The sequence below is a fragment of the Heterocephalus glaber genome, unplaced genomic scaffold, assembly GCF_053883595.1.
Source record: "Heterocephalus glaber isolate CG9 unplaced genomic scaffold, H.glaber_assembly_v1.0 deba00001465, whole genome shotgun sequence".
NCBI lineage: Eukaryota > Metazoa > Chordata > Mammalia > Rodentia > Bathyergidae > Heterocephalus > Heterocephalus glaber.
In genome coordinates this window covers 17,404,992-17,693,349 of record NW_028258312.1, presented here as the reverse complement: position 1 = coordinate 17,693,349, position 288,358 = coordinate 17,404,992, and the positions used below count along the sequence as shown (strand labels likewise).

Below are 288,358 nucleotides of genomic sequence, written 5' to 3'. Positions count from 1 at the left end.
TGTAGCTCTAAGCTCCCATTCTTACTGATGGGTCACAGTGGCATTTTGAGTCTCTTCAAATTAGACAATTCAGGGTGAGTATGTAGTAATCCCCCTAGGATCTGGGTGTTTCCTTTTATCCGGTACATGATTACTCTAAGTTCTCTGGGGAAAAATTGGAGAAAGATTTATGTTAGGGACTTCCAATCCTCAATGAGACAATGAGTTCCAGATTCAATGAAAAGATTTGGGGTCTGCTGATTGACATATGTAGATCTGAAGGCTGAAAGAAGTCTATAATTATCCACTGTAGTGACTCAAATCAGGATTTTAACAACCATACAAGGTAGCAGGCTTTTATGTTATGTAGAACAACCAATGTTCTAGTAGATTGCCTATATTGCTCCTGGAGAAACTGCTATCAATTAGCTATAGAACAAAGCATCCCTGCTGTCTTTGTGGTAAATGCACCTTCCTTGTCTTTGGGGGTTATGTGCTGCCACTGGAAGCTGCTACTCTAGGTCCTCATTATCCTCACTGAAGTCAGGGAGCCCATTTTAATGGCACACCTCTTATGGCCATATCTTCTCTGCAAAAGGTAGTAGCATCACAGTTTTCAAGGGTACAGTTACTCTTCTAATTTATTCCCCAATGTCTCAATAAAGTTCATATTTTCTGGGTAGAGCTGTGAGGTACACCAAAAACAAAACAAAATAAAAGATTCCCAATAAAATTTGAATTTCAAATGAAATCAGTATAAAAATTAAATAATATTATTAATTAAATTGTAAATTAGCATAAAACACACAGCTAGCGTTTTTCTGATATGATCCAAAGATTTCCCCAAGCCAGAGTTAGCTCACAGTTGGCAGGCAGCATCTGGAGGGCAGGCAGGGCAGACAGGAGCAGGGCCAGCAAGCAGGAACTTCACAGGAGGTTGGGGTGATACCAGCAAGCTGAGCTCACAGGCGGAGGACAGCAGGAAGGGCCTGCACTGGGTGACCTGCATGCTACTGGGCACAGCAAGAAAATGACAAAGAACAAGGAAGAGGAGTCTCTTCTTTCTGCAGTGACCATCCAGCATCCTCTACTGGCAAGGGGGAATCTACTGGCTTGCAAGGGCCAGTTCCAACCAATATCGCTAGCAGGACAATAAAGATAGAGTTACAGTTCGAGTCAGCTGGCTTTAATTAACTGGTACAGATACAAATGATAAAATTCTATGGTACTAACACATGAATATATGCAGAAGTCAATTGAATACCCCAAAACACAAAAACAGAGCCAAATTCATTCTAACATTTGATGTATGATAAATCAGTTATCTCAAATACCTGTGGAAAAATAGACTATTTGCAAACTGGTGTTGAAAAAAACAGAAGAGACATCTAAAAAAAGAAAAAAGAAAAATTAAGCTAAACCTTTACTTCTTATCCTAAAATTCTAGGTAGATAAAAATAACTACATGCTAAAAACTTAAAACATAAAAACACATGGAAAGGATATGTATGTGTTTATGTGTGTGTAAAATATCACAGTGCAAATGTATTTTTAATTGTAATAGAAAATTTATAAGCCATCAATGAAAAAAATTTCCCAGACTAAATAATCTATAGGGTAAAATTATTAAAAGCCACAAAAAGTCAACTGAAAATATATTTGCAACTTATATCACAGATAGAGATCAATAAAGGATTAAATTATCAAAATCATGTGAATAAATGTTTCATAAATAATAGAAATGCTTCTTTAGTTTCCAAAATGTTCAATCACACATACTAAGGGAACTACAAATTAAAACAACAAGGACACGCACATTTTTACCTTTCAAATTGAGTGCTGAGCAAAAAGTTTGATAATAAATTATGATAATGAGGAGGCAGGGAAACAAGGATTGTCATACATATTGTGTGGGAATAAAAGATGATGAAAACTTATTCATAAGCAATTTTACAAAATTATCAAAATTACATGTACACATTCTTTCACTCACAACCTAAACTTCTGAAAATTTTCCCAAAAATATACTTACACAGATGTGCAATGACATATGGCCAAGGATTTGTTTGTGATAGCAAAGATAGTTTCTATATCCATAAAAGTTGGATTGGTTAAATACTCTAGAATACTGTGTGGCTCATTACAAAACAATGAGGAAGGTAGCATGGTGTCTTATGGGGTCTGTTCACACTACCGAACATATTTTAGGCTGGAGGAATCTGAAGAAACGTCAGAGATGAGAAGGTCTTCCTGACCTTCCCCAACCTTTCTTTCCCAAAAGCAAGTCATAAAAACTGGGAAAATTTTTCTGAACTTACCCTGAAGCAGGTTGTAAGATCCTCATGTGAGAAATTCTCCCCTTACAGCCAGAAGAATGGAGAGTTATTATCTATGAAGTCAAAGATGCCAAGAAAATCTGAACAATAAGCCTTGCTAAGTATGCTCCAATAAGTTACCATTAATTGTATCTTCCTTATAAAGGCCCCATGTTAAAATTATATTAAGTCCTTTTGTATAATTTTTTCTTATTGATCCATCTTTTGTCATAGGGGCTTCAATCATGAATCTAGGATAGATAGAAATATATATTCCCTTTCTACATGTCCAAAAATACTTTTAAAGAAAAAAACAAAGTACATAAAATTTTCACAGGATTCCACCATTTCCATCAGTATTTATATTATCTAAGGGCTTGGGATTCCCCAGAAGGAGATACAAGAAACTGGTCATGGTGGTTTTTTTCTATGGAGGCAAATTGTTGACTGAGAGTGAGACATGCTTATCAGTATGTCTATCTTTAAACATTCTTTAAATTTTTGCTGATATTACATACATTATCTATACAAAAAGGTAAGTATGCTTTATAGAGAATATTTCTTAAAGATTGTAGTGTGCTGCAGCATCCAGTGGTGCAATTACTGGATTCTGCTGTAATAGGATTTTAAAGAGAATGGATTTGCAAGAAGCCTCTAGGCAGAGAATATTAGTGAGATCACTTGAGCCTACACAGACTTCAGTGTCTGTTCTGATCTGCAGATACAGTGACACGTATTTCTTGTGTTGTGCTGACCACATCGGCAACATTGCTGTCAGCAGGCTGAGGACAGAATTCATCTTAGAAGATGCTGCCTGAATTTCTGGGCTAAGCAGTTACAAGCTCAGTAAGAAAAGACTTTCCAATCCCACTATAAATACCATTTTAGTTCCACAGTGAAATCCTGCTTCACAAAGAACTCTGCCTTCCACATAATTGTTTCATTACATGTTCATCTCTAATTCTGAACATCCAAAGGTAAATATGCAAGAGATCCACTTCTATTAATCCTGCACGGTTACCTAATATCTTTGCTTCAGAGGAAATAGGTGCAGTGAGAGACTCTTTTGTGCCCTTCACCAACTATAACATTCACAGAGTACTTTCATTCAGTATCTTTTTGTTTGCGTGCTTTGGTGATACAAAGGGTACTTGTCACAATATATTAATTCCAGGGGAAAGGTTAACTGGCAACAGGATCTTCAAATTACTCTCACTTGGGCCCTGCTCCATTTCCAAAAACAATTTTCCAGGACAAGCATCTTATTTTGTTTTCCAGGTTTTTTTTCCTTTTTAAAAAAGATCACATCCTGGTTGCTAGAAAATGCTTCGTATTAAAGAGGATTAATACACATTTGAAGGGCAAACAGACTTTTAACCAGATATCACTGTAACAAAAATCCCCTAGGTTTACCCCAGCTCTGAACCACTGAAGACTTTAACTAGGATCACATCCATTAAGACTCTCACTCAAATGTCAACGGTTTTGAAAACTGTCTAAGAACAAACCAGGCAGAGTTACTATCTCCTTCTTATGAAATATGAAAACATATCCATACCGCAGTTCAAATAAGCACCGTATTAAAAAGATTTTAGGGCTGGGGATTTAACTCAGTGGTTCCCCTACCTGCCTCGAAAGCACAAGGTCCCGAATTTGATTCCCGGTACCAAAAAAAAACAATTTTTAAGTGTTACCACAATAAAGTGCTAAATGTTTGAGGGGCTGAATATGCTCATTAGCTAACTGATCATTATACAGTGTATACATGTCAAAATATAACATTGTATCGCATACATATATAATTATTGTCAATTTAAAATTGAAAAAATTTAAAAACATCTATTACATGGTAGTATAAGTGCTTATTCATACACCATTCTTCCATCCTTCAAAGAACAGGTACTTGAATTCCATCCTCATGTTAAACTATTTAACATGAAGCTAAACCTCTGTTTAACATGAAGCTCAGGCCACTGTAATCATTCTGCTACAAATGAATGAATGAATGACGAATAATGAAGTTCTAGTGGGCCCATTTCGAGGAAGCATAAGTGGCCCCTGAATGAGTCAGGCATGGGGGACTGAAAGTAGATTGCTTAATTTTTCTGGAGCCAGCCAGCCAGGCTATAGAATGTGCAGAGCAAATCCTAAGAAGATTGCAATCTCCCCAGGATACAGCCAGGACAGAAGGGAATACCTGGCCCTCCCACAGGGTAATTGGTGCTCAACTCAACCTAGAAATTCTATATTCACTCTCCTTTTTAGTGGGAAACCTCTCTGCCTGGCTAGAATTTCAGCAGACACATTTCTAACTGGTTTTATTATCATGACCCAGATATAAATATCATGGCAGGAGCCCATGAGGTGGGAGCACAATTTATCCTAAGTGAAAATAGAGGCGGAAAAGCATCAGCTCTAGTATCCCTGATACTAGAGTGGAGTTGCCATAGCAACTAGCTGAGTCACTAATGAAAAAAGAACAGTTGCACTGTGACTAGGCTGACATTCTGTGACATTCTCTTATTTTACTGTAGCTCTAATGATGTCTTCAGTAGGAATGACAGAGAGAAAAGGTTCTGACCTCTCTATTAAACCTGCAGCCAGCTTGACACTCTCTGCCTCTAGCTTAATGAATGTGAATCTCTATGTGCAAATTCTGCCTTAGAGAAAAGCACTTTAGGAATTTGTCTGAATCATACATTAGACTTGTTGATTCCATTGTTCCCTTAATGCAGTCCCTTCTTTTCCAGATTAAGATGGCAATGAAACAGATGAGCCCCAAAAGCAAAACAGAAAGGAGAAAGAATAGTGAAAAGTCATGATAGGCTGATGTTAATCCTTCACTGATATTGGGAAATTAGAAAACAACCAGAAGTAGCTTCTGCCCTTCACCAAACAAGATAAAACACAGGCTACCAAGCAAGAAAGCTAGGAATCTCTGCAAAGAGTTAGGGAAACTATTGGGAATAAAGTATGAGAGCTCCATAAACCACAATATTCAATTCATTTAATTTTTGCTGTATTCAGGAGCTTGTGCTAGGCACTAAGAGGTGTTTTGGAGAAAGGCTATTCTCAAGTCATTTAAAGTCTAAAGCTAAAGGGAAGGGGTGAAATTAGTTCACAATTTTAAAATACACACAAAGTACACGTTATATGACCCTTGATACTTCCAAGAAACATGCAGAAACTACCACACTGATACACAAGTTTAAAAACTGAAACTAATAAAATAAAAACTGCCACAAGTTTGAGAATATAAATGAAATTTGAAAGCAGCACTAGTCAAGGCACTTTCATTGGGTTTGTACAACTCTAAGAATACTTTAATTATATTTTAATTGTTTTTAAACATACTTGTTTGCAAACATATGAACTTGTTTTAATCCCAGCACTGGATTGCTTTCATATGCACAAGAAGGGCCAGGAGGGCTGGCATCATCATCTGCTGCAAATTATGGGGGAGTTTCTGAAACTGAGTATAGGCATCTGCATCTTCTTATCAGCAGGAAAGAAGAAAGCTCATTCATTATTAAAACAGCTTGCTAGCAACTCTTTCGCCAGCATAACACTGCCAGACTGATGTTCTTGGTCTATGACTTGAGTCATGTTAGTCCTGTTCTCACGATTTTAATTGGCCACTTCCACTGTCACTGTCCTAGTTAAGTGTAGATGCTGGATTCCTATTGGAAATCAAGTCACACCTAACTCTGCTGCCTGACTGGTGATGTCTTCTGCAGCTTCATCCCGGCACGTCTGTTCATGCCCATTTCCCCTTCCCATTTCCCCTTTCCCAACACCAGTCATCTACTCCTGCCAGGCTGTTTCCTCCCTGGCCACAAAAATGCATTACTAATTATAATGTCCACTTCTTTGCACCAACAGGAAGAGCTTTCTTGCTATCTGTCCAATTCTAACTCATCCTTGAAGGAAGGACAAATGTCACCTGTTTCATAAGGGTGTTCTCTGAACGACTGCTGCTTTCAAAGAGCCTTCCATTCAGTTTAACCATTTCTCTAACCTGTTATTTATCTGTTGACTAAATTGTTGCTCCTGGTGAGCGGTCTTCACATCCCATCCTCCTTTTACAAGTATATGGTCCCCTAGTTCATTTAGTTAGTCATACAAGAAAGCATTTACTCCATAAACATGAAGTCCCATCAGTCTCTACATGTGGAGCTTCAGAGTTTGTAATGTCAGGAAATTAGGAGATGATACGAGCTAGGTGGTTCAGAACCACACAACGTAGACATCTTAGATTTACCTAAGAATTTCGACCTTTCATCAACCTGTTTTGTCAGTGCTTGAGTCCCGTGGAGGGGGAGGAGACCACCAAAGAAAAAAGTGACATGCTTTTTCCCGACCAGAGCCGCTTTGATTTTACCTGCTCTGTGCACAGATACTTTGGAACCCTGTAAAAGGATACTTTTTGACTGAACAAAGGTTGAGCACCTCTTTCCCGTGTAGCAAAGAAGAACCTTTAGAGCTTAGGCGGGTAAGGGCCAGTAGGTATCAGACGCTAAGTTGAGGCTTACCCCACACCAGGAAGTCAGCACGTTGCTTTTCCCACCAGCATCTCAAGTACCATCATACATTCTTCACAGATGTTCTCTCATCTATTTGTTTGCTGATATTGAGAGAGTTTAGGAATATTCTGGCTGCCCTTAGTCACTTTCTTCTTCACTGAGACACAATACTCGACACCTCATCTTAAAGGAGGAGCGGTTTATTTTGGTTCACAGTTTACTCCGCGGTCGGCAGGCTCCAAGGCAAAAACAGCATGGGTGGAAGGGCATGGCGGAAAAGCTACGCAGATCATGGAGGCCAGGGAGCAGAGACAAGGGAGGATCTGAGGAGATAGACGCCTCTAGGTCACGACCCCAGGGACCCACGTCTTCTGACCAGGCTTTACCTCCCAATAAAACACTCAACCAGGACCTCAGTGGATTAATCCGCTGATGACGACAGGACCTCCGAGATCCAGCACCTTCCCAGAGCCCCGCTCTGACCACAAGAGACCCTGCAGGGACATTCCTGATCCGATGCCCAACTCTGGCATTGTGTGTTGCTCTAATTACCAAGAAATAAAGGTGCCTCTTTCTTCTTTCTGTGATTATTTCTTTCTTTTCATGGGAATCTTTGCTTTTTTTTTGCCTTTTTGGACACAGGAGTACTAAAAGGATGGTAAAAGGCAGCCCAAATGGTCAGCTGTCTATAAACAGGTATAACAACTAAATCTATACCCATACAGAATATGTTTCAGAGAAAACAAGCAGAAGAACCAGAGGAAGTTTATAGAAAGGCAATAATACATCTGTGAGAAATCAGCAGAGAAACGGTCTTTGTTGTTTTTTTCAGAACCAAAAGTAGAAGAGTAGGCTGGTGCAAACAGCAGCTCCCTCTGTTCAGACCAACTCTCCCCTGGACCCTGCTGCGACGGGAACACAGGCCCATGGCTGCCACTTCCTCAGCTGTTGCTGTTACACATTTCGGGATAATGAGTGGAAGAAACTCCCTGAGGTTTCCTAGGTGCCAAATCAATAGAAACAAACTTCATTTTGTGGAATGCTCCCTGGTGAAATAAACGTTCAGAAAACACTCTTCATATTCCAGCTCTTGGAATAAACAGGAGCAGGAAGAGACCTCCTCCCTCATAGATGTGTCTCCACCCCAAAGGTGCAATGTGTGTGGCAATGAAGTAGCTGTCAGAGTGGGAAACATTCATGACTGAGAGTTAGATGGACTTGGGTTCAAATTCAAGCTCACGCATTTGAAGATAGATGGGCAAGAAATGGATATTGCATCTACGCAAGTCCACTGGGAAACCACTGAATGCACTATTTCTGAGACCAGAAGCCAGTCTCAAGCTGCTGTTCCTCAAAGCCACATCTCTTTGCATCTGTTGTCCGTGGCATTCTCCACCTGAGACATACTAGACTCTGCAGACTTCCCCTTCCCCGACCTCCCATTACACCCTGTAATTTCAACATCAGCCTTCAATTTCCTCTTTTATCATTCTCAACTCCTTACTGCTAATTAGGAATGCTAGAATTTAGAAAGGCCTCTCTTAAAGGGACTGAATGTCTCAACACAGCACTAAACAAGTCATCCACACTGCCAGCACAATCACTGCTCCAGCACAATAACTTATGGCACCTATAAAAGCACCCATGGATATTTCATTCTTCATTTGGATGCCCCTCAGCACTGTTCCATTGTTCGAGTAGAGCTACTTTCTGCCTGCCTTACCCCTTCTGTGTGTACAGAGCACATTTCCCCTATGAGTCAGTAAAGCAGACATGTGATTTTGCCCTGGCTTGACATTGTACTTCACCTGAGTCATTTTTACTGAGCAGGTGGCACCTGCTCTCAATCACATATCTCAGTCTAAGACCTCAGTCTACTATCTTCCTGCCCTCCCAGTGACAGGTTGTATCCTCAGACATAACAAAAGAAATTCATATTCTGGTCTGCAATTAGCAGCTTACTTGTGAATGCTTCACAGCATACGGTTGAGAACCACAAGTTTATGAACTTCTCTGTCTTTCGCACATGACTAAATGATCCTTAATATCCTTAGGAGAGGACTTCGTGTCTTGTTTCTCCTGTATGTCAGGGTGCTGAACAGAGTGGGCACAAAGGATTTATAAAATGAATAAAGAACAATAAAAATAACAGCAGATATGTATTCTTAGCCTCCCACACCATACCAGCTGATGAAAAAGGAAACATTATTCATTGCCTATGGAGCTCCATTTTAGATTACTCTTGGAGAGATCAATGATAGAAGAGTGACTAGATTGGAAGGATCAGAAGGATGTTGATTAGATAATATTATAATGGGCCTGGAATTCCAAGAAGGATGATCACAGTAATTATAAAGGTAAAATTAAGGAGAGATAGGAAGTGATATAAAAAAAAAGCCAAGAAAGGTAGAGCTGAGAAAAGGATGAAAGAGAGAGAGGATATTTAAGGGGGCCTATGTTAGCCAGTTTTCTATTAATGTAACAGAAACCTGAGATAAACAACATATAAAGAGAAAGGATTTATTTTTGCTCACAGTTTTAGAAATTTCAGAACATGATTAGTTGGTTCTTTTACTTCAGGCCCTTAGGGAGGTAGCATGTCAAGTAGGAAATGTGTGTGTGTGTGTGTGTGTGTGTGTGTGTGTGTGTGTGTGTGTGTGTGAGACCATTGTCTTCCTAGGGGGAAGCAGAAGAGAGGAAGAGGAAAGGACAAGGATCCTACTTTCCCACACTGCAGTGACCAAAAGACCTCTTACTGGACCCCACATCTCACCACCTCCCAGTAGTGCTGCTCCAGGCAACAAATTTTATGCATGGGTCTTTGGGGGCTGTATCAGATCTAAATTATAGCAGAGCCCTTTCTGTCCTTAATACCATGAAAATATATTGAAGGTCAAGAGGAGCCTTAAGACATATAGGTCTTATTATTAATAGACATATAGGTCTATTACTAGTTTCTTCCCTTTTAGCATTTTTTCAGGAAACTTCTGTAAAGATTGATGATTATTTTTGAGATGGGATCTCACCACAGGGCCCCAGCTGGTCTCCTACGCCTGGACTCAAGCAACCTCTTGCCTCAGTCTCCTAAGTAGTTGGGACTGCCAACATAGTGCCACAGTGAACACTTTTTCAGAAAATTAGTTTTCACATTGGAGAAAATCATAATGAATATTTTTTTGAATGCAATACAATACTGAACTTGAACATGAGGTGACACAAGTTTATTTGGACTGCAGACAAAAGGAAGAATTTCCTTGGTAACTCAAGGAGTACACCTAGCTGGCTCTCAGACTAAAGGTATCGCAGCTCAAAAGACTCAGTGTCAAATGACTTTTATCAGGAGTGTCTGGATGTTTTATTAGGAGTGTCAAGTGATCCCCCATAATTTTGAACAGTTTTATGAATTTGAGACTTTTCTGCACGATGATATTACACCCGGCAAAAACAGGTATATGTTCAGAAGAGCAGGATATAGCCAGCAGAACTTCATTTGGAATGGTCTCAGCTTTCTCAACCTTTGTTACTGAATGTTTAGCACTGAGAAGAGGTTCAAGAATCCAGAGCTTCATCTGGGTCCAAACTAAGGGCCATTTCTAAAGTATTCCAACCTGGACCTAATTCTGACTCTATGCTCTAGGAATCTTCACTTGCTAAGGATCTTATGAAGCAGAAGCTCAAAATATTTGGTGCTAATGTTATACTTACATAGAAGCAACAAGTACTGGTGTATACAGTAGAGTGAGTATAGATAATAAAAATGCACCATACATTTCAAAAAGCTCTTTAAATGAGGGGATTTTTGCAAGTTTTCACCACAAATGATAAAGGTTTGAGGAGTGTCTTAGTCCCTTTCTCTTTACTGGAGCAAAATAACCCAAACCCACCATTTAGAGTGGGAAAGGTTTACTTTGGCTTCTGGTTTTAGTTCATGGTCAGCTGGCTCCAAGGCAGGAACAGGATAGCAGAGAGGCATGGAAGAGGAAAAGGTGCTCGACCCATGGCAGCCAGGAAACAGAGAGAGAAGGGAGAAGACAGGGGCAAGACTACACCCTTCCAGGTCACACCCCTAGTGACGCACCCCCAACCAAGCCCCACCTCCTAACAGCACATTCAGCTGTGGAATCACCAATGGATGAATCCACAGATGAGCGCATCACTCTCATGGTCCAATCATTTTCCACACATAAGAGAATTTCGGTGGACATTTTAGATCTAAACCGTAACAAGGAGGTAAGTATGTTTAACCTGATCTAAGCATACATACACACACACACACACACACACACACACACACACACACACACACGGTATCTCATAACAATTTTTTTTGTTTTTAATGTATCAGTTAAAAGTAATTTAAGAAATACACACTGCTAGAGGCTTAGATCTCTTGCTTGTTAATACCTTTGCATTTTAACCAGAAAAAGGGTAGGAACTCCTCTTCACTTCTACACAAAAACCTTCTTTAAACATCTAGTTTTTTTTTTTTAAGTCTGTTTATCATATCAATACAATTCCTTCTGAAAATACTCCATACAGTATTTGGGACTTGATGGGACTTAGGGGAGAAATGGTTGATAAAACTATGTGTTCTGACCTAAGCCCATTCACCTAAGCATGGTCATAGTTACCTGAGCTGACCACTGAATGGGCCCGGTATCCTTGGTAGGTTTTCTGTTCCAATAATCACTCTAGGGACAAAGTAAGAAGAGTTGGATTTCCAGTAGATTGCTCCTTCATTTCTGTCAGATCTTTATCCAATTGTAAACCACCCAAGGGGCTTTTGATGAAAAACACATCTGTGCCACCTTCTGTATCTCCATTCTGCCTTACTTTCCCATACAGCGCTTATCCTCTGTCATTATATTTTTATTCATTCACTTGTTTATTGACTGCCTCCCCAAATGAAATGTAAAATTACATGAGGACAGGAGCTTTGTTACATTCACTGATGCATCCAAAAACAGTGCTTAGGAACTTGGTATATATTGTTGAATATATTAATATTTAATTAATTCATAAATTAATTGTTAAACTAAATGAATAAAGTAATGAATACATGCATGGATGCATTTCATGTGCTAGGAATGGTAGATAGATGATTTATAAATATTAAACATTTAAATCCAATGTCTTTAATAATTTTTACAGGTAAATGTTGCTTTTTAGATTGACAGATGTAGAAACTAAAGCTCAAAAAAAACTCAGTTCATTTATTAATTTGCCTAAAACACATGCACACTGTAAACTGCATCTTGGAATTTAAACCTGCTTCTTTCTGATTATATAACTTGTGCTATTTTCACAATATTTCGTTTTATGTGAGAACTTCAGGTTCGGCTGTTTTAATGCTCTTTAAAGCTGCAACCTGGGGAGAGTTTTTAAGGGAAACTTCAAAAAAACTGTCATCTTGTGGTTGGGGGTCTCGTGGTTTCTCCTTCCGTCTATCTCTTCCAATTACATTTCAGTGAGGCATCAAAACAAGGCTCACATGGGTCCCTTGGATAAAAATAAAGCTTGTTTGTTGCTGGCTTCTGCACCTTGAGCAGACTTTTCATTTCTTGAGACAGAAGAGGAAAGCAGAACAGCTGGGAGCTGTCAGAGCTGAGGTCAGCTCTGCGTTTGTCTAACGAGTGTCTGCAGTCCTAGAGGATATGGCTCACGGCACCACACACAGCCTGGTGGGGCTTGGTAAGACAAAAGGAAGGAAGGCTAAATGAATAACAAGCATGCTCAAGATGAAGTGGAAATAAGCCAGGCAGGGAGTGGAGTGTTGACAGGAACAGGTTGCTTGATGACTAATTGGAGAGAAGGACAAAAGCTGCTCTACTGAAGGACAGGGAGGAACAACACATGATGTAGATACCTGCTGGGGTTGCTGAGTCCACCCCATAAGGTGATGTTTTGCCTTTTATGACAATGCCCTTGGGTTGCGCTCTGTGTGGGAGTCCCCAGAAGGAAAAAAATCTGAATGTTAAAACATCTTCAACTACCTTGAAGCTTAATTTTTCTTGTTTTATGTCTCATTTTTATGTCTTTTTATTGAGGTATAATTTACATTAAATTACATGCACAAATCATAAATGTATGGTTTGGCAAATGTTGACAAATGCACATACCCATTGCAAATAAGACAGAGAATATTTACATTACCATAGACAGTTCCACCCACAATTTCTTCAAGTAATTACTCTTCTGATTTCCATCATGATATTTTATTTTTGCTTATTCTAGAACATTATATGAATGAAATCATAACATCTAACTCTTTGCTTCTGGCTTCTTTAAACCATTATGATATTTCTAAGATCTTTCATGATTTGTGCTTTACTATTTCATTCTTTTTATTGCTAAGTAGTACCCCCTGGTGAATAGAGAAAATTTGTAATTCAAGCTTCACACATTTGCCTATTACCTAATTGAATTGATTGGTTCTATCTTGTTGAGTTTTGACCATTCTTTAGGCATTCTAGGCATTAATTGAATATTTGGTTTGCAAATACTTTTTTCATTTTATAACTTATCTTTTCATTTTTTTAACACGGCTTTTCATATAGCAATAGTTTTCAATTTGATGAGGTTCAATGTATAATTTTTTTCCTTTTATAGATCATACTTTCTGTGTCAAGTCTATGTACTTTTTGTCTAGCCCCACATGCCCAAGATTTCTCTTGGTTTTTTTTTCTAAAAATTATACAATTCTCCATTTACATTTATGCCCATCCATTTTTGTTGATTTTTGTATAACATGTAAAGTTTAGCTCAGAGTTCATCTCTATGCATACAGATTTCCAGTTGTTCCAGTTCATTTGTTTAAAAGATTATCCTCTCCAAATGAATTGTTCTGGTACATTTGTCAAAAACTAGGTCAGCATACTTGTGTGGGTCTATTTCTGGGTTCTGTATAATATTTCATAGATACATATGTCTATCTCTCTGCCTACGACTTTCCAAATAAAGCACAGAATTAGCTTTTGTGTCATAAATGAATAAACCGGCTGAAATTTTGATATTGTTTGCATTAAACCTATAGATAAATTTAGAACAAATTGGAATTTTGCTCTGTTAAGTCTTCCAATCTAAGAACACAGTATGTCTCTCCATTTATTTAGGTTTATTATTTAAGTTATTTTGATAGCCTTTGTGATTTTGAGAATACAATCTTATATATGTTATTAAGTTTGACCTAAATGTTTTATTTTTGGAAGTTACTGTATTTTCGATTTCCATTTTACAAGCTATTGTTAGCATATAAGAAACAAATTGAGTTTTACATATCGATCTTGTATGCTATAACCTTGCTGAACTTACTTGTTAGCTTATTAGAGGGTGTTTTTGTACATGTCTTGACATTTTTTTTACCTAGATGACCATGTCATTTACAAACAGGAAGTTTTATTTATTCTTTTCCAATCTGTACGTTATTTCTTTCTGTCAGTTTATAGCAGTGACAAGAAGGTACAGGAATGTGTTGCATAAGAGTGGTGAGTGGACATCCTTACCTTGTTCCTGACCTGAGGGAAGAAGTTTTCAGTCCTTTGCCGATAAATATGAGGCTTGTAGGATTTTTGTAGGTAGTACTTATCAAACTGGCATAGTTCCTCTTCACTTCTAACCTAATTAAAATGTTAATTATGAGCCAGTGTTGGATTTTTTGCAAGTGCTATTTCAATTACAATTGATATAATATTTTTATCATCAAGCTTCTTGATAATAGTGTATTACATTGATTGATTCAGGGATGCTAAGCCAGCCTTACATACCCAGAATAAATCTCACTTCATAATAATGTATAACTTTTAAATCATTTTTAGATTTTATTTGCTAGTGGGTTGTGTTTTGTTTTTTTTTTTGGAGGGGGTTACTAGGGATCAAATTCAGGACCTTGTGATTGCAAGGCAGATGCAGTGCCACTGAGCTAAATCCCTGGCCCCACTAGTGGGTTTTGAGGAAGGATTTTCATTTGTTTTGTTTATTTTTGTCAATATTCATAAGAAATATTGTTCTGCATTTGTCTTCCTTTCTTCCTTCCTTCTTTTTAAATTATCTTTGTCTAATTTTGGTATTGAGGTAATACTGGCCTGATAAAATGAGTTAGGAAGTGTTCCTCCAGTTTTTAGAAGAGGTGGTATAAAATTGGAGTGAATTCTTTATGTTTTTTTTTTTTTTTGGTACCAGGGATTGAACTCAGGTCCTTGAGCTTGTGAGGTAAATGGCAGAACCACTGGACTAAATCCCCAGCCCTTCCTTTTTTGGGGGGTACCAGGGATTGATCTCAGGACTTTATGTATTTTGTAAAATTCTCTAGTTCAAACATGTGGCTTTGAAAATTTCTTTTTCAAAAAGATTTTCACTATTAATTCAATTTTTAAAATTGTTATAGGGTTATTTATATTACCTATTTCATCTGGGTTAAATTTTGATAGCTTGTAGTTTTCAAGAAGCTTGTAGTTTTTTTTCTAAGTTGTTAGATTTATGATGGTAAAGTTACTAACATTATTCTAGTATTTTTTTTAACAATTGCAGAATTTATAAAAGTGTACTTTATTTCATTCCCAGTGTTGATAACTTGCATTTTATACCTTTTATTTTTGTTAGTGGAGCTTTATCAACTTCATTATCTTTTTTAGTAATTAGCTATTGTTTCATGATTTTTTCCATTTTATTATTTTTAAATTTCATATAATTCTGCTATGATTTTTATATTTTCTTCCTTCTGCTTGTCTGAGGTTTATTTTTCTCTTATTATTGATTTGAGATTTTTCCTTATTTTTAATGTAAGCATTTAGTGTTGTAAATTTTTCTCTGAGCACAGCATATTTTAATACATTGTATTTTCATTTTCTTTCAGTTCAGAATATTTTTAGTTCTCTTTGAGACTCTCTTTGATTCGTGGATTATTATGTTAAATTTCCATATCTTTAGCTATTTTCCTGTTCTCTATTACTGATTTTTTAGTTTGATTCCCTTGTGGTCAGAGAACACTTGCTGTGAGATCACAATTCTTTCAAATTTGTTTATTTCTGCTTTATGATCCAGCAAATATTCCATCTTAGTTCACATTCAGTGGCCACTTGGAAGGAATAGGTATTCTTCCGCAGTTGATGGTGCTGTGTTCTACATATCTCAATTTAGACCTTGTTTCTCAATGGTCTTATTGAGATGTTGCTGATTTTCTTTGTAGAGGTTCTATCGGGTGCCGAGGGGATGTATAGATATCCTCAAATAAAAGTGTGTGTAGGTTTATTTTGAAGCTTTGTTTCTTGGTATATAATTTGATTGTAATCAAATCAAACTTCCCCATAAAGTCAACATTGAACCTAAGCATTGAATTTGATTCAGTTCAGTTCGGTTTGTGACTAGAATTGTGGAAAGAATTAAGTTCGTGAATGAGGTATCACTGTCTTTAGATCATATACGTTTAAGGTAATTATTAATGTTAACATTTAAAACTTTCAGTTTATTATTTGTTTCCTCTAGTTTATATTCTAGATTTTGTCTCTTTTGACTTCTTGCAAATTACTGTAAGAAATAAATGTTTTAGTTCCATCTTGATTTATTTATTGCCTTGCTAACATTTCTACTTTTTCATTTGTTTGAAAAGAATTAATAGTCTATTGTTGAAGGATTTTTATGACAGCAGCTTTAAAATCCTTACCAGCAAATTCCAACATCTGATCCATTTCACTGGTTTGCGTTAGTTGTCTTTTCCCATTGAAGTTGTGATTTTCTTGGTTCTTCATAGAACAAGTAAATTTTCATAATTTTCTTCTCACTCTTGTCCAAGTAGGAATTTCTCCACCTCTGAGGTCCTGACATTCCTTTTTCCCCCGGGAGACACAGGGATAAGCAGCCAGAATGATCAAGAATGACCCAGACACACAAATGGTTTGGCCCAGAAGGCTTCTTTGCATCTGGGACCTGAGATCTTCCTCCCTTATGGAGAGACACCAGCAAACTAGTCTAGGGAAATCTGTTTCCTCCTCCTCAGGCAGTACCAGTAGGACCAGTGGAAGCCACAGGAACACCAGATAAATCAAGAAAACCAAACAGCAGCATAAAGTCTCTTAAAATTAAATTGTCACAGGAACCATAGCCTGAAAAAGTGGGCTAGAATCTCAATGCCTAACCTAATTACAATATGTGCTGCTCAAATGTTAAAGTACATGCAGATTACCTGGGTTTCTTATAAAATTTAAGATTCTGATTTAGCTGTTCTGGAAATTCTGCAGTCCAATAATCCCTGGTGATTTTGTTTCATAGATCAATAGACACGTTTTGTATACTCTTTTTTTTTGGTACCGGGGATTGAACTAGGGTCCTTCCACTTGCAAGGCAGGTGGCGAAACCACTGAGCTAACTTCCCAGCCCCAATAGACACATCGGTGCTTATTACTTTTGGGGTAAGATATTCACTTGGAAGGAACCATCCTATTTTAAGAGAATTTCTGAGGAATGAATTTGTTCAGAAAAGATAAGGCAGGATAATTAAATGTCAGAATTACCAAGGTCTGAATGTTTGTATCCTCCTAAATTTTATGTTGAAATCTTAACTCCTGAAATGATGGTATAGGGAACCTTTCAAGAAGTAATTAGATCATGATGGTAGAACCTCCAGGAAGGCTTCATTTATGTAACAAAAGCTTGGAAACAAATTGAATGCCCATTAACTAATGATATACTAAGTTGTAGGCGTATAATATATGGGAGAACTTCCTATAAATTCTCATCTTGCAAGGGTGGAATGATCAAGTCCTTGTACTAAAATGTTCAATCAGAGACCATAAGAAATGCTATTTGGGGAATTCTTGTAGAGACAAGACTTCAGTCTGGATTATTTCTAAGTTTCTTTCTCTCAAAACCTATGGTTCTACAAATCAGGCACAGTGGTCCCCTACAGTGAATGAAAAGAAGAGGAAGGGAGGAAAGCTTCCTACTCTATTTTTATCCGATTTCCTCATTTAAGAATTGAAGCTTTGGAAGTAGGCTTACAGGATGGAATATTTTCATTAGCATGTGTACAGTCCACAGACTGAAGCTATTTCTTTTAGATACATAATAAATGAAGAAATTGGTCATTGGTCTCACTATCCTTAACTGTTCAAACAAGATCCATATTTCAGAAAATGCCTCCTTTATATTCATAGTCACCAGCGGAAAGTGACTAATTTGTGACTGGGCAGGGATACAGCGTCAAACACCCTGAGCATATGGATAAGTGACTCTCTGAGTGTCTAAGATCGATGGAGCCTGACGCTCCTTTGCCAGGAGCGTGGGCCAGCATAAATGTACTCAGGAAAGGAGAATGGCATCTCATTATGTATTGGGTTGGTGAGCTGCTGGATGCCTGCATCTCCCTCCAATAGTGGTTTGCAAATCGTGGCACTTCTCAGAGGTGTTTCTGGGGCTCAGCAAGCATTTGTTACAAGTGTTTAAAATATGTTTAAATAACTACTTTCATCACTAATTAAAGTTCATCAGAAAACACATTCAAATATAATGTATGCTGAATTTTAACACGGTAGAAACCAACAGAACATTAATGTGCATTTTCATTGGTTGGCTGTAATGTGAAGGTATCCATGCATAAATTAGGTTTGTATAGGTATCGTTGCTTACCTGTTTTGTAGGTCACAACTTCATTACTTACAGTTTCACTTTAAAAAAAGGAAATTATGTTAAAATATTTGGTAGGCATTACTGCTAGATCACAAATTAGCAAAAGACAGAAGAGTATAGGTAAAATGAACAGAGTGTGAGACTTTACTATCATGATGTTTAGTTCATACATTTCCCAAGTCTTTAATGGTTCTCATGTCCTTCAGAATATTTCTTTGATATTCTTTATTCCACTTTGGAGCAATTATATCCTTTAACTTTTTTGGTCAGATTCTGATAATGTTCTTCCCTTTTTATTTCTTACTATTTTTCGAGGAAAGGAGTTGACACTAAAAGTTGGATTTGAATTTAATTTGGGTGATAGTGTTTAATGCAACAATTTGCTTGACAGTTTCTGCTTTAAATGGGGAGGGGATTCTTAACAGTACTTTTATTCTGTTGCAGACATATTTTGAGAAATTAAATAAATTGGGAAACTTTCCAGCACAGAGTCTAGAGTTTGAACACATAGATTCAAATTCTAAGTCCATTCACCATCTTTAAGGTGAAGTTTAACATGGATATCCTTCCTAAAATCTGCCTCGGCTCTCCTTTCTTTAAGATGAAGATAATCTGATACTGACACGGCAGAATTCTGATAAGGGCCACACGATATATGTAAAATATTTAGCATTGTGTCTAGTATATGATACACATTCAGAATTGTTAGTGATGCTATTATTTTTATTTTTCTGCAATATTTTACCCAAACTTATTATGAGAACTGCAAGTGCGAAACAACAACAACAAAAAAAAAATAGAGAAACTTGAAAAGGAAAAGGGGACACATCATGTGCATTCATTTAGGCCATATATTTGTCAAGACTTTTGCATTGCTACTTGAGAAGTTAGGAAACCAGACAGCAAGAGGTGATGGGGAAAAATGATGTATGGAAAAGAAGACTTTTGCCTCTGAGTCCTGAAACCTTTCTTTATGGTGTTCATTATATCACGGCTGCAAGGCAGAGCCATTAAAGTTAATAATGAGCAGCCAATTTTCCATTTTCTTTACTATTTTTGATAGGTATGGAATTCTCATTCCCTCCTCTCATACTAGCTCCTAAACTGGTGGAGCAAAGGAGTAAAGAATCCCACAATGATGTTGTATCAATCAGAAAAATAAAAAATCACTCCAGTATTGTGACAGACAAAATGTCACACAGGAAACTGTTCAAACAATTATTGGACAAATAATATCCATTGTACAAACAACTTACTGGAGAACTGAAAATGCTACTAGGGATCCCAGGGAAAAGGTAATACAGAGGAAGTACAAGAGGCAGCTTTCACCTATAGGGCTGGGGAACCTAAGGAAGGAGTTGGGATCCTGGGAGTCCAACAGTTTGCAGGAGGAGCCCCGTGGAAGTGAAACTCAAACCCCTAAGGAGGAGGCACTGGGGGTGTATGAGGAGATCGCTTCTGCAAGCGAGAAAAACAAGTGGAAACCAAAACCACATCGGGAAGTCTGGGCAAAAATGCGTTGCTCTAGTGATGCTTCCGGAGCCGGAAGCCAAAAAGGACCTGGTCCATTTTCAGGAACCGCCGGTTCCCTCTGGAGGAAGACAGTAGTATGACATAGACTAGTGCGAAACAAGAGGGCAAAGCAGAAATGCAGTTTGCAGAGTACCAGAGCCAGCAGCACAAGTGAGTTTGGTACCTCAGGAAAATATAGCCTAATAACCAGAACAAAGGTGTGCACTTACTGCTGTGACTAATTAGGATTATTATGTAAGTTGTGCGGTAAAGGAAGAAACTATTATTTTATCAGATGTCTCTTGACTCCATTATATCTCATGGGACTTATGTCCTGATTTATTGTATACTAAATATATTATTTCAACCCTTTCAGCCCTTCTTGGTTCCCTCTCCTACTGCCCCAGATTAGATCTTTACCTTGGATTATTTCCAGTGGATTTCCCAGCCTCCAGCTTCACTGGCTCCACTCATCCTATCTGCAAACAGAACAATCCCTGCACTCCACTGCTTAAAGCACTCACATAACTTCCCATAGCCTACAGAAAAGTGCACAAATGCCTATGCATGGAATACAGACAGCCTGTCCTCTTTCCAACCTCCCCCTCTCTACCTCAGGTCAATGTAAATGCTTAATGTAACTGCTTTAATATCACATCATAGCAAGGCTGGGGTGTGCTGGAGAAGGCAGCTACAAGAAAGGAAAATGCCGATAGAAGGAAAGACATAGCACAATGGATTGGGTCTATGCTGAACTTCACCCAGCATTCTGTTTCTGGCAAAAGCATTCCAGGCTAAGAGAAAGAAGGACATTCAGAGAGCTATCCAATCATCCAAGTGTCCTATAAAAATATCCCAAAGACTAGAAACCACACACACATTTTAAAAATTTGGATGATTAATATTGCAGAAATAATAGCCAAACTACATTTGATGAAAAATATAGGAAAGTGAAGAACAAGATTTCTCATCTTCATTGCCCAAGGACTACACCATCGATAACTTTCAGATGTGAAGTGGGGAAGCATCCAGAATTTTTGTTAACATAACATTTTTTAGACTATTATAACACTTTACCTATAAAAGAACATTTTTTCAAAAATAAAAATAGCATATCACATAGTAATGATACCCTAAAGCATTTTGTGTCAGCACTATTCTAGGCAGTATACATACTTCATCTCACTAATTTCTCACCAACTTCCTATAAAGTAAATACTTATATTATCCCATTTTAAAAGTGAAGAAACTGAGGTTGTATGATAATTATCTTCGCAAAGGTCACACAGTTACCAGGTAGTGATATTACTTCTTTGAGGGTGAGTAACGTAAAAGATCAATCACTCCTTTAGAATATGAGGTATGATAAAAATAATATGGTGAAAGTTTAAATTTTTTTTAAAAATTGCTACACTGCAGGCTACATTGCCATTAAGTCCCCTGGAAACACTGTATCTCTTTGGACACACTTATCCCACTGTTCTTGCCACTTTCTGAACACTGAGGTTGTTGCCCTTAGGAAATGGTTCCTCTTACATGAGTTTCTCTAGGTGTGTTGTTGTGGCTGCTTTTATGTCTTTGCTCAATTAGAAATGTTTACCTTTTATGATCATTTTGACTTTGTAGGAGAGCTAGAAGTTTCACGGTATCAGATTCAGTGAATAATATAAATGAACTCACATCCTTTGTAAGGATGGCACTCAGCAACAGCTTTCACTATATTTTTTATCAGATCTTGTAAACACATGACAACTTCCAGGAAGGGCAAGACTATTGGGATAATAATACTCATAGCAAGAGGGAGTGTCTTGAAGGGGATTAATAGCAATGTGTATTTTACTATAATACTTTTTTTAAAAAATTAAATATTAATTGTCTATTTCAATCATACCTTATTCACTTTGTTTTTCTTGTGTCTAGAAATAACTTTTTATGTCTGGTTTAAAAAGTCTTTTGCTTTGAATAAGTTTAAAAGATTCAGAAAAAGAATTTTTCAATGAGTTGTATCAGATTATAGTTTAACAATATCAGAGGATTATAATTTAGTGATTGATAAGAAGTGTTATATTAATAAGTATCATTTGCTTTGATTAAAAAGAAACATTATAGCCATAAGACAGAAAAGAAGCCACATTTATACTGTGGATTCACTATCGGTTAGAATCCAGGTGCGTAGCAGAGTTGGAAACAAGGTCTTTTCAGCAACAACAGCTAGGTAAGGAAGACAGTTCCTCAGAGTAAATTGGGAATCTAGTAACCATTTGGCAGAATATTGTCATTCATAAAAGCAACCATTTCCTAAGGACAACAATCTCAGTGATAGACATGGTACTACAACCAAAACCAAATAAAGAACCACTAACCTAAAATATTCCAGCATAAATTACATATATACTATAGGTTAATCAGAGGTCCATTGAAAAAGGACTGAGAGGAATGGTAATAGCTACTTATCAGGCATCATCTAAGTGTCAGCCAGTCACTCTGTTAAATCCTCCATGTAGGCTGTTCCACTTAAAGCTAAAATGGGCCCCGTGGAGTATTTTTATTTCTATATTACAGATGAGGGAGTAGAGGAAAATTAGACTAAATAACATACTTGAGATCACTGAAATAGGAAAACTGCCTTCAACTCCAGATTTATTAGAGTTTAAAACCTACGCTCTTTCTATAGCATGGCAGTGTCTTAGATACTGCTGAACATAGAGTCTTGTTTCTATAATTGCTCTGGTTATTTAAGCAATAAGACGTTTGTTTTCAGAAAATAGTACTCCCCATTCACAGTTTACCACATCATCCTGAAAGGTTTTATATAGTGGTTCTTTGCTATAGAGTAAAATTGACTTTATTTAACAGCACCCCCTTATGACCCCTGCATCCATCATCCCAGAGGCCCAGAAGGTCTATAGCATGTGCTGAGTGACTATCCCACACATCAGCATAATAATGCATTCTACCATTGAGACAGTGAAGAGCTAGGATTGGAGATGGTTAGGTAGGGAGAATGTGTTCAGATTTCCTGCCTAGTGCAGTTTACTCATGCTGGGGAAGATTGGAGGATTGATAATGATTTTTAGCTGGTCATTACTAAGGTAAGTTGATAATATTTTAAATATCCGCTTTGTGTGGAGGGATTATTGGAGTACAGAAGGAAAATGGTAATTTCTTAAGTAGAAAGACCAGTAGGAAGTGGGTAGCTAATAAGAATATTGAACATAATTAATCATGATAAATGGTGAAGCAGTGGCCAATTTCATCTCTGTGGACACATTCCAAGAGATTTTAGCTTCAAGAAATGCTCAGTTGTGTTCAAGTCAGGAGGAAATGCTGACAGGGAAACATTGAAAATTGAAAAATTCCCTACACTATTTTGATGAAAGTATGCTTTATTTTGTTCCAATCACATATGATACACTGTATTTATATAAGGAATATTCTGGAAGCTCTGCCTAGCTGTTTCATAAAAGCCCTTATTTTTAGGAAAAGAGATCTCTTTTACAAATAATCATTCCTATGGCGTCATGTATGCAAAATGTCTATAATGGTACTGGCTCACCTTGGTTCCTGAGGTAGGTAGATTTTCCTAATTTGGAACCTGCCTGTCCTCACATTTGTTGTATGTCCAAGCCTCCTCCTGGATGTGACTACCTACACTGTAGTCACTTTAAGGGAAATACTGTAATGGCTTTTAGAATGTTGTTTTATCTTTTGTAAAGCAAAATCTTGCAATTTAAATGGATGTATAATCTATTTTAAATTTATATTTTCTTCATTAAAAATATCAGTTCACTAGGATTTGTCATCTGATAACTCTAGTGGCCTAAGTTTAATTCTTCAAATACAGACTTTGAAGAGCTGCTTTTTAGCAATCATGTGAAATTACAGTTAGCCGGGAAAATGATTTATGATCTGGCCCCAAGAGAGTAATCAATTTATACTCTGAAGCGTGAAATCTGATTGCCCTTTTCTCTAATGTAAAACACCATGTACTACAACTTATTGGCCATAAAACTACTCAACCATAGTCAAAGCATTTTATTCCATAATCTATTTATGCAATCTTCAAAGAAAGGCTTGATATAAAATTTATAAACTACTTCTTGTCGAGAAAGCTCCACCCACTTGTTCTTGCTCTGCTTAGAAGGGAGGCTGCCATTCTTTGGTAATGGAATTCTGCAGTTAACTTTCATAGTTTGTTTCATTCACATTCTTATTGAGATTTTTAGCACTCTAGAATTATTAATTTGTCTTTCTATATATTCAAATACAGACTTTGAAGAGCTGCTTCTTTCCTACATTATAAGTGAGCACTTTTATTTCCAGATCTTCAAACTTACTACTTCATCTACCCTTTCTTCCAAGATATTTCATTCAAAAAGTAAAATGATTTAATTTATATTTCTTTAAACATAAAAGATTTCTAAATAATGTCAAATTCACTCCCTACTAGTAAATTTATATTCAAAAGTCTCAAACAATACTTGCATATAAAAATTGATAGAGTAAGTTGTTGTTCACCAAACTTTTCAAAAAGATTCATGAAAGATATTTGACCTTTCAGAAATAAGTTATTCTATAAAAATGTTTGAAATTTCCATAACTTTAATTTACACAGAAGTACATTTTTTTTTTTTTTGTACCGGGGATCGAACTCGGGTCCTTGCGCTTATGCAGCAGGCAGCAAAACCACTGAGCTAAATCCCCGGCCCTGAAGTACACTTTATTTTCAATTTCATATCGTGCCAATGCTTTCTCTTCTGCAAAAACTGGTTTGTATGAAAATGAAAAGCTTAAATTTTTATTTTCAAGATGATTTGAAACTTGAAAATTCATTTCCTCTTTCAAAGAAATTATAATTCCACTTCAGCCATTTTTATATTTGCCTTTAAATGTATTTCTATTTTAAAGTAGAACTTGTCACCTGCACACTCTAAGTCTACATTCATCCACAGTTCCAGAAAAACAACAATTTCTAGAACAAAAAATTTTAGTCCCAGTTTGAAGAGAAAAGGATATTTTGTTTAAGGTCAAGTCATTCTTTTAATAGGATAACTTCTCTACATCAAGGACTTATAGAATATGATAATTTCAACACAATTATGCTTTTCTTTGAGTAGTTCAATCTAGCACAAATGCCTGCCTAAATAATCAGCTATCATCTCTCTTTGACAAGGGTATTTTTCTCTGATTATGAGAAAACCAGATTTAGTAGCTTGCTGCACTCCAGCCAAGTATTTGTTCTAAGAGAAACTGTTGGCTTTACCACTGCCCCCAGTGCAGAGGACCAGAGCCGCTCCCAGCACTGAGAAAAAGAGCCACGTGGGTGCCAGCAGCACACACACCCCACACCACCCCACCCAAACCCCATTGAAATGAGAAGACACATAAACAAGTTTCACAACCAGACTTCAAGATCACCTAAAGCAACCCCAAAGGGAAATGACGTGGAACACTCTGATACTCAACCACTTGGACTCCCTGAACTGGCAACAAAAGAGGATAGGAAAAAAATGAAATCAGAAATAATTTCTCAGATAAAAGCAGAGATTGTCCCCATAGTGAAAGACATGATTAATAAATCTAGAAAGGAAACAGTTAAAAAAAATAGAGGAGCTGAGGAACATGATGGAATCCCAACATAGAAAACAAATGGAATACATAAAAGAGATGCAAACAGATTTCCAGGAGATTAAAAACTCCATTGAAAGTTTACACAGCAGAATGAGCCAATGGGAGAACAGAATTTCAGATGTAGAAGATAGGATTGCAATTAGCGCCCAGGAAAAGAAAAATTTCTTAAAAATAGTAAGGGACCATGAGAAATCAATCCAGCAGCTGCTAGACGATGCAAAGAAGAATAACATCAGACTGATTGGAATCAATGAAGAAACAGGAGAGAGTGCAGATGACATAAAAAAAAAAAACTGTTCATAGAAGTGATGGCAGAAAACTTCCCAAGCAGGGGAAAAGAACTTGACATACAGATAAGTGAGGCATATAGGACTCCAGCTAGCCTTGGTCAAAAAAAATCTACACAGAGGCATATAATAGTTAAGATTCCAAAAACCCAACTGAAGAACAAAATTCTACAAGCAGTGAGAGAAAAGAATCAAATCACATACAAAGGAAAGCCCATCAGAATCACAGGAGACTTCTCAACACATGCCCTCAAGACAAGAAGAACTTGGAGTGATGTATTTCAAACCCCAAAGGAAAACAGCTTCTGACCCAAATTGATGTACCCTGCAAAACTATCTTTCAAAATTGATGAAGAAATAAGATACTCTCATGACAAAGAGCACCTTAAGAACTTCATGAATGCCAAACCAGCACTCCAAAAAATTTTAGACAATATCCTAGGAAAAGACAGCTAGGATCAAAACCCCAGGAAGCCCTGCAGAATGAATCCATCAGGCACGCAAAGAAATTAAACACAAATGGGGAGAATCCAACAAAAGAAAAAGTCACGACAATGATAATACCTATCAGTTATAACCATCAATATTAATGGTCTCAATTCACCAGTCAAAAGAAATAGACTTGCAGAATGGGTCAAGAAGCAAGATCCAACAATATGCTATGTACAAGAAACACAGTTAATTCAAAAAGAAACTCGTAGACTGAAAGTTAAAGGATGGAAAACAATACTCCCTGTGACAGGAACCCAAAAATAGCAGGAGTAGCTATCCTCTTGGCAGATCAAGTGGATTTCAAACCAACACTGATTAAAAGAGACAAAGAAGAACATTACATCCTTGTAAAGGGAACAATCCAAGAGGAAGAGATGACAATCATAAATATCTATGCACCAAACACTAGTGCCCCAGCTATATAAAATAAATACTAACAGACATGAAAAATCAAATAAGCACTAATACAATAGTAGTGGGGGACCTCAATACCCCATTGTCACAAATAGATAGATCAACTAGACCAAAAATAAGCAATGAAATACTAGAACTCAATAAAACTCTGGAACAAATGAATTTAACAGATGTTTACAGAGTGTTCCACCCACAAAATCAGAATACACATTCTTTTCGGATGCACATGGGTCATTCTCCAAAATAGGTCACATACTCATAGAACATGTTTAAATAAGTGCAAAGGAATTGAAGTTATCCCCTGTACATTATCAGACTATAGTGTGATGAAATTGAAGATCAATAGCAAAAGAAATGGCAAGAATTTCATAAACACATAGAAACTGAACAACACACTTCTGAATAACCAAAGGGTCATAGAGGAAATTAAAGAAGAACTCAGACAGTTCCTACAATTAAATGACAATGACAATAGAACATATCAGAATTTATGGGACACAATGAAACCAGTCTTAAGAGGGAAATTCATAGCAGTGAATACTCATATTAGGAAAACAGAACAAGCCCAATTAAACAACCTGATGCTGATCCTCAATCTTCTAGAAAAAGAAGAGCAGGAAAACCCAAAGCTCAAACAAGGGAGAAAATTGTGTGGATCAGAGCAGATATCAGTGCAATGGAGACTAAGAGAACGATACAAAATATCAATAAAGCCATGAGTTTGTTCTTTGAAAGAATAAACAAAATGGAAAAACCCTTAGCTAACCTTATCAGAAAAAGGAAAGAAAAGGCCCAAATCCATACAATTAGGTATGAAAAGGATGAAATTACAAGGGTCCTAGCAGAAATCCAGAGGATCATCAATACCTGCTTCCAGAATCTATATGCCAATAAGATGGAAAACACAGAAGAAATGGACAGATTCCTAGATACATATGGATTACCAAAGTTGAACAAAGAGACCTAAAAATTCTAAACAACCCAATATCAACCAATGAAATTGAAAATATAATTAAAAACTTACCTACAAAGAAAAGCCAGGGTCCTGACAGCTTCACTGCCGAATTCTACAAGACGTTTAGAGAGGAACTACTGCCACTACTGTTTAAACTCTTCATGAAATAGGAAGCAAAGCAATGCTCCTGAATTCATTCCTGGAAGCAAACATCACCTTGATCCCAAAAGAAGAGAAAGACCTAACTGAAAAAGAGAACTATGGACAAATCTCACTAAGGAACATAGATGCAAAAATCCTTAATAAGATACTGGTAAATAGAATGCAGAGGATCATCAAGATCATACACCCTGACCAAGTGGGATTTTATCCTAGGGATGGTTCAACATACACAAATCAATAAATGTAATACACTATATCAATAGAGCCAAGGGAAAAAAACATATGATTATCATCATAGATGCAGAAAAAGCATTTGACAAAATCCAACATGCATTTATGATAAAAACCCTACAAAAAATTGGAATAGACGGTCTCTACCTCGATCTGATAAAAGCCATCTATGAAAAACCAACAGCCAATATCATACTAAATGATCAAAAACGGAAATCCTTCACACTAAAATCAGGAACAAGACAAGGATGTCCACTATTGGCACTCCTGTTCAATATAGTTTTGGAAATATTAGCCACGGCAATTAGACAAGAGAAAGAAATAGAAGGAATAAAGATAGGAAACGAAGAAGTCAAATTGTCATTCTTTGCAGATGTCATGATACTCTATATCGAAGACCCCAAGAACTCCACCAAAAATCTTCTAGACTTAATAACCAAATTCAGTAAAGTATCTGGATACAAGGTCAGCACACAAAAATCAACAGCTTTCCTCTACAGGAACAACAGACTCACTGAGAGGGAAATATGGGAAAAAATTCTTTTCACAGTAGCATCCAAAAAACGGAAACACCTAGGACTCAACCTAACAAAAGAAATCAAAGACCTCTTCTCTGAAAACTATAGCACTCTGAAAAGAGAGATTGAAGATGATATCAGAAAATGGAGGCCGGGATTTAGCTCAGTGTTTCCACTGCCTGCCTCACAGGCTCAAGGCCCTAAGTTTGATTCCTGGTACAAAAAAAAAGAAAAGAAAATGAAAATGGCAAGACATCCTAGGCAGCAAGAATCAACATAGTGAAAATGGCCATAATTCCAGAACTGCTATATAGATTCAATGCAATCCAATTGAATTCCTAGCAGCATACCTCACGGACCTTGAGAAAACAATTCAAAAATTCATTTGGAATAAGAAAAGACCTAAAATAGCAAAAGCAATTCTAGGCAACAGAGACATGGAAGGGAGTATCACAACCCCCAACTTGAAACTATACTACAAAGCTACTGTGATAAAAACAGCATGGTACTGGCAAAGAAACAGACCTGAGGACCAGTGGAACAGATTAGAAGATGCAGAAACAACTCTAGACACACTCAGCTACCTCATCTTCGATAAAGGAGACAAACACCCTCACTGGAGGAAAGATAGTCTCTTTAATAAATGGTGCTGGAAAAACTGGGTTTCAACTTGCCAAAGATTAAAACTAGACCTATATCTCTAACCATGCACTAAACTAAAATCAAAATGGATTAAAGATCTAATTATTAAAATAGAAAAGCTGAACTGGCTGGAACAGAGGTTAGGTAGAACCCTTGAAGACATTGGTGTAGGAAAAGATTTTATGAACAAAACCTCAGTTGCCATGAACTAGCACAAACAATCAACAAGTGGGATCTCTTCTTATTAAAAAGCTTCTGCACAGCAAGAGAAACCATCAACAGTGTGAAGAGACAACCCACAATGTGGGAAAAAAATCTTCACCTGCTCTTCCTCAGACAATGGTCTACTATCTAGACTCTATAAAGAACATAAAAAAATCAGACCTCCCAAATTTAGAGACCCAATCCAAAAATGGCCATCTGAAATGAACAGACATTTCTCAGACAAAGTAGTAGAAATAGCAAATAAACATATGAAAAAATGTTCAACATCATTGATCATTTGAGAGATGCAAATGAGAACAACGCTGAGATTCCACCTCACCCCAGTAAGAATGGCTGCTATCATGTAGCAGGGCTGTGGGGAAAGAGGAACCCTGCTCCACTGCTGGTGGGAGTGTCAACTGGTGCAACCATTGTTGGAAATCAGTATGGAGATACCTCAAAGAACTAGGACTGGAAGTCCCATTTGACCCAGCTATTCCCCAGCTGGGGATCTTCCCTAAAGAATTAAAAGAATCATACCACAGAGATACATGCTTACCTATGTTTATAGCTGCACAGTTTGTAATAACTAAAACTTGGAACAGCCCAATTGCCCATCAACCAGAGGCTGGATAAAGAATATGTGTTTTTTTATAAAATGTAATACTACTCAGCCATAAAAAAATGAGAAATCAGAGACATTTATAGCTAAATGGATGCACATTGAGGCAATACTCTTAAGTGAAATAAATAGGACACACATGTGTAATACCAAATAGTTTCTCTAGTGTGAGAAACTGAAAGTGTAAATAAGGACTAAAAGGTATAATAGATAATGTGAAATAGGAAGAAAAGGAGCAACGGGGAAAGGGAAGTAGGAGGGGTAAGGGAAAGGAAAGAAGGGAATGGAATTAATATGAAAAAATGAAAAAATGGAAGCAAAGTCTTTATAAATAGGGAAGGATGGAGGGGTTGAAGGGAGGGCAGGGGAATGGGGAAAAAATAAGAACCAAGAGAGATTACATAAAGATGCAAATTTCCAATGATGAATGTGATTATATTGTATACCTAAAATGTACCATTAAAATTAATTTTTAAAAAAGAGGAACTGTCAGTTATGATAGCTTTAAATTAATTTTTTAAAAAGAGGAACTGTCAGTTATGATAGCTTTAAAATAGCTTTAAAATTAGAGTTACAGAACAACAATTTGAAGTTCCTAATATATTGGATATGTAAAGCTGAACAAGGGCAGGTTTAGTCAAGAAGAGTGTTTGACTTTACCTGCAGTTCAAAAAAAAGCTGTTTTATGCCTAATTTTGCAAGTACTTTTAAAAGAAAATTTTCTATGATTGGAGTATTTCATAATTTTTACAAGGAAAGTTGTATTAATGAATCATCTAGTTCCTTATGACACAAAGAATGGTCCATGAACCACACTGGCGGCATCTGGGAGCTCGTTAGAAATGCAGACCTACTGAATCAAGATATGCATTTTTATTGAGATCCCCAGGCAATGCATAAGCACATTAAAGATTAAAGAAGCATTGATCTGCTTAACATTAGTATTTAGAAGGGATGAAGAGTCTCTATTACAGTTTCCCAGCCGGTTTGCTAAAGCAGACTACTATGCTGCAAATGGATTCCAGGTGCACACACCTAACTACTCCCTCAAGGCTCAGAGCAGATGGGAGGGAACTGACTCAGACACCCGCCCGGAGCAGCTCCTGCCCACTGCAAGTGGACCTGCCCATTAACTCCAGTGTGCCATACAAATATCATCACTTTCTCTATGTGCCACTATATGAAAAATCTAGCAAAGCAAGCTGTGATGAATTAGATTTAATGAAAGAATATTTTCATAGGAAGGACCAGTGGGGAAAAGTAAATAAAAGTAGGAAATCAAAGCTCTTGGGCACAGACAAACAATATCAAGATGTCAGTGTGAGATGAAATATACTTTAATTCTTTGACTCCTCACAAAGTTAAGACTTATACAACAACCAAATGATGTTGGAGGAATAGTTCTTGGCTGGCAGATTTTTCAAAACTCTTGCTTTAAGATCAATTTTTAATTAAAACAATATCAACAAGTATAAATATATAAATAAATTTTTAAACGATAAGCAGACACAGCTAACAACATGGATAAAATTTTCAACAGTTAAACTTCTGGCAGTAGCCAAAGAAAGATCACTTGACAGTGCTTGGAACAGGAGTCTCAGTCATTTTTCTCATTGCTGAGACAAATTACCTGACATGAAAAGTTAAAGGATGAAAGGAGGACGAAAAGTTTATTTGGCTCACAGTTTTTAGAGCTTTCAGTCCAGTGTTAGCTGTGTTCAAGGCAGGGTGGCATGGCAGAGGAAAAGCAGTCCATGGCAAGCAAGGCAGGCAAGAGCACATTAGCCCTCTTTCTGCCCCTTATGTTTTATGCAAGCTATCTGCACTAGGGTAGGTATAGCACTCACACCCTTAATCCTAGCCAGAACTATGCCAACCCAATCAGTGGGTTGATTTAATAATCACACACCCTTAAACCTAGGACCACACACTCTAGATCCAGTCACCTCTGAAAAGCACCCCTTATGATTGCAGGAGGCTTTGGGACAAGAACCATAACAAAGACCCAGTGGTACTCATCAAATAAAAATTCTCAAAGTAATAAATAATTAGTTGGTAACAGATATATATCAGTGCACACTGAAGAAAAGCAATACTGTTGATAAGGATTCTGCTTACTAAGTCTGTACTTTGGAACAAGTACCTAACGAAAGACCAGGTGGTCAATTTGACTTGTGTCAATTGCCATAATAAAGATGCTACTAGTTCAATGCAGATGGGTGTAGAACAGAAATAGAGTAGAATCTAGAAGAGGATCAGTAAACCATACATCATAAGAGTAATAAGAATACAGACTGAATTAGAAAATAATATTTCTCTTAGCCATATTTCTCATGTTGGGCCAGTGCTTTAAAAAAAAAGGCTCAGAAGTTGATATAAGAACGCAACTCTATAGCAATTGTCTTTGCTATAAATGGCATTGTACTTTAGTTTTCAGTTAATATTTTAACTCTTGTTCATTAAAACAGTTCTGCCTTTCTCAATTAACATTTTAAAGGAAAAAAATTAAAGAATGTTCACAATGTCAGCTTCTCTCTTATAGCATAGCAATGGCTTCAAACTGGTTTCTCTGGCTACAGTCTTCCTCTTCTAAGTCTACATAATTATCACAAATCATTTTATGTCTCTTCCCTGCTCATATTGCTGTTGTGGCATGCTGTAGCTTTCTGAAGGGTTTAGATTCCTTCATTTGGCACTTGTGTTCCTTTTAGGACTTCTTGACTCTTGTTTTCCTTTGCTGCCTATACCCATCTGCATTTCACCCCATCAAAGGGCTGTGGTCCCCTACTGAAAACCCCTGAAACATTAATGGAAACCTCTGCAGTAGGCTCAGTCTCCTGCTCAGTGTACAATGCCAGCCTGAGAAAAAAACTAAAAGACAGAACTAAGAGAGACAGAAAGCACAGCACCAGGATGACCCATGCTGGTACAACCAACAAAGGCCCTGGCCAGTCCAAGCCACTGATTTTTACTGGTAATCAATGGAGGTAAAGGTGAGCTACATGCAAGGGCAGAACTACATGCAAGGATGTGCAACCATGCAGTTTCTATGGAAATAAATGTAAGCAAGGCTCCTAAAGGACAAGGCAAAGCATCCTTGAATTAGGAACAGAATAGACAAAATATATGGTTGTAATTAGAACATTGTCCATCTAGTAAGAAGGTTTTAGTTGTGAGAATTGAACTTGGGTGCAAGTTACTCTGACCTTTGCACCTAGGCTTTGGCTGGACTCACTTCTATAAACAAGCCAATTGTGGGGTTAACTCTTTACAGCCTGCGCTGCTTTGGGCATGATCAATATTGCAGTCTCCCCCAGTCCCCAAACCTGCAGTGTTTTGTGGTACTTCCATCCCTTTGCCTCTGCTTTTATGCTATTCTCCTTCATTCTCTTGGCACAATCCTCATCCTTGAAGCTTTAACTCCAGTTTCATCACCTGTAGAAATCCTTCCTCTCTTCTGCCTTCCAAGGAGGTGTTTCCATGGAACCCACAGCCTGTCTTTTTCATGGTATTCTCACAGGGCATTGTGATTATCAGGACCAGTTTCATAGGTGTGCATTTGTGCAGCTGCACTGAGCCCTCCTTGTGCTCTGAAGGGCCTCACACTTTAATGATCTGCTGTCCCTGTAGCAAATTTCTTAATCATGTCATCTTGATTTTGTGCTCTGTCAGTGAATTTCAGTAGGGTAAGACACTGAAGCATGCCCGCAAGCAGAGGAGATACATATGTGTGCAAATTTTATGTGATGAAATCTTAATCCCCAATGTAATGATATCGGAAGGTGAGAACTTCAGGAAGAAATTGGGTCATGAAAATGACCCCTCATGAATAGGGTTAGTGTCCCATAAAAGGGACACAAGAGAAATTATTTACCCTCTTTCTCCAGCAAGGAAATACAAAGAGAAGATGGCTCTCTCTAGAACCCAGAAGAAGGGCCTCATTAGAACCTGACCGTACTGGATGCCCATACCTGACTGATCTTGGCAGCATCCAGCAATTCGAGAAACAGTTTTGTTGCTTATAAGCCATCCTGTCTGTGGTACTTTATTATAGCAGCCCTAAGACAATGTGTGTCAACCATTCCTTACTGCCCTGTTCCCGTGAAACATTTGTAATGCCAAAGAGCACAGCATTCCAGTGAACCCACAATGCATGGGAGTTCATCAAGACTCAAAATGAGGACAAGCTAAGCATATTCCAAGTAAGCAGTGGAATTTACAGCCCCCAAATACCATGCTTTACACTTCAACTAGTACTATCTTTGAATGCAGAAAGAAGGAAAAAAATGTTGTTATACAAAGCAAATGAGCATGAAATTCTATCCTTCTCTCCTGCTGATATTATCTCCCTGTATTAGCCAGCTACTTATACTGAAAATAACATAGAAGAAAGGGAAAGATAGGTCAACCCATAGCTCCTTTCTTATTCATCAGTGAGCTAAAGGTTCAGAGTGGAACACATGCATATTGAAAAATAAAATAGAAATGGTTGAGTTACCTTTGTGTAGCATTTCCTCTATTCTGGTAAAATCAAAATACTACATTTACATAATTTCAATGATTCTGAAATAATTTCAATTTCAACATGAGTTAAATGCTGTCATATTTGAATTTAAGATTGGCACTGCACAAGATAAAAATGTACGATAAAATTCATGCTAATAATTTAAATTTTTTTTCTTTACTTAGAATGATATTAAATATCACATAAAGTACCATACCAAGTCCACAAAGCTGGCAGATAATCAGGCAAAAGTGTCAAATTTTACAACTGTTACTGATATCTTTTCCCTGTTCTTTAAACAAAAGGATTTACATTTTCTTTTTTCAGTAAACCCCCTAAGTTATGTAGCTAGCTTTAATTTCTTCCCAGTTTTCTGTGTATCACATTATATTAGGGATTTCTAGGGGAAGGGACTGTTTTTCATCTCATTAGCCTTAATGCTTACATATAGCAAGCTCTCAAAAATGGTTTTCAAAGGTCAATTACAGTTCACTTCTATGTTTCCAGAAAGGTGAGAAAGGAAGGGGCTCTTCTCTCATAATGTATTTCTAACAAAGTCTGTTTTGTCCTAAATGTGTCAGTGTGGAGTGTAGAGAATACAATCAATTCCCTAGTCAATGAGCACTGGTTTTGAATGCCTGCTAGGTCTGTGTTAGGCACGGAAGGAGACTTGCACTGGGTCTGGGTGTCATTCATGAGGCACGGCTGTTTACTCACAGAACCAGGGTACACAGTGCACACAGTTACAGCCGGCAGTAGACACACACATGGAGGCATCACATGAGCTGGGAAATTTGCCTCAGCTACCGACATGAGTGTCCAGCCAGGCAGATAGAGGCCTGATTCTTCCATTGACAGCCTCAAAAGCTCAATAGTAGGAGGATTCTAATGCCTGAAGTGGGACCACCCGCAGGCCATACCGTGGCCCGAGTTCCCAGAAAGCCAGTAACCAGGGATTCTCTGGAGAAGTCAAGTGTAACTGAGTCTCAGCAGCAGAACCCCAGGAGATTCTGGGATTCAGGAGCAGAACCCCAGGCCCAGAGAAGGGCAGCCCATGGGCGGAGGCAGGACCAACTCAGAGAGCAGAGGGGTTAAGGAAGGTTTCCAGAACAAGACCTCAGGAAGGAGCAGAGCAGAGCAGAAGGTGACAGACAGCCAGAGCCAGGGTGGGATGAGGAGGGATGGACAGAAAGCCAAAACACTGAGACGGGCTCGGGCCCTTCCCGGGGATGTGACAGCCTCAAGGGGCAGTGGGGATGCATGAGTCCAGCTGGGGAGAAGTCACGTTTTACATCTTGTTTAATATTTCTGTCTCACAGTAATTTGTCAAGGCTTTTGTTGTGAAAACACATATCTTGATTAAATACACAGTAGAAAGATATGATTAGGCATTCATAGAACTTGAAATGCTTAGAAATAATACATAATAATAATATTACAAAAAGGCTCTGGCCTCTTTCAATTCATTTTGTATTTTATTCTTTTAAGAACATTTTCTTTTTTTATGTTTATTAAAGATCTTCTTCTACATGCATAGAGTCCCTTTGTTTTTCTTTTTTTTCTCCTCCTCTTCCTCCTCAAATGTCAGTGTTTTAATAATCTGTATTATCTTCCTTGGGAAAAAAATAAAAGTTAGCTAACTTGTGTACATTGACTGACATGTAGTTATTACCATCTAGATCACAGCACAAAAATCAATCATGTAGAGATGACACATAACAATGAGGTTAGTCCATGGTTTCTGCACACCACAGGATAAGAAGCTGGGGCTTCCAAAGCCCGGGGCTCACATGACAATGGACTTGCCAAGCAGTTTTTCAATGGTCTCTGACATTTGAGGGTCCTTTCTTCTGGGGACCTTAGAGGATGGTGGGTTTTCCCTCATAGTTTAGCAGTGCATGGAACAGCTCCTGCACAGTGATATTTGCTTGGGCCAAGGCTCCATGAAGGCACAATTCCACACCAGTGTGTAAGGAGCACCATTTTTCAGGGCAATACCCTGGGGACTCTCATTGCTCTTGTTACCCACCAGCATAATAGGGAACATATGCAATTGTTGCCTTTGATTTCACAGATCAGCTCATAGAGGATTGCAAGTCCTCCAGGGTTTCTTTTCCAGTGACTGAGTAGACCAGGATGAAGGCATGGCCCCTGGTAGGGCAAGGTGCTACAAACGTGGATAGGAGTGGCTGCCAGTGGTGTCACTCATGTACAGGGCACCCATGCCTTAGTTGTAGCCCAGAAACTGGCTAGTAAGTATCAACAGTTGGCAATTGTGCATCACGGAAGGTGTTGTGCACCCACCTCTGCACCAGCTTACTCTTCTTACCTATGCCAGTAGAGCCAACTACCATCAAGCAGTAATCTTTCCTCTTCCCATGAGGCTTGGAGGCATGGATGATAAGCAGGGTAAGCATAGGTCACAGCTATCACAATAACCATTCCTTGAAACCAAAGCAGGAGCTGTCTGTTGTTGGGAATCAGAGAGCAGATACAGCAAAACTCTGGCTCTGAACCATGGGTAGAAGAAACCTCTTTTCAATTCTGGAACCACCAAGCAAATTCACTGTTTGCAGAGGTGGATGCAAAACCAATAGAGTGCTCAGATCAGCAGATGGGGGAGAGCAATGGGGTCTCAGCACCTCCAAAGACAATACTGAAGGAACTGTTGGATTTGGACTGACACCAAAGCCAGGAGGCACTGGCTGGGAGATTTCACTTGCACATAGCTTTTGATCCACACTCATCTTTCAGCATTTTCTCTTTCCTTCATCCAAAGAGGCTACCAGAGGCACAGGGAAGAACACTTGGGAAGTGTGCAAAGTTTCAGTGGGAAACGTGTAGATTGGTTAGCGAAATGAGACAAATATGCTTGGAATCCAAATAGTGTTGAATTCTATAGAACACATAGAATAGGCAAATCATGGACCTCCTATTTTAAGTAATATGTGAAGTCAAGGTGAGAAATGAGAGAAGGTAACATAAGTCCAGCATGTTCAAAAAGGAGAAATTCAGGCCACTCAGAAGGGATGTAATGGACCCACCGAGAGCTACAAATCAGGTGGTCTCCATAAGGAGTTTGTGCCAGGGAGTGTGGTACTATATGGAAGGGCAGTGTGGTAGGCTGAATATTGTCTTCCAAATATACCCATGTCCTAATCCCCAGAACCTGTCAACCTTACCTAATATAGAAAAAAAAAAACTATGCAAATGAAAAATAATTGAGATACTGTTCTAGTCACTCTCCTATCACTGGAATAAATTACCTGACACTCACAACTGAAAGATGGAGAGATGTGTTTTGGCTCACAGGTTCATTCTGTGGTTGGCACAGAGCAGGGGAATAATGCCAGAGCAGAAGTGGAGACCAGACACAGACCCCAAGCTTCCTTGACCCACCCAGATACACCTGGAAGTGTGTTCCACTAATCCCTGGGACAGATCCTAAAGCCAATCAACTTTAACCTGCACTGTAACTGTCACAGATGGTAGATTATCCCTGATTACCCAGATAGGCCCAATGTAATCACAGTGGTCCTTATAAGAGGGAGGCAAGAGGAGACAGTAATATGATGAGGGAAGCAGGATTGGAATGAAATGGGAGGTACTACAACCCAAGGAATGCAGGCAGCCACTAAAGACTGAACAAATCAAGAAAACAAATTCTCCCCTCAGAACCTCCAGAAGGAACAACCTTGTCAATATCTCTCAACTTTGGCCTTCTTGGACTGATTTTTTGACTTCTGGCTTCAAACACCATAGGAGAAAAAATGTGGACTGTTTTGAGCCACTCTGTGCTTAATTTGTTACAACTGCAATAGGAAACTAATATAGGTGGAGTAAAAGGTGGGCTAAGCTCGAAAACTCTTTGTGATTGCTATGACTGACTGCACCAATAAAAACAGTGGTGGCCAAGCCAGTGATAAAACTTGCCGTGAGATGCTCTCTTCTCTGTCCAGCATGCATCACAGCAGCGAACCCCAGCACAAGCCTTGCAGAGCGGAGGCTCAGCTGAGCTCAGCCCATAGCTGCAGACAGAGTTCTCAGGTGCCCACAGCTTTTCCCCCACACATCCGGAACCTGGAAGTACAAGATGAAGGTGCTGGCAAGGCCGGTGTCTCGTATGGGTATTTCTCTTGGCTCATAGAAAGTCAGCTTTTTACTGTGACCTCACAATGGCCTTTTCTCCGTGCACATGAAGAAAGAGAGGTCTCTGTTGTCTCTTCCTCTTTTTCTATGGACACAATTCCTACCTATTAAGGCCCCACACTTAAAATCCCATTTAACCTTAACTGCCTCCTGAAAGGCACTATTTATGAATGTAGTTATTGTAGGGCCTAGGGCATCAAGAAGTTGATTTGGGAAGGAGGGTGTTCTGGTTTAGACCTAAAGTGTCCTCCAAAGCTTCATGCGCTTATAGGTGGGGATTCTGGGGGTGACTGAATTATGGGTTCTATAGCTGACTTGCTTGTCGTCTAGTCAGAAAAGGTGGGTCACTGTTGCCTTGTATCTCCCTTCCTGGCTTTTCCCTGGATTCTCTCTCTGCTTCTTTTTCACCATGGCCAGGGAAGCCTCTGTATTTCTCTGCTGTGTCCTCTGCCACGCAGTCCTGCCTCGGAGCCAGCCAGCTATGGACTGAAACAGACAAAAACTGCGAGCCCAGATGAACCTTTCCTCCCTAAATCGTGGGTGTCGGGTATTTTGTCCCAGTAAAGAAGAAAGTGACTAAGATAAGAGGTACAATTTCTATAACAGAAGGTAACAATTAGGATGGCATCATGCTGTACATTCGTGATTCGCGACCATGCATATCTATATATGTAATTGTTATGAAGACCATAACAGGAACCATTATGAAAAATATTTCTATAACATTTTTAATTGTCATGTGTCCTCAAGACTTTCCTAATGTCATAGCCTGCCCAGGAATGCATCCATGTGTTCTAAGAAAGAAAAGGAGAGTAGGTTGTGTACTATGGCTTTTCTCCCATTTAGCTATATGAATTACTAATTACAAGAAGTACAATGGAGAAAATATCATTTTTTATGAAAATCATGCAACTGGGGCCTGCTGTCAGAGTGTCATTTACAAACTAGAGATGATCTTAGGCAGGACATGAAGTCTACTACCATCCCAATACATAAAGCACCTAGAAAGCTCCTCTAATTATCACCTACTAGAGATTGAGTTTTATATCACTTTCGAATAACGTCAGCAGCAGCAGCAGACACAGCCTGCACCTCCCCACATCACACTCCTTCATTAGCCTGCTCTGACTCACCCTCCTCACATCCTACTCCCAGATCAACTTTCTATCCAGTGATTTATCTTTCCATCACTGGCCAACACGTAAGCCACTGCTGGCTGTCTTCCTAATTTCCTATCGAATTATTGCGTGTCCGTCCCTGCACGGACATCCATCTCTGCTATTTCATTCAGGTCTCATAGTAATCCTGCTAAACAGATATCGTCCCTCTAGATACATAAAGTGAGAATCAGCACGGCCATGTGGCTCGGCACCAGTGTTGAGTCACCCCTGTGGGCATTGAGAGAGAGAAATGGGAAGAAGGGGAAGGAGGAAAAGTCTACAAGAATTGCAGCAGCAGTCAAGTTTACCGAGTCTACCTCTGCTTTCCCTCAAGGTCAAAATGGCCCTTCACATTCCCAGATTTCTATGCCCAGAGACTAATTTATGGGGACTTAATGTAATAGCAACAGGTACAACCTGCTTGATGAGAATTGGTTGGACTTGCTGCACAGACGCAACAAAACTGTAGTGCTAGTCTATAAATCAGTCCTAGTTCCAGTGCCTAATGAGATCTTACAGTCAGTCTAAAGGAAAACACATTCGATCTTTGCTGTCAGCTTCCTTTGCTTCCCAGTGCATAGAAGAACAAATTTTGTTTTGCCTTTTTTCTATCTACTGCTTGCTATGTAAGTTAAAAACAAGACCCCAAATCAGCCCACAGGCCAGGCAGTGCCCTGTACTCAGCATTAGCCATGATTTCGACCAAGAAGGACTGCCATGTCCAACTCATCCAAGCCTTCGGGAAATAAGATTCTCCCATGCTGCCCTGTCTGCAGGATGCACCCTCCCTTTCTTTGAAAAATATCCAATGGCCTGACTTTGCATCTTCCTTTTTGTGGTATCTGAGTTAGGCCATATGGGCTGGATGCCAGTAACATTCAATTTCACCCTCATTCAATCAGGTGAAAGCTTGAGTAGAAAGGAAAAGTTGACCCTCCCTCAAGTAAAGGGGGCTCCTCCTGTAGGGCTGCTTTCAGCTGAGATGTGGTTTGTTTGATTTTGATTTTGCTTTCAGTTGTGGTTTTGGTTTTTTCCTGCCTCTAGAGTCAAATTAAAACTATGTGGGCCTTGAGCCTGCCAGCTTTCAAACTGGAACTACCTCCTATTACTTTCTTATTACACTACTTAAAGACCACAAAATAGAAAGAAAATATATTTATTAGAATTTATTATGCTTCACACATTTGGTGATCTATGTTATTTATTTAACAGCAGGTGACTTGAACATTTTATTTTTTTCTAATAGAAGAAAATATCTAAACAATCTGCTTTTGTATGTGTCCCTTAATTGATTGTTTTCTCCATGATCTCGGCAGAAAATGAAGGCTTGGTACTCCCAGGACTCTGCATACAAGGTTACTAGGGAAACAATGGATTTCCTAATCAGTTTATATTTGAAAAGAATGTTTTAAAACCTCCCTGTTTTTTTTAAGCTGAGAAGAGAAAAAGTAATCAATTATTTACTAAACAGATTATTAATCTGAAAGGTACAAAGCTGTTAGTACAGTGGAAGTAGTGATTTCAGCTTCATTAAATAAAGATATCCTCTCTCCTAGGACTGACATTAATCTTCCTACCATATTACTTTTTTAATGTTCCCATGTTGCACATTTCTTTCATGAATCTGCAAGTTAAATTTCAGAATACATCTTACTATTCATACACCAAGGCCAAAGCCTTTAACGTAATTCTAGGCATCCTCCCAAATGTTTAAAACACCTGTATGTTTAATGTCGATAGAGAAAGTTGTCGAGCATTTTGATGAGCCCTACTACCATGCTAGTCACTTTTGTTTTGTTTTGTTTTAATCCAAGAGTATAGTCACCTGCCATCTAGTGTTTAAACGAAAAACTGCAGTAAATGTTCCATTCAGCCAAGGTCTTCAGGGTCCCTTGGGACTCAGAGGGACTTCTAAGGCATAGCTTTTAAACTTCTCTGATGTGGAGGACCTCTTTGTGACAGGCTGCCAGATCTCACTTACTCACCCTAAAGAGCAGAATACTACCTGTCCCAGTCCAGAAACGTCCCTCTGGTCTACACATGAGAATACTGGACTCAGAGGAGTGCTAACTCCAGGGTGATGGGAGAGCTCAGAAAGCCCAAGGATGGCGGAAACTTACTAAGACGTGAAAACTATGCAGAGTTTACTGCTTATTATTATCTCAATAATAATTATACACCATGATTGCAATGACATTCCAGTTTAACTTAGTACTTTTTTTTTTCCTGTACCAGGGATCCAACTTGGGTCTTTGTGCTTGCGGGGCAGGTGGCAGAACCACTGAGCTAAATCTCCAGCCTATTTGAACATTTTTAATTAGCTGCTACAACATGCTGGTCCAGTACCAGAGACTAAAATGAAAGCAATGAGTGTCAGACAAGAGTGCTGTTCTTGTAAAGTTTATGTTCTATAGGGGAGGACAAATAACAAACAGACAAGATAAATTAATATTAGTATACATCCTGTGAAGAAAATTAACAGGGTCACAAAATAAACTTATTGGAGAAGACCATTGTGTGTAAAGTGGTCAGGAAAAACTTTTTGGAGAAAGTAGTATCTGAGTCGGATTCACATATCAAGAAAAAGATATAAAATATAAAAATAGCGGAACGTCACTCCAGGTAGAGATGTCAGCCAAGGCCTGGGGGAAGAAAGAGGCCCTGTAACCAAGGGAAATGTAGTGGAAATATGTTGAAATAACAAGTAGAGAAGTGTTTGCTTTCTAAACACTTTTTATTTTGGACATGCAATAATATTTCCCCCAGACACTTAAATTTTGGAATCAGCACATAATGGGTCATTTATTTATTAGAACTCATTTGGTCATAAAAGATAGAAATTCAAATTGTGAGCAAACAAAGTTGGGGGATGTTGCATTTAATGGCTTATGTAACCAGAGAAAACTTAAGTATATCTGGGGATGCTGGAACCAGGGATTCTGTGTTGCTAGCGTTTCTTTCTCTGCTTCACTTAGGATTTTGGATTCAGTAGAACCATGGCTTCTGGCAGTTATGAACTTGCCCAGAGCATTTCAATGAAAGGGAAAAATTCTTTCTTCCCTCTTCAGCTCAAAAAATCTGAGCAAAGACTGATTGCCCCAAATTTGTGCTACTCTTTGGCCCAGTCACTCTGGCCATGGAAGTGATGAACTAGGACTCCTTAAGTATTATCATATACCCATCCTATGACCAGCTTAGGTACTATAAATGGAGGGAAAACAGAATAGGACTGATATAGCTTCTGAGACAGCAAAGTCACTTTGTCAATTAGAGGTGAAAAGAAATATTTTACATCATATTAAGTCTGGCATGCCAATAAGATATTCCTTTAGGTTAAAAAGAAAAGAGAAAGGATCTTTGGGCTGGGGCTTTAGCTCAGTGGTTTCGTCACCTGCTGTGCAAGCGCAAGGACCCGAGTTCAATCCCCGGTACCCCCCCCAAAAAAATAAAAGAAAAGAAAGGACCTTTAATTATTCTATTTGAAGAAAGAATGTATCCTTCTGAAGGAGGCTTAGCCATTAAAATATAGAAAGGTAAAAGTCACTGAGATAAGCACTAGCTGTTTCACCTAATTGTTGTCTGGGGTAAAGAAAGTCATAGCCCCTGTCTTCTTTACTTTTCTTATTGCTGAGACAAAATATCTAACACTCAAAGTTAAAGGAGAAAAGGTTTGTTTCAGCTCACAGTTTGTAAAGGTTTCAGCCCACAGTTGGCTGGCTCCAAGCCAGGGAAGAATGGCAGAGAGCATCACAGAGAAGAAACAGTCCATGGCAGGCAGATGGCAGCAAAGCAGAAAAGTAGCAAAGAAGCAGCAACAGCAGAACAGCAGTGACCCTGCCTTCTTTCTGTCCTTTCATACCCACCTAGGCTACCTGCCCTTGGGTGGTGCCACTCACACCCAGGGTGGGCCTTCCCATTATCCACATCCAGAACTATACCAAGCCAATTAGTGGACTAATTTAGTAATTACATATCCTTACTCCCAGCATCAAACACCCTAGATCCAGCCACCTCCGAAAAGCTCCACCTGTGATTACATGAGGCTTTGGGGGGTCATCTAGACACAAGCCATGACAGCCTTCATGGTAAGGTATTTTAAGGCAAACCGTTCCTATCTGTAGCCCCTCCCTGGCAATCCCATGTTATTTCAACCTGATCAGTGAACTTTTGATATTAACTTCAAATACATCCTCAATGGAGGCCAAAAGCCACATTTGTCCTTGGCCAGGAATTGTCTTTTCTAACCGGATTTTGTTTATTCCATGATCCAGGTTTTGTTAATATGTTTATATGTCCTATGCTGTTTTTGTCTCATAGAAGTTCTATTAAGATTTTGATTTTTTTAGAGTATTGTTAGCAGGAAAATCTTAAGTTTCTGCATTAATGATTGCTGTTAGGTCACATTAAATTTGGCATCTAACTTAGTCACTTTCATCATTGCAGGCATGAAATACCTGACACCCAAACCTTAATGGAGGCCAAGTGTATTTTGGTTCATAGTTTCAGAAGTTTCAGTTCGTGTTCATCAGGCTTAAACAAAGAAAGTGCATGGTAGAAGAACCTGGGCAGAGGAAAACTGCTCTTGTCATGGTGGCCAGGAAGCAGGGACCAAAGGAAGGAACCAGAGAGGGAGACACATCCTACCCCAGAGACACACCTCTTCCAGCCAGGTGCCACTTTCCCACTTCACACTCAGCTCCTGAATACACCAGTAGATAATTTCATAGCGCACAATGCCTATGGTCCAATCACCTTCCAATGTCCTGCCTCTGAACACATGATAGCTGAGGTGGGGGTGCAAATTTAGTCATTATATTGCGAAGAGATTTTAGTTCTCCCTATGGCATTCTACAAAATGCCCTCGTGCCCGTGCTACTCATTTGTAATTGGAAAACAGCTTCTCTTTCATTTTATTGCATCTCAGCTGTGTGTTCACAGCTCTGTGTGTGTGTGTGTGTGTCCCACTGGTTCTTAGCTGCAGTGCTTTCAACATGATAAGGATTTATATTTGAAGAAGGTTTTGTATTCTGTTGCTTTAGATACAAAAAGTAGCATTCAACCCTGCTGAAAATGGATTCAGTGTTGGACAAAATTATGAATTATAATGAAGTTGTAATGCAAAATATGAAATATTACTCTATATTGTATTGGGTTTCTTTTTAACTCCACCCTTCATTTATTAACTTATTGACTCATGAAACATTTATTGAGCACTTACAAAATACTGTGTATTGGGAATACAAAGGTAAATAAGACAAATCTAAATCCTTATAATGGTCACACACTACCCTAATTGTGTTATGTTCAATAGCATCTGAATTCCATCATGTGTGGAATCAGATGATAAGATTTGAGCCCTAGCTTTAAGACTGTGGCATTTGGGGACTGAAGCAGAAAAACATGTTTACAGATAATCATATTCAGCATTATATACTATTGTGTATGGTATAACAAGGAGGAAGTAATTTCTTCTGATTGTGAAAATTTAGGAAGAAGCCCATTTTTTCTCTTTTTATTTTATTGATGCATTCTTGTCCCTTGTTTCCTTTCCCCTTCCCTTCTCCCTTGTTCCCCATCTCATTTGGACATTTTCTTCCCATTTCCCCATATCTATTGTACATTTTGGTCCTTATTTACACTTTAAGTTTCTCATACCAAGAAACCATGTGATATTTGAACATATGTATCTGACTTATTTCACTTAAAAGTATGGTCTCAAGGTGCATCCATTTAGTTAAAAATGTCTCAAGCATATCCTTCTTTATGTCAGAGTAGTACTCCATTGTATAAAAAATACATCTTTATCCATTCATAGGCTGATGGGCATTTGGGTTGTTTCCAAGATTTACCTATTACAAACTGTGCTGCTATAGACCTGAGTGTGCTTAAATTGCTGTTGTGTGATGCTGTTAATCCTTTTGAGAAGATACCAAGAAGGGAAATAGCTGCATTGAATGGAAGCCCCTCATTTCAGTTTTTTGAAGAATCTCCACACTAATTTCCCCAGTGGTTGCAACAGTCTATACTCCCACCAAAAGTGGAGAAAGTTTCCTTTATCTGTCATTACTTCTGTGAACAGGTTTTTTTATGTTGTTTGTGTGATCCCCTGCTTTTTCATTGACTCCAGTCAACCTTGTTATTCTTCTTTGCATCATCTAGCAGCTGTTGGCTTGATTTTTTGGTCCCTTGCTATTTTTAAGAAATCATTCTTTTCATGATTGCTAACCACAATCCTGTCTTCTATATCTGATATTCTGTCCTCACCTTGGCTCATTCTGCTGCATATACTTTCAATGGAGTTTTTAATCTGGATGTATTTGAATCTGTTTCATGGATTTCATTTCTTTCCTATGTTGGGCATTCATGGTTTCTGTCATTTTCCTAAGGTCCTTTTTTTCTTTTTTTTTTTTGGTACTGGGGATTGAACTTGGGACTTTACGTTTACAAAGCAGGCTTTGGAACCACTGAGCTAAATCCCCTGCCCTAGGTCCTCTATATTTTATCTGTATCTGCTCTAGAGTCACTAAGCATGTCTTTCACTATAGTCACCGTTTCTGTAATTATCTGAGAAATTATTTCTAATTTGATTTTATTCTAAAGCCTCATTCATCTTCTTTGTTACTTCTCTTGTTACCACTTAAGAGAGTTTAGGTGAATGGTTTTTACTTGTCCCACCTCATTGCCCTGTAGGTTTGCCTTTGGTGAACTAGAAGTCTGGGATTACATCTTGCTTAAGTGTCTTCTCATTTTCTATTTTTTAAAAAATGTAATCCCTGGGTGGATGCTTATAAAGTGCTTATGATGAGTAGCTTTATTGCTAGTATTCAGAACCCTTAGGAAATGACTACTTCTCAGAGATGTCTTCCAGGTGTAGCTGGATTTTGGGCTGTGAGTCTTTTGCAAGATTCTACCTCTTCAATTTATTGGGGATGAGAAGTTGCTGCCTACTTGGCCTAATCCCTAGTTCTTTGGCACAGGCCTATAGAATTGTTTAGGATCCTTAGACAATCTCAGTCTTGGCATACCAGGAAGAACAACTGATTAGAACAATTATGTCACCTTGGCTAAACTAGTACAATCAGCTATAACAATAGCATCAAACACAGCCTAGAAAATGACAAACTGTGGTAGCTATTAACTTGCCACCTTTAACTATATGAACTAGATTTATGGTTGTATAACAAATTCTAAAACAAACCAGAAAACTGTATACAGTAAATAAGCCCTCAGTATGGCAATTTTATCCTCAGGGAAGAAAATTTAAAATGGGTTAGAGAAAAAAATAGAGAAATAAAAGAGGAGGAAGAAATTAGGAGCAAGGCTGGAGGAAGATTACACAAACTTTGGGAAACTGGTGAAGAAGGCAAGAGGAAAAGAAATAAAGAAGAAATGAAAATAAGAAAAGAACAGGAAAACAGCAACAAAAAACTAGAAACTATTTTCACACTTACATAAAATCAAGAACAATTTAAAAAAAAACAAAAATAAGAAAAGAAAAAATGTCTGTTTTAAGGTGTATCTCTCCTGTCACTGGTAGTCAAAGTGGTCAGACAGAGTCTAGATCCATGTTGATTAATTCCATCAGGTCAGCTGTGGCTTATAGAGAGGTACTAGATAATACCAGCAAGCCTGCACCTTTAGTTCCACTGAAACTCAGGCTAATTTCTGGCTATGAGACTGGAACCCAATTTATTTAGTCTGAAACACTCTGTGTATCTCCTGCCAACTTGAACTCAGCAGCAGCCTTACCCTGACACTGGAAGCCACTAGATGGAGTAGGCCCTTGAAGCTATTGTAATGGAACTGATCTTTGTAGTACTTGAACAGGCATTACACCTTGCATCTAAATATCCCCCAAAGCCTCATGTGGTCATAGGTAAGGCTTTTCAGAGGTGACTGGATCTGGACTGTGTGATGCTGGGAATGTATGATTACTAAATTAGTTCACTGATTGGTTTTCCATAGTTCTGGGTAGGATTAAGGGTGCCCCACCCTGAGAGTGAGTGCTACCTGCCCTAAGGCCATGTAGCCTGGATAAAATTTAAGGGACAGAAAGAGTGTCCTTGTTTCTGCTTGTCATTTGTTGCTTGCTGCCATGCTGCTGCTTGCTGTCTGCCTGCCCTGCTTTGCCATGAACTGTTTCTCCTCTGCAATACCCTTCTGCAATGCCACCCTGCTTTGGAGCCACCCAACTATGAACTGGAACCTCTATGAACTACGAGCCAAATAAACCTTTCCTCCTTTAACTTTGGGTATCAAGTATTTTGTCTCAGCATGATAAAAGTTACTTAGACAACAAGTGAAGAAGAGAGAAATTCTAGTTACAGGGGATAGGGCACATTAAAGGACTAAACAAATACCAAAGAATGCATTGAGGGAATATGAATAATTTCATGTGGCTGAATCTTATAGTCTATTAGATAGGAGTGAAAGAGAATGTGAGATTGATGCATAATTAGGCTAAAAGTCATAGAAGCTATAATATAGACTGCTTAATTTCCATGCATAGGATTTAGAGTTTGTTCTACAGCAGTTGCAGTCCATCAAAGGATGTGAGATTCTAAAAATCTCTTTGCCAGCAGATCACAGAATGGGCTCCAAGTGCAAGAGGCAGTGAGAACTAGAGGACAAAAGTGTTTCTAGATGCTGCTTTGCCATTTGTCTACCCCCTGCCCACAAAGGAAACTTGACTTATGTTGGGACCTGTTATTCCAAGGAAATTCCAGGAGTTTTCCAGTTTTTCATTGGAAGTCTAAGTCCCCTACCATTTTATGACAAATACTAATAGCTGCCTCTAAATGCTGCCTATTAAATACTGTATGCTAAGTTTCCTAACAGCAGATCTAGGCAGATCTCAACAGGCACAATTTTCAAATAAGTAGAAGGAGCAGATATAGTGCCTTAGTCACTTTCTCCTTGCTAGGATGCAATACCTGACACTCACAGTTTAAATAAAATAAGATTTATTTTGACTCATAGTTCAGTCTATGGTCAACTGGCTCCAAGGCAGGAATAGCATGACAGAAAGGAATGGAAAAGGAAGAGATTCTCAACCTACGGCAGCCAGGAAGCAGAGAGAAAGGGGAGGAGCTGTGGAGAGAGGTATTCTCTTTCAGGTCACATGCCCAGTGACTCATCTCCAACCAGTCACCACCTCCAAACAGCAAGTCAGCTGAACTCATCAGTGGATAAGTCCATTGATGAGTTTAGTGCCCCCATGATCCAATCACCTTTAAAACATGAGATTTAGGGGGACATCCCAGATGTAAACCATAACAGGTAGACATTGAACTTGCCCACACTGACAAAACTAATAACAAACAATGCTAGAATTTGAATCTGGTTTTTCCTAACTTGAAAACCCTCATATTTTTTCAATATATTTTGGATTCTCCAGCTCCTGTAAAATCTCGTCTTATTCCTTGAAGGACAGTTCATCTTAATTGTTTTAAATATATGTATAAATTTATTCTCAGCCAGAAAAGAAAATTGGGAGTTACTCACTCCATCCTTAGCCAGGGTAGGAGGAGAAATAACAAGAACACTTGACATACCTCATACTCGAAGGTACAGAACTGAACATTCCTGGAGAGTAGTGATGCCAAACAAACTGAAAACAGTCTTGTGAGCAGAGCCCTGGAAATAATTCTACCTCCCACAAGGTAAAGTAGACATTGTATTAATGAGAAACTGTTGTTTACAGAAAGTTTGATAATTATCATCATCAGGCTTTTTTTCCACAGTAGGCTGTGTGTATATAATTCAGGGCTCTAATTTAGCTGTTAAATCTAGTTATTGTATTGGGAACATTTAGTTTATCAAGATTATAATCTCCCTATCTGTTAATGCAGCTGTGGCAACTGTATTTTGAAAGTCAGCAAAGCTGTGCTTGTTGGTGAGATTTGAAATTCTCTCAAATATCAAATATAGGGTTCATTCTACCTCTCCTTTGTGTCAATGTCAGAGGGTTGGAGGGGCAGTATCATTTTTAATCCTTAATGGGATCACAGAGATGCCCACAAAACAGTGACTTTTTAAAAGGCAGTATATTTGAATCATCTGAGGAGCTTTTAAAAAAATGCCTTCCCAAGATCCCACCTTGAAATTCAGATCTAACGGATGCAGGGTGGGTACCACATAACAGCATGATTCCAAGTGGTAGCCAACATGGATAGCCAGTGCCCTAAGGGGGCCAGTATGGAGAAATGGGAGCTTGGGGAGCAGATAAACCAGAATTTGAACCACGCTTCACTACCTTCTGCCTTTGCTATGTTTGATAAATCACTTATATCTCTGTCTCAGTTTTTCATCTTCATAAAATGGATGGTACCTACATCATGGATTATCTTGAGGACTAGGGACAGTATGAGTAAAGCACTCAGCCTAGTACCTGAGTCCTAGTACCTACAATAAGTGTGACTGGATTAGCTGAGAGCTAGCGTGAGGGGCTTAGGCAGAAGCAAGGGCCTGAAGGAGGAAGAGAGCCTGGGCACAGAAGAGATACAGAAACATAGACTTAGAGAGCAAAGGGGAGCCTGTCACTGTCATAAAAATCATTTTCTTGGCTCTTGTATTTTTCTTGAATTTCAACTAAAAGCAAAGGGTTGACTCAAGAAGAAGGAGGAATTTTACCCTGAAGAAGCCTTGCTGTGTGGAAAGCCTTTCCTTTCTTTGACCCTATTTGCACACCACTTGTGCACACTGAAACTCAGATCTTGGGCTTTGACACTTACTCTGTAACATGTACTGTCCTAGTGGTTCTCCAAGTGTAGTCCCAAGACCAATATCACCAGCAGTTTAGAAATTTGAGCTATGAACTGTGGAGTGGATAGATGCAAGCTAACATTTTAGCAACACTGTATTAAAGTATTAAAGCACACATCTTTAGGAATAAAAATGATTACCAATAAGTAACTCTACAGCACTTTTCATTTCAGTCATGATATAGCATCATGTTCAATATATTCTTGTTTTCTGTGCCCAATAAATTCAATAAATGAGGGCACATCCACACAATTGAATTCTCCTTCATACAACAGCATCCTTTAGACTTCACTTGCTCCCAAACAACACCTAAATCACATTTTTACATATTAATGTTGTTTCATGTATTTAAAATGTATTCATTCTCCTTTGCAAGAGTTTCTTTTCCACAGTCACTTTTCCAGCTGTCTCAGTGTACTTTGATGCTCTTCCCAATTAAGTTTGTTTTTCAAGGCCATTGGTCTGGTTATGATGCTTTTCACAGCCCAAGGAGAGACCACCAGTGAAGAAGGTAAGGGCTTCAATTCTGGAGTCTGCCCTGCCTAGGTTGAATCCCATCCCTACTACTTTCTGTGTCTTTAGGCAAATAACTTAATCTCTTGTTTCCTTATCAATGAAAATGGAGTTCATTATTACACCTGCCATACCTTATAAAGTTTTTTTAGACTGTGTTATATATTTGACAAACCAAATCAAAATCAGTGATTGGGTCTCCCCTGCCACCATTCCATGCTCCTAGGGCAGAGAAGGTGAGCCAATCCCAACACCTGGGAAGAGTCTCCCTCACCACCATTCCACACTCCTAGGGCAGAGAAGGTGAGCCAATCCCAGCACCCAAGAAGAGGCTCTCCCTCCACCATTCCATGTTCCTAGGGCAGAGAAGGTGAGCTGCGTGGGCACCAGAAGCACTGCCCCCCCCCCGTGGAGATGAGAAGACAGGTAAACAAGCCTCAAAAACAGACTTGCAGATCACCTACAGCAACCCCAAAGGGAAATGAGTTGGAACAATCTGATACTCAACTACCTGGACTCCCTGAACTGGCAACAAAAGAGGATCTAGAAAAAAGTGAAATCAGAAATAATTTCTCAGATAACAGCAAAGATTGTGACCATAGTGCAAGACATGATTAACAAATCCAGAGAGGACAGAGATAAAAAAAAAAAATAGAGGATTGGAGCTGGGGATTTAGCTCAGTGGTTCCACTGTCTGCCTCACAAGCGGAAGGACCCGAGTTTGATCCCCAGAACCAAAAAAAAAAAAAAAAAAATAGAGGATCTGAGGAACATGATGAAATCCCAACATAGGAAACAAATGGAATCCACAAAATAGATGCAAACAGATTTCCAGGAGATTAAAACTCCATCGAAAGTCTGCAAAGCAGAATGAACCAATGAGAGGACAGAATTTCAGATATAGAAGATAAGATTGCAATTAGTGACCAGGAAAAGAATAATTGCTTTAAAATTGTAAGGGACCATGAGAAATCAATCCAGCAGCTGCTAGATGATGCAAAGAAGAATAACATAAGATTGATTGGAGTCAATGAAGAAAGAGGAGAGAGTTCAGATGACATAAAAAAATGTTCACAGAAGTAATGGCAGAAAACTTCCCAAGGAGGGGAAATGAACTTGACATACTGATAAGTGAGGCATATAGGACTCCAGCTAGCCTTGATCAAAAAAAATCTACACATAGGCATATAATAGGATTCCAGAAATTCAACAGAAGAACAAAATTCTACAAGCAGTGAGAGAAAAGAAGCAAATCACATTCAAAGGAAAGCCCATCAGAATCACAGCAGACTTCTCAATGCAAACCCTAAAGGCAAGAAGAGCTTGGAGTGATGTATTTCAAGCCCTAAAGGAAAACAGCCTCCAACCCAGATTGATGTACCCTGCAAAACCATCTTTCAAAATTGATCGAGAAATAAGATACTTTCATGATAAAGAGTACCTTAGGAACTTCATGAATACCAAACCAGCACTCCAAAACATTTTAGACAATATCCTAGGAAAAGACAATGAGGATCAAAACCCCAGGAACCCCAGCAGAATGAATCTGTTGGGTGTGACAAATTAAACGCAAAGTGGGAGAATCCAACAAAAAGAAAATGTCATGACAAGGCTTTTAAAACTTTTAATTTCATCTCCCTAATGAGTAAATAATTCAATCTTGTTATTGTTCATGATTAGTGTTTTTCTGATTCTAGTGTTGCACACCTTTCCTTGTGCTGTACTGGCTATTTATCATCTTCTTGTATCTATTAATGAGCTGTAAGTGTTCTTTATATATTCTGGTCATAGGTTATATGCATTGTAAATATGGTCTGTTTAAAGACTACTTTTCATTTTAATGATGTCATTTAAAGTTCTAAATTTTGATGGAATCTCATTTATCAATTTTTTTCTTTTATACATCATGTTTTTTGTATCCTAGGTAGTTCTTCCCTACCCTAAATTCATAAACATTTTCCCTTATAATCTCTTCTTAAATTTTTATACTTTTAGGCTTTCATATTTAGGTTCATAGATCCCTTCAAGTTATTTTTATGTATGGAAATAAAGAGTTGAGGTTAATTTTTTTATATACAGATACCAGGTGTTCTAGTGCCATTTACTGAAAACACTATCTTTTCCTCGGCTCTTGAATTGAGTCTATATTCTATAAAATGTTAATGTTAAATAATCTTTCAAAATTCAGTGGACCATATATGAGTGGTTCTATTTCTAGATTCTCTGTTTTATACCAATGATCTGTATGTCTTTCCTTACACCAACACCACCTTGATTACTGTAGCTTTAAAGGAAGTCTTAAAATTAGGTACTAAATGTCTTCCAACACAGTTTTTTTTATAAAACTTTTCTAGGTCCTTTGTACTCCTACATAACTTTTAAATTTCAATATACAATTCTTCATTTATAGCAAGTATACATAGACCTGAATTTTTATATATACCTTGTGTTTTCTGATCCTGCTAAATTCAAATACAAGTTCTAGGGGCTCCTAGAGATTTCTTAGTATTTTCTCTGTAGATGATCATTTCATCTACATATAAAGATTTTGCTTCTACCTTGCCAATCCTATCTTAATTGTGTCATTTTATGGCCAGACAATTTGGTTTGGGCCTATGTTTCAAAGTTTAATGGACAGATGAAGAGTAAGCATATCTGCCCTTGTTCCTCACCTTAAGGAAAAAGCATCGCATCTTCTCCATTCATATAAGGCATTCTCGCTGGAAGTATGGAGTACATGCCTTTAATCTGTTGAGAAGGCTCTGTTCTACTTCTAGTCTCCTGATAGCTTTTACCATGAACAGCTGCGGAATTTAGTCCAATACTTTTTCTCCAACTAGTGACAGGATCATACGGCTTTTTCCTTTCCTCTGTTAAAATGATGACTTTTGGGGGTGGATCTTCCAATGCTGAACCAACACTGCCATTCCTATAATAAAACCACTTTCTATATACTGCCAGGTCTGACTTCTAATAGTTTATTTTGTTAAACAAATTTCTATCTATGTTCATACCTTTTTCTTCTATTATCTTTATCCAGTTTTAGTAGTAGCACAATGTTGATTTCCTAAAATGAGGGGAGAAGTGTTCCTTTCTTTTTTTCTGCTTTAAATGTTTGATATAATTTATCAGTTAAAATGTGTATGAGCCTGCTGTTGTCATATAGGTAGGTTTTCAAGCTAGGAATATACTTTCTTTAATAGGTGCTATTCAAATTTTATATTTCCTCCAGAGTTCATTTCATTAATTTGTCTTCCAAGGTACTTCTTAGAAGTTGTCAAATTTATTTCAAAACAGATTTTTGAAATATGCTTTCTATATCCTTTTAAATTCTGTAAAATCTGTGGTAATGTCTCCTAGATCTTGATATTGTAATTTTAAAAATGTATAATTGATATTGTGTAATAGGATGCAAATGTCTAAAGGAGTAGGGGAAGTGGTCAGGGTAGGGGAAAGGAAAGAAGGGAAAAGAAAAACATGAGAAAAGGAAAAAAATGGAAACAAAATCTTTGCAAATAGGGAAGGGTGGAGGGGATGAAGGGAGGGCAGGGGAAGGGGAAAAAATAAGAAACAAGATACTCATGTAATGGTACAAGATCCCAATGATGTATGTAAATGTATTTTATACCTAACATGTACCGATAAACTAAATGGGGGAAAAAATCAGTGATTGGGTTCAATGTTGACCTTATGGCAGAATTTGATTCAGTTCATGACCAATTCACTTTGTGACCAGAATCGTGGGAAGAATTAAGTTTGTGAACAGAGGTACCACTGCAATTTGAAACATCTGTGGATTTTTGAAGTAGGTAGACATAAAGTCAAGTAAGTATCTTTCAAAACTAGGAGTTGATTGCAAATTTACCTATTCTTAAATGTTTTGTTTGGGTACAAATAGGGAGTATCTTTTCTAATGAGCTACCTAGTATTCTTCCAATCAGAGGGTCTTCCTTCCTGGGCTTCCATTTCCCTCCAATCTGAAATGCCCTCCTTTCTCCTCCTGTTAACCCTCAAACCCTAACCTGATCACTAGCTCCAGCTCTTTCAGGAGTACTCTAGTTGCCAGCTCACAAATATTTTTCCATACAACACTGCAATATATATGTCTCTAAAGCAGTAATACCGCATTTTAAATATAACCACAAGCACCAATACAATTAACAATGACTGCTGTCCTTCAAAGCCTTTTTAAGAAACTGTGGGGTTTATTAGGTTGCTGTTGCCATTGCTTGGAGCAGTTTTGGAACTCGATTTTGGAATTGCCTCTGTATTAGTCAGAATGTAAGAGGCTATGCAGCATGACAAAATATTCCAAATATAGCAAATATAACCAACTTATAGGTTAATGCTATAAAATGTTATTTCTCACTCAGTTCAATGGTCATGGTCCTTTCCTGGAGGCTCTGCTCCAAACAGTGACTCAGAGATTAAGGCTCTTCAGTTGTGTGATTTTGCCATTTTAAAATGCTTGATCAAAGCTTGAGGAGGAAGGGCACTGGCCATTGCTGGGAAGGTTTCTGACCAGGGAAAGAAGTGGCTTGCACACTCAGTTGATCAAACCCAGCATGAGAATCCCAAACTTAACTGCAAGCAGAATCCAGCAAATCTATGCCTAAATATAAGGAATAGCACTAAAAAATACCCAGCCCCATTCAGTACACATGATGTTTAGGAAGATCTTTCACTATTTCGAGACTGTCAACCTGAAAGTTGCTTGAAGCAAAGTTGTATTCAGTGGTTATATATGGGCCATGCAAAAATACTGTACCCCATAGCTCTTGGTGTGGCTAGATGGAGATTATGACAGTTGAACCCTACAGCAGCCACTGTGGTCATAAATGGCCTCCATTTTATATGAATGGGTCAGACAATATCATCTTATGGTATGGAAAATACAGGGAAGCCCTATTATGTGATCGTACCTTACCACTGACCAAAAGTCATATTACTGGACTTGACCACTATTCTTGACACTTGTTATGGTTTAGATCTAAAATGTCCCCCAAAAGTCTCATGTGTTGAGAAGTGGGGCTGTTAGAAAGTGATCCAAAGTGTTGGATCATGGGGGAGTTATATTCATCAGTACATTAATCAATTGGTGAGTTTGTGGCTGGATGTGTTATTAGAAGGTGGGCCTGGTTAAAGCAGGTGGGTCACTGGGAACATGACTTAGAAGAGTGTATTCTTATCCCTGGCCCCTCCCTTCTCTCTGTTTCCTGGATGGCACAGATGAGCAGCTTTCCTCTGTCATGCCTTTCCGCCATGCCATTTCTGCCTTTGAAATCAACCAACCATGGGCTGAACCCACAAAAACCGAGAACTCAAATAAACCGTTCCTCTAAGTTGCAAGCATTGGGTATTTTGTCCCAAACTGTCCTCAGTGACTAATACTGCACTTCACCAAAACTAGATTAACCTCCCAGAAAACTTCCCTGCTAAGGGAAGTCAGATGTCTGCATGCTCTGAAGGAAATTCTAAAATGAGTTCCAAAATATTTAAAACACCAATGGTATCCCCAGGATCAAAGCAACAAGACATGAGGAGGCTACTTTGAATACTTTTACTTTTTTATTTGTTAGGTAGTGTGTTTGTTAAAAGAGAGTATCATGACTTTCTGTAAATTGACTTTGTCTCCTCTCTACGGTAATTCTCCTCCTTTTCTTTCTACTTCTCCTTCTTTTGATCCTTCTTCCTGATTTCAGATACATTAGTGGCCATATATTCTTCTTCTTGGATGCCCTCTCTTTAAGTGGATTTCTGACAAGCCCCTGTTTGGTGCTCAAAAAGTTATTGGTTGATTAATGAACTCTGTACACATGTTGATAAAATAAAATAAATTTAAGCTAGTGCATGAGGGTTTTTTTGTTTTGTTTTGTTTCATTTGTACTGGGGATCGAACTCAGAACTTTGCGCTTGCAAGGCAAGCGGCAGCACCACTGAGCTAAATCCCTGGCCTGCATGAGGTTTTTTTTATGGTGAAATGCTAATGTGAAAAGTTTCTCTCCAAGAGACAATTATTTAGCATGAGTTAGAGCATGTATTTAGATTTCAATCCTTTTAAATAAAACAGCCATATTTTAATACATGCCAATCATTTTATGACATTATCTTTCTAAATTATTTCATGTGTATCACTGGCCTTAAATTATTTGATATTATGGATTGCATTTAAACCTTTGTATACCCTTACTAGAATATCTCCCTTTCCAGAAGTAACTACCAACTTAAATTTGGGTTCACTATTTACATGCCTATCTTAGCTTTTAGTTTATGTATATAAAGATATATATATATACATACATATACAGATTAAAATATACAGATATATTTTTGGCTTGAACAACAGAAATTTATTTCTTACAGTTCTGGAAGCTAAGTCTAAGACCAGCGTGCCAGCAGAGCAGTCTTTAGTGTGGGCCTTCTTTCTAGTCTGCAGATGGCCACCTTCTCAGACGTCCTTAAATGACAAAGACAAGGAAGGAAAGAGTTGGTCTCCTAAGGCATAATTTCCCCATGAGGGCTCCATCCTTATGATTTCTTCACCCAACTCGCAAAGGCCCTGCTTAAAAAAACTATCACTTAGGCATTATGCTTTCAACATATCAGCCAGAGAGGGGACAAAAAAGTCAGTCCATAGTGCATGTAGTCAGTCATTTTTTAGGATTACTTCTTTTTTATTCAGCGTAATTTTCCAGAGGCTGGTCCCATTATATACATTGACATTTATAGGTTTTATTGTTGAGCAGATTTCCATATGTGTATACCACGTTTCATTTTTATAGGAAAATAACACACAAATGTATTACTTTCCTGAGACATGGGAGTATTCAATTTTGTACTTTATAGTTTCTTTTAAGTAGTATTATATTTTTCACTACTGCTTTTTCTTCTTTTCCTTTATGTTATGCTCCTAAAGTATGTGATATGTAGCTCTAATCCATTCTTTTTTTTTTTTTTTTTTTGGTACTAGGGATTGAACTTGGGACCTTGAGCTTGTGAGGCAGGCGCCAGAACCACTGAGCTAAATCCCCAGCCCAAATCCATTCATTTCTAACTACTATATAGTATTCAATACAAGAAAATGCATTTATCCATTTTGCTTGTACCTAATTTTTTGCTTTTTATAAAAATTTCAATAAATTTCTTGTAAAACAGCCTTGAGTGAGCATTTCCAAGGCATAGCCATAGGAGTTGGATTGTTGGCTTTGCAAGATGTGTGCTGTCAAGATCAGGCCAAATTGTCCTCAGGGTCCTGAGTTGACTTCCAGCTGCCACCAATATAGTCAGGAGAGTTCCTTACTTCTCCTGATATCTTCAGGCTTAAGCTTGTGGTTGTAAGATACTAGTAATTCACTTTTAAAAGTATACTTCATAGTTAAGTACAGAGGCTGAGTACTTTTCATGCTTATTAGTCATTGATGGTGCTGCTTTTGTTTCATTTTGTTTTTTGATCCAAGGTCTTGCTATGTAGTTCAGGCTGGTCTGAACTCACTATGTAGCTCTGGCTGGCCTTGAACTCACAGTGATACTTCTGCCTCAGCCTCCTGAGTGCTGAGATTATGACCATGTGCTTGGTATTCCTGCTTTTATGAAGGGCATGTCCATGTGTTTTGTTCATTTTTCTATTGGGTTATATGTCTTTTTTTTTTCTTTGTTTGCTAGATCATTTTATATACTCTGGTATAAATTATTTATCAAATATTCATCAAAATAGCTTCCCTTAGTCTGGGTCTCTTCTTTTACACTTTATTTATGGCTTCTTCTCATGCATAAGTTTTATATTTTAATCTAACCAAATATACCAAAATCTCTTACTTTATGATTTTGGCTTACTGGGTTTTGTTTATTATGTTCTTCCTTACACTGACATCATGAAGAAATTCTTCTGTATTTTCTATGAAATTGTCTTAGTTTTGCTTTATACCTTTATGTCTTTAATCAACTTAAAAATAATTTATCTTTGTGTATGAGATAATAGATCTGAATATATGTACAAATACATGCATATATGGCAGTCATATATATTTTTTTTCACCGTAGGTCACTGATTATTCAATTATTGTACGACCTTTGAGCACTTAGCCTGTGCATTTTGTATTGATTGGTGATGATGCATTTATATCGATGGTAACGTGTCAAATTCCTAAGTATGTGTGAGCATCTTTCTGAACTCTATTCTGTTCCACTGGTCAGTTTTTCATACCTGGGCAACACACTCTGTCTCGACTCCCATAGTTTCATGGCTCATCTTCATATCTGCAGAGTGTCACTCCCCCCATCTCCTGCCTCTCAGAATTGTCTAAGCTATTCTGAGTTCTTCTCTTTCATTCAGATTTTACAATCAGCTTGTCAAGTTCAACAAAAAGCCCAGTTGAAAATGTAATTTGAATCTCATTAGAAGAGATTAATTTGAAGATGACTGACAGCTTTTCAATATTGAGTCTTCTTAGCCTTGAATGTGCTTTAATCCTCCTTGCGTGTAGGTATTCTCAGATGTCTTTCTATTAAATTTCACACCTTTTCTCATAATTGAACATCTGCAGTTAGATTTAATACCAAGAGCCTTATATTTTTGTCATTACTATTCATGCTATTCTTCATTATCTATTTAAAACCTCACAAACTTGTGAGTTTAAATATTTTCATGTTGGTTGATAATGAAAGAAACTAGGGTTCAGAAGGATTAAGCAATTCACCTCCTGTCATTCTTAGTTGGTGAGAAGCAGAGCTTGAGTCTGGCACCTTAGACCCCTCAGCCATCCTGACACTCTTAGTTGGTGAAGGGATGGGATGTAAAACAAGTTATCTCTGACCCCAATGTAGTGTTCTTGCGCAGAGTCCCTTCAATAGCATGGCTTTTTGATGAAATAACTTAAGGGTGCTCAAAGGTGCAAAACAGTAATAGCAATAAGCACTTATCCCTGGAGAAAATATCGAAAATATCGAGAGCAGCACCTCTCAAACCTACTGTCTATAAGTTAATCTGGGAATTCTGTTCAAATTACATCTTGATTCCATAGGTCAGAGTGGAGCCTGAGAACAGTTAGGTATCCTCAAATATATTTCAATGAAGTTTTAAATTTTTCTTCATAATTGTACATTTCGAATAGATGTAATTCTAGGTGTTTTACGTTGTTTAATACTCTTTCTATTGCCTTTGTTTTCTGTTTAAATCTTCAGAACCAAATGTTCGTTTTAAAACTAAGGAAACTAAGATACAAAAATAACAAACAGCAGGTTATTGGTAGTAAATGAGCGATTAACACCATTGCTGATAGCCCCAGGAACCCACTAGTATTCTTTACCATTAGTATTCTCTGGCAAGTGACCCTTTAACTAACAATGATTAGTGGTGAGAATTCCAGCAGGTGGCAGCAAAAGCTCATTATTTTATCTTGAATGAATTTCTACTTCCCCTGTTCAATTGATCCAATGGGTCAAGGGATGTGAATCAGAACCCTACACTCCTGCTGCTCCGTGCAATCCTGCACACTACAGCACTTGCGTTGACAATGAGTTTTCATCTGAAGCATCCAGCTGGGACGGGGCTTTTTTTCCCCTGAAAAAACCTATGACAAGAGGCTTGTAAAAGAGGAGGAGAATTGTTTTCCATGGGTTGCTTTTTGATCATAGTGAGTTCAATTTAGCCACTTAACCAAGAGAGGGAGGCACAATTTGAGATGTTTGGCAGGAGATGAAAAGAGAAAATGATTCATTCACTGTGGGAGAAGGGAAAACTCGTTGAGCAGACAAACCTCAAAGAGCAAACAAAGATTCAAGGGAAATCCAAGCATGATGCCACTGGACTATTGGCTTCACCCCAAAGCCCAGGTTCAAGTGGTCCTCAAGGGCACCAGATTATCCCTCTTAATATTTTTCTCTTTTGAAATTTTTTTTAAAAGTTGTTTTAATCATAAAAGGTAATCCAACACAATGTTCTCACCTTGAGCTTGGTGAAGAGCAATCACTCCAGCATTATCATAATGACTTCATTATAGAATGACAATGAGTTCATTGCAGTCTGTTGCTTTTAGCTACTCATTGTGCTTAGGAGGCCCCAGAACTGGTCTTGGGTGTGCTTGGTGACACTGACCAGTCTTGGGCAGGTCTCACCTCCTCCTCTTCTCCCCTGATTCTGCAGTTACCGTCTCTCCCATTGATGGGTGCAGCACAGGATGTCTCCTAGAAGGGGCTGGCGGTCTTTCAGAGGGCTTCATCTGTGGTCCCAATTGCACTGGGGAGAGTGACATAGAAAAGGGCAATGGGGGTGATCCTTGCAGAGAAGAGCGCTGAGGGAAAGCTTAGGGGCTCCACTGACTCAACCCCAGGAAGGTAGCACAGAGCCTGCCAGGAGCTCGCTGAAGGAGCCTGGCTGAGAATCAGGAGATTGGCAAAGGTCCTGTTATGTAAAGGTTCCTGCTTCAAGCTTCTGCTGAAGGAGAGGCTCAAAGAACAGGGTCCATGTCTCTGAGTCTCAGTGACTTACACTGGGGCTAGTGTCAGAAGTCACACTTCAACCTTGAGGTGTGAAGTCCTCATGTATAGCTGTAAAAAGTGTTCTTAGCTTAGAAGGGATGCTCCATGGGGTGGGGCCCTACCCTAACCCTTCTTCCACCTGTGAAGTCAGGAAGCAGCAGGCAGTGCCTTGCTTGTGATGGGAAGCTTCCAGTGCTCGAGAACTCTGACTCACCATTTGCCATAGCCCTCCGCACATCAGTGGGGCACAGACTATTTTACTAATTGGCTTGTGCATATCAGCATGTTCCATCCTCATCGCCATTCTGTGAGGTGGGCACCAGTCCCACCTTCACTTTGTAGATAAGAACATAGAGTAGGGAAGTTGGGCCACTTCCAGAATCATGTGGCTATAACATGTGGAGTCGGGATATGAACTGGGCCTGAAATCCAGGTTCCAATGCATAACCTTTTAGACACCAAAATACAACCGTCAATAAGTGCCTTTGAATTAATTATTTATAAGAGAAGTTACCAATCCCCCAGAGACAGGCGAGTGGTCAAGAGAGTGAGAAAGTCTTTGACATTTCACTTTGAACCCTATGGCTCTTTTCTCTGGGTCTGAGGCCTCCAGTTCTCTCACTGCAGGGTGCGGTGCCTGTGGTGACAGGAGCTTCCAGCTGCACTTCCTGGACACTGCCTTAGCCACACCTTCCTATGGCTCGATGCCTTATTCCTCTGATGCACCGAGGCCACAGCTTGAATCACAGCTAATACGCTGTGAATCACCTTATGAACCAAAGATGCCTTTTATTTTTTTAAAAAAAATTCTTCCAAGTTGATGCTTCCTAATTCTGCACTAAAGATTCTGAAAGACCGTTGACTCACAGACCACCTCTGAGAATGTTCTAAAAGTTACAGACCTCTCCCTATAAAAACGCACACAGATATATATGCAACAAGGCAGTTTATGGATCTGCTGAGTCCTGTGGAGAAACCCCAGGCTGGGAACCTCCACTTGATGGTGGATTTGAGTATAATGAAATGGGATATACATAAAAAATACTACTTATTAAGAAACAGGCTCAGATAGGGGCAGAACTCAGACCGTCTTAAGTTTGTACCTTTTACATATGTAGGCAGACTTCAATAACAGTGCATTTAAAACTTGATTTTAGAAACTATTTTGCTTGGAAATGTAAAAGTTACTGTAGTAGCTTAAGTAGTTACATCCAGTGTCTAAAGTAGGGAGGAGGTTCTGGAGAGCAGTTCAGCCAGAAGGAATTTATTTGTGCAGCTGAACAATGTCCAAGGATCTGCCGCTTGGAAGACAGGGCTGGGCTCCCTGCAAGGAACAAAGTTTTCTTAAGGATATGAGCTGGGGGAGAGGAAAGGAGTGGTTGACTTAGAATGGGAAGTGCCAGCAAAGACTTTAGTTAGTTCTAGCTACACAGTCCTGCCGGCATAATTCCAGACCTTACTGTAAACATGGAGAGCAGATTTCCAGGGGTTGGTGAACAAAGAATATCTTAGGATGCCAGAGCCAGCTCTGCAGAGCCCTTTTCTCTCCTGGGAAATCTTCCTGAATGTTGGGATTCTCCGGGGCTCGCAGACAGTAGAAGACAGATTTGCAGCTGACCTAAGGTGAAAAACCACCGTGGTTTGCCTGGTACTCTCCAAGGTTAGCACCAGAAGATCTGCATGTCAGGAAATCTTTCGGTCCCAGGAAAACCAAGACAGTTGGTCACTCTATTCAAATCTCATTTCCTTATCTCACTGTGTGTGTGCTTTGAGCAAGATGCTTAATTTCTCTGAGCCCCATTTTCTGCTTCTGTAAAATGAAGATGATGCCAACCTATCTCAGGGAGTTCATGAAGGTTAGATTAGAGGTGGTGCAGGGTCAATGCCCAGCAGCTGGTGGGCAGGGAAGGGGCAGACTGGCAGTCTGTCATCACCGCTTTTTTTAGGTCTGGAGGACCAAGCTCTCCACAGTGGCTCGGGGATACTCACAAAGATAAAGTTCCCTACTCCCTCATTTCCTAGGATCTTGTGACAGCAATTAGAAGGCCCCGATCCACAACTAGTCATCAGGAGTCAGGAGGGCAGCCCCAAATTAAAACATGATGCAGACAAAGCTGGTTTCTAATCTGTGTTTTTACTCATTTTTTTCTTCCTCCTACCCCTTCTTCAAACTCCCCACATACACCTCAGACTTCTTCTGCCTCAAAGGCTGTCCTGATGGGGGCCAGGGATTTAGCTCAGTGATTTCACCGCCTGCTGTGCAAGCGCAAGGACCCAAGTTCAATCCCAGGTACCAAAAAAAAAAGGCTGTCCTCAGAAAAAAGTTCCTAACAATACTTGTACTTTAAGCAATTTAAAAGATTCCTGAAAGTGTTTGCATTTCAAACCTCTTGTCTCATACAACCAGGGGCTTCATCTCCCATTATAGTAAATTCACACACTGGAGTCTGACCCTTTGATAGCAATATCAGTTCAGCTAAGATCAGTTGCCTATATAAGAAAACATAAAATTGCAGCCATTTAAGCAATGAAGAGGTTTATTTCTCTGTCATGTATAAGGCCTGGTACAGCAGTTTCCTAGTCATCAGAGACTGTGGCATCTTCAGGCTTTCCTTCTGTCCACATGCTGCTGCAGGGCTGGGGATTTAGCTCAGTGGTGCTGCCACCTGCCCCACAAGTGCAAAGACCCAAGTTCAATCCCCGGTACCCACCCCCCCTCAAAAAAAAACTATGTATCCACATGCTGCTGTTCTTCCTGAAGGGCACTTCCTGGTCCTGGGGGGCTACTAGATCTCCCACCTGGATCCCAGTTTGTTTAAAGCCATCAGAAAGGAAATGTAATAAGGCAGAGAGGACCATGCTAACCAAGCCAGTTCCCTATAAGGAGCCTTCCTGAAAATTCCATGCAGCTCTTAGGTTTACACCTTACTGTTCTTAATCACACGGTAGACACTATTTGCAAAAGATATTTGGAAATATACTCATTTCTGGGTGGATTCCAGCCTTATATAAAAATCTGGGCTCAGTAGGAAGAAAGGTAGAAGGCACCTAGAAAATGCACTGGAGGGCTCTGGCGAAAGCTTCTGTTTTTGTTAACTGATTGTAAGTGACACATGGCCAGGGCCCATGTAGCTGCTGGTCACTCTGTCCCCCAATTCTGGTGACTGCCACAAATGTAGGTACCCTCTGTGATGAATAAAAGAATGAAGAGAATCGTACTGGAGGAGTTTGGCCTCAACTGTTAGTCACTGAGCCAGATTTCCAAAGACTGTTCTACAGCAGAGTTAACCCTACAGTATAGACTTCACATATGTAGAGATTTAAGAATTCTTACATTCTCTTGAGATTCTATTTACATTTTCTTAGCTGTTTCTCAACTATGTGATGAAATTACAGCAACTAGGCATTTGTAAGAACAGGCTATTTCTCTTTCAACATATATTGATCATGACTCACATAGGAAATATGGAATGACCGATGAACTTTCAGCCCTCGTGACTTACAGGTGGTAATATATAGTGGTGGCTGATTGTTGAGGGGAAAATAAATCTTACAGACAATTTCCAGCCTTCCAATAAAGAGTAAATCATTCAACTTCATTGCTATGTGCAAACAGGATCTGGAATTTCTCAGCTGACATTATTACAACAGCATCAGATGAGTACAGTGCACACAGTATGGAGCCTGATGTCAAAAACACTCTCATGGTTCTTTCTCTATGGGCACAGTGATTCTCTTCCCATTCAGTTTTAATCACAGAAGTGCAGGCCATAAGCTGAAACATCCTTTCAGCTAAAAATAGCAATGAGAAATAAGTGCCAGAGTCAGCTGCACAGACACTGAATAAAACAGCTAAGATCAATGATGAAAGCATCCTGGATATGTATGTGAGTCTCATTGACTGGAAAGAGAGAAAGAACCCTTAAGGTCCCTCCAGAACATCTACTTATTTAGGAAGAATGTTGAAAACAAAGTAAATCAGGTGATATGTTCATTTTGAATAGAAAAACAAGAATGAGCAAACCTTGTTCTCAAGAGAGAAAAGTTTTGAAATGGCCAAGCAGATGCCACTGCTGAATCATCGCTGGTGGAAGGTTACTGGCACCAGTCAGGGGAACATGCATTTTCCCTGATGGAGAAGCTCTGCTTAGTGCTGCTGTTTTCCAGATTCAAACCAGTCATGTCCAACTGTGTCCCTTAGAGGAATATCTCATGAGGAATGGAGATCATTTTTCCTCCACAAACAAGTTGCCTCTGGTATTTCATTAATTACATCATATTCGATGTACCGCAGTGATTTTTCATTAAGACTGGGTCCCATTCTGATGTCCAGGCTGACCTTGAACTCCTGAGCTCAAGAAATCCTCTTGCTTCCTACTCCTAAGTAACCAGGATTACAGACATGCACCACCCGGCTACTTCAGTCATTTTTATAATCCTGCTGCACCTCCCTGTCATCTGCTGTGATTGTATCTCAGCGATAAGTCACAGAAACTAAAGCATAATGATAGTATTTTTTCCTATCAGTTCAAAAACAACCAGTTCAGTGACCATTAAACTAAATTCACAAATATGGAGCCCTTGAATCAGTGCTTTCCAAAGTTAATAGTAATAATAACAGCTGCCAAATTGCATGCCCACTTTGAGCCAGACACTCTCTAAATAGTTTTACATCTATATTCCTATTTAATTCTCTCAATAATGCTCTAAGGGAGCATTTACATCCCCAGATTTCAGAAGAAAATATAGCTCACACTCTTGCTGGTACCAAGAGCCAGTGTCAATATTTATTTATTTATTTTTGCTTTTCTGAAACAGGGTCTTCCTATGTAGTTCAGATTGGCCTTGAACTAACGATAGCCTAGGCTGACCTGGAACTCATAGTGATCTCCATGCCTCAGCCTCCCAAGTGCTAAGATTACAGGTATGCACCACCATGTCAGACATCAGTGTCATTATTTAAATGTAGGTCTTCCTAAATCCAATCCATGCTCTTTCCTTCTGTTTGCTTCATAAAGGTTCAAAATCCTTTTTTTTTCCCAAAAACTTTATTATCAAACACACACACATACAAAAAATTAAAACCATTCAAAGAAGAACAATGCAAGGGGAAAAAAACTACAATAATATTCAAATACAGTAGAACTCAACCAAAACAAAACTGAAAAGCACTTAAACATTTTTCCATATAATGTAAAAAAGCATCTTAAGCACCAACAAGACATCAGAGGATGTGATTTGTTTCACAAAGGTCTCAAAACCAACATTGAACAAAAAGAAAAAAAAAATGTTCGAATTTCTTCATCCTCTGAGCTCACTTCAGCATACTTCCTTGGCAGGCAAGGACAGCAATGTTAGGGCTTTTTAAAGACATTACAATAATTTTGTTGATTTTTCAATGACATCTAAGCCATGTTATCTTGGCTAAAATTAAGTAGCACCCGAAGCATTCTGCACAGTTTTTTAGACTACAACTGAATCTGTCTTTTGTCCATATGCTATGTATGCTATGCCAGGGGTTTTTACAAATATTTGCAGGTATAAGGAGGAAATTACCAGAACTGATTCAAGGGATGATGTTCTGACTCACTCTGTGTTGTGGCATTTGTGTGTGTGTGTGTGTGTGTTGTCTAGGCACACCTTTCTTGGGAGGTAACGATGCTTAGACAAAGGAACATTTCAACCCACTGACTAAGCATGCAATATTGAAAAAGTTCAGAAAAGTCTAGGGAAAGTCTAGTTTGTTTTATAACATAGTCACGCAACAATCTAGAAGAAATTATAACAATTGTAAATGGTGGCATACTAGTTGCTTTTCTCTCATTGCTGAGACAAAATACCTGACACCCAGAATTAGAGGAGGAAAGGTTTATTTAGTTCACAGTTTATAGAGGTTTTGGTCCATAATGGGCTGGCTCCAAGGCAAGGGCACATGGCAGGCAGAAGGGGCAGAAGGTAGCAAAACAAGCAAGGGAGAAGACAAGTCTCTTTGTGTCCCTTATATTGTATCCGAGCTACAGGAATTAGGGCAGTGCCAAGCCAATCAGTGTACTGGTTTAGTAATCATATGCCCTTAATCCCAGCATCACATACTCTAGATTCAGCCACCTCTGAAAAAGCCCCACCTACAACCGCATCAGGCTGTAGGGGGACATTTAGACATAGCCGTAACAAGTAGTAACCACTCAATGTATGATTCCAAGTGATTTTCTTTTTAGCTTCTTCTATATGTCCTAAAATAAATGAGTATTACTAATTGAATGCCTTTCAAAGGTAATATTTTTAATAGGCATGAGAATTCCAAAGCATGGAAAAAATGACTGGAGGCAGTCACACACTGTGAGATCTCTTAGTATTGCACTCAACTCTTGTTTATGAGTGTGGTCATTAATATAAAGTCCATTGATACCTCTATAACACTTCGCATTCTCTGGGAAGATAAACTGGACTTAATAAGGTAACAAAGCCATAAGGTTTATCATGAGGTTATTCACTATGAATCAATTTCATTTACTAAGCAAATATTCTCATTCCCTTTGTATCACTTTGTTTTTGTGTTTCTTTGGCAAGGACTGTTTGAAGACATAAAGAATCATGGCATCATTTTAGTTATCTATTTCCATGGCAACACATGGATTTGAGGAAGTGCCATGGATGTATTTACTATTTGTCGTGTGCAATTTTTAGACACATAGTCCTTCTGAGATAGAAAAGTTGGTTCCCTGTGAGGCTGCCTCATTTTATTGTGAATATTTTGAAGCAGAAGTGGGGTACAATTCTGGCTCTCAGAACTTATGTTAATATCCATAATTCTGTGAGCAGCAATAAAGACTATAGCATACTGAAAATATCACCTGCTTTTTATGAAGATTTTCTCTTAAAGGGTCACAAAACAAAAATCTTCTTAGGATTACTATTTTAGTATAGAATATGACATCAAGGGCTAGAGATTTAGCTCAGTGGTTCCACCACCAGCCTCGCAGGTGCAAGGACCCGAGTTCGATCCCTGGTACCAAAAAAAAAAAATCAGTCATTTTTCTGGTTACGTTCTCTCTGTCTTCATCTCTCTCACACACAGAAAAAGTAGAATATAAATTTCCCCTTTATCTTTACTGAATAGTCCAAAATCTTGTCCAAAATCTTTTCTAACCAATAACTTTAAACTAGCAACAAATTTGTATAGGAAGCTTGGAGGCAGAAGTCTGGTCCAAATTTTGCCACCATATCTGCAATTGTGGGCAATTTCCCCACCCTCTCTGTACTTCTAATGATTCAACAGTGAAATAATCCAAGCTGAGAAAGGGAAGGGAAAGCCGTTTGAAGGAAGAATAAAAGTTCATAACAATCCTAATTAAAGCTTATTATTGTCTGTTAAATATTCCAGAAAAATAACAGCAACATAATTCAAAACTACATTTTGTTTTTATTCTATTGTAGTCTCTTTTTCAAACCCTGGGGAGTGAATATTAGGCTGCATTCCCTATTAACATTATCTCCTGCACTTTAAAGTTTGAAGCTGAGTTAAAGAAGTGCCCTCACCACCTTCCCAAGGGAAGCACTGACGAGGCAGAGAAAGAACGGGCTTTGGCTTCCTGATAGCACTCAGATTGAAGGCTCTGGTACTCCCGTTAGAGACTGGCTCCCGGGCTGTGGGCCTGGGGCCCTGGGCTGTACACTCTTGCACCTCTGGATGCACCAGGCCAAACTCTCCTTTCTGCAGCCAGTCACTGGCCGAGCCTGGTGGAGCAAGTAGTGCAGGCCTGCTCCTGCCCCACGCAGGACATCTTTACTAGGTGACTCCCCTTTCTGGACTCCGAATCAGCCAATTCAGACAGACCTCCAGAACTCTGCTGCAGTCTGAGACTCCTGTGCAGTTCTCCTCAGTCCCCTACAGGGATCAGACCTGCACTGCAGCCTGAAGGCCCCTGCCTCTTCCTGCTTCTGCCTCTGTCCTTCCCAAGCACTTCTCCCACTAAATCTCTCATGAGCCTAACCTCACCCAGGCCTTTGCTTCTCAAAGGACCAGCACAATGGTGCATGAGGACTCAGGCTGATTCTCTTACAAGGGAATCAGAAACTGCAGAGGAGGGATAAGGCTTCCTCCTTTACTGCTGCAACTACCAAAGACTGAGCCACCCTCCTATGCTGCAGTGGTCACCTGATTCCTCTGCTGCTTCTCTTGTCCCGTAAGGTGATTGAAACAAACATTAAGTTAGGCAAGGGTCTTCTCTATCAGATTCTGTTTTGGCCTTAGAATATAATCTGAATTCATGATGTCCTACATGTTTTTGGCTCTGGTCACTGCTTCCCTTCCTGGCTTCATTTCTTTTTATTCTCCTTCCTTTCTTGGGTCTTCTTTACCACCTTCAAATGCATCAAGGTTCTCCCTCCTGTGGTCTTAGCACATCCTGTTTCCTGCAGAGAGGCCCCATCTTCCCTGATCTTCCCAGGCCTTCTCATTATCAGAATTGGAGCCCAAATCTAAAATCATCACCCCACAGAGGGTCTCGCTGACCACTTCCTACAAAGCCCTTTGCTTGTAGCCATTCTCACAATATTAGAATGTAACTTCCTTCATGACAACTTTTTCTGCAATACTATCCAGATTGTTGTCATCTCTTACTAAATGTAAAACTGAAATGGAAGCTGCATGTTCTCAGGGGCCTTGTCCCTCTGTCTCTGAGACCTAACACAATACTTGTGTACAGCAGGAGCTCCACTTACATTTTGTTAAAGAATGAATCACTGGCAGGGTTTCATGTCGGGTGTGTGGTATAAACCCTTTATATAATGAACCCTTTATAGAATGAAATTTGCGTATCTATTTATAATCTTCAAAATAAAGTTCCCAGAGGAAAAGTATTAGAAACCAATGTAGAGTTTACTGAAAATTTTGTGGCACAGATGAAAGAGAAGGTTTATATCACAAAATGTGGGATCAACCACATTCTAAGGTTAAAAACCACAGGAAACAGTTGAAATGGCATTCCAGGGGCCAGTGTTCCAGAGTGAGGGAGGTCAGTCCAAGGATCATAGCATTGGCTCTATATGTGGACCTATAGTACTGCTAATAACAACAGATGGTTAAATGGCTACATGAAGATCAGATAGGTATAGCTGGCTATAACTTGTGAGGTCATAGAATTCAGGGCAACTTTCAAGGGTGGCTGGATTAAATTTGGCAGTTTCAGGCAGTTATAACACTTACCAAGAGCTATAACTATACTAAGCAACCTGATTTCAAATGCTAACTTGTATCTCCACTTTTTCTTCCAGCCTCATCCTCCATCAACCCTCCCATGAGCGTTTCATTGGAGCTGCATGAATTTGTTTACTTCTCATCATTAAAACCCACTGCTCAAGCCTTCTGCCTCTCAGAAAAACCCTCCTCATTCTGCTCTGCTCAGCCTTGACTAATCAGGCTGGGCAATGTGTCATAGCATGTATTTGGTGCTGATTTGGGCATAGATAAATTTCTCTTTTTATGAGTGCTATAAATTTTGCAAACACAAATGTAAACCTCAGCCAAGCCCTTGGCCAGCTAAGTCTGGGGAGTCGGGGACTAGTCTCAACAGGATGGCAGAGCAAGGCCATTCTCAGTTGCTTCTGGGCCTGCAGCCAGAGAAGGCTTGATCTGTTTCTCATGGTTTCCCAATCCCTCAACTAGTCATTCATTCAACTAATATTTATGGAGCATGGTCTTAGGCACTGGAGGCACTCAATGAATTAAGTGATCATGTCCCCTGTCCTAATTATGTTCCCTTTCCTCAGAGCTTACACCCCAGGGTTAGAGACCAAAATCCACCAAACAAGCAAATAAATGTAATTGCCTATGCAGAATACTGAGTGCAGTAATGGGAAACAAAAGTGAGAATCTACTTAGCTGTCAGGGAAGGCCTCCCTAGAAAAGACATTTAAATTGTTCCTGGTAGATAAGAAGGCATCCTTTGGAGACTAGGGGGAAAGGAAAAGCATTCTAGCCTCATCTCTTGTGCACTAATCAGCTAAGTTATTTTCAAAGTTGAGGGAAGAAAACCATCTCTTAATCAAAACAATGAAGCATCATATTAATTTGCATACAGAGAGAGAGACAGGCAGACAGTCAGAGAGACAGAGAGACAGACAGACAGAGATTTTAGTGTATAACCAATTCTTGTATTTTCCCACCAGTACTAGGGGTGGAACCCAGGAGCGCTCTACAACTGAGCTACATCCCCACTGTCTCAGTCAGTTTCTTATCACCAGGACACGATTTCTGACATCCACAACTTGAAGGAGGAGAGGTTTGTTTTGGTTCACAGTTACGACTCATGAGCAACTGGCTCCAAGGCAGAGAAGGTATGGCAAAGGGGAAGAGTGCAGGAGAGCTTCATACATCATGGTGACCAGCAAGCAGACACAGAAGGGAGGGGCTAGGGACACAGTACTTCCTCCCAGGCCATGTCCTCAGTGATTCACCTCCAACCAGGCCCCACCTCCCAACAGCAAGTCAGCCATGGCATCCCCATTATCCAGTCACCTTAATCCAATAATACAATCCAAAAGCCCCTCCTCTGAACATATGAGGCTTTGAGGTACATCCTAGATCTAAACCACAGCACCCATCCTTTTACTTATATTTTATTTTGATAGAGGATCTCACTGAGTTGCCCGGGCTGGCCTTAAACCTGTGATCCTTCTGCTTCAACCTCCCAAAGTGCTGGGATTACAGGTGTACACCACCACGGCCAGCTTGGTTCTTGAATTTTTTTTCATTTTCAAAAATAATTTGGGGCTAGAGCTATGGGTCAGTGGTAGACTGCTTACCTAGCCTGCATGATGCTCTGGACTAGATCCCCAGTAATAAAGAAAAGGAAAAAGGAAAAAATAAAAATAATTTCTTGCAGAGTCCTGACCTGAATATAGTGCTTTTTAAGGCTCTGTGCTTTTGGACATTTAGTATCTTCTGCCTAGCATAAATTTCTTCTCTGTTGACTCAAAGGACTCTTCCTTACTTTTCTGAGAAGATATACTTTAGTGTCTTATTTTTAGTAGCATTTTTAATTGCAATATGCTTCACATGGCATACCACATTAAAGCATATTTCACTAGGTTTTGGTAAATTCACCATTTTGTGCAAACATCTAATCTAATTCTGGAACATTTTCTGCACCCTAAAAAGAATATATTATCAGTATATATTATCAGGTAGTATATATTATCAGGTATTCTTAATTCTCTTCCACTCCCATACTATGGCAACTACTAATCTAAAGTAAACTGACTCTGTCTCTATGGATTTGCCTATTTTGTACAGTTTCACGGAAATGGAATCATACAACATGTACCCTTTTAGGCCTTCTTCTTTCATTAAGTGTAATGTATTCAAGGTGCCTTTATGTTGTAACATGTATTAGTATTTCATTCTTCTCAATGGCTAAATAATATTGTTCTATAGATTCTCTTATCTGTCATATTTAATGGACATTTGGATTGTTTCTACTTTTTGGCTACTGAGAACATTGTTTTCAATTCTTTCAGGTATACATTTATGAGAGGTATTTCTACGTCATGTGGTAATTTTATGTTTAATTTTTTAAGGAAATATTTAGTTGTTTTTCACTGGGGCTTTACTATTTTACATTCTCACCAATAATGTATGCATGTTCCAAATTCTCCATATCTTCACCAACAGTCGTTATTGTCCTTTTCTTCTTCCTCCCTTCTCCTCTTCCTCCTCTTTCTTCTCCTTTTTCTCCTCCTCCTTCCTCTTCTCCTTCTCCTTCTGTTTGCCATCCTTGTGGGTAGAAAGTAATCCCCCCACCCCCACACACTGAATCTTACTGGCACCCGTGTAAGAATTAACTTACTATAGATGTACAGTTTATTTCTGGATTCTCAGTTCTGTTCCATTGACCTATATTTCTATTTTATGCCAGTACTGTATTATCTAGATCAGTGGGGGTGAAACTTTTAGAGACTGAGTACCCAAATTGCAACCTAAAACACACTAATTTATCACAGAGTGCCACCTCTGCAATTAAACCTGAGTACTGAGGTTATACTTTAGAAAAAACAACTCATACAGCTCATGATGTCATTGCAGAGAGGGCTCTGCTTGCCCACTGTGGCACATGTGCCATACGTTTGCCATCAGGAGTCTGGACAGTACGTTTAAAGTGGAGAGTACAGTCCTCCAACTTTGCTCTTCTTTTTCAAGATTGTTTTTCCTATTCTGTGTTCTTAGCGATTGCAAATTTGATAGGGATTTAATCTAATCTAGATAAATTTGAGTAGTATTTCTAGATTAACAATAGCAAATCTTCCAATCCATGAAAGTGGAATATCTTCCCATTTATTTAGATCTCATTTAATTTCTTGCAGTGATGTCTTGCAGTCTTTAGTATAATAGTCTTACAGGTATTTGGTTAAATTTTTTTCTAAGGATTTTTTTTTTTTGATACCGGGGATTGAACTCAGGACCTTGTGCTCGTGAGGGAGGTGGCAGAACCACTGAGCTAAATCCCTGGCCCTAAGGATTTTTTAAAAATTATTTTTGCTGGTCTTTTAATGGAAGAGCTTTCTTAATTTAATTTTCAAATTAACATCTTCTCTCATGTAAAATTTACCCTGACCTTCACTTCTGCCAAATGCGAATTAATAAATCCATTCAGTGTCTCTCTGTACTTGCATTATAAGAACTAGCACAAAGTGCCAAAAGGCCCAGATCTGTGTACGGTCAGTTTTTCTTACTTGTGGGTAGAGACAGTGCTCTGCCCCACCAGGCAGAGTATGGAAGAGAGCAGCAAAGTCCAGGCATGAAACTATTTAAAGGAAAAGATGTGAAGTTGGATGTCTTTTTGATAATCAAGAGAAAGACAGCTTCACTCAATAACATACTGTGCACAGTAGTTATTCTAGGAGATAGTACCTCAGACCTTCTCTTTTTTAAAGTCTTTTTTTCTTCAGTTTTTTTTATTAGAAAATGTTTGCAGTAGATAATGATTACATTCCTTGTGTGAAGTTGGTACATGTGTATAACACATCTCAATTCCTTTTTTCATGCTCTACCACTCTACCTCTTAATCCCCTTCCCATTTCAAAAAGATCTATCCCCATACTTCTTATTATCTACCTTTTATTTTGCTCTTTATAATTTGGGGTTCTCACATAAGAGAAATAGTGTGATATTTAAGCCTGTGTGTTTGATCTATTAAAATCTATTTTCTCTTTGGAAAATTATGGCCACTGCATATCCCTTTTCCAAGTTTCCACCCATTTAGAACTCATTCCGACTCCCCCAAACAGGCTTGCAAATGGAAGGAAGTGATCTCTTGAGTTTTTGAATGTGCCTCTGAGTTCTGTCTAGGCTAGCAGTATAAAGTTTGTGAGTAAATAAAATTTTATACTATGTGTACCCTGACTATGTTGACTGACTACATATGTACATATCAATCTTCTGTTGGATACAAAACAGTGCTTAGATTTTAGAAGAATGTGTAAATTTCTTTAATGTGCAGAACTATTTGTTATGAAGTACAAACAGATACAGTATTTGCATCCAGCAATTTGAGGGATTCAAAAGACAATTGGGCAAGGTCTCTTTACTTACAGAATCCACAATCTGGGTAAGGAGACTGATGTATAATGCGAAATAATCATAAACAATATAATCTAGCAGTAAACTGTGATACAGTCTTCAAGAATTAAGAATTCTAATAGAATGATCATCAAATGATTAACAACTTCAAAGAGGGTCTTCACACTGACTAGAACATTATACATGAGATGGGTGGATTTTCTAAAAGAAGGAGCATTTCAGATAAGGGAAAGCAATGTGAGTAAAGACATATCTATAAATGGGTGTTACATGATCTATAAGGTGAAGACATGCAAAATTTCAACTGAGGGAGAGATTTTGAGAGGACATTATGGGGAAATATTAAGATGTGCAATCAAATTACATGAGTTTTGCTATTCTTTTATGTTCCTGAAATTAAACTCTCTTTGAGGTGGGAAATTAAGAAGCCCTAAGAAGAACACGTGTTGCTCTGCAGATAATGAAGGTAAGCATAGATCAATGATTCTCTAAGTTGATTGGGAACCTGGACTTTTTAAACTTTTTCTTATAAAATCAAGAACTTGGATGGGATATTGAATAGTTGGGCTCTATCTCTCCAGGCTGAAGAAGGATAAGATATAAGACAACCTAGACTAACTTAAAAAGATTCATATTAGAGTTTCTAGGTATAAAGCCTATAATCTTCCTAGTAACTTTCCAACTTCAAAGAAACCTTCACATCAGACAACCTTGGGATTAATGTGCTGAATTATCTCTCACTGTGACCTAAGCCCTATGTATTTGTTTCTGTCTTAGTGAAAATTAGAATTAGTCAATTCTCACAGTCAATTCCATTAGCCATTCCAAGACTGGGATGCTTTCATTTAGTTACCTCTTTGAAATATTAAATGACTCTCTTTCATGCTTAGTTTAAGAAATTGTTTCTGCTGCAGGTTATTTTAGAGATTTTCCAACAAGGCTCATAATAAACTTAGCGTAAGTCTCCCTACTTTCCCCTAGTGCCAGTTCCTCTTTCCTATTGCTTCCCAAAATCTTGATTTCTCTCAATAACTGTTTAAACTTGGAAACCTCAATTTCCACTTTATCAAGGTGTACAGCTTGTGGAAGGAACAAGAATCTAGGAGTCAAACAAGCTTAGATTCTGACCTTGCTCTTCTAATAAGAACTCAGTGTTCTTATCTGCAAAAGGATGAAAATAATAGTACTAGCCTCAAAAATTGACTGTGCAGAAAGTGTGAAAAGTACTTTCTCCTGAGTTTGGTCAATACTGAGCACTTTACAGTAGTAATTCCTCACTATTTGTAGCCCCTCCCCATCATATGAATGATTTAACCTGTTTCCTCCTGTGCTAATGAGTATAACCAGACCTGTTTAACAGGTTGCTAAGCTCCTGACATGAAGCAGCATCCAGTGAATGGACTCACTACTAATGAAAAAAATCTGGTATTCAAAATGGCCTGTCTACTCTTATGGTGTATTAAAGGAAATGATTTCAATTTTTGGCCCAAGAATCTCCTTAAATACAAGCATTTCCCATCTCTGCCCAAAGCTTTTCTAACTCCTTAATGTGTTCAGTAAAGTCCCTGAAACAATCATCAGAAGCCCTGATAAGTAAACAATAAGCCCTGATCAATGAATACATCTTTATTTGTCAAAAACAAAATTCTTCAGATATCCTTAGATGATCCCCCAATATTAAAATAACTGCTGGATTTGGCAAGAATGAAAAAATTGGAAAAGCAAAAGAAAATATTGGAAATAATTGTTAAATGAAAAGTCACACCGTGTTTGGCAATGCTTTCAAATATAAATTTACAAGGAAAATTTGCCAGCAGTGGCTGTGGTTGGTAGGGGACAGTCCCAAAGTGGCTGCCAGAATCCCCGTAAGACATTTGCACAAGTTAGATAGTTTGTTCAAGTCAGCTCTGCTAGTGACTCAGAGAGGTTTAACTTCAGAGAATCCTAGGTAACCACAAATTTATTTTACCTTTCTGGAATGTTGCTTTCCAGCATTCCAATGTTCCATTTTAAATAATTGTATTCTATCAGTAATTGAATTCAGCTTCTTGGAACATATTTTACAAATAACTTCCTCTGGTGACCTATTGTAGGGCTAGTAATCAAAGGAACTGTTGGTCCCTGAAGTACCATTAAACAGATAAAGGTTCATCTGGTTTAATGAACCTTTAGAAATTTTATTGCTGTCCTATTTTTTTAAAAATTTTGCAGTTTCTTTTTAAAAATTTTTATTTTTATTGAAGCATATTTGCAGTACATAATAGGGTAAGGACCTCTGCTCAGAATTACAATATAAAATTAAACTTAAGAAAGCAAAGAAAAAGAGCTTATTTTTCTCCTTTAAACATAAATTTAAAAAAAAATTTTAAATCTTTAATTGTATTATTTTTGATTGAGCAATGTTTTACTACATAAATAAGTTGCACTTTTAAAGCAAACTATGACAGTGTAAGAAAGACTAATATTCCATCCATCTAAGTAAAATCAAAGACTGAATGATTGACCATTTATACTGAATTCATAGTTCGACAAATAAGTGATTGGGCTTTGGAGAGAGTTGGCTGGACCCCTGGACACCATTATCTTCTGGAAAACCTTATGGAAAATTTTAGAAAGACTTCTCCCTTAGGTGGACCAAGGGGAGAAGTCCTAGGCAGTGCCCATGGATAGGCAACGAAGAGACTGGGTCCTTCATCTGGTTGCTTTTCTGTGCTGCACAGTTGCATAGTTGCACACAGTAGACTTACAGGGCCTTATAGCCCAATTGCTTCTCTTCCATTGGAGACGACTTTGACATTGCTCAGCGGATCCCCGAGACCTCCCCAAATATAAAGAATGTTTTGTGCTAGAACATGCCAGATCAGGGTTATGTAAGGCAGCAGAACTTTCCTCTTTCTTTTATTTTTTGATTAATAGACTCAAACAAATTTGTTCTGATACATCCAGTAAGAACAACATTGGCTCTTACAATCATTTTCAATGAACCAGGCCATTAACAACACTAAGGAAATTTTCATCTTCATGAGCCTCTTACTTAACAATGCACCATTTCTCTACTGTTCTTGGTTTCATCTCCTTTCTTCCATGAGCCCTAGGGATATAATTACCAAAGAGGTCCAGCCTGCCTCTGAGGAGTTCCTATCTACTTTAGTCACACATGTCCTGGGTGGTGGCCTCCTATATTCTTTTTGCAAGGTTTTCCATCTTTTGATATTTACCCCATGTCTTGGTCCTTGGTCCTATTCAGCATCAATAGATCCACCATCGATGGACCGTATACCAACATTACGTTACTCCTATTTCTGGGCCTATTCAAAGATGAAAATTTACCCTGAAGCTTGAACTGCAGGGTTCCATACATCTGATCTAAAAAAATTAAACATTAGGACTTAGTTCTAAAATTATTTCAGGCACAAAATCCTTTTTTGTGCTCCATGGAATAGAAATGCAAAGTCTCAATCAAGCATAAATTTCTCAAGCTTGCATAAGCCTTTCCTCTGTGTCTACCTACCTCTTTAAGTAGACTGTCCTCACCTGAGGCCAAGGACATGATACTAAGGGCCAAAATTCTCATGGAAGAATGCCCTGCTGTTGCCTGAGCTTTGGCCATCTTTCTAGTCCACAAAATAGGAGTGAATGACATTCTCCTGAGAGCTCTGTCTTGATACATTGCTATCCAGTGAATAGATGAGTACAGTCTTCCATCTGCACAATTTAAAGGAGATGAATGAATTCTATTGGTATAGGAAGTTAGACTACTACACAGAAATACATCTACTGAAATGAACTAACATTTTCTTCAATGGCCCTAAATTTATCAACAACTACCTTAGTAACTGGCTATAGAATTGTTTATATAGGTCTTCTTTAGAATTACAGAGCCACTTTTGAAAATGTTGCTCCATGATATTTAATATATATGTGTTTGTGTGTGTATAGTGATACATATAGAGATAAACTTATAGAGACACCTATGTTGGTGTACATCTATGGATATTTATATAGAAAGAGAAAAAAACAGAAACAAAATGTTAACAGTGGTTAATCCAGGATTACAGAAGACGTTTAAACTTTGCACTTTTCCCAAATATTCAATTAAACTATATTTTTTCATAAGAAAATATTTTTTGAAAAGAAGTAGGTAACTTTGAAAGACATTGCTTTGACTAGAGACTGCAAGACTGAAAATAAAAGAAACTTCACAAAATCACTGTACTATGCATAATAAATTTGCTTCTCATGGAGACATGAATGAAAATTTCTGAAACTGTTGTGTATCTGCTTGAAATGAACAAATAAATAAGTGGGTGGCAGTTGGTTAGATTCAGATTTCACACTTGTGGAGTGAGAAGTTCCAGATAAACAAAAAAGAAGGCTAGAGTGATGTCTGTATATCTAATTAGAGTTGGAGACATTAGTATTAAGACATGTTAAGCTTAATATAGACATAGGTGGTTGGACACAGTAATAATTATAGATACGTATGTAAACATAGGTTGTTACATTTGCATATATTTCCTAGCTCTGTTTGAAGAGAAGACCTACAAGCAGTGACAACCAAGACCCAGACCTTAGGCATTGAGACTATTTCTAGTAAAAGGGATTAGGCCTCTCTGGAAAATTGGCTGATTCTAAAACTAAGGAAAAAGTACTTTTACAGTAGAGAAGTCTGGCCAACACCGCGTCAGCCAGGTGACTAAGGCTGGCATCATCACTGATAAATCACAACTAGTAGCCTTGAAATGAGGCAGTGATGATGACCCTTCACCTCTGAGATCTTTCTCACAAAAATCTGAAGCTCCAAAGTAGAAAAACAAACCCAAATTAAGGAACATTCTACAAAATACCTGATCGATACTTGCCAAAACCTTCAAGATCATCAAAACCAAGATAAATCTGAGAAACTCACAGCACAGAGGAACTTAATGTGATACAACAAATGTAACGTCACATCTTGGATGGGACACTAAAACAGAGAAAGGACATTAGGGAAAATACTAAAGAAGGAAAAAATAAAATATGGCATTTACTTATAGTAGCGTATCAGTTTTGGTTCATTAGATGTGACAAGTGTACCATAATAATGTACAATTTTAACAATAGAGAAATGGCATATAAGATACACGAGAACCCTCTGTATTATAATTGCAACTTTTCTGTAAACATAAAACTATTCTAAAATAAAAATGTTATTTTGAAGGAAGAACTAAATATTGATTTGCCTACCAATTCACACTTGAAACAGTATTCCTATAGAAAACTAAAGAACAGCACCTAGTTAGTATCCAGGTAAATACCACTTCCCCTTTGTTGGAGACCACCATATTTTATCAACACAGCATAGTGGGCAAAGCATAAGAGCTGCAGATCCACATGGCTGTGTTCAAATCCCAGCTCTGCATTTACTGATGGCAAGGCCTTGAGCAAGTTCATCACTTTGAACCTCAGTTCCCTTACCTGTTACCCATGGATAGTAAAACTGAACACCTACTTCTAATTATTCCAAAAACTGAATGAGGTGATTTATGAAAACACTTAGCACAGTGCGTCATGGGTGATAACTGTGCAATAAATATAAGCTGCAAACTACTAAATTGAAACGGTGTTATTGTTAATTAATTAAATTATTTAAAACCTCAGAATATCATCTTGATGAGACAAAGAATTCTTGAGTGAATCCCAGGTCAGAAGCAACTTCATTTTTTCCAGTTGATGGATGCTCCAGATCTGCTTCCATTCAGCCTGCATTCCAGACACTTTCCAAAACAAAGGGTGATGCATAGCCAAGCAGTGCCCTGGGGAAGTCCTGATCCAAGCTTCCCATGAGGTTGGCAGCCAGAACTTGCCTGATGTGTTCATCCCCCATAATGGGCACTTTTTCTGTTTCCTAAGGAAATAAAAACTTGATTGAGAAACTGGTTTCATTGGTGTCTATGCAGATAGAACGGTTGGTCATCTGAAGCAATTCTAGCGCTTGCCAAACAACAGTTCGGGATGACGTGTACATAGCAATGAACACACAAATCCCCAAGTCCTGCAGTGTCCCTGTCTTGGAATAGTTATATATGTTCATTAAGGTCCCTCTGACCTGGAGGCAACACAGGAAACTGAATCACACAATTATTGTTTCGTCTGACAATTGAGTTGTGTTCTTGAAATCTGGCTGCTTTCCTGTAACTTCCATTCTTCTCTGACTCAAAGACATTTTATTGAGTTAACTTTCTATCCGGAAACCTCAGCATCTTAATTCTCTCCAGAGCAGCTTGCTTCCAATGTTTAAAAAGGCTACATTCATTCTTGAATGTGTTGTTTTATCTGGAATGTACCAAGGCAAAGTAGTTCATGGGAATCAATTTTTATGTTACTATATTCTTCTTAAATTAATGATCTCATCCTTTCTATTATCTATATCAAATCCGCTCCTCACTGAAACAAATTATTATTTAAATTTTCTTTAGGCAGTAGACATGTCCCTGGCCTAGCTCTCATTTCCTCTCTCAGCATGTCTAGTCCATTAACAACTATTTCTTGTAGCATATCCAGAAGAAATTTAGACTAAGATAATATGCTGGGCAAGCCACATGTCTTCACTGTAAAGGAAACGCTGTTGGTCGTCAGCGTGACTCACCCCAGGCTTCCACCACCACACCCAAACCACGCAGTGCTGCACAGGCTGTGGTTAGATGTAGCCTAGAAAACAAAGCTATGGTGTGGAGCAGAATTTGATGTTGCAAAATATGCTTCCTGTTACCTCTCTTTGGTATTTTAATAATCTTGATCCTTCTTGTCACTTCATGCTGCATATTTAATTGTCTGGGTTTGTTTCAGTTTTATTTCCTGCCCTTCATTTCTATTTCAGTCTCAGATTATCACCTGAGGGCAATGTGCCTTTTCCAAGAGGCTCTTTAAATTGTCTGCAAGCCAGAGTTCTTTGTATTGAGGAAAAAAATGTCTCTTGTAATATAGTACTCAAAACTCTTATGGACACATGCAAAATTTTTATTTCTTTTACTCAGTTTATAAGAATCCATTAATTTCCAGAGAAGCGTGTTAAAAGCATACACCAGGGAGGATTCACAGTGCCAGTTCAGCCCACCTCAGTTTTTTCCCCTGGAGAAGGGTCCCACAGGTTCATTGCTCCATCCACTTCCTGCCTGCTTCATAGTTAATAGAACTAAGGTAGACTTGACTTGAATCAACCCAAACCGATTTGTTTTCCTTATTGAGGGGGTAGATTCTACATAAACAAATTAAGATAGAAATAGAAAGAAAAATTTTCTCGGTAGCAAAACCTCACATGAAGCATGTAGGCCTGGGCTTCACTATGGAAATTGGTAACCGGAAAGTCACCTACGCAGGAAGAAAAAACAGGCTTGCTGGGGGAGCAGGAATGAAAGGTAGCAGAGGGCCGATCTTCCTTGTAGTGCTTGGCTCCAAGTGGACCTCTACTGACACCCAACTGCATTCTCGAGTTTTGGGTTTGGGGAAGTACTCTATATCCGTGAAGTAGTAATCTTTCCTCATTTTGGTTTTAACTAGCACAAGTTGGTTTTGCTCTTACTTAACAACCAAAGGAATGAGAACAAATTCACAGAATAAGTAGGGAATATGCAGATTGTTTTAGAGTAAATGTCTCTAATTTTTCAATCTTTTCTCTCCTATGTTCGTCAGTAGGAAAAACATTTTACATTGCTGCCAGTACTAGTAAACTTGAAATAATACTTCTCTTTATTACCTATGATCAAATAAAACATGATCAATAGAGTTAAATAAATTTTATGAGTGTGCAAAAACAAAATGGAAACAAATCTAAACAAAAAATACAAAGTAAAATTCATGACAGGTGCCTATCCTCTCCATGGGGAGCCTGCTCCTCCTCCTGGGTCAGCCTGATCTCACCACTGGGCCTCCAGCAGCCCAAGCTCCTTTCCATTTCCCTGCTGTTTTCCACACTGCAGTTCTTCCTGGAGAATCTCCCTGAACTGATTCTCTAAATCCTGAACATTCTTCGGGGCCCAGTATAAGCTTCCTCACCATGGAGCCTGGCTGATCAATCTGCCGCACATTTTTCTTTTCCTGTCCTGATTTCTTACAGGCCTGTCTACCCTAAAATACCTCAGTTGGCCCTCTATGTTTACTGTGACCATGGGCTCCTGGGGGCCTAAGGAGATGGAGTCCTGTCTGGCCTGATCCTCATAACCTTCAGTTCCTGCCAGTCCAGTAAAGCCAGTGTCTGGTTCCTCCCGAGGGTGACAGCCTTTAGCAGGTGGCCTCTTAGTTGTGGAATTTTTATCATCGTTGCCATCCTTTTCTGTGCATTCATCTTTCTAGTGCGATACTCTTAACAGTACACACACTGGTCCCAATCTAGCTTTTGGCAACTGGCAAAAGCTTGGCTTGTCCCTTGCGCTGCCCACGTCCATGCCTCTGCCCCTTGTTTACAGGAATACAGTTGTCAACCTTATCTGTATCTTTTGAGAGCATAGTTTTCCAGAGGTTAAAAGACTTTATATACAGGAATATGACTGTCTACCTCATCAGTACCAGGAGGAGGTCAGCCTTGAAGGAGGGCAGATTTTTGACAAACCAGGACATCACAGGACTCTGTTAGCAAGAATCTTGTTGTTTATCTTACCTGTAGCAGAGTAGAGGTCAGCATGGCGGGGGAGGTGCAGAACTCGAGGGAGGATCTACTAGGAACAACTGCTTTTAGCTAGGAAAACTGATTTTCTTTTAAGTTCTGCTTTCTTCTCAGCCTTTGCCTAATCATGTCTTCCAAACCTGTTGTCCTTCAGGAAGGGACAGTGGCCTCAATGCAGCATGTGCCCCTTTCCAAACATGCAGTAGTCATCCTGCTGCTGTTGGAGTCCCTGTGATCACCATTTTTGTCACCAGCTTTTCTTTCCTGGGATCCTTCAGTCATCACCTCTTGCTTTTTGCATTGCATCCTTTTAAGGCAAGGTGAGCAAGCGTGCACAAAGTGCCTCTCCGGTGAAGCTTCAACAGTGATACTCATCTCACTCCTTGTGTGGGCTAGACCCTAGACCAAATGCTGTAATATCAGGAGCCTCCATGAAAGAGGACACTTAAGTGCAGGCTTCATGGCGAAGTCACCTAACCACAGGGCTTCCTCTTTTGGGTGTTCCACCAGCTGATTGTGTCTGCAGTTAAATTTATCAGTAGATGCTGTGGATTACTCAGTTTTTCTGTTTTATGTCCACACCAGGGTGTAAATTGAGCACTATTTAGTAATTAGTCTAAAATAAAATTACACTAATATCTTTGCTTAAAAATATCTCTGTGACCCATTGATTCTATATTTCCTTTTAAAGTGTGTTATTCTTATACCATGAATATTCTAATTAGAGACTTCATTTGTAATTATCAAGTAAAGCAAAGGCAAATATTACCAGGGTTGAAAGAGACTGAGGGTTGTCTAGAGGACAGACCTCGAGGGACCTGAATCATGTGTCTTCTGAGAACCACCTTGGATTGGGGGTCTTCTGGCCTCTGCCCCAGGCAGCCATTGCAAATGCAATTCTGTATTGATAAAGGGCATGGGCTTTGAACTTGGCTAAATATAGTTTGACTCACAGCTCTGGATCTTAGCTGTGAGCTCTTAAGCAACGTATTAAAGCTCTCTGAGACTTAGTATCTTTATCTGTAAAATGAACCTCCTAATACATGGCTTGGAGAGGTGTTGTTTTTAAACCATGTCACAGGAAAATTGCGGTCTACTACACAGATTAGATGTTTTTATCTCTTTTCTACCCTGAAACTCCACTAAAGGGAGGGAAAATGAATTTGAAACAGAAAGAAAGTTATAAACTCACAAGGATAAAAAGAAAAGAACACAGAAGGTGACTGCAGATGTGAGGTGTGGCTGAATGGCAGTTTGAAGACTTGGGTCTTGTAGGTGGGGAATGAACTAAAAAGAAGAGAGATGGTGAACAATCTTTACAGACTGCAGTTACTTTCTTCCATGCCACACAGCTAGGCAACGACTCCTTCCCAACTTTAAGTGGGTGAGAGGGTCACAAGAAACGTACAGTGGAGAGGGGATAGGAAAACTAGACAATCAGCTCAGGACATGTCTAGTCAGTAGAAGTTCTGAAAAGAGAAAACAGAAGAAAGCACAGAAGATAAAATCAAGTTATGAACTGTAAAAATAATCTCACACACACACACACACACACACACACACACACACACACTCCCCTAAGCACATCACTGGTTTTTCTGTCCCAAGGCAAAGTATACCAGAGGCCCAAGAACATCATTCTCAGAATATGTTCCTGAAACCAAAGTTCTTGTCCCATGGTGGGATTTTGTTTATCAAACTAGATAGTGCTTTGTTGTGGGGACACCCAGGGCACAATTTATTTTTGTCTCATTTTAGAAACTTGAGATGAAGAAAATTTACAAAGTGAAATAAGCTCCTTTGTGAGAAGACTGCTCTTACCATGGAACTTCAATTTGAACGAAAAGTCACTTGCAGTGTATAATCTTGTGCAAAAAGTGGCTTTGGAGTCTGGACTGGATGTAATTAACAAATACAGTCTACAGAAACCTACAGAGGACTGTTGACACTGCACGTACGAAGAAGTGAGGGGTGAGAGAGTTGGTTTCATTTTTCCTCAGGTTTGGAGGGGGTAGAGCTTGCGATGGAAAAGGAAATGGGATGCAGCAGGAAGTGGGGAGGGGGTGGGTATGTTCCAGGATTTGGAAATCAGCAGCTGGAAGGTGCAAGACTTGCAGCTGTGGGTCGCCACGGTGAGGGATCTGTCTAAAGCTCTCCTATTGGTCCCTGGAAACCATCAACTATAAACAATGAAGAGGGGTGATTCCCACTGTGCTAGCTAATTGTTGGCCTAGCAAAAGGCACTGACTCTTGAAAATGGAGCTCTTTCCACAACTCCATATTCCCAAGGATGCAAAGTCACCAACCTCAGGAAAATTAACAAGGAAAACAGATGACACAGGAAGGCTTTTGTAGCTTCCTAGCAAGCAGGATGCATCTTGTATCTTCCTGCTGCCAGATCTGTGGCACACCTTTGCTTTCGCTTTAATAATTTTATTTACCCTTTATTTCTAACCATTCTTTGCAATCTACAATCATAAAGCTGTCGTTTCTATCTCTCTAAATAGTAGTATTAACAGCATGGCTGCTCTGTGAATCAAATTATTCTTCAGTGACTCCTCTGGAAAGCAAACATCATTGTAAAAGTGGGAGAAATATAATTAAATGGGTAATATTTTCAATCCTAATGTCCTGTGATGTAGCAATTTGAAAGCATGCTTTGGCAATGTTTATTCTCTTTTCCATTCCATTTGCAAAGTTTTATGGTGTTATAGAGCACCGAGGAGTGTAATGGATATGATAAGCGAATCCAACCCCTTTCAGGAATAACAGACTTTGCCCTAGCTCCTTGGAGTGCACCAAATAGACAGACCTTATCTCTCAGCCCCCATTGGGGTTGCCACAGATTTGGTGTCAACTTTCCCCCTGAGAGCAACTTTTCCCCCTATTTTCCCCCAAACATATCAAAGGATTAGTGGTACAGGCCCATGAAGACTCAGCCCTCTCTCCTGACCTCGGACAACTCTAAAGTACCATCTCCCCTCCTGAAGAGGTGTGTGAGGCATCCAGTGATCTTCTTCTTCTTTCAATTTCTCCCCTTCCCCATCCCTCCCTTCACTGTCAACCCCAAGAGGACTCCTCAAAAGGAGATATGATCTCAGTTCTCTTTGGTCCAGAGATAAGAACCAGGAAATTCTGCCATGCCAAAGAACAGGGCGTGAAGGGATTTTACAGGACTTTCACTAGATGGAGGGAAGTGAGATATAGTAATAAACCCTGAGGACCTACCTATAGGTATGTGTGTGACTCAAATTCTTGCCCAGTCCTAGTCCAAATAAAACTATTTCAAATGCTATTCTCTATTGTCTTCTTCCTGTGTCCATCCATCCTTCCATCTCATTTGCTTTCCCTCTCCTGACCACATCTGGTGTGATCTGAGAAACAAGGCCCTGTGGCCTAAATTTCAGGGCTGACACACCTTCCTCTCCCTTATGCACAGAATTTCACCACTGAAGCCATGCTTTGGGGTAAATTAACAGCCCGATGCATGAAGCTTCCATTCAGATACATGCATATTCCACAGAGGAAAGGCTCTGAGAGCCTCACCTACTTCATTAAGTAGTCTGTCTATTTACTAAGTTCTTGCGGTTTGTTCATGAAAAACAACTATGGAACGAGGCGATCTTGGTGGAAAGATTGATGCCAGATACAACAGCTAAGTTTCAGTGGGGTGGGAGGGCACTGGGATGTCAGCTAGAAGCCCAGGTATTGTCAGAGTCGCTTCTCTTTAGGGTGTGTGATGCTGTAGAAACAAATACCACCCGATGGAAAGGACTCCCCCAGCTGTGAGTACCACAGAAAAACAGCCCTCCATCTGGGTTACCAAAGAACTCTCAGCTTTCAAATCAAATGGGTACTCTTCACACATGGTCTGACTCACCCCTGGGTGGCACTGTTTTCTGTTTCTAGGGTCTGCACCGTGGCTATCCCTTCCCTTTAGAACGCCCTCTTCCCTTGGCCCCTGGCACCCACTGGACTACAGGCTTCCTTCTGTCCCTGGCCCTCTTTCTCATGTGCCACTGCCTTCTCCTCCTTTGGACTTTAGTCTTTCTTTTCCTCATCTTGTACATTTCCTGATGAGAAGTCACAAGTTTCTGAATTGTGCAGAAACCATGGGGATGAGGAAAAGACAAAATGTGAAGATTACTAGGTGGGAGTCACAACTCACTTGGGTCAGACAGACTGAAGGAAGTAGTCCCTGAGCTCCCCTCTCCATCACTGTGAGGAGGCCTTGTCAAGATGTTACAACACTCTCCACATACCTCTGCCTGCCTTTGCCCTCACCCTAGATGCAGGTTGTGGTGATCTGATCGTGCATTTACACTTTTGTCTCTCTTGTTGGACTATAAAATGATTGAGCATAGAAATCATAACAGGAGAATTTTCCGGAGCAAATAAAGGGATAAATGTTTATAATATATACAGACATTAATGTAGCAAAAGCCACACCCATTCCCAAGATCAAATGCCGGTTCATGGTATCAAAGTTCGAATAAATCCTCATCGACTACAGAGAAAGTGGAAGCATTTCTGCAACTTCTTTGAGACTCCTCTTTACTCATAGCCATTAATGCAGTGTGTTCTGCTTCTCTGAGTCCTGGCTCTTAAGAAAAGCCTGAAGGCTGGGATTGTCATCTCTTACAGATTTGGACATCTCATATACCTTGTAGCTGCTGGAAGAATACTGGATTAAGTGGATTGATAACAGAGATCATGTGGCACCAGCCACACAGGTAGATTCCTCTTTACCTCCTGAGATGAGATGCCCATTCTCCTTCTGTTCATATCACACCCACCAGCCACACTCCTCAAGCCTCTTTTCCTATCCTATAGTCAACATCAGCTACAGAGCCCAACACTCCTGTACCAACGGGTTTAAATTCAATTTTCAAGTATTTTGTGTGATGTGTATTATGTACCAGTTCCCCAAAATGAATGTAAGAGATACATATCACAAACACATACTAATTTAAATCAAAATTTAAAATAAAGAAATCTGTTAAAAATACTTCACATTTTAACGTCACTAAGTTCTGGGAATCATTTTTCTCCCACAGTTAGAATGATGTACTTCGGGGTCTAAAATCTTGAATCTAGGAAATCTAAGTTCACAGTATGAAAAGTGTCCAAATTCCTGGGATGGAGGCTGGGGAACCTGCCTCCTACCTCACCCCTACAGCTGCTGTGTTTAGGTTATGACCGTGTTTAGTCACAACCCTAAGGACATACTTTCCAAGCTAAGGGCATAGTCCTCCCATTCTGATGGTAGTTGATGACACCAGTCAAATGGACATCATAGCTCCTCTATCCAAAGAGTTTCATTTTTCTGCATATATCCTCCACTGCTGCCTGTTTATTGAAATACTAGATAATAGGCAGTAAGTAGAACATTTTAGGAGGGAATGTATTTAAATTCCCTTCACTCAATGAAGAATGCTGCTGCTAGCCTATCCTTGAGGAAAAGAAGTGAGAATTTCTAAAATTGAAGGGTTCGGGGAAAACAGAATTCTGTTCTGCCAAGCTCTGTATGACACAGGAAATCTTTCCCTATAATGTGGCTTTTCCCTCAACTGTCTGAAACACAGCTTCAGAGAGTGGTGACCCAAGTCCCAAAGTGACAATGCTTTTGCAGGGTAACAGGTTTTTCCGTCAGGTCTGATCAAGAACCAGCTGCAACCACAAGCTGACAGTCTGTCCACAGGAGAGCCTGAAAGTGAGGCTTCTTATATTTCACTTCCAATCCCGAACCAGGAAGTGCTGTTTAAAATGAGCTCAAGACAAAAGCAATCTAGCCTCAAAAAACTAAACTCATCAGACCTCAGAAAGACTCTGCAGGCTTAAATCTGGGATGGTTCTCTGGTTTGGATTAGAATTTCTGGCCTCTTGTCCATAAAATATTATTAAACTTTCAAAGCTGCCAAAACGAAGTTAAAGGACACAACACACAGCCGTTTGAGCGCGCGCGCGCGCACACACACACACACACACACACACACACACACCCTTTCCTTTGGTGATCTTCCTTATCTAGACAGTCCAGGCTGGGTCAGATTTGGGTTAGTAATCTCTCAGCTAACCCAGTGTGGCTGCAGAGGGGTCTAATTCTCCAGATTCTTAGGGAGGAGGGTCGAGGCGAAGACCGGCCACGCCCAGGTCGGATTCTTCAGTTGCGCAACTGCTAGCTCCGTCTGGGCAAGTCCTAGGGGGAACCCTGCAACCTCCGGCCCCCCTCTTTCTGACCCCCCGGGGAGTCCTCGGGCAGGGGAGGGTCACGTGGTGGCGGTCGGGGCGGAGGATGTCCAGGGTCAGGCTCGGAGCCCGGGACAGCTTCGGCGGGGCGCAGCCCGCAGCGGGCAGGAAGGGGAGGGCCCAGCGGGGCGCGAGCAGCGGGGCGCTGGCCCGGGCTGGGTCGGAAAAGCTGCTTCAGGGCGCTCCCTCCACCCCTCGCTCCCTCCCTCCCCGAGCTGCCCGCCCCAGACTCCCTTCTAGTCTCGCCGCGCCTTCCCCGAGGCTGCGCCCGCGGTGGCCTCGCCATGTCCCAGCCCGGCCCGAAGCCCGCCGCCTCCCCGCGGCCCCGGCGCGCAGCCGCCGCCCGCCAACCCGCGGAGGTGAGTGACACCCCTGTGCGGGCGCAGGGCCGGGCCCGGGTGCGGGACAGGAGGGCCGCCTTCCTTGGGTGTGCGGGGCCTGTCCCCGCGCAGGCCGGAGAAGGCCCCGGGCTCAGGGTCCCCAGCCTGTGAGGTGTCAGGAAGTGGCTGGAAGTTCGCGGGTCTGGATCCAGCGCGTTGGGCGTGGCGCGGGCCGGGTAGAGGGGCGCGCAGGGCCCAGGTGGCCAGTGAGGCAGGAGGGCAATGAGGGTGGGTGGGAGGGAGTCTAAGGTTCACTCTGCACCCTCTAAGTGCAAGGGATCGACTCTGGAGACACCCGGATCCCGCCTTCCGCCGGGCGCGGCTGCCTGCAGAGGAACACCTCTTCCCCGCCCAGCCCCGAGTCAAACCCGGAGGGGCGGGGTCTGTAAGGGGCGGGGCCCAGACCCCTCCCCCGTGCCCGCCCACCCGCCCGGCGCTCAATGCCAGCCGGGTGCCAGCCGGGTCCCAGCTTGGCGCAGGGTGAGCCTGGCGTCCACAGCACGGCACCACGCGCCCTCGCCGGGTCCTCCGCTGCACTTCTCGGAACAAGTCGGTTGTCGCCATGGCTTTCGCGAGCTGGTGGTACAAGACGGTAAATAGCAGCGGCAGCTCCTGGGCGGGGCTGGGAAAGGGGTGCTCTTCACTTTGCTTAGCTTTTCTGGGCACGCACACTAAACGCTGCCGTGGGTTTGGAGGGCAGAGGGTGGGAACCAGTGCGACCTCCTGGCAGACCTTCGGGTTTGGCCCGGAGAGGCTGGAGGCACCCGAAGGATCGGATTCCGTCCTCGGGAGGGCAGGTGCCCCAAACTCAGATGGTGCGCACGAGTTGGCTGGAGCAGGAGCTGGCTGGAGCAGGAGCTGGCGCTGCCCCTCAAGGCAGGGGTTATCAATGCGCTGTGCTTCATTACTTTGCACGGGGAGCGAAAGTGTTCCATTTGTTTCCTGCATTTAATCCCTTTCCTGCCAATTAGCTGTGATACCCAGTCAAGCTGGCACTTGCAGTGTTTTGAAACCAGGAAACATGACTTAACATTAGATTGCTTTCCAAAAAAAAAAAAAACCCACGAAGTTTTGTTGATAGACAAAATATTTATGTCCCATTGATTTATGGCGAGAATCAAAACATTAGGCGTGCCTCTCTCTCACCATGTGGTCCTGGGAGGAGCAAAGATATAGTGATCGGTCACCCTTTGGAGATAGAAACCTTTGCGTTGGAATAAAAAAATAGTTACTTATCTGAAAATGAATATTTATTGAACATCTACTTTGTGCCATGCAGTGTGCTAGCCTCCAAGTATGGAGGAGAGCAGCAGTGTTAAAAGATGATGATGAGTCAACTTTTTGAAGCTGTTTTCACATCTGTAAAATAAGAGTGACTAGATTCATATATCTAGATGTCATATATACACTTATAATTTAATAAGGAGTTTAATTTTCCTTGAGACATTTCTTCATGAATATTTTCTGTGTCTTTTATTGTACCATTTTATTGATGTGGGAAGAGAAGAAGTTTGCCTTGAGTCACTGTTATCCCACGATTCTTATCAAAATGGCCCACGTCAATTATTTGCAAATATGGGTGGCTGGGGTTCAGAGTTGACATCAGACTGTTCCTTCCAGACTCACAATTCTAAAGGAAATTATGCTGGACTACTTGGATGAAAATAGTTTGAACCTATGCTCTTAATTGTTTAGACATAGCCTGACATTTTTACTAAAGCTTCTCTTACAATCTAATCTGGGAACTATGATAAAAATCCTTTTTGTGGGGCCGGGGATTTAGTTCCGTGGTTCCAGCGCCTGCCTCGCAGCGCAAGGACCTGAGTTTGATCCCCGGTACCAAAAAAAAAAAATCTTTTTTGCTAGGAGGAACTTCCTAGAATCACCAACCTGCATGTGACAAAGCTTTAACATTTCCTAAACAGAAAAGTTATCCAATGGAAATATAGTGTGGGCATAAGTAATTTTAAATTTTGTAGTAGCCCAGCAACAAAAGCAAAAAAGAGCAAGTGCAATCAATACTACTAATAATATATTTTATTTAACCCTATATATCCCAGATATTATTTACTATTTAATCAATGTACAAACCATAGTTTACATTCTCATTTTCATATTAATTCTTCTAAATCCAGTGTGTGTTTTACACTTATAGCATATCTCAGCTCACTCTTGCTAAATTTCAAGTGTTCAATAGCCGTAAGTGGTTAATGGCTATAGTACTAGATAGTAAAGCTCTAGACCATAGGTTCCTGAACTTTATTTTTTTTAAATTTTGGCATTGGGTTGGTGATCACAGACCATTCTGAGAAAAAATTGGATGTTACAGATTATTTTCCAACAACAAAATATACACAGATACAAAAACCCAATTTTCTATAGAGCTTCAGAGAATTTGAATTTCTTCATTTTCCTATCCATAAATCCCCCAAAGGTTCTTGGAGCCAATTTAAAACATAGATACACAAACATTGAAACATATGATATATATTACATGTGCATATAGAATATGCATATATCCATATTTATATATGAACTATACACACAAGTATTTAATACATATATAGATTTTTATAAATTCACGTATATACATGACTACAGATACAGATATACAATCAACCCTATATATCTGTATTTCAACCAACCATAGATCAAAAATATTTGGAAAAAATTGTGTCTGTACTGAGTATGTACAAACTTTTTGTCATTATTCCTTAAACAATATGGTACAACCACTATTTACATAGCCTTTACATTATGTTAGGCATCATAAGTAATCTAGAGATAAAATACACAGGAGGATATGTATATACCAATGGTGGTGAACCTATGGCACGTGTGCTGCAGCCAGCTGTTTGTTATTGAAAGCTCTAAAAGGTTTGCCATCGTTAGTATATACAAATACTATACCATTTACATAGGGGATTTCAGCACCTGCAGATTTTGATATCTGAAGGGGTCCTGTAACCAGTCCCCTACAGGTGACTACATACAGACACATTTCAGAATACTTCTAGATAAATGTTTCAATTAAAATATCTTTAGTGGGGTGCTTTTAGTACTGAGAAAGCTTTTGAATGACCTAATTAAAAAAAATTTTGGAAGGACAAAATAAAGTAATTAAATGCATTCATTTAAGAGCATGTTACCTATAAAGCTGCCCAGTAAAACTGTATATTGTACCTCTCCACATTGAATATTGTCTATGGATCTTATCTTCCAAAGAATTATGTGATTGTAGTAAAAAAGACACAAAACTTTATATAAAGAGCTATATTTGAAGAACATCTATGAGCATCATAGTGATCAAGCATGGAGAAGAGAAAATTCAACTTACACTAGTAATCAGATTCCTGAGTCACAAGTTGATTCTATTAGCCCACATTAATTAAAGGTGTTCCTTAACCTAATTAGACCCATGGGACTGGTGACAGCATATTCAATGAGCCCAGTCATTTGGGAGGTTCCATCCCTGCAGCCAGACCGGGAAGAGTCACAAGGCTTCCGTGCAAAACAGACCACCGCTTGGCTGCAATGGATTGTAGAAGTAACAAAAGCAAAATTATAAAGTCTAGAAAAGAACACAGACTTTGGGTAGTGGGAATGTGAAGGTCAAACACAACTTTCCTCTTTGGCCGTCAATCCCTGAATAGCTTAATTTCCATTGTGCACGAGTCCTTAAGCTGAGTAACATCTGATAATATTGTTCTTTAACCAGTTTTAATACTTCCCAGAAACTTAATTATATCACATGAGTGATTTTTAAAGAACAGTGTGGGTGGTCACTCGAGATTCCAAGGTGGAAGGGTGAGTTGTTTGTTCTGAGCGGGCTGTCCCAGTGGATGTAGGACACCGTTAAGCAGACCATACCATCTTTTTTTAAAGATGGAAGTCTTATTAATGTGATACTATAGTTCTGTTCTTCAAGTTGTCTCACTTTTTTTAATAAAAACTTGCCCAGAAAATTTTATAGCTACCACAAAGGAGAAAAATGTGTATTAAGTCTCTTCCAGTTAAGAAAATTACAAAAACAACTCCATCCAATGAGCAGTGTTTATATAAGTTATCTCCTTAATTTATTCAGGTGGAGGAAGTGTCCATGATTCGTTTTTGCAAATGTATGGAGTTTATCTTGTTATAGAAAACCTAAGGAACACAGAAAAATGGTAAAGATTACAGATGTGCACAACTGTCTATTGTTCACCTACTATGTGCAGAGTTCCCTGCAGAGTACTTCAGATACAAAAATTGTGTGGATGGACCATGTCTGCCCTTCTCTGCCATTTCTCATGGATAGGAACCAGAAGTACGTTCTACTGATTAATACGATACAAAGGAAGTAATTAAATATATTCTTGTGTATCTTTAACTTAGTGAAAACTCAAAAACCCTTACTGCTGGTGGATCCCCAAAACCTAACCGACCAGCAGTCAACATTACCTCTGAAAACTAGACAGAAATCACAGGCCTTTATAGTGCCATCTCTGAGTGGCCCCCAGAATCTTAAAATGTTAGGGAAAAGTGTTCCTAGAGTCCAACTACAGCTATACAGTTCCTCTTTAATACCTACCTTTTATATGAGAATTGCAAATAAAGTTACTCCATCATGTTATAATCTGATAATAAATGCTTTTAGAGGGGAAGGAAGATATATATGGAAACCAGGTCTTTTGTTTTTATGTTTCTTTAATAATTACATTACCATTCTCACTGATTGTTTTAAAAGAGAAACTGTACTTCTCACATTTGCTTTTTCTGTAAGTTTGAGATTTTCAGTATTAAATCAAAAACTGTTTTTCCTTTGGGTGACTTCAGGGAGATAAATACTCTTGAAATAAGGGGATCCTAAACTTTACAAAACTTTTGCTTAGCAATAATTTTGTATATACTAGAAGCACATAATGAGCTCCCCATATACAAATCAATTGGCCTCAATAATTATCAACATTGTGGGAATCTTGTTTCATCTATCAAACTCTCCTGCCTAATCATACACATGTACACACACACACACATACACACACACACACCCTTCCAAAAGTATTTTAGAGTGTGGGAATTGCAAATTTAAGTTACACCTATAACTAACTTGCTGTATCTTGTTGGGAAAATGAATTTTCTATCTCCCATGTAATTTAAGACCTCAGATGTGATATGGAGGTGTGAAACTAATATAATACACAGGCAGGTGACAGAAAAAGTGTAAACAAAACTTATCAGGTGGACCTGGCTTATTTGTACTTTGAGAAAAGCAAAACCTAAATTCGTCTGCTCTAATGTTTATAACCTTACAAATGATACCTTCAAATGTTCTCTTCTCATATTCATTTCACTGTCTCATAATTCACCACAATCAGTTTGGTACCAGGAAAAAGAAGGGAATGGAATAGCTTTTATTGTATTCCCAAAATGAACACATTGGGCCAGGCTCCTCTATAACGTTAGCTTTTGTCATAAATGCGTCAGCCCCAGGGGTAGACATCATCCACTCCATTCTGAGAAGAAACAGAAAGGATGAATTACTTGCCCAGGGTCACAAAGCCTTTTCTCTTTCTATCCTGTCAGAGTTCATCACAAGAGACAGGAACATCTCTGAGTATTTAAGACAAAAGGAATGTAATATAAGAAATTGGTTACTCAAGTAACAGAGTAAAGCAGAGAAACTAATAGGAAAGATGAGACAATCCAGAGATAAGAAATTACAGGCACCTGCTACCAAACCCAGGCTGGAGCAACAGAGGGAGGTACAAGGTCACTCTGCAGAAGGTGGGAGGAAGCAGGACTGGCGTGGCCTGCAGGAGACAGTGTGAAAGGTGAGTCCTCTCCGGGGCAAAGAGAAGTAAGGGAAACATTACCCGCTTCCAGCTTCTCACCCACCCACTACATGCCAGTGCCCTATCGGCCAAATTCAGCTTGAAGCCACGCATCAAGAGTAGCCAGCAGAGATACCCTGTGATGCCAACGAAGCAGAGGCAGGACAAGGAATCCACAGGCCCAAGATCTGCCCCAGGGAGAGAGTTTTGATGCAAAACCAGCTTTACATCTTTCTTGTTTTAACAAATAAAATACATACAAAAATAGATGTTTAAGGAATTTTGCAGAAAATGCCAATTAGCACATTTTCTCCTAATTTTTCATGTTTTTTCTCTTTAGCATGTATTTTTCTCATCTGATAAGTGCAAAAGTACTTTTCAGAGTTTGTGGAAATGCTTTATTCCATCAAAATTGTTACGCTCACACCATGTTTCTAGAAAAAAATACAACTTACCATCTTGTTGGGAAGGAAAGATAAACATTTATGAAGTAATTAGTAGGAAAGAGTGTACGGTAAAGTGCTAATTTGTTTGCTTACTAAGAAAATAGAAACCTGTGGAGATGTGGAGCTCTGATGCTCCACAAACAAGGCCAGGCTCAGAACTAGACAGGAGATTCTGGGGTGAACGCAGGCACTGAGCTTCTCCACTGAGCAATCAGTTTGCCCAGGAGGAGCCTGGAGCAGCAACAGCCTGCCTAACCCCAGGTATCTACTAGGGAGGCTGTCTGAGAAGCAGAACTACTATTTCCTGTCATGGTGCCTACAAATCTCCCCTCAGAACCAATGGTTCCCAATCCTAGCTGCACATTAAAAGCAGCTGGAGAATTTTAGAAAAATATGTCCATAATCAGCCCTATCCTCTTCAAACTAAGACTAAACCCTTGTCCTCTGGTATAAGTATATTCTAAAGTTCCCCGGATACCTGTGAGATGTGCTGAAGGGCGGGACACACTGCTGATCTAACTAGAAGTTTTTCTGTCCTCAGCAGGTCCTGGAAACACACCTTGCTCAGTATGTGTGGCAGCACAGTGAGAAAGCTGAGCTATGTGCAATTCCAGAGGGCTCCGAGATAGACTTTTTATTGTGCATGATTTTGCCCTAGCTGTCCCTTGACGTGCAAATATTGATCTCACTGCCCATATGGTCAGGTTGAAGGTCAAATTTTAAGTTCCAAATAACCTTTATTATTTTAAAAACTATTCAAGAACAACTCAGAAACCATACAACTCACCTGTAATTGCATACAATATTTTTTAGCATATTCACAGGATGGTGCTATCACCACCACAACTGTATTTTAGAATATTTTTGTCTTTCTCCAAAATAAACCATGTATCCCCTTTGTTTAATTTTCAAAAGCATAGTAGCACTTGCAACTATTTTGAGATTGCAGGAGCTGTTATACTGTCTTCTTTCTCCTTTTATAAGTGTAGAAGTTTAACTTTATTATATTTTGTGTGACATGCAACCCTGTCTATATGTGTATGTGTGTGTAACTGGCTGTGTAACAATAAGGAAGGTGCCCAAGCACTACAAAGCCAAAGCCTAGCATAAGGGGAAGTTCTCAGCTGAGTGAGAGCTCACACTCCACACTTAGCACTTAATTATAAGTGATTTTTATTTATGTCATTACTTTTTTGTGTACTATAACAAAACCTCTTACTTGGGAGCAAATACTTCTTTTGAAATCACAAAATAATATTGCTTATGTTTTTAAATAGTCATAACTCAGAATTTTAAAAAACATTCATTACGTATAGCCCTCCTAAACTATTTAGAGTCTGTAAAATTTGGAGGATTTTGAGCATTTCAATGAAAGCAAGTACCTACTAATTTTGGTTAATCTGGATTGACTACAATAGAGTCTCTTTCAAGCACCATAAGGAAATAATTTAGACATGTTTATAGAAATCATCTATATACCTATATTTTAAAGGATAAAATGCTGTATATGCACTTTGGTTATGGGGCAGTAAATCACGTACACATTTACCACGTGAACAGGAGTCACTGTATCGAGAGCATGGAATCTCACATGGGACCAGCAAGTGAGCCTTTTCAGTTTTCTCATTTGTAAAATGGAATAGTAACACCTGACAAGTAGAGGAGGCACTCAAAGCAAAAAATAATAGTAAAACAGTGGATATTGTTGCTGTTACTTACTTTTTCTAATCTAAAAAATGTGTGGAACTTAAGTGAATGTAATATCATGATTCTAAAATTATCAGTCCTGGAAGGAGATAGATTTGGTAATCTCTTGTCTTGGTAGATCAGCCCCATATTAAATACTACCTCCAAAAAATGAATCTCTGTTTTAGAGATGATAAAAGAAAGTTTCAGGCAAAATAAATTTAACAGTTTATTTGAACAAATGAAGCAATTCAAGATTGGAGCAGCACTCAAACCTGGAAGAGTTTGAGAGCACTCTGCCTCAGCAGCATGAGCAAGCTTTTACAGGCTGATGACAGAAGTAAAGAAATTACTTGATTGGGCAAATAGTTGTAAGAAACGCCTTCAAGTTCTGTTTCAGTTTGCGTCTGTGAAGACCCTTGGTACCAAGACAACCTTGTGCTAAGGAAATTTTGTTTGAACAGAGACAAATATTTTTCCCCCTACCCCAGGTCTGGCCTCTACAAACCTTTCACTCATCAATTATTCTAATACTTATCATCGACTACCTAATTCTGGTTTATCTGTGTGTTTTTTAAACAATTTTATTTATTTTTCAATTTATTTTGAGGCACAGTCTTAATATGTTTCTTAGAGGTGATCTCAAATTTGTGAGTTCTAGAGAGTCTCCCTCCTCAGCCTCAATACAGTAGCCAGGAGGACAAGCCTGCACCTTCGCATGAGGCTTACATGTGGCCTCTTACATTTTTTTAAATTATTTTTCAACATTCATGAATTACTCATTGATTGCCCTTACCTATGGACAAGCAACCCCTTGATTAGGGCATAAAAGGAAATTTTGGTTTGACTGCTTTTTAGTGGATTCCATTCACTAATCCAAGGGAGTGTTTCTTTTGGGGGAAACATTTACATTCATTAAAGTGATGCATTATTAGTTGCACATATAAAGAACTATGAAGTAGATATTCTAGCGATATGCCCTGTATTCTTGGTCATTTTTTTGGTAGCATATCTGTTGATATGATTAAAGTAATACTATGCAATTCTGTTTAACATGGGACAGAGGCAAACAGCAGATTATAAATCAAGAAAACTTACTCTGTGAACTTTTCTCATTTACTAGATGCATGTCATTCTGAAAACTATCAAATTATTATTATGTTTTCTCCTTTATAAAGCCACATGACCCATTTTTTGTATTAAGGATATATATGAAAACGCTTTGTCAATAATGTGATATAAATTATTGCTATCATTATCACTCTTCTTAGTTTCCATCATTTCATTCTACATATTCATATGGTGACTCTTCTCTTCGGAACATAATAGTATTTTATATTTTGGTTTAACTTAGGATGACTAGATTTGAATCTAGTAGTGAGCTTTTTATTTTCTCATGTTTGGATCCCTTCTCCTATTTTGCACACCTCAAAAAATGCAAGGAATGAAATAATTCCTTATATCCCATTGTAGGGAACATACAAATATTTTTCATTTCTCAAAAAATTTAACAAACTTTAAGGTTTATTCTATCTTATCACCCAAACAAATGAACACATAAGCTTTTATGTTCCATGTAAACATAGTTACATTCATTCCTAGTGTCTTGGTTAAAAAATTATTCTGTTTCTAGACGTAATGAAATTCTAAAGCCATAATAAGTACAGTGGACCCTTGACTTATGAACTCAGTTCTTTCCCTAGAGCTGGCTGTAACTCAAGTTTGGTCAATTGAAGGCTCAGACTCCTCTACACAGCCTTCAAAGTCTCTCTCCTATATACAGGCAGATTTCTTAGAGAGACACTGGCCTGGGATTTCTCAATTAACCCCACACAGGAAAGGATATTGTAATGTTCCTTCCAGAACTCTTTAAGGGTTAAATCTGTATCTGAGACCATCTGGAAGCACAAGTGCCCGGCATTCCAGTGGTAACTCAAGACTTCGTTCATAAGTTAAAACTAAAATTCCGTCATAACCCAAGTTGTTCATATGCCAGGCCAGTCGTAACTGGAGGGTCCATTGTACAAGGTGCATGTATGGACTTTCACTTTCAGATTTTATTATTGTGCAGTGGTGAATATTTAGAAGGAAGAAGCCTAGGGAACCCCCAAGAGCTATTGGAAGTGATGGGTGACTTGGAATGTGGTGGTGGACTCTTGTGTCCCTGCTGAACTGAGGCTTATTAAGTGTGGCTTCAGGTGCAGCATGGTCCTTAGAGATCTCATCTCCATGATGAAGCAGACCTCTCCCATCCTGGCAATTTGGGCTTCAAAATTCCATGAGACATTTTGTAGGAGACAAGATGCTACATTGGTGTTGCCATCAGCTCTGTATCTGGTTAATAGCAGAGTGACTTTCAAGGTCCCAGATGATTATCAGTATCATCCCTTGTGAAAGCCTCTGACATTTGTGTAGAATTAACCAATATTCTCAGGAGAAAGATGAAAGGATCCTTCTATGGGTTGTTTAGCCTTTCTGTATTAAAGGCACCATTATCTTTATCACTTCCTCTGTTAAACCTTATCTTTTTCTTTAACTTTTTTTTAGCATGTCAATGAAAAGACTGGTGGATCACCTCCCAAACCAGGAGAAAAGAAAGAAGCAGATGAGGTAATTTCCACAATAGTGGATTTTCATTTTCTCTTGATTTTAAACTGTGATTCTGTCTTGAAATATTAATAATGTAGTAAAGAGTTTGGTGATATTTAGCAAATTTTGCAAATTTAGTTTTGCAGAATTTAGTTTTAACTCAAAAATATAAGTGGAAAATACTGAACATAAAAAAAAGTGCTCCTCAGAAGAGAAGCTTTGTAAATAGTTTCAATTTAAACTATTTTAAAGAGCCAGGGATTTAGCTCAGCTGCACACTTGCCTTGTGAGCACCAGGCCCTGAGATCGATCCCTGGTACAAAAAAAAAAAAAAAAAGTGTACCAATAAACTATTTTAAAGTGTTTTCCCTACAGAAATTGGAATATTAATTGCTCTGTTGGCAAAATGGTAGGTGTAGAGGAAAGCAAAGTTTGTCATGGGAAAGGAAATCATTTTTTGTGGGAATGTACCAGGAAAGGAGAGCAGTGATGGCTGAGATTAACCAGACATTTAGGCCTGTAGACAAAAGAAAGAAAGAACTGCTTGTGGAAACAGCAAATCTTCCCTGCTTTGAGATGAGTTTTCTTTGCACCTGTGAATTTCTCCTTTCACTGAATGATGCACCCGTGTCACCACTGACCTACTTCTCTAGGGAGGGGTCATGTGAAAGCCCTGTCCTTCGAAAGGATACTGGATTAATACACTGCTGCTTTTTATATGTTAAATCTCAGTAGGTCTGTCTGTTCACTGCCATTCAATACAAATTGTCACGTTTCCAATGTCTGAAAGTCAAGGAGCCTGATCCTGAAAGATATATGGAAATTTTAAAAGCATAAAGCAACCATTTTATTTTTGTTTATGTTTTCAACATTGAACAGGTGTTTTTGGAAATTTATATCCTCTTCCCCTTTAGTTCCAAAATACTCGAAATGGAAGAAGGCTGTTATGGAGAGAACCAGCTATGTATTCTACATTGTTTACTCCTTAGCTTTCTACCATTATTTTCATTACTAATGTCCATGAAAATATAATTCTGATTACTTCTAACCAACAAATTGTATTAAATTTTTTGTTCCCATGGGAAACAAATTTGAAAAAAATAGTCAAAGTAAACTTACATTGTTTCATTCCTGATCCTTCTTAAATCATTAAAGAAATACATTTCCATACGAAAAACCACATTTTTTTTTTCCTTTTTTACTATCATGAAAATTTGTCTGGTATCATTCAGTCCCTTTATCAACCTTGCTCTTTTTTTTTTTGGTACCAGGAATCGAACTCAGGACCTTGAGCTTGCAAAGAAGGTGGCAGAACCACTAAGCTAAATCCCTGGCCCAACCTTGCTCTTTAACTATATTCCTAGATAAGTTTTCTACAAAATTGATTATTTAGGCAAACAGCAAATACTTTCCTGTTTGAGAACTATTCTGTTCCTTTATTCTCCAAACCAGAAATATGTCCATGGATGTTATTCTCTATTAATATTAACCAAGATTAAACTATTGGGACAAAAAGAAATCTTTTCCAATAGAGTAAAATGCATAGTAAATCCATTTTTACATAGGCTTTCTGGCCAATTGTGTCATAATTTTAAAGTTTAAAATATATCTTGAATGTCTAGATGTTATTGGTTTAGGAGACAGCTGCTAGCATGGAGTTGTCTTTATGACATCAAGATAAAACTCTCATGTCAATATTTTTTTCAAAATGCTTATAAAGCGCTGGTAAGAAGCCCTATTACAAATGCTGTCAGGGACAAATTCAAAGTTTCTGTGTCCATTGAGGGAGACCATGCTTTGATTTTGACCCTAAAAGCCAAACTTCTATCTCCAGTGGAGGAAGAATTTTTCTTTTGTCTGTTAGCAACTGAAACAATTCTGACATTGTTTCGTAACATTTCTGGGAAATTCACATTTGCAACTCCTGCCCTTACACTAAAGCCTGTGCTTGTTTGTTTGTTTGTTTTGAGCAGCTTGTTGTGTTCTGTACAAACCTACAGAAATAAAAAGGGAAGAGAGTCTTTGCCTTATTCTCATGGCTTAAATTACTGTTTTAGACAAAATAAATACAACAGAGTTTATTTGAGCAAAGAATGATTCATGAATCAGGCAGCTGGAAGAGTTTCAGAGAGTTCCCCTTTCCCCAAATTCTGCCTGGGTCTGTTACCCAGGGTAGGCAAGCATGGGAGTGGATAACTTGGTAGTGACAATGTATTCTCAAAATGTTCTGTTCCCAAAGTGTTCTTAATTATTTTTTAAGTGCAAATAAGCCACCAATGAAATATTTTGGCCCGGGAGCAGGGAAGCTGTCTTACAATAGGCACTATTTTACCTTTTATCTTCAAAAGGATATAAAGACATATGCAGTCTGGATTTATGATCTGACTCACCGACCACTCCTGGCCACTTACCTCCTCTTTTCTTCTCAAAATTACCACAGATAGATTTTCTGAAACTGATTCTTTCTTCCAAAGATTTTCTTACCTATTACTCTGTGAGAGAAGTGAGATTAAAAACTTTAATTTGGTTCTTAGTAATCCATCTCAATCTAGCGTGTACCACCAAAGGTAAAATAAGGTAGTACCCCCAAAATATGCAAATGTACTGGTAAGACCTTTGAAAGAAAGTCAGTTTGAATATATGGTTTTTATATTTAGAGATACCTCGTGACTCTTTTTCCTTCTCTATTACTTTGCTGCATTTCATTTATATATGTAAGAAAAGTGTCCAGAGGAGAACTTTGGCAGAATATAGCCAGAAGAAAAACTATTTAGGCTTAAGTGAGAACAACCATCATATTGTGTGAATTTGAGAGATTTTCTCCTTGCTATTGTCCATAGTTCTTAGTTTTTTGAAATTTGCCCTCTATACAGCCATTAAATGATCTGAAGATATCTGCAGCAATTTTAATACAATGATACCACTAAAATATTATTTGTTGTGTTGCATTTGCAATGCAAATGGTTGAGGAAGGAGTAGGGTAAATGTCTATGAAAATGTGTTTGTTTATTCCAATTGTCATGAATGTATCAAGCCCTCCCCAAATGCAGAATTATAACACCAAAATGTACACAGACTAAATAGCCAAAGATAGAATGACTAGAGAGCAGGAAGAAAAATGAAAACATTTAGCACAAGCATCTTTAAATGCTGTGGAACAAAGGATCCTCTCCACACATGCAATCAAATCTATTTAAAGTATTTGACCTGCTGGTTTGGCCACACATGGGGGAAGTGTGAGCCTTTTAGCAACATTTCAGTGAAATTCTAGGGAATGGAATTTAAAGCACAAAATGGGCGTGATCTCTCAGAGTCAGTTTTTAAAGCTTCAAATTTAATAATGGGTATATTTTTGTAACTAAAGGAAGAGAGATGTAAAGGAAGCAGAAGATATAAATTAAAGGAAAAGATGTCCAATAAAAAACAGTCATCAGTATGTGGGGCTTTCAAATACATGGCAAGTCATTATTCAAGTCCCTAGCATTTAACCTGGTCAGTATTTTGTACTGTTTTTAAGGGGAGAAAACTTACTTCTTGTTCAAAAGTCATTTGGGACGTGTTCCCACGGTGAGTTGGCCATAATTAGCAAATCCTGGAGGAGCACTGCAGCAGGCACTGTTTGAAGGGACCGTGGGGCATGACAAGGAAGTCCAGATAAACCTTGAGATGTTCATGGTGGCTCTCAAGCTCATGCCCTGACGCCAGCAAAGAGGCAAAGCTGTGGAGCCCTGCAGTTGGTCTCACCTGACTCGCAGGGGCCTCCAGACTCTAGTGGCCATCACCAAACTCATCTAGTCCACAAGTTTTTTGGACTGTGGTTTCCCCACTCTTCAGTATGTGCATTTTTATAGTTCCTCGATGACTATACTAATTTTTAAATTATTTTCTCAGGGAGGGAAGACAATCATGTGCATGTAAGTGAGTTTTCCCATTGGCTTCACCCAAGACAAACAGCTGGTACTGGAGTACAACGTTCTTAGCCATGGTCTGTTCTCTCAAAATTCTGTACTGTTGCTCTGTGATTTTCCAACCTTTTGTTCTGTAGAGAAGATATCTGAGGCAGCCTAATATTTATTTATTTATTTATTTGGTACCAGGGATCGAACTCGGGCCCTTGGGCTTGTGCAGCAGGCAGCGAAACCACTGAGCTACATCCCCGGCCAATTTTGATTTATTTTTAGGAAGTTTATTTTTAGAGTTTTAATTTTATTTTTACAATTAAACAAATTTGCCAGAATCTATTTGTTTTAAAATATTTTTCCTGAGATATGTTACTTATTTTTAAAATTATTGCTATTGCTTTAGTTTTTCTGTTTCTTCTTAAAAATGTGTATACTTACAAGAATAATCACTTCTTAATCCTTTGTCTTGCAGTCTGCTTTTCTTTCTTTTTTTTCTTTTTGGTACCGGGCATCGAACTCAGGTCCTTGTGCTTGTGCAGCCGGTGACAAAACCACTGAGCTAAATCCCCGCCCCCCCCCCAAATGCTTTTCTAATCTTTGCCTTTTCAGAGTTGCTGAAGTTTGTCCCCCATACTTTTATTTCTAAATTCTGTTTTTGAAACTTCCAATGCAGTTTTAAATTTTGCATTTTTTATGTTTTGTAGCCTTCTCTTCCTCTCATCTCTCTTCTGTCTCCTTCTGTTATCTATCTCAGTCTGTAGCACTCTGCTCCCATTTCATGGAGTTAACACTATCATTTTTCTATCAGAGATGCATAGATTTTTCTCACTTTTATTCTTGTAATCTTTTTGTGAGACAGTCTTCAGGACAGTGATGCCATCTTCTTTTATCTGCAGTATTTTTTGGTTTCTTTCTTTTTACTCTTTTTTAATAGAGTTCTGTCTGCACTTGGAGCTTGTCAACAGTTATGAGCACGTTGTCCTTTCTCCTGCTGTCTGTCCATGTCGGTTAGTTGAATCTCCTCAGGTCTCAGGTTTGGCATGTAGATGAGCACGTGCCTGGTGAAACGCCAATATATCTAATGGCTTTCATCCAGTATAGAACATCATGCAGGGAGGAACTGCATTCCTTAACATATACTACAATGGGCCTTTCTTGTATCTGTCCCATTGAAGACCACTTTACTTAGGACAAGCTTTCCCAGGTTGCAGCGTGCTGCTGCCACACCCCGTTCACCACCCAACCTCCCACATCTTTCCCACTCCACTGAGCCCACAAGATTTCTACTTTGTTGGTTTCCAGAATTTGTAATCTTCGTCTTGGTTTAGAAAGAAAGTCACTAATAGAGAATAAAGGTAGATTGCTTCCTACTAAAGAGAGACCACAGGTTTTCTAGATTTGCATTTCTGTATGGAGTCAGAGCATTTGACAGAGAAAGGGACCCTCAGGGATGTGGCTTGTTCTATTCCTACTTATGATACAAGATTGTGCTTTTATGACACCAATTGTGCTTCTAGTGGTTTTGACTGGAATGGAAATCTGCCTAGATTTTGGCATGTGGTTAATTTTCTTTACTAATTACTAAATTTCTGTTCTTGTCTGTGAGAAGATGAGAGAAAAGAAACTGCTAGAGAGAACATTTGTACCAGAACTCCTTGGGATTGTCTCATATGAACAGTCTTTGGCTTCTTTAGTCAAATCTCCTCTATTCTACCTTTTACTTGGGCATAACCTGTGAAATAACTTGGCATTTTAGACTCTTGTCTGTTTATTAGTTGTGTGGGACTCCTCATGAATTTTAACAAACGGCCTTGAAGTTTACAGGTTTGGAGATGATACCATCACAGTGGGTTCCATGTCTCCTTTTTTTTTCCCCTTGAGATTTCTCCTTGTGGTTTCTGGTATTTTGACGTTTTAAATGTGTTAGTCATCATGAAATACATTGGGTCAGTGCTTGTCTTTTTATGAATGAAACTTGTTTATGTGAGTATTATAATTACTTTCTGCTTTTTGGAGCCTATGATAAAATCTTCATGAATGGTGAGTGAATTAAAGTTCAAAACCTCCAATAAAAACTCCAGATGTTATGTAGACATTAAAACAATTGGTTTATCCGAAGACACAGATTCAGGCTTAATTTTGAAATTTAGAAAGTTTAGAAAATTTGAGCTATAAACTAAGCCTTTCTGAGACCACAGCAAGAGCAACTTTCTCATCTGCTATAGAAGCTTTGAAGAAGCACATGCTCAGCCTGGGTAACTTTCCATTTATCATTCTTTTAACTCCCACTGTGAAAAATTCTTGGTTGAAATTATTTAAGAAAAGATTATATAGACAGAAACTAAAATCAAATGTTGATGATACCTCTGTGTAGGACATGGGAAGGAGAAATAGGTGAACAAGTTAAAGAAGCAGCAAACAAAGGGTTAGGAGAAACTGCATCCTACAGTCATCAGTGGGAAGGTGGAAGAGGAATAGAGTCAGTCGGGCCTAAAATGTTAATACTTCCAGAATGACGGGGACTGAGGTCAGGTGCCTTGTGAGTGATGTGTCCTCTTTCTTGAGAAGACGTTGGTGCTCTTCTGAGCTGTTTCTGTGGAGTTATAGGAGATATCTATTGTGTCATGGTTGTGATTAAGAGGATGCTAAGTAGAAATTTTGCACAGATGGCTCTTCTTTTAATGTGCATAGATTTTTGTAAATAAGAGCACATAAAACAAAAAAAGTTTAAATCAGTATTTCTTTGCATAAAAATATATGTGCTCTAAAATTATTCACAGCACTTTTTAAAGAACAGTAAGGCAGACTTTACTCAGGACAATTGCTGTAAGCTTAGGGACCAGTGCAATGGAATTTTTCAGTGGGGAGAGAAGTTGGATTTAACTTTCAATTTAATTAGGAAAAAATGGGGATTTATAGGCAAGGAACAGGTTGGGGGTGGTCCGTGGGTGGGAATTTATTTATTTAGGGGAAACAACAGGAATAAGATGGATCTAGCCACACTGACCTAGTGACAGGATTCTTGCAGAAGGCGGGCCAGAGTGGTCAAACATCACCTGAGGGATGTTGGAGGATGAGGAGTTTGATCAGATGTCCAGGATTACAAGATATCAAGGATGAGGAATCTATCTAATGTGACTTAGGAGTCTTGCTAAAATTGGAAAATGCAAAGACAAACAGAAGTCCAACTCAACACATGAAAAAGAGGTCACTCAAGCTTGATTTAGTTTGGTCCTTGAGAGCGTCTTTATCAATTGATGTCTTATTCAAGGGACAAAGAGACATGCTCCATTCCTTGGGACAACAGAGGCCCATTTCTCACTTGGTCACCTTCTGTTCACTGAGGATGAGCTGAAGCATTTCTTGAGCCTGGGTCATAGAAGAGGACCTTTGCTAGATGGTGTGAGAAGTCAGGCAGTTAAGTAGAAATATTTCTTTGAAAATAAACAAAAAAGGATTAAAAATTGGGAACCAGCTTGTGACTCCGGAGGGCAGCCAGTGGAGAAGGTTTCTAGGTGTGGGGTCAAAGCATCCTGAGCTGGTGCAGTGGCCAGGGCAGGGGCAGGGTCCCCCGTGGTAGGGGCATCCAATGCACTTCCTGGTTTGCAGTTTGAATTCCTTTGGTGGTGGCCTTGGGTGAACTTCCTGAGCCACCTTAAAACTACAGGCACAGACATTATCTGTTGTAGTGATCTTCCTTGCAGTTTATATCAAGATATCCAGCTTTAAGTTGTAGTAGGGCTTTGGGAAAAGGATGGTTATAGCTCTCCATAGTATATGCCAAGTCAAGAAGATGAGAGAAAAGTTAGAACGATTATTTTGGAGACGTGTAGGAAATTTATTTTTTATATTTGCAGTGCTAAGGATCAAACCCAGGACCTCACACATGCTAGGCAAGTGCTCTACCACTGAGCTGTGCCTCTAGCCCCTAATTTGGAAACCTGTAACCAGATATTGGAGAAAACTAGGACAACTGAGAAGCTACAAGGTGAACTGTAGTTTTCTTTTGAAACAAAATGTATCTCTGCAGTCACTTTTACAAAGAGTCTAGTCTCACTCTATTTAGCCTAATTATTTACATAAATGCAGCAAGAATGTTAATTGACTAATAACCCTTTTGGAGTTTGTTTTGCTGGAAGTTTTTATGAGTCTTTAATTAGACCTTTAAAAGCCTCTCCAGGTTGGGAAGTCAAATAATAAACTTAGCACCATCAGTACCAGTAGATTTAGGTTCATTCCTTTTGTCTCCAGGTTGCCATGATACCCTAAGATTTCCAAGTCTGCCAGGAAGTGACACTACTCACTTACCTGTAAGACAGGGGACCCTAAAGCCATCCTGGTTTTTCCAAGATGACTTTGTAAACATTGGCTCCATAAAGTCAGTCTTAGTTCTTTAAATCAGAGTCTATGCTTATCATCCTTAAATAGGATATTCTAGACAAAGCCTTGGTAATATAACCAGTCTTTCCACTTACTTCTTGTTTCAAGGTGAATAGATTCTATGAAAATAACTATAATGTCACAGAAATAAGCATATTCAATAAAAGTTTCCAAGTGTTAGAAAGATTAGGTAAGTAGAAAAGATAAATTTTGCATTTTTGTGTATAAAATTATAATTTACTAAATTGTTACCAATGTAGATAACTTATGAGAAAAAGAAAAGGAGTAATTTCTATCTGGAAAAAACAGAACATTAAAGAACCAACGAAGTTTCAAAACAAAATCAGTTATTATTCTTTATCAATTAATTCAATCCTAGGCAATTAATTCTTGTTCTTGATTTTAAATTAGCTCTTTTACGAATCTGTGAGCTTCTAAAGATTTTATGACAGTTTATTATAGCACAATAGGGAAGGAGATTTGCTTATTTTGTGGCATACAGTTAAAGATTAACTGAAATTATGACTAAAATACTATAAAACAACATTTCATGGACAGTGAGAGGATTGGCATATTTCTATGCATTTCATACGGTTTCAGAAACAGCAAAATTTTACTCATATAAGTACAACCTAGGAAAGATTAAGCATTACATTTTATTTGAAAATGCTTCCTATACAATTAAACATCAAATAAGCAGAATTATTTTAAAATTTTTCTTTAACATATCTCAATAGTAAGTTTGAAAAGAAGAAGGCTTTACCTAGAATTTTGGCAAGTTGTACAAAACATCAAAAGATTTGAACTTGATTCCATAGGATCACAGATCACTATGAAACAGTACTTACTTTCTTTTAGATAATCAATAACTAGAAAAAGGTTAACTTGAAACACAGAAAATTATTCTGATAAGACAAAATCTTCATTTTTAAGGCAGATTACTAAAAGGTAAAAAAAGAAAACCTCCATTAAAAAAATCTCTTGTATCAGACCAATAATGAAATTTCCAGAGAGAGAAATCTAAACTCTAGTTTTGTACCATAATTTTAATATTAAAGGACAATTTTAAAAACTTATAATTCTATTCCAATCTTCGCCAGCTTGGCCAAATGAGATAAGATTATTTTTCCACAAATCTTTTACATATTTCTTATGACCATTCGTCTTTCCTTTTGTTCCCTTCATTTCCTTCAGCTCATCTTGAGAAACCAGTCCTGGTGCCTTATAATACAATTACCTTCATATCTCCCAACAAAAGCACATTCTACTGCCTTGCATACTTTTCATGCAAAATTGTTTCTTTTCACCTTTATGGTTTCCAGTAGCTTCAGCTACATATATTGATCATTACCTTTCTTTTACAGAGAAAACTAGATAGGAGACAGTTGTGAACTGTCATATACAATATTCTGTACTAGCAAAAGAGTACACAATTTTACAGTGCATTATTTCTTTTAAAATTACATTGATTTTAACTAGTCCCTAAAAACATAAAAATTGTGCATATTAATGGAGTAATGTGATATTTTGACCCAAGTATATATTTTGTAAGGTTTAAATCAAGTTAAACATATCTATCTCCTCTAATATTTATCATTTCTTTATAGTAAAATTTCAAAATCCTATCTTCTCATTTCATTAAATCAACAATATTAAACTGAACTTACCACAGTTTTATCTAAAGCATATAAACTCAAAAATTATGAGTCATTCTTTTATATTTCCACGAGTTTTAGGAACATTTAATTTGATAAGTGCCCATTTATCTCTAAACTAATTTGAATGGAAAAAGTTATAAAAAGTTGCCTCTCCCATTTACTTGTTTTATCTGGATTGTGTGTCTGAGTGGGATGAATTAAAGTTACCTTCTGAATGTGAAAGGTAATACTGGGTAGCAATATTTTCAGGCAGAGTTTTAGATTTTCATCTGCTCTGATATATGGACCTGTGGAGGCCATAGATTAAATTTTAGACCAGTGACTGAGGAGAAATCAGCCAGCTTCTGGATAGACCAAAGCCTGATCCGACAGGTTAAAAATGTTGAGTCTGTTTCAAGTTAGCCTTTCTCCTTTCCGGCCTTGGCTATTTGTTTTTGGGTATTTCTGAGCACCTCGAGACCCCAGTGAGGAAGGGGCCTAAATGTCATGGGAGTGTAGAAGCTGAGGGTTTGACATGGCAGGGTGGACAGAGGAATGGAGGAGGTAAGAGTGTGAAGGGACACATAACTAAGGACTTAAAGAAGCTGGAGGGAAGATTGAAGTCGGTATGAGGAGAAGGAAGATGGGATCTGATAGGAAGGGAGAGATTTTAGAAGGGGGCATTTTGGGGGAGATCTTAAGGTTCCCAAAGAGGTCACTGAAACTTCAAAATATCCTCAGCAATATCCTACAAGCAAGGAGGAGGTGGACTGAGGGTGGTGGAACGTACAATAAGCAGGGGTTGGAGAACCGGAGTTTCAGCCAACTAAGAAGCTCTCCTGTGAGAGATAGGATCAGTTAGAAGAGAGAAGATTCACAGAGAGCCAGGGAGAGAAATGTCCAGCCCAGAAATTGGGAAGCAGATTCCTCATTCCAAACAAAGTTCCAGGACATCTTCTAGCCCAGGAGTCCAGAAGTGAATCCCAGCTGGAATCAAGGTGTCAGGCAGAAAGAAGAGCTTGTTGCCAGGAACTACCATTCCAAAGGACCATGGAACTATAATCCAGCTCCAGGGAGTACAGTTTGAATCTTAAGAATCAAAATCTGTCCTCACCAGCTTCACCTAGACTTAGTCCAGAGCAGAGGTTCAGGAATGCTATGACTGACCAGTGTGTCCACTAGGAGTAAAACGTTTTAAAATTGCATACTTAAGGCTTTAGGTGGAAGGCCAGGGACCAAATGACAAATGCGATCCTATCTAAATCCTGGAGCCATAACTGTTAAAGAAAAACATTTTTCATGATATTTCTAAGGAATGGTGAGTCAGGGATTGCCCCATAGGTATAGGAACCACTACAATGGGGTTTATAGTAGGGGAAGAGACTCAACTCCAAATGCAATAAGGGAAAGTGGAGATTCATAGTCAAAGAGTAGGATGAATAGTTGGCAGATGGAAAATTAAGAGAAAGTTTCCATCAAGAGGAAGGAGGACGCTGGCTAAATTGACCTAACAGTCTTCTTGCTGAAGGCAGAAGGGAGAACAGACATCACCTGGGGTATGGTGGAGTGTCATTGGTTTCTCTAGAGGGCAACCAGAGACCCCGGAAAGCACCGACTTTTAAAGAAAGAAAAGGAGACATCCTGGGGGATGAACAGCAGTTTAATTCCTCTGGCACTATTCGACAATCACAAAGGAAAGAAACAAGGCTTTTATACATGTAGGAAAGCAGCTTAGTTATTCTGGCTATTGTCTTTCTGATTTTCACCTCTGATGATAACCAGTGACTTTAAGTGACTCATAAAAGCTACAGGAGAATTCATAAGTCCCCTGTTTCCATTCACCAATCCTGTACATCAAAGAGCACACTGCAGCCCTCTTCTTATCAGATAGTATCAAGAGAGCAGGATGACTTTAGCCAAAAAATCAAGCCCACAGGCCCACCATAAACATCACAGATGTGCATAGTGAGTCGTATCTCTCTTACCACCCGTAGAGTCATTGGGTCGCGGTCCTCTGATCCCAGAAAATGGTAAATAAGAAAACTAGGAAAACCTGGTTTTCTCCTGTGAGACTTTTACAAGGTCTCAAAGTTTTCTGGCATTCTTTTAACAAACAGACTTGTGGAATTTCCCAGAAACGACTTAATTCTCTTAGTTAACAAACTTCTTGTGAACTAGATAGCTGAATTCTACCAGTTCCCACAGTGCAGGATGAAGGAAACTGGGTGATTAGGTATCAAGGATGGGGAATTATGGCTGAAGTGATGTAGAAGGACTCTTACTAAAATCAGACAATGCAGAGCTTGATATGCATGTCCTAGTCAAGGACTATTTGAAAAAAAAAGCAGAAGAGCTTGACTAGAGTTTGGTCGAGGAGATAATCTTTGCCAGTGTGACCTAGATGCTTCACACATTATTGATTTCTTGGATTGGTTGGTACTTCTCTCTTCCAGTTGCTTATAGGCAATTGAATTCATTTACTAAATAAACAGTCAAATATAAAAGAAGGCATTATTGGGAAGACTTCATGATGAATTCTAAAAATATATTCATCTTAATCATTTGGTTCCAGATTTCCTGGTTGGCCATTTACATTAATGTTTGCATTTCTGGGCTTTTTCTTTATACATCAAGTCTCTGATTCCTAAGAGGTATCATTGGAGCTCAAGAAGCAGAATTTTTCGACTCTGATAAATTCTAGGAAAAAGCATTGAAATTTGAAATCTGCAAATATAGTTTTGAAGAAAAACATTTCTCTATAGGAAATCAAGAGCTAAAAGGATCTCACATTTGTATCTGAAGTTGGGTTTCATCGTACTTGATATAAAAATCGCTTCTCTGAATATTTGTCAATTATTTGTTTTCCTGCTTGCTTTAATAGTGAGTGGACTCAGCAGTCTGAGATCATAAATTTATTTCTCTGAATAGTGAGGTTGAATGGTCAATAATTAATAACTTTTAAAAGTTAATGAGGGTTTTCCCTACCAGCTTCAAAGATAGGTTGCTGAAACATTTGTTCTTTGTGATGTGGTAGTAGCTGCCCAAATGTTAAGCATATGGTTCAGGAGACACCCAGTGGCTCAAAATAGTAACATCTTTCTGTGGTACAGTGTTCAAAGATGGACGGACTACTTCTTACTTCCTGCTTCCACAGTGATAGCGCTGCTGACTTTATCCCTCTGTGTGACCACATGTGTGTGATGAGAATATATTTGGTTTTGACTTCACATATACATTTTCCTTGAATTGAAAATTCACAGATTATAAGATTGGAAATGTTAGAAATATGATCACTTTTCCCTTATTAAAGACATAAATATTTAGAAAAGTGAAATCAGTGATGAAGAGTCTTGAATTTTAAAAAAAATACATTTTGACTTTAAAATTCTAGATCTAAGCCAGGCGTGTTGGCGCCTGGCTGTAATCCTAGCACTTGGGAGGATGAGGCAGAACCATTGCCTCGAGTTCCAGGTCAGCCTGGGCCACACAGTGAGCTCAAGGCTAGCCTCAACTACACAGCGTGACCCTGTCTCAAAAAACAAAGACAAACACAAAAATTCTAGTTCTAAGAATTTGTTCTGAGTGTGTAATCTGAGATTTTCCTTTTATAGTACTAATAAAGTGATAGGTAAACAAATGTACAGAAGTAATACGTTGGTGCAATTATGGTACAACCATAATTACTAACACATCTCTAACACGAAGCTTTGAAGAATGTTTTATGACAGGGAAAATGTTTATATTAGGCTAAAAAGAAAGAGAGATGGGGAGAGATAGGAAGGAAGGAAAGGAGGGAGGGATGGAGGGAGGCTACAGTTCTATTTATTTAACATACTTATAATATACTAGGTGCCTATTTTTGTATTAATAAAAGTAGAAAAACTAACTGAAAGCAATTGTCTTAACATATTATGTAACTTTTTTTTCTACTTTTCTCCTATCTTAAATATATTTTTAAGTAAAAGAAAAAATGCGTAAGCATAGATAATAAGAGTAATGTAAGTGTTTTGACCGTGGTCAGAACTAAATCTATACATCTGTCTGCTTAGATCTTAAAGGAAGAAATGTTACATACTTGTGCCTTTTTACTTTAGGACCCCAAAGAGGTACTTTCAGACAGGAGCTGCTGCTGGATGTTTGTGCATGTGTGTGGGTCTGTGTGTGTGTGTGTGTTTCTGTCTGTCTGTGTTGTGTGCTTTTGTGTTGAAGGGTGCATGCACAAATGTAATTGATTAGATCTTAGATATGGGTGAAAAATGAGGCTCAAATACAAAGACAACGTGGCGGGCAAGAACTCTTGAATATTTTTAGTTCCTGGTCTCCTGGGAATCTGATGAAAACTGTGATCTTTTCTCAAAAACTACACATGTCTATAAATATAAAATTACCCCCTCCAAATGACATAAGTTTATAGATACATACCATTCCCAAACCTGTCAGGGAGATTTTATCAAGTAGATTATTTGGGAGGTATCATCAAATGATATTTTCCTAATTGTCTTGTTCAGGTTTGAAATTCCACCAGTAGCAACTTCCTTAACCTTTGAGTTCAGTACTGCCTTCCCTGAGACTTATTTTAAATTATGTTTTCCTAGGAGAGATAACCTATTAATCATTAATGCCTTAATAAGGAAAAATTCGAGAAAAACAGAAGAGAATTATGTAAGTACTGCTTTTATGTAGACTTAGTAAAGTACTAGACATCATTTAGTAATAATAGTAGTAGGTAACACTCATAGAGCCGTTGTGATGTGTGTGTGTGTGTGTGTGTGTGTGTGTGTGTGGATGCCCCTCACAACAACCCATCCTACTGATGAGGAAATTGAGGACAGCCTGATTAAATGATCTGTCCAAAGGCACACAGCTATTTACTACTGAAGTTGAAATTGAACACACTTTGCAGAATCTGTGCTTTTAACTGATATCTGACACTTTAAAATGCTAAGAGTTTGACCTTGCAGTATGGAGGCCAACTGCATAGACTCTGTAGTAGTGTTGCGAGCTTTTGTGATTGGGACCTCTGCCTTTTCAATTCCCTCTTCTTCGTGTTGTACTCTTTTCATTTAAGATCGTATAGCAAGTTAAACTATTCCACTTCCCATGATGTGGATAAAGCTCTTCCCTCACTGTAGGTAAGAAATGAGCACCGAGGGCGGCTGAGTCAAGGCAGAGGCACAACCACTACAGGGCAGTCTCCCAACTCTTAGTGCAGAATCTCCTGACTCTTAGTGCAGTTATCTAGAGACAGTGAAGGCTTAGGGTCCATCTTGAGGACTTTCACCAGGAAATGATGAATGGGAACTGAGTCATCAGAAAGAAAAATAAGAAAATACCTCACTGAAGAGGGCCATGCTATTAAACATGGGACACTTCATTCACCAGGTGACTTTGTATGTAAAGAGTTAATGAAAAGACTTAGTCCTTATAACGTCACAGTATTTCCCACAACCAATATATCCTGTATGCCGCTTTGCATTTGTGGCAGCACACACTTATACTTCTATTTGGGATAAAGGCAACTTGTGCTTATTTATAGTCTTTTAAATTATGATGTAAAAGAAAATTTGCAAATAGGAGTCACAATTTTATAATCGCTAGTGTTGAGGAATATGCCTACCTTTTTGAAAGACAATCTTTTCCTAGATACTATTTTCAAATAAAGCATGTGTTTTCATGTTGGAAACACAATACTTCTTGTCATTTTGTAGGGTGACTATTAAGTAATGGAATTGATTTTTTAACAAATATTTCAAAACTTACAAATTTCAATGAGAGTTTTTATTTGAAAAGTACTACACTTTATCAAGTCTACATTTCATCATAGATTTTTAAATGTCCTGGTTATAATATGCTAAAAAGAAAAAGAAAAAACAAAATAAAACTGTCAAACTCTAGCTGAAACTTTTTACATTGATTTTGAGGTACATTTTTACGCAGGAGGTATAAAAGAGGAAAGAAAATGGTGATTTAAAATTAATAAAATTCAGTAGCAACCTAAAAATGTACATAGCTAAGATATTTCCCATTGCTCAAATACTTTAAAGACTATTTCCTTTTTGCCTTGTGAATACGAAGCAGGTATTGCTTCTCAGCCTTTTGGCTAAGATCAAGTATGAATACAAAGCAGGTTTATCTTCTTCTTCAATTTATTCATTAAAATCAATATTAACCAGTTTGCTAATGTCCTATATTTTCCAGATATGAATCCGATTAACTTATGGTAATTCAAACAACTTTAATCTACATCTAGAGGATAAATACTTGTTTTACCATCGAGGATATTCAAATGCCGTGTTACACTTTTTCTTCTTCTTCTTCTTTTCTTTTCTTTTCTTTTTTTTGGCACTGTAGATGGAACTCAGGACCTCACACTTGCCAGGCAGGTGCTGTGCCACTGAGCTACATCCCAGCCTTGTGTTACACTTTCTTAAGACAGTTCAACAAATGGGGTTCCAAGAATATTTTGAGCAAACCAGCTGGCAAATTGAACCTTTGAAGGTTTTGACACTTATTCACATGCAGAAGTTCTTGTGTATTTGTGTGCTCAAAGTAGGTACATATGACATCCAATCTACTGCCTATAGATCATTGCAAGCTGAAGACACCCCAGTGTCCTCCCTCTCTCTCCCTCTCTCTCTGTCTCCCCCAAGGAATAGTTACCATTACTTTGGTGTGAAGGTGGACTAGCTTCCTCATACACACAGTTTTTACTGTACTTTGGAGTGGAGAAGGGAATCACTGGACTTGAGGAAGCGGAAATTGGTCCATCACGCCCACCGTGTTCATGGCGTGGAAAGGCAATTTCTCAGCTGCGGCGGAGAAGCAGCTCTCGCCCCACAGGTGATGGCAGCATCACTGGCTGTCTTGGGGAATAAGAATTTGAAACCCCAAGTTGCTCCTTGCTTCATACCTAATACTTAATTAAGATCGGTTAAGACACTAGGGTTGGTAGGTTTCTAGTTTTCATTAAATTTGGAAATATTTTAATCACTTTTTCTTCAAATATTTTGTCTCCTTACCTCATACCTCTCCTTCGAGGCTACAATTAATTTTCCGTAAATTAGCTGCCTGAAGTTACTCCTAGCTCACCAATGCTCTGATTGATTTCTTTTAGTCCTTTTCCTCTGTAATCATTTTGGTTAAATTCTCTTTTTTTTTTTTTTGGTACCGGGGATCAAACTTGGGTCCTTGCGCTTGTGAGGCAGGCGCCAGAACCACTGAGCTAAATCCCCGGCCCACATTTTGGTTAATTTCTATTGCTCTGTCAAAGCTCTTTTCTTCTGCAATGTCCACTCAGTGTATTTTTTGTTTTAGATATTGTGCTTTCAGTTTCTGGAAATGGGATTCAAATGTTTTTCAAATGTCTTCCATGTCTCTCCTTAACACATTAAAAAACCTTTTATCTTAAAATAATTATAGATTCACAGGAAGCTGCAAAGGTAGTGCAGAGATACCCCTTGTAGTCTTCACCCAGTTTCCCTGTTGGTTGCTCTGGTATATCTATAGTAGAGTGATTAAAACTAGGAAATTGTCTCTAATGTGTACAGAGTCCCGTGCCATTTTATGACTTGTGTATCTGTGTGTAGGCAACACTGCAATCAAGATACTAGTCCAGGATCCCCAAAAACTTGTTTTTTGAACATTGTATTTTCTTGTAAATGGAAAATGAAGCTGTATTTCTTGTTTCCACACATGCCTTGTAATTTTTTATTAGGCGAACTATAGAAGTGAATTTTTTTTTGTTGAGTGCTTGCTTGTTATCGTTGCTTTCAGTTTTCTTGAGCTTTGTTCTGGAACACAATGAATTCAGTTGGAAACAGTTGATCCTTTCAAGGTTTGCTTTTAAGCTTTCTTTGCTAAGCCAGAGCAGCCTGTAGAAGGCTAACTTTTCTTCAATATCGACATGACCCTCAGTGGTCCCTGTGGAGCCCTTTGGATACCCTCCCGGCTCCTCTGAACTATCTTTCCCCAGATCCGGGGTTTCAGCACAGGTGTGCACAGTGCCTCTCTGATGCTCTCTGTTTTTCCGGTGCTCTCCCTGGTAAGTGGAGTCTCGTCCGCCTGCCCAACTCCCAGCTCCATCTCCCCCACCCAGAGAGACCGAAGCACCTCTGCCCAAATCCTCCTTGCTGCTGCCTGGAAACTCCAGGTACTCTGTAGAGGCAACTGCAGGACTCACCTCTGTTTCCCTCTCATGGATGCTGTCCTGGAATGCATCTTGTCCAAAGTCTGAAAAGCACTGTTTCATATAATTTTCCCTTCTTGGTTTTGACTTTCATTTAAGGTAGGAACACTCCTCACTTCTTAATCTTTCCTTCTGTAAAAATTCCATTAATGTAAAATGGGGAAACCTCTCTTGTTGAAAGGAGGGTGTGACCCAGTTTACAAAGTTATTTATCTTCTAAGAAGGTGCCTGAGCCCAGTTTTGATGTTGCATTGCTAAATCTTTCCCATTCATGAGCCTGACCTCTGCCTTCTTCTTTCTTCATTCACTGAGCTGGGTGTTCTCCAGATACTCTATTGTTGCTTAAATTCGCAAGTGCTGAAGAAAGTGCTGAAGTCATTTGTGCAGTCTCCTGACGTGACACTATGTGGCACCTAGAAAGGGTTCTTGCAACTACCAGAACATACACTGAGGTCAGGCTCATGCCTGCAGTTTTAATGACCTTGAAGCTCCCGCTTCTAACACCTGTGTGACAATGCAGGCACCCGGAGGACCCACCAGAGCAAAGAGTCCAGAGGAGTCTCTGTATTTGACATCTGATATAGGAATACAAGGACCTGCTATGCTGGCTCAGGCAGGCCACATCCACTGAGGAGGCCTTCAGTCACCAACCCCCAAAATGGTCCTGGGCTGTCTCCTTAGCTACCATTTCTAAAGCAATCTTAGTGTGTTTGGCTGTGAGCTAGATGTGTCACATTATAATTTTATGAAATCCACAGAGCTCACACAGGGCCAGGAAAAATACATGTTCCCACCAGTTAGAATTGCTGGGAAAAGTACTGTAAAGATTGTCAGCAAAGTGTTGAAGAAAAGATTAGTCCTATTTGTGTAGTAAGAAAAACAGCCTCTCTTCTCCTACTGTATTCTCTCATTCAACGCAGAAGTGTTCATAGAAACTTTTTAACATCCACTGGTCTTCTCATGAGTTAACACAAGACCCATGACTCACTGGTTTGCTCTGGGTGCTCAGTCTGTGCAATGACTTCCAGCTTCTCTCTTCAGAGCAGGGACTTCCAACTGTGTGGCAGGACTCGAGCCCCCTTTACATACGGGTCTAGTTATTTGAATTTTTCAGAGAGAAAGTTCAGTGTTTAGAAATGTTTGTGTCCACAGTCTCACAGCTGGCATTTGGTTGACCACAGTCCTTACCACATATGAAAAAGTAGGACCATTATCCTAGGGAATATAACAAGTACCTTTCCTCACGCAGTTACATAGTCACTGAGCCTCAGGATGACATGAGCCTTCTAGGGGCCTTTGCTGAGATTTCAGGCAACAGTGACAGCAACTCTTCACCTGGTTTGTGAAATGTCATTATTATTTTGAAAATATTCTTTTTTTTTTTTAATTTTAAAATGCAGTTTTATTAATGCACTTTGTGGTAAGTGCCATTGTTATTCTACCTTCTTTAAGAAATACTGCTAATTATTAATAATCACAGCAAACTTTTCATTAGACAATTGTGTGGAGGAGTGGTTCATATATATCATATTGCAAATAAATTTATAAACAATACTGAGCAATAGTACTTCCTTCTAAAATTTTAAGGCAGATCCGTTTAGCATTGTGTGTAACTAATGTGGTACACTGCAGTTTTAGCAAATTTAACTGTTGTAGTTTCTCAGTGACAATGATACACATGGTGGAGAACAGGTGACAAAATCTCTTTTCTAGTTCTTCTACTTGCCACCACTTTAAAAAACACAAGTTCTTATATAGATTTATATATTACTGTATCAAAAAACATGTAACAGCTTATGTAAAGCTTTAGTTTGCAGTCATTCATTTGAAAGATTTCTATACATCACTGGGATTTCAAGGTTCTGTGTCAGAAATGCAGAAGTCTTTCTTTAGTGCAATGTCAGACTTTTTACCTTGGCTCATTTGTGTTCCTTTCAAGGGTTCCCTAATTTTACTTTTGGATCTTCATTTTTGTTTACTTGACTTACTTCCTTTAGTATGTTCTGAGGTAGGGTGGGTTGATATCTATACAAATAACCATATGCACGAAGATGATAAACGAGGTATTCTAATTCATACATGGTTGTAGAATCAACATAGTGAAAAGAAACTGCAAGATCAGAACAGCAACCAGGGCCCTGTACAGGAGGATAATAGTTATAATTCCAGTACCAAGAGGTTCTGGGTAGATAATTTTTGATTAAGTGGTGTTCTGGTACAAAGGGATGAAAAGTTTCTTTTCCTGTGGTATCTCTGGAATCCCCAGCTTCTACATTCATAACTTCCATGCATTTTCCCAGTGCTAGGTCTTCGATAGAAGAACTATGTGTACATTTTTCTGTTTTAAATGCCTCAATAAATCTCTTCAAGGCTTCTTTGCTTAGTACATATCCTGCTCCTCCACTCATGTAACCCTGCTTTACAAAGGGCTTAAACCTTCTCCAAAAATAAATGGGGTTTTCAGGGCTATATTTTGAAAGAAGCCATCTCAAATTGTCTAGTATAACATATGTATTGTCATCTGCTTTCATAAACCAATCCGCATCTTCTAAATAATGGTCATGAACACACTGAAAAGCTTTAATTGTTTTCCAGTATAGTTGATCTCTACCTTCTTTGGTTTTTAATCCCACAGTAGGGAAGTCTTTATTTTCTTCTGAACTCATAAATAACACTTTATTACAATGTTGGCCCCATGTAGTTTTGACATGTTTGGCCTTTTTCTCTAGATTTTGAGGGCCCGTCATAACCCAACAAAGAATTTTAACTTTCTGGTACAGGTTTTCAGCGATGTCTGTGTTCTCATCTTTATGTTGCCTAGAATCTGCATTGAAGTTCATTTGTCCTTCTAGATGATTCTGTCCATCATCATCTGAATGTCTTGCATGAGGATCATTATGAAGAATATTAGGCTGGGTGTGACCTTGTTCTCCCAACAAAATACTAAATAGCTGAGAACATAAAAAAAATCCTTTTGCTGATCCACAGAGGAAGGTTAAAAAATTCAGCCAAGATTTAGAGGCCATTTCCTGAAAGTGTATTTCAGCACGTATGGAAATCCCATCGCACTATGTATGTCCCGGCCAAGGAGGGGAGAAGCAGCATAGAACTCCTTTCCTCTTCCACGCAGAAGTGCCCCAACACACACCCGGCTCGTCCATCCAGCAACAGGGAAACTGACATCAGCGGCGCTCCCTCTCGCCCCTCGGGGGGGGGGCGAAGAGGGGACGACGCAGGGCCGGCGACCTTCGCTCCTCTGGGCAGCCGCAGAAGTAGCTCGTGGCCGCCTGCTCAGACCACCGCGGCCGCTCAGACATCCGCCCGCCCGGTCGCTGGCTCGCTCGCTCCACCCCGCCCCACCTGAAAATATTCTTAAGACTTGAGTTCTGAGTCATTCAGTAGAAAATTTTTATTAAGACATACAAAACAGTTTCATGATTAATTGTTTTTATGCTTTCCTGCAACCCAGATACAACTGATTGAATCTGTGCGGTCTTTATCGAGCTTCTCTGCTGAAGCCTGATGCGTCTGTGTGTCCCTTGGCTGACAAACTCGGAACCTCTGTTGGAGGGGAGGGAGCTCACTTCCAGGAGCATGGATTCTTAGTCCATGAAATGAAGTCTGTGTATGGTCAGGGGTGTGCCTGAGCAGGAGGGCTCACACATTCTGTGCAAATGGACCAGTCTTGGTGTTTGGAGTCTGGATCCAGAGCATAGAGGATGGCGCCTCTTCTTGTCAGTCCTTAGGGATGAGTCCCTGTGACGCGCTGAACTGCAAGGAAGGAGTGACTCAGCTGGGCCTGAGAAGGGGATGTGGAAGGACAAGGCCAGGATGTTCCCGACAGTTCACTTTCTGTAAAATTCAACAAAGAGGCGGACATAAATATTTTAAAAATTTGTGATTGGTCGGCAAGGAAAAATCTGGATAGTTTTTACTTTGGATTTATGATAATGAAGAAAAATAATTTAACTCAAAATTTAAATTTATCATAGGATTAGCATTCTCATTTAACATTTGAGCCTTTTACTTTAGTGACCAGAACATAGCTGTGGTTAGGACAAACGCACCATGACCTTGTTTTGAGAGAGTCCAGTTGCTCTGGGTGGTGAATTCTCTTCTGAGGGTTGAGGTGGCCCTGTGCCTGCTTAGTGAATATGTAGATCTAGCCAGCGAGAGATGCCCTGGCTGGGCTGGGATTTCTCAGGGCTGATGCAGGTGTGGAAGTGGAGAAGACACCTGCAAAACTAAGCGCAAGGTAACACGAAGCCAGAGGACTTTGACAACTTGGTACCTAGACGCAAAAAGGACTAGCCAGGACTAGATAGTACCCAGTGAAGACCAGGAAGAAACAGATGATCCCAAATATGCCTGACTGCTGGCCCATTTTTAGTCCACATTACTCAAATTAAATATCTTGGCCTTTCATCCTGTTTTATCTCATACCATTAGTGCGTACCTTCCATGCATCTGCTCCACTGGCTTCTTTCTCTTCCTCCAATTTGCCAAGCCCATTCCCAACTCAGGGCCTTTGCCTGTGATGCTCTATTCATCTGGATGCTTCTCCCCTCTCCCAGCTGTACATGATTGCTTTCTTCATAACAGTCAGGTTCTAATCAAATGTCACTTGTTTGTCCATTCTGAAGCAGCCCTCAGCCAGTCACTCTGTTACTTTACCGTTTTATAGTCTGCTCAACACTCATCATCTCCTGAAATCTTTCCTTTAGACTTATTAATGGCCCGAGTCCATCTACTGGAATGTAAGCACTGCGAGAACAGAAGCTTTTTCTGTGGAATTGGTCATTAGATCTCCACTGCCTAGACTAGGACCCGGCTCATAGTTTATCCAATAAAGGAAGGAAGGAAGAAAGGAAGTCAGACAAAATTGAAGAAAGGGAGCCAGCTTGCATATACCACTCTGTAGTTAAACTCTGAAAATAAGGAGTCTGTGTTATGTATGTATATGTATTGTTAAGTTTTTTCACAGTATTTTAACTGACTGACATTGACAAAAAGCTTAACATTTGTTAGATAAAAATTTAACAATTCAGGCATAGTGACACATGCCTGAGTTCCAGCTACCGGGAAGCTGAGGTAAGAGAAACATTTGAGCTCATGGATTTGGGACCAGCCTGGGCAACATAATAAATAAAACCTGTCTCAAAAAAAAGAAAGAAAAAGAAAGATCATTTTTACAAATTGAACTTCCATTCCTTCTGAATGAAATTGGCTCTTTATAGACTAAGTGATGTAGGCAGCTCTGAGGACAAGCCAGTCTTGGGAGCAACAGGTCATACTCACAGGAAAATCAGGGAGTCCTCCTCAGCTGAGTTGAAAGACAGCCTCAGTAGAATTTTCTAGTAACTCATCTTTAGAAAATAGGCCTTGAGTTGATGTAGAGATAAAAGAAAAATCAGCATGTATATTAAGTTTAAATGTATGCATGTTAAGTTATTATTTTTAACAATGGCTTCATGAGAAGCCAAAAGAATGTTGTTTTTTTCTTCTCATGGCCAAATCACAGCTGACATGCTGTCAGTGGAATTCACTTAAAGATTTTTACATAGCAGCCTGGGCCTGATGTGTGGGCTTCGCTGTAGGGAATGAAGTCAGTAGGTCACCCGGATAGGACACAGCCTTTCTCAGTTGTAGCTGAGACCAACAGTTTGGCAGCTGTGACACACTGGACAATGACTTGAGTTCGCTGAGTGTCATTTTCTCACTCAGAAACAGGAGATTGGGATTGATATCCCTGTTGCTGTATTCTTTATATCTTACGTCCTCTGAATCCCTTATGCATTATGATTGTCAGAAGCTATTTAATGTACTTTATCACTTAAAAAGCTTTGCTATCTGAACAGAATTTAGGGCATGTCTTCCTCATCATTGCCCATGTCACACCCACAGTACTAGCTCCTTAACAGCATTTTTTGGTTTCTATCATGTTTATATAGGATTTTTCTTTCCTCGGATGATGGTAGTGAGGGTGTGCATGTCGGAGACTGTTTATTCTTCAGATAAATCCTGGGGCCTGCAACTGCAGCAGATTTCTCATAGGCCCCAGATCCCATGTTATAAAGACATGTCTACTGTGGTGCTCTTCCACAAGTACCCTGAGAGTGGACAGCCCGTGGACACATAGAGGTCATTCAGTGAGGCCAGCAAGCTGTTTTGATTTTTTCTTGCTAAGTCAATGTTTACTCTGAAAGAAAAAAGATTTCATATACAGCTTTCATAGCAGGCACTTTTAAAAATTAAGCAATATATATATGTCTAAGCATTTCTTCTAAATGTTGAAGAATGAGGCCAACTTTTTCTCAATTTTACGTATAATTTTTTTACTGCATACAGAGTGGCTCCATGTGTTACATATCAGCTAACTGATACATTACCATTCTTTGAGCATTTAATGTTTACAGCACATTAGCCACATTTTATAGGGCCGGTAGCATAATATCATTACTTTGAATTATAAAGCCTTAGAGTTTCTATGTTTGATTCTTTGGAATATAAATATTCACAAGTAAGAGATATAAAATATGAAGGCTTGCTGAGAGAGCAACTGTGTTTTTTTACCTTTACTTTTTTTCCTCATTTAGTTTTCCTTTTCTCAAATAGTCATATAAAAATATAGGAAAATCCCAAGAAGATCCTTTTTAAAAACTCTTTTAACCCTTTCATTAGAAAATCACCCCAAATAAATGCCAGGGATCATGCTATACATACTATTTTATAATCTAATTTTTCATTATATGAAATGGGAATAATTCATTTACTGAAATATTCTTTTAAAAGACTTGATTTTTTAATACCCACATGGTATTTCATCCTGTACCCATGTTATAATATAAGCCCTGTTACGGGGCTTTGGGTAGGTGAGGAAATAGGGTCTGAAGCACCCTTCTACCGTCTACTAGTTGTGAACATGGCCAAACAATGTATTGGTTCCTTCCCTCAGTCTCCTCACTTATAGAAGTAGCTTCAGTTTTAGATTGAGTAACAAGAAGATTTAAAAAGTTACTGCACCCAGTGTGTAAAACAGAGCACTCTGAACAATGTTCCAATAGATTTCATTATTAGAACATTATTATTGGAGCAGAATAATTATCTGGCACATTATTCATCCTCAAATATTCATTGTTAATTACAGTTATTGTTTTCAACTTTTTCACGTTAGAGTAATGACTATCTTGTATCATGAATATCTTTAAACTTTGAAAAGACTCTTGGTTTTTTCTTATCCTTTCCCTAAGTTGTAAAAGAATTATGGCTTTGATATATATTCTAAACCACCCACCATTGCACACTCTACAAAACTGTAGGAAAGAAGGCAGCTATTCCACAGTGAGTGGCTTCTGGAAATGTTTTATGATGGGAAATGACAACTGCCCATGTGAGGATTTTTGCAGTTCTCCACAATCATTGAATATAAAACAATGAGATTTGTCTAACTTGCTTTTCATTTTCATTATATAGTCTTCTGGAAAAGTTCTAAAAAAGTAAAAGCTTGCATCTCCTTTGGGATACTGGTCTGATTTTTGCTTAAGGAGATATTCATATTATTATGAAAACTTGCACTTGGCTATGCACATTGTCAAGGTGTGTTCCCTCACTGAAATTAATATTTTCTATTTTAAAGCAGAAAGCAGCAAGCCTCAGGAGCAGTCAGCCCTCCACAGACCAGGCCACCAAGGTCAGTCATTTCCTGAGGGTGAAAGACCTTTTCTCTCCTCTTCTGTACGCTATGAGGTGTCACCTGCCCAGTGGGTAGGGCCTGTGGAGGAGGCCAGCAGTGCTCACACATCTCTGAAAATATTTGAGCAAACTATCCTTTCTGTGTTGGAGGAGAGGATCTTTCTTTCTTTCTTTCTTTCTTTCTTTCTTTCTTTCTTTCTTTCTTTCTTTCTTTCTTCCTTCCTTCCTTCCTTCCTTCCTTTCTTTCTTTCTTCCTTTCTTTCTTTCTGTTTTTGAGGTCAGGGCCTTGCTATGCAATTCAGGCTGCCTTGAACTCTCCATGTAGTACTAGGCAAACCTAGTACTCATGGCAATCCTCCTGTCTCAGTCTCCCAAGTGCTGGGATTACAGGCGTATGCTACCACACTGGATGAGAGGATATAATTTCTTACAATGATTTGAATGATTTAAAATGTAGTAAAAACATTTACATTATAATGACTACCCAAATATAATAATGTGTTCAGTAGATAACATTATAATTACATTGGACTTCTGGACATCTTGTGAGTAAAATATTATCCTCTTCCTTCAGAAAATAATTCAGGATTCCTTCATAAGCATTAACCACATCAGGCTCTCCAAGGACTCTATGAAATTACCTTAGGTAATCCTTTTACAACCTTACTATTAATATTTCTTTATACCTAAGGAAAGCAGCGCTCACAGAGGTTGAGCAACGCAACACACTCACAAAGCCAGTAAGATGGAGGCAGGCTTGAAACCCAGTTTTCCTACACACACAAGGTCCTTAACAGTGCTAGATCCCATAAGCTCTCACAGAGCATTTTTTGTAGTACAACACCTCAAAGCTTTGCAGCTTACAGAAAGAAAATCACTGAAACCTTACTTTTCAGTAAAAGAAACTATAACATTAGCTAATAGTTTTTAGTGCATAACAGTTTTGTGTTCAGTCCATTTTAACTCTGTGATCTTCCAGTATATCCAGATTATCTGGAACCTTAGTCTATTTTGGGACTATGTATACAACAATTTATACAAGCAGTTTTTCCTTTGAAATCAGTGGCCATCCTGTGGAAGTCTGTGGACTCTTTCATTGGTGCCATTTGTTTCAGGAAGGGTTAATATTTTAGTGTCTCCCATAGCTCCAAGCCCCTAAAGTTGCCCAAATCAAGAATAAGCTGAGAAGTGAGAATAGGCTGAGCTCTCTGAGGTGAGGTTGGCACAGTAACATGGTTCCAATTTAAGATCTTGAGTGTGTTTTATAGACCTTTCCAAATCTTCATTCCACCACCCAGTAAAATGCTTAAAACCACTGATCATCTATTAGTTTTAAAGAGAGAATTTTAAACATTTGTATGTGGGACCAACATAAATCTCAACCAGAAGTCTGCTCTCTGTTAGCCTTCGTGCTGCTGTTTTCTAGGGCTTGTTCCTTGCTGAGGGGATGCTCGCTCACCCAAACAGACCCAGGCCTAAGTTTCCTCTTTGCAGTTCCTTTTATTGATCCCAATGAGCCTCAGAAGGAAGCTTTTCTTGTCAGAGCTATTGTGAAACTGAGATGGAATTAAATATTTAAACAGAGCCCTGGGCCTGGTACCTGTAGCCCTGGTGCTGGGGAAATGTATCTCTGCGGCTACTCTTGTCTGTCCTCATTTTCTGTTTTTTGAAGGTCTCAAAGTGGAAAAGATTTTCCAGACATTTCTTACCTGTTATGTTTATGTGGACCTGTATTTAGCTTACACCAAAATTATACCCCTAACAATGAGAAGGCTCCTTAGCAAAGCCCACGCACAATGATATTTAGGGAAGTCATTTGTAATTTTTTTCCAGAATTGCTATTGCCTAAACCTTTGGAGGTTAAATGTGTTGTGGAAAACCACACCTAGTGTTTTTCTTGAAAAGGACTTGACTTGAAAGTCATAGGAACCAGAAGGTTTTCCCTCTCACTTTTTCCACATAGGAACTTATCATCCCATCTCTGAGGTGTGTGGTTGTAAGGAATTTGATTCTTCTCTCAACCCTCTTGTCTTAAGAAGTTAGGGGTCGGGGTGCGACATAGCTGGGAAATGCAGGCATCTTAGCTACTTGTTTATTGTGTCATTACTTAAAGTCTGGCCTGAAATTATTTGCTTACCTTCTAAAACACTGTCCTTTCCCACCTCCATTATCATCTTCTTGTTGCTTTTGCTTACTAAGTTTTTCTAACTCATTTTCCTTCAGCAGTTTCCCGAACAGATTTACCAGGGTATGATTCTTCTCTTCTACCTTTCTCATGGTTTCAACTTGTACAGAGTTACAAAAGAAAAACAGTAGATGCTTGCTAATTTCTCCTTTTGATGCCAGACTGGAGTTCCTTCATATGAACATCTCTTTTAAAAATTATCATTCCCAGGCTTCATTGAGAAAAGCCTGGAATATTGGCATGTGTGATAACTTGAAGCCTTTTATTACACAATTGCCACAACACATACAGGTAAACTGATACTCTCTCAAAGCATTCAGAAAAGTCATGACTAAATGGTAGATATAACTGGCAGTGTGGATTTGTCCTGGTTTTCTTGGTTCTGGACACAGTCAGCCTGAAAATTCTAATAAGTGATAATTTCAAAAATTATTGCAAATACCTTAAAGTTGGTCTTCAAAAACAAGTATTTAATTTGAAGCTTATGTGCAAGCTGTGTATTATAGAATGGTTTCCACATACTGCAGAACTGTTTTATGAGAATTCTTACAAAATTAATAAATGTGCCCATAAATAGTGTCCCCTCCATGCAGTTCTGAGCTTAGAAGATCCAAAGCTCTTAAGTGGCATAGATATTGCTGATTCAAAATAGTTACTGTAAAATGGTGAATGCTTAAAATGCAATTTTTGGTAAACTGATAATGGGGACCAATGAGACTGTGGAAATTATAGACGCTTACTAAAGTCAGTGTGAAGATAGTTGTGATCCATAACTGCTCATGTAGTTATATTGCGTTCTCAGATAATTGACAGATTGTTTGGAAGCCAGTTTTCAAACTGCAATAGAAATATCTCTGTAGAAGACTCTGCTATGAAGATGCATTGGTTTAAGTTCCAACTAGAATCCACCCTGATTAGTTTAAGCCAAAAGGAGTTTCTAAAATTTCTTAAGTGATCTCTTGAAGGGCAATCTGAAGGTCCCCAGGAAGAAGGTGAAGCCTCACAGCCAGGGACAGTGCATACAGCCCTTGGGGGTTTCTCCTACTAACCCAGATGCCACCAAAGCTCAGCACCTCACACATTTAGGCCTAGGAGCCAGAAACTGCCACTGCCAATCCTAACCAATCAGCTACCTTCTTATAATGTTGATTTCCCTGCGGACAGCGGTATTTTCACGCGGGCCACCTCAGTCTCATTCTTGTGCAGCACATCGGATTGGCCAAATAAATCACATGCCTCAGTCATGCGATGGGGGAATCCAAGGATATGACTTTCCTGGATTCTACTTTAGGAAAGCGCATACTGATTAAAGGGAAGTTATCAGTGTGTGGTGAAGGTTTTCAAATGTGTGGCCAGCTGCCAAATGACAACTACCCAGCTGGGAGAGGAAAACAGAATTGCCTGATTGAACAATAGGAAAGTCATTGATGAAGTATCTCAGCAGCATTAGACATTTAAATAGAAGAAGGTGGAAATAACTTTCCTCCCTGCTAGAGAGATCTACAAAAGTGTAAATAGCCATAAGGGAAATAATTTGTGATTTGGGTCCTCTTTTCCATGAATAGTTCTGAGAGTTTTGAGAACACAGGTCTTACTTTTCTCGTCTATATTATAAGCCAGAGACTGATCAACAATGATATTCAGCATCATAATAACCCGACAGTACCCTCGAAACATGTGTGGTTTATGAGGTGACTCTTTTAAGATAGGCAAGCATTTTTGTTTTAATTATTGTTCATATACTTTGATGGCCTGTAAAAAGTGAAGTCGCCCATAAAACTTATCGTCCTATGGATATTTTTGCTTAAGACAAGTTTAAAAAGTCAATTTATTTTTAATTAAGTAAACAATACAATTATGGCAGATATTTGTATTATGTATTTTTATGTCAGTGTGTAGGTAGTGTGTAAATAACCAAACTTCAAAAAAATAAGATACAATCAGTAATTATCATATTTCAAGGTGCAGATTGAATTAGTAGCATTTTTACTGAGATGATTCTGATTCAGGAATTCTAGGTTGGTGCTGAGATTTTGCTTTTTAACAGCCTCCCACTGGCTGCTGGCCTGTGAATCATACTGTGAGTAGCTAAGAGGCCGAATTGTACTGAGTGTAGGTATTTAAACTGCCTGTACTTTAGGTTGCCCAAGCATAAACTGGAGAATCTGGTTGAAAGCAGATTCACAGTTTCCAGTGCAAGAAACTCTGATTCAGCAGGACAAAGGGATACCCAGGATTTCACACAGTATGGAAGGGGCATCTCCAGGTTTCAGATGCAGATTCTCTGGAGCCCCTCGTAGTAGGAGAAAGTAGCTCTGGCAGCTCAGAGGAGCCGCATCTTTCTCCATGTCCACTGAAGGCAGCCAGCCCTGTGCTCCCTAGCCTGCATCATAAGCCTCTGGAAAACTTTTTTCATAACCCTCGATTACTCATCTGTACCCTTCAGGAGCACAGAGATATGCACCTTCATTGCGGAAGACACAGCTGCCTGACACTCGGGACTTGGAATCCAGGCTTCATCTCTGCTAAGGCGTGGCCCGAATAGGTCACCCTGAGCAGCCCATGTCCCTGGAGAAATAAATACCAGAGGAAACTAGATGAGCTCAGGTTTACTTTGTTTTCTTTTTTAAGGAAATATAATACTAATAATTAACCAAAAATGAATTTTAAAGTACATTTTCATCAAGAATTATGGGAGGATCTTCTCAAGAAATTATAAAATACCAGAGTTGGAAGGCCTCGCACTTCATCAGTTCTATTTGGCACAGCTGGAGTGAGGATCCTCTGGAGGGAGTCAGGGCAACCCACCTGCTGTGACTGTTAGGTGGGGTGGGGGCTGCACTGCCGTGAGCGCACCCGCTACTTCTTCCTTGGGGCTGGTCGTCACCTGTCTTGGCTGGATGCAGCCCGGATTCATGACTCCCGTGTCCCGTGTCGCTAGCATGGGCCAGGTCTCTGCCCCTGAATCACTTCTCACCCCGCCCCGGCCCCGCCCCTCCCCTCCCCTGTGCTTTCTCCCCAGCTCAGGGTCCAGAGTCTATTGTGGTTGGTTTAGGATTTGGGGGAAAGTTAGCTTTCGAAGTTTCTTTTAAAATGCAATAACTTTTTTTCAAAAAAAAAAAAAAATTAAAGGGGGCTGGGGATGTAGCTCAATCTGAAAGACCTGAGTTCAATAGCCAGTGCCGGAAGAAAAATAAAGATATTTGGGGGAGTGTGTTTGCAAAGAGCCACCCACGTCGCTCCTGTCCTTTGCTGGTCTGGGAGCCACAGGCAGGAGTCAGGCAGAGCACAGGGCGCAGGGCGCTTGGGCCACCGTCTGCCGGACGCCAGGCCGGGGACGTCAGGCCACCTCCTCCCTCCGCCGTCCTGCGCTCTCTGGTTGGGGCCGCGGCGGGGGAGGGCGCCGGAGCCGGGACCCGCCCGCCGCGTCACGCTGGGCTAGGCTAGGGCTTTAACTCCACTGAAAGGCCGCTGCAGTTCCCAAGCAGGAATGCAAACATCCCGGACCTAGCTGAGGTCCCCTGGGCCCGGGAGTTCCCGCAGAGTGAGTACTGAGCTGCCTGCTTCGCTCCGCGCCTCCCTGTGCCCCGGGGTTGAGCGGCTGCGTCCGGCCCTGGTGTCCGCGGCCCGGACCCCGCAGCTGGCTCCCCAGGCTCGTTGCGCCCTTCTTGCGGTCTGGACTGGAGGATCCATTTCTTTCCAGATGTGTTCTGAATTCGATTGTGCTTCTTGGCTCTTCCTCCCTGCCCTGAGCACTGTTACTGGCCCTTCAGCTGCGAATGGATCTGTGATCGACTTGAAGGTTACAAAACAAGAGATTTGTGTGACTCGGTCCAAAGGCTGAAAGAAAAGCAGCGGTTCGGTCAATTTGTTTTGGCACTTTGGTCTCTGGGTCAGACCCCTTCCTCCACCCGCAGCCCCATCCCCACCCCCATGACCTCGGTTTTGGAGAATGAGCTCACCCTGACCTTTCTGTGTACCTGACACATGCTGGGTGTGGTGTGGCGAAGTGTTGTAACATGTTTCAGTTCTGTTTCTCTGAACACAAACTGAGGCTGTTGCAGGATAACAGAGATTTAGCCGTCTCTCCGAGAGTTAGGGCCCTAGCCTTCTCCCTATTTTACCATTTTACCGCTTGAGAAAATGAGGCGGAGCGGCACCCTGGCGTCTCTGGTCTTCTGGAGCCCACTGCTCCTGCCTAGGGGGCAGGAATGCTTAGTCAGCAACTCAGGGACTTTCCTCTGTTGGAGATGCCTTCTGGAGGAAACAAACCTCTGCATTGCAGGCAAGCTCTCGGAGGAGTGCCATGTGCTGTTCAAAGAGGGGAAGTTTGCTTTCTAATGAATAACTGTGGAGAGCTGCCTCCCGGTGTTTTGCTTGTAGGCATGGACTGGACTTTTGCACACTGATTTTTCAGTGTGCGAAAGGAATATTGAGTTCCTGGGGGTGTGGCGGGGAATGCTCCTTGGGCTCTAGGAAGCATAAAAGATTAAAATCACATAGTGAGATTTAGCAGAATTGTGCCGAGCTAGGAAAAGCCACATCTGTAGACTGGTGGAGTGGGAAGGGATGACCAGCAGCAGTGAGACTATAGAGGGACCCGTGAGTGTGCGTGAGGACTCTGAGTGTTCGTTACAAACAGGTGTGTGCGTCGCAGACTGTGAGACTGTTTAGGAAACTGCGAATTCTGGCGCTGACGGTGTCGTTCACAGGCTTGGAGAGGATTCCCAATGCGTGAGGGCAGGTGCCTGACAGGGTTAGTGGTGAGCTTCGGTTCCCTGATCTCTGCTGGAATTGGCTGAGTGCGATATCTCTCTTGAATGGAAATTTAAAAGGAAGCACATAAAATAATAATTGGGAAGAATATAACCAAAAAGAAAATTAATCAGAAAAACATGAATAATATCCTTGAACTAGCTTCTTATAACGGGCCAGGTTCCTATTCGTGGTATATATTTAACAGTTGTATCTTCGTGTTGTCACAGCTTCTTAGGTGGAACTGTGTGTTTTTCTTCAAAATACAGACTATCTAATTAGCCCTGTTTTAAAAAAAATTCACACCCCTCGTTCTTCTGTATACATGTATACTTGTGTATCTTCTCTGTCATCCTACCTTATATATAGTTCCCTCGTTTTGGAGATCATTTGACTCTGAAATGCATGTTCTGGTATCAGTATGTCTGGCCTCATAAGAAGAACTTATTTTAATCCACAGTTTTTCTGATACATTGCCTTAATAATCTAACTACTGGAAAAGTAAAGTGCCCTACACAAACAATTGCATTTTATTTTTTCTTTGCAACTAGCTCTCAGTTAAAAAAAATGTCAGCTACCCAATGTTCTTCAACAGGCACTTGTAGTATTCTGGATGACAATTTTGAAGTATCCTGTTATTTCCATTTTCTAAAGAACATTTTGCAATATTACCTAAGACTTGATGGCTTCTGAACAAGTCTACTTATTTGGCCATTGGAGATTTAGATGAAAACTGTGCCATTAACAAAGTACAGTTGTTTTGCTTATGCCCTATAGTATGGGCTGTATAGTACACTGTGTTGTCTACAGTGAGCAATGATAAATTATTACAATGTGACTGTAAAAGTTTTCAGTAAAAAATACATCAGTATTAATAGTTATAGCTACACTTACTGGAAAATACTATGTTCAGACATATGCTGAGCACTTGATGAGCTTTGATGATAGTAGAGCTATAAAAGACCCTTATTCTGCCCATTTTATAGGTTAAGAAAATAAGTGCCATCATGCTGTATTTTTTTCAAGGAACGTATTTGACAGCTCTCTAAAATACTTTCTAAAAAATGAGAAAAGTATAAAAAGTGGCACATACTAAAGTCTCATTTGGCTTTCGATACTTCAGTTTTCAGCATGTGAGTTCTTTATTGTGCTACAAGCCTCCTGAAGACAGAAACCCTGTCTTTGTACCCTGCCTTTGTATTGGATTGTAAAGTAGATTAATTTTATCATAAGATGAGTGAAGCCCTAAGATGCTTTTGTAATAATTCAGACATTCATTAATATAGAGATTTAATATAGAGATTAATATATCTAGATGTATTAGATATATTAATAATATAGACATTAATATCGAGATAATTAATATGGAGACTTTGTAATAATATAGAGATTCATTAATATAGAGGTTCATCTTGGGTAGATAGAAGAGGTAAAGTCATGTTCATTTTTATTCTCTAGGATTTCAGTGTGTAGTTTTTGAAACTTAACATCTTTTTGACCATTAGGTGAAGATTAAAGAATGAGTAATCAAAAAATATGAGAAAGGAACCCTTTCCTTTCTTTTTTTCCTTAAGCTTCTACAATGAGCTAAACATGATGCTAGGTAAGCAGAAGTATATTCCATGTAACAAATGTAGAGAAACAATGTGAAAAGTGCTAATTGGCATTGCTCTCAAGGTGTAAAATGGAGTAAATAAAGTGGAAGGTTGAGGAAAAGAGTACATGGTGAAGGTGGAGGCCTGTTTTTGTTGTTGTTGTTGTAAACATTACTCCTTAAAGAAGATCTGTGACCAGGTGACCAGTCTAAAGCAGAAAGTGACAACAGCCATAGACACTGAGTGCTGAGATATCATTCATGGGAGGTGGAGTCAGTGCAAGGCAGGACTGCAGCATCTGATACATGTACAACTTCATTAGCACTGGCTTGCCTCATTCATTATTTTCTTAATGTCTTCTTCCCATACTTTCCCCTAACTACCAGTTAGTACACTGCAGTGTCCCTCTCTACACTTCTCTGTGTGCTGTTGGTGAAAATGAGAGCTCTGACTAATTCTGGGACCCGAGAGGAGTGCACCTCCACAGCCTGCCCTTGTAGATGGACTGGCTTTCCATCCGGGGTCAGGTAACCTAGACATTTCCATTTTATCCTGGGGCTCCATACAGTTTGACTAGAGACTCTTCAGCAGTTCCCCAAACAAGCTTTGGCGATTAAAACTTCCTGCTATTATTCATCTTCCTATTTCTTTCTTCACCACCCACGCCAAGGTGCTAAGGAGGATAGACAAACTTATCAACAGTCACTTGGCTTGGATTTCTGTGCGTTTATCTCTAGTGACACATTTGTCTCAATCTAGTTTTTGATTTCATATTTGAAAGCTGCTACTTAGTGTATAAATATCCCTTAAATAGATGAGGAGAATCTCATACTGTTTTACTCACCTTTTGTCATCTCCCTGGTTCCTCTCATGGGAATGGTTCACGTACGTGGGTCACAAAGTTGCTCAGCCTGTTTTGTTGGTGGTGGTTGTATGTTTTCCTACAGATCCATCTGGAACCCTCTTCAAAAAAAAAAGACTAACATCTAGCTTTAGTGGGAGTGGAATTCTTACATGTTAAAGTATTCAGGCCTGCTTTTTTTTGAGTTTATCAAGTTAACTTCTTATAATATGCCTCAGTTCTGTGGGCTCTGTGGTCAGCACAAGTTGGTGATAATGAGGATGAAAATGAATAAATGGAGAAGGTTAACTTTGATTAGAGTCTTACCAATAAGACTTGCTGATGGATGGCTGAGGAATGATGAAAATAGTTGTGATAAAGTAGTTGTGATCTAACCAATGTCCCTATAATTACGGAGATCTGAGTTATAGCATTTGGTGTCTTGCTAGAAAAGAGAAGATTCTTGAACCTCAAATGGAGTGTGCAGACCAATACAGTGATTCTAGCCTAATCCATCACCCTGATGCTCTCCCATCCCTGTCCTGGAGATGTTCTGAAACTTCTTGGGGTTCTCTGAGATACTATTTCATGGTGTCTTGTCTGGAGAGCATCTGCATCAGATTTACCTGGAATACTTGGTTAAAAGTAGAGGTTTCTCAAGCCTCACCTCAGACCCAGTCAGTCAGAATCACTGAGGGGTCCATGGCTCGAAACGTTTGCTAAATAAATCCTTACACCTTAAAAGTTTAATCACTTCTCTAAGAAGTGAATTGAAACCCATCTCTTAGTCTTCTGACCTTAGCAGTGCACTGAAGTCTTGTAAGAATTCCATCCACTCCTGAGTTCTCAAGCTTCTGAATCATGGTGAAAGCCTCCCATGGAATCAATTGGTGTTCATGGCCCGTGTTTGGAGCCTGAGCAAGAGCCTGGACCACTCCATTCCACGCAAAGCTGAATAGGAGACTCTGAATAGGACCCTCTTAGTACATCAGCATGCTCTCGGAACTCTGCAATGGACTGAGGTCCCTGTACAAGGGACTTAAGTATCAAAGACCTAGTTCAGACTCTAAAACCACCAGAGTTTCCCAAAATAGAGTTGTTGGGGAAAATCTTTGAGAATGCTGTTCCTACAGAGAAACCAGAAGCCCCACCATGGGGCCATATTTTTCCTTTATCAGCTCTATGAGAATGTGGCCAGGCAACGTAGTAGTGTGAGACCTAACTAACTCCATTTTAAAGTTTGACTCCATCTTAAAATAAGACAGTGAAGTGGCCTTGACATAAATTCCACTTCACTGAAGTCAACTATTCCCCTAGTCTCCTTTGTGCCCATAAAATAATGATAAAATGTCCTTGCTGTGAGACAACAGATAAAAAAAGAGACACAGCTCCTAACTCAGTCCTCTGTCTGCCCAGAAAACAGATGCTCCCGGGCCCATTATCTATAGAACATTCTGTCAATGTGCTGATTGTTCCTTTTTCCCATAAACTCTACATGTAGCCACCCCTCACCCCCCCCCCCCGCCGATGTACACCCCATGCTTGCTAAATATCAACCAATCGTGTAACTGCTAAATGGAACATCCCCAAACCTTGCGGTAGCCACAATAAAAACCCTGCTGGTTTGGAATTCGGGGCTCTCAATCCTGATCCGCTTTGTGGTTGAGTGCCCCTGCTCGAGCTTGAATAAACGACCCTCATGTGTTTACATCAGAATTGGCTCCCTGGTGGTCTTTGGGGACTTTGCGATCTGGCACAACAGTAGACAATACAATTATTTGTCCAATTTTTAGTTATGTTTTTCTTTGTCCTTCTTATCATGAAAATAGGAAATTGTACTTATATCCAACAGAGCCAATGCAATCTTTTTATATAAATTTATTACTGTGGCTAATAATCATCAGAGTTCTTTCTTATAAATGTTCCCAATCTAACAATATGTTTAAAACAGTGTCTCACGTGCTTTCAGACATCTGTGTTTTTATAATATTCCATTTACCAAGATATTTCCAATTCAGAGAGCTGGGCCTGCATCAGGGAACTGAAACTGGTGGCCAGAAATTTTATCTTCCATAATTTTTAACTTCTCTTTTGTATTTCATTTTATTTATTTACTTACTTACTTTGTGCTGCCCTGTAAGTAATGTCTTCAGATCTATCTTCCAGTCATTTGAATTTCTGTTCACATACATGTAGTTTATAGTTTCATCTGTTTGTGTTTTGGGGATTTCATTCCTTCCTTCATCTCTTAATTTTAAAACATTTTTAAAGCCTCCTTCAGGTTTCTCTGTTGTTCCTGAAGAGTGCTTTCTCCCATATTCGTAACTGCTGACTCTACCTTATGGTGTTTTACTTGGTGATGAAGTTTGGAGCATGTGGCCAAGCTGCATCTTCAGTGAGTTTGTTTTCCATGAGAGTCCTTTTGCTTCTGAGTTGCAGACCTATCTCTATCAGCGAGTTTCTAATATGTCTCTGCCTGGGATTGTTTGGATTTCATCAGAGTAAATGCTTAGGCTTTTGACCACTGTTCTACATGGCATGGGTAAATTTAGATATGGTACAGGTTTAGAATTCCTCTTTCTCACATTGTTTTTAAATTCATGGCTCCAGCCAGAAAAAAATGCTCCCTTGCATTACCCTCGGCAGGTGGGCAATTTTCAAGGCTCGCGTTTATGGTTGATCGCCTCTTTGCAGCTCCTGGCTTTATGCCAATATAACTAACTCAGCATGAGACCTGGAGCCAGAATTCCTTTCTCATTAGGGTGTTCACTTCCCAGTACCCAGATGTTATATCTGTTTCCAATATCACCCCTGCTCTCAAAAGAGTGGGACAACTGCTGTGCTAAATCATTTGCTTAAACATATTTATTCCTCTTAGGATTTGCAGAATGTGACAAGGCAAGGAGATATTATGACACTTTTATAAATGAAAGTCAGAAATTCAGAGTTTAACTAACATGACCCAGGTCACACAGATAACAAGATTCTATTTGATCATAAGTAATTTTCCATAGATTGGCCTTACAAAATCCTTGACTCAGTGGTTTATTTCTAGGCAGTATAAAATAATGAGAGAGGAGAGCCAAGTGTGGTAGCACATACCTTTAATCCCAGCTCTCAGGAGGCTGAGGCAGGAGGATCACCACGAGTTCAAGGCCAGCTTGAACTACATAGTGTGACTCTGTCTCAAAAAAAAAAGCCAAGATGGGAATTTATATCTATATTAATAAGCACTAAAAATCAACATTATGCTCTGTATTATTAGGCTTGATATGTTAATACTATTGAAATTTTCTCTGAAAGAGAAATGTACACCAATTAGAATTAATGAGTAATAGTTTAGCTGACAGTTTCTTCTGACAGTTTAGACAGTAGAGGAGGAATAAATTAGCCATCTTTGAGTATGGGGATATGTTTAAATGACCGATTTAAGTAGTATATACTTGAAAGCTCCCTTGTGTAAGAATTACAGAACTACTGCTTAGAGTGAAAGATAAGTATCAATGCTCATGTTTTTCTGTCCGTTTCAAATCAATTTTACTTTAAAATATCTTCTATTCCCCTGAATTTTATCTGAGGGTAAAGGGGATTGTAATCAGTGGAGGACACCAGTATATGAAACGGACACAGAGAATTTAAAGACTTTGCTCAACACATCCAGCAGGGAGCAGAGCTAGAATTCAAACTCAAATATCCTAGATCCAGAGGGATTTTCTTGGGGTTTTTTTTGAGGTGTTTTTTTTTCCCCCATTAAGTTTATTGGTACATTTTAGGTATAAAATACATTTACATACATCATTGGGATCTTGTACCATTACATGAGTATCTTGGTTCTTTTTTTTTCCCCCATTCCCCTGCCTTCCCTTCACCCCCTCCACCCTTCCCTATTTGCAAAGATTTTGTTTCCATTTTTTTCCTTTTCTCATATTTTTTCTTTTCCCTTTTTTCCTTTCCCCTACCCCTCCCACTTCCCCTGCTCCTTTAGACCTTTACTTCCTATTACACAATATCAACTATACATTTTTAAAATTAAAATATCAAGATCTAGGAGACATTACCACAGATTTTACAGAATTTAAAAGGATATAGAAAGCATATTTCAAAAATCTGTTTTGCAATAAATTTGACAACTTCTACGAAGTACCTTGGAAGACAAATTAATGAAATGAACTCTGGAGGAAATATAAAATTTGAATAGCACCTATTAAAGAAAGTATATTCCTAGCTTGAAAACCTACCTATATGACAACAGCAGGCTCATATACATTTTAACTGATAAATTATATCAAACATTAAAAGCAGAGAAATAAAGGAACACTTCTCCCCTCATTTTAGGAAATCAACATTGTGCTAATCCTAGAACTGGATAAAGATAATAGAAGAAAAAAGTATGAACATAGATAGAAATTTGTTTAACAAGACAAACTATTAGAAGTCAGATCTGGCAGTATGTAGAAAGTGGTTGTATTGTAGGGATGGCAGTGTTGGTTCAGCATTGGAAGATCCACCCCCAAAAGTCATCCTTTAAACAGAGGAAAGGAAAAAGCCATATGATCCTGTTACTAGTTGGAGAAAAAGTATTGGACTAAATTCCGCAGCTCTTCATGGTAAAAGCTATCAGGAGACTAGAAGTAGAACAGAACCTTCTCAACAGATTAAAGACATGTACTCCATACTTGCAATGAGAACGCCTTATATGAATGGAGAAGATACAATGTTTTCTCCTTAAGGTGGGGAACAAGGGCAGATATGCTTACTCTTCATCTGTCCATTAAACTTTGAAACCTAGGCCCAAACCAAAATAGTCTGGCAATAAAATGACACACTTAGGATAGGATTGGCAAGGTAGAAGCAAAATCTTTATATGTAGATAAAGTGATCATCTACAGAGAAAATACTAAGAAATCTCAAGGAACCCCTAGAACTTGTACTTGAATTTAGCAGGATTAGAAAACACAAGGTATATATAAAAATTCAGGTCTATGTATACTTGCTAAATGAAGAATTGGATATGAAATTTAAAAGTTATGTGGGAGTACAAAGGACCTAGAAAAGTAAAAAGGAAAAAAAAACAGTGTTGGAAGACATTTAGTAACTAATTTTAAGACTTCTTCTAAAGCTACAGTAATCAGGGCAGTGTTGGTGTAAGGAAAGACATATAGATCATTTGAATAAAACAGAGAATCTAGAAATAGAACCACACATATATGGTCCACTGAGTTTTGAAAGATTATTTAACATTAGCATTTTATAGAATATAAGTTCAATTCAAGAGCAGAGGAAAAGACAGTGTTTTCAGCAAATGGCACTAGAACACCTAGTATCCGTATATAAAAAATTAACCTCAACCCTTTATTTCCATACATAAAAATAACTTGAAGGGATCTATGAACCTAAATATGAAAGCCTAAAAGTATACAACTTTAAGAAGAGATTATAAGGGAAAATGTTTATGAATTTAGGGTAGGCAAGAACTTCCTGGGATACAAAACACATGATGTATAAAAGAAAAAAAATGATACATGAGATTCCATCAAAATTTAGAACTTTAAATGACATCATTAAAATGAGAAGTAGTCCTTAAACAGACCATATTTACATTGCATATAACCTATGACCAGAAGATATAAAGAACTCTTACAGCTCATTAAGAGACAACCCAATTAAAAAGTAGACATAAGAAGGTGATAAATAGCCAGAACACCACAAGGAAAGGTGTGCAACTCTAGAATCAGAAAAATACTCATCAGTACAATAACAAAATTGAATTATACACTCATTAGGGAGATAAAATTAAAAGTTTTAAAAGCCTTGTCATAACTTTTTCTTTTTGTTAGATTCTCCTGCTTTGTGTTTAATTTGTCACGCCCAGTGGATTCATTCTGCTGGGCTTCCTGGGGTTGTGATCCTCATTGTCTTTTCCTAGGATATTGTCTAAAATTTTTGGAGTGCTGGTTTGGTATTCATGAAGTTCCTGAGGTGCTCTTCATCATGACAGTATCTTATTTCTCTATCAATTTTGAAAGAATTTTGCAGGGTACATCAATCTGGGTTGGAGGCTGTTTTCCTTTAGGGCTTGAAATACATCACTCTAAGCTCTTCTTGCCTTGAGGCTTTGCATTGAGAATTCTGCTGTGATTCTGATGGGCTTTCCTTTGAAAGTGATTTGTTTCTTTTCTCTCACTGCTTGTAGAATTTTGTTCTTCTATTGGGTTTCTGGAATCCTAACTATTATATGCCTATGTGTAGATTTTTTTTGATCAAGGCTAGCTGGAGTCCTATATGTCTCACTTATCTGTATGTGAAGTTCTTTTCCCCTCCTTGGGAAGTTTTCTGCCATCACTTCTGTGAACAGCATTTTTATGTCTTCTGTACTCTCCCCTCTTTCTTCATTGACTCCAATCAGTCTTATGTTATTCTTCTTTGCATCATCTAGCAGCTGCTGGATTGGTTTCTCATGGTCCCTTACAATTTTAAAGCAATTTTTCTTTTCCTGGTCACTAATTGCAATCTTTTCTTCTATATCTGAAATTCTATCCTCACATTGGTTCATTCTGCTGTGCAGACTTTTGATGGAGTTTTTAATCTCCTGGAAATCTGATTCCATTTGTTTCCTATGTTGGGATTCCATCATGTTCCTCAGATCCTCTATTTTTTTATCTGTGTCCTCTCTAGATTTATTAATCATGTCTTGCACCATGAGCAAAATCTTTGCTGTTATCTGAGTAATTATTTCTGATTTCATTTTTCCCAGATCCTCTTTTGTTGCTAGTTCAGAGAGTCCAGGTGGTAGAATATCAGACTGTTCCATCTTGTTTCCCTTTGGGGTTGCTGTAGGTGATCTGGAAGTCTGGTTGTGAAAGTTGTTTACGTGTCTTCTCATTTCCACTGGGAGGGGGTTGCTTCTGGCGCCCGCGCAGCTCACCTTCTCTGCCCTAAGTGCATGGAATGGCAGTAGGGGAGCCTCATTCTGGGTGCTGAGACTGGCTCACCTTGTCTGCCCTAGGAGCATGGAATGGCGGTGGGGAGCCGGGATTTTCTTAACTACTACCTCGTTAATATTTTCAAAGACTTAACTTGTTGTCAATACCCATTTATGAATTTCTAGCATGACATTTTATTTCCTTCCCCATCTTCATTTCTATTATCTGAAAATCACCTTTGATAAAGGAACCTTGCTTTAGTTCTTCCCATTTCAACTTTTTTTCATTAAGAATGTGTTACAATGAAAATTAGACTCAGCAATGGTTATGTGCCAGGCCCGTTTGTCAGCCTCTACACAATTGTCTCTATCTCACAATTCCTTCATAATTCTTTCTCACTATTAGAGACATTTGGATTCTACTATTCCCATAGAGATTGAGGCTGGTAATTTGTTTTATAGCATAAGGATCCATAACAGGCCTTATGTTTCTCTCACCCTCTGTTAGGTCTACAGCTATGGAAGCTGATTTGTAAGGCTTCTGAAGTGGAAGCTCAGAATTTTTGATTCTTATTTAATAGTCATGGCATCAGTAACTAATATGCTTTAAATGAGCTCAGAACTAGTTTGGATTTGTACAAATTTGTGTTCTTGCTACAAAGATTTCTCTTCCTTATTGACTAGAACATGGGTATAAACTAACCATGCATTTAGTTCAAATAAAATGTCATAATGTAAAATAAGGTTAAATTTTCTTGTGAAAGATAAGATTAGTTTGCAGCTTCTCAAGGCAGTGGCAACCACCTGCCTGCTGTGCCATTCTGGAATTCCTTGCCTCATATGCTAAAGTAAATCCTCATGTGATAAGCCTTCTCTATGGGAGGGACCAAAAGAAGAAAATAGGTTGAATTTTCCAGGTCTGACATCTCTTGGGCAGCCAAAGGTCAGACATAATTATGTCATGCATTAAGAAAAGCAAGCAGGGTTCCTAGAAGCATGAACATAACTTCAGCTGCTTTTCTGTTCTTTGATGATGAATCTAGGCTGTGTGATTTGCTCTTCTACTTGCTTATAAAATAATTATTGTTAGCACAGACCAAACACACACACACACACACACACACACACATGCGCACACATGAAATTTGGAGTTTGCAAAGCAGTGCAAATGAATCAGTTGCCTTGTGGGACTGAAAACCTGATTTAGATTTTTCTAAGCGCTTGGGCTAGTCCAGCCTCAGAACTCATCTCACTCACAGGGCATGGCCAAACATTCTAAGGTCTTCCTGACTTGGATTTAGATCAAAGATCAGCTGTGGCTGTTATCTCAGTTGCCAGGTGACATTTGGATGTTTGTTTTGAGGCCTGCCCACATGTTGTTAGAGGCAAAGTTTCATGTGTACTCCACTCCCAGAGAGTTGAATTTGGACACTCTTATTTTTATCTTAAATTTATGTGTCTCTTTAAGAGTATTTCATAAAAGCACAGTATACTCAGATGAGCTACAGTCATCTCCAGGTCTCTCCCAGATGGTATTCAGATTGCCTTATTCTGTAGCCTCCCATCTGTGCTACTCTGGACTCCCTCTGGGGCTTCCCTACCTCCAACACTTGCTTAAGCTGTTTTGCTCACCTGGGAGGTTCCATTCCAGAATCCATCTGCAATTTTTGTAAAACCCAAATATTTTGTTTTAATTTTTGAATGAAGGAAGTCAATTTGTTACAGCAAAAATTTAATGGGCATTATTGTCATGTCTATATTTGAATCTAAAACATGTAATCGTAGAAAAGTCCTTTCATTTCTCTAATCCTCAGGGTTTTTTTTTTTCATTAACAAAATGCAGATAATAATGTTTGACTCCCAGCATTTTACTGAATTCATATATGTATGGCACTTGTCTCAGTTCCTGACACATAGAAGATTCTGTCCCCACTAATTATCGATCACACTATAATATTCATACCTACTCAGTAAAAAATTACTATCTTCCCTATGAAGGTTTTCCTAACCATCTTCTAAACCCACAGTTCAGAAAGGCTCTCTCTCCTGATCAACTACAATGTCATAATGTATGTTAGATATTAATCCCAGTCAAACTTGTTACATCCTTGTTCTGAGATACAAGTGAGCACCCTAACTAGATCTGCCAGAATAGTGCCATGTTCTTTAGAGATGGCTCAACTTCATTCACAGATGATCTATTGTTTATCTCTTACCAGAGTCATGCTTTCTGTTATGACTAAAAACTATACTTTGTTAGATGACTCTATCTCAGGTCTCCTACTATGCTTAATAATTAGATTGCAAGAATGTGTGCCAGGTCCGGGGAATTTAGCTCAGTGGTTCTGCCGCCTGCCTCACAAGTGCAAGGTCCTGAGTTCCATCGCTGGTACCGGAAAAAAAAAAAAAAAACCTTGTCTAAGAATATGTGCCATGCTGTGACATCATGGCATATGGTACACAAACTTAAATATCTGAATATTCAGTTCATGAAGTGAATAATTCATCACAGGAAGAAGCAAATAAATCAGCATTGTACTGGGTTCCTAAACGTTGTTTGTAAAGAATATAAATGTTTTCCTTAGGAAAGCCCCCTGATGGGTGCCTGTTGTTTGTTGCACGTGTCTTACCAGAAGCAGTTCAGGGATTTTGTGTGTATATATATATATTTTTAAAAGTTGTACAACTTGGGCCAGGGATTTAGCTCAGTGGTTCTTCCACCTGCCTTGCAAGCATAAGGTCCCAAGTTCAATCCCTGGTACCAAAAAAAAAAAAAATTGTACAACTCCCTATTGGTGACAATAATGATATAAATAATGAGATATTTAAAATATGTTACCCTAACCAGTTTTCTGACCTGTACTATGGGCAAAATTTCTGATGATCAAGTAATAAAATCCATAAATGTCTGAATAGAGACCATCAGGAAATACTCTCATGTTAATTTATGTACAAATTGCTACATTTGTTTAACAAATACGTGTAAAGAAACTACTAAGTATCAAACCATGGGGGTGGAGTTGTATAGCAGCTGAGTCAGTTCTGCCTCCTCTCATGGAGTTCATAATTGTGAGGAAAGCGTAATTTTTTATATCCACAATTTCTTTTCTTTCATTATTCAAGATGTGTTATTAAATAAGAACTGGCTCATGGTTCAGAAACAAATTATTTGTTTTCCCCTTATACATCTAGCAGAGCTCATTTTAAAAAGTAAAAATCAATTACAGATTTGTCTAATTTTCTTAATTTATAAAGTGTTTGTTCCGTGTTTTGTCCAAACTGCCCTAAGGTTTGGTGTCTAACTTGACTATCACAACAACCCTGTGCAGTGCATGGTGTTCTCATGGTGAGAAACTGAATGCTCAGTGTACACAGCATCTTGAATAATCAGGCTACTTAGAGTCCATCAATACTAAAACTTAAGTCTTTTAACTGACCATGTTCTTGATTCTAGCTTAAAATAAAAACCAAGGTATTAAAACTATGATTCATTCTTTGTTTGAATGCAACTGTAATTGGCAGAAAACGGGATCAAAATTTGAATTAACAGTGATTTTTGAGTTCTCTGCTTCCACACATTAACCACCATGGTAGGCACGATAGTGAATAGAAATATCCCCTACCTCTTGATAAATTCATAATTTCATTAAGCCAGAGCCCCGCCATTCCATGGGTAAGGGTGCACAGATACTGGGGAGCGGCTGTGAGGCCCAGACTGCCATGGCTGCAGGCAGATCCCAGCCAGGTCTCCACCAGGACTCCAGAGGCTCCTGGACACCCACCCAAGTGAAAGACCCACCCAGAAAAGAACTGCACAGGCACACAAGCTTCAACCAGAGGCCCACCATTCCATTGGCCACAGCCAAGGACCCACCTGGAAAAGAGCTACACAAGCACACAAGCAGTACTCAGAGGTTTGCCCTGATACCATTGATAAATGCATGGAGACCCTAGCCAAAGCCTACACAGATAACAGGAACTGGGGTGCACAGGCCCCAGCCAAAGGCCCTCCCAGACAACAGCTACATAGGGGCCCCAGTGAGAGGCATGCATAGATACCATCCCAAGTGTGCACAGGCCCCAGCCAGAAGCCTGCCCAGACAACAGGTCAGCTCTGGGATCCAGAAGGCCACCACTCTGAACCCAGGAATTGGTATACTGGTGAGCAGCAGATTAAAGGCTGTTTGGTGGCTTGCTGAGAATTCAAGACGATTGGGTGAACAAAAAGTCACCTGAACAAAGGCACAGCAGGCTGCATCTGTTGAAATGAGACAACACATAAATAAATCTCAAAACCAGACTTCCAGATCACCTAAGGCAACTCCAAAGGTCAACAAGATGGAAAAATCTGATACTCAACCACCTGGACTCCCTGAACCGGCAACAAAAGAGGACCTGGAAAAAATGAAATCAGAAATAATTTCTCAGATAACAGCAGAGATTGTGCCCTTAGTATACGAGATGATTAATAAATCTAGAGCAGACAGATAAAAAAATTAGAAGAGCTGGGGAACATGATGGAATCCCAACATAGGAAACAAATGGAATCCATAAAACAGATGCAAACAGATTCCCAGGAGATTAAAAACTCCATTGAAAGTTTATGCAGCAGAATGGGCCAATGCAAGGATAGAATTTCAGATATAGAAGACAGGATTGCAAGTGAACAGGAAAAGAAAAATTTCTTCAAAATAGTAAGGGACCATGAGAAATCAATCTAGCAGCTGCTAGACGATGCAAAGAAGAATAACATAAGACTGATCAGAGTCAAGGAAGAAACAGGAGAGAGTGTAGATGACATAAAAAAACTGTTCACAGAAGTAATGGCAGAAAACTTCCCAAATAGGGGGAAAGAACTGAACATACAGGTAAGCGAGGCATATAGGACTCCAACTAGCCATGATAAAAAAAAAAAATCTACACATAGGCATATAATAATTAGGATTCCAGAAATCCAACAGAAGAACAAAATTCTACAAGCAGTGAGAGAAAAGAAACAAATCACATACAACAGAAAACCCATCAGAATCACAGCAGACTTCTCAACACAAACCCACAAGGCAAGAAGAGCTTGGAGTGACATGTTTCAAGCCCTAAAGGAGAGCAGCCTCCAACCCAGATTGATGTACCCTGCAAAATTATCTTTCAAAATTGATGGTGAAATAAGATTCTTTAATGACAAAGAGCACCTTAGGAACTTCATGAATACCAAACCAGCACTCCAAAAAATTTTAGACAATATCCTAGGAAAAGACAATGAGGATCACAACCCCAGGAAGCCCAGCAGAATGAATTCATCAGGTACAACAAGAAATTAAATGCAAAGCAGGAGAATCCAACAAAAAGAAAAAGTCATGACAATGATAAGTCAATACATATCAGTTAGGACAATCAATATTAATGGTCTCAATTCACCAGTCAAAAGAAATAGACTGGCAGAATGGGTCAAGAAGCAAGATCCAGCAATATGCTGCATACAAGAAACACACTCCATTCAAAAAGAAACTCATAGACTGAAAGTTAAAGGGTGGAAAACAATACTCCATGTGACAGGAACCCAAAAAAAAGCAGGAGTAGCTATCCTCTTTGCAGATCAAGTGGATTTCAAACCAACACTGATTAAGAGAGACAAAGAAGGACACTGTATCCTTGTAAAGGGAACAATCCAACAGGAAGAGATGACAATCATAAATATCTATGCACCAAACACTAGTGCGCCCAACTATATAAAGCAAATACTAACGGACATGAAAAGTCATATATGCACTAATACAATTGTAGTGGGGGACCTCAACACCTCACTGTCACAAATAGATAGATCAACTAGACAAAAACTAAGTAATGAAATACTAGAACTCAATTGAACTCTTGAACAAATGAATTTAGCAGATGTTTACAGAGTCTTCCACCCCACAAAATCAGAATACACATTCTTCTCAGCTGCACATGGGTCATTCTCCAAAACGGACCACATACTCGCACATAGAACATATTTACGTAAGTGCAAAGGAATTGAGGTTATCCCCTGTAGATTATCAGACCATAGTGTGATGAAATTGGGGATCAATAGCAAAAGAAACTGAAAGAATTTCATAAATATGTGGAAATTGAACAACACACTTCTGAATCACTAATGGGTCACACAGGAAATTAAAGAAGAAATCAGACAGTTCCTACAATTAAATGACAATGCCAATACAATATATCAAAATCTATGGGACACAATGAAAACAGTCTTATGAGGGAAATTCATTGCAATGAATACTCACTTTGGGAAAACATAGTGAGCCAAATTACACATCCTGATGCTGCACCTCAAGCATCTAGAAAAAGAAGAGCAGGACTCAGCCAAAGCTCATACAAGAGAGGAAATTATAATGATCAGAGCAGAAATCAAGGCAATGGAGACTAAAAGAACAATACAAAAAAAAAAAAATCAATGAAGCCAAGAGTTGGTTCTTTGAAAGAATAAACGAAATTGACAAACCCTTAGCCAACCTCATCAAAAAAAAGGAAAGACAAGGCCCAAATTCATGGAGTTAGGAAAGAAAAGGGTGAAATCACAACGGACCCAGCAGAAATCCAGAGGATCATCAATACCAACTTTGAGAACCTATATGCCAATAAGATGGGAAACACAGAAGGAATGGACAGATTCTTGGATTTGTGTGAAATAACAAAGTTGAATGAAGAAGACCTAAAAATTCTAAACGACCCAATAGCAATCAGTGAAATTGAAAATGTAATTAAAAACTTACCAACTAAGAAAAGCCCAGGTCCTGATGGCTTCACTGCTGAATTCTACAAGACATTTAGAGAGGAACTACTGCCACTACTGTTTAAACTCTTCAATGAAATTAAAAGGGAAGCAATACTCCCGAATTCATTCCTGGAAGCAAGCAACACCTTGATCCCCAAAGCAGAGAAAGACCCAACCGAAAAAGAGAACTACAAGCCAATCTCACTAGTGAACATAGATGCAAAAATACTTATCAAGATACTGCCAAATAGAATGTAGAAGATCATCAAGAAAAACATATACCCTGACCAAGTCGGATTCATCCCAGGGATGCAGGGATGGTTCAACAAATGCAAATCAATCAATGTAATACACTATATCAATGGGCCAAGGACAAAAACCATATGATTATCTCCACAGATGCAGAAAAAGTATTTGACAAAACCCAACACACATTTATGATAAAAACCCTACAAAAAATTGGAATAGACAGTCTCTACCTCAATCTGATAAAAGCCATCTAGTAAAAACCAACAGCCCATATCATACTAAATGGTCAAAAACCGAAATCCTTCACACTAAAATCAGGAAAAAGACAAGGATGTTCACTATCACCACTCCTCTTCAATGTAGTTTTGGAAATATTAGCCACAGCAATTAGACAAGAGAAAGAAATAAAAGGAATAAAGATAGGAAATGAAGAAGTCAAATTGTCACTATTTGCAGATGTCATGATACTCTATATAGAAGACCCTAAAAACTCCACTAAAAGTCTTCTAGACTTAGTAACCAAATTCAGTAAAGTAGCTGGAGACAAGGTAAACACACAAAAATCATAGCTTTCCTCTACAGGAACAACAGACTCACTGAGAGAGAAATAGGGCAAACAATTCTTTTTGCAGTAGCATCCAAAAAACTTAAAAACCTAGGACTCAACCTAACAAAAGAAATCAAAGACCTCTTCTCTGAAAACTATAGCACTCTGAAAAGATAGATTGAAGATGATATCAGGAAATGGAGGCCGGGGATTTACCTCTGTGTTTCCACTTCCTGCCTCACAGGCGCAAGGACCTGAGTTCGATTCCCGGTACAAAGAAAAAAAAAAAGAAAAAGAAAATGGAAAGACATGCTGGGCAGCAAGAATCAACATAGTGAAAATGGCCATACTTCCAAAGCTGCTATATAGATTCAATGCAATTCCAGTTGAGATCCCAGCAGCATACCTCACAGACCTTGAGCAAACATTCATTTGGAACAAGAAGAGACCTAGAATAGCAAAAGCAATTCTAGGCAACAGAGACATGGAAGGGGGTATCACAACCCCCAACTTGAAACTATACTACAAAGCTACTGTGATAACAACAGAATGGTACTGGCACAGAAACAGACCTGGGGACCAGTGGAACAGATTAGAAGATGCAGAAACAACTCCAGACACACTCAGCCACCTCATCTTCAACAAAGGAGTCAAACACCCTTACTGGAGGAAAGATAGCCTCTTTAACAAATGGTGCTGGAAAAATTGGGTTTCAACTTGCCAGAGATTAAAACTAGATCTATATCTCTCACCATGCACTGAACTAAAATTAAAATGGATTAAAGATCGAAATATTAAAACAGAAATGCTGAACAGGCTGGAACAGAGGTTAGGTAGAACTCTTGAAGACATTGGTGTAGGAGAAGATTTTATGAACAAAACTTCATTTGCCCGTGGACTAGCACAAACAATCAACGAGTGGGATCTCTTCTTACTAAAAAGCTTCTACGCAGCAGGAGAAACCACCAACAGTGTGAAGAGACAACCCACAATGTGGGAAAAAATTTTCACCAGATGTCCCTCAGACAAAGGTCTACTATCTAGAATCTATAAAGAACTTAAAAAAAATCAGAGCTCCCAAATTTAAAGACCCAATCCAAAAATGGGCATCTGAAGTGAACAGACATTTCTCAAAGAAGTAGAAATAGCAAATAAACATATGAAAAAATGTTCAACATCACTGGTCATTTGAGAGATGCAAATGAAAACAACACTGAGATTCCACCTCACCCCAGTAAGAATGGCTGCTAGCATGAAATCAACCAATAACCAATGCTGGCGGGGCTGTGGGGAAAGAGGAACCCTGCTCCACTGCTGGTGGGAGTGTAGACTGGTGCAACCACTGTGGAAATCAGTATGGAGATACCTCAAAGAACTAGGACTGGAAGTCCCATTTGACCCAGCTATTCCCCAGCTGGGTATCTTCCCTAAAGAATTAAAAGAATCATACCACAGAGATACATGCTTACCCATGTTTATAGCTGCACAGTTTGTAATAACTAAAACTTGGAACAGCCCAACTGCCCATCAACCAGAGGCTGGATAATGAATATGTGTTTTTTTATAAAATGTAATACTACTCAGCCATAAAAAAATGAGAAATCAGAGACATTTATAGCTAAATGGATGGATGTTGAGGCCATACTCTTATGTGAAATAAATAGGACACACATATATAAATATCAAATAGTTTCTCTGGTATGAGAAACTGAAAGTGTAAATAAGGACTAAAAGGTATAATAGATAATGTGAAATAGGAAGAAAAGGTGCAAGGGGGAAGGGGAAGAGGGAAAGGTAGGGGAAAAGAAAGAAAGGAATGGAAGCAATATGAGAAAAAGAAAAAAATGGAAACAAAGTCTTTGTAAATAGGGAAGGATCGAGTGGTTGAAGGGAGGGCAAGGGAATGGGGAAAAAGTAAGAACAAAGATGGATTATGTAAAGGTGCCAGTTTCCAGTGATGAATGTCATTATATTGTATACCTCTAATGTACCAATAAAATTAATTTTAAAAATTAAAAAAAACTTACTTACCTATCTACCCATCTGTATGTCTTACCGTATGTCTATCTGTGTTACTGTTTCTTCAACATTCCTTCTTAGGAAATCATTATAATGCTTTAAATGCATTTTTATTTGAATTTTGTCATGTCCCTGTATTTTGGGTGCTTATATACCAAATCTCAACACACTATGTAATGTTTTTGCTATCTAATTCCAGCTATTTAGCCCAGCCTACCCTCAAACTCACAGTAATCTTCTTGCCTTAGTCTCCTGAGAAATGGCGTTATAGATGTGCACCACCACTCCCGGTATATAATGTGAAATAACTGTCTCTTTTACTCTATTTGTATGCATAATATGTTAAGACTCCCTATTTTTAAAATAAAATAGAAAGTCTGATGTCTTTTATTTTTGTTTGATTCTACATGAACTCTGATGGGTAACCAAGTTGCACCTCCAATGTGTTCCTTTATGTCTCTGTGAGGATTTCTCTGGAATATAAACGAACAGTCAGTGAATGAAGACTTGCAAATGCTTAACCTGACAAAGCTGTAACAAGTACATGCAGATTTCTAAGTGAGATTTTACTACTCTGAGCTTTTTAGTATCGGTAGAAATGTGTGGGGGTGGGTGGGTGTAAGGCTTGTGACTTTTCATCAATTGTTGTCTAATAAAATTTATCCTTTATTGAACTCCAAAAAAATTCATAACTTCTTTGATTAGACATGATATATACTTCAAAAAGAGCTCAGTAACCCTCTAATGCAGAAATATGAGTAAATGTTCAAGTGAGAACAAATTTATAAAAGTAGGGAAGATAATATGAGCTGCAGCAGTTACAGGCATTATATCTTTTTATTAGTATGTTTGTGATACATAATGAATACATTAATCTCATCATGGAGAATTAGTACATTTGCATCTTAGTCCTTCTTACTACCCCTTCTCCTCTCCCTCTCAACTCCTTCCATCCCTAAATCCTCTTTCCCTCTCTACAATGTCTACCTTCCTGTTTTCTATAGCCTTTTGTTTTGTTCTTAAATTATTTACACTTTGGGTTTCTCACATAAGAGAAATCATGTGATATTTAACCTTCTGTGTCTGATTGATTTCACTTAGCATTATGGTTTCAAGATCATCCATTTTCCTACAAATGACATATTTTCTGCTTATTTATAGCCAAGTAGTACTCCACTGTGTATAAATACCACATTTTCTTTACTATTTATCTGTTGACAGGCATATAAGCCACTTCAAGATTTAGCTATTATGAGTTGTACTGCTGTAAACATAAGTCCTCATGTGTCATTCTAATGTGAGGTCATTTGGGAGGATACCCAGCAGTGGTCAGGCTAGGTCAACTGGCGTTCTATTCTGAGTCAGATCTTCAAGGGAATGGACAATTGGGACTTGGGCAGGGAAGAATCTTCCTTGTCCACGGTCAAGGCAAGACGCAAAGCTCAGGGGTGGAAAGGAGCATGGTGCTGATGGTGGTAATAACAGTAACTAGCAGTTGCCCAGCACTGACCATTTGTCAAGCATTTTTATAATTGACTCACATACACTAAGCTACTTTTCCTTAAAACAGTTACAGAAAGTGAGAAGTGTTACTCTTCCCATTTTACAAATGCGATAACTGAGGTACAAAGTGGTTAAGCAACTTGCTCAAGGTTGTACGTGCATCATGTGTCAGCTGTATTTCAGTGGTGAGCCTGGGCATCACCATCCCCTCTCGCCCTCTTACTCAGTGTGTTGTGCCCCTCAGCAAGGTGCTGATGAGATGGTAAAGACCCCATCCTGGCTGGAATTGAGACAGGAGATGGGTCCATAGAGAGAGAAATAGGTCATAGTTGAGTGAATAGGTCAAAGAATGACAAATCTAAAAAACAGGCAGAGGACATTTCACTTTATCCAGGACAGAGTGAGAAACACTCCTTTATCTGTGTGAAAACATGCTACACATTTATTTTCAAAAGATTAGTCAGGCAGCCACATACAGAAAGGATTGAGAGGTAAATGGGGCAGGTACGGGAATGGAGAGAACAAGGCCCAGAGATTATGAGAGGAGCTTTGGTGCAAACCAGGTATATATGGTAGGCGATAGGCCAGGAGTGGATGTGGCAATGAAAAGGGGGAAATATGATGAAGAGGGCTGGAGCCAGCAGTGCTCCTGAGTCCAGGTGGTTGGGGGCCAATTCCCTAGGGCAAATCCAGAGCAGGTAGTATTATATCTGCTTCACAGGTAAGGGAATTGAGGTTCTCTGAGGTGGTTTAATTGGGGTGAATGTGTTAAAGCAGAGATGTAAGCCTAGATCTTTCTCAGTTTCTTCTTTTTAAAGTAAAGTAATGTAGTCTGGTAATAATGTAGGGTTTTTATACAGTATGACAAATTGTTCATGTAATAAAAAATACTTACATATCTGGGAAGAAATCAGTGTCCTGAGTCAGGGTGGCTGAAAAGGCTGATGGGTGAGTAGTAAAGGATACAGAGTTTTGTCATTTGCAAAACAATGGATGGATCTGAAGATTATCATGTTGAGCTGAATAAGCCAGACGAAAGACAAATTTCACGTGTTCTCCCTAATACGTGGAATCTAAAAAAGATAACAAGAAAGTAGAAAGAGGAGGAGGGGAAGTGGAGCAAGGGGAGAAGGTGTAAGGGTAGGTAATAAAGGTACGGATGTGATCAAAGTACATTATACACATTGAAATCCCCCCAAAACCACGTGAAAATGGGGAATATGGGGAGAGGGGGGCAATGGAGGGAAATGAGTAAAGTATGTTCTGTGTGTGTGCGTCTGACGAAATGAAACCTGTTCATCTGTATGACCAGTATGCACTAATAAAAGGTGTGTGTGTGTGTGTGAGTGTGTGTGTGTGTGTCAGTGTTTGTGTCTGTGAGAAATATGGAGAAGAATGTAGTAGGTGGGAAAAGTTTCCAGAAACGAACAAGTCAGGGCTATGGTGAGAGAATCCGGGGCTCCTACTGCCCCAGGAGCCAATGAGGGGAGAGAGAGCAGTCAGTGATTCACAGAGAGACTGCTGGTGGATTATCAAGTGGAAGAGTAGAGTCCACACAGTCAGCCTGATGTTCTTAGCAACCCTCAACACATAAAGGCAGACCCAAGTGCAGGCAAGTGGGTCAGTGGTGCAGGTGGGAGGATCCAGGAGTGCTGCCAGGGATGGTGTGGGGAAAGGAAGTTAAAACCTGGCATGAGGAAGTGGAATTCTGATGCACTTGAGGCTATACTCTTCATGCATTTTCTCAGCCAAGGTAGCTGGAGACCAGGGGCATGATCAAGGCAAGGCTGAAGGGCTGGATGCAATGTAGTGAGGACTCCCATAAACCAGCTGGAAGCACCTGGAAAGAAGCTGAAAGTCTTTTAGGAGCCGTGCAAGAAGTGAAAGGACTTCATGCCGTGGTAGACAGGGAGGTAAGGAGCTGAGGGAATGAGATTTCCGTCAGTTGGTTAAATGGCAGCAAAATAGATGCGTGGGCCTTCTAGCAGCCCACTTCTATGGGCATTCTAGGAGCCCTCCTTTCTTGGGTCATTTACCAGGTCCTGCAAGGGAGAGTTCCGAACCCACCCCACTCCCATCCAGCTTTGCAAGAGGTTAAAATTGTCCCTAGGTCTTGCTTCTCTTCTCAGACTGCCTCATTAGATACCCTGCAGATGCATGGAAAAGCCCTGCATAGAGACCTGCAGTAGAGAAAACTGGAGCTCGGCATGTTCCTTAGTGTGCTCAATAGACAGCTTGTTCAAAAGGGCCCCATCTGGTGCAGGAGGTCACTCATTCATGGTGCTTCATGTGGTGTTAGGGGCAGTGAGCTCGTCCTGCTCAGAAGTATTGACCACAGTCATGCAGAAGTTATGATGTCGGGGCTGGGAGCTGGTGTGACATACCTTAAGGAAAGAGTGCATGGAATTTAGGAGAGAAGCATACCAGGCAATGACATTTGTATGAAAAATACAGTTGGAAATATGAGTGCGGAATGGGCTGGCTGTCTGGATTGGAGGTTCTGCATCAGGACGTGAGGTTAAGATTGGAAACTGGGGCACTTTATAAGAGAAGGGATTTCTGTGTTTTTCTGTGGACAACAAAAGTCATTGCTGATTCTAGTTTAGGGTGAAATACTGAAAAGGATGGCATGTGTGAAGATTAATCTCAGAATGGATTGGCGAGCTAAGTCTGTGGTCTAGGAGACCTTTGAAAAATGTGTGTGAAAAAAAGCCACTTGCATTTTCCAAGTACCTTAAAGTCTGTCATCTTACCTTTACATCTCTATTGTGATAAACTTCCAAAGTTCTTCCTGTAGCAAATAAGCAAACTTAAAGTGATTGTGATAAATCATTCAAGAAAACAAGATGCCTTGGGGGTGAAACACAGAATTAAATATTCATTTTTTTCTGGACTGCAACTAAGGTCCAACCAGTATTGGTTTATTTTACTGAATCTTGACAATACAGCAAGATTATTTGAGATAGGCCTGAAACCAACTTTGAACTCAGCCACTTGTTTACCATGTGAGAGACTGCTTCCTGCCTCCAGTAGACAGCTGCAGTAGTTCTCTAAACCTAGTTGATGTGTATTTATCTCACTGGACTCAACTCCTGCAGGGCCATGGTTTTATCTTATTCACTATGTATTCTCAACCCCTAGCTCATTGCTTAAAAAAAATTGTTGAATGGAGAGTGACTCACATTTAGGCACTTTTGCCTGCTCCTTGTTCCTACGACTCATGTCTTAATTACAATTTAGAAATGATTGATATTTCTCTGGATATTAAGGAATTTGCCTGGACCCTTTGGGAGGGAAAGTACCATAACAGCTGAACTTTGGTCTAAATTACAGTGCTGATTGCTTAGAGATATTTTGTTGCATATGAACACTGACGATGGTGAGTTAAAATCTGGCAGCCCAGTGATGTTAGCAGGAGCAGCTGAATGAGAGGCATGGCAGTAGATGGCCACAAAATGGTCCAAGACGCAGCTCAGAGGGTCCTTGACCATGGACTTCCCCTCCTGGCCTTCTGCCTGGATAATGCCCCTTTATCCTTCGGTCACCATGTGACCTGCACATCCTCAGCATCCCCTGTCATAGGCATCCCTCACACTAACTAGCTCTGGTTCCCTAATCTGTGTTTTCATGGAGCCCATGGCTTTGTTTCTGCAGCAAGTAATTAGTGGAGTGATTTTTTACCATCATCTCCTACCAGTTGATACCTTTACAAGGGCAGGAACATGCCCAACATCTAGCACAGAATTTGACAGAAACTGTGATCTGGATAAATGCATATGGAGCCAGTAGATTGTGGTGAACCTTGAACATGAGTCACCTTCCTCATCTGTTTAAAACCTGTGTACTAAAGGTTATTGCTAAGATTCATCCTCTTCAAAACTCAATGGATTAACTTTCCACAGTTTTTTACTTTATTGTAATAGTTATTCATACCTATCATTAGCAGTTCAAACCAAGAATTTAAAATGGAATTGTATTCATTCAGTTCAGAGGTAACAGGTAAAACTATTTGTGATTACCAATAGAACAAAAATTGAACAAGCTACGAGAAGCTGGAGTTGAATGGGTTAGCAGTGGAGTAGGATCATTACCCTTGTTTCCAGTCCCCATGAATCAGCCTTCATATTCCAGTTTCAAAATGCTTCATACTTTGTATGGGACAAACTTTTATGGCGGAATCTGTACTGAGAACAGCCTCGGCTAGATTCCCACTGCAACTTGTTCTGTACTTATACATAGCTATTTCATGTACAGATTTTACTGTCCTTGGTTGGCCTTTCAAAGTTCTTTATAGAATTTCAGGCTCACTTCCAGGTATTTTTTAATAAAGTAATAAGGTAGTATGGGCAATTCAAGCCTATATGATTTTATGAATGTTTTAATAAATTTGGGTGCTTAAAATATATTAATGTTTACCTAGAGGTTTTCAGTTTAAACAGCACTTTCATGAGAAATGTTTGGCTTCTATGATGGTTTTATATGATTGTGGTGAATCCTTGAACAAGTGGGATTAACAAAGTGGAACTTCTTGAGTTTGGATGGAAATTTGTACAACTAATTTTAATCTCAAGGAAATAGGGGGGCTTCATATTTTTCCCCATTAATTTAATTTAATGGCAGGGAAAATCTACCTTGGTACATCTTCCAGTTCTTTATCCCAAAGAGAATATGAGAGAGGCTGATACAGTGAGCAGAGGTTTGGAGTTAGCTGGGGGTGGGGGATGCATGTGTGCGCGCGCGGGTGTGTTGGTGTGTCTAAGAGCACATGAGTTTGGCAAGGGTGTGCCTGATTGGTGCCTGAGGGTGCTCAGGATTAGGTCAGTTCATTTAGCTGTGGAAAAACCAGTGTTATAAAACTGTATCTGTAAATCATGGTAATTTGACTGTAATCATCAGTATATTCCACATTGACTGAGATCTATGCAGAAGGTGGTTTGGTCATAGGCCATCGATTGTACTGGCTTTATGCAATCACCTTGAGTGTCGGGTGGGGGAGGGTAAGGGAGGAGCAGAGATGGGCTTATGCTGCCTCCTGACTCAGATCTGCAGTGGCTTGGGGCCAGGAATTAGAGACAGAGTGAAGTCCACATTATAGGCTTTTCTGAGTATTGTTGGCAGGGCAGCAGCTGTTTACTGACAGCCGGGTGATTAAGAAGGCACCTCCGGCCAGATGGAATTCCTGGGCTAAGGCCTAACGGACTCAAATGTGAAGGAGGTTTAAGCGAGCCTGGGTAGGAATTGGCAAAGAAGATACTGTCTACTTACTATCAACCAGATAGGTTACTGTCAATCAAGACAGGTTAGTTCTAGAATAGTACTGTACTCAGTATCATGGAAGGACCCACAGGCACTGGTATTCGTTACCATGGCTTAGGTAATTAGATTGCAGGACTCCACCCCCCGAGTCCCTAAGAAGGGTGTTCCTTGGTTACTTCTATTACCACGCATTATTTCCCCCTCTCGGGGGAAGACCCGATATAAGACATAATGCAGCACGATTTCCTCTGCACCCTGTCCCTCAGCATTTTCTTACATAACTGAAAGGACAATTCCTGCTCCTCAAGTCTATTTCCTGAAGTTTGTCCTTGTCCTTTATGTTTTGCATAATATGTTATAATAGTATGCTAGTAATTTAATAAACAATGTGTCAAACATTTTACGCACATTATTGCGAATTCTTACAGACCTGCAAAATGAACATTATTGGCCCATTTTATTAATCAAGAAAATAGCTCACATTCACAAAGATAGTAATGGATTTAAACAAAATTCTGTCATTTTAAAGTCCATTTTTCTTTAAAAAAATTAACAATAGTTATACTAATATTTACCAAGCTGTTGTGTACCATACAATGTCTTATACTAAACTTGCAAGGTCAGTGTTATCTACTGAAGCACAGTTGAGGGTGACACACTAGAGATCAGAAAATTTAAGTAACTTGCCAATATTATGTAGTGAAAATAGAACCCAAATTTGAACTCATCTGATCTCATTACAAAAACTTTCACCCACCGGGCAACACCATTTAGTGGATTTTTGTGGTTGTAATGCTATAAACTAGGTAAAACCAAGGTGAGGAGTTAAGGGCTAGGTGGTATAGATGAGCTTAGGACAATGTAGATCGTAGGTTAAATACGCTCAAAATCTCTCCTTTTTTTTTTCTTTTTAGATGTCAGCCTCTGGAGCAACTAGCAAGCCTTCCAGTATGAATCCCACAGAGACTAAGGTATGAAGAGCCTTCGAGAGTCACCCTGGGTGAATGCTACTTTAAGTTGATTATATTGTAGTTTGATTTGTGAGCAAGTCAAATATGTACACTAATTGTTGACAGGTGAGTTGGTATCCTAGGAAGTTTACATCATGGAAGTGAACATTTTCTTCCCAGATTTGGGGGTTCTATGGAAATTCAGCCTTCCTTCTAATGTTTACCTTGAACCCCACCCATGGACATCAATATTGTTTTAGAATATTTAAAAAGGGGTAGACACCTGGAGTGGTTGGAGCTTTTTGTTTGTTGTCCTTGTCTTAAGTTTTTGAATTGAAAATAATCTATCTGAGTACATTTCTCTGGACCTAAATTCTTAATTTCTTGATAAGATTTTATTATTTTTCTGGACACTTAAATATAAAAACAAGAAAAGTTACATGAAATCGGTATAGAAACAAGTGAAATACACTGGTTCTTTTAGCTGCCTTTTGAAATTTCTGAATTTGTGTCATGAAGGGTACCAGTGTATTAGCAAACATTTGTCGAGTTCTATTTGGGGTTTATTCTTGTAATTAATTATTGCTTGGAATTTTAGAAGAAAAATAAAAGGGTATCCTCTATTGGGATTGTCATGTAGGGTAAGTCTAGTTCTGTCAGTTGGCTGAAGTTACCTTACACCCTCCTTTATTGTGTCTCAAACTCTATTTCTTGTGAATATTTCAAGGTATAGGTTAAATAGGGAACATTTTTAAAATGCTTTCAACCCATAAATCAGTATTCTTTAGTGCCTTTAAGAAGCATTCCAGCTTCATTATTATTAGATTGCCTGTTTAAAGTGTTTAAAACTAAAATTCTGATTGCAACTCAAGTTGTTTGTATGTCAGGCCTGTTGTATCTTGAGGGTCCACTGTACTGGGAATTTGCTTCAGGACAGTGTTTGTTTGCTTTCTGTCTTCCATGTTACTTCCCCATCCCAGGGGACGTAGCTCGATAACTTAGCCCTGCCAGGAATCCTGTGGTTTCCTCCTGAACTACAATATTACAATATCTGAAAACACATTTATCTAGGCTCTTATAAATATCATTAGTATTTTCTTTAATTTTTAAATTTATTTAAATTTGGAATTGTACTTTAACATTTTATACTTATATTAATTTCTTAATGTTTTCAAAATATACATTAAATGACCTATGGTTATTCTATTAGCTGTCATGATTTATTTATATCAAGCTTCATCTTTAAAAAGTCCTGTTATTTTTGCAATGCTAGGGCTCAAACCAAGGGCCTTGCACATGTTAGGCAAATACTTTATCACTGAGCTACATCTCCCACCTCCCCCACCTGCAGTTCTATCTTAATCATACAATAACTTTAAAAGACTACAGGAGAAGCTTCTATAGAACAAAATTCTCGTTGAACTTACAACCCATGAAAATTAAAAATAAAAGATAAAAAGGAGAGCTAGAAATATAGTATTTCCTTTCTATTCTTTTGGTTCACTTCTAACCTCTTGCCTGAGTCTAATTGCCTGTTTGTCAGCATGAATAAGCACTGGCTTATTTCAGGTGTGCCAATTTTTAGAGCAAGAGTCAGCAAATTGTGAAGGAATCATGAAATATTAATCACAAGGATTCTGGGCAGACCTAGGAAGCCAGGGTAAGGGAGGAAAGTAGGAGACAGAAAAGAGGGAGACACAAAAATAAAATGCACATGATGAAGTGTCACCAATGGCTGACTTAGGATGACTTCTGGCCTCAATTCTCTTTGCTTGGTGCATTTCAGTTATACTATTGTCATCAATCATCCTCCGGCCTCCAATTGGAGGTTTTTATGAGTTCGAGCTGGATGAGTTTATGTCCCTGAATATTTTGAGCTTTCAGAGAAAAGGTGCCAATTGAAGACAAATCTTTGTCTTATTCTATACCTTCAAAATAAAAGGCTATCACTGAAGAGAGATGATGTGTCTAGATCAGTGTTCTGTGTCCCTTGTCCCTGGAACATTAGAACGGGTATTCACATTCAAGTGTAAAATGGAAGGTTTCTAATCACTGAAATCCCTGAGAGACTGTGTATTGTGGACACTGGAGCCAGATGGCTGGACTTGGAATCCTGGTTCTATACTAGCTGTGGTAGTAGACAATTTGCTTTGGTTTTCTTATCTGTACAATTTGAAGGGAAATGATAGCAGCACTCTTTCACAAGAATGAATAAGAAAACAAATGTATAGTGAGCCGTTCCTGTCCTGCAGCAAATTCCCAGTACAGTGGACCCTCGAGTTACAACCGGCCTGACATATGAACAACTTGAGCTGCAGTCAGAGTTTTAGTTTTAATTTATGAACAAAGTCTTGAGTTATGACCCGAATGCCAGCTGCTTATGGTTCCAGATGGTCTCAGATACAAATTTAACCCTTAAAGAGTTCTGGAAGGAACATTACAACATCCTTTCCTGTGTGGAGTTAAATAAGAAATCCTGGGCCAATGTCTTTCTAAGGACACTGAGATCTGCCTGGATCCAAGAGAGACTTTGAAGGCTGTGTAGAGGATTCTAAGCCTTCAATTGACCAACTTGAGTTACAACCCACCCTTGGAAATGAATTGAGTTCATAAATCAAGGATCAACTGTATGAGTTGGCTGTTGGCCAATGCAGGAAAGACAGTGCATGCAGAGCAGGGCATGACCCACCTCCATCACAGGTCATCTTGGGAAAATATTTTATTTCTTTAACCTCAATCTGTCATCTGCAAGTTAGGTATAATAATAATAACAACAACAACAACAACAATAATAGTAATAGTCCCATAAGGTTATTAGGAGTACTAAGTGAATTGGCACAGGTAAAGCTCAAAAGAGCCCCTAGTGATTAATAAGCTCTGGTTATTATTTGTCACTATCATTATGTTCAGTATCGCCACTTCCAAAAATAAAGTGATTACTGATTTAAATGCATGTTGTATTATCAGGTGCTTATGTGTGTAAGCGTGCATTCTTTTTTTTTTTGGTACCGGGGATCGAACTTGGATCCTTCCACTTACAAGGCAGGCGGCGGAACCACTGAGCTAAATCCCCGGCCCCTATTCTTAATTTTAATATAAAATTTGCCCATGCAAAATCTTGATTGCCAAATTATAAATTGGAAGCCATTAATAGATTCAAACCACTACAATACCAGCTGGCTTATTTCCCTTGTTAACCATTTAATAAATTGTATTTGCATGAACTCAGAAATAGAAAAAGAATCTATAAACAGAGTGGCACAAATAGAAGCTCATTAACAAGGATGCAGTGTGAAAGGATTCCAAATCTAAAATTTCTTTAAAAACATTTCTTTGATCACGAAGTTTTGTTTCTCCCCTAAAACAGTGTGTGTTGTTATGACAAGGAGTCATTACGTGAGGAAGCATATATCTGCATATTGAAAAACAAGACATAATAAATTAAGAGAATATTTGACATTAGCCTCTTCAGATAATAAAATAAAAAATAGAAGTTTGTCCTTATACCATCAAGTAGAAAAGAGAGAAAGAAATTGTAGAAAGTACCAGGCCTAATTTGTAATCTTTTCTTTTGAAAAAAATTCTTAAAAGGTTTTGTCAAGTGTTACTCCTGATTTTCTATCTTTCCCACATCAACAATGGATCCATGTTTCTATGGAATTATCTTTTTTTGCATAGGTAACTTGTAGCTGAGTAAAATGGTGTAAAATACTAAAGATCCTACACTGAAACCAGTTTTTCATAAACATTCTTAAAACTTTAGATTAGATCTCTACACTCTGAACTGTGACATGTACAATAAAATCCATGCCCTAAATATTTGCAAAATTGTTTAAAGATTATGTTGGCAGAATTTCAGAAAACTTTTGACACCTATGATTATTTGATCATAGCCAAACACTGGGAATGTAGGCTGAAAAAACTTATTGCTCAAACAGCCTTTACACCAAGAAGGAAAGGAAAGAAATTAAAAATTAATTTTATTAATGGAAATTTCTTTTGGAAAAATGTAAACCCAAATTGAAATATTTTGGGGGAGCCTTAGAATTTGTATGCCTACAACTTCTTAGAGTCATATACACATGCATTAGTGGATGCAATAGGTAAGTAGACTGGATCTTGACATAAGCATTTAAGCTCTCTTTATATATGTCCTTATTTACCTGTCAAAAAATAAAATTACACTTGGGGCTTTGCTCTTACATTAGGCAATTCCAATCAGCAAACAGATGGAAGGACCACATCCTCCTAACAAGAAAAGACACAAAAAACAGGTGATATGGTTCACTGTACTAGGACATCACATCGCTGCTTACTAATGGTCACTTCAGCTGCTCAGCACTCGCTAATAAAAGCAGCTCATAGTTTTCTGCAATGCTTTGATTCCATCATGGTCTTTCTGTAGCCTACATACCCATCAATAACATTCTGGCACTAAAAATGTATTTCACTGCTATCTGTGCCCTCGAGATTGTCACCATCCCATTGTTGGATATTTTCTAATCAAAATCACTGGCAAGAACTTCACGGATTAAAAAGACCCTGTTAGTGATTTTGAAACAGGATCCTTCCTTGACTTTGAAGGATGGGGACCTTTGTGTTGCTTTTGTGTTTGCACACTGTTAATAGTGATCTTTCTTACTTTTGACACATATAGCAAGAAATAAGATACAAACTGCCATGTGAATAGTAAGAGCAGAATATTAGTGTGCTTAAGTGTTTATCTCAGGAGTTACAATTTGCAAAATATAATAAACAACTCCAAAATTATATTTATAATATCAAAATCATCTTTAAAGCTTACTTAATTGAAGAGATTCTTTTATAGTCTTTGTAAACTATGTCCATATTTTCCTTCTTCCTCCTCCTTTTCCTCCTTCTTTTTAATTTAGGCTGTAAAAACAGAACCTGAGAAGTCACAGTCAAAGGTAAGTGATTTAAGTCTTCTAGTAACTTATTTGGATTCTTTTAAATAAAAATTAGTAGCCTGTTTCCTATACTGGTGCGCTGGTATAGGGATTTTTCAACTAATTAACTTTGGACTACCTTTTTGAATGTGATTGTGATATATATGTATATTGTTATAACACTAAATCCATATATAGTTAAAGTAAAATATAGTATTTTACAGACAAAACAATATATTTCAGAAGACACTTTGGCCTAATCTCAATATTTTTAAAGTGAAGTAATTGTTAAAAATAAAACAAGAGAAACGAGGGAGAATAAACAAAGAATAGTGAGTACCCAATTACAGTTCCACTGAGACACCGGCATGATGAGTCTGCTGAATCAGGCACTTAGATGAATCTTTTCTAAGAGACCAACTGGGTTATTCTGCATGGTCTTCGTGGTTATCAGTTACTCAGGGAACAGTGCTTGCTGTCCTTGGTTTCTTTTGCTATGCTTATTCATGACTGTCCAGAGAGGAAGTCATTCTACCTGCACATGAGAGCAGATCCCGGAGTGTCTGAGAGCAGTTTCTCTTTGATAAAATTTTGTATTTTATTTGTTCAAGTGCTTAAACAAATAGATAAGACCAAAGAATTTCCCATAGGAAAGTACGGAGGTGCTTTGGGCTAAAGTACTTTAAGTACTGGTGAGTGTGGCATTAGGGATCAAAGGTGAGGATTACCGGAACTTGTAGAAGGCCTCCTGGTGGCCCCTGACGACCATAGCTGCATAGTGGATCCTAGAGTGAAGAATTTAGCAGCCAGGTGGAAATTGTCTTTTAGTCTTCATTTAAATGCTTTTGGTTATCTACCAAATCTCAAGTAAAGTAGGTCTCTAGTAATATGATCTTCCTACCTGTAGTAAAGCAAAAAAACCCCTGAAAATCAGTAAATTGAAGAAACTACTGCATTTTTCATCACTCATAAAGGTTTTTTTTTTTTCCAAAATTAATCTCTAGAATGGGATCTCTGGTCAACAAACCTAGTTGCCCTGATCATTTGATGTATTTGTAGTTAGACTTGTAGTTGCAAGCTTATGTGCAGGAATTATGAAAAACAGCTAGTAACTTTGAAAAACCTCTATTTGAGAACACCTTTCTAAGTGTTCCATTTTCCATTATTGCTCTATTACTGGAGACTGGTGGTAGGGTTACTGTTGACCAGAAAACACATGTCTACTCAAATCCCAAACAACTGCACCACAGTGAGCTTTTCCTGAGAGAGACAGTGATTTAATTGAAATTTTTATTTTTGAGCCTTTTTGGAAACAGGAAAACATTGGACTCCACTGTAACTGGACTTTTAATCTTTTAAAATTAACAGTTATCTGTGGTTCATGAAAAAAAGTCCCAAGAAGAAAAGCCAAAGGAGCATGTAGAGGTAATGGTTATCATTAAGACTTGATATTATAAGGTTACTTTTTTTGTTAAAGTGTAATTACAAACTCATTATTTGAGGGTAATTCTGAGTCTGGATGGCTAAATATTTGGGGTGTTTTCAGCTAAAATGGTCCCACCATGTGGCAATAGCAATGTTTACAATTTACTCAGGTGATTCTTGCCAAATTTTCTGGGGAGGAATTGCAGTATTTCAAATTTTGTATCTAAAGTAAACTTTATCACATTTATATCACACTAATTCCAATTCACACAATGAAAATCACATGAGCACAGCTATTATAAATGGCTCTTATTCTATAAAGAAAAGTATCCATATTGTGCTGAAAATACCATTATATTAACAATGTTTTTGTTTGTGTGTATGTGCATGTAAATATGTGCTTTTAGCCAAAAAGCCTACCCCAGCATGCATCAGATGTAGGAAGCAAACCTGCTCATAGTGAAAAAGCAGCCTCTAGATCTAAGGAACAGCTGACATCAGAAAAGTCAACAGAACCAAAGGTAAATGAAGCAGGTTCATAGATATGAAAACACTATCCTCAACTAGCCATTAAGACTTGGTTTCCCAGTCTACATTGCAGTGCATAGTTGGATCTATGGGGATATGCTGAATACATATTTGTACTGTAATGATTTGGTGCTGTTATTTTATTGGTTTTCCAAATAGTCTTGTCACAACTTGGGCTTATGGAGGGCCTGAAAAGGGCATTAGACAGGCTTAGCAAAAGGACTGTCAAACTTTCTCCCACTGACCAGTGGTGACAGCCACGACTACCAGGCAGCAGGTTCTGGTGTCTCCCAAACAGGGGACTTTGAACCTCTCTTACCTGGGCTAGGGTTTCATTCATTATCTTCTGTTTTTTATTTTCTTTCCATTTTATTTTTTTCAGACAGGGCATTGGTAGTTGCCCAGTCTGACTCAAGCAATCCTCCTGTATCAGCCTCCTGAGTATAGCTGAGTCTACAGGAGCACATCACCTGCACCTGCTTCCTTAAATAAAAGTTGAAGGTTTTTAGAGTCTTGTAGAAAACATGAACTTATAAAGGCAAAAAAAAAAGAAATTTATTTCATAATTTTAAAGTTAATGGTAGTCAGCTTTTAAAGGAATAAATATCTAAGAGTAGAAATTTTTGAGAGCACTTAGAAGATAATAGCTAGAACTAACTACTTCATCATATGTTTTATGCCAGAGATCACAAATTTGAAACTTACCAGTTAAATGCAGCCATATGTGTATTTGTTTGATTTACAATATTGTTCAAATATCTTCAATTAGTTACCAGAAATTGAGGTTTAGAGTATTTCATATAAAACTCCAATTTGTAGCTTTTCTTGAAAAATCAGAGTAAGGGTAATAATGAAATCACACAGCAATAATCAACTAGAGCCATGACACCTAGCATATATGTTCCAGTTTACCCCTGTGCCTGCCTGGCCTGATTCACCTACTTGTGGGACCTGTATATGCGCTGTAGGCTCTGAGTTCAGCTTTGGAGGTGCCCAGCATTGCAGCATGGGCAGTAGTAGTTAGTAAATGTCCAGGTGGGTAAACTGGCAGGTCTGTGTGACATTTGAAACTCTTGTTCTTGGCAGTAGTCATTCAGAGATATTTAGTCTTGTCAATCTTTTCTCCCCACTGGCAGACTAAATCACAAGCCACTGTTTCTGTGGAGAGAAAGAGTGCTGTTGCTGGGGTGGCTGCAACTTCTGGCAAACCAAATGACAAGGTGAGCATGCAATCATAAATGTCAGCGTCAGTGCTTCTCAGGAGTCTTTTATAAGAAATATATACTTAGATAACCTGCCATTTGGTAAGAGTGAATGGGGTTTATACGTGAACGTTTATGAAGAAGAGCATGCATTTAAGAGATATAAAGTGAACAAGATACTAGCAAATGACTACAAAATTCATATATTCAATAAACCCTTAACTGAACACCTGCAATATATAAGGCCCGGTATCAATGCTAAGGAAATTAAAAGGTGAGCTGATTCAGATCCTGCCTTCCTGATGTATTAGGTATGAAATAAAGCACATGAAATTTCCATGAGTATCTGAAAAAGCATTACTCTCAGCTTTCAATGTTGACACCAACTATCTTGTTACTGTTAAATCACAAACATTCACTATAGCATTATGATGAATTGATATGGGAGGTTTTGAGAGGAGACATGGAAAATATGCAAGGGTGTGTGTACTGTGCTGGCTCCTTCCTAGCAGGCCTTCCTTGGAGCCTTAAATGCTAGGCTGGGTGTGTGAACAGAGAAGGATCCCGTCTTTTCTACCTGTAGTAGGACAGAGATAGCTATCACTTCAGGGGATACATGATCATTTTGAAGCTACAGGTGAACAACTGAAACAGTCATGAGAATTTGGAAATAATTGTTTTTAAAAAACAGAATGTGTTTTTTATATTCCTGCTTCTCAAAATGAGGACAGTGCAGGCTAAACCATAAGAAGACATAGGAGAAAATTTTGACAAATCTTTCTTTCTTTTGAAACAATCACAGTGCTTTAAACAGGCTATGAACTACAGCAAGATAGTAGATCTGATCAACACTATTTAACAGAGAAGAATCAGGGACAAAGAAAAACAAAATGCAAGTTCCAGCAACATCCAAAGCACAAGAATACCACACAAAGTTCTCTTACTTTAATCATTTCGGTTTCACTGATAACACAGGCTAACTTATATCCATCATTAAACTTCAAATTTTGATTGCATTTTAAAGTTTGTTTTGACATACTTAGTGCTGTACCTTAAATCCATCTATTTTCAAACCATTTCATTTAAATAGTCTTTACTGGTACAAGACAATAATATATATCCTTTGGGTGAGGACGAGGGGTGAAAAAAGTATGCCAGTGATCTGTTACAAGAAGAAAATATGTTTAAGTTGGGTGCTTCTATTTAGAAGTTGTGTTTTAACTCCATAGGAGAGCTGCATGAGCTTGGATAAAAATTATGTGGCTTGTCTCCTAAAATCTGAGGGGAAAAATGATGTTTCAAAGAAGAATGGAGAGATTTTGTCTGATTCAGGGAGTGGACAAAGCTTTGAGAGTGTAGACTTCCTCAGAGTTAAGCATGGAAGGGCAGCTAGGATGAAAGGCTCACACATGCTTCAAGGTATTGAAAAGTTTCCACGTGTTCTGGCCACAAAGTGCATTCCAGTGCAGGTGAAGCTTGGGAAGCTGAATGCTGGGGCTGAAAGACAGGTTAAGGCTGCCCTGAAGAATGCTAAGTTGCGTTTCTAGCAGGCAGAGGTAGGAAGGTGAAAGGTTGCTTGGTCAAGTGCTGTTTTAGTAGTTCCGTGTGTCATAGTTTAGCTGAAATTGGAGCTGAAATGGAATAAGAAAGTGAGGAGTTATACAAGAGGCACTGCAGAGGTAAAACTTTCAGGCTTTAGGAAGTAGTTGGCCATAGTGGGTAAGGGCAAAGTAAAATCTAAGATAACTTGGGCTTTGGAATCTGAACTGTTTGCAATTCCAATGTAAGGCAGGGGAAAGAAGATGCTGCCTAGGGGGTGACAGCAAGGATGAGTGTCTCTGAATTGATACTGGAGAAAAATAGGTACCTGAGGTGGGAGCAAAAGATAAAGTGTGACGTGGGAGGATAATTGAAAGAAAACCTAGCTAGACCAAAATCTAGTCCTTAGGAGGTTCGTGTGGGGAAAATGGACCACTCCTGGATCATGGCTCCCTCCCTCAGCCCCAGCCCAAGCTAACATGCCATCTTGGGAGAGGATCCCTGAGTGAGGCAGCTGCCCTTCCATGACAGGCTGCTGAAGGAACAGACTCGCACTCACCCTGACCTCCCAACTGGGTAAGGCAAGTGAGACATGCAACCTGGGATTCAGAGAAAATGGAAGCAGGAGAACAGAGTAGAACAAAATGCCACACTTTTGCGTACTGTAAACAATAGCGCAGTAGCACCTGGAGCAGTGGGACTGTGTGTGGGGAGAGAGAAGGCTTACTCAACACTGAAAAACATGTCACCTGTCCCCCACACAGCGTGGAAGTGCTGTGTTTGTGGACATCCAGCTTGCTACCCGTGATTGTGGTTGTGCTTCCTGCGAGTGCTCCCAGCACCTCCTAAGTGGGGACTATAGAATGCAGGGAGACTGAGGCTATGACAGATCTCATTAGTTCAGCAGGGCAGGGCATGGGAGTGGATGGCTCTACCCCCATGTTGCAGTGGGACAGTCCATTTTCCAGTGACCATTTAAATGGTTAGGGGACAGGGTTTTGTGGGGGCCACAGATTTGGTCATGGCTTTGCCCAGTGCCTCGTTTTGCCACATCACAAGAATGGCCCAGGGGGTTTGCTTTTGCTTGAGTAATTGGCCTGACCAGAATGCAGAGTATTGTTGTGAGAAGCAGGCTTATTGGATGCTTTTTGGAGACCTTTCTGTAAGGTTCTCAGTTTTAATAAACCCTGAAAGCAGTGGTCAAGAGATCAGCTATAGGGGTTTGAGGACCATCCACTTTTTTTCTTTTTTTAGCTTTGTCCTAATGTCAAGGGGCTGCCTAGGAAACAAAGTAAGTCTTGAGAGAAAGTTGTCCCTTGGCTGAAGAGGGATTTAAGCAGGTGTAAACTTTTAGTGCCTTTGTGAGTTGGGCCACAAACTGGGCAAGGCTTTTGGTGGGGGATCTTGATAGAGTTTTGGAGTTTGTTATAAAGTTGATAGATTTAATGGAGGTCCTTTCTAGACTAGTGAGAATCTATTGGATAAAGTATTGGTGTCTTTCCCAATCTGTGACTCATGGGCTCATGGCTGCATTTAGGGTCCTGTATAGGAACAGTAACTGTCCTGGAGTCTTTGTGATTATTTTTGGTGTGAGCCTCATTGGTTATGTGGCAGTCATCATCCAAACTCAATGTCTGTCTTCAGGGAAAAGAGTGGTGGTGAGAGTGATATGAATGTGAGGGTTTAGATGTAAAGGGTAGAGGGGTTTTGGGTTGGGAGCTCCACAGACTCAATGGGAGTGGTCTGTTGGGGGGAAGACGGGGTTACAGATGATGAAGGAGGGGGCAGAAGGCATGAAGGGGGAGATTTGTTTGTGGAGCTTTTGTGACAGGAAGAGTTATTATCTATTGTGAGGTAGAGCAGAATAAATAGCAAGAAGGACAAGAGAGGAGGGTGAAAAGGGCCTGGAGACAGGAGACCTCTTGCCACTTGCTGCTTCTCCACAAGTAGTTATCAAAGTCATGGATAAGTTGAACATCAAACATACTGAATTCAGGCCATTAGCTTTAGGCCAGGCTGTGAGGGAATAAAATAAGAGATGTTTGGGCTGAAGGTCTCCCTTCAGACCAAGGAGTGAGAGATTTTTGGGAAAGCAGCCTAGAGAGGAATTGGCTGGAATTTGAGAAATTTGGGAGCCCGTGGTCCCAAAGAGAATGGCCAGGGGTCTGTAGCTTCTTTCAGGGTGTCCCCTGGACAAGACTAGGGACCTGGACTGATTCTGTAGTGGCCTGGCTACATCGGAGGAGGGGGAGGTGGTTTCCTGAGAGATTGGGTAGGTGTCCCCACTTCAGTCTCTAGGAAGTCCCCGTGGACCCATGAGGGTTGGGGCAGCTGACCTGCGCTTTCTTAGGCATCAAGGGGACAAAGGGGCTGCTCTTAAACCAGTTCCAGGCTTGTCTAGATGAGGCCAGTGCCTGGGCATGTGGGAAGCAGGAAATGACAAATGGCTTCCTCTTGTGCTGCAAGTTCTTTTTAGAAAGGAGAACTTAAACAGTAGAGAATGTGGAGCAGAAAATAAAGAGTAGGAGCAATGACACACTGAGATGGCTTCTTGGCTACGAGCTGGTTAGTATAACTAGCTGGTTAGCATGAAATCCCAACCAGGTCGCCAGGAGTAGCAAGATGACCCAGCTGAGTGCCAAGGCTGGCACAATTCCCATGAACTTCCTTATGCTGTATAAGGTTCTAAATCAGTGACTCTGCCTGGAGAGGTGCCCAGAGGTTCCGCCATGCCCAAGTGTTGCCTTCCCTCCCCGGGCAGGTTGTCCTTTGGAGGCACTAGACACTCAACAGTCACCATCCAGAAACCCTTTCCAGTTGGCTTCTCAAGGTCCAGGGAAAAACTCCAGAAATTCATCTGTGCATGAGTGTGGCTTTGCTTCCCCAGTCAGGTAGTACTTCGGAGGTACCAAATGCTCAACAGTCATCATCCTGGATTCCATTCCATTCGGGTCTTCAACCTTGGTGGGAGCCGTGGAGAGCAAGGAGAAGGGAGGACATAGATCATCCCCTTCTTATCCCTGTATAGGCCACCAAATGTAAGAAATAGAAGGAGAGAGAAAGAAAAACTTGCAGCAAAGTCAAGCTTTATTTAGGATATAGACCTGAGAGGGCCCATTGGCTCTAAAGTGCCAAAAGCAGCTCCCTCTTACAGAGTAAGGGTTTATAGGTGTTAAAGGGAATGAGGAAGTTAAGGGTCTTATATTCTTGGGATCAAGTCTTTGAGTCTGTGGTGACTGGTCCATCTTGTGTTTGTGCAATGTTTCCTATTCCAGAAGCTGAACACCCCTTGATCTGGAATGTCTTGTACAGTAAACAGATTTAATGGGCTTCACAATTTGGGGTAAAAGAACATGAACAAGGGTCACAACTCATGGGAAAATGTCCACTGGCTTTTCCTTTCATACACTGGGTTAATGCTATAACAACTGTGTAAAGGTTTTAATTTCATTTCTGTTTTTATGTTGGTTATTGTAGTTATCTGTTTCCTTGTGTGTTTGTTTGACTTGAGTCATATAGGTTGTTATTTGTCTGTTTCTACCTTTTCCATTCTATATTTGGCTTATGGTTATTGCTTTTGCATTGGTATTGTTTTATTACTATACTTTACAATATTCTTTAAGGTTTCCCATTGGGCCAGCTCCCTCTTTTAGTGTTTTTCTCTTTTATTTTTTTGTTCTCTTTCCTCCCTATTCTTTTCTCTCCTCTCTTTCTCATTATCTCACTTCCTTGCCCTCCCCCTCTTTATCTCCACCTATCTAATAGCATAAAAATGACAAGGGCCTCTATAAGCATATTAGAGAATAAGTACTAACCGGAGATATAACTTAAGCAGTGCCATTCACGAGTGTGTCAGGGCAGTCCTTAACAAAACGGGGCTTAGAGGATCCAAACAAAACTACATAAAAATATATTTACCAGTCCCAACAATCTCAAAGCCTCCCTCAATCTCCAAATACACTTCTACCCTTCTGCATAGTTCCTCTTGTCGTCACACTTTCTCAAACTCCCTCAACACTAGGCCTCCACCCCAGCTATAAAAATAATGCCAACAGAGTACAGCCTCTTGTGTATTCTTTACCTACTCACCTTTCTCATCTCCCTCTCTCCCCACCAACATACCCCCTTCCTTTTCTCCTTCCTACCTCCTTCCTCCCATGCTCCATATCCCAGATGAACTATCAAAGGTAGTATAATATAGTTTTTAAGAGGGTACTAACAAAAGGTGAATTTATCAAAACAAGTGTTAATGTTTATGACTGATGTATGGTTGGATCTGTTGATGCTTCTAAAACTAGTAGAAATTTTCTCCTTGTAACACAGCAGCAAGGTCCAACTCAATTAAATCGAATAGCTTGAAGTAGTAAACAGTACCTTTTGACAAAGCCAGGAACATACCACTGCAAAACAAAACATAATTAAAGAGATCTTCATAACAACAACAAATTCTCTTTTCTATGTTTGACCTCAACACTCAACACAGAGAGAAAAAGAGAGAGAAAGAGAGAGAGAGAGAGGGAGAACATGAAAATCCAAGGTAACAAAATGTCTCCAAAGACTCCCAACCCTCCTAAAGCATATCCAATGGGAGCCCATGGAGGAGAAATCAGACACCAGATAATTGAGCTGCAAAAAGTGGTTCAAGAAGAAGCAAAGAAACTCAACAAGCTCAAAGATGACATAACCCAAAATTTGTGGAACTTGTAACAAACTGACCAATGTAGATATGGAGAAACAAATAATAAATTGGAAAAACTGACAAAAAATTTTCAAAATATAAATGACCAATTTACCAAACAAATTGTTCCATGGAAAGGTTCTAAATAGAAATCTTGGAGATAAAGAATTTTGTTGAATTCATGAACAGCAGAAATAACTTATGTGAGGACAGGGTTTCAGAAATCAAGGACAAAATGGAATCACATGATAATATACTTAAACTTTAAAAATGATGAGAGTGAGAAAGATTCATCCATCACTTCTTGGACTTTTGGCTAAGATCAAATATAGAACGATTCATCCAACAGCTACTGATGATGCTAAGAAGACTAAACTAAGACTAATTGGAGTTTGAGAGAAATTAGAGGATAGCACACATGGAAAAAAAAATCAATTTACTAAAATCATAGCAGAAAACTTTCCAAGTATGGGAAAAGAACCCAACATACAGGTGAGCAAGGTTTAAAGAACATCAAATACCTATGATGAAAACACAAGTTTTCCATATCATAGGCAAAAATCCTAGAAGTCCAACACAAAGACAGACTCTTAAAAGCTGTCAGATAAAAGCAAAAAATAAATCACTTATAAAGGCAAACTCAGTAGGATTACAGTGGACTTTTCAGCACAAACTTTAAAGGCCAGAGGAGCTTGGAGTAAAGTGTTTAAAAACTAAAAGAAAATAACTTCCAACCCAGGCTAATATATCCTGAAAAACCATCTTTCAAAATTGATAGAGAAATAAGGATTTTCCATGACAAAGAACACCTTAAGAAAGTCATAAACACCAAATAAGCACTCCAAAAAATACTCAAGTATATCTTAGACATAGACATTGAATCCAACAAAGCTAAAAAGTCAAATGGAATAAATACATACAGCAAAGTGAGTAGTTAAACAAAAAGGAAAAAATAAAGGAATCAACAACTACAACAAAAAAAAGAACTCAATGACAGGAATAAGTCAACACCTTTTATTAATAACACTCAATGTAAATGGCCTCAACTTTCCAATTAACAGACAGATTGGCAGAATGGATCAAAAACACTGAAAACAACTATCTGCTGCATTCAAGAAACTCATCTAATCTGAAAAGAAATTTGTAGACTAAAAATTAAAAGATAAAAACAATATTCCATGCACCAGGACCTCAAAAGCAAGTAAAGGTCCCAATTTTATTCTCAGACAAAGTAAACATCAAGCTAAAACTAATCAGAGGAGCCAAAGAAGGTCACTACATATTAGGTCACTACTTATTAATTCAAGGAATGATTCAACAGGAAGAGTTAACAATTGTAAATATATATCCATTGAATAACAGTGTACCTAACTTCATAAACAAACACTAGTAGACAGAGAAGATCAAATAAACACCAACACAATCATAGTGGGTGACCTTAATATCCCACTTTCACTAATGGATCAACTAAACAAACAACAACAAAAAAGACAAAGAAATATCAGAAATGAATCACACATTCTAACGAATGGACTTAATATCTATAGAGTGTTTTATCCTAGAACAACAGAGTAAATGTTCTTCTCAGCAGCAAATGGATCTTTCTCCAAAAGAGACCACATACTAGTTCATAAAGCCTATTTAAATGAATACAAAACAATCAAAATCATCCCATGTATGTTACCAGTTCATAGCACTCAGAAACTAAAAATCAATTGCAAGAAGAAAAAAAAAACACAAAACTTTTACAAACACCAGGACATTAAACAACACACTCTCAACACTTCTCAGTACACTTCTGAGGTCACAGAAGAAATCAAGCAAGGAATTAAATAATTTCTAAAACCAAACAGTAATCCTAGTACAATATACCAGAACCTATGGGATGCGATCTAAGCATTACTAAGAGGGAAGTTTATTGCTGTGAATGCTCACATTACAAAACAGAGTGACCTCAAATAACCTAATGATACACCTCAGGATGCTAGAAAAGCAGGAATAGTCAAAACCCAAACCAGTACAAGGAGAGAAATCATAAAAGATCAGAGCAGAAATTAAGGAAATTGAGACTTTAAAAAAACAACAACAACAGTTCAAAGAATCAGTGAATCAAAGAACTAGTTCTTTGAAAGAATAATCAGAATAAACAAATTCTTAACCAAACTTACCAAACAAAGGAAAAAAACCTTACATCTTTGCAATTAGAAATGCAAATAGTAAAATCACAACACACTGCCAAAATCCAGAAAATTATTAGTAACTACTAGGAAAAATTGTACTCCAACAAATTTGAGAATCTAGAAGAAATGAACAGATTCCTAGACACTTATGAATTATAAAAACTGAATCAAGAAGACATAAAAAATCTGAAGAATTCAGTAACAGGCAATGAAATGGAGGCAGTAATAAAAACCTACCAACTAAGAAAAGCCCAGAACTTGATGGATTCACTTCTGAATTCTGCAATATTTTCAGGCAGGATATAAAGCCAATACTTCTCAAACTCTTTAATGAAATTGAAAAGGAATGAGTACTTCCAAATTCAATCCTAGAAGCTACCATTACCCTGATTCCAAAAGCAGACAAAGTCTCAACTAAGAAAGTAAGCTACAGGGAAATCTCTTTCATGACAATAGATACAAAAGTCTTCAACAAGATACTGGCAGATAGAAGGCAGTAAATAATCAAGATCATACATCATGACCAAGTAGACATTATCATGGGGACATAAGGATAGTTCAACATACGCAAATCAATAAATATAATGCACCCCATAAATAGAAACAAGGACAAAAATCACATGATCATATAAGTTGATCCAGAAAAGCCTTGACAAAATCCAACATCTACTTATCCTTAAAAAACTGAAAAAGTAGGTATAGAAGGACCTTGTCTTAATCTGATAAAAGCCATTTATGACAGAACAACAGCCAACATCATATTAAATAGGTAAATGCTGCTGAAAGCTTTCTCCCTAAAATCAGGAACAAGATAAGGGTGACCACTATCACCACTGCTGTTCATTATAGTACTCAAAACATTAGCTAGAGCAATCAGGCAAGAGAACAAAATAAAAGGATACATATAGGAAAGGAAGAAATCAAATTATCATTATTTGCAGGTGACATGATCCTTTACATAGAAGACCCAAAAAATTTCTACCAAAAGACTCCTAGAATTAATATCTAAATTTGGCAGTGTTGCAGATACATAATCAACACACAAAAATCAGTAGCAGTCCTGTACACCAGAGATAAACTCACTGAGAAAGAAATTTAGAAAGCAATACCTTTTATAATAAAATTAAATATTCAGTAATTAAACTAACTGAAGAAGTGAAAGACCTCCATAGTGAAAACTACAATACTCAGTAGGAGATCAAACGGACATTAGAAAATGGAAAGATATCCCTGTTCCTATAGACAAAACTAATATTATCAAAATGTCCATATTTCCAAAACTCATGTACACATTTAATGCAATCCTGATCAAAATACCAATAGCATTCCTCACAAAAATACAGAAAACAATTCTAAAACTCAAACGGGACCAGAAGAAACCCAGAATAACAAAAGCAATCTTGGGCAAGAAGGGCAAAGCAGGAGGCATCACAACCCCAGATTTCAAGTTATACTACAATGCTACAGTGATTAAGAACAGCATGTTAATTGCACAAAAATACATATTTGGGTTACAGGAACAAAATAGAGGACACAGAAGCAATCCCAGACACATTCAGCTATCTGATCTTTGACAAAGGGGCCAAAAACTACACTGGAGGAACAATAGCCTCTAGTAAATGCTATTGGGAAGACTGGCTATCTGCATGCAGAGGATTAAATCTAGGCCTATATCTCTCACCATGTACAAAACTAAAGATAGATCAAAGATCTACATTTTAAAACAGAAACAATCTGCTGGAAAATAAAATAGGCAAAACTCTTGAAATCTTAGGCATAAGCAAGTGATAGGTCTCCCACTACCTCAATGGGTATTATGTATAGTAGCTGCCTTCTTCCTATTGTGCCTTGCCCCCTCCCCGTGTGACGTCACACCAAGATGGTTGCTCCCACCAAAGAAGAAACCTTTCTTCCCAGCATCCCCCTGTTTCTGCCTAGACAGTAACCTAATACTTGCTCACCTCCCACCCACTAGTGACTTCACCAGCTCCTCCATTCCCTAGTCACTACCTCACTCAACCCCGCCTCAGCTCCTACAAACCCCACCCCAGTCTCTATAAAAGACTCTCCCTGCCCCAGCCATATTGCCTTTGTCTCTCCTTTGTTCAGAGACAGCCCGGCCGATCTGTTCCCCTAATAAAGGCTTGTTGTGGCCTGGTCTGGTCTTGGTTTTCGGCCTTTTACCTGACAGCAAGGACTTTGTGAACAAAGCCACAATTGTACAAGAAATAGCATCAAAAATCAACAAATGTGATTTTGTCAAATTAAAAAGCATTTTCACACGAAGGAAACAACCAACAGAGTGAAGAGACAACATACAGAATGGGAAAAAAAAATTGCCAGCTACACTGCAGAAGAGAGCTAATATCTAGAATATATAAAGAATTCAAAAAATTAGACCCCTCAAAACAAAAGACCCAGTCAAAAAATTGGCCACCAAAATGAATAGACACTTCACAGAAAATAAAATACAAATGGCCAATAAACACATGAAAAAAATATTCACCCTCTCTGGCCATTAAAGCAGTGCAAATTCAAACAACATTGAGATTCCACTTTTCTCCACATAGAATGGCTATCATCAAGAAATTCAAATACAGTGATATCTTGGTTGTTGAACTCAGTTCATTCCAAATTTGTGTTTGAACACTGAAAAGTTTGAGAACTGAATGTACTTTCCCCATAAGAAATAATGGAAACCAAATAATTGGTTCTGAGGCCCAAAAAACTACACTACAAGTTCATTTTTCCAGAACTTTAACAAGTTTCACAATGATTTCTTTAACTCTATGGTGGTTCTCACAGTTTTCCTCTTAGCTTTACTGCTGGTATCACTAACTCTCTTTAGCACCATAGTTACAATATTTTATGCAAATAAAGCACACACAAAAAAGCACAATGACAAATGTTTTAATGCACTAACATAAGCACTATATTTTCTCTGGATGAGACCAGCATTTAGACTGAAGTGTCGCCCCTTTGTGTCCACGGTGAGATGTGATGCATGACTCACTCAGCCTGTACAGGTTTTTTTGAGTTAGATTTTCAGTTTGACTGTTAAGCAAAGTTACGAACACCAAGCAGATATTTTTTTTAAACTTGCTGTTCATAGTGGAAAGCGTGAGCTCGGAGCTGTTCAGCAACTAAGGTTATCACTGTAATCCCAAATGCTAGTGAGGTGACAAGGAAAAGGAACCCTTCTACATTGTTGGTAGGAATATAAACTAGTTCAACCATTATGGAAATCAGTTTGGAGATTCCTCCAAACACTAAAATTAAAATTCTATTCAACCTAGCTATTCCCCTACAAGGTATCTTCCCGAAAGAGTTAAAAACATTGTATTACAATAGTATATGTGTACCCATGTTTATAGCTGCACCATTCATAAGAGCTAAATCTTGGAAGCGACTTGTATGTCCATCATAAAGATAAAGAAAATGTGGTATTTATACAAAATAGAGTCTTAGTCTGCTATAAAGAAGTATAAATTTGAGTCATTTGTAGGAAATGGATGCACCTTGAGATCACAATGTTAAGTGAAATAAATAGAGATATGGCTTAAATATCACATGGTTTCTCTTATATGAGAAACCCAAAGAGAGCAAAATAAATGATAGATAACATAAAGAAGGTGACAGATCCTTTGCAGATGAAAAAGGGACCAAGAGATTGAGGGAGGAGGGGAAAGGGATATAAAAATAATCAAAACATGTTATATACATGTACCAGTTCCCCTCAATGAGTGTAACCATTATGTACCACTTCCCCTCAATGAGTGTAACCATTATGTACCACAGATGTGCTAATAAGGTAAGATGGGAGAGGTATCCATTACATAAAATTTAAGGAGGCATTCACTGACAGATTCAAGCAAGCGCAGGGTCAACACCTGAAAGTGAGTGCTTCCTTAAATGGTAAGCAGGCACCCTGAAGACCTGCCCATGACCCCTAGTTGCCTTTTGCTGGTGGACAGAAGTAAGTTGAGGAATAATTTAAGGGAGGAACACTGGTGTCTGATTTTGGACAGGCTGAATTTAACAGTTTGGAATGTCCAAGGAAAGATGTCTTTGGGTTACAAAAGAATAAATGAGGAGAGTGAGAGAACAGAGAGAGAAAGAGAAAAGGGGGCAGGGGAGAGGGAGAGAAAGAAAAGGAGAGGAGGTCTGAGGAAGGTGGGAGAGAGAAAGTGAATGAATGTCTGCCTCAGGTGGTGTTTTTAATTGCCCAAACACACCCTGATGGCCCTCCAGATATTTTTTAGCATCACAATCACTGCAATCACTTATTTAACACTTAGTTATATAGCAAGTACTTACATAGTGCTTAGCAAGTACCAAACACTGTTTTTCATATTTTATATCCCATTGGTTCATCTGATTTTCACAGCCCCTGAGGTAGGTATCATCTATGGTCATTCCCCTTGTGTCTCATGCGGAGAATCCAGAGTGCAGAAGCAGGAGTGACTTGCGTGCCTGTCACAGCTGCCATGCAAACCTGGGTAGCTGGAGCCCATGCTGTTTGCCTCTACTCTGCTGCTGGAATTCAAACACCTTCAAACGAGACATGGGCTCCTATTGTCTTAACCCCAACAAACACCTGCCAAGCCCAGAAAGTGTTTGAGTCCTGTCCCTAGAGTGTAATTTTGGACAGGAGTGGAGCTCAGGGCAGGAAGGTGTAGAATGTGTACAGTTGGTGACAAAGTAGAAGAGATCCTGAGGTGACAGAAAACAAAGGGCACAAACACCAGAATAGAATCAGAATGGTGCTGGACCAAGGCAGCTGTAAGGGACGAGTCAGGAGGTGTTTACTCCTCAGGACCAAATTGTAGAGATTATGCCTGGATAAAGGCATGGATGCTGCTGATTGGAAAGTCACTGGCCATCTCTGAAAGAGGAGCTGCGGCACTGGTGAGAGGGAGAGAAATTGTAGTAGGGAAATGAAGAGGAAAGAGTAATGCGATACCAATGCAAGGGATGTAGGGCTCTCAATGTGTGGGAACAAAGACCCAGAAAGCAATGGCTAGAATTAGTGTACAGGATTCATTGGCTCTTCAGAGTCAGGCAGTGGAACCCGCAGAAGATGTTGAAAAAAGAGATACAGGTCTTGGATTCAAATCTTGGTTCTGTCCTTTACCGTGTAACCTGAGGAGAGTGACTTAATTTTTTGGAGCCTTTCTTTCCACACCGTTAAGTAAGATTAATAGTGCTAAGCAGTTCTGAAAAGGGACGTAACACATGTAGTATTTGTTGCAGTGTATCATCAGTGCTACTGATGTTGCATTGAATTCATTTTAAAACATGTAATTGTGTTGAGTTTTATGAAGGTATGTGAAAAGGAGTTTTTAATGTCTCTCTGAACTCTCACCAGAAAAAAGGAAAGAAATCACTAATGCCGGCTGCACCAGTTGAATCCAAACCAGATAAACCGTCTGGAAAGGTATGAAAATCACAATGTTCTTTACATAAGATATTAACCCTCTTGTTCTGTGTTTATCACAGCCTGATTTCTTATGGGCAAACACTATAAGAGGGGTAACTTAAAGGAGTATTTTAATGAATTAGTATTTTAAGCAAACATGACTGGGTGGTTGAAACTGTGGCTTTCACATCTCTATTTGTAACATCTTATACTATAACCCTCTATTTTGAAAACTCCAGTTTCATCTCATGGAGTTTACATTCCAGTTTATCTCTTGCAAATACATCTTCTTTAACCAGATGTTTGACTTAAGAATATAAGGTGTTTTTTAATTCTGAAATTCACCCCCCCCCAATAATCTAAAGCTAATAGGATCTAAATTCTATTACACATATAATTGATCAGATAAGTCCTAAAATTGTTGTGGGAATATGAGAGTTTAAAAAAAGGCAAACATTTTAAATAGTCCTTTACAATCAGAATTACATAGGAAAGGGTCTTTTCCTAGATATTTTTACTCTTCCAGATACAGGTTATTGTTCACAGTGAGTCATTCTTAACTTCAAAAAAGGTGGAGGCAACTTCTCATTACATTGATGTATTCCCATACTGACCAAATAAACTGTTGAAATTTAACATCTCTTTCAGGTAATTTCTGTTTCTTAAATACCTTTGGACAAGATGTGAACAAAAGAACTTAAATGTATGAAAGAATACAAGGAAATCCATTGTTAAAATAGATTCTATTTATAAGTGGTGCTGTCTATACTTTTGTTTTGTTTATTTATTGTTTTGTTTTGTTTTAGTTTATTTGTGAAAAACTCTGGGAAACTTGATAAACAATAAGTACCAAAAGCCATGTTATTTTAGAACATGGTCATAATGCTTTGTTTTGATGTTTTTTCTTTTTTCTTTTTAACAGCACATTGGATTGGCAGCTTCAGTGAACTCACACATTTTTTTCACGTAGTCAATGATTTTGGAATAGTGAAAATTGTGTGACTCTTACCTAAATATGTGGTTTTTCTTTATTCTTTCCAATCTTGAATCTGTATTCTGGGACTTAATCAGATTAGACTGGATTTTAACTACCTTGATATTTAAAAAGCTTTTGGTGTTTGATGCTCTACTACATGGAAAAATATTTTTAAATAAAAAATGTTAAAAAGTTAAAAAAACAAAAGTGAAATATGTTTAATAAATAACAGTTAAACAGCTGACTTGCTTTCATTTCCAGTCAGGCATTGATGCTGCTTTGGATGACTTAATAGACACATTAGGAGAACCTGAAGAAACTAACGAGGATAATTCAGCATATACTGGACCAGAAATTTCGGTACGTGATCTGATAGCTTTGAAAACTCATACTCAGTGAATAAGAGAGCAAGTAAGGCCATGATTACGGAGTCCCAGAAAACACCTCATGTTCTGTTGCTTGGATAGAAAGAGGATGATGTCACTACTGATAATAGCAACTTAAGATTAATGTTGGGGGTGGAAATAGTTTGTCTTATGGTAGCTATATAGTTACACTAATTCAGAAAACATTTGATTGTCTGTGTTAAGACTGGCACTGGCATACAGCCTGTTGGATCAGAAAGACTTATTTTCTTTCAAGATTTAACTCCAGTGGATTTGAATTTATTTTGACTTCTAGATATTTCCCCTCCTACATCTTGAACTTATTTTGATGTCTAAATACTTACCATTCTCAGCTCATCTCTATTCCTAATTCCTAAAAAGCAATAAAACCATGTTTCTAAAAGATACACCATAGACTAGATGAAAAAATTTTAATAGATATAACAAAGGATTTATTTCTAGAGTTTATAAAAAATAAAAAACAGTGAGAAAAAGACTATTCAAAAGAAAATTAGGAGAAACTTCATCAGGCAAGGAACAAGTAAGACAAAAGTTTCTCTAGTGATTAGGAAAATGATGTTAAAACATGGAAAGATGACCTTTGATCCATCAGATTGAGGGATTTGTGTAAAATCTGACAAGTCACCTATAGCTGGTGGGTGCGGAAGATATGTATCCCCTTCAACCAAAGTTCACTTCCAGAGAAAGCCTATCCCTCATGCACAAAGAATGACAAGAACTAGTCAAACATTTGGAAATAATTTTGTTCAACAGATGACAGGATAATTTAACGCAATGCTTTGTAGTGCTGCAAATGGAGTACTCCTGTTTTAACATGGTTACATTATAAAATCAGTGTTGAATTAAATAAATATAGGATATATATAATACTATTTATTCAACATTTAATTTGCAAAAGGATGTTATATATTGTTTATGAATACTTACATATGTAACAGATTTTTAAAAACATGCTAAACTTTAAATGGATGGAGATAAATTTAAAATTCAGAGTGGTGTTCATCTCTGGCTCACAAGGAAAGGGAGCTACACTGGAGAGGCTCAAAAGGAGACATTCACTCTTATCTATGATTTTTGCTTTCTTAGACATTACATAAGAAATAACTAAAAATCTGATAAAGTTGTATGTTGGGTTATCCAGAAATTAATTGTTATTAACTTTACTTTTGTATCTACCAGAATCATTAGATACTGAAACAAAGTGGACTTTTCATACAAAATTCAAATGTAGTATAATATTTTGAGTATTTCCTAGCATTATCTAAGTTAAGCCACCTAAATATGGGTACTTTTGTAAATTTAGACCTTCTGAGTTTTGAAAAGTATTGAATCTTTAATGATTTACATTGCATCTTAATAGTTTCAAAATTAATAATGAATAGAACTTTGCTTTCATAATATACATATAACATTCTCAGCTTATTAATAACTTAATATCTCTCTGTATATGTAATTTTCTTCCAGGATCCAATGTATTCCACCTATATTGAGGAGCTGGGTAAAAGAGAGATCACAATTCCTCCAAAATATAGGGAACTTTTGGCTGTAAGTAATTACTTACTTTTATTTCACTATTTCCTTTATGGAATATAATTTCATATCAATACCTTCATAATTTTTTAAATTTAGAAAATTTAATGGAGCATGTCTTACTTCAACCAGGCCCCACTTCCTAATAGCACATTCAGCTACTGTACTCATCAATGGATGACTCCACTAGTGGGTATAATGTCCCCATGATCCAGTCACCCTCAAGGCACATGAGGCTTTTGGGGGGAAATTTTGGATAACATTTTGCCTCTGGCCCGCACAAGGCTCATGTCCATCTCATTATGAAAATGTATTTAGTCCTTCTCTGAGGTTGCCAAAGTCTTAAAAATTCCAACATTGCTGAGAAGCGCAAGTCCAAATTCTCCTCTGAGCCACAAGGCAAACTCTTAGATGTTTAACCCCTGTAAAAATCAAGAAGAAAAACACTTTCAGATATACAGTAGCCGTAGGGTAAGCATTCCCATTCCAAAGAGGAAGAATATGAGAATATACAGAAAGAAATCAAACCAAAGCAAGACTGAAACCCAGTAGGCAAACATTAAATCCCGAAGTTTAACACCCAGGACAGGTTGTGGTGAAATGTGAGCTCCAAAGGGCTAGGGGAGTCCTACCCCTATGGCATTTTTTGGCAGCCTACTTGGTCTCTCTCATGGTGTGGCTATGATCATCTCCTGCAGCTTTCCTCAGCAGATGTTTCACATTCCTGGCATCTCCAACTTCCTGGGATCTCCACTGCACTTTTGGCTTCACTCTTGCAGCCCAGGGGTCCTCTTTTCAAAGGAAAGCTTTATGCTTTTGTACCCCTGAGCCTCTGATGCATTGGCTTTTGCTAATTCCTGAGATCCCTTTAAGCCATCATTTAAAACTCCAGACTTTTTCAAATCATTGAGTTCTACTCTTTGTTCCTGATTTTCACTGTAGATCTGACTAAAGGCAACTAGCAGTACCTGTGCCACAGCCTGAACATTGTGCTTCTTTGAAATTTCCTTCACCAGGTCTATTAGTCCACGGCCCTTAATTCACTCTCCTGCAGTTTTAGGACATGAGAAAAATGTAGACTAATTTTCTGCCAGAGTATAATACACATGATGTGTTAGTTACTTTACTCTATTGCTGAGACAAAAATACCCAACACCCAAAGTTGGAAGGGAAGAAGTTTATTTGGTTTACAGTTCATAGAGGTATCAGTCCATAGTCGGCTGGCTCCAAGACAGGGATGACAAACAGGCCTCACGGTGGAGAAACAACACAAGGGAGCAAAGGCAACAAGAGAGTTTAACAGCATCTTTCTGCCCCTTTTATCTTTTTAGGACTACCAGGATTAGGGCATTGCCAAACCAATCACTTACATGTAGTGGTTTAGTAATCAAATTCACTCCCTTAACCCCAGCATCACACATTCCAGATTCAACTACCTCTGAAAAAGAATGAGGCTTTAGGTAGACATCTACACACTAATTACAGCATTCGGCCCCTGGCCCCCCAAAGACTCAGGCATATCCCTTTATGCAAAAAAATGTTAAGTCCATCTCCAAGAGTTGCCAAAGTCCTAACAGTTTCAGCATCGCTAAAAAGTCCAAGTCCAAAGTCTCCTCTGAGATTTAAGGCAGACTCTTAGCTGCAAATCCCTGCATGAATGAAAAGAGAGTTAAACACTTCCAACATTCAATTGCACAAGATAGACATTACCATTCCAAAAAGTACAAACAGAAGGATACAATGGAATGGGACCAAAGCAAGTCCAAAATCCAGTAGGGCAAATGTTCAAACCCATAGTTCCACTTACAGCATCCAAGGCAATCTGCCAAGTTGTAAACTCCAAAAGGCTTGGGTGGCTCTGCCCCTGTGACACTACAGGTAATTGTAGCTCCAATGGCTTCTCTTTGGGGCCAATTCTGCTCCCTCTTTGCAGTTTTTCTCAAGTGATCCACACTCCTGGCTTCTCCAAACTTCTGGGGTCTTCAATGCACCTTCAGCTTCGCACTCACAGTTCACATACTGCCTCTCAGGGGAACACTGCCTGGCCTCCCAGGCCTTCTTCTGAAATCTGGGTGGAAGCCTTCCTGACCCCACAACTCTTGCATTCTGCATGTGCCTAAAACCAGTGCAGTATGGACGATACCAAGATCTGCTGCCAGTTGGAGCAGTAGTAGCCAGTCTTCCCTCTCTCTTGGCTATAGGGGTTGAGTGCCTGGATCACTGAACCCAATCCCCAGGAACAAATTCTCTAGGCTGCTGCCATTTTGGAACAACTTCCCTAGGCTACTGCCATTCTGGAACATAGTGCTCTGGGGCTTCCTTCTTAAAGCAAAGTCCTTCACTTTTGCAATATTAAGGCTGCAAAGGGTGGAATCCTGTTGATTTTTGTGACTCCTTCAGGCCATCTTTTCTATTCTCCTGTTCCTTCTCAGCAATCAAGATCACCTCTGCTCTCTCTTTGCAGTCCACAGCTTTACTGGAGCTTTTTGGCCAAACTCAAAACACTTTAAATCATTCTGCTGGGCTCTTTGCTCTTAATTCTCAACATAGATCTGGTTAGAAGCCCCCAAAAGTAGCCATGCCACCACTTCAATTTTCAACTGCCTTGAAATTTCTTCTGCAAGATTAATTAGTCTGCCATTTCTAATCTCAGTCTCAGACAAAGACTCTGGACAGGAACAAAATGCAGACAAACTTTCTGTCAAGCTATAACACACATCATCTGGAGTCCAATAGCCAGTGTAGTCCTTCTTCCCAGCAGAAATCTCCTAAGCCTGGTCTTTGTAAGCTTTCTGGTCTTCTGAGCTTGGACTAGAATCTCCCATATAAAACAGCCTGAGATGTTCCAGAGCTACTTCTGTAGCCAATGTTTCTGAATCTTTCCTAACTCTTCCTCTTTCCATAAGCCAGTTCCAAAGGCTTTTGAGCCACATGGCAAGGTAATGCTACAGCAATGACCCCACTCCTGGTATCAAATTTCTAATTTCTATGGTAGTTACTTTTCTCTCATTGCTGAGACAAAATACCCAACACAACACCCAAGGTTAGAGGGGAAGGGGTTCATTTGGCTTATAGTTCATAGAGGTTTCAATCCATAGTTGGCTGGCTCCAAGATAGGGATGGCAGAGATTGCAGAGGAGAAACAACACTGGCATGCACAAGGTAGTAATGTTAACAAGGGAGAGAAAGACCTTAACAGCATCTTTCTGTCCCTTTTATCTTTTTCAGACTACTTAGGGCAGATAGCACTCATTCACACCCTTAATCCTAGTGCCCTTGGGCCTAACCCCACCATGAGTCAATCACAGAATCTAGATTTAACTACCTCTGGAAAAGCACGAGGCTTTGGGGAGACGTATAAACACAAGCCATAACACATGGCTTTTGTCCAACTTCTAATGATATCCTTTTTCCCAACAGAAACCTCCTGAGCCTAGCATTTACCATTTACATTTCTATCAGCATCCTGGTTTTTTAAACTCTGACCAATATTGCACATCAACGACTGCTCACAACATTCTAGGGCTTCTCTGGTATACTTCTCCAAACTTTCCCAAACTCCTCTCACAAACAAGTTCCAGAGGCTTCTAAACCACATGGTCAGGTAGATTCACAGAAACAATTACTTCTAAATCACATAGTCAGGTACATGCACAACAACAGTCCCAGTCCTGGTATCAACATCTGTCTTACTTTCCTGTTACTGAGACAAAATACCTGATACCCAGGATTTAAAAAATAGGAGGGTCCAAGGTCACCTGGTTCCACAGCAGAAACAGCATGGTATAAAGACTTGGGCAGAGTACAGCTGCTCATCCCATGGCAGCCAGGAAGTAGAGAGTAAAGAGAGGAGCTTGGGAGGGAGACATTACAGCCTTCCTGGTCACTCCCTCAGTGAACCACCTCCAACCAGGCCTCACTGGCTAATAGCACATTCAGTGACTGAATTCATCAGTGGCTGAGTCCACTGATGAATATAGTGTCCCTATGCTCCAATCATTCTCCAAATATAGGAGATTTTGGGGGGAACATTTTAGGTCTAAATGATAACATATGAAATTGTCATTACCAAGAAGCTTCTTGGTAATGACAATTTCATATGTTATCATTTAGACCTAAAATGTTCCCCCCAAAACTGAGTAGCTTAAACAACAGAAATTTATTGCCTCACAGTTCTGGAGGCTAGATGTCCAGAGTTGATGTCACCAGGGTTGATAACTGCTGAGGGCAACAGAAAGTTCTTTCCTAGGTCTCTTTTCTTGGCTTATTGATGGTCATTTTCTATGTTCCTTTATGTCATCCTCCCTCCATGCATTTCTTTGGGTCTTTTTACTTTTCCCAGGAAGCCAGTCATATTGGATTAGGGCCCATGCTAATGACCTCTCCTCTACTTGATTACTTCTATAAAGACCCTGTGTCCAAATCAGGTCTCATTCTGTGGTATTAAGAGTTAGGATTACAATATATAAATTTGGAAAAGGACACAGTTCAGTCCATCACACACTGGGAATATATTTTGCCTTCTCAATCTGATCAAATTAATATTTATTTCAGAAAAAAGGTGTCACAGGGCCTCCTCCAGACTCGTCGGTGAGTTTATGTAAATGGCTTCTAAGATATAAATTAATGTGTTTATCTTCAATTAGGGGAATAGGGCTACCAATTCTATATTGGGGATAACAACTAAACTCATTTCTAAACCAGATGATATTTTTGTATATTCAGAGAAGGAAAGTGGGTATGGGGTTGTATTAGTTTTCCTTCTTCTCCTGTGTAGTTTATTTCTTAGAGCAAGGGAATAGAGCCAAGAAAATATTACCAATAACAATAAATCAGAAGGTTAGTAACAATAGAGTAAGTATATCCTATCATGTCTTTCCTAGAGTGGAAGAGGAAAAGTGTACTTACCGAACACCAATTTCCTTCCAAATACAAGCTTTGATATGTAGTTATTCCATTAATATATCTCATTTGGTAGTGAAGAAATGCAAAAAATACATTCTTCTTTAACTCGAATGGCTCCCATAAGTTACTACCCTAATGCATGTTTCTTTAGAAAGCCATGGGGCCTGATGATGCTATAGATGCCTTGTCATCTGACTTTACCTGCAGTTCTCCTACTGCTGGCGGAGAGAAAACTGACAAACAGGTATTGTTTTTAGTGCTGTTAAGAACTCGTTAGAATGTTTTACTTCTGGTTATTATAATTAAATTTACCTCATCTGCAAACCTCATCTTTTGTGTTTTATTTTTTAGAGATCTACAGAAGTTTTAAAAGCTCAGTCAGCTGGGGTAATCAGAAGTGCTGCTCCACCCCAGGAGAAAAAAAGAAAAGTAGAGGAGGTATCAATAATTTCTTTTTTGGTTTTCTTTTTCTTTTTTCCCCCCAGTACTGGATATTGAACCCAGTGCCTTTGCATTGAGCTACGTTCCTGGCCCTTCTAAAAATTTTGATGTAGGTTCTCACAAAGTCACTAATTTGCCCAGTCTGGGCTTGAACTTTCAGTCCTCTTACCTCAGGCTCCTCAAGTGTTGGGATTATAGGCATGAGTCACCATGCCTAGCCAATAATTTCTTCTTTGAAAATAACCAAGATCCACCTGGATGCAGTTGCTTCCCTGAACCTGCTCTTGCTTATTCAGAATAGTCCTAGCAGGGCATTACACACAGTGAGGAGTAGGTTTCCTCCCCGGGGACTGTGTAGACTAGAGAAGCCGGTGAGGCCATATTGATCCTCTCCAGGAAAGCCTGTGTGTTTCTGTAAATCCTTGTGAATGATTTTAGCAGTCTTCTTAGTAGTGATCCAAGTCTATCTCACCATTACAACACAGAGGGGCAGAACCCAGGAGAATGGCATTCGTCAGATCTTAAGCTTGATTTTGAGCCTTGTAGATCATTAGTGGGCTATCACTGTAGCTTTTTCTGACTACTCTGTTAACCACAATCAACTGTCTTAACTCTCCTAAGTCCTGAAGACCATTCTGCAACTCTAGGCTGGTTGAGAAAGCATGTCCCATGTGCAGTGAGTTCAGATAATGCGAAGGACAGTTTCTATCAGAGCTGCCTCTGCGTCTGCTCTCCCTGAATGGATAGTTTGTTTTTATCTGCCTGACTGGGGACTGCAGTGAGCACCACACCCTGAGAGTGGGAGTTCCTTCCACCATGAGCCATTGTGTCTCCAGAGAAGACAGCAGTGGACCCACTGCAGGTTTCCCTGCTTCCTTCCTGAGCTTTGCTGGTTTGCTGAAGTCCAGAGCTGTCAGGAGCGACTTTGAGAGACACGTTTTTAAGAGGGCAGTGAAAGTCCACTACTTGCAGCTTTATTTTGATAAGGATATTTTATGGTACTGTAATTCTTAGTATAGTTATACTCTTCTAACTTGCAAAATAAGGGGTGAAGGCTACCCCAGAGAGTGCCTTTATCATAGGAACGTGTCCTAGCCACAATTTTCACTCACTGGTAAGTTCTCTTTCCTTTCTCTCTTTTGCTTAGGTTTCACATTTCAAAATTGCTTTCCTAAGTATTTTCCCAGTCCACGATTCATCTTTTATCCTGAAGATGTGTATTGCACAGAGAAGAAATGGATTGTGTGGGCTCAGGAGAGGTCTTCTTTTTTCATGTGCAGAATTTCTCATTTTTAACAGGATGCTATGAGCGATCATGCAGTCGAGGCTCTGTCAGCTTCATTGGGCACCCGGGAACCCGAACCTGAGTTGGACCTCAGCTCTGTTAAGGAAGTTGATGAGGTACTGACCTTGGAGCTGATATTTGCAGCTTGTTATTAGCCTGCAGCTTACAAAACTTGAATGCTTTGCGTATGTACAGTTCTTGCATAGGTTTTATTTTACTGGGGATTAGAAATGAACTACTTTTCATTTGGTCTTACTTTCAGAGCTGATTAATTGAGATATTTATTTCTGATAGTTAGCAACCAGGTGAGATACTGAGTGCTTGTCTTCTAAACTGCCTAGAGTTTTCACATTTGAAGTGAACACTAATCTCCTCTTTCAAAGCTTAAATGGTCCCTGACTGAACAAGATAACATGGCCAGTGGACTGGTGAGAAAGGGCAAGTTCTGTTTGCTCTCACAGAAATTGTTATTTGTATTTTCTGAAGGGTTCTGGGCATATCTCTTTATAAGGAGGGAGATGGCTATGAAAAGTTGGGAAAATCCTTCTTACATAACATGGGTAAAGATGTTGAAGAATTGTCTCAAAAGAGAATAAAATCAAACAACAATTACTCAGTAACTGGAGCTCCTGCACATTCAGAGTGTGATACTCATGAGTGTTTATCTCACCACCCTCTGAGACTTCCACAGGTCTTCTGAGCGGACACAACTTGTCTCTGGTGTGGGTGGGAGAGTTTTGATATTAAAATACAGTTTTTATAGAATTTTTTAACTTGGTCCTCTGAGGGAAAAAGAAGAAGGAAAGAAGAGTTGCCTATTCCTAACAGGCAGAGGAGGAGAAATAGCCTTAGAGGAGTAGAAATAACCCTATCCACTCAGGAAAAAGAACCTGGCAAGTGTCTGTCACGATGCCCCTGCCTCTGATGTCACTTCCTGTTCTAAGTTCTCATCATTGACTCCCAGGAATTGTTCTCCAGTCGGGGCCAGTGCTGGTCTAAGATGGGCCAGTTTCTATCCTCTACTTTCTTGGAGGGCTCACCAGCCACAGCGTGGCACAGCAATCTTTGTGACAGTGAACACCAGGGAGCAGGAGAGGCAGTTCCTATCCTTCAGGACCAAGTAATGTATTGGGAAGAAAAGGAACCATGATTACAACACTCAGATGTTGACTAATGATGTACATTACTCTGAGTAGCCGGATAGAATCCATGTCATCTCAAGGAAGAGGTGATATTGGCACAACTCCCAAGGCTGGGTTGAGTTGTGATTTCACCACCTGAGGGCTACATGGCCAGCAGAGAATTATAATTTTGCCTTAGGCTTTTTACAGAGAGATTTTTTAAGACAATAAATGTAGGCAGGGAAGGTATAAACCTAATATTAATCCCAGGACAAAAGGAATCTTACAGCAACTAAAACCGGATAAGTAGATGTAAAAAAAATGACATAAAAAGAACTCATAAAGCAGTGTGGGTAACTGGTTTGGGGTGCATATGAACTGTATTCAGTTTCCTCTAGAAAACCTTGGAGCAGCAACAAACTAAAATTCTAGCAGAAAGAGCTCTTCCGGCATACTAGTTTTTCTTTGTAATCATATCCAAAACGTAAATATTTCCTGAGACTGTCTTTCAATTCTCTAGCTTCTTGAACTGAATTCATAGTCCTTGGTGGTGAGTCTTTACAGTCTGAATAGGTAGTCTGACACTACAATAAGACTTCTAACTTTTCCTCCCACTCAGGAGTCCAGGGCCAAACTCAGGCAGATTCTCTACACCAGAGTGCTCTCTGAGGAAACTGTGTCATACTCCAAAGAAGACACCCGTGCCTGCTGGATTTTTATGTTATAATGTATCATATCATAAATATTTATCCTATAATGGTGCCTCACTGTAAATCCCCTCCCATTTTTAGGCATAACTAAATCATCCAGTGTTATTTCAATTTGGTAGACCTTTTTTTCCAGTACCTATAGTGTAAAAAATCGTAGGGCAGGCATTTCAGAAATATTAGGATCAAAGAGGAAAAGAAGCAGTACAGCTGTGTGCAGCTTTCATTGTCTGTCTGCAGCCTAAGTGTAGTAAGGAAGACCATATAGGTGGCTCTTGATGTTCATAAAGGCTGTTGTGGCCTGAGACCTTACAAATCCCTGAAACAGAGGGTAATACTACCTAATAAAACTTTCTCAGTATGCGGCACTAGAATAAAACTGCACCTGTTAAAAGAAACAACAGCAAAACCCTCTTATCCCTTCACGAGAGTTGTCATATAGAAAAATAAAACTACAATTCCAGAGCTTAGAGTAGAAACTCACTAGAAGTGCTTAATAAATTTTAAAACTTAAACAGTGAATCAAGGGAGAACTGCAGTCGTGAGTGACATAGAGATAGAAACTGTGGATTGAGTTAGGAAACTGCCCTTTAGTTTGCGAATTAAAGTCACGGCTTCATGTAGATACAGATTATTACATATTATGGAATATTTCCCTGCTCACCAGTAGATTTAATTGCACATGTTGTATCCTGTAAGTCAGTGGTCTACTCTGCAACAACACTTTTATTTCTAATGTAATTACTTGTTCATGGTTCGATAATCAGTGATGTCCTGGTATAATTGAAGGGAGTCCTTTTAAAAAGTTTAAAGCAGTTTGTGCACCAGCCAAGATCTGTGATGAGATGTTTCTCCCACTTCTGAATGGGGTATGAGAATCGGTGGTGCGCTTTAGATGACTGCCTCATTGAATAAGGCAGGTAAAGGCTAATTGCAGCTAACTTCCACCCTGTGCGTCCTGACCTCTGAGAATCTTTCATTCACCTTTCTCTGGTGAGCCTTATGAGTCAGTGAGATCAGTGAGGATTATTAGAGCCACGTTTTACAGCTGAATAAAACAGACCAAAGAAAGGCCAAAGTCGTAGAGCCTGACAGCAGGCAGGACACCGAGATCCCTAGCTGGGTTGTTTTTGCAGTCACCCTCTGCTGCCTTGCTCCTAGCTGCTCACTGTAGTCCTGTGCTTTGCAGTCCCCAGAGCTTTTCTGGACGCCTTTATCTGATTTGGTGTTCTCAGTAAAAACACAGAGTAAGTGATGTTATCTCATTTTACATGCATTATCCAGCTGCTTTCCTTCATTTCCTCTCCATTTTCACTAGGCAAAAGCTAAAGAAGAAAAGCTAAAGAAGTGTGGTGAGGATGAAGAAACAGTCCCATCTGAGTACAGACTAAAGCCAGCCACGGTAAAGTCTCAGCCTAGCAGCGGCACACTTCCCGGGCCTTGGCGTTGTGTTTTGTTTTGTCTGTAACCTGCTCACTTAGGACAAGTCTGTGCTTGTTTGGATGTTAACTCTGAAAGCCCCGACCCCTTTCTCCTCTACGGTTACACGGTCCTTGTCCTTGCCTGGCTTCTTGAGTGTGACTCTGTGGTCAGTAAGATTCCCACAAATTCAAGGGCTTCACTACTCACAGTGCTTGATACTGATCCTTACCTTAAAGCCTAAGGACAGTTTGGGAATAATGTTTTTTCTGAATAAAAAGCACCATAGACCTTCTAAATGGCAGCTGTAAATGTACATATTTAGCCATATCCTCAGTATTGAAGTAGTTTCTCTGTTTTGATGTGTGGTGAGAATGGTGGACTATAATTACATTTGAAATTTATCTTTGAAAATATATGTAAGTACGTGATAGAAAATAGCTGTGATGCATCTATATCTACATGTGAAAATTTCTCATTCTTTGATATTGTCTAAATTGTTAAACTTCATCCTTAAAAAAACTAAACAATATTTATTATAGGAATGATATGATATAATATGTATCTCTTCACTCTGGGTTGAAGAATTAAAACTTTAAAAAATTTTTCCATTCATGTAGTCACACTTTTCTTGCAAAAGATCTTTTACAAAAATTACTATTTTATTGTCCTAACAGGTAGCAAACCACTTTTTCAGTAGCTTTTTTTTTTTTTTTTTTTTTTTTTGGTGGTACTGGGGATTAAATCCAGGGCCTCCATACTGACTACATCCCTAGCCATTTTTCATTTATATCTGTTTTGGAGACGTAGCCTCACTAAGTTGTTACCCAGGCTGGGCTCAAATTTGTGATCTTACTGTCTCAGTTTCTTCAGTAATTTCTAATAAGAAATAAATGAGAATCATATTTGGTCTCTTAATTTGCATACCTTAACTCGTTTTCCTAATACTTTATAAAAACTAAATCTAAAACACAAATTCACTCAAATATAAGAAAAAGGTAAGCTTATATCTGATATCCTGGAATTCTCACAACCAAATGCAGTGGGAAGTGAAAGCAAAATTCTCAGTTTTATTTCAAATTAATTTTCAATTTTACTTACAGGATAAAGATGGAAAACCACTATTGCCAGAGCCTGAAGAAAAACCCAAGGTGAGAAAAAAATGGTTTTTTCCCTGATATTTGAAAAATAAGAGAAATATAAAGCATAAATTAAGATACTTTTGACAGACCAGATTTCACTGTGGAGACCTACCTGCCAACGTAATGTTAAAGAGGAAAGTTTTTGATAGTGACATCTGGCTGATATCTGTGGATCTTTTCCATATGTTCTAATGATTATTTTGGTATGAATTAAAACTATAAGGAAACATTCATTGAACATCAGGAGCTGATCGCAAGAGGGCTCTTTGATTAGATTGTTAGCACTTAGTTTATAGAATTCCACCCACTCATAGCCCTAAACTCATGGTACCACCTCCCCAGAAAGATCTAGGAATATAGAATTTTCTCACCAGAAACCCACATGAGCATTAAAAAAAAATGTATGCTCTGTGATTTTTCTGACTTATTAAGAAAGGAAATTATTAAGAAGAAAACAAGTCATATGACATACATTTTGATTTGAATAAAATTCTTCTGTAGTTGAAATATCAAGAACTTTTGACTAAATAAACCATTAATGCTTTTTGTAGTACTGATGTATTTGATATTCCTTCTTTCATGACATTTTCATCTTGCATTGATAAATGAAAAATATGCCTGTATAAATTAGATATTGGTTTTAGATCCTAAAATATGGCCCAATACATGTTAACCAGGAAAAATATTGCTCTAGGAAAACATGTTTTTACAAAGTAAAAATGGTCACTTCATAATATACAATGTTTCTTATATTACAGCCCCTGAGTGAATCAGAGCTCATTGATGAACTTTCTGAAGATTTTGACCGGTCTAAATGTAAAGAAAAACAATCTAAGCCAACTGAAAAAACAGAAGTATGTTTCTGAAAACATGAATCTCTGGTTTTGACAGGTTTTTATATTTTTTTAATCTTAAAATATGTGAAACCAAAACTATTTTAGCATGAAGGAGTTGGTTAAGAAGCCCTTTATGTCATCTTTTAGACATGCAGTTTTTGCCTCATCTCTCTCTGGATGTGTTTTCTTTCTCCAAGCAATCCTGATATGTTGCAACTTGAGTCCTGCAGTTATTCCCTCAGGGAAGGCCTCAAATCCATGCTTTCCTTTCTGTTTCTGCTTCTGTCATGGACCTCACTGAAGTTGCCATCACGTCTCACCACAGGACCTCAGTGGTTTGTCTTCAGTCTCCCCATCCTCCGTGGCCACCCAAATTTTTCTTTCTGAAGCCTGTTAGTGATCGCATCATTCCCCCCACCTCCACCCAGGAGCTTCCCATTCCCTACAAAAGAAAAGTTCCAAAAATGCATTCTAGGTCCAGCTTCAGTTCCAACCAAGCTGGGTGTCTGCATCGCTCAATGATAAGTGTGGTTTTTGCCAAGGTTTTCCTTATCCATTTCCTTCTGCCTGGAATAACCTTTCCTCCTAACTCTAGGGCAACTGAAGTCTTACCCAATCTTCTATGGTTCTGTTGAAATATGGCCTTTCTTTATCTCCTGCTTTTCCCTCCCTTAACTATACCACCCTTCCAACTTGTATTAAGAGGAATACAATATGGCATGTGGTCTGTGGGTGTTTTTTATATATCTCTGTTAAAGCATTTGAAGCAAATTTTAGTTTTATTAGTCTTTCATTTGTAACATTAATAGGTAGCATTAAATAGGCAGTAAGTTCTTTGAAAGAGGAGATCGCACCCTATTGATAGTCTGCTGAGTACCTTACCTATAGGATAGGCTTTTGTTAATAACTGAATTTAAAACAGTTTCAATTTTGACTCTTCTGATAAGACAGTACAGTGGTTCTCCAACTTTAGCATGCATTAGGATCACATGCAAGGTTTACTAAAACACAGTTTGAAGGGTCCTACCCCCAGAATTTCTGTTTTATTATACTGAATAGGTACCCAATAATCTATTTCTAGGAAGTTCCTGTTAATGCTGAGGCTATTAGTCCAGTATCACTCTAGAAACATCTGGAAGAGAAGTATTCCTTTGAACCCATTCATACATAGTTACTTATAATATGCAGTATGCTCTTAGATTTACATAAATATGGATGTAATATTATATTGAATTATATAAAAGTTATATTTCACTTTTATATATTAAGACAAATAATATAAATAAAATAATATAAATAATAGCAATAATTTCTCAAATTTGTGGAATTTATTGTGTTCCCAGGTTTTGTGCATAACACGTCATGTGTGTTATCTCACTTGAGCCTCGTATCAACCCTAAAGATCTAGGTATTATCATTATTCTCATTTTTGCAGTTGCAGAAACAAAACGAGTCTCCAGGTTGAAATAACGGTAGCTGAAGAGTTTTAACATGCTTTGATAATCTTGAGGCATTCAAGAGAATCATGTTCGTAATATATAATCTCAGTGTCTTGTTAGTTCATCACTATTGTCTTATTAACCAAATATTTCTGAAATTATTCACAATATCGGCTTCTTTCTCCAGAAATCTGAGGCTGCTGCTGCCGCGGCTCCTGTGGCAGAGGTGGTGTCTTCCACCTCCATGTGTAGTGTACAGATGCCACCACCCAAGCCAGCTTCCTCCGTGAGTGATTGATTTCTTGCATCTTGTGAAGTGTCTCGAGAAAGTTCTGCTCTTCCTCGCATCACTTTCTGCTGTGTATTAACTTACCATGTTATTATTTATTTTATTCTGAGAAAATACAGATAAAATCTGATATTGCTACACAGTACTATCTCTTGTTCTTTGGGCTTCAAGGATGTGCTGGAAATGCAGGCCAGATTTAAATTTTTAATTAAATTGCTGTAAGCTATGTTTTTCTTTCATCTTCTGAAATTATTTATACTTCCTCAACTGTTGTCAGTAATCCTGCTTCTCCCTTTTCTGCATCTTTCAAGTCTTTCTGGACTTTGACAAACAGCCTGATGCTGTTTTCTACTCACCCTCCCAGTGGAAAATGTAATTTGCACCAAAATCATTATGACTCCTCTCCACTTTTCCAACTAAATTTTAGAAGGAAGGATTGACTCAGTTTTTTTCATTTTCTTCTTGATTTCTTGTCTCTCTCTCACTTTCTAAATTTTGTATGAAGCATAGTATTTAATTAGTTGATTCTTGTTTCTTTTTTATTTTAGTGAATGTTGGTTGTTTCCATTGGCTGATGATAAAATCTGATGCAGAGAATAACATTCTACTACATACTTCAGTGTGTAAATCTACACACTGAATAGTTAAATTTCATCACCCATGATGCCATTGTTCTTTATGCTTTGCAATATCTTCTCATGCAATATTTACAAGGACACTAAGTTCTGTTCCAACACCAGAAGATGGTGGAAAGGTGGATGGAAGGGGAAATGAGGCTTGAAGTTAACTTTGAGCAACCAGTCTAACATTTCATAGCCTCAGCTGAGATCAGAGCTACCCCTGCTCTATGATATGGTTTGATCATTCTCATATGGAAAAGGGGCAGATGGAATATGGGCAGAATACCCCCTCTCCAAGGGGAATTAGGAAGGACTTACAGGTAAAAGGCAATGAGAAGTGGGAATAGCAACATTTTCCAGGGAGGCCAGTGAGCCAGGACAGACCCGAACAGAAGTGTGCAGCACTTGGCCTGCATGATGTGTGCATTCAGTTGTTTTAAGAAAAAGGGGCCTTGAAGATGGTGGAGCTCAAGTATTTAAGTGCTAGGAAGTGACTGCCTCTGTTCAGGGAAGTGCTTGGTACCAGTTGCAAATCCTGAGAGTCCCAGGATTTGATACTGTTGGAAGCCAGAAAGAATAGTGGTCCTGACAGTCAGAGGCCTCAAGAAAGTGCGAGGATCAGTGAGTAAAGGGAAGCAGACCAAGGGAAGGAGGTGAATATGTGGCCAGGGTGGTTCACATGTGTGTGTAAAAAGAAAACGTGTTAAGGAAATTTAGAGTTCTAGTTCTGAATTTGACAGTATGAAATACTACAGAAATGAAATTCATAGCTCTCATCCTGTTTTCAGATTCCTTGATTTTAAAACTACTTCTCCTAGTTTTTCTTTAACTTGGTCTCAGTAACTTCTTAAATCAGAGGGTGACGAAGAGTACAGGTTTGCAAAGCAAAGCAAAGGTTTCCAAAGGTTCTACAGACCAGGGAATGAGAAAACAGAACAAAAGAGTAAGCAGTGTCTCAGAGTAGCCAGCAGCTCAGATTGTCTGAAGGAGACTTGGGTACCAGTGCAATACTTGCAAATTAGGTATAAGTCCAAGCAGTACATATGCATCAGAGATTTTCTTTCCCATTAAATTTATTGGTACATTTTAGGTATAAAATACAGTTGCATTCATCATTGGGCTCTTGAACCATTACATGAGTATCTTGGTTCTTAATTTTTTCCCCTTCCCCTGCCCTCCCTTCACCCCCTCCACCCTTCCCTATTTGCAAAGACTTTGTTTCCATTTTTTTCCTTTTCTCATATTTTTTCTTTTCCCTTTTTTCCTTTCCCCTATCCCTCCCAATTCCCCTGCTCCTTTAGACTTTTTCTTCCTATTACACAATATCAATTATACATTTTTAAAATTACAATATCAAGATCTAGGAGACATTACCACAGATTTTACAGAATTTAAAAGCATATTACAAAAATCTTTTGTGAAATAAATTTGACAACTTCTAAGAAGTACCTTGGAAGACAAATTAATGAAACGAACTCTGGAGGAAATATAAAATTTGAATATCACCTATTAAAGAAAGTATATTCCTAGCTTGAAAACCTACCTGTATGACAACAGCAGGCTGATATACATTTTAACTGATAAATTATATCAAACATTTAAAGCAGAAAAAGGAAGGAACACTTCTCCCCTCATTTTAGGAACTCAACATTGTGCTAATCCTAAAACTGGATAAAGATAATAGAAGAAAAAGTATGAACATAGATAGAAATTTGTTTAACGAGACAAACTATTAGAAGTCAGATCTGGCAGGATGTAGAAAGTGGTTTTGTTATAGGGATGGCAGTGTTGGTTCAGCATTGGAAGATCCACCCCCAAAAGTCATCATTTAAACAGAGGAAAGGAAAAAGCCATATGATCCTGTCACTAGTTGGAGAAAAAGTATTGGACTAAATTCTACAGCTGTTTATGGTAAAAGCTATCAGGAGCTTAGAAGTAGAACAGAACCTTCTCAACAGATTAAAGACATGTACTCCGTACTTGCAGTAAGAACGCCTTATATGAATGGAGAAGATACAATGCTTTCTCTTTAAGGTGAAGAACAAGGGCAGATATGCTTACTCTTTATCTGTCCATTAAACTTTGAAACCTAGGCCCAAACCAAAATAGTCTGGCAATAAAATGACACACTTAGGATAGGATTGGCAAGGTAGAAGCAAAATCTTTATATGTAGATAAAGTGATCATCTACAGAGAAAATACTAAGAAATCTCAAGGAGCCCCTAGAACTTGTACTTGAATTTAGCAGGATTAGAAAACACAAGGTATATATAAAAATTCAGGTCTATGTATACTTGCTATAAATGAAGAATTGTATATTGAAATTTAAAAGTTATGTAGGAGTACGGAGGACCTAGAAAAGTTAAAAAAAAAAAAAAACAGTGTTGGAAGATGTTTAGTACCTAATTTTAAGACTTCTTCTAAAGCTACAGTAATCAAGGCAGTGTTGGTGTAAGGAAAGACATATAGATTGTTGGAATAAAACAGAGAATCTAGAAATAGAACCACACATATATGGTCCACTGAGTTTTGAAAGATTATTTAACATTAGCATTTTATAGAATATAAACTCAATTCAAGAGCTGAGGAAGAGATAGTGTTTTCAGCAAATGGCACTAGAACACCTGGTATCCGTATATAAAAAATTAATCTCAACCCTTTATTTCCATACATGAAAATAACTTGAAGGGATCTATGAACCTAAATATGAAAGCCTAAAAGTGTAAAACTTTAAGAAGAAATTATAAGGGAAAATGTTTATGAATTCAGGGTAGGCAAGAACTACCTAGGATATAAAAAACATGATGTATAAAAGAAAAAAATTGATAAATGAGATTCCATCAAAAAATCTACACATAGGCATATAATAGTTAGGATTCCAGAAATCCCTCAGAAGAATAAAATTCTACAAGCAGTGAGAGAAAAGAAACATCAGGGATTTTAAAACGTGGAATTTTAGTCTCTACAGAAAAAAAAAAGTCTATACAGAGCCTAACCAGTAGGTGGTGGTAAATCACTTTCCACGTAGCCTCCCTTTCCTCATGGGTGATCCTTTCTTTTGTAGTATAGTGTAGCAGAAAGGCAGTTGTTCTTATTTAGCAGGATGAGGGCTGAGATATATACACATATACATATAAATATATATATTTATGTTATATATAAATATGTAATATCATAGGAAAATATTTTTATTTATCAGGAAGATATTTTTATTATAAGTCCAGTAGACCCTTGATGTAATGTCAGAGATTTTCATGATAGGAATAAACTCTGAGGATGTAGCTCAGTAGTAGAGTGTTGGCTTAGCATGCCCAGTTTCCAACATCAAAAAAGAAAAACTGAGACTGACTAGTCCAAGGGGTTTTCATGTTATTGTTTGACCAAGATCAACAGTAAAAACCTCATTGATATTGCAACCCAGTACAGAAAATGAAAAAACAGTTTAATAAATGGTACTTATCCATGGTATGAACGATGCATTCTATTTTCCATCCTATTAATTAAAGAAAAATGTTCTGGCCAGGAACCATTCAGTTGCTTTTTACAAGTCACTAATGTATGGATCATTACCTGTAGCTAGGAGAAGCCAGAACTAGTCCTGCCTTTTTGTGCAAACTTGGTTTCATTCTTCATGCTCAGTGTCCATCTGGTCATTTTAAATATCAGCATGGCCAGAGCTCCTGACCTCACGAGGGAGCACATTTCATTTTAAACTCCTGGACCACACCAGGCGGTTCTCATAGTGCCCTCAGGTTAGTTGTCCGGATAGGAGAAGCCCCATACTGGAAACGCTCCCCATTCCTCCTGCCCTGACGCTGGCCAAGCCATATCACAGAGAATGGGGAAGAAGGTTTTCTTATGGGCTTTCTGGAAGTCTTTCCTGTACTGTCTATACAATGATCTTCCTAAAGACCACTTCTCCCTTCTTTCCTGGCATTTAGCATCTCTTCTCTTCCTTGCCTGTTTCTGAACCCAAATTCTGGATAGATTTTCTAAGTTCGTCGATGTCAGTATACAAATTGTGCATATTTAATGTTTAGTGTAAGAAACTTGTTCTAATTTTTAGCATTTTAATTTCTAAACATCAATTCTAATTCAGTGGATAATTCAGATTATTAAAAGGTGGTACATGCTTCTTATCTAGGCTTGAAATAAGGACACGCCTTTCTGAATTGTTTGATAGAGTTTGAGTGACTCAGCTCCTACTTAGTATTTCCACCTATGTCCTTCCAGAGAAGCACAGTGCCAGATGATGCTGTAGAGGCCCTGGCCGGTAGTCTGGGGAAAAAGGAGCCAGATTCAGAAGATGGAAAACCTGTGGTGGATAAAGTCAAGGTACAGAAATTCAGATACTTTTAGAAAATGATTATTATTAAATACTCCTCCCCAATAAATTTGGATTTAAAAAATTATCCACAAAAAATGACCAGCTGGCTTTGTCTATAACTGTACATATCCTGTTTAGTAAGCTTAGCCTGAGAAAGCTCCAGTGTTTTAACACCACAGTGGATGAATAGTGGCAAAGGAAATTTGAAGAACATGTGATCACAAGTCACTGGAAGGTGTGCCCAATGAGCAGTGAGCAGTTCCCTCTATGACCAGCAGGGATTGGAAAGGCATGTTCAGACCCATTTTGATCAGAACGTTCTAAACTTTTGACTAGTTACTTTTTATTAAGAGTTAATACATGTTAGCAGTTTTAAAAATATCACCTCAAATAAACCACTAAGGAGACCATAAGTTGTTGTGCACCACTACAGCATTTTTCTGACTAAGAGCTACTTTGATTTTGGTGTTATTAGGGTCAGGATCAGTCTTCGGCTTATCAATAACTATAATTTTAGCCTCTGTTCATCTTACTTGCTTTAAGAAAAGCTCTTGCATGTTTATATCTTTATTCCTCAGCTTGCAAAATTGCATGAATAAAGGATAGAATTATTTTAATGTTATTACACTGAAAAAAATGTAATAAAAAGCATTGATCATTAACAGTTTTGTGAAGTAATTCTTTGAATCAGAAAAGCCCACAGTATAGCCCATGATAGTTTTTAAATTTTCTTTAGAAACGGAGCTGCATATAGAATGATATCACATGCTTGTAAATATTCTTTTTATATATGAAATGTTGGCTTTAGAAATAGAAGGTATATTTTGCTAATTTTGACAGAAATTTTTAGAGAATATTTTTAAACTACATTTAATTTGTATTTATAATGAATGGGCAAATGGAAAGATGAGTCAGTACAATTTGTTTTCTATTAAATGACCTCATAGCAGTGGTGGTTGTGGCATAAGAATCACAGAATATGTATTAGAATCTTTTTGTCATTTTCCTGATGAGATTATTTGAAATAACGTTCTCAGTAAGTGATTAAAAATGTAATGTATAAACCCAAATTAAAGTAATGTGAAAAAAAAAAAGAATAGCATGCATAGATCCACATGTGCTGCATTTCACCTTCGCTCACCTATAGTCCCAGTGCTAAGGACTTGGGAGAAGCAGCTGCTGCCCACTGCTCCTTACAGTCTGCTTCCTACCTAGCAGCCTGTGAGTAGTGTTCTGAGCCTGTTAAAATTGGATACCGTATCACAGATTAAATTGCCAGGGGAAGTCTCAACATATGGTCATATGTAAATATGAACCTAATGATAGAATAGTTTACTTCAAATTTTAATCACACAGATATCCATTTCATAGAAAAAAGATATATTAACAGGGAAAATGGTATGATTTTTATTCAGGAGAAAGCCAAAGAGGAAGACCGTGAAAAACTTGGTGAAAAAGAAGAAACAATTCCTCCTGATTATAGATTAGAAGAAGTCAAGGTAAACAGGCTGGGATATTTTCATATTTTATTTATTTATTTTTGTCTTTTTTTTTTCTTGGTACCAGGGATCGAACTCAGGTCCTTGCACTTGAGAGGCAGGCAGCAGAACCACTGAGCTAAATCCCTGGCACCTTCATGTTTTATTTTGAATAATCAACTTTATATACATAAAGAAAAGACATGGGAATAGACCTGGAATATAAAGATCTTGTTTATTAATATTTAAAACACTAAATAGTATTAATCCACAGATATCCTGTTAGAACACCAGATATAAAGCTAAAATACTCATAAGTGGACTTTCAGTCCTTCTTTAGGTGAAAGAAATCTAATGCCTAGGCTATAGATGTTTTCCCTTCAAACACGTGGTTTGCTACAATACAAGAATGTATAAAATCTTATGCAGGTAGGAAATAGAAAATGAGAAACATATTTCCTATTAGGAAAAATTTTCAACTTTAGATATAAATTGAAAACATGAAAGCCTGTTTACCGTTGAATAAAGTGATAAGTTGACCTATTTCCTTTATGTTTAAAGTACAGGTTGTACAGAATTAAGTGACAAAAAGGAAGACCTCATTGTGAACCTCATAAGTTAAATGCAGTCACTTTTAAACAGGGCAGATGTGTGGACCTCTGCATTGAATGTCTGGAAGGGGAAGTCTGAGGTCTGCCCTCAGGAAGCTGCTCCTTGTGGTTGATGGATAACAAAGCTGCATTTAAATGACAGATCAAGTAGACCCCTGGAAGCTTTGTAAAGCAACAGATAGCTAATAATATGTGAGATAAGTTCAGGGGAGAATGAAACTACCGTGAAATAAAGTGGTCAGAGAATGCTAATCACTGAAACACTGCTACTGAAATTCAGTGAAAGCAGAAAGCAACTGACCTGCCACCTACAATGGAGAGCAACTGCCCTTGACCAGCTTTCAGTGCATGAAGATGGGAGATCAGTTTCACTTTGTGTAGCAGTGAGGTCTCCCTGGTCCCATGTGTCATCTGGCTCATTTATGCCATTGCAGTGAACAGGTGGTACAGAACAGGCCCAAGTTTGCTTTCCTTCTGAATTGAAGGGAGGTCAGAAGATGCAAGTGAACTGCAGAGCAGAAGGAAAAGGGGAGAGGAGTTTATGTTAAGGGAAGCAGGTGACATCTCTAGACCCTTGTACCACATGTTTTATATATATGCAACAAAATGAATAAAAACCCACTTTGACAAAATTCTCAGAAGAAATCTTCATCTACATCCTTGGACTTACAGATTTGTCTGTGTATAAATGGGATGTACCATTAATTTACAGATCTTCTTCCACGAGTAGCCCAAATGACTTATCATTTTTGTCCTATTGTTCAAAAGTAGCACTTAGAGTCAGATAAGGTGAGACACAATCTGAGCCTTGAGTTTCAGAGCATCCCGTCCACAAGACCAGCTCCCTGAGAGCAGAACTTGCTGCTATTTTCTGTGCATTCCCAGGGCTTAGGTTGGAGCTTGGCACATAATTAATGCATGTTAGTTGGATGCGTGGTTTATAAAGTTAGCCAGAATTTTCCAGGCAATCTCTTCAAAACCCACCCCAGATAGATGAGGGTGCACTGTCCACAAATCCCCACCACACCTTCACACTCTACATGACATGGTTGTGTGTGTTTGTCCTACACCGCTGGTCTCTGGGCTTTTGGGGCCACAAACGATGCCTAAACTGGTGTGCAGACCCTGTGCATTGGGAATACCTGGTGCATGTGAGCAACCTGCTGATATGAACTTAATAATAGTGCACTCTCTGCTAATAGAATTTGTTTCCTGCAATGATGAATCCAATTTAAAGTATACAGCAGCAGGTGTAATCTATGGATTCTTTGCAGTGGGTACAGGTTTCATAGTTGGGATAAAGTATAAAATGATTCAATGATGTTTTCCCCCCTGAATAGGATAAAGATGGAAAACCACTCCTGCCAAAAGAGGCCAAGAAACCACTTCCAGTAAGCAAACCAGTTTTCTATGAGTATATCCCTCTCTTTGGCACTGATTGATAACTGATAATTTGGGAAAGAATGGAATGGTATTCAGTCATAAAAGGAATGGAGTACTGAAGTGTAATACACTATGGATGAATCTTGAAACCATTATGCTAGAAGAAAGAAGCCAGTCTCAAAACACCACACATCATATGATTTCTCTTACACGGAAATGTCTAGAAAGACACAGGGAGACAAAAAGTAGATTAATGCTTGCTTGGGGATCGGGGAATAGAGTTGATAGCTAAAGTGCACAGTTGTCTTTGGAAGTAATAAATATTTTCAAATATTGACCTTGATGATAGTTTAATATATATTTGAATAACATTGAATAACATTGAATAAAACTATTGAGTTGTACATTTAAAAAATTTGGGAAGGGGGGGTAGCTTTTCTTTTACTGACCTGATTGGCATGTAGTACTGACAACATTTGCAAGAGCAGGCAGATGTTGGTCGTTTTTGTTGAAACTTTTTCTGGTTTTTGCAGCCCTTGAGCGATGACTTCCTTCTTGATGCGCTGTCTCAGGATTTCTCCAGTCCTGCAGATACCTCCTCTCTTGTAAGTCCCCAACTCCTAGTCTACTTTTGGTAGAAATAAATGGAAACTTGTAGCCTACAGTCTGACTTGGGAGCTAAACAAACAGTTATAAAAGTAATGGTCCTCAACTCGCTGTGACCAATAAAAATGTGTTCCATCTTGAAATATTGCTCTGTAACAGTGGACAGTGTTTCCACAGTCTCATAACTGGACCGGTGAACATGTACTAATATCACCAGGTCCTCTTAGGAAAAAGAATGTAAGGTTTGACTTATCCACAGTCATTTTGCAGACCACTTCTAATATTTATCATTTTCCAAATTTCTTCCTAGGGAAACTTAGCTCCATACATAATAGTCCTTCTAAGGGCATTCTTTTGCTGGAAAATGTGGACATTGTTGAGTAATAAATACCAAGCGGGCTTCTTTATTGTAGGATGTTTATGTCTTGCAATAGGCACACATACAAGTCTGTTAAGAGTTCTCAAATTTACAAAACTCTAAGGTCCGGGTTATCTATTAACAGCAAACCCAGTTTCTAAGCCACTGAATATACTGTGGACAGTCAATTGGAAGATACTTTAACAGAGTCCTAAGTGGACAATGGCATAGAAAATTTATCAGTTGGAAAATAGAATAAGAAATGATGATTTCATGGAGTTGCCTGAATATTTGCTCTTGCTGAAGCAGTAAGCCTTCAGAAAGGGGGTACTACTCAGTGTATGGTCCTCACTGAACCCCTCAAAGCATCATGCCATGCAGTCACCAGCCCGGGACCTTCCTCCTGAGCTCCTCTGTATAAGCAGAGCACATTTCAGAGAGGCACCCAGGCCTGGCTTAAAAACTGTAAGATGTAGAGAAACAAACAGCATGAGTAGTATCCCAGGAATACGGAATCATCTCATTACAACAGTGGAGACTATGCAAGCCAATAGTGGGGAGCAAGCCCTTAGTTTTCTTTCTCTTTATGACTGCTATTATTATTTTTTTTATTAGGAATTTTTTCCATTAAGTTTATTGGTACATTTTAGGTATGAAATACGGTTACATTCATCATTGGGATCCTGTACCTTTACATGATGTATCTTGGTTCTTCTTTTGTCCCCTTCCCCTGCCCTCCTTTCACCCCCTCCACCCTTCCCTATTTGTAAAGACTTTGTTTCCATTTTTTTCCTCTTCTCATATTTTTTCCTTTCCCTTTTTTCCCTTTCCCTACCCCTCCCAATTCCCCTGCTCCTTTAGACCTTTTCTTCCTGTTACACAATATCTGTTATACATTTTTTAAATTACAATATTAAGATCTAGGAGACATTACCACAGATTTTACAGAATTTAAAAGGATATAGAAAGCATATTACAAAAATCTGTTTTGAAATAAATTTGACAACTTCTAAGAAGTATCTTGGAAGATAAATTAATAAAACTGACTCTGGAAGAAATATAAAATTTGAATAGCACCTATTAAAGAAAGTATATTCCTAGCTTGAAAACCCACCTATATGACAACAACAGGCTGATATACATTTTAACTGATAAATTATATCAAACATTTAAAGCAGAAGAAAGAAGGAACACTTCTCCCCTGATTTTAGGAAATCAATATCGTGCTAATCCTAAAACTGGATAAAGATAATAGAAGAAAAAGTATCAACATAGATAAAAATTTGTTTAACAAAACAAACTATTAGAAGTCAGATCTACTGCCATTATTATTATTACCATAGTTATGGCTCTTTTAGGAACCCGAACTGGAACTCTGAATGTATATGGCATCCCCACATTCACCTTGAGAAGGTGTTTAAGCAGAGAAATGACTTGAGATTAAAAAAAAAAAACCTTAAAAAGAGCTACTCTTAAAAAAATTAACAATCTAGCAAAGAAAATTAATAGTGCCAACAGTATAGCTAATAAAATAAACATAACCAAAAATCACATGTACAAACTAGAAAATTATTTGGGAAGCAGTCCCAAGAACTTTGAGGGGTAATGGTATATATTATGTTTTTTGATCATAATAAAATGGAACAGAAATTCTATTTAAAGATAAAAATTTAAAAATATTCCTCTAATAATATTGAAATCAAGAAGTAAATTCAAAATAGACTATTTTTATTTATTTATTTTTTCAGTACCAGGGATCAAACTCAGGACCTTGTGCTTGCTAGGCAGGCATGGTGCCACTGAGCTAAATCCCTGGGCCCAGAATAGACTATTTTTAAAAATTCAAGATTTTGCAAATTAAAATCTTTGAGAAGTAGCCAAAGCAGTAGTTGTGAGATGTTTTTATTATCGTAATAGATCATGATAATGCTTTTATCTGTGATGGAAAGAAAAACGTGATATACCAAATGTTTATTAAATTTGGAATTTGTTTCTAAAAGATATAGTAACCACCCGGAAGAAGACTAGGAAGCCTAGAGCATCTGAAGTATAGCACTAAGCATGACAGGAAATGAGAACAGCTGCATGCATGGGTTGTTGCTTTTGAAAAAACTAATACTTTCTAAGATGCTGGCAAATGTAAAGAAGAAAAATCTTACAAGTAAAATTTTGGGCTGGGGATTTAGCTCAGCGGTTCTGCTTCCTGCCTCACAAGTGCAGGGTCCTGAGTTCAGTCCCCAGTACCAGAATAAAAAAAAAAACGAACAAGTAAAATTTTAAAATAAGAGGAATTGGGCTGGGGATTTAGCTCAGTGGTTTCGCCTCCTGCTGCACAAGCGCAGACCCAAGTTCGATCCCCGATACCAAAGAAATAAAATAAAATAAGAGGAATGTAAATGTAACAGTTATTGTAAGAGATCAATTCAGTTTTTGATAGGTCAAACCCAGTCATCAGTTGGTTTTTATGAATGTCTAACATTTTATAAAGCACTAGCAGATATAATAGAGAAAAAACTTTAAAACAAAGTAAAATTTAATGCAAAAATTGAATATATGACAACTAGTACAAGAGTTAAAATATTAGGAAACATTATGTACAACAATTTTCTATGACATTTTAAACAATAAAAAGCAAAGTAGAACAATTCATAAACCCTAAACAAAGGAAAACTGAAGAGGAGATTAGAACTATTCTTTTTTTCTTTTGCTGTATTGGGGATCAAACTCTGGACCTTGTGCTTGCAAGGCAGGTGCAGTGCCACTGAGCTAAATCCCCAGCCCCATTATAATTATTGTTAAAATTTCCTTCCATCATATGTTTAAAGATAATTCTTTTAAATATTTAACACTCAGTTTTCACGTGACATAAGAATGTCACAAAAAGGTGGTATTCTGTAGCTGCTTCTGCAAGTTACTACAGTCCATGTCCTAAAACCTCATTGAATGCTAGTTAAAATCACTTTAATTTGTAGATGTAAAAAATTGCTATAATATCTCCACGTGATAAAAATCTTAATTTTTTGCAAGCAAGGCCTTGGGAAAATATATATGCTCAGTCTTTTTTTCAGCAATATAAACTCCTAGCCATTTCTGAGAAGTTTAGTGGAATATTGAATAGTTAATACTATAAAAAGACTCATTTCTAGAACTTAGAGCAATTAATTATGAAAAAGCTAAAAAATGTTGAATATCTTAAATATGCAACAGGAAATATGTAAACAAAGCACAGAACTCTAATCATTAGATTATTGAAAATCTCATTTACCAGAATGAATATGAAATAGAAATCATTTAAAATAGTATTATGGTAAAGGAAGTAGAAAAATTGCTTTTAAGATTATATGCTACTATGGGGCCAGGGATTTAGCTCAGTGGTTCCACCACCTGCCTTGCAAGCGCGAGGTCCTGAGTTTGATCCCTGGTACCAAAGAAAAAAAAAAAAGATTATATGCTACTATGCCTGCATTTGAATCAAGAGAATGAACCGTCATAAAAGTTTCTTAAGAGTTGTATTTAAAGTGGTGGCGTTGTGGGCATAATGTTCTATACAACATATTACTGATAATTTTTTTTTAATGAAAGAAGTTTGACGATGCTAAACTTTCTGCTGTCATCTCTGAAGTGGTTTCCCAAGCCCCAGCTTCAGCCATGCACTCAGCAGGCCCACCCCCAGACACTGTGGTAAGTGGCATATCTTATTTGGGAGATAAATATTTGTTCTAGCAACTTCAACAAGAAAGAAAATAGGACAGCTGCTCATAGAAAATAAAATAGACAAAATTATTAGAAAGATCAGGTACCTTCCATTTCAGAAGAGCTTCAATTTATCATTTAGGGAGATGGTAGAGAATATCTATAAAATGATTAAATGGAAATATATACATATACATATATATAATATTACAGCCAAGAAACTTAATATGACTGTTGCTTTATCAGAACTGCAAATGTGGAATAAATATCATGTATATATTATGAACTAGATTTTAAATTTTTCTTACTTTTCTTGGTAATTGATTTTTTTCTTTATGATTTTTTACATGCCGTAATTTTCTATCCACAGTTTAACATCATTTATTTTAATTGTTTAGTGTTTAACCATCTCCAAAAAAATGTACAAACATTTCATGAAATGACATTGTTTTCTTCTCATTCATACTAGTAACAATTTGTCATTTTCATGCTAGCTGTAGAAAAACCTGAGCATCAATATTGTTTTAATTATTTACATGCTCTAAGGAAAGGCTGTGGGACCAGAGCTTTTCCAGACTTTCTTGATTAATCATCTGTGCAGTGCCAAATTATACATTATCCACAGCACATCAAAGATAAAGGGTTTCCCTACACCAGGTCACCATTCTCTCCAATTGAGAACAGTGCCTTGTTTGCTAGATGGAGATGAATGAACTTGCTGTCCTGCAGTCAGCTGTGCTTCCTTTCTTTTTGATGTAGCATCAAAGCTTACTTAGTGCTATAGTTTGAGATTTGGATGCATTTTTTCATCCTGCTGGTTCAGCTCAGGATCATCTGAAAATATCCAGAGGCACAGCTGACAAAGTCCAGACTGGGCCCCAGGTATTTCTCCATTAGCAGCTGTGAGCCTAGACTCTAATGAAGAGCTTAAACCAGCAAAACACCATGTATGTATGTATGAGTGTGCGTACCCATGCATGTGCATGTATGTATGTGTGTGAACATATCCACAATGACAAAAGACCCCATGCCACAGGAAGAAAGAATCAGTAATAACCCAGGCAGGCTGCCTTCCACATAGTCATCCTTATATGTACACAGGCCAGAGGTTTTTTGCCGTAATTGAGGCTATTAGTAAATATTAACAATCAAAGGGCTTTCACCTTTAGAATGACTCGTCTCAAATCACTTTCCCAACAGTGTCTAATTTTAGTTAGTTTTATTTGATGATGTCACTAAAATTAGGTAAAAAGCTTTATTTAAATAAATATACTCGAGTACCAAAGAGTCAACTGAACCATCATAATTCCTGTGAGTTTTCTTTTCTGGGGGTATCAGACCATCACCAGCAGTGACACAGAAAGTATCCTGAGATGTGTTTAAAGAGCTGTATAGTAAAATTTCCCAACAGGAAAACCTTATTCAGAAGAACACGGGAAGATGTTGGATGCGATCAAGCATGACAGGGAAGAACTCAGTTCAGAGACCTGGATTCCCTTCCACTTTTTAGCAACATGACTTCAGATTTGTTTCCTCCAAAAAATCCTTCCAGGTTATCCAGAAAATTGTCATGGGCACCAAATAAAACTGGATAAAACTTGAAATCACTGGAAAGTACTCTACAGTGTTGGATAGAACCCACTAGGGTGTCTTGTATAATGTGGACATTAAACACCTTTTGTGCAAATATGGAAGTCAACATTTTGTATACATTGTTTTTGAAAAACATCTTGAAAAATATTCTTGAGATTTCACTATAATATTAATAATAATGTATAATTTACTGGTTGTCAACATCGAGTGCTCTCATGGACTTATAAGTAGTATTATTCACATTTCGCAGCTCAAGAAGTTTAGGCTCAGAGAGATTAAATACTCCACCTAAAATATATAAAAGCAAATGTTCAGAGAAATAAATTATTTTAGATTGCCTACCAGTTCAGAAATTCTCTTCAGTCTTTTGAAGCCCCTTATCCCTAATTTGGCAGAGAAGCACTCTATACTCTAGTGACACCAGATTGTCTTTGGGGTTTTGTATTCGTGAAAGTATTGGGCGCTAGCTTCTATGGCTTCCCACAGCCTGTACTTGATCCTACTGTACTTAATGAAATGTACCATTCTGGATCTGCTCTTAGCACATATTCATAAAGCCAAAGAAATGCTCATCCTTTTTAAAAAAGTCTGCTTGTTAAACATCTGACAACATCATAGGATTATCACATCCAGTTTTTTGTCATGTTTAATTTCAAAATGAAAAAGATTGGTTCATTTGGATTGAGACCCTCTAGGTGATCTTCACTAGGTCTCTTGCTGGAATGTGGTCCCGACCGTCACTGAGACTTTCACAGAGTGGAGGGGGTTAGTCACCAGGAGCTGGGCAGGTGGGTGGATGGCCTTTGTCCTCCAACCCTATCATTAGGTTGAAGATGGTGCTGCTCTGTCTCCCTTTCACTCTCAGCACTTCTCTGACTCTGGTTACATCCTTGTCACGTTCCCAGATGTCTTGCTCTTCCAGTAAACCAGTCCTTAAAAGATGGGGCTACTGGGCTGATTTGCTTCTGATCCAATTTGGCCAACCAGTGACTAATCCAGAATCGCTTACTTTGTAGAAGAGTGACAAAGAACTGGATGATGCTTTGGATAAACTTTCTGACAGTCTCGGGCAAAGGCAGCCTGACCCAGATGAGAACAAACCAATGGAGGATAAAGTAAAGGTAAAAGAAAATCACTAATCAGTGAAATTTTAACATTTTTACAGCATAAAATACCCTCCCTTTAACAGAAAAGGAAAAAAGACACTTTTGACATTATCCGAAAATATTGAACAGTGGGGTGACTTAAGTCTCATTTTTTTCCCTGTTCTATGATTTATGTGGATTTCTTTATTTCTCACTGAAGATTTTGTTTATGGCACAGATTCCATTATACACAAATGTTCTGTTTAAGAGAAGGGACTTTGTAATGATGGAAAAGCAGAGCTATGCTTTCTTAACTTTATTATCTTTTTACATTAACTTTCCCTGGTCTTGTCTGAGAGTAAGGACATCACATATGTGATACACATGTATATGCATCTTTTAAGTGGACACATCCTGTACTTGTAGTGGCAGAGGTCACATATTTGGAGGGTTCCCCAGCAGCCTTCTCTCCAGGCCTTACTAAATGAGCTCAAGCTCTGAATGAGAGATCGTTGGGCTAGCAGTGTGTCTGGAAGAACATGGTTAACTCCACATATTTTATACAGTAGATACTCATTTTATATATGCTAAACATTACGCAGTACTTAGCAATCCATTTCAGCTGTCTGGATCATGGTTTGGAACCAAGAAGGAATTAACTGTCTGGCCAGCCTAATCAATGTCCCAAAGACAAAGCCTTTCAAAGTTCCCTAGAGCTTGATCCTATTGTGATCATAAGAATATTGATATGAAATTGACCTGTATTTGGAAAGTAAAATTATAACAATGCAGAAAAATAAATCTGTACTCCACTGGGCAGGGGGGTAGAAAGAGGACCATAGAATCTGGGCCGGAGACCAGCCAAGCCTCATGGTGGGGATGCTGGGATGGCCCTAGCTTCTCACCAGCAGCCCAGGCCTGGGAATGTAGCTCAGTGGCGCAGTGCCTGCCCAGCAAGTGTGTGGTCCTGAGTTCAATTCCCGGTACAAAAAAACCCTGCAGCCCACACACATCCATTCAGATTTGCTGCTATCCTAGTCCTTCAATGTTGCTTAAAAATATTCCAAGTAGTAAATATTACCTCCCTATATGCCAAGGTACAGTGACCTAATTTTTTATTTGCAAAGTAAAACTCAAACAGAAAAAAAAATACCATTTTTTACCTTTGGTCTTAACAAAAAGGTGCTAACATAGTTTCTGAGGACAATTATTTAACCCTCCATTTCAATTTAAAATACAGATGGAGAAATTATAGATATGGGTTGACACAGAAACGTGGTTTCATGTTTGTTCACCAACTGTCTGTTGTCATCCGTTTTGTTGTTCTGTTGCTTAAAAAATGAAAACAGACCATATGTTTTGCCTCAGAAAAGTACAATAAATGCTGAGTGATGAAGGGTTTCTGTGTGAAGAAGGAAATGAATGGTGATTATATCTGGTGATGTTTCTAGGAAAAAGCTAAGGCTGAGCACAGAGACAAGCTGGGGGAAAGGGATGACACCATCCCGCCTGACTACAGACATCTCCTGGAAGGCGATGGGCAGGTAACCTGAGGCAAATGATTAGACCGGGTTTATGCTACAAAGCTTTTTAATTTACAACCCCTCTTGAAATGAATAGAAGATGCGCTTTTGTACGACAGCATAAAAATGTATTTTGACCGTCTGCTTCTAATGTGTCCCCAGCGGTGACGAGCAGACTCTCTAGATTTCCATTAATATTTATTTGAGCAAATATCATTTTATATTCATATGTTGGGCCCTGTGGTATAAACAGAGTTGAATGATGGCCAGTTATTCACTGATGCTTAATAATGATTCCTAGAAATGTAGAGAGAAGAATTATTGTTTCAAGAAAAGGCTATAAAAATAACCACAGCCAAAGGATTTTAAAGGAAGCAGTCTCTATTTAAGAAAAGCAGAGAAGGGGCTCGTGTTGGGACACTTAATAGGACAAATAACTATGGCGACTCCAAGACCACCTGGCTCTCTCTTCGCCTCTACCATTGAGGACAGGGAACACCATAGTCACAGTCACAAGTCCCTGACTTTCTGTCCTTAACATGGAAGCCCGGTATTCAGAGGTCAACCTGCCCCCCACTTCCTATTTCCCCTGTCCTACTTCTGAGTTAATAAATAACCCCGTTTAGGGCTGCTCATCAAATCAAAAGAAGTCCTAGTTACATCCTTCTCTTTCTGTACCGATGCATGTGGTGGGCACGGTCAGGTTCCGCACCTCCTGTTCCAGGCGTCAGTTCTCCTTAATTCCATAAAGTATTCGAGATAGTGATTCTGCATCCTGCTAAGAATCTCCCCTGCCTTGGTAGTACTACCTCACTCTGCTTAAAATCTTTGGGGAATGTATTCAATGCTCTTGCCTTTGAAGACGGGAAAATCCCTGGCTTGTATTTACAATCCTGTCTGAAAAATAATCTTTGGATCCTTTCAAAGTGTAGTGAGTTTAATAAGATGTGAAAACGCAGGTTCCTTTTGTAATCTTTTAAATAGAATTATAAATTATAACACCTGATGGCAGAAAGTTCCTAGTGTCTGTGTTACATTTTCCCTAAAGCTACTGAAGTATAGTTATTGGGTAAAGCTAAGCTGGTAGAAAAAAAGGTACAGACCCAGATTTATTAGTTATCACAAATCTCAACTCCTTATCCAAGTCATTTCACGATAGATTCTGTAAATGCTGACAGTATCCAAGTAAGTCTTTAAAAAGATCTAAGCTTAACCAGTAGTCTGCCTTGTTTTTTAGAACAAACCAGCGAAGCCACCTACCGAGAAATCAAAAGAATCAAAGGTAAATACCATAGTGTCATGTTTCCATTAGATCTTTGAAATTAATAGCTTTATTTTGCATTTTTAAATTTTGTAAAAGCTTATTCTTTATTACTACATGTTTGGTGACACATAATGATCGCATTCTTCATGGATAGTTAGTACATGTACATGACACATCTTAATTCTTTTTATGTACCCTTTCCCTCCCTGCCCACTGTTTTCTCTCATCTCTTGGTTCCTTTCCCATTTGCAAAAGATCCATCTCCCTGTTTCACATTATCTTTTATTTTTCTCTTTCAAAAAACTAACATTTATTGAACACCTACCCTGTGCTTGGTCCTATATACCAAGTTATGCATGTAAGCGTATGTGTGCTACTGGCCTGTTATTTATTACTTACAAAAGCCCTGTAAGGCATGGAATACTGTATTCCAGGTGAGAAAATTTGTGTTAAAGAGAAGAAAATAAAGTTGTCAAAACTTTCATGTTTTATTGGCCCCTTTATATTTCTGTAAGGAAAAGAATGTCAGCAAGATTTCTTTCTTAATTATACATCTTTTGTTTTTAAATGATGTGGGAAAATGGCCCCTGTAGCCTTTTCCTTGTGCTTCTTCATGATGGTTATTTCCATTAATATCTCAGAAGCCTGCAGATGATAAAGACCCCATCGATGTCCTCTCAGGAGATCTGGACAGCTGCCCCTCAACTGCAGAAACCTCACAGAATACAGCAAAGGTAAGTGCTTTTCATATAGACTCTCTTTGAAATATACAGATGGTGGGCGGGGGATTTAGCCCAGTGGTTTCGCCACCTGCTGTGCAAGCACAAGGACCCGAGTTCGATCCCTGGTACCAAAAAAAAAAAAGAGAACTATACAGATGGGCATTGCTGTGAGTGTGCACATATATGTAACTTTAAACTAGAATGGATTGAGAATGGATTATTTTTAAGAGCACTGGGAGATTATTTTAAGATTGGGTTGAGAATGGATTCTTTTAAGAGAATGGATTATTGTTAACGAGAATGGATTATTTTTAAGAGAACTTAAAAATAAAGAAAAAATACCTAGAATTCCACTACCCTACAAACAGCATTATTTGGTACATTTCCTTGGTCTTTTCCTGCAGGTATGTTTTACAAAGTTGTGCCTATAGTCCATTTATAACACATTGCCTGACATCGTTTTACCGATCTTTTCCATGTTGCTTTAGAATTTCCAAAGCTACCATTTTTCTTTGCCATATTGTGATGCTACAGTACTGTAATATGACAGTTAACACTGTCTGTGCTCATCTACAGTGACAGTGGTCTCACTCCCTAGGCTCGCTCCTGCCTATCTGCTTTCTGGAGCTTCCTTCTCTTTTCCTCTTGGCCCAACCAATTGACTTTTCCTCATCCCTCTGGACTCTTTTCAAGCATCTGCTTCTTTGGGAAGGACTCTCACCGTCCTCCCTCCCCAGGCCAAGCTTAGCAGCCTCTCTCTCACCTTCCCTGTGTGCTGGCTCCCTGTCATCACATACCCATGCACCACTGAGCCATGCTGTTCTATGGTAGTGATGAGTCTTTGACTTCTTGCTCAGCATTATCAAAATGCCTGGTATTTAATAGGTGCTAAAACATGTAATTAAAAATGAGTGAAAAGCCAATGTGTAATTCAACAGCTGTGGGGATTTTACTTATTAACCACACCCTTGTAAATCGAATAGAAGTGAAATGAGTATCCTGATTGTTGTTTTCAGAAGAATAAATTCTGCAGATGTCAGTTGGCTATCATTTGAGCTGTTGTTAAGCACAGCTCCCAACTGCTGAGTTGCCGGCCCTTCCTTAGTGGGTGATTTAATTTCTAGATCACTTCAGCCTCCTATTTCACATTCTTGGAAACTCCTTAATCATACCATTATTTAGTAAATGGGCTTCATTTTTATACATAACCTATTGCAACTTTTTGCAGTTGTGTTCGTTATTACATTTCTCTACCGTAACACTGAAAATAGTGTCTTGGTTTTGGTTTATTGGCACATAAAAGGCAGTCTGATAGAAAGAGACAAGCTCTGGGGATGTTTTTGTTGTTTTTTTTTTAAACAGTTGATTGTGTGGATGCGTATCTTTGTGTATTTGAGGTTTACAACATAGTATTATGGAATACATATACACAATAAAATGATTGCTATATTGAAGCAGTTAACATCTGTCACTTCGAATACTTTTTTTGCCACAAGAGAAGCTAAAATCTACTTATTGAGTAAAAGTCTCTAATACTATATAATTTTTAAGTTTAGTCTTTATAGTGTGCACGAGTCTAGGCTTGCTCATTCTACTTTGCTGTTGTTTCCTTTGGCTTTACATCTCTGCAATCCTTTCTCGCTCTGCCTCAGCTATGGTAACCACGGTTGTATTATCCATCTGTGTGTTTGAGTACTTGTTATTTTTTTCTAAGTGAGATCATGCAGTATTTTTCTGTCCGTGTCTGACATATTTCACTTAGCGCCATCACCTCTAGATGCATTCATGTTGTGGCAAACAGCAGGATCTCCTTTTAAAAGGCCGAATAGGAGTTATATCTAGATATAGATATAGATATAGATATTGATAGATATAAAAGTATATATATATCTCCTAAAAATTCATTCATCTAAGTATATTTAGTTCATTTCGATATTTTTGCTGTTGTAAATAATACCGCAATGAACATGAGACTGCAGATATCTTTTTGAGATGATGATTTCATCTCTTTTAGGTATACAACCAGAACAGGAATTTCTAGGTTGTATGATCATTTTGTTTTTAATTTCTTTAGGAACCACCATTTCCACCAGTAGTGTATTGGGGTTTTCTTTTCTCCACACCTTCACCAACAGTTTTTAATCTCTTGTCTTTTTGATAACAGATAACTTCCATTTTGGTGAACAGAATAGGGTCTTGGTGAATCATCTAACACAGCAATTTAGCAGAGTACCAATGTGACCCACAATTTCCTACTTAGTTTTAGCCTTTTTATCTCATGTCTTAAGCATTTCTGTGTAAGTTCACTATTGATTAAAAAAGTTACTGAAATGTTATTATTTAATTAAAGTGGAGATCTATAGGCCACGACAAAGAATAGTCTAGTTTAATTTGGCTGCAGCCAGTGGTTATTTGCTTGATGGATTGATAATAACAATAACTTTACCACATTTCCTTTGCTTTAGGACAAAAACGAGAAGAGTGCTTCCAGTTCCAAAGCACCAAAGAATGAAAGTAAAGCAAAGGAATCGGCAAAAGTAAATGTGGGCAATAAATGCACTACAACTTAGTTCAGGAGTTACATGAAAATGGGATTTATCCTGTTAGTGATGTAGTGTCTTATTTTAAGCTATTTAGAAGAAGTGACATTTAAGCATTAAGTATCCCCTGGCATACTTCACTAATGAAATGAATTTTTAAAAGCTATATATCTATATATCTTTACATGAGTGTGGGTGTGTATATATGTGTGTTTGTATATTTTACACATATATATTTTTATCTATATTTTGAAATCTAAATTCTTAGTACAATTCAAGTTGCCTGCATTTCCTTTTCTTATTACAGTACCACCAGAGTGTGTGATTTATATAAATTTTAGACCATGGAAGGTAGTAAATAAAATCAGGAAAGATGTTAGTTTCTGTGGTCGACCTGAGAAGGGGATTCGTACATAATAGAACTACTAGTTCATGTATTACTCAGTTTTCCATCATTATAATGAATACCCAAGGCAAGGCAGAGAAAAGGTTATTTTGGCTCATGATTTTGGAGGGCCCAGTCCATGACTGGCCCCATTGCTTTGGTCTTCTGGTGAGGCAGCACATCCTGGTGGTTTGCATATGGCAGAACAGATTGCTCACATCATATGCTAGGATACAAAGAGGAAGAGATGGGGTACCACTGTCTTCTTTGAGGCACAGCCCCAAAGGCCTTTTACAGATGGATCTTTGGGGAGCATTTAAAATCCAACCTATGACAGTAAATAATTTTTCATGTTGCTCTAGAAAGTAGAATGAAAGCTAATGAGTAGAAGTTATAGGATCCAATTTAAGTCTTAGATTTAGGCGTTAATGGAGCATATTTGGGAGCTTCCTGTTATTAAAATTACTGAAGCTGGGGTTAGGAAAGAACAGTAGATTAGACAATTTCTGTGTCCTTTGCAATTTCAAGAACATGCCACTGGGGGCCGGGGATTTAGCTCAGTGGTTCCGCCACCTGCATCACAAGCGCAAGAACCCAAGTTCAATCCCCAGTACAAAAAAAAAAAAAAAAGAACATGCCTCTCCATGGTTGTAACTGTGGTCCTCTATTATAAGAAATTAAAGGTACAGCTTTAAACTATAGTCAAATTGCATCGAAACTCTTACAGGATAATGAAATCTTATAATGGATTCCATTCAAAAATACAAGAAACATGATTGATAATTAAGTTGCTCATACCATTATATCTCAAGTATATTAAATACTTATTTGTTTATTGTTTAAATTTAGTTTTAACAAAGTAGTTTATCAACCTCTTAAGAAATAGAAAACATAATAACCATATATAATGTGTGCATTAACTGGGCAGCCATGTCTCCAAATACAAGAAAGGATGGATTATGGGAGAATGATGAAACACTCCTATCCAAGAATACCTGTGCATTTTTTTAAAAAGTTACATACATAGGCCTTTTTTAGGAAATAAATTTGGAATGAGAAATGTAGGATCCCTGATTATTTTTAAGATTATTTTTAAGATTATTTTTACCTTAGAAAAGTGAGGGGGAAGAATACACAGTGTTTTGGCCAGATGAAGAAGAGAAAGAAGGATTATCTTATTTTCCTCCATTGTCTGCTATCTTCTGTCCCTTTAATTCTGAGAAGCCTTAAGAGGAGGGTTTATTTTCTCATAAACTTTCTCTTGTGGATCACTTTTTTAAATACTTAATCCAGAAAAGAAAGACCTCGCTGACAGTTTTGCTTTCCCTTCTAGAAAACGGAGGAAGCTTCCAAGCCAAAAGGTGATGAAAAAAATACAAAAAAAGATGATGACAAAAAAACAAGTTAAAGTTTACATTATTTGGTAAGTCAGGCATTCTTTGTAAGTAAAGACCACTATGTGTTTTCCTAGCCTGTGTTGTGCAAAGAGAAATGAAGTCCACCTCTTTGAGTATTTTGTAACGTGCAAAATTAGCATGTTACAACTTTTAGTAAAATGTCCTCAGTTAATATTACCGTAAATACCAACACATGACAGGGTGGGAAGAAGTATTCTTTAGAGTCTGGTAGAAATGGCAGGAATTTTGGAATATAGGCAGAGGAAAAAATTGACTGCTGATATCTGTGTCAGTGTTGGAAAGTAAACTATTGTGTTTGATTTTAATTTATGGTGACTGAAGAAATCCAAAAGTTGAAGGAATCTCTGTGATCCATCTTGAGAGAGGGGTCCTTATCTAAATCTTCAGAAGAGGAGTCTTACTCTAAGCCCTAAAAGCATACACTACTTGCTACTGACCAAAGCCTAAAAGAAATCAAAACATAGGTTAAATCAGGTTCATCTCCCTCATCATAATCCATTTTCATTTCCTATTAAGAGGGAGACATATTGATTAGAACTCCAAGATTTTTCCCAAAATTTAAGGAAAATTTTCTATAAATAATATACCCATAGTTCCATACAGGAAATTCCATCTTGTTGTCTGCATACAGTGCTTCTGCTAAGTAGCATATTTTCTGTGTCTGTAGCTAGGAAAGTGACATATCAAATGATTCACTGGATTTTTTTTTCTCTAAAATTTTCAAGGTATCTGCATATAAAGCCTTCAGCTGGTGGATGGTGACTTTTGAAGAACAAAAGGCATTGGCAACAGAAAAATTTTTCTGAGCGGCTTCTCAACAGTGATATTTGTTAAGTCTTTTGACATCATAAACATTGGTTTGTTATTCTTTTCCAGAGGGAAGATGAATTTATCTGGTTCACCTGTGCTACTGTATTGAGTACTGATAAACTGAATTTTTAAAAATTGCCTTCAGTTGGGAAAGGAAGCTTTATATTTGTAAGAAATATATTTGATAAAGTTTATTAAAGCAATACCAAAAAAAGAGAAAAACATTGCAAACTTTTGCACATTCTACACACAGTGCCTATTAATCTCATTACTATTTTCAGTTTGCACTTCATTTTTTTTAGCGCTTAGTGCTCTAAACATTTGTCAGTGTTCTGATTTCCTATTACCCCCTTTCATCTTGAGCTTTTGAACTGTATTTGATGTTTCTTTGGGGTTTTGTTCATAAGTCAAATATAAGATGTTGTACATTGGGTGCATATTCCCTCTTGTGCTGCGAATAATAAATTAATAATAGATAACCTGGATGAACCAGGAAGCACCGATCTCTTTTTTAGTGTGAATTCTTTGCCGGGGGGAGCACTTCTGCATACTCAGACAAAACACACTGAAACTTGAAAACATAAGAAGAAGAAGAAGAAGAGCAAAATGATAGGCTAGATAATGTAGCAAGTTTCAAAAATAAGAAAATTTAATTCTTAGGATATGCATATGTCTTGAACTCTGTTGGTTTACCATGGTATTAAACTGTTTTCTGTTCTCTACATAAAACCTGAACAGCAGTCATTTGCTTAGAGCCATTTGCCACCTTAGTCTTTTCACTGTTTATCTGACTTTATGGAAGTTAAATTTAACAAATCAAAATGTATTTTGTAAAAGTCTGCCCCCCTCCCCTGCCTAGCAACTTAAGAACTAGCCTCTGATATCCACCAACTTTGAAGGGTTTTTCAGATCTTTCTGAATAAATAGTTTATGAGCATTGTACTGGTATCATTGATGGAATTTTGATAAATAATTAATTTCATCTTTATTTCCTGGCAGTGAATGCATGAAAAGATGTGAGGTGTAGGCTGGGGATTTAGCTCAGTGGTTTCGATGCCTGCTGCGCAAATACAAGGACCCAAGTTCAATCCCCGGTGCCAAAAAAAAAAAAAGATGTGAGGTGCATATGACAAAAAAGATAAAAATTTCTTGTTTCCGGAGAGCACAGCATTCCTTAGCATCAATTTAAAGCTTTTGTTAGGGTTTAACTAACTTCATTAAACTTAAGTAATATCACCAGTATGTGGGGTGCAAGCAAAAATAGTAACACTACTTATAACAGGTATCAACGTTGGTTGATATTCCCTAAAACCACTCTTTACAGATTGGGCACAAACCTATGAAACTTCACATTCCACCTGTTTTAAGTCTATCCCATCCAAGAAGCAGCTGTTACATTATTTTCAAGGCTCTAACAAGAAAAAAAAAAAAACCACTCTTCCTGAAGAATTTTACTTAATTGTACTTAATCTTCCTATTTGGGTAGGAGTTATTCCCTCCTTTTGGTTAAAAAAAAAAAAAAAAAAAGGACTGAAACCTTTGACATTGACAGATGTGTTTGCAAGGGTAAGGCTGCAGAATTACTAAGTTCCATCCACATACAAAAGTATTTTTAAATGACATACCAGAATCTAGAGATCTGAGAATGAGAATGCCTATAAAAGTAAATGTTTGAGGTATGCAGAATATGCCTTCCTTATTTTACTAAAAATATCTTTAAGATGGCATTTGCAAGTATTCATGATGACCCAAGTAAGCTACAAACATAGTCCTTTTATTCTTATCCGTAAAGTAAGGAGAAAATAATTGCCAATGTCTGCTTAGGAGTAAGAAGCAACTTTTTATTACTGAAAGGGTTGCTGCACATTGTTTCGGCAATATTGTGTCTGTGTAGAAAATGAGCTTTTCAGAAGTAATGAAGATAGATTCCTCAGGTGACCCAAACTGAAAGTCAGTATTTTTGTTTCATTAGTCAAGATATGAAATACAATTAAAGCAAAGTATTTTACATTAAAATCTTGACTGTGCATTTTTTTTAAGAAGTAACCTAGCCTGGGTAAGAAATCACAAGTGATTTGTTTTTATTTTCATTTCTCAGACCATCAACCATGCAATAGGTACAAAAATGGAATTGGGTAAAAGCCACTCTATTCCAAAGTATTAGAAACACATTTTGACATTTCTCATATTAGTCATATTCTTTTGTTTTGAAATTTGTATGTACATTCAGAAATTCCTATGTAAGATTCAATTCAGAACTGTAGAATACATTGTCTTCACTTGAGCTATTATAAGCAAATATTTTCAGTTTCATAATATATTATCATCTATTGGCGACACTGCAATTATGTACTGGCAATAAGTACCAATAGTGAGGTCTTAAGAAATTTTAAAAATCGGCCAGATGAGGAGCCAAGAGAGAAAGCATCCTCTCCCTAAAAATCTCTCCAGTACAACTTTAAATGAAAGGTGTTTCCTATCACCATAAATGCACTCTGCTTTTCGAGAAGGGACAGACTCCTGGGGCCCTCCATTGACCAATATCCAGAGGGGAAGGAAACCTGATGGCTTGGGCTCCACAGATCAGCATCTGGACCAGAAGCAAGGAAGACAGGGTGGACTGCAGATGTGGAGAAATCCAGAATAGCCGCTTCCCTTCTTAGCTATTGATCCAGGCCTTTAGGGTTCTTCACTATTTGTCCTTCTAAGGGCTCTGATGAAATAGCATATGAATGACAGACATACGGAGCTGAGAGATTTGGACACTGTGGCATTTAAATGTACAACATAAAATGAGAAGAATAAAGCACTTTACTCCTCTGTGGTAGAGCGCCCACCAGTTGGGTTTTCATTGCAGGGCAACACCTGTAAATGGAAGCAATGTTCTATCGATGAAAAACTGCTAGCCAGTCTTTTCACAGAAATGGTCAAATGATAGAGTTGACGAGAAGGGGAGTATCTCCAGCTGGAGCCAAAAAACCCAAAAAACAAAAAAACCAAAAAAAATCTCTAGTTTGAAAATATTCACGTTCAACAATATTCAGGTGATTACAGATCATGGAAACTTGGCAAGAAACAGTTGCTTACAGCAGTTCAGGCTTTCCATGTTGCAGCCACACTCTGATTTTATCAAAATTTTTATCCATCCAATGTATGTTTTCCTCGATGGTTTCAATAGTTTGTTGGACACAACGGAGCTGAGAGCCATTTTCTTTCAAAGAGTGGAAGAATCCTTTTACCTTGGGGAAAGAAAATGGATTTTTTAAAAATTAATTTTATTACACTAAGCAAATGTTTCTAACGCTAGTTAAAACTGGAGCCAAAATTCCAGAATTTGTCAAAATTCTCTGCAGAAAGTAGAGCCAGGTGTCTGGATATGATTATGTGCACATAACCTTAAGCTATACGAAATGAGTTCATGGCTCATGATGTCAGGTTTTGTACTTTTTCTCTGCAGCCCTTTTATTTAGTCACAGTGTCCAGGCTTTAAAAGGCTTCACTATTTATCATTTTATAATTAAGGTTTAATTGCGTGTGTCTATTTAATGTGTATGCTGTTCTATACACAGAGATGCAAACTTAATTTTTTAAAACATGATATCTAAAAATCAAGATGTGCACGGTATCTTTTTTGCCAAGCAAAACAATTTCAACCACATAAATGTGATCTTTTTCCATGGGCCTAGTCTTGTACGTTATTATAGAAACACTGTAGGGAATGGAGTTCTTAGCAAGTTATGGTGGTAAGACGCCAAACCTTGCCAAACTTTTTATCCTAATTCACAATCCATATATTGTTCTCTCAAGATAAAATCTACAAGAAGTTCTCCATGGTTTTAAAGAGATGAGACTTTTGGCTGCCTCCTCAAAAATGTCTTTGTTCTTATTTCTTCTCTGGGTATTCAAATCCCTTAAGCTCATGTGAGGGTCACGCTAACTTGGCCACAGCACTGAGGATCATGCTATTTTGTTTCACCTTACAGGGTTCTTAACCTTTTCACAAAAATTTTCACGGCATTAGTCCATCAACTTTTGATTTTGTAGTCAGGAAACAAGTGTGGGCCAAAATGTATTATTTATTCAGTACGGATTCCAGAGAGCTAATTCCTTAAAAATCCATGTCATAATGCCATATTACGAGTTTTAAATGATGCAGAGTTGTTTTATATTACATTCAATACAACTTCTCAAATTGCTGGCCGTATGGCCCCTGCTGGAGGACCCCAAATATACCTCGTCCTCCCTGTCCCACCTGGCACTCAGGCAGCCTACTGTTTCACCCTCCTGAACCTGAGATTAATTCCCCATCAATTAAAAATCACTTTGGACCCTCAGACCATCACTCATTCAGGCCACGTTGATAATTTCACTAATTGTCAAAATATTTCATTAATTCTTGAAGGGAACTCATCATGATAGCACCACTGAAAAAACAGACCTTCCACACAAGCTGTAGCAAGGGCAGCTCTTCACCCTTCTGACCCAAAACTCTCTTCTGTACTCATCTGCCTCAGAAACACAGCATCTCAGCTGTGTAACTGATTCAAACTGGCCTCTCTGAGGGCATTTTATGTGCAAAAAGCAGTTTAGGACTAGAGGAAAGTCTGCTTTTTTAGAGAACCTGTATATTTCATAGTCACTCTTCCTGCTAATGAGAATAACATATATTAATTTCTCATTTTGGCTTTGCTAGGAAGCTTTTTGATAAATTTAGGGCAGCACTGCAATAATTATCACCAAACTCCTTCTTATAGTTACCTCCTGTTCATTACAGTGTTTTAATTCTTCATGTTAATATTTTATAGATGGATTTTATAAGATGTATAAAATTCTGTCTCAAAGTAGATGGTATATATGATCAGTAAAAAAGAAAAATGCTGGGTGTGGTGGTGCACACCACCAGCACTTAGGAGACTGAGGCAGGAGGATCACTGTGAGTTCAAGGCCAGCCTGAACTACATAGCAAGACCCTGTCTCAAAAAAATAAAACAAAAAAGAAGAAGAAAAACCATGGACTTGGATAGTGAAGAACCTAGATTCCAGACCTCTGCTCTCACATTCAGTGGATGACCAACTTAAGTCACCTATACCTTCAAAGCTCACTTTTAACATCTTTAAGGACTAATTGTCACAAGTCATTTTTAATGGCATAACAAAAAACTCTTAACATGTCCAAGAAGAGGTAGTTTCCACTAGTTTATCTGCAATTGAATTTTGTTTTATGTCAGTACGATGGAATCCATAAATAAACTGACAAAATTCATTTCTAAGTCATCTTAATTTTAAGTGTTTTGTGTACTTCATACTTAAGTTTAAAAGAAAAAAATTGTTTTCTTTCTCTCCTTACCTCTGCAAGTCGTGTTTTGGTAGAGAATTGATTTGTTGTTCCCATTACCATGTGGGCTATGGAAGATGATCCAAGTTCAAACCTTGAAATGGAAATTGTCAAAATGTGTGGTGAAATATTTATGCATTCAACATATATTGTTAAGTGCCTTGCATCTGTAATAACATTTAACTAAAAACTGATTAAGCATGAAAAAGATAGAAAATATGATCTCTATCTTCCACTGGGTTAAGATCTAGTTGTAAAATATGTTACATGCCCAGCAGCCGAATAAGTATCCCCAAAAATGATAAATGTAGGAGTGCTACAAGAGTTAGGTAAAGGCAGATGCAAGAGTGGTTAGAGGAGTTGGACAGACATAGGAAGAGGAGGGCTTCAAATAAGCCACTGGGTGAGAGGAGGAGTCCGAGTGGAATGGAAAACATTACCATCCAGCCTCACTAGCTAGCACTGAATTAGGGCTTCATCGTTAATAGAGATATTCTAAGTACCTCTACTTCCTATCTTCAGTCAAAAAACTTCCTTCAGACTGTTACTATTCTTATATAAACATCAACACTAAAACAGAGAGAGTTTAAAGAACTTATCCAATCCCAGCACATTTTTGGCACTACTCACTTTTGTACAAGTTTATTCCAGTTTTCCTTCAGAAACTGCCAGGCCAATGGATATCCCACTGGGTTTCTGCCAATGAGTGTGAGAATATGTGGAAACTCTTGAGTTTTTATTATATCTCCCTTAAAACTTTGATCTAGTAACCTGCAATGATGAAGACAAGAACTGTTACCAGTGAACAGGTGATGAAAAGGTTATAAAAGAGTACAATAAAATAACTTGTAAAAGAAAAAACCCAGTCTGCCAATAACGAAGGCCAAACAGGTAAATTGGTAACCAGAGTCCTGATAAACCCATTATAGCTACATAATAATAAAAACTAAAAATTATATGGCATTTATAATACCTATTCGTGTATATTCCCTCATTTGCTCAAAAGAATAGTTAATTGGATTCTAGTAAATATATGAAGAATGTTATTGCTTTAAAGATACACAACATAAATGCCTTTAAGTATTTTCCCCAACACCTGGTTCTCCCTAATTACTTGCCATTCTTATTAGATGGGTGCCCACTTGCACAAATGTTCCAAGCATAATAGGCAATTCCTGCCCAAGAGAACAAAAATAGGTGCGAGAATGATCAGATCTCATTTAGTTTCCCTTGGCCATATGAACATGAATGAATGACTCACCACTGAAGCTTTTCCTCATTTTGGCTTACACAGAGGGCAAATTCAATTTGGCTTTTCTCGGTACTCGATAAAGAAGAGTGATATTTACTAAAAAGAAAATCCCATCCATCAGTGTTCTGGGCCCCCACAGCAAACACTGCCAGGGTCACATCAATAGGCAGGCTGTGGAAAGAACAAATCCCATGAGACTCCAAGGTCCAGAAAGTGCCTGTAGAACCATAATGGTGACCACTTATAAATGGATGAACTGGCTCCAGGCTCAAAGAAGCATGCCTAGAAACATAAACAAAAACTAGTGCTTTCCTTCATTTGCTTTCTAGGAAAAAGAGGTGAGAGAAAATATCCAAAATTAGATTTTAAGTAGCCTTCTCAAAACCTTAATGTGAAAGGTCACTCTTATAAATATCAACATTTCTAACATTTTAATAATGTTAACTGACTCCATAGGTTGTCATCTTTCAAGCAAAAAGAAAGAATTCTAAACAGCTCAAAATTTACTCCATGAAAACAAGACAGAAATCTAACAGAGCCATTGTTTATGAGTATTTCTTTTAAGTGGAATCCTATAGGCTTTGGGAATAAATGGGGTTTAAGCTCCAAACATAAAAGGACTGAAGTATTGCAAGAATAGAGATCTCTGGATATGATAAATCTTACCTTCCTTTACAGTGTTAGGGACTTTGGAGGCACAAAGAAATCACTATAAAGTGTATTGTCACTATTTCTGGCATTATGGTTTTAGTTCAGTAAGATTTTGTGCTGACTATTCAAAATGGAAATTATTGTGATCCTGTTCTAACTCCCAAGATATGTGACTTCCCTACTAGCATTTCTTAAAACAGAAAGGTGACAGATTCATAGATAAATCTTAAAAAGCGATTTATTTTCCCCAAAAACTGACAGTAGGGAAAACTTGTTTATACTTTTTGGATTTTTTTCCAGTGGTTAACACCAATGATGGGAAACAGAAGAAAACTCTTACATCAACAAATTGGTTCTTCAGTAGGGACTGACCTCATGTTTCCATTGGATTCCTTCCACTTTCTGAAATAGCCTTCTGCCCTCTGCACACAGGGCTGATACTTGAGCACACAGGCCAGCAGGAGGAGCTGACTCCGAAGCATCTGCTCTGAGACGGAGCCATCATCTGTCCAGGTCTGCCTATCAATGAGGTCCCGCAGCAGCTGGATGAGGAAGGTCTGAGGGTGTGGAACACAGGACAGTGACAGGTGTCATGCACATCAGCATCGTCACTGCTCATTTCATGCTGATGATAGCCCAGTGCTCACTCAGGTGATGGAACTAACTTTTAAAGTTTAATCCAATTCTTACTTCTTTTTAAAGTGTGCAGGTCTGTTTATATTTAATTATATAAGGGGTCAGAGCAAGAAATTATTTCAGTATTTGCATAATAGTCTTTTGTAAAGACAGTCTATCCACTTAAAATCAGGATGATTTAAGCTAAAGAGACAGTTACATGACTAAATTTTGAGAGCAAATGATGCAAACTTTATGACATTTTGTCCAAAATAACAAGTTTGTACCATGTAAAGTACCATGAATGATCCCAGAAAATCTTAATAGACATCATAATAGAGAAGTAAAATGAAATAAAGTAAAAGTCCATGAAAATTAAGTACAGAGTTTAACACTGTCATTTTATTTTAGTGCTAAATAAAATACAAATTTTAGTTAATTTATCCAAACACTAAATATGTATTTGTTTTCCCCATATACAAACATACATACATGCACAATGGTAAGCACTTTTTTCATACACAAGAAAAGCAAGCCATTATTATATAAATATAGTATTTATAGTCAGGGTCTTACCTTGAATTGAGTTTCCACTTCAGTCATATCTCTTTTCTCCATTAACTTATACATAGGGATCAGCTCATTCAACCCTTGGAACACAGGCAGGATTTCAGTTTCATGTTTCAAGTACAGGGTTAAATCCAAGGCTTTTTCAATCGATAGCTTTCCAATGCTGACCAAGAGACACCATGATTACTTATGGGACTAAAAGAAAATCCAGGAAATCAACTTTTTGCTGCAAAATATATTGTATCAATCTTCCATCAAAACAATGACCCTGAAATTAGTATCTTTCCTATCACACCTAACATCTGGCAAGATTACACTGGGGAATAAGGTTCCGAATAATAGAGCCAGTTGTGGTTAAGAAGAAATGGAAGGCCATCCACATGGTCCTGCAGGACACGTTGGATTGTATGCAGAACTTCCAGAAGAAGGGGAGCTCACAGGTCTTCAGGAAGCCTCCTCAGAAAGCCTGCATTCACCGAAAGTATGAGACCCTGGAGTAAACTATCTTCTCTGTTTCAAAGACACTTAATATAAATAGAAACTCTTCACAACAGGGGTTGATATTAAAAACCTCAATGGGAGGGTATGTAGTTATATACGTAACATAAAACCTTCTAAGATTCAAGCAGAAATATGCTACACAGAGGAATTTTTCGGCAGAAAGAAACAGCTAGGTACACAACCCTTAACTTCTTGCCCTGTTGCTTTTTGCCACATTGGAAGGTACAGTTCGGTGTTAGAAGAACCAGAAAGAAGAACTCAACATCAGGGAAGAAGGACATAAGGTGGAGAATGATAAAGCTACGCTTTTCCCCCTGGATGGTTCCTCTTATGACTTCAATTATGCCTACAGATTGAAAAGGTTTGAATTTTAGGCGTGGAAAAGATTTCCTTAAAACCACTGTTATGGGTGGGGAAAAAAATGGATCCTGTTCACTCTGTGCTCAGCTACACAAAGGTCATTTGATGAGGCCAAATTTTATGACCTGTATTCCATAAAAATGCTGTGAAGTTCAGGTATCTAGAGGGTTTTTTCATTGTTTGGTTGGGTTTTTTGCTTTTATTTTAAATCTCTCCTTTAATCCAAGAGATGTAACATAAACAACTGGGTCTAGGTTACTTAGTCTTCTCAAAAGGTTTCAGGATAGTTGTAGACCCAGCATGGAAGAAACCTTACCTGCTACGGCAGGGCCAGAAAAATTGCAGGACAAGGGTTGAGGGATGGGGTCCATGACCTCACTAGGATGTTGTCTTCTGGATTTTAAACATACCTGGGTCTCATCAGAGTTGGGAATGAGGAATAATAAAATACAGATTCTATACTTCAAGTCACCCAGCAGTCACAAACAGGAGGTTAGTCACAAGGTAAAAGCAAACATGTATTGTTAGAACTTAAGGAAAATACCTTTCAACTTCTCACTAGCAGTCAATCATTTTCATCTTAAGAAATCAAGAATTTGGACGATGATAACAGCTGCTTTCAGAAGTAAACCACAACTCTGCAGCTTGTATTACCTGACAAGCTGAAATGCACTGTTAATGAGACTCGCTCGATCGTTACTGCTGATCACTGTGTGTGTCTTTTTTAAGAGCCCAGTCAAAGAATCCCATCCATCATCCTCGTAATGCACGATGTAATAGCCATTCATTCCCACATTAAATTTGATCCACTCCACTGCTTCTGGGAGGATGAGCACATCTAGAGCAAATAAAATAAATCATAGCTCCATTTACTCTCTTGACTCACGAAAGCTTTCTCTGATCAGAGGCTGGACAGAGAAACTAGAGAAGAATTTAACGCTGAACAAATTAAAATGCTTGTATCTGTTAGAAACCAGACAACAGCAACCCAAAAGAAAAAAGCCAACACTAGATTTAGACACCAATTTTGTAAGATTTAGAGATCTATGGAAAGAATGCAACACATTTCTGGCCGTACAGACAATATACCCTGGTAATGTTAACAAAATAATGAGTTTTCATCGGTAAGCCTTTGATTTTAGCACTGTAAATCAACTGTTTTAATTTCTATCTAGCATTATATTAGCCATTCTTTAAAACCAGGCAACATTCTCAACCTAATTCCTTTTGTTTTTACCAAGATAAACACCCAAAGACATTTATGATTTAAATCCTATATGTATACACACTTCCTCTTTGAATTAAACCAGCTATTTTCACAATGAATTACCTGTCTTAGTCTTCAGCAAAAATCTCTGGACTGAGTCTGATTTGCTGGTAGTGAATGTCAATGGAACGTGCCATAAGTACCTAAAAGAAAGAAGGGATGGATTTTTATTTTTTGATTCACTCAACAAGTAGCTACGGCTAGTTTAGGACAGAACAGTATCAAAACTATCACAGCCAAGGTCTCAAAATGCAGTCTGTTTTCCAGCTCAGGCACTGCGGAGCCTTCTTAGACTCCTTGAGCACAGTCTGGATTTAAATTCAAGGGAATGGTGACTGGAGACCTGAGACTTAACTTAAAATAGTGACCACCAGTCACTGCATAAATTAACATCTCTTAAATAATGTACTAGGAAAGACACAACATCACCTCAGTGGAATTCCTGCCTACAAAGCACAACCTGCATCTGGTCACGAACAAACAGTGGAAACACATGATGAAGGAGATTCTATAAAATAACCGGCCTTTAGTCTTCGAAAAATGTCAAAAAATATGAAAAGGAAGACTGAAAAATTACTTCAGACAAAAAGGAGACCAAAATGACCTGAGATTTAAATATGTTATGTGAGCCTATATTCAAGTAGAGATTTTCTTCTATTTTCATATGAAGATATTTTTAGAATAACTGCAACAATTGAACAGAGTTTATAGATCAAATAATACTATTACGTCAAGTTTATTTCCTAATGTTTGATAATTTTACTATGACTGTGTAAGTGAGCACTCTAAGGGTGTCTTGTTTCCAGCTTGCTCTTACACAGTTAAAAAAATTGTGTGTGAGAGAGAGAGAGAAAGAGATCTGGATAAAACATATATGGAAATTCTTTACACAATTCTCACAGCTTCTCCAAAAGCCTCAAATTATTTCAAGATGAAACAAATTTTTTTGCCTAGTGTCTCTCCCGGGTCAATCAAGTTGCAGCATCTCATTTTAATGATATCCTTCTGTAGTATTAAGCTGACAGCTTCAAATTCTAACTAAGGCTTCCAAGCTCTTCAACTCTCCTCCAGAGAAGAGAACTGGGTCTCTTGCAATTCCCAGAAACACCTAAATTCTTTTGTCTGTAGCTCCAACCTATGTGCCAGACACTATTGTAATGTAGTGGTAGTTGCTTGGATCAGAGCTGATTTCAAGCCAGTAACTAGAAATTACATCCTATTAAACTATAAAACATGAGAACATTAAAATAATTACATATCGTTAGCTTTCCTGAGACTAACCAAACTTAAAGTTTCCTTAATCCTTTTGGGATGACAGGGAGATACAAGACACATAGATTCAATTGAAGTATTTTGGGACAGCATTTCAAAAATAAGATTTATCCTAACAGGCAGGTGTTACCCAGGCAACGAGATGAGTCTTATTCTATGAACATTACCCAGTTTCTGGGGCACCATCAGACCCCTTCATGTAGTGTTCCTGCTCCATGTGCACGTTCCTCCCTTTCACTGTGATGGTTATCAGGGGAAAGCCCTTCTGCAGCGTCCAGGTGTTCATCATGGCCTTCACATCCACACCTTCCTGACGCCAGTGCTGATCAACACACAAAATTGCAGATGTGTCACTCACACAGACCCAACTCTAAAAGGAGAGAAGGCCAGCTTGTGCTCAGAGGGTTGCTTCCCACTGAGCCTGCTCTGCCCTGGGGAACTCCTCTGCTCCCCAGTTTCCTGCCCTGGCTTCCTTCCCCAGTTGTCCCCAACCATCAAATCTCCATGAAAGCATTGACTTTTTTTCAGTCTCCTCTGCTATACATGTGTGTACTGACAGGTAGCATGTCTGCTTCTGCTGGGCACTGGCTGGGCACTGGCATAGCACTGGGCACCAAACAGACAAATGAATGAGTGAATGAATGACTGAGGAGAGAAGGGAGAGAAAGAGGAAGGTTTCAACACTACATAACCATGCTGGCTCTCAGACAAGCAAGATGGGAAAAACCATTCAATCAAGAGCCTGTACTTCCAAAGAAATAACACAGACGGTCTGTGCTCAACAAGTGGTCATAAACCCAAAGGGCATATGTTCTTTGATACTCAGAAAGCTTTTAGGAAAAGATTTTAGAGCCACTAAAAGGATAAAATGCTACAGGATAAATCCAGAAACCATGGAATCCAACAATCTCTAAAAACACAAAAGTAAAGAAAACAAAAACACGAAGGATACTATTCTGTTGAATTTCGAGATTCACCCACAGCTGCCTATGAAAATATTCCACAAGTCAGATAAACAAAGAATCGGGCCATTTTGTGACTCAGATGTTATGAATACTTTATAGTCTAGCAGTTAAAAGCATGTTAGATCTAAATTCAAATCCCTGCTCTGCAATTTACTGGCCATATGCCTTTGGATTTCGTATTCCCACATGGTAAGGCAGGAATAGTAACGGGGCTTGGCTTACAGGATTGTTGTGAAGAGGAAAGGAGGCAATACACCCAAGTGCTTAGTGTGTGCTGATACATAGTAAATGTTCAAGAATACACACTGCCATTATTTTTTTCACAAATCCAGAGCTCAAGAAATGATTGACATATCCTCCTGAGTGACAGAATGCCGCCCTAATCTACCACAGAAATAGCCATAAATCCAGTACTTTACAGAGAGCAGAGCTAAATAACAGTTTCAGTGAGAAATATTACCGTAGAAGACTCTGCCCCCGCTTGTATGTATGTATGTGTGTGTGTGTGTGTGTGTGTGTGTGTGTGTGTGTATATATATTAAAGAAAAATCATAAAAGGCTGTGTATCTAGTATAGTTCAATGTAGAATCATCTGGAATGAGGGTGAGATAATCAGGGACCTTGGAAAGTTTGGCACAGAGCTACTCTTCAAAAATATGGTGTAAAAGATCATATTTACAGGGACATGGGCAGAGGGAAAGACTTACAGAGGAGGAAGATGAATGCTGGCTTTGGGAACAGAAGCCATCCGTGGTTTGTGTACCATCTCCCGGGCAAATCTAAAACCACAAATATGCACATCACTCTCATTTCTATAGGAAACACCATGATTCTTCTCAGAGGGAGTAATATGAGGTAGGAAAAACAAAACATAAGAAAAATTGTTGATCCCAATTGTAGTGATACACAAAAACATACTCACGCTGGCCATCGTATTCCACAGGTCCTCATTTTTTGTATTTTTATAAGAGTACTTTTGGAGATACTGCACAATTCCACTTTTAAATACATCAGCACTAAGATACTCCCTCAGCATATTCAGAATACAAGCACCCTGAAAAGATAATACAAATAAGTGATATCTGTAGTTTTGGCACAAATTATATTTTGTAATAACTCGTTTAAAATGCAGCTGCACTGGTTAGTACGAAGCTTGGTTAGTACAAAGCTTGCTTAGTACAAAGCCGATGCCCAGTTATTACCTACCTGTTGAATGATTAGTAAAAGGCAGTTTCAGAAGGCCATAAATTTTAACTCAACAAAGAGTAAATAAAGAATTGACCAAAATATAATTTTAGGATTGTAGGTCAGCAAAGGTCAAGACAGAAGGCATTCGATCTGGTTTCTACTGACGAAGTCAAAACCACCCCAAAACCTTATCTAATCTCTCTACCCCAGTATCAGAATGTACCTTACAATCTGCTTTTACCTTTTCGTAAGAAACATCATCAAACATCTCCCGAATCTGAGCAGGATTCTCCACAGGTGTGGACACAGGGTGTGAGGAATTTAAGGCATCAAACTCCATCGCACTAAAACACTTGCCAAAGAAATAATCTTCCTAATGAGACAGAAAAACGAAGAGAAAGCATCATCTGTGAGTTACATTTAGCAAAGTAGGCAAAGATAAAGATTTGATCTGGGTGACAGCTATTTCTACTTTTTATGAAAAGAAACAAAATTACTCTGCTCTCTGAAGAACATCCAAAAAAAATAATTGTTAGATTTTATTGTTCTTAAATACTTATAAATTTAAAATATAGAAAATTTCATATTAAATTAAAAACAAAACCTCTACTCCTATAACTAAACAGCAACAAAACAAGAAAATAAAATGTGCAGTGATTTTGACATTTTCATTCATCATTTGTACTACACTATCTCAAGCAAAGATATTTAGCTTTAAAACAATGTAATGAAAGAAAAAAATGGGGAATAAATTCCATCCTTAACTTTCTTTATTTGACACATTAACTCATTTGAATAATATGCATTCATAGTCATTGTTATTACTAAAGATTATCTGAACATACAGGAAAATATTTGTAACCAATTATAATATAATAATGGTATGAACTTTAGAATTATAACTATGTACAGTTAAATTAATGAATTAATGAATTAATTATAGGCACAAACAGGTAAAATGGGAAATAATAAGTATGCACAAATAAAAAATTAGTTTGATAAATTTTTTTACCTAAATTTATTTTTAAGTTTTTTGTATGCAATTATCTCAAGTTTGAGATGTAATGTTTAAAATAAATATATACCAGTCCCGAAGTATTAAATGTGATTCATGAGTCCAGGCTGATACAGTATGTAATACAATGTGTAGTTACCTTAAGCATAATTCACTTGACTTGGCAAACAGGTTTTTATTGAGATAATAGAAATCTATACCCAATACTTCTGCAGCGAGCAACCTGAAGGTTGGAAAAAAATCACTGAATCATTGAATCACTGAATCACTGAAATTCTCATTATTTCTACTTCTTTGATATTAAGAGAAGACATCATTTAATACTTATTTCATAGCAGCCATAGATTCACACTCGAGTGTGATAAGTCTTTGTGATGTATCTTGGAAGTTCACTAGCATTTTTGCAATCTGATTCGTGTCTAAGCTCCCAAGGAAGTTGTCAATGCAACTCTATATATTCTATAACCAAAGATTAGATGATGTTTTCCAGAAACACTGATGAAAACAACAGATTAACCTAAAATGTTAATACATAAATAACAACTTACAACTTTCAGTTCAGGATGGGTCACACTGACAGACACGAACTCCATAAACTTAGCAAATCCTTCATTTAGCCAAAGATCATTCCACCATTCCATAGTGACCAGGTTCCCAAACCACTGCAGGGAAAATATGACTCAGGTTATTCACACACTTTCATGGAGCCTTGCTTATGTATAACCTGTAACAGTATTCACAGATACAACACAATTGGGCAGAAACATTTTTAAATGTCTAATGACAGTTTATAAATGTTAACATTTTTAGAACAAATATTTTCCAAGTAAAAGTAAAAACTTTCCAACATCCATTATAAAACATGAAGCTAAGCGCTTTGAACAAGTAATTTTGCTACAAGGAAAAAAAGGCTTTAAATACAAGAAGGGTCAAGAGCAATATAAACATTCAACTACACTTTTTAAAACATGTGATTGAGTTTGGGTACCTGGTGAGCAAGTTCGTGGGATACAGTCATTGTGATGCCAAGCTTACTGGATGCAGAAGACTTTTCTGGATCAAACAACAAAGCAGATTCTCTGTATGTTGTCAGGCCCCAGTTTTCCATGGCACCAGACTGAAAGTCAGGAATAGCAGCAAGGTCTTGAGGAAAAAGTAACAGAATATATTACCATTGTGAAAGCCATATCACCCAAACACAATAAGCATCAGAATGGATGAGTATTAGGACCAAAAGACAAGCTACACTGCCCATGCACAATTATGGAGGTCCAGCTGGGAAGATCCTTTTGCAGTGGTGAAAAGGGCTTCAGTGACTCCATCATTTTACTAATAATGAGACCCAGTCAGACTTGTGCCTCAGCCCCCTTGATCCCATTTCTAGTTCTCTGATCGTAAGTCTGGGAGCTAAAGAATTTGAACAATTGCCTCAGTAATCCATTCTATTTTGGATGCCCAACACACACATATACTTACAAACTCAAACACAATAGTTTAAAAGGATCTGTAAGAAAGAAAATGCAGATTTTCTTACACTGTATAAATTTATTCATCTAAAAAATTCATTAAGCACCCTCCACGTCCTTGCTAAACATGTAGCAGTGATAAGAAAAACAAATGCAGCTTTTGTCCTCTGCTGTCTGCCCAACTAATAATATCAGAAGGCAAAAAAGACCCCAGGCCATGTGCCTTAGGAACCATATGGAGATCTGCTTTGATTAGCATTGGAAGTTCATTATAGAGATGAGCGGCGAGAAGATCCTCAGAAGAACCAGCCTGTTTGATACTTGCTGGGGTTTTCATAGCCTGAGGGGCTGCTGGGAAAATGATGAGGATGCACCAATTATAAAGATGCAGTCCATGAGTGAGGTTGTCAAATGATATCCCGTAGATGAGCAAGATCTCTACCTTGTTTGGGTAAAGGATATGGTATACTGAAATAATCTTCATAAAACTCTAGAAGAGTCACAGCAGCATCCAGGGCATAATCTGCTTGCTTTATCTTATCTGGCATGGCATACACAGAGACCTAAAGAGAAAGGCACCGAAGACAGTCAAATATCACAGCGGCTTCTCCACACAGCTATAGCAAACACTGATACTGATGACTTCATACTGAGGGATGTGGTTGTCAATATTAAGGAAGACAATAAGGAATTCCATTTTTATATTGATGCTGACTACTCCTAGTCAACTTCCTTCCTGAAAACCGCTATCAATGCTGCACAATACATACAAAAATTATCTTTTTTAATGTGTTTAGAAGGTGGCAAAAAAAAAGAAAGGGAGATGTAGAGGCCAAAAGTGAAGTGACAGAGCCTCTGAAGTGAGCAGGGCACTGAGGCCAGGTCTTCCCTGTAGGCACTAGTCCAACACAGGTGGATGTAGCTCAGAGCACGGAAGGACTTGAGGGATAGGAGACGAAGTCCAGTGCCTGGCCAAGCTGGGAAGTCCAACAAGTCCATAAAACTAGATGCTAAAAGCCACACACTTAGTTTAAAGGTAAACTAAAAATAACCATCCTACACCCTGGGAAACTGCAAATAAAAAACAATACAAAAACAAATTCCAGTTGATTCAGGCATTGGTTTTGTATAAAGGAGAATAGGGAAGTTTTCTTAGAGAATTTGTAGCTAAAAGCGAATTCTCATAGTGTTTAACAGCTGGATTCATAGTGACCAGAGAGTCCAAACCCTAAGTCAAATCATCTTATGTAAAGTCGTTCCTGGAGTGATAGGCAATCTCAATCACCCTGCAGAAACAAGTACAGATTCTCTGGAAGAATCCACTTTTGACTATCGTGACACAAGTTTACAAATATAATTCACAAGTATGCACAAGAGAACAAGATTTCATGAGCAAGAGTCAGCAGAACAATAAAAGACAGAATCAGATACACAAAACCTTTAGTGACCACAATTGCCAAAAAATATAAACTATATATGTCTAATTTAAGAAATATAGGAACTAAAAAATATTAGTATGGATTAAACATCGTGAAAACAATCATTTATGAAAGATTCAGAAACGTAGCCAAAACAGTGGTGTTTTTACTAATCATTTTACTGCTGAATGTAGAAGGTTCATTCACCCAAATCTCAAACACCACCTTCAAATCCCCGGGGAAATAAAGATACCTGAAGCCACAGCAGCTGAAGAGCAAAAACCAATTCAGCAGAGAAGCCTCAGTTATTCAGGCCTCAGTGAAAACCAGCACAAATATATGAATATCTTCACAATAATGAATCCTTTCCTCTGTTCAAAAAACCTTATTTGTATTTGGGGCCGTGACATACAGTTGTATAGGGTATCCCTTGTGCAATGGTATCCAGGCCAGGGGCAAATGATTGCTGAATAAAGAGATTTTTCTCCAGTATTCAAAGTTCCCTGGCCCAAATATTCTCCCTGAAAAGTGTTTTGCTAATCCAGGCCAGAGGCTTTACCTTACTTCTTTATAACCCACTTCCAGAGATCCCGTCCTTAGTCTCTAAAATGTACTTCCAAACTGCAGAACGTTACAACCAGAAGCAAGCTAAGAAACCACTGTAGGGCTGAGGTCAGAGCCAGTTAGTGGTGGACCTCGGTAGAACATAAGCCAAGCAAGCCAAACTCTCTTCATATTTTTGTTATTAGAGCTCCACTGTAAAAATGAGGGTCTGTGACATGTGAGCCACCAACTGTCCTGTGTTGCTCAGGATTGAGAGGGTTCCCAGGGTGCGAGCCTTCCAGTTTTCAAACCAGAACAACTTGGGAAAATCAGAACAAGCTGGTCACCCTATGTGCCAATCACAGGTTCACCTTGACTCCACTTTTGGTCATCTTGCTGACAGACTTGAAATCTGAAATAATGAAGGCCACCAGGTAGGTGCTCATCTTCACAGTGACATCGAAGTGGTCTTCTATGAGTCCTTCAGCAATAGTCACAGATTTCACCTAAAAGCAGAGTAACTCGAATTACCAAGTGATCCAATTATTCAAACACACTTAACACATATTATAAAGAGTCATTTCCCTAATTACCAGAAATAATATTGAAAGAACATGACATGACACTTCCATAATTACTTTAAAACTTCTCTAATATCTGATTATAATTTAAATATTAGGATAAAAACATTTGATCAATTTCTTTTTTTCTTAATTGAGATACCACCAAATTCACCTCTTTAAAGTATGCAATCCAGTGGTTTCTGATATATTCACAAAGTTGAACAACGATCAATACTTAATTTCTTTTAAGAAATTCAGATGATTGCAAACTGCCTCATGTCTGGCACATGTGGATGATAACACAGACAGGACAAAGCAAGACTGAGATTGCTGGTTTTGCCTAAATATGTTCCACTTGTCTTTAAATTGAGGTTTGAGAATTATCTGGAAGTGTGATGTGTAGTAGACTCTACATTAGACAAATATATAACCGTGTACCATCTAAAAGACGCTGCTGTTTACCTATACAATTGAAAGTAACCTACATCTGGTCTGCTCCACAAAGTTTCCTCCAAACTCAGACTTGTTTCACTGGCATCCAGGGTGTTCAAGTAGTGGCTGTGCAGATATGGTGGGGTTGATGAGGATGCAGTCTAAGAGATTTGCTCCTAAAGGGGAACATCTGATACCTCAGAAGCACTGAAGTGAGATCTTGGAGAAAGACCCAGCCAGGCAATCCCATTAACAGCCATTCTTCCTACAATCCCATACCCATCTCTACTTCTGGGCCCTCATCCCTCTTCTTAATAGCCACCAGCCACAGCTGTGGTGCCGGCTTTTGGTCATTTAAACTGATTCTTCTACACAACCTAGATTTACACTTAAAGGATTCCAGATTGTCTTTTCTTTTTAAATGCCTTCTATACAATCTCCACCAAAATTTCCAGTATACTAATTGAAATTTAAATATGATTAATTTCTCCTCCCTGCCTGAACACTTTGATGTTCCAATGGTACACAGTACAGCAACTGATTTTCCGGCCCTACCCCCTCAACTCCATATCTGCAACCAGAAGTCAGGCTTCTCCTATCAGATTCTGCCAGTGACAGGCTTTCATATCCAATGGGTGAGACTGCATTTGAGACTTTCCTATTCTCAACATGTGGACCCTGAATATTCAAGGACTTAGACTACAGTCAGTGCCTTTATGGAGTCTCCAGAGCTTCTGGCCCTCTCTCTACAAGCCTACAGATTTCTCCACTACTCCTGTGTGGTCCTTCAGCCTCTTGCACATCTCCAACCCATCCTGGTTTCTTTATTCTCCTAGATCTGTGGCACTCAGAGAATGCACTCCTATTGCAGAGTGTGATGTCATACTATTGCCTGGGAGAAATGACTAATTTGAAAAAGCATGTTTTCTATGTACAATTTATATGTGGAAAGTAGCATAGTTGTTTTTTGTCTTCTTATAGAGTTAGGAACAGGGATCTAAGTTCTTGACTGACAGAATGTACACAAGGGTACTTTTAATAGAGGACAGCCCCTTGGGGGGCATAATTTTGTTTGAGGAAGGGATTGATCCTTAAGGTATGCAAAGGTGGGTAAGGGTTTTAAGATCGTGGAGAGGTTGGCATGTGACACTCAGAGTTCTTTCATGTGAAGATAGTGCTTCCCTACCCATCATAGGGACCAAGCTGGGAAACCTTTAGGACCCTGGGCAAAGCCTATTCCATCCTTACTCTCATCCATAGAGAGCTTCTCTGAACAAAACGTGCTCTTGCTGAGTCTATACACCACCTGCTCCAGCTGTGTCGGTATACACCAGGCAGTGTGCACCAGCTGTGCATGCCACCACACTGTGCAAAATGATACTTAGTAATTTTTTTCCTTTACCCTGGTCATCTTCTCACTTTTAAAAATCAGAGGGGCAATAGTCCACATCTGCTTTGAAAGTGGACAATAATGGCTTCCTCTTAAAGGAGATATCCATCTATTATTATTTATAATTGAGCATCATGATATTCTCCAAAAACACTGTTTTTCTGTCTGCCTAATTTTGCACATATAAATTGTATAGTTATTAGTAGTAGTAGCATATAATACATGGAAGATACGAAAAATAAAGCCTATATACTAGAAATATGGCCTTATTTGACAAAGCATTCTCTTTAAAATCCTCTTACAAGATCACATGAGGAACTACAAGTGAAAGTGTTGTGTGAAAGGCAGAGATCATTTAAACCCTGCCCAAATTCCTTGCACAATTTCCCTCCAATCAACATTGATCACCTGGAATGTCTTCTTCCTGAAACCCTGAATTTTTTTTTTGTAATTTTAAATGCTAGTTTTTATTACTGCTAACTGTGCAAAGGACACCAATTCAATACTGTGCAGTTACATAAATCCAGTATTAAACAATAGCACATGGGATAAATCTAAAGCAGAGCATCATATGACTTCAAAACTGATTAATATCACAAAACACAACGCAGGTCATACAATTCTTAAGAAACCTGAAGAGCTCTCTTATTTAATATTAAGTTACCCAGAAGCAAAGGCGGTTGATTTTGTTGTTTTACTTTCTAGGAAAATGGAAATTATAATTTTTAACAGTTTAGTATGTTGTATGATTTCTCAGCCAGGGAAATAGTTTGTAAGATTTATTTCAATTGGCACCATTAGCTAATACAAAGTTGACAAGCTGGTTGACAGGGAAACAACTGAATACAATCAAATAGGCTCAGTATGGGGCTAGTTGTACATGCATCTTAATTTCCTTATTCACAGCCCAAAGCAGTATTCCTTTAAGGGAATATATTAAATCAAAAGATAAAACAATCTTAAAGACAGATACAATAGTAAGGACTCTTAACACCTAAATCACTTAAACACCAACATAAAAAACTTTGAGGTCATAGTACTCAGGATGAAGAACCAGACAAAAGTCCTGTGGTTGAACGTCAAGATGCAGAATCAAAACGTGGAGTGCCAGTAAAGAAACAAGAAACTTCCAAAGAAGAAAGTCATAGTACTCAGGATGAAGAACCAGACAAAAATCCTATGCTTAAACATCAAGATGCAGCATCAAAATTTGGAATGCAAGTAAAGAAACAAAAAACTTCCAAAGAAGAAAAACATAATATACCAGATGGAAATCTTAAATTTGTGCATCAAGAATCAGTGTCAAGGGCTGGAGATTTAGCTCAGTGGTTCCGCTGCCTGCCTCACAAGCACAAGGTCCTGAGTTCGATGCCCAGTACCAAAAAAAAAAAAAAAAAAAACCTTTGAAAACCAAAACACCAAGAAAATGGCAGTGTAAGAATACTTCACGTAGCTGAATCTTACATATTCTGAGGTACATAATGAGAAGATGAAGGAGGTGAAGCAATATAGGCAACTGCCCCAGAATTTATAGCACCATGAATTTGAGAAGAACCACCATATGCTGTGGCAACTGGATGACAGGGCGCAACACAGGGATAATCTGGCACAACAGGAAGGCAGGAATCAAAACCTGGCCATGGTGACTGTGCACAGGGATCTGACATTGCTGGGTAATAGACTGCTCCATGAGGGATAGATGCAGAGTCAGCATTCGCGAAAGTACCATTTGCTGATGTTTCTGTCTGTGCACCATCTGTTCTTGCTACCTCACTGTACAAGTGAGGAACAGTTTGGTCTATCAGAGGAGGTGGCTCGGTATAGACTGGGTAATTCTCTACATGAGGCTGCTGCATCTGTGGCACATAGATCATAGAGTGCCAATAGTTGTGGTGATAACACTGCAATCCCAGATTGAAATAGTACTGTAAAACTTTTGTAACTTGAGGCAGATCACTGGCATTTGGATCACAGGAATGAGGTGGAAGTTGTGGTGGTAAGTTTGAAGCCTCTTCCACCTCAAAAGGAGGTGGAGGTGGCAGTGGTGGTGGTGGTAGGAGAGGCTGCAGCAGCAGGAATAGCAGCAGAATGGTACTGATGAGATGGCGAAGCAATCACTGGCCTGCCTTGTGCAGGTGCAGGTACAATTAGGGGCTATATAGCATTCTGTGAGGAAAGTGACGAAGTACTAGTAGTTTAATTAGCGGTTACGCAGTTAGGTAAGCCTGGAGCAGGAACAGTCCTGGCACAGGAAGCTGCAATTACTGCAGAATTGCCCATCATATTCTGGTGGTAGTTGTATGAGGTAGCTGTGTCCTGTGGAGATGTAGAAGAACAAGGTCTTCTATCCTGGAGAGACAAGTTTGCTGTAGATGCAGTTATGCTATATACACCTGAAGTTTTGTAGTCTGGCTCTGAAAGATAAAGATATTCTTCATATCTCCCATTGTCACTCTGGCCACTGCCCTCTTCTGAATTTGAAGTCTGTTTTCCTGAGCTAGGTTCTCGCCTTCCAACACAGTATCCTGAAGTAGCAGGAACCATCGTAGAGGGATTACCATGGTCAGGTAAGGCTGAATAACCAGTTTCATCTCCTTCTTCAACTTCATAAAAAGTAACAGTTTCTTCCAAGCCACTGGACATCTGTCCATTCTCCGGGGCAAAGCTATAATGACACTCCTTATTCATGCAATGCATCTGGCGTATACTACGTCTAAAGGAAAGGAACAAGACCTATAGGACAAGTTATCAAAGTTCTGGCAGCACCTTCTACCTGCCTCAAAGTAAAAACCAACTTCAGGGCTTGGCATGAAACCTTGAATTTTTTAGGGGCAATTTTTTCTTTGACTATAAATACATTGTAGCTTTAAAAAAAAAAAAAGCATCAGCTAGAAATGAAAAGGAAAAGTTAGCAATTATCTGTCAGGGAATAAAACAAACCCAAATCAAATGGATGTTAACTCCTCTGGGTAGTGGGAGCCACAGCCAAGCAACAGATTTTCCTGTGCGCGGATCCACATTTCAGACTCACCAACGGCATGTTGGAAATGGCCATGTGCCTCGGCTCCCTTCTGACCTTGATGGAGAAACTCGCTTTGAAGGCTGGTTCATCAAAGCAGGGAAAGGCCATTCTGGCTGCAACTGGTTCAAACTGCGTGGATGCGAGTACCCTAAAATCACAGAAAGGGAACTAAAATGGACCATGACACACCAGAGACTCGAAAATTAGTGTTCACTTGTTTTTTAATTTCTGAAGTTAATATATGACTGATAGATTTCACTACTAAATAAGTATTTTTAAAACATAAAAGCAAAAAGTATTTTATATGACAAAAGCTTGTATAAACTAAGTTAAAAGACAAATAAACCCCTGGGGAGAATCCTAAAAAAGTATCTAAGGAAGAGTTAATAGCCTAAAAATCAGTGAATTCTTAAAAATTACTAAGAAAATACCCAATGACCAGGTGGAATCTTAGGCAAAGATCATAAACAGGCAATTAACAAAAGAAAAACCTACAAATATTAACAAACACATCAAAGGTTTCTCAACTTTCTTATTTAATTAAAGTAGTATAAGTAAGAAAGATGTCATGTTTTGGATTTTGCTCTAAAAACACCACTAATACATAACATTAATTAGAGGTGAGAAAATATAGCAAGGGCTATCAGAAGTTTATAGATTCTTTGTCTCACCAATTTTATTTCTAGGGATTATAAAGTGATGAATTACAAGAATGTTCATCAAAGTATTTCTGATACTGAAAAGTTGGAAACAATTTAATATTTCCACACATAGGAGACTAGTTACATAAATCAACATGTAAACATATATTTTAATAAATCCATTAATGTGATGCACAGCGATAGTCATTGACATAAAACATCTTCCCAGTATATTAAAATTTTTTTAAATTCCCTTGTGAGTGGAGGGCGTGAAGGGAGGGTTAGGAATGGGGAAAAAATAAGAACCAAGATGCATTATATAAAGGTACAATTCCCAATGAGAAATGTAATTGTGTTGTATACCTACAATGTACCAATAAAAGAATTTAATACAAAAAAAAAATTCCCTTGTGAAACAGAAAGCAAAATGCATAAATAACATGCAAATCTGGAGATAAGTCTGAAAGAATATTACCCTGAAGTAGAAGTAGTGGTTCTCTCTGGGGAGCTTGTTTGGCATAAACTTTACTTTTTAAAAATTCTTTTGCTAGCATCTGACTTCTTACCTTGATAAAATAATATTGAATCAGTATAATCCACTATGAAATTTTAATGTTAAAATTTAGCATAAAATTTTCTCAAATTCATCTTCTTCTTAGAAAAAATATATATCTTCTCCTTAAAAAACAGAACCAAAACAAGACAATCGCAATCTCCAGAAAAGTTTAAGCTGAAAATGTTTCTTCTAATGGGCTGTTATGGGCTGAACTGTGTCCCTCAAATGGTATTTTGATGTCCTTAACTCCACTCTTGTATTTGGAAATAGGGTATCTATGCGGATGCAATAAAGTTAAGATGAGGCCCTCAGGCTGGGCCTTAATCCAATATGTCCGGCACTCTAATAAAATGATGAAAATTTGGATGCAGGGAAACAGAGAGAATGGCCATGTGAGAGCAGAGCAGTGATGCAGTGAAAGGCAAGGAGCATAAGGCCAGATGGCCACCACCCAGAGCTGGACGCGCATGCAGACATCTTGATTTCAGATTTCTAGTCTCCGAGACTATGAGAAAATAAATTCTCCCTTCCCCACCTTTCATGGTACTGGAGACTAAACTCAATACCTTTCCAGCTCTTTTAAAAGTTGTATTTATTTTTATTTTTAGACAGAGACCTACTAAATTGCTAAAATGACCAGGCTGAACTCAAACTTGTGTCATTTCTGCCTCTGCCTCCCAGAGTGCTGGCCATGCACCCCCATGCTGGATTAATGCCTGCTTTTCCTTAAGGCACACAGTTCATGGCACTTTGTTACCACAATTCTGGGAAGCTAGTGCACAGAAAAAGAATGAGAAATACTTCGTAGGCCTTAAATCTAATCCAATAAACCAACAGATATTTGTCTGATAGAGCTGGAGGAAAGAAAAACTGGTTAATATTGAATGAAAAATGAGATCAAAAGAGCAAGGAAAAAACACTGGTCATTTTTAACATTATAAAAAAAATACAAAAAACCAAAGAGAATCCAACGATAGAGTTTTAAAATGAAAAAATCTGAAATAATATAGTGTGGGCAGCACTTGAAGCCTAAAATGTTTGTTACCTTACTTCCCCCTGCTTGGTTCTGTAGGTGCTTTTATAGAATCCATGGAAAGTCTCGGAGAGATTGCCAGCGTAGTGGATGACAACTGTGTACGGGAGCCCAACGAGGAAGGGTTCCAGAGCTAAAAGAGCAATTTGTTCATGACGGGGGTATTCCAGGACCCTCAGTGGTTCTTCAGATGGCCCCTGACCTGCTTCTTTCCTGAGGGTGGCCTTGGAGATCTGTAGGTTGTGGCTATGCAGGATAATGGCACTGGTGGGCTGGCTGGCTGTGATTTCTATTTCTGTGGTGCCCCAGAAAGCCAACGTGCTGAGGTTTGCATGGATCGTGAGATCATAATGAGCTGGGATGACATACTCCGGAAGTCTCATTTTGTTCCAAGGAAATGAAGATCCGTTGCTAGCTTTTGGAGATATAGTGTCACTGCTCTGACACTGTGAAGGAGTTGACACAGCTAAGAGAGTCAACAGTGAAGAAAGTAGAAATGACATGCTTGCAAATGGCCACTTGAGGGGCTGAGGTACCATCTTCCTGCCCGAACTACCTAGAACCACAAATGTATGAAAGAAAAATAAAGTCATTAAAGTGTTATCAAACATACTATCAGAATTTATCTACCCAGCATTAATAGATATAGAGACAAACTTGCAAAAGTACGAGGTATTTTCCTGAAAGTAAAATTATCTTCCTTATGTTATTAGTTGACAGAGAAAAGAACTTAGTGGTCAGTAACAATGTTAACACCTATTAGAATGCATAACTTGTCTTTCAAAATTTAATGCTAGCAGCCCAGGTTCTTGGTCAAATGCAACAGAACAAGTTCTAGTTGATGAAGGTAGAAGGGGAATTATAAGAGGATATCAAGTAGTTCAATAAATGGTCCCAGAATTGCAGGAATATGGGGAAAGGAGGTTCACAAAACAGGCAAAGATGGACAGCAGAAAGCACATCAGGGAAGCATCTGATCAAAGAACCACTCCTCACTGGCACTGGACCTCAGCGGAAGTGGTCTACTGCCTCAGAAATCAGAGGCTGGCATTGCTGCAACCAGCACTAGAATGAGCTCCCCACTGCCCCTGCAACTCTGCACCATTTGTCTGAGCTTCAAAGTCCCTAATTTGAAGTCTCACTGTCTGAACTAAGGTGAAGTGTCCACAGTACCTTGATTCTCAGAGCATAAATTTCCAATTCTTTTAAAATTCACATTGCAGGAGGGGGACAGAAGAAGCCTCACAAGGGAGAGAATTTCTAAAATACAGAAAACACAGGAAAGAGACTTAGATGCTGAGCAGTGAGAGGGTGTAAAGGCAACTATCCATAACAGTGACCTTAAATCATGTGAGTACCTTCATCAAAAGTCAATTTATTTTTTTTCAGGTAAAGAGATATTTACTATAATTATTAATAACAATACTTAACTGTCAACAAGTTTTTATATGGTGTTAATTCAGAACTAGTATTGTAAAACATCTCTCAAACTTTTCATATTACTTTTTGCCATATATTTGTGTTCTGGAATAAAGAACAGATGTGGAATAATATTAACTCAGGTCAACATTTATTTACATCCACATTACTGGAGAACAAAAAGAGCAATCTTATGATGCACAAAAAACTGATTCTCCAATCTCAAAGTAAAGATTATGAGCCTAAAAACAAAAGGATGATCAGTGTTCCAGGGAAGCACAGTCACTGAGCCGATCAGGAGAGCAGTGCCTGCACTTGCTGTGGTGATCTGTGCAGAATGCTCTCTGGGTCTTTGTATTCATTGGCTGGACTCATGACAGCTGCATACACTTCACCATAGGCTCTGCAGACCAGGTCTGTTGACTGTTTTACAATCTGCTCTTTCACTGTGGCACTTGGAAGAAAGTTCAACTGTGGCATTAACGGGTTGTCTGGGGCTGACAGGTAACGATCAAATTGAACCATTGCAGCCTGCAGTGCCACAGAGTCTAAGTTGGGCAAATTAGCTAAACAGGCCTGTTCAGGTTTATGTTGCTGCACAGCATTGTAGCTATAACTGAAGCCTACTCTAGTTAAAACGTAAGAGGCTTGTTCATTTATAAGTGTGTCCAAATGTGCTTCAGTCTGAAATTGTAGCATTTCTAGACATCTATTAGTGAATTCAAATAAGGCTAATGTTGTTTTCATCATATATAGTGAATTGACCATGAAAGTGGCCATGTTAGCTGTGCCTAAATTGCTGGCTGATACTGTACACATCTGGAGGAGAGGATCCAAGACACATGATAAAACCTGCACAAAATCAGCTTGACGAACATCTAATGGAATGACTGAAGAATCATGAGATGCCAAAACTTCACACAGCAACATGAGTGTCTGATTTAGGGCAGAACTTGGTCCAATATCAGGTGGTGGTAGTTCAATCTTCTCCATTAATTTACTTACATGAAGACTCAAGCTATTGAATATTTTTTTGCTTAGCAAATGCATTTCTTCAATGGTGGTTAATAAAGTAGTGGCACTATTTCCAACAATGCCACTGATTGTATGGTGGTAAAATTTGAGGAGATTAGAAATTTTGTATAATAAAACTGCCCCAAGTTCAGCAAGTATTACTTGCTCAATTCGAACCTTTAGAGGCCTGCACACACCCACAGTGATATGCCCAACAACTTCCTGAATATTTTCTTCAACACCTTGTATAGCTTTAAGAAGGTTTCGAGGTGTTCCTTTTCAGAAGCAGTAGCTTGATGGAGCCATGCCAACATGTCTCCCACGTATCTCAAAGGGTCATGGGAGTGCATTTCAATGGGTCTAGGTGTGCCTCCTGGGCCCCCTCTTGTAAGAGCATCAATAAACCCTCGAACAACTGTACTTTGCCTAGCTGTTCCAAATTCATCTAAAGTATACTTATATAAGACAGGTCTATCCTGTAAGGCTTCCATTGCCTGAGTTAATACAGGAGATACATCACGTGACTCTTGTGTCAGTGTTCTATATTCACTTTGAGCCCATCGGTAAAGTCTTTCATAAGCTGTTTCTTGAAGTGAAGCCATCTGTTCCATAATTTCTAAACCTGCTGTTTGTTGGTTTGTACGCAAGAGCACTTTGACATCATTATGAATCTGTTTTACTCTTCCCAAGGCCTTGAAAAAATCCTCAGTAATAGGTCCTTCTCTGGTACCTCGGAGAAGACTCATTTCATCAGAAGTCAGTTGGAACTTGGATAAGAAGCCATCTGCAACTTGTGCTCTTATTTCTAATCTTTGACTTTCCGTTTGAAGTTTAGTGGGTTTTACTATCACATCTTGAGTCTGTTCCTTTGCTGCCTGTAGGCGGCTTGTCATATCTTGACAACTGCTCGTTGCTTGAACATCTTCATTTATGCTTTCAAGCTCCTCCTTCACTTCCTTGAAATTACTTACAAATTCATTGATGGCTGAACTTCTGCGTTCAATATCTCCCCGTAAATTTCTTCGAGTTTGCAAACTATTTTCAACAAAAAAGGTTGAAAGTGCTTTGAGAGCTTCCAAAATCTCCTTGTCATTGTCCAGACACGTCTCCAAGGTCTTATGCAGCTTTCGCGACAGCGGGTTGTTGGGCTGCGCTGAGGTCCCGCCTGCCCCATTGCTGAGGCCAGTGCCGGCCCCAGAGGCCGGCGACCACTTCCCCGCTGCCCTCGGCCCTTGCGCCGCCCGTCCCGCCCCCGGTGGAGGCGCTGATAACCCAAAAGTCAATTTCATATTTATTTGTCCAAGATTGACTTAAAGAGTTCAGGGTGATTTTCACAATAATTTGTGACAAATTTATCAACCACCAGGGTTCTCTGTCAACAAATGTGTACTGACGCCTGCCTCACAGGAGATTGTGTGCTGAGTACTGTGTGGAATATAATGACACACAGGACACAGACAAGACCCTTGAGGACTTCAAACTCTAGAAAGACAGAAAACATTTACACACAATAATAAAACACTGTACAGAAAGGTAGAGGATTGTAAGGATAAGAACAGGTGGTTCCGGGAAGAATGGAATGCTATTTCCACAGAGAGTGATTCTGCCTGTAGCGACCCTATGGGGTGCCTGGAGCAAGACCGGCCTCTGTGTGTGGCCTGGGAAGGACAGGCTGATTTGGAAATGAGGAGGCCCTTGAAAGGACTGTAGGGGGAGCAACCAGGGACAGCACAAAGGGAGAAGGCAGACAACTGATGTGGACAGAAGAGAACCTCCAAGGACTTGAGGGAGAATGCTTATTCCCAAGGGAAGGAGGGAAATAATTTTAAGATAATGCTCCAAACATGCTGGAAGTCATGCTGCCGACCATATGCTGCACTTCATTTTAAAGGCCAAGAGATACAAAAGCAATGTGAATTTTAAAAGAGTTGGAAATATATGCTCTGAGAATCAAGCATAATTCCTTTCTCATGCAGAAACACACTCTCTAACGGATGCTTACCAGGAAAGACTCCTATTATGTGAGCTCAGGAAATGTGTTCTAATTCTCTGAGATTCCTTTGACTCGTGGTCATTCGGACCATATAAGAAAAACAGTGATCCTACATTGTGAATCTCTTGAAAGGATTGCAGTACACAGGATTTTCCCTTTCTAAAATGTCAGTGGTTCTCAACTCTGGCACATATCATCTAGGAAGTTTTCCAAATTCCTGATATCTGGATTCTTACAGACAATAATTAAACTGAAATCTATGGTGATAAAGTCAAGAAATCATTTTTAATATCCCAGAGATGCTAGTGAGAAGCCAGGGTTGAGAACTTCATCATAATCCTTGTCAAAGCTGGCTGTATCGCTTAAGCCCTGTGTGTCAGGACACTACTTCAAAGCAATGGCTGATGTGTCCCTGCATGGCACTCACTCCCTAACCATCTCTCTTCCCCACACACGCCAAAGGCACCTACCTCCCCTGCTAGACAGAAAGGATACCACTACAGCAGAGGTTAAACTGGAGACTTCACTATCCCAGTTCAAAAGGCACTACCCTGATGAGAAAGGAGATATGAACAGGGAAAACAGGTTTCCATGTGTCCTTTGTTTGTTTTTTTCTTTGCCTTTTTGTCCAGAAACCAACTAAGGGATGCTTCTAGCCATGGAGAAGTGGAGCAATTCAGAGCAAGAATAATGTTTAAATACCAATATGGTAAAGAGCATCTGTCTGCTTCTACCTCTTCAGGCAGAATTCCAGGGCAGGGACAAAATGAATTTCCCTTGAAGTTGGGCACCAGAAAGCAGAGAGAACTTATGGACTGTTTCCATCTGGAATTTCTGGCAGCAGCGACTTACTGCGTGTGGCCCTCGCACCAAGAAAATAGGCAGCTCTGTGGACAGGGCAGAGTCAAGCATGTGAGTACTCCAGGGGTCCTCCAAGAGTCCAATAAAAACTCTCAAAATTCCAAGGGGCCCTGAGCCGAGAGAAAGGCTCACAGGTTGCTGAAGGGGTGGGTGGTGGGTTCTCAATCAAAGGCTTTGCAAAGTTTGGTCCATGATGAGGCCAAAGAGAATTTGGTGAATCTCAAGGAGGTTTTAGGTCCAGGAAGCCAAAATGGAATGCAAATAGACAGCCTAAATGTCAGAATGTATTCACCCACAGTCAATGGATAAATGAGGCAAACTTCCATAAGTACTAGGTCTTTCCTGAAAGGAAAGTTACCTACATTGTATTAATTTAACAAGTCGGAAGAATTTTACAGTTGGCAACAACCATTTTAATCCACTCTATTTAATGTTCTATTAAATCCTGGGCAGAGTATCTTCAAACCTGTAACATTTTAGTAGACTTAATTTTTTATATGTCTGTTTCTCTTTATTAAATTATAAGCTCCTCAAGGCAAAGACTGTGTCTTATTGATGTGGTACATCACAGACATTCACTGAATGTTTGAGACTGAATCACTGAGATGCAGTCTCCTCTCCTAAATCATCAAATGGAGCAATTTCCCTGAAATGTACTTTTTTAACCCCCGCCCACCCCCTTTCTGGTTCTCTCTCCCTCTCTTAAACAGCTTAGCCAGGCAACCAAGTGCCTTTACATCCTACAGTCTAGGAAACCAAGGATCCAGTTGTATTTTAAATATCCCCCACCCATATGTATCCTAGGACCATGCAGACTTTGGTTGTTCCCCCAAAGTGCCCAGTACTTCTCTCTATCCATCTCTCCTCACGGATTCTCTCTACTTCAAAAACTTTCTCTAGTCTTTCAAGGTCCAGTTCAAATAAGGCATCCCTGGGAACTCTTCCACGAATATTCCAAGCTGAAGTAATTTTCTTTCCTTTGAAACTCACAACATTTTCTATGTTCTTCTTACATCTTACTATGCCTGCCTTGTAATACTATTATCGATGCATTTATAATGCCTTCCTACTGCATTGTAAATTCCTTGAAAACAAAAATATATGTATCGCTGTATTTCCCATAGCACCTATAAAACTACATCTTGCACATGAGAGGAACTTGATGAAAACTGAGTGCTGTGAACTATGTATTTCACAGATGAAGTTCTCTTGTCATCACTGACAATCTGTGATCATGTTCCAGTGTGTTTAGCTCTTCTCTTGAAAAGTAAGTTCTAACAGACAACCTACAATATGGGAAAAAATTTTTAGCAGCTGTACCTCAGACAAAGGATTACTATCTAGAATATATAAAAAATTGAAAAAAATCAGACCCCCCCAAATTCAAAGACCCAATTTAAAAATGGGCATCTGAAATGAACAGACATTTCTCAGACAGAGAAGTAAAAGCAGCAAACAAATATATGAAAAAATGTTCAACATCACTGGTCATTCGAGAGATGCAGATGAAAACAACACTGAGATTCCACCTCACCCCAGAAAGAATGGCTGCTATCAAGAAATCAACCAATAACAAATGCTGGCAGGGTTGTGGGGAGAAAGGAACCCTTCTCCATTGTTGGTGGGAGTGCAGACTGGTGCAACCACTGTGGAAGTCAGTATGGAGATGCCTCAAAGAACTAGGCTTAGAGGTCCCATTTGACCCAGCTATTCCCCTGCTGGGTATCTTCCCCAAAGAATTAAAAGAATCATATTACAGTGATATATGTGCACCCATGTTCATAGCAGCACAATTTGTAATAGCAAAAGCTTGGAAGCAGCCCAAGTGCCCATCAACTGGAAACTGGATAAAGAAAATGTGGGTTTTTTAAATAAAATGGAGTACTACTCAGCCATAAAGAACAAAAAACTAGAATCATTTAGAGCTAAATGGATGCATAACGAGGCCATACTCTTAAGTGGAATAAATAGGACACACATGTGCAAATACTGAATCATTTCTCTGGTGTGAGAAACTGAAAGTGTAAACAAGGGTTAAAATGATTAAAATGAATAATTGATAATTTGAAATAGGAAAAAAGGTCCAAAGTCGAAGGAGTGAAGGGAGGGGAAGGGGAAAGGAAAAGAGGGAAAGGAAAAACTATGAGAAAAGAAAAAAAAATGGAAATGAAATCTATGTAAATAGGGAAGGGTGGAGGGGTGAAGGGCGCACAGGTAATGGGGGAAAAAATAAGAACCAAGATACATCATGTACAGGTACAAACACCCAATGATAAATGTAAACGAATTGTATACCTAAAATGTACCAATAAAAGAACTAAAAAAAAAAAAGAAAGAAAGAAAAATAAGCTCTTATCTGGCTTTGCTTCTAACAGTAAATTTGAAACAAAGTACTTCATAGTTCTGGCAGTTGTCTAAGAGTCAAGTTTGTTTGTTTGTTTTGGTACTGAGAATCGAACTCAGGACCTTGAGCTTGCAAGGCAGGTGCAGTGCCACTGAGCTAAATCCCAGGCCCTCAAGTTTTATTATTAATTCTCCAAAAGGAGTGCAACTCAAAACAAGGGCTCTCAAAAAACAGTATATGCAGCCCCCTTCCTAAGAAAAGTGCAATTTGTTTTGAAATTATATTCCAATAACACCTAAAGGGACAGAAGCAAAGACAGAAAGAACTTAACATTTACTACACCTACAGAGTGCCAGGCACTGTATACATGTGTCACACCTCTCCAATAAGCTATAATTCCCACTTTTGAGGTGGGGAAACTGAAGTAAAGAAATACTCGTGTAACTTGGCCAAGTTCACATTCGGCAGAATGCAAGTGTGATTACAGCCTGTCTGGTCATAAACTCATGCATTTTGTACCTGGCCAAGTTCTCTTAAACCTTTCTCCTTTCACTTTCTCATTTCCCGTGTGTCACTACTCATTCTGCCTTTGTATGCTACCAAGACTCCCAGTGAACACCGTTGTATTTAAGAACTCCAAGAAGTAGCCTCCGCTATTTTTCTACAAATGTGGAGATACAGGGCCGGGGATTTAGCTCAGTGGTTTCGCCGCCTGCTGCGCAAGCGCAAGGACCCGAATTTCATCCCTGGTATCAAAAAAAAAAATGTGGAGATACACACACTCACACACACACACACACACACACACACACATAACTATAGATATATACTGCATATTCAAAAAGGGAGAAAACCTGCCTTTGAGTTCTTACTCAGTCACCTAGTATGTGACCTTGGGCAAGTTATTTAACCCCACTTTCATTCTCATCATGTGTGAAATGAGATAATAAATACTGTAGCTCCCTCACAGGATTGCTGTAAAGATTTAAAAAGTTAAGAGTTTCAATCACTCATTCCATAAATATTTATTTAGAGCCTATTTTGTGACTTGTATTGCTGAATACTAGCAATACTAGACAACCCAGGTCCCTGCGTTTACATAGAAGGGAAGCTTTTTAATATGTTTACATTAATTTATACGTGTATCTGGCTGACGGTTGTGTGTGTGTGAAGGGAAATACACATACACACACTAAAAGTGAGTAACAGTCAGGAGTGCTGGTACACACCTGCAATCCCACAGCTGTGGGAGGCTGGGGCAGGAAGATGGAGAATTCAAACCTAGCCTGGCCACCTAGCAACTTAGTGGAATCCTGTCTCAAAACGAAAAATATAAAAAGGGCTGGGAATGTCGCTCAGTGCAAAGGCCCTAGGTTCAATCCCCAGGAATGGAAAGAGGGAGAGAATAGTAGTAACAGGCCAGTTTACGCTGTGAAGGCAGCTTTCTGATGTGACTTAAAGAACAAATATGAGTTAACTAAGCAAGAGAAGGAAAGTGGCCCAGAGGGAACAGCACATGTATTCACAGGCAGGCTGAGGCAGAAGAAAGCACTGCTCATGAAGGCCAAGGAACAGGAAATGCAGTGTGGCGAGGGAGTGGCACCTGGTGAGGCAGGCAGAAGTTAGATACACACAGCCCTGCAGGCATGTTAAGGATTAGAGCCGGTATCCTAAGGGCCATGAAGACCCTCTAGAAAGGAGCTAAGTCTTAGGTTCCAATTCACATTTCAATAAAATTGCTCTGGTTACTGGATGGAGAGTAGAAAACAGAAAAAAAAAAAAGGGAAGCTAGGAGACTAGTTAGTTCCAAGACAATGTAGGCCAGTATCTTGGCGGGGGGGGGGGGGGCCCTTTAAGGACAGACTCCTGCATGGCCTGTATGTAAGGTGGACTGGAAGTGGGGAGTGCATTGAGAACAGTCATCATCAGACATAGCTACTGTTTCTAGAATGAAATCTGGTAGTCAGGGCTACCTTTTTTGGAGATAGAGAAGACCAGAAGTGAAACAAATTTTAAAGGGAAAGAATCTTAGGTTCATTTTTAAAATGTTTAATTCAGGATGTCCCCGAGATATCCAAGAGGAAATTTCAGGCCGACAGTTGAATACAGGTTTACACTACAGAGGTAAAGGTTTTAAAGAACTTTCATATTTAACTGTATTCCTTTAAAGTCTTAAAAAAGATTTTTCTTTTCGACATCTCATCAAACTACTGTTCACAGTCAATGACCTCAATGAATCTTATTTGGGCTGCTCTTGGTAACACTTAACTTTTCCCATTCTACAAAAAAGTCCGGTTATTTCTTGCCTCTCTTTTTAAGAGATGGTACAGAACGCAAGAGATCATAAGCAGCAATGCAAAATTTTCCAAACAATGAAGTGAATTAAAAAGCACTGAAAATAGCTTGTCACTACTAACAAATGATTTAAATGTCGAATTAGAATTTGTAAAAAAAAAAAAAAAAATACCAGGCGTTTTCTATTTAGGCCCACCTGAAAACGTGCCACTCAGCACACTTCCGCGTCCTTGGGGGTAATGGCGACTTGCCAATTTTTTTTTAATATTTTTTTTCAGTTGTTGACCACATCCCGATTAACAGAAAACACAAGCTTTTTTTTTTGAAGCAAGTCTACACAAAGAACCTGCATCGAGACCCCAAGGAAATGTGTACCTTTCCCCTGCCTCCTACGAAATTGACCCCAGCCCTCCCTTGGCTAGTGAGTCGCCTAGGCCGGAAGCTTTCATTTTGCTCAAGCAGGACAGCTTTCCCTGAAGAAAACCCGGCAGAGTGGGAAGGAAGATGGGAGAGAATTGAGGGCCCAAAACACGAGAAGCGGGGAGAAAACTGATCTCTAGGTCACACATGGCCCGGGACCTCCCAGCACCCCAGCCCCTGCCCCGCGCGCGGTCACCCCTAAGCCGGTTCCGTCCGCGCAGCCCCTCCAGCCCGCGGCCCAGCCGCCCTCCCCGGCCCCGGGCTCATCCCGGCCCTGGGAGGCGGGGCACGGAAGGAGGGAGCGCGGGGTGGCGCCGGCCAAGCGCCCGGGCTCCTCGAGGTGCCCAGGGACCAGCGCGGGGTGGCTGGGGCCCGACCCCGCGATCCGCGCGCACCTCCCCTTCCTCCTCCCCCGCCGCGCCCCGGGCCCGCGGTCCAAGCAGTCGGGGCGCACAGGGCGGGCTGCTGTACACATGGACCCGGGCCGCGCCGCTCACCTCGCCTCGCCACCCCGGGACCGAAAGTGAAAGTGAGGCCTGGGAGCAGCGCCACGGCCCGAACCCCAGCGGCTGCACCGCCGGTTTCCCGGGCCTGGGAGCGGGCGAGGGGGAATCCCGGGGCGCGGCCCGGGGAGGGAGCCAAGGTCTCCGGGTAGAGTCTGTGCAGGAGCGCGCCGCGGGCCCCGGAGGCTGCGGAGTTGATAGGAGGGATCAGACTGGGGGGCGCACCCCCTTTGGAGGCCTGATTCTTCTGTGTGTCTTTTGACATTGTTTCCCACAATGGATATCCACTAACAGCAGTACTTAGAGGGAGCGCGAGCCACAGAAGTCTGGTCGCGGTTCCAGAAGACCCTGGGTCGCTGGTCCACCCAGCCTGGAAAGCCTGGACGCCGGATAGGCTCAGCCCAGAAGGGCTTGACACCCACTGGAGGTCGAAGGTGCCCGTCTTGTGGCCTCTGGAAATGGGATGAGGGCGCTTGGCCCGCCTCAGGAGCCTGGAAGTGCAGTTCTTGGCTGCAAAACTGAGCTCGCTGGAGTTTCCGTGTAACTTATGTGGTTACCTACAAGCAGCTGTAGAAGAGGGAGGATTAAACACAGTCCCCAGAAACTATCATTTGTACTCACCCATACGTGTTTAGCACAAAGCACTGTGCGGTTGACAGTTTAGCTTAAGTGAAGAATGTGGTTTTAGGATTGCCTGCAGCCTATTGGAAAATTGGACTGTGATATCAGAAGAAGTTGCTCAAGTAGTCTCAAACATCAGGCTACCCTACCCTGTATACCCCACCCCTTATTTTCCTTTCCTAACCCTTCCTCAGGGACAGTTCCTCTTAATCACATTTAAATCCATGGATTTAAACTAAGTTGAAGCAAGTGGAAGAAGAGATCCTCCCACTCTTAATAAATCAACAGTAACCCCCCCCCCCATCCTGATGGTCAGGAATACTGGTCTCTTGTCTTCGAGCAGCTGTCTGGACTGTAGGAGAGCCCCTTATATCACTCACAGAGATGTCTAAGGAATGAGTAAATCAGGTGGTTAGAGGACCTCTGAGTCAAAGAAACACTAGCTATAAAACTGGAGGGTATGGGCCAGGGATTTAGCTCAGTGGTTCCAGTGCCTGCCTTACAAGTGCAAGGTCCGGAGTTTGATCCCTGGTACCAAAAAAACAAAAACAAAAACAAAAAAAAGCTGGAGGGTAGATCATTTGGGCATCAAAATTAAAAGGAGCACAATAACCCAAGCCCTCAATAATAATTCAAGACCTCCATGCTGAAAGCAAGTCTTGATTCCTCATCTGGTCTTATTTGGCTCCAAGTGTTACTCTGTAAGTTTTGTTCTTCCAGGCAGAGAATCTATTTACACAGATGACTACAGTGGCATCCACCCTTAATATCCTGTCCCCAACCCATTCACCTTTGCTTCCTTACTAGTAGGTGTGAGCAGACCTCAGTAACCTACCTAGATAAACCATCAGATTTGGATGGTCTATGTCCTTATGGCAGAGAAGGAAACACATGTTAGGAAAATAACTGGTGGATGAGTATTTGGGAAAGACACTAGAGAAAAGAAACTAGAAAGATTTGAAACTAAAAGATTTTGATTTGATTTGATTCAATTGACCGAAAATGTGAATATTGCCCAAATAAGGAGATGTTAATGAGAGATTAATGCTAGGTGAAAATTTTCACTTATGGATAATGAATCAGCTTCTGGTTACCAGAAGGACTGATACCAAACTCAGAAGGAACATGGAATCTGACATCATGCCAGATAAGGAAACCAGTAACTGGATTTGAACACTTGGTAAAAATATAATGATGGAAGGGGAGGGGAGAGACAGATCCTGTACAAGATAGAGAAGACAACACAGGGACATAGAAGCCCAAAGTCAAAGACACTTTTGGGAGAAAGGGGGCAAGGTTCTCAGGGCTAGGGGTCAGAGTGAGACCCAAAGAGCCAGGGCTGCTGCAGAGCAGGGTCTAACACCAGAGCCTGGACACCCACAATACTCCCAGGTCTGGAAGCAGGGCCAACCCAAGTCTACCTGAGGGCTGAAATTTGAAAATCTTTTTTCTTTTCCACTCTCCACCTCTCAGCCGAGAAGGACTAAGAGGAGGGAGAGAATGAGACTGATTGAAGCAGCCAAAGGTGACAACACTGAATTGCACTTAAATTCATGAGAATTCTGGACTTTTTTCTTTCTGCAAATTATGTTAAATTTGTTTTTTCCCCTTGGTCTTCCAGTCCTGGTGATAAGTTGCTAAATGTTACAGAATCCGTGTGAGTTTATCAGACAATTTCCATCCTGAAAGGAGAAAATAGCAAAATCATAAAAAGTATAAATTTGTATTACTCCTATAATTACTCTTAAATCCACTGCTAAATAAAATATGCAAACTACTGGAGTACTTTCATTTCTACTCCTCCTCCTTTTTTTCTTGTAATCAGTAACTTATTCATAGATGCAGATATAGAAAATAAAGTGAACTAAATGTGTCAGAATAATGTAAGAAACTTGTTTAAAAAGAAAAGACTTCCAAATTCCACTCTGAGAAAGTCTGTACTGTAGATTTTGAATAGAGATATGGAGATAGATAATAAACTTAAAGGCAAATAGAAATTTTCTTTTTAAAAAAGTCTTTGTTTTATTACTACTACACTGAAGGCAAAAGAGCTTTTCTGCACTTCAGGCAGAAAACAGAATTTGTGAATCTCTAAGGGTCAGGCTACAAAACTGGGCAACATCAGCACCAGTTCTGGATCCCAGAAACACTACTGGAAACGAGGCAGAGAGAGGAGAGGAGAGAAGAGGTGACACCTGGACTTAGCTGTGGTTGTTGACACCTGTCTAGGTCACTCCCTTCCATTCTCATACCCAATGAAAAGCTTGAGAGCTGCAAGCCCAGAGGTCAAAACTTGGATATGTGAGGCAGAGAATGCCCCAGACCGGCCATTCTGTTTGTGGTGTTGAATCTGTAAACCCTCAGGCGGCAAATGTGAGGTGTGTACACTAAGGAATTAATCAACGTTACTGTTTAGAAAGTATACACTCTAGGAAGACAACACAAAGATAGGAATATTATGTCAACTGTGACACTTTTGAAGGACAAAGTGAATGCTAACCTGACGAGGGATGGAGGTCAGACAATCTATATAAATCAGGTGTCCCCACAGTATTCTAAAATTTGTAAGCAAGACATTATGAAAAGACTGAGCATGTAATACGCTTTGAAGCTAAAACAAATACTCATAAATTGACCCCAAGAACTTGATCAGAAGAGCAACTTTCCCTAAAAGTAGTGAAGGCGATTGCTGCTAGCCAGTCCAAGGGCACAGAGAAGATGGAGTGGTGGAGAACAGATCTGAAGGGTCCAAGTTATTCCCGGAGTGTTGAACAGCAGAGATGTCCCTAGAATCTTACCACCATGGATCAGTTAGGAAGTATGACAATCTTCTAATTAACCTCTTCACTGAAGGCAATAAATGATGCCAAGCTCACCCTATGTTCTGTGACTATGCAATCATAAAGAAAGAAAAATAAAACAATTTTTAAACTAATTCCTATTTTGTAACAGCCAGGGTTCAATTGCAGAGAACATAATCCATTCATGATATTTAATGAGAAAGGGATTTCTTACAGCCTACTATATGATTTATGTAATCATTGAGATGGTTTAAAAAACACACTAGATTGAGTTTCCAGAACCAAATCCCAAAGCCACAGTGCAGAACTTGGCCACCAATGCAGTACTTCTCTTGCTGTGATCTAGAAGCCATCTGCCAAATTGGGCAGCTGCTGCCTCAAGTGCTGGCTCCAAAACCAGGTCATGTACACTACAATCTGTCCCAGCAAAATGAACACCCTCAAGCCTGCCTCTCTCCTCAATGAATGCACTTCCAAATTCCAGTCTCCCACCAGCGCTTCTGTTTGGCAGCGCCTAAAGCACATTCAGAATCTACAAGCAAAGAGGCTATAAAATAAAGTGCTTGCCTACCAGACTGCAGTAGTAGGACTTCCAAAAGAGGTTGGAAGAGATGCTGAGTAGCTTACCACGGTATCTACCAAAAATAGTAAACTGTATTGAGATTTAACAAATTTAAAAAATAAAAAATTATAAAGCAGCCTCAAATAATTTTGATTGTTGTTAGGTGAAAAAAATAATTGTTGTAGATTTAATCAGGTGTAGATTTAGATCATAAGAGGCATGGCACACTTCAGAATGAAGTATTTAAGTCTGTTTGTTAAATATTTAACAAAAGCACATTGCTCAAAATACAGTTATCATTTGGAATGTCTCTAGAGCCTCTCTTTATTTTCTTTTGTCTATCCAATACACCTATGTCCCCTTTTGATAGATGAATAGTCATATTATTTAGTCTCAGTCTGTGATGAATATAGCATCTTCATTCTCTGACCACAGGGACTGGACCAAGGATTTAAACATGACCAAAGCCAAATCAATCAGAGTCCTTGCCCAGTTATGATCCCACTGAAGCAAACAAGGAAGCCACTTGCGTCCTTTTTCTTTACAATCCCAATATTGAAGGGATGTGGCCCCTAAATTTAATGGCCATGTCCTCATTCTGGAAAATGCCTGAGAGAATAAAATTAATAGAAAAGAAGAAAGAAGAAATAAAAGGCATAACATAAAAGTCTCCTTAGTTGTAAAAATCTGATTTCATCCTGTGAAGGCTTCAAGCCATTTGTCTAATTCTGTGTGCTAGCTCCAGAACCTTTTAAATACATCCTTCATTTTGTATTAGTCTGATTGAATTGAGGATCACCAGACTCAATTTTTTAAATCATAAGGAATCACAGTCTTAATTTTATAACCTACTGTTCCACTATACACTTGAGAGAGAGAGAGAGTTCTTTGGATCCCATGCATAAACTGAGTTTTCTTTTGTTTTGTTTGCTTTCCCATGGATTGCCTGAGGTTGACCTAATTCCAATGAAGTTTAAACTTTAAATACATTTCTAATCAACCAATTTGATTTAAGTGATTTTATAATATCATTCTTTTTTGGTAAGTATTCTCCTGGAACCAGAAAAGAACCATGGAGCAGGTCATGTGTGTATGTGTATGTGCATGTGTGAGTGTGTGTGTATGTATGTTTGTGTGTATGACAGAAAGAGACAGAGAAACAAAGACAAGAAAAAAACAAAACCTTTTTCTACCAATAACACCCAGGTATATTTCTTTTACTTGCCTTGATGCTTCCTCTAAGCTTAATTATACTGTAAATTTTGAAAAGACAAAAACTTCTTTTAGGTTTGTCTTTTTAAACATTATAGGACCAGATCAAATCATCATTTAAAAATATATCTTGCAAAATAGTCACTCTCAGAGAGGGTGTATTAGGTTTGTGTTGCTGTGACAAAATACCCTAGATAAACAACTTAAAGGAAGCAAAATTTGCCCTGGCTCATGGTTTCAGAAGTTTTAGTGGAAGGTTGGCTGGTTCCATTGCCTTTAGGCCTGGTAGGGCAAAAGCATCATGGTGTAAGGGTATAGTGGAGGAAAGCTGCTCATCTCATGACATCTGGGAAGCAGAGAGAGAGGGAAGGAGCCAGAGAGGAAGGTGCTTGGGACCTGATATAGTCCCCAAGTTCATGCCCCCATGATCTACTCCCTTCAACTAGGCCCCATCTCCTGTGTACATCGGCCCCTATTAATGCTATACAATTATGATCCCTTCAATAGATTAATTAATCCACTGATGAAATGAGAACCTTCATGATACAAAATAATTTTACAAAATCTTATCTTGTGAACACATGAGCTTTGAGGAAAAAATTTTAGATCCAAACCATACCAGAGGTTTTAAGTTAGGATGTGTTTTCAGGATTGACATGAACTTTTCCTAACACTCTGTATATTCTGCACAGTGCTCTAGTATTTCATGAGGGATTTCATCACCTTTCAGGACAACATCAAAAGATTGAGTGTGTAATAAAATTCAAGGAGTCATAAATTCATAGTTTTGACTATTTGGGAGTGACCTGATATCTACAACTTGCATACTTTGTAATTTTGCAGAGGCATAATTAAAATTTAATGAACTGAATCCACACCACAATCCAATTCTGTTGTTGTCTACTTAGTATCACAGGCACAGGAAGTCTCCAAAAAATCAAGTTTTACTTTTACAATTTCATTAAGGATCTGGAAGGGATGTGTCAAAGTTTCAAAGTTCATTTCATTGCTCTTTATGGGAGAAAATATATACTCAATTGGCATTTAAGATTTGAGTCTTGAAAAAAAAATCTTGCAAAATTTGGATGTTATCTAAATATTACTTGATTTCCTGAAACTGTGGGGACTCATCCAACCCATGAGTCAGATCATATAATTTTTAATGAGTCCTATAAAATTCCTACTAATTCTGAAAATTATATTTTCTTCCATTTGTCTCGAAGCTCTCTAGATCCTGTCAATATTACTTGTAAGGTATACCTCAAGTCTTTCCCCTCCTTTCCATTCCTCTGATCTCTACTCAGGGTTCAATCATCTCACTTGTGCTATTAGAGTCCTTTTATGTTTTTGTTTTGCTGCTGGCAGTTAAACACAGGGTTAGGCAAATGCCTTCCAGCCCCTATGAACCCTTCATAGTTAGAATTTTAACAGGTAATCTATGTCCCATTTCAATCTGTTTTCCATGCTCTCATCTGTCCAAACTATTCTCCCATGATAACAATGGTCATAAAAAGCTAATTCAGGAAGCTGGAGTTTGACAAGAGTTTTAGACAGTGCAACTCCTGTCACAAAAAAAGGAAAGCATAAACAAACAAACAAAGAATCGATAAACATTCTTCAGGGACAAAGGTGGACCCAGAAACCTAGAGAAAGTATTATTCCCAACAGGAGGGATGAAAGAATTGTGCCTGAAGCAGTGTGATGGTTAATTTATGTCAACTTGAGGGACGCCCAGCCAGTTGGTTACCATTCTTTGTGACTGTGTCTATGAAGGTACTTCAGAAGGCTTAACTCTGAGTGAAGAAGACCCATCTTCAAATCGTGTGCAGCATCAACCCGTCCGTTGATGGCCTGGAAAGAACAAACGGCTGAGGAAGGGCGATTCCCTGAAACTCCTTTAAACTGCGATTTCATCTTGTCCTGCCCTCGGACATTGGAACTCCTGGTTCTCTGACGCATAGGCCTGTCTTCCAGTCTGAATTTCCACCATGCCTAAACTACTTTACAGACTCTTCTTCTGTCACCGACTGCTACCACTTCTCCCCAACAAACACACATTAGGTACCTCACATTAAGGAAGATAGCAAACTAGTGGCTGCTTTGCCTGTCTCCTTTTTCTTTCTCTCCTCTGCTAGACAAGAATCTATACAATCTTTACCTCCATCCACCATCCACACTTCAAGAATTGTTTTTCTCATCTCTGCACTTCATTCCCACTATCATTTTAATTTTTCATTGACATCATGCCTTTGCTGGCTCCCAAACCTTATTTCATGCAATTAAAGCTGTCCGAATTCTACCCAGCCCTACTTCTCTGGTTCATCTCTCAGTTCAAATGCCCCGGCTTCATTTCTATGTGAGCAAAGAGGGGATATAAGTACCACTGAGCCTAGCACTCTGAGAAGCCTTTCTGGTCCCACTCTGATTTGTTGAGATCACTCTTACTCAAGCATGCCTTAGCAATTTGCCATTACTAGGAGCAGGTTCAGCTTTTTAAAGAAAATAAAATAATACAAAATAGTTAAGAGATTATTTTGACCCAGCACTTAAAGCTGTACAATATTATGAATATAGTTCTGTCACTGACGGTTCTCTTTCAAATACAATGTGATCCACAGTGAATTACCATCTTCCTCATAATTCCTCAGCACTTTATTGGGTGCCTTGAGTATGTTTTGCCCTTAACTTTGAGCATTACCATTACTAATCTTCCTGTGCCTCTGGGAGTCAGTCTAACTTGGTTTCCATTTGTTCCAACAGGAGATTAATAGGCCTGTTCGATGTGTTCTGAGGAACTCCCTCTTTGGCAGCCAGTTCCTTACGAAACTACAGAAGGGTGTGCCTACCTTTCAGCCCAAACTCCAGTCAGGGATGGAGTTACTATTAAAATGGGCATATCTGGATGCCTGCCTTCCCTTGAGGGTGCAAACCATCACCTGCTTCTCCTTCCTACCTTGACCAGCTTCCAGTTGCCTCAGGGCAGTGCCAGGGAGGTGTTGAGTGAAGTAGGGCAGAACTTGCAGCAGTGTGTCACCAAACTGTGCTCCTGTTGCAACCCGTTGGGGGTTCTAAATAAAGATGGGTGGGCCAGTGTCCTCTGGACCAATGCCTCCCATAGCTGTGTGATCCCACAGTCTTTCCAGCTCCCTGAAATGTGTTTAAGAATTAATGGGCTGCATTCATACCCATAGCCCAGTGTTTAAATGTTCAGTCCAGCCCCTTGAAAACACAAAACCAGATTCCTCAAATGCTCCACTGTCAGCCTGGCTTGGGGACTTGGATGTCTGTCTCTTCTGTAGTTCTTAGAAAACCCTAAACCAGGACTCAAATATATCTCTTCTGTTGTCCCAGGATTTCATCTCCATACATAAGTTGGATCCTATCTTCTCTACTTAAGAGTCGCTAAGTGGCTTCTCTGGACACTTTCTGAGGTCTACAAAAAGCAGTGTGATCCATTCCCATCTACCCTTCCAAACATCTGACATCTCTCCTGCCTTTACTATTTTTACCATATTCATTCATTTCATTTCCAGAGACATGATAAGTAGTTTTCTGCTTCACATCTGCTCTTTTCTCAGTATGGAAAATTCTTTCATCTGCCAGCAATCAGATTTCCACTTATGCTTCACTTTCCTGTCCACTTTACCAAAGAGAAGGCACATGCCCTTGATAATTTAACTAATTTTTCATCATTTATTTTACTTCTTTTCACAGTTTTTCTACTTACTTAGTCATTGGTGAGTCTCCTCAGGTAGTTTGTAAGTTCCATAAGACCAGAACCTATGTGTTTTTTTCTAAACATTGCTTTCTTGCACTCTACACATTTTGATAGATGTATTTTCATTTTTCCTCAGTTCGAAGTGCTTTTTAACTTCTTGAAATATCTTCTTTGAACCATGTATAACTTAGAAGTGTATAGTTTAGTCTTCATATTTTGAGATTCTCCAGCTATCTTTTTCTAATTGATTTATAGTCAAATTCCATTGGTGTAAGAACATACTTTGTATTAGATCCATTCTTTTAAATCTGTCCTGTTTTTTATGGTAGAGAATGTGATCTGCTTGGACAAATGTTCCCTGTGAACTGGGGAATAATGTGTATTCTGTTATTGAATGAACTATTCTATAAATGTGAGTTAAATCCAATTGATTTATTTCACATTGCTCCTTTTCACCCTTGAATTCCAAGGACATTTGAACAGAGAAGTTGGCCTATAGAATGTGCTCTGTAAACGTTCATTGAATAAAAAGGGGGGGGTGGATCAGTAAGAGGAAGAGAAAAATGGATACAATGATATTTCCTGTTACTTCCCTGATTAAAAACTTTGAATAGTTCATTGTAATCTACACAATAAATTTTAACTGTTGTTCCTCCTTCTTGGTAGCAATATTTCACAATATTTTGCAAATGTTCACTATATTTCTTCTCTTCCAATACACATATTTTATGTACCTTTGTACAAGGAGAAATAAATGCTCCCAACAGTCATGACATGCCTTCAATTTCAAGATGTTTAAATATGAGAAAGCTTAAGTCATAGAGTTGATTAAGTGTTATTGTTAGCAGAGTTTGTCTTACCTCCTAGATGGATCGTATCTTTGTATCTCCAGGAGCAACCATGGAACACAACACAGATACCCAATAATGTTAGTTTATTGAGTTATTTGATTTGTTGCTCATTCTGTACCACAAGCCACATGTCTTACCTTCAGTCTCCAGTCCTGATGGCTCCTGCGCTCTCATGCTCTGGATGTTTCTGACTGGCCAGAGTTTCAATTCTTTTGAAATGTCTTTGCTCATTGAAAATATGACTCTTTTTCATTTTTCTCGTGACCTTGCTGTAGGCTATCAGACACTTTACTGCTAAGTGTCTGCCAGACTCATATGTGTACTTTGAAAACTCATAATAAATTGATGGCCCTCTTTCCCACTCCCTCAATGCAACTGCATTGAACCTTTCAACTTTATCCGTGTGGTTGTATTTTTTTAGTTTCTTTTTTATTAGTATATGTCTGTGATAAATAATAATTATGTTCATCCTGGGAAACTACTACATACACCTATCACAGCTTAATCACTTCTACTTGGCCTTCCCTCTCCCCACCTCCCCCTCTCCAGATCTCCTGTTAGTGCTGTGACAAACCAGAGAGGAAGAGAATTTGGACAGAAAGCACTTTGGGAAGCTTTCAATCAACTGGAAATTACAACTATTTGCTGAATTGGTCTTTCTTAAAGCCTTATTTGTTTTCAATTTCTATTTTCATAAAGCAAACAAGAAGAAAGGAGCAACTTAGGGAACCTCATCTTAGTCAAATAAGCCCTGCCCTTTCTTATTCCTTTGCTATAGGACTTCTTGGAATGAAGAATATCAAAAGTGTCTCAGTGGACGATTTAGCAGCTGGGTTCAGCCCCTGTGGTGTTGTTTTTAGACATATGAATTGACCGAGCATTCTCCTGTCAGCCAGCACACACATCATGTTCCAGTAACAACTTCACACACTCCTAATTGCCTTGTGGACCCTTGAAAGCAAGTGACTTTTGACCCCTGCCTTGAATGCTGTGTTTTTCCTCAAAGGAAACTCTAGCTCACCAAGTCCCCTTTATTTTGTTACGCTCATTTTGAAATTAATTGGTCACCAGAGATGGATTGATTTCTCTAACTTCAGGGAAAATAATCCAATGAAATTGAAATAAACTAGTTATAGAAATATTCATTAGATATATTTATGGGTGCAGAAAATTGCTATTAAAATGATCCCTGCTTCTATTCTCGCAGGGTCACATATTGATAGCACTTATGAAGCAGTACTGAAAAGGGAGGGAAGGTAGATAGAATAACAATTTTTGTTTACTTAAATTATTTTATTGGTATATTTTAGGTATACAATACAATTACATTTCTCATTGGGAATTGTACCTTTACATGATGCATCTTGGTTCTTATTTTTTCCCCATTCCTAGCCCTCCCTTCACGCCCTCCACCCTTCCCTATTTACAAAGACTTTATTTCTATTTTTTCCATTTCTCAGCATTTTTCCTTTCCCTTCTTTCCTTGCCCCTGCCCCTCCCACTACCCCTACCCCTTTGGACCTTTTCTTCCTATTTTGCATTATTGATTATTCATTCTAATCATTGGTACATTTTAGGTATACAATATAATGACATTCATCATTGGAAATTTGCACCTTTACATAATCTCTCCTGGTTCTTATTTTTCACCCTTGCCCAGCCCTCCCTTCAAACTCTGCATTCCTCCCTATTTACAAAGATTTTGTTCCTATTTTTCCATTTTCTCATATTAATTCCATTCCCTTCTTTCCTTTCCCCTACCCCTCCCACTTCCCTTTCCCCTTTGCCCCTTTTCTTCCTATTAGAATTACAATTTTTTAAAAGAAAATCACAATGTTAACATTTAAAATCGCATCAAGAATTTTGGGATCTGAGGCAACCTCTCTAATTCTAAAAGTCATATCCCTCCAGATATGTCTTTTCTGTGTTTTTGCCTGGATTTCAGTGAAGCAAAGGCAAAGGTAGTAAATGTTAGAGGACCTGTGAAAACTTAGAGTAACAATAGAGAGTCCTTTCATTTATATCCATGGGCGGGGGTGGCTGTTGTCTGTTTTTTAAAGTTAGAAAGTAGAAGACAAGTGATTAAGAAGTCACAAATGCTATCCTGTTTAAAAATATAAAAATATATATTTATGTCTTATATATAAATATAAGAACAAAAATATAGAAATGTTTTCTGGAATTTGCTGCTTTGAATCTTTTAATAGTAGTTTCTATTTCACTCTTCCCCTCCACCTCACCTTTCCCCTGCCTCTAGCCCTGCATGGTACCTCCCCCATAAAAAAGAAACATTAAGGGCCCTTAAAATTCTTATCTAAAGAATACTGAGATCCCTATGTGGGTTGAAATCCCCTGGGGGTGATAGAGGACAAGTGAGTTCTCAAACACTGACTTCTATTTTTTCTACTGGGTCAATATAAAGTTAATTTTATTACCTTTCATTATTTTCCACATAATACTTTTCAATCCACAGACAAACCTATTTAAAGCAACTGTGTCAAACTAGGCCTGTTATAAATGAACCACACTCATCTTGTAAACTATTTTAAATTTTAGTCTAGAATTCTTCTGGCATTTATACAAAAGTTAAAAAATCTTCCAGTAAGTGTAAAAAGAGTGACCACTGAAGACAGACACCATGCTGTTTTGTGGTGTCTAACTCCAAATGACTTCTTAGATTCTATTACAGGGCCAAGTCCTTAACTGATAGGTCTTTTAAGGGTCATTGCATTTTAATTATGACTATAAATCAAAGATTGATATATTTTGAAAAGCTTATGATCCAACTACTAAATAGAAATTGTTACTAAGAATATAAAATTTTCCAGATTCAAAGTAAATGTATTACGAATAATAATCTAGTAGTCCCATGGATAAGGGGGAATTACTGTATTATTATACAGTTACTACTGGTTGACCATCGTCTAAATTTGTTAAATGCAAAATTCAAACAATTTATGTTTTAAATTGCTTGTGATTCTGAGCAAAGTGATGAAATCTCTTATTCTGCTTTTTCCTATGTAGTGTGTGGCTTGTCCTATATCCAGCATACCCACAGTATACCCCACTGACCCTGTGTTCACTTAGTAGACATCTAGGTGTCAGATCAGCTGTCTCAGTATTGTTGTGCTTGTGTTTAAGACATGCCATTTTGGGGCTGAGGATTTAGCTTAGTGGTTCCACCGCCTGCCTTGAAAGTGCAAGGTCCCTAGTTTGATCCCCGGTACCAAAACAAAACAAGATACTTCATTTTATTTAATAATGGTCCCAAAATACATGAACAGTGGGATGCTAGCAATCTGTATATGCCAAAGAGAAACCATAAAGTATATCCTGTAAGTAAAAAGGTGAAAATGTAATGACATTTTTAGAGACTATTTTCTTCTAATTTTATGACAGTATATTGCTATAATTGTCCTATTATTAATCCTTCACTGTGTCTAACTTGTAAATTAAACTTAATCATAGATACATATGTATAGGAAAACATAGTTTATATAAAGTTTCAGTACCTAGCCATGTGTCCAGACATTCACCGGGGGAGTTCTCGGAATGTATTCCCCGTGGATAAGGGAAAACTATTGTAATAACAAATATTGGGCATGTATTAGGTATCAGTCTTTCAAATAATTAATTCCTAATTATAAATATCACCTTTTAAAAAATACCTGAAGAAAAAGAAAGCAAATTTTGAGAATTGACGATAGATCATTTTCCAAAATAATGTTTTATTTTTTAGAGCATATTCACCAAATAAGCAGTTTTTCCACAGACATAATAGAGTGGTGCATCCATCTTTTGGAAAGGGATATCTTGGTTCTACTTACAGAGTCACTAGGGCAAAGTGGCTGAAATACTTCGGAGCCACCCTTCTGTGTGAGAAGACCGCCGTACAACACTGTCTTGGATAAATGGGAATCTGTCCTAGTTTTGCACATGCTGTATTTCAATAATCCTAGACATTTGATTTTCTTTTCTTTCTTCAGCACTGAGGATTGAACCCAGAGCCTTCACACTGAGCTACTTTCCAGCTCCTTTTTTAATTTTTATTTTGAGACAAGGTCTTGCTAAATCACTGAGTTGCCAGGCAAGGCATGAACTTCCAACCTGTGCCTCAGCCCCTGGGCTACAGGCAAACGCCACTGTCTCCATCTTGAGTTTTCATATACTGTACTGAATAAAATTTAGCATGAGATTTATAAGACTGCACCCCATAGCACTGACACTGCTGGCATACTCTCCTAATTTGAATTTTTTTTTAAGTACAAGAATGCCTTTAGCGGGGAAAGAATTGAAAACATCATTTCCTCATTCCAACAAACAAACTAATCACTTCTCTTCTCTACATTAGGACTTCCTGCTTGAATTCTTCCCATCCACTGTGATCTTTTGATCCTTCTAATCTGATGACACTAACCACTTTAGACTGGGTGAGGGCAGACATCATCATCCATAAAACAATGTCTAGGCTGACATAACAATCATTCAATATTGAATCAGAGAGGACACAAGGAAGCAAACTAAAGCTATTAGAGCATTTGATTTTGTTTCCTGAAAGCAAACTACTTTCCAAATTAATGATAATTGACTTTTTATTTTTAATGGTTTAATCCATAATATATGTCCATAGCACAAAAGGCCAAGTGTACAGAAAGATATGCACAAGAAAGTAAGTATCTTTCATCACTGGAAATGGTGCCCACAGTGAGAAGGTAAGTAAGCCATTTGGGAGAGCAAATTCGTATTAACTATTATGATTGTGTAGAACTTCCATTTCTAGAAATGATAGAGTAAGTAAATTGGATCAATTCTCCTACTGAGAACAACTAAAAAAGCTTGAAAGATTTTAAAGAAATCTTCTCAAATGCACCAAAGAACTAACAAGATGTTGAATGATGTCATTTGGGATGTGATCACCATGAAAAAATTTCAAAAAGGTTGTATTCCAGGTCTGTCTCAAGTTTGGGACCCTTTTAAAGCCTATCTTATTGCACCCTAGTAGTAAAGATAAACCTAGAAAGAAAGTAAGAGGAGTGCAGGATACAGACCAGCAGGAGGTCCTCAAGGAGCTCTAGAAATTTGCTGATGACTCTGGAGGGCTGCTGTCCAGGTATTTGACAGAAGGAAATGAAATATCCTCTCTGAAGGAAAAGAATATGGTCCTAGTCCTCAAATTCTCTTTTAAAAAGTTAAAGACATGCACAAAGACATGAGTTATAGTACACTGAAGACTAAAAGCTCGAAACAACCCAAATATTCATCAACAAGTAGAATATTCATATAATTGAACATGATAGAGCAATAAAATTATTATTATATTAAATTAAAATTATATTATTACATGTAATTATGTTGATGAATCTCACAAGTACAATATTCATTAAACCAGCAAACATGTAGCCGATGATTATAGAGTGTAATGCTGTAATACATAATTCAAAAACAGGCAAGACAAATAATATGTTGCTCAAGATTACATAGATATAAATGTAGTTGAGCTTAAAAGCAAGGGAATACTAAATATAAAATTCAGGGTCCTGGTTGATCTTGGAGAGGAGTGCACATAAGAAGTTTTGTTTTCATTTGTTTTGCTTTTTCTTTGGCGTACTCAAGATCAAATCCAGGGCCTTTCGCATGCTAAGCAAGCACTCTACCACTGTGCTATGTCCAGGGAATTCTAACCATATCTGTCATGGGCTATCCAGAGACACCCATCCTCTGAATTTACTGAATTCATGGTGGAAAGGCAAAGAGTATTATTCCTTTTATTGATTTCAAGGCCAGTCTGCAGTTTGTGCAAGAGCTTCTTTTCATCCAGATTTATCAATACTCCTGGGATGCAGACTTCAGGTACTGATCCTAATTTATAAATAGCATCTCTCAACACTTTGACTGGGTATAGTTTAGTGTGTCCTTTTTTCTATTATCAGTTCTTAGGGACTTAACCCATGCGATTGCTTCTTCCAGAATCCAGGCTTAGCAGGAGTAGAAGTGAAGCATGGGAAATAAAGAAGATGCTATAGCATGCCTACCTCTTGCCTCCTAGAGAGAGCTCAATCATGACTTGAGGTGAACTTTGACTATGGTCCAGTTTTCATTATAATATTAAACTGGACATATTGACTACTATAGTGAGAATATTTTGAGATATAGGTAGATATAACATTTCACTGTGTGAATAATCAAAAGAAACTATAGAGCCTGCCTGTGCTTTTAGCTAAGATATAGGAAACTGCTAGTTCCACAGAAAGGGTCTGAGTGTGCTGTGACAGTTGAAGGAGTGATGGGGAGAAAATGAGTTTACAAAAGAGTCCCATTTAGCAGGTATATTCCACAATAATCGGGTGCAAAAGTTGAGTCAGTAGATTAATCCCTGCTTTCTACTTTCTCTGTAATACTTATTGATATCACAGAAAATGTAGCTTTTAGTGTGCCACAGAACTGCCCCCAACTGCGATTGTTTCAAATTTGTTTCAGTTGTCACCTTAATGTAATTATTTTGCTTCATGGAACCTTATGAAATCAATGGGTAAAAAACAAAGTTATTCCATCTGTAAGCATCAAGTTGAAAATTTTGAAAACTCTTGGTAAAGTTGAATGGAATTGGGTGTGTGCACAGCCACTGCCACAGACTGAAGAAAAAATGTAAAAATATAGAAGAATCTAACATTTAGATTGTCTCACAAATGTCTTTAAAGCCTTCCCCTTTACTGAAAAATGTGTAGAATAAAAAGATCTGAAGAAGTTATTCCTGGCCTTTCCAGCTGTGTTATTTTATGGTTTTTGCACATGCAAATATTTAATATTTAATTAAATGAAGAGGATTTGCAAAATGCATATATATCTCTGAAAATCTGCTATTAGCATTTTGCCCATCAAAGGAAAATGATGCTATGCATATCTTAGATTTTAGGTTTGATGATGTAAATACCCCTCCTTAGTGCTTGAATTACATTCATGATCCCTTTAGCCTGATGTTATGAATTTAATGCTTATGTCTCTCCAAAATTCATGTGATGAAATCCTGACCTCCAATATGATAGTGCTAGGAGGTGGTACCTGCAGGAGTAATTAAGTGTTAAAGCCCAGTCATAAAGGCTGAACCTTCCAGATCTAATGAAAGGGACCGCAGGGAACTCTCACCCTCTTTCTGCCGTGGCAAGATACAACAAATAGAAGACAGTCTGCCACCTGGAAGAAGGTTAGCACCTGAACCCTATCAGACTCACACCCTGACCTTGGACTTTAAGCTTCTAGAACGGTTAAGAAATAAATTTATTCTAACTGATAATTTGAAATAGGAAAAGGTCCAAAGGTGTAGGGATGGTGGGAGGGGGTAGGGGAAAGGGAAGAAGGGAAAGGAAAAATTATGAGAAAAGAAAAAGAAATGGAAATGAAATCTATGTAAATAGGAAAGAGTGGAGGGGGTGAAGGGCTCACACGTAATGGGGGAAAAAAATAAGAACTAAGATACATCATGTACAGGTACAAGCACCCAATGATAAATGTAAATGTATTGTATACCTAAAATGTACCAATAAAAGAATTTTTAAAAAAGAGAAATAAACTTATTCTTATAAACCACCAAGTCTATGGTACTTTAGTATTACAGACCATTAGCTGACAAACTAATCAACCAAGAAAAATTTAGAAAGAAATGAAATTGGGGCCTGCATTATTTGACCTGCCAAAGATGACATTTTAGAAGTGCTTCTGCACAACTGCAAATTCTGTGTCCCTTTATGCTTCATGAGTGAATGGGGTCTTGACCTTCAAGAGTACAAGATTTTCAATACTATGCCCTTTAAACTCATAAATATTCCTCAACAGGTTGTTTTGGAAATGTATATCTGTTACTGAGATCAAAAGAGTTTTGTGTTTGTGGCTATTTTTGTTGGAGGCAAAGATGGTGGTAAGATAAAAAGAGATGCTTTGAAGAACATGTGTATTCTCCATTATAGTCGACTCCAAAAGTTGTTTCGTTAAGAGTCTGCTATATTTAGATCGCTAGTTTGTGGACTGGGAAGCTATCGATACAAGTAGAATTTAGCACATGGCTCCTGACTTCACCATGCATAAGGAAATAGCATAAAAATTCATTAACAGTATTTTCTTTTCTCCAGATTCAATTTTCCTGTCCATATATCTTTGTCTTTGTATTCATAAATGAAGCAAAACATGCCCAATATTAATGTAGCAGTAATAATATATTGTTGACTGCAGCAAAATCCATGTCACTTAGAGAAGTTAATAATGGGTAGCCTCAGTTAAATGAAGATGAAAATCCAAAATTTTAAATCTTAGATATACCTTCAGAGAATGAAGAGTTGCCTTCATCTGTTGGCACTGTTGAGTTTTTAGACCTTCAAAAACTCAGCTACGTCTACATTAAGGTGGGCTTTCATTTAAAAAACCACTTTTTTTCTTTTTATTCTTTTTTATTATGCATACAGATTAATGGATTGATGCCACCGTATCATATTTTGATTATTTCCATCCTCCCAACAGCCTCCTGTCCCCCTCTCCTCTCTGGTTTCACACCTTTTTGGGTTTCAATGATCACTTGACCTTATCTATCTCCATTATTACCCACTCCTCTTACCTACACTTTCTCCTCTTCCCCTTATTTCCTTCCTCTTATCTAATAAGTCTTCTATTTATTTTCTTGTCATTTCCTTTAAATTCCACATATTAGGGAGAATATGCTATATGTGTCTTTCTGAATCTGACTTATTTTGTCCAACATGAAGTTCTGCAGATACATTTTTCCTTCAAATGACCAAATTTTATTCTTCTTTATGGCTGAAATATATATATTTTTCTTTATTAATCTACGAATGGGCACTAGGCTGGTTACATATCTTGGCTATTGTGAATTATGCCACAATGACCATGGATGTGTGTGTGCCCCTATAGTACGCTGATTTAAATTTCTTCAGTTAAATATCAAGTATACCAATGAGTAGTATAGCTAGATCAAATGATAGCTCCACTTTTAGTTTTCTGAGGGAATCTCCATACTGATTTCTGTAGTAACTATACTAATTTACATTGCCACCTGCAGTGTAGGATTCCTTTTTCCTTGCGTGCACACCAACATTTATTGTTTTTTGTATTCTTGATAACTGCCGTTCTGAATGGGATGAGATGAAATCTCAGTGTAGTTTTGGTTTGCATTTTCCTAGTGGCTTAAACATGTTGAACAGTGCTAAAGTCTCTTACTGGTCTCAGCAAATGAAGTGAGCTGATAGTGTTAATTCAGATTTAAGAAATTATCTGAATCTTGGTTTGTGTGGATTTATAATCTACATGCATTATTAGTAAAATGGATAGCTTTTACAGTTCCATATGTGTACGTAGGCTCCCCCATGCCCTCTCATATCCATTAGTTACTGAACTTTTTCTGTTTTTGTACTGGGGATCTAACTCAGGACCTTGCCTAGAAAGAGGCAGGTGGGGGAACCACTGAGCTAAATCCCCCTAGCCCTAGTTACTGAACTTTGTAAACTGGCATTGTAACATTAAAACAACATTTTGTTGCACCAATTTTATAAACTTTACAATGCAATACTTATTACTTTTCTGAGGCAAACCAAAGGTATATTTCTCAATATACCTTTTTGCTACCTACTTTAGCAGCATTTGATGGATCTCTTATACATTTGTAAGAGATTAAAAATAAACCAGATTACAAATCCTTTTAAAAATCTTAAACCATGTACCAACTTTTTGGTTGAAATTGTGCGGGATAAGTTAAATTGCATTCTCTTAACCAATGAGTGCATTTCTGTATGCATAGTTATGTTGAAATAAAGTTGTGAAAAGCAAAAAAAAAAAAAGATGTTGAACAGTTTTCATACGCTTACTACCCATTTATTCTTCTACTTTTTTTTTTTGGTACCAGGGATCAAACTCAGGACCTTGCGCTTGTGAGGCAGGTGGTGGCGCCACTAAGCTAAATCCTCAGCCCTGTTCTACTTTTGAAAAGTGTTCAACTCATTTGACCATTTATTTACTGAGCTATTTGATATTTTGGAGTTATGTTTTTTAAGCTCTTTATATACTATAGATATTAATACTCTGTCAAAGGAGTATCTGTCAAGGGTTTTTCTCCTATTTTGTAGGCTATTTCTTTACTCAGTTGTTTCCCTTGATGTACAGAAACTTTTTAATTTTACGTAGATTCGTGTGTTGATTCTTGCTATTATTTCCTGTGGTACTAAATTCCCATTGGGGAGTGTTTGCCTGTGCCTGTGACTTCAAGTGTTTCTACTGTTTTCTTTTAGCAATTTCCAAATTTCAAGTCTTATACCTAGGTCTTTGTTATAGTCAAGGTTTGCAAGGGAATAGATTTAATACAGGACACATGATTTATGGGATTATTTTATAATATTCACCTAAAAAGTCAAATGCAGAAGAGTGCAAGGGATCTGTCCACATGCTAGAAACCCAAAGAATCAAGCCAAGGGCCTGGATCCCATGGCAATGTCCTGCCCAAATTTAGCTGAAGCCCTAGATCTCAAGGTAATGTCCCAGGCAAGTCTGTATCAAGGCTCTGCACCAGGAAGGCCCAAAGGCCAGTGATGAAATCTAGAAAGTCTGTGCTGGCGGGATGAAGGATCTGTGCCACCAGGCTGAGGGATCTGCACTGGAGCCAGGAAGGTACACTCAAGGTGAAGACCAGAGCTCCCCTAATGAGAACAGCAGCCATTCCCAGACAGTGAGGATCCAAGCTCCTCTGTCAATGAGAACAGCCCAGTTCGTCTGGAAAACCAGCGAGGGCAAGCTTCTCTAGGAAAATCAACAGCATACAACCATCCCCTCCAGTTCTCCTTTATGCTGTAGGCAACAATTCTCAGGTGGGTCTCACACCCAGAGCCACGCTGAGTCAGTTCATCTGGGCATTCCAAGTTGACCATTAGTTAATCCACCACAGTCTTTGATCCATTTTAAATTGATTTTTGTACAGAGTTAGAGAAAGATTTGGTTTCAGTCTTCTACAAGTGTATACCTAGTATTTCCAGCACAATTTGTTAAAGAGCCTGTCTTTTCTTTATAGTTTTGGCCCCTTGGTCAAGAACAATATGGCTAGGGCCGGGGATTTAGCTCAGTGTTTTCACCACCTGCTGCACAAGCGCAAGGACCTGAGTTCGATCCCTGGTACCAAAAAAAAAAAAAAAGAACAATATGGCTATAGTTGTGTGGTTTGTTTCTGTTATGGCTTCTGTCTAGATGTCCCTCTAAAGGCTCATACGGTCATAAGTGGGGCTTTTTCAGAGGTGGTTGAAGCTAGAGTGTGTGACACTGGAATTGATTCATGGTGCAATGCTAGGGTCAAGGGTATGAGTAGGATAAGGCTGTGAGAACTATTCACCCCAAGTAGACTGGATAAGATATAAAGGATAGAAAGATGTAGTCGTCCCTTGTTGCTTTGCTACCTTTTGCCCACTATGAATTGTTTTGCCTCTGCAATGCCACCCTGCCTTGGAGCCAACCAATTATGGACTGAAGCCTCTACAAACTTTGAGCTAAACAAATCTTTCCTCCTTTACTTTGGGTGTCGGGTATTTTACCTCAGCAATGAGAAAAATAACTAAGACAGTTTCAGGGACCTTTATTCTGCTTCATTGGCCTACTTGTCTAGGTTTGTGCTAGTTCCGTGCTGTTTTTGTTACTATGGTTTGTAGAATAATTTGCTGTTTTTAAGGATTTATTTGGCTATTATGGATCTTTTGTGTTTCCATATGAAATTTAGGACTTTTTTCCTAGTTTCATGAAGAATACCATCAGCATCTTGATGGAGATTGTGATGAATCTGTAGATTGGCTTTGCTAAGATGGCCATTTTTACAATGTTAATCCAGTAATTCCATGAACATGGGTGGTTGTTCCATCTTTTGGCATCTTTTTCAATTTCTTTCTTCAGTGCTCTGAAACTTTCATTTCAGAGTTCTTTCACCTCCTCAGTTAGATTGATCCCTAGGTATTTTTTTAAGCTATTGTGAATAGATTGTTTTCCTGATTTCTTTCTCAGTGAGTCCAATATTGGTGTATAGTAAACCTACTTTTCTAATGTTGACTTTATATCTTGTTATCTTGCTGAATCATTTGTTAGCTCTAAAAGTCTTTTGGTGGAGGTCTTTTAAGTATAGGATCTGATATCTGCAAACAAAGATAATTTAATCTTTTCTAATTTGTGTCTCTTTTATTTTTCCTTTTGTCTAACTAGTCTCACTAAAATCTCAAGGACTATATTGAAAAAGAGTGGTGAGAAGGGATATTCTTGCCTTGTTCCCAATTTTAGAGTAAATGTTTTCAGTTTTTCCCTATTTAGAATGATGTTGGCTATGGGTTTGTATACAAATCACCCTATCCAATGATTTGTGTTCATTTTGCTGAGCTATGCATGTACTTTGTCAACATTCTTAATTCAGATTAGCAGTCAATAGTTGAGGTTTCTCTTCCAGCTCTGCCACTTTCCAGCAGACTAAGAGTTCTTCAAGCTTTCTGGCCTCAATTTTCTAATCTATAAAATAATGGAAATAATAACCCCAACCATAATGTTTTGCAGAGCACTCATATAATGTTGAATATTAGCAAGGTTATCAGGCCACGTCAAACTGGAGAAATTTCAAGTTGGTTGCTAAACTATGATAAAAGTGCAGTCCTGGATTTGTTGTATATAAACTCAGACTAAACTTTACATTTGGCTTGGTTTGTGGGAAAATGGACTGCATAAAGAAAAACACTGAGAGACTGGAAATGTAATGAAAATAAAAGCCACCCAAATCAATAATACCTGCAATTTGCTGGTATTTCTTAGTAAACAACATAGAGGACAGAACTGAAAATGTGATAATTGGAAGAACTGATGAGTAAAGGATCAATTTTTCCATTTCACAGTTACTACCAAATAATCACTACATCATTTTAAACTCACACTGTGTAAATCATCTAATGCAGAATAATCTCTAACTTATTTTTTATTAGGAGATGCAAATTTTGACAGCACAAAGAAATACTAGATAATACCTAGTAGCAGGCAGTGTATCAAATCTACTGAATCAAGATCTGATTTCATTTTAAAGACACACCAACACGATTCTCATGCACAGTTTAGAGCCACCAGGATAAAGGCTTTTAGTAATTACCGTATGCTCAACCCTCCCAGTTCTTAAGGAATGTTAAGGAGTGCTCAAAAGAATATTAATAGTTGAGAAGTTTGCTTTAAAAATAGTATAAAAAATTAACCTCCTCACATTGTCTGTGGCTTGAGGTAAAATTATGACGTTGTCTACTGAAAAAGGCAAAACTCTGCTGTCGTCTGTCCCAGGAGGGCCAAGGATAATTGGAACTGGGAAGTAGGTTATGACCAGAGCTGGTATGGAACTACTCTGGGACTTTCTGAGCAATTCTTGCTGCATAGTATTTCCCTGAGGTCATGGAGGACAAGACACTATCTATTGACAGGCATGAAATGCTACAAGAACCTTAAAAAACATAAGTGAAAGTCAGGTAGAGGCTCAAATGCTGGCCTCAAATATCAATTCTCTGGTCAGAATTTTCTATCATGTATCTTTTAACAATAACAAAACACCATGCTCCTAGGGCAGAGAAGGTGAGCCAATCCCGGTGCCCAGGAAGAGGCTACCCTGCTGCCATTCCACGCTCCTAGGGGAGAGGGTGAGCCAATCCCAGCACCTGGAGAGAGGCTCCCCTGCCGGCATTCCATGTTCCCAGGGCAGAGAAGGTGAGCCAGTCCCAGCACCTGCGGAGAGGCTCCCCCACCGCCATTCCATGCACCTAGGGCAGAGAAGGTGAGGCACTCCCTCCCTCCCGGTGGAAATGAGAAGACACATAAACAAGCCTCAAAAACAGACTTCCCGCTCACCTACAGCAACCTCAAAGGGAAACGAAATGAACAATCTGATACTCAACCACATGGACTCTCTGAACTGGCAACAAAAGAGGATCTGGGAAAAATGAAATCAGAAATAATTACTCAGATAACAGCAGAGATTGTGCTCATAGTGCAAGACATGATTAATAAATCTAGAGAGGACACAGATAAAAAAAATAGAGGATCTGAGGAACATGATGGAATCCCAATATAGGAAACAAATGGAATCCATAAAGCAGATGCAAACAGATTTCCAGGAGATTAAAAACTCCATCGAAAGTCTACACAGCAGAATGAACCAATGTGAGGATAGAATTTCAGATATAGAAGAATTCCAATTAGTGACCAGGAAAAGAAAAATTGCTTTAAATTGTAAGGGAACATGAGAAATCAATCCAGCAGCTGCTAGACAATGAAAAGAAGAATAACATAAGACTAATTGGAGTCAATGAAGAAAGAGGAGAGAGTGCAGATGACATAAAAAAACTCTTCACAGAAGTGAAGGCAGAAAACTTCTCAAGCAGGGGAAAAGAACTTGACATACAGATAAGTGAGGCATATAGGACTCCAAATAGCCTTGATCAAAAAAAATCTACACACAGGCATATAATAGTTAGATTCCAGAAATCCAACAGAAGAACAAAATTCTACAAGCAGTGAGAGAAAAGAAACAAATCACATTCAAAGGAAAGCCCATCAGAATCACAGCAGACTTCTCAATGCAAAGCCTCAAGGCAAGAAGAGCTTGGAGTGATGTATTTCAAGCCCTAAAGGAAAACAGCCTCCAACCCAGATTGATGTACCCTGCAAAACCATCTTTCAAAATTGATCGAGAAATAAGATACTTTCATGATAAAGAGCATCTCAGGAACTTCATGAATACCAAACCAGCACTCCAAAAATTTTAGACAATATCCTAGGAAAAGACAATGAGGATCACAACCCCAGGAAACCCAGCAGAATGAATCCACTGGGCAGGACAAATTAAATGCAAAGGGGGAGAATCCAACAAAAAGAAAAAGTCATGGCAAGGCTTTAAAAACTTTTAACTTCATCTCCCTAATGAGTGTATAATTCAATCTTGTTATTGTACTGATTAGTATTTTTCTGATTCTAGAGTTGCACACCTTTCCTTGTGCTATACTGGCTATTTATCATCTTCTTATGTCTACTTTTTAATTGGGTTGTCTATTAATGAGCTGTAAGAGTTCTTTATATATTCTGGTCACAGGTTATATACATTGTAAATATGGTCTGTTTAAGGACTACTTTTCATTTTAATGATATCATTTAAAGTTCTAAATTTTGATGGAATCTCATTTATCAATTTTTTTCTTTTATACATCATGTTTTTTGTATCCTAGGTAGTTCTTGCCTACCCTAAATTCATAAACATTTTCCCTTATAATTTCTTCTTTAAGTTTTATACTTTTAGGCTTTCTTATTTAGGTTCATAGATCCCTTGAAGTAATTTTTATGTATGGAAATAAAGGGTTGAGATTAATTTTTTAAATACGGATACCAGGTGTTCTAGTGCCATTTGCTGAAAACGCTATCTCTTCCTCGGCTCTTGAATTGAGTTTATAGTCTATAAAATGTTAATGTTAAAATAACTCAGTGGACCATATATGTGTGGTTCTATTTCTAGATTCTGTGTTTTATTCCAATTATCTATATGCCTTTCCTTACACCAACACTGCCTTGATTACTGTAGCTTTAGCGGAAGTCTTAAAATTAGGTACTAAATGTCTTCCAACACTGGTTTTTTTGGTTTGGTTTTGTTTTGGGTTTTTTTTTTTAACTTTTCCAGGTCCTTTGTACTCCTATATAACTTTTAAATTTCAATATCCAATTCTTCATTTATAGCAAGTATACATAGACCTGAATTTTTATATATACCTGTGTTTTCTAATCCTGCTAAATTCAAATACAAGTTTTAGAGGCTCCTAGAGATTTCTTAGTATTTTCTCTGTAGATGATCATTTCATCTACATATAAAGATTTTACTTCTACCTTGCAAAAAAAACCCAAAACAAAACAGCATATTCCTAAGTATAGAAAATATTATTTGCATGAAATCATGTAAAGAAGGCCAGATACTTGTTTTACAATTTAAGTTTAATGCAGATTATTTTGATATAAAGTATCTATGTGTAAGATTTTAAAGTCTATGTTTATAGTACGCATTTTTCCTGTAACTATGTTTTAATCTGCACTGTAACAGTTAAATTCACAAGTGTGGAAAAATGAATAAATCCTAGAAAAATCCAGCAGAACTAAGGCTCCCAAGTCAGGAAGGTCTATCCTACTTATTACTTACCACAAACCTTATTAGCTTAGTAAGACTCTTTCAGGATAGTAATCAGAGACACTTCATAGGGCACCCAGGCAGGCAGGTGGATCTAACAAGAGGTGTTTTCCAGAACCTCAGCTTCACATGCACCCTATAAATGAGATTCAATAATATTGTTGATGTCTAAATGTCAGAGAGATCTCTTTTCCATTCTTGTTTTCACCTGACAAGGACAGTCAACCTTTCTCTGTGGCTAATATTACTATGATTCTCCTCCTGGATGAGAAACTTCTGTCACATGAGTGAAGAGAAATATCCAGTATTGTTGTTGGTATTGAAAAACTGAATGCCTTTATTACTGACAGGGTAACAAGTCCTTTTACATTTCAGGGGCTTTCCAAATCTTTGCTTTCAACAAAATTAAAGGAAGATCTAACTAGTAGATAATTTAAAATACCTTTTGATGATAGATCACCATGTGACCTCTGGCATATACATGACAAGGAGTTCAAAGAATTGAATAACATGGCTAAAATAAAATGCATTACATTCCTAACTACTAATTTATACAATCAAAATCCCTCAAGACTTACATAAAAATACTTTAAGATAGGAAAAGTATTGATGTTGAATCTTAACTCATTCTAGCAATCTTCATATATAGATGAATCAATTGAAAAAAAAGACTCATTCACCTCCTTAAAAGACAAATATGTGATAATTTAATTGTCAAAATTTATAATCTATTTATCTTGTTTTGATCAAATAGGTACCAATAGTAATTGAAGTGCTAATGCAAACCAGAAGATTTAAAAAATGGTTAGCCTATGTGGTCACTGAAATTAGATTTTCATTTACATTGAAATTTATATACCTAATTTTGTTTCAGAAATTCATGATAGCGTAAGGAATTTCAATCCTAAAATACAATAGGTCAAACTTCTGGGGAGAAAGTGAAGAGGGGAGGAAGGAAGGAATCTACAACTATGAAAAAAGAACATGACCTTTTAAATCCAGATATGAAAGTATCAAATCCTCATAAATTCATATTCCATTTGACACCCTTTAAAATGACACCCTGACCTGGCCAACTCAATGCTTTCTTCTTGGAATCCACAGGAAAATCAAGTAGTTCATATCTGTAAGGATTATCTTTTGTCTTCAAAACTGTTGTATCATTAAGCCTTGGTTGGCACCGTGGGAGGAAATGGCCGTTAGGTGTGGGCTTTAATGCCTGTGTAGAGCTCCTTTGGTAACGTGAAGGTTGGGAACATGGCACCACGAGAGGTGTGTGTATGCTATGGGTGTTCGATTGGATATGGCGAGCAGATTTTTTCTACTGTTGAATTTGGTGGTTTGGGCAACAAAGAATCATTTCTATACATGTCACTTTTTTTGTTCTGTGTCAAGTAATAGAATTGTTCAATAGGAAGCTTTCTTGGCCACATTTTTCCACCAAAGCCATAATGCTGATGTCCTTTGCTCATGACACAAGGAGGTTCACATTTGGGCCTGTGTTCCTCAGGGAGTGCAACTGGAATTATCCCTCCATATTCCTTCTCAGCACCCCATGGGAGCCGACATTGTTGGAGTGACTTCCTTAATTCCTGATACCTGTCCCGAGGCAGTTGGGCAAGTAGCTGTTAGCAGTGGAGTGTGCAGTTCGTTAGAGCAAAAAGTGTCTGGCAGTAGGCCAGCTCCTTCAAGCTCCCTGCAACAGTACGGCCTGCCATTTATTACCTCCATGCTTCTGGACTAAAATGGCACAATCTGCGACATCAGCTTGGAGGCGCCACACCACCTCGCCTGCCCCTCTCCCCTGGCCGGCTGGCGAGTCTCTGCGCGAGTGGAATCCTGGCCTAGCCCTCACGTGTGACCCCCCGCAGCTCGCGGGCCGGTGCAGGTGAGAGGGACGGGGGCAGGCTGGGGTGGGGTCGAGGGTGCCTGTGAAGGTGACCATGACCGAGGCACTAGGTAATGCATCCCGGACGGGTGGAGGGGCGTCCCCGTGGCAGGAGAGAAGCGGCGGGCAGCTTTCAGGAGTGCAGGAGGAGGAAGCCAGCTCAAAACTGCAAGGGAGGCACGAACAGGAAGCGGGGCCGGAAGTGAGGGAAGAGGGGCGGACCCCCAGGAGGAAGAAGAAAAGAGTTTTCGAGCCCGGACCCTGCCCCTCCACTCAATACCTAGAAATTTTAGGGTTACTAAAAGAGTTGTCAAGATTCCCAGTCTTTTCACATGGTGAAAATTAAACCTAGACCCGTATCTCTCACCAT

The 288,358-nt window shown here is 38.7% G+C and overlaps 2 protein-coding genes, 1 long non-coding RNA gene and 4 pseudogenes across 34 annotated transcripts; 1 reads left to right on the top strand and 6 right to left on the bottom strand.

The window, feature by feature from the left end:
• Positions 1–36,072: 36,072 nt before the first annotated feature.
• LOC147826597 (uncharacterized) lies at positions 36,073–38,738 on the bottom strand. Its single transcript, XR_015438912.1, has 2 exons — positions 38,540–38,738; positions 36,073–36,219 (listed from the first exon to the last, which is right to left on the bottom strand). It is a non-coding gene; the product is annotated as an uncharacterized LOC147826597 (long non-coding RNA).
• A 51,295-nt stretch (positions 38,739–90,033) lies between these two features.
• On the top strand, positions 90,034–223,727 carry Cast (calpastatin). Of its 30 annotated transcripts, none has more exons than XM_004841708.4 (32): positions 90,225–90,500; positions 101,014–101,076; positions 126,796–126,849; positions 160,398–160,454; positions 164,642–164,707; positions 165,326–165,361; positions 166,709–166,765; positions 167,173–167,286; positions 168,430–168,513; positions 182,261–182,329; positions 183,549–183,647; positions 185,159–185,239; positions 189,779–189,814; positions 190,281–190,373; positions 190,481–190,567; positions 191,870–191,971; positions 195,002–195,085; positions 196,206–196,253; positions 197,003–197,098; positions 198,707–198,805; positions 203,662–203,763; positions 205,171–205,254; positions 207,185–207,235; positions 207,761–207,832; positions 211,774–211,872; positions 214,494–214,598; positions 216,014–216,106; positions 217,323–217,367; positions 217,991–218,083; positions 220,537–220,608; positions 222,330–222,419; positions 223,140–223,727. In XM_004841708.4, exons 1-31 carry the CDS (start codon positions 90,426–90,428, stop codon positions 222,402–222,404), a joined length of 2,391 nt encoding a protein of 796 aa, XP_004841765.2. In that variant the 5' UTR covers positions 90,225–90,425; the 3' UTR covers positions 222,405–222,419; positions 223,140–223,727. The 30 variants fall into 30 exon arrangements, with proteins under 30 accessions (XP_087037056.1, XP_087037065.1, XP_087037062.1 ...); XM_087180920.1 differs by having other exon boundaries at positions 90,248–90,500; positions 211,777–211,872; XM_087180919.1 differs by having other exon boundaries at positions 90,343–90,500; positions 126,799–126,849.
• On the bottom strand, positions 120,992–124,313 carry LOC101706441 (glycoprotein-N-acetylgalactosamine 3-beta-galactosyltransferase 1 pseudogene; annotated as a pseudogene). The gene has a single exon (XR_015438947.1). The product of XR_015438947.1 is annotated as a glycoprotein-N-acetylgalactosamine 3-beta-galactosyltransferase 1 pseudogene (transcript).
• A 1,317-nt stretch (positions 223,728–225,044) lies between the features above and the next one.
• Positions 225,045–260,401, bottom strand: Erap1 (endoplasmic reticulum aminopeptidase 1). Of its 2 annotated transcripts, XM_021255793.2 has the most exons (20): positions 260,123–260,401; positions 250,453–250,539; positions 249,292–249,835; positions 247,059–247,197; positions 242,014–242,148; positions 240,124–240,244; positions 239,204–239,358; positions 238,764–238,877; positions 237,442–237,573; positions 236,935–237,066; positions 236,720–236,791; positions 235,215–235,369; positions 233,839–233,918; positions 233,163–233,346; positions 231,654–231,810; positions 230,835–231,019; positions 229,821–229,982; positions 229,190–229,330; positions 228,572–228,653; positions 225,045–226,463 (listed from the first exon to the last, which is right to left on the bottom strand). In XM_021255793.2, the coding sequence occupies exons 1-20, from the start codon at positions 260,391–260,393 to the stop codon at positions 226,308–226,310; spliced, it is 3,204 nt and encodes a 1,067-aa protein (XP_021111452.2). In that variant the 5' UTR covers positions 260,394–260,401; the 3' UTR covers positions 225,045–226,307. The 2 variants fall into 2 exon arrangements, with proteins under 2 accessions (XP_021111452.2, XP_004841773.2); XM_004841716.3 differs by lacking the exon at positions 250,453–250,539 and having other exon boundaries at positions 260,123–260,400.
• LOC147826596 (UDP-N-acetylglucosamine transferase subunit ALG13 pseudogene) lies at positions 245,358–246,141 on the bottom strand (annotated as a pseudogene).
• Positions 246,085–246,957, bottom strand: LOC147826595 (UDP-N-acetylglucosamine transferase subunit ALG13 pseudogene; annotated as a pseudogene).
• LOC101702717 (conserved oligomeric Golgi complex subunit 6 pseudogene) lies at positions 250,930–260,100 on the bottom strand (annotated as a pseudogene).
• Positions 260,402–288,358: the final 27,957 nt, after the last annotated feature.

What these genes read in the sequence shown, in the direction of transcription:
- Erap1 (XM_021255793.2), bottom strand. Translation starts at nt 260,393, where the DNA reads ATGTCAAAAGACACACAGAAGAATCAGGCCTCCAAAGGGGGTGCGCCC. An exon ending in TGACCAAAAGTGGAGTCAAG is followed by an intron (nt 240,245 to 242,013) that starts GTGAACCTGTGA and finishes CTTTCTCTTTAG; the next exon opens with GTCTCTGTGTATGCCATGCC. An exon ending in CCAAAACACGACTTGCAGAG is followed by an intron (nt 226,464 to 228,571) that starts GTAAGGAGAGAA and finishes TCTTTCCCCAAG; the next exon opens with GTAAAAGGATTCTTCCACTC.
- Cast (XM_004841708.4), top strand. Translation starts at nt 90,426, where the DNA reads ATGTCCCAGCCCGGCCCGAAGCCCGCCGCCTCCCCGCGGCCCCGGCGC. An exon ending in AATATAGGGAACTTTTGGCT is followed by an intron (nt 185,240 to 189,778) that starts GTAAGTAATTAC and finishes TATTTATTTCAG; the next exon opens with AAAAAAGGTGTCACAGGGCC. An exon ending in ACAGACTAAAGCCAGCCACG is followed by an intron (nt 195,086 to 196,205) that starts GTAAAGTCTCAG and finishes TTTTACTTACAG; the next exon opens with GATAAAGATGGAAAACCACT.